Source organism: Chiloscyllium punctatum, chromosome 26 (genome assembly GCF_047496795.1).
Source record: "Chiloscyllium punctatum isolate Juve2018m chromosome 26, sChiPun1.3, whole genome shotgun sequence".
Lineage (NCBI taxonomy): Eukaryota > Metazoa > Chordata > Chondrichthyes > Orectolobiformes > Hemiscylliidae > Chiloscyllium > Chiloscyllium punctatum.
Window position 1 is genome coordinate 56206173 of NC_092764.1, and position 234290 is coordinate 56440462.

Genomic DNA, 234290 nt, shown 5'->3' on the forward strand with positions numbered 1-234290 from the left:
CTAGGGGAATCAGGAGGGCAAAAAGGGGACATGATATAGCTTTGCCAAATAGGGTTAAGGAAAATCCAAATGGATTCTGCAAAGGCACCTAGGGAGAGGATAGGGCCCTTTTAAAGATCAAATAAGGCCACCTATGTGTGTAACCATTGGAGATGGGGGAAAATACTAAATGAGTATTTTGCATTAGTGTTGACAGTAGCGAAGGACATGGAAGGTAGAGAATGTGAGGAAATAAATAGCAGCCTCTTGGAAAAATACCATATTACAGAGGTGGTGATGCTGGATGTCTTCAAAGGTGGACCTGATCAGGTGTATCTTAAAACACTGGAAAGCTAGGGAAGCAAGTATTACTGATAGCTGCAGATGAGGTGCTGGAAGACTGGAGGTTGGCTAATGTGATGCCACTATTTAAGAAAGATGGTAATGAAAAGCCAGGGAATTTGATAGACGAGCGAACCTGACATCGGTAGTGGGCAGGTTGTTGGAGGGAATCTGGAGGGGCAGGATTTATAAGTATTTTGGAAAAGCAAGGACTGATGAGCAGTCAACATAGCTTTGTGCATGAGAAATAGTGTCTTGTGAACTTGATTGAGTTTTCTTTTGAAGAAGCAACTAAGAGGAATGAGGACAGAGCAATGGACGTGATCTATATGGACTTCAGTAAGGCATTTGATGAGGTTGCTCATGATAGACTGGTTAACAAGGTTAGATCACATGAAATCAAGGGAGAACTAGACTTTTGGATACAGAACTGGCTCAAACGTAGAATACAGAGGGTGGTGGTGGAGAGTTGCTTTTCAGACTGGAGGCCTGTGACCAGTGGAGTGCCATAGTATCGGTGCTTGGTCTACTGCTTTTTGTCATTTATGTAAATTTTTGGATGTGAACATAGGGGGTATGGTTTAGTTTGCAGATGACAATAAAATTGGAGGTGTAGTGGACAGGGAAGAAGGTTCCTCAGGTTACAACAGGATCTGGATCAGATAAGCCAAGAAGTGACGGATGGAGTTTAATTTTGATAATTGTGAAGTACTGCACTTTGGAAAAGCAAATCTTAGCAGGACTCAGTGTTGCTGAATAAAGAGACCTTGGAGTGCAGATTCAGAGTTCCTTGAAAGTGGAATCACAGGTCAATAGGATAATGAAGAAAGCAGTTGGTATGTTTGCCTTGGTCAGTGTATTGAGTATAAGAGTTCAGAAGTCATGTTGTAGCTGTCCAGGATGTTGGTTAGGCCACTTTTGGAAGATTGAATGCAATTCTGGTCTCCCTGCTATAGGATGGATGTTGGGAAACTTGAAAAGGTTCAGAAAAGGTTTATAAGGATGTTACCAGGATTGGAGGGTTTGCATTATCCTGGGAGGCTGAATACATTGGGCCTATTTTCCCTGGAGTATCAGAGGCTGAGGGGTGACCTTATAGAGATTTACAAAATCATGAGGGTCATGGATAGGGTAAAGGTCTTTCAGTGTGGTTGGAGGGGATGGGGATGGAAGAGAGGTGGGGGTGTAACTAGAGGGCATAGGCTTAAGGTGAGAGAGGAAAGATTTAAAACAGACCTAAGGGGCAACTTTTTCACGCAGAGGGTAATGTGTGTATGGAATGAGCTGCCAGAGGAAGTGGTGGAGGCTGGTATAACTATAACATTTTAAAAGCATATGGATAAGTACATGAATAAGAAAGGTTTGGGGGGATATCACCAAAAGGGCAAGTGGAACGAGTTTACTTTAGATTACTTTGTGTGGAACAGGCCCTTCGGCCCAACAAGTCCACACCAACCCGTCGAAGTGCAACCCACCCAGACCCATTCTGCTACATTTATCCCATTCACCTAACACTATGGGCAATTTAGCATGGCCAATTCATCTAACCTCATCCAATCTTCCCACTTAAAAGCCTCCAAGCCCTCCGCTTCTTCCTCTCCCGCTGACCCAACCAGTACCCTTCCCCTGACACCCTCCTTCGACTGACTGAACTGGTCTTCACTCTTAACAACTTCTCCTTCCAATCCTCCCACTTAAAAGCACCAACCAACCCAACCGGCCCGTGGCTGAACACTTGAACTCCCCTCCCACACCGCCAAGGACATGCAGGTCCTTGGCCGCCTCCATTGCCAGACCCTGACCACACAACGCCTGGACGAAGAGTGCCTCATCTTCCGCCTAGGAACCCTCCAACCACACGAGGTGAATGTAGATTTCTCCAGCTTCCTCATTTCCCCTCCTTCACCTTATCTCAGTCCCAACCCCCGGATTCAGCACCGCCCACTTGACCTGCAATCATCTTCCTGACCTCTCCGCCCCTACTCCCTTGCTGGCCTATCACCCTCATCCTCTTCCACCTATTATATTTCCAGTGCCCCTCCCCCAAATTTACTTTAATGAATTTTTAAAAAGTGAATTTCTGGGCAGAATTTTGAACTTCTCAGTTTATATTTTAAGCAAAACTTCCTGGGCTGTGAAAAACTACAAATCATTCCCAACACAAAAAATAAGCTGACGTTCTTTCAGACATTCAACTTAGAATTTACAAATAGTTTTAAGGAGAAAAATGGTAAACAAAAGAGATACGAGAAATACCTATTCTGTGTTCTTGTCTTGTTTTCAAAATTGGTCTTAGAAGATCCTAAATAGTTTTGAGACTATTGGAATATTGGGCAAATTTCAGGAAAAGACCATGTGAAATTCTTGGAAAGTTCTTTATCTCTCAAAGTAGAATTGAAATAGAATGCTCCTCAATGGAGGTTTTGCCGTACATACTCAGTTCAACTGTCATCTGCTGACAATGGTAATTTAAAAAAAACTTATGCAGAATCACACATTACCACATTTTGGAGTAGAGTGGTGCTGGAAAGCACAGCAGTTCAGGCAGCATCCAAAAAGCAGTAAAATAGACATTTCGGGCTAAAGCCCTTCATCAGGAATCTTTTGCCTGAAACGTCGATTTTACTGCTCCTCTGATGCTGCCTGAACTGCTGTACTTTTCCAGCACAACTCTACTCCAGAGAGATTACAAGAAGATCTGGGCCAATGGGCGAGAAGTGGCAGATGGAGTTTAATTCAGAAAAATGCGAGGTGCTGCATTTTGGGAAAGCAAATCTGAGCAGGACTTATTCACTTAATGGTAAGGTCTTAGGGAGTGTTGCTGAACAAAGAGACCTTGGTGTGCAGGTTCATAGCTCCTTGAAAGTGGAGTCACAGGTAAATAGGATAGTGAAGAAGGCGTTTGGTATGCTTTCCTTTATTAGTCAGAGTATGGAGTACAAGAGGTGGGAGGTCATGTTGCGGCTCTACAGGACATTGGTTAGGCCACTGTTGGAATATTGCGTGCAGTTCTGGTCTCCTCCTTATCGGAAAGATGTTGTGAAACTTGAAACGGTTCAGAAAAGATTTACAAGGATGTTGCCAGGGTTGGAGGATCTGACCTATAGGGAGAGGCTTAACAGGCTGAGGGGTGTTTTCCTTGGAGCATTGGAGGCTGAGGGGTGACCTTTATAGAGGCTTACAAAATTGAGGGACATGGATAGGATAAATAGACAAAGTCTTTTACCTGGGGTGGGGGAGTCCAGAACTAGAGGGCATAGGTTTAGGGTGAGAGGGGAAAGATATAAAAGAGACTTAAGGGGCAAGTTTTTCATGCAGAGAGTGGTACGTGTATGGAATAAGCTGCCAGAGGATGTGGTGGAGGTTGGAACAATTGCAATATTTAAAAGGCATTTGGATGGGTATATGAATAGGAAGGGTTTGGAGAGATATGGGCCGGGTGCTGGCAGGTGGAACTAGATTGGGTTGGGCTATCTGGTCGGCATGGACGGGTTGGACCGAATGGTCTGTTTCCATGTTGTACATCCCTATGACTATCTGCAGTCATTGTTTTTACCTATTACCACATTTGACAGTTTTACAGCTATTAGCCCATTGGGCCACAGTGGATTTTATTTTGTTCTTAAACAGATTTCAAGAACCACCTAAGTATTTTTGCCACAGCAAGGGGTGCAGGGTGCTTTCAGATTCAAGAACTTATGTACAGACATTGAATTTGGACAAAAAGCCTTTGAGACTTCGCCTTGACCAGTCAGTCTATTTGTTATCATCTGCTACAAAGTGCTTAAGAGTGGGAGAATTCTAAATTGACTGTGATCATTTGTCTCCAATATACAAGCATAATTTGAAACTACCAAGCCTGGACATATTTTATCAATCCCAATTTCAGAAAAATTAGCTTAAGTTTTGTTATTTCAAGCACTCAATGAAGAAAACCGCATAAACAATTTAAAACTTAGTATTTTAGTTTAAAATAAGTCAATGGAAATAGCCTAGATGATGGTTTTTACTTGTATTTTTTTTAAATGATTGGGAAGAAATAAATTGACCACACAACTTGTTAATCCAACAGCCCTGCTGAAGCTGAACATGAAAAAAAAAAGTTGCTATATTTGAAGTTGGAATGATTTTAAGAGGGAGAGGTCAAGCGTAATCGAGCAAGTTATTTTTGAGACCACTTTTTTCAAAAAAACAGAACAAACACACGGAATTTGGCAATACGTGGAACCTCTGTCATGTTTGAGCTGTTGTAAAGATATTATGAAAACATTATCTTTTAAACTGGACAGTAATGTTTCTCCAGAGCTCCTGAATTGGGTAAAATAGCAACAAATGGAATGCCCCCTTAGAATTAAAGTTTAATGACAGGAACATTATACTATTGAATGGGAATAACTTGCATTAGGTGTAGTTACTTGGAAATATCAAGTGAAAGGAATGTGTAGATGTTTAATTGATACTGAAATGAATTAATAGCTTTCTCTTTGAAATATGTGCGCCTTTTCGATGACTTTTTTTAAGATAACTGAATTGATGATATAGTCACCAAAACATTGGGATCAAAAGGGGGGAGATGCAAGCACTCCCCCACTACTTTCAATCTTTCATTAATATCACTTGAAAGTCCAGAGTGTGTTATGATGTTGGGATAACTGTGTGAACATACAGAAGTGATTTTTGCATCTGAAGTAACTAACGTGAGGCAATCATGGTGAGAATAACCTGAAGAATGGGTTTCAGAATGAACAGGCCATTTGGGGCCTGTAGGACAAGAAAACACTTTTTAACTTATCAAAGCACTGATCCATAATCTATTGGGAAACAAACAATCCATGGTACTGGTAAGTGGCAAAAGTTAAAATAGAATGTAATTTTGGTGAGACATTTGAAAGCTATAGGGGAGAAATACATAAGAACTATCCATAAGATGAGTACAGATGAAGGGCAGGCTGGATTTTCTTTTAAATCCATTAATGATGTGTTGGTGTATTTGTATTTATCGTAGCCAGCCAAAGATTAGTCAGAGTTCTCAGGGAATGATAGGATAGTTTCCATGTGGAATGAGGGAGATGATGAGGGACAAGATAATGCATGGCTTAGAAAGGGTGAATGCTGGGAATTTGTTTCTGACAGGCGGGGGTACTAGGACGTGTGGGCACAGCTTTACAATTAGAGGGGGCCAATTTAAAATGGAAATGAGACAAGTCTTCAGCCAGAGTGGTGGGCCTGTGGAATACATTGCCACAGAGCGCAGTGGAGACTGGGGTGTTAATGTCTTCAAGGCAGAGATTGATAAATTCTTAGTCTCACAAGGACCTAAGGGATACGTGGAGGGTGCGAAAAAGTGGGGTTGAAATGCCCATCAGCCACGATTCACTGACAAAATGGACTCTATGGGCTGAATCGCCTTACTTTCACTCCTGGGTCTTATGGTCTTAAGGAAAAGTCCATCAACTTGACATATGGAAAAAAGAAAGCAATTAACAGGTCCCTACAAATGGAGAAGGGGCAAATACTCTAATCCTCACTCACACTCAAAAACAATTACACTGTGACATGAGCTAGGAAACACTACTGGTTATGCTGCACTTTGCTTGGAAAGGGCAGAGAATTATTGTGCAATGGTGACATAAGAAATCTCAGTAAGCCAGTCTGTAGTTTCACTCTAGATCCAGAATCATCAACTTTTGACATGAATGTTCTGAAAAGGGAAGAAAAAAGCACAGTATGGATAGATCAGGACAGGTACCGACAGTATCATGACTAATTATAGAGGGGGTCAATTTAAAAAGGAAGTGAGACAATGCAATGTGGGGAAGAGATTTGCCCCATGTGGAATCCTACCTTCTGCATCTGTTGCACTGATGATACAACTGAGAAAAAAATAATTTCTTTAACTTTGTATGATATGGTAGTGCTGAAATATGCCTCTCCAAGACAGTTACTGAGATTACTGAAGTTAAGATCCTTTCATTTAAGTCATAGAGATGTACAGGATGGAAACAGACCCTGCGGTCCAACTCGCCCATGCTGACCAGATTTCCTAACCAGTCCTTGGCCCATATCTCTCTCAACTTTTCCTATTCATTACCCATCCAGATGCCTTTTAAATGTTGCAATTGTACCAGCCTCCTCCATTTCCTCTGGCAGTTCATTCCATACACGCACCACTCTCTGTGAAAAAGGTTGCCCCTTAGGTCCCTTTTATATCTTTTCCCCTCTCACCCTAAACCTATGCTCTCTAGTTCTGGGCTCCCCCACACCAGGGAAAAGACTTTGTCTATTTATCCTATCCATGCTCCTCATTATATTATAAAGGAAAGCATACCAAACGCCTTCACTATCCTATCTACCTGTGACTCTTCTTTCAAGTAGTTGTGAACCTACACTTCAAGGTCTCTTTGTTCAGCAACACTCCCTAGGACCTTGCCATTAAGTGTATCAGTCTTGCTATAATTTGCTTTCCCAAAATACAGCACTTCACATTTATCTAATTTAAAAGCTCATCTGCCACTTGTCAGCCCATTGGCCCATCTGATCAAGATCCTGTTTTAATCTGAGGTAACCTTCTTCGCTGTCCACTATACCTCCAATTTTTGGTGTCACCTGCAAACTTACTAACTATACCTCTTATGCTCACATCCAAATTATTTATATAAATGATGAAAAGTAGTGGACCCAGCACCGATCCTTGAGGCACTCCACTGGTCACAGGCCCCCAGACTGAAAAACAACCCTCCACCATCAGCCTCTGTGATCTACCTTTGAGCCAGTTCTGCATCCAAATGGCTAGTTCTCCCTGTATTCTGAGATCTAACCTTGCTAACCAGCCTCCCATGGAGAACTTTGTCTAATGCCTTGCTGAAGTCCATATAGATCATGTCTACTGCTCTGCCCTCATCAATTCTCTTTATTACTTCTTCAAAACCTCAATCAAGTTTGCGAGACATGATTCCCCACACATAAAGCCATGTTGACTATCACCTTGCCTTTCCAAATACATGTACATCCTGTCCCTCAGGATCCCCTCCAACAACTTGCCCACCACCGACCTCAGGCTCACTGGTCTATAGTTCCCTGGCTTGTCCTTACCACCTTTCTTAAACAGTGGTGCCACGTTAGCCAACCTCCAGTCTTCTGTCACCTCACCTGTGACTATCGATGATACAAATATCTCAGCAAGAGGCCCAGCAATCGCTTCCTAGCTTCCCACAGAGTTCTAATGTGCACCTGATCAGGTCCTGGGGATTTATCCACCTTTATGCAGTTCAAGACATCCAGCACTTCCTCCTCTGTAATATGGACATTTTTCAAGATGTCACCATCTGTTTCCCTACATTCTATATCTTCCATGTCCTTTTCCACAGTAAACGCTGATGGAAAATACTCATTTAATATCTCCCCATCTCCTGCGGCTCCACACAAAGATTCTCTTCTTAGTTACCCTTTTGTCCTTAACGTATTTGTAAAAACTCTTTGGATTCTTCTTAACTGTGTCCCTTTTTTGCCCTCCTCAATACCCTCTTTAGTATACTCCTACTGCCTTTATATTCTAAGGATTCACTCAATTTTTCTTGTCTATATCTGATATATGCTTCCTCCTTTTTCTTAATCAAACTCTCAATTTCTTTTGTCATCCAGCATTCCCTATACCTCCCAGCCTTTCCTTTCACCCTAACAGGAATATGAGAAAACAAAGGGGTACGATTAAGGAGAATCCCTAGATTTTCTATAGGTATATTGGGGGAAAGAGGATAACCAGGGAAAGAGTAGGGATCACTAGCGACCAAGTAGGCAATCTGTGCGTGGAGCTGGAGGACATTGGTAAGATGTTAAACTAGTACTTCACTTCTGTCTTTGGAGGAGGAGAATGTAGGTACAGAATTCAGGAACAAGGGCTGTGAGATTCTTGAGCAATATGACATAGGAAATTGAGGAGGTATTTGAGGTTTTGATGAGGGTTAAAGTGGAAAAGTCTCCCATGCCCAGATGAGTTGAGTCCAGGCTGCTGTGGGAGACGGAGGAGGAAATTCGGGCTCTTTCCAAATTCTAAATACCTCTGTTCTGGAGGACAACTCATGCAGTTTCATTTTTTAAGAGATAAACATAGGAATTCTAGACCAGTGAGGTGATTCTGAAGGAGAGAATTAATCTTCACATAATCAGCATAACCTTTTCAGAGGGAGGTCAAGCCTAACAAATTTGTTTGAATTATGCGAGATGGTGACCAGGTGGGCAGAGGAGGGTAGTGCAGTTGATGTAGTTTATATGGATTTCACCAAAGCTTTTGCCAAAGTCCAATCGGGAGATTGATAAAGAAGGTAAAAACACATAGGATCCAGGGTAACCTGGCAAGTTGGAGCCAAAATTGGCTTCATGATAGGAGACAATGGTGATAGAAGGTGTAACAGCGACCAATGTCCAGTGGCATATCACAGAGATCAGTGTCAGGCCTCTTATTTTTGCAAGAGAAAATATAAGTGATAAGTAGTAAGTTTGTGGTTGACACCAAGATTGGCCAGGTGATTAATCATGAAGAAAGTGGTCTTAGGTTATAAAAGGATGCAAACAGTTTGGTCAGATAAGCTGGTCAGTGGCAGATGGAATCTACCCCTGATAAGTGTGAGGTGATGTATTTTGGAAGTAGTAACAAGTGAAGGGAGTACTCAAAGAACGTCAGGACACTTGGAAGCTCAGAAGGAACAGAATCAGCTTAGGGTGCTTGTCCACAGTTCCCTGAAGGTGGCAGGACTGCTCAGTAGTGTAGTTAAAGAGGCAGGCGGGACCCTTGCTTGTATCAGTTGTGGCATAAGTATTAAGTACTACATGCAGTTCTAATCAAGACATTATGGGAAGTATGTGCTTGGATTGGATGCAGTGGAATGGATATTCACCAAGAAGTTGCCTGGGATGGAACTGCTTTGCTATGAAGAATGGCTGAATAGGCTCGGTTTATTTTCGTTCAAGCAGTGAAAGCTGAGGGGGACCTGATGGAGGTATGTAAAATTGAGGGGCATGGAGAGAGTTGATGAGAAACAGCTGATTGTCTTAGTCAACTGAGAGGATCAATAAGAAGGAGGCATAATTTTAAGGACAAAGGCTTATAAAGGTTTTGAGGAAATCTTTTTCACCCAGAGGGTGAAGGGAACCCAGAATGCACTGCCTGGGAGGTCACTTGAGGCAGAAAAACTCAACTGATGAGCATTTGAAATGTTGAAACATTCAAGGCTGTCAGCCAAATGTTGAAAATTGGGCCTTTGAGGCATTACTTTTTTAAAAAATCAGGGCAGTCTTTGTGGTTCAAGGGATCTATTCTAGAAGGTTGAATGCTGTGATTCTATAAGTTCTTCATCCTGCAAATGAACCTTCTCTGAACTGCTTCCAAGGCAATTATATCTTTTTCAAATCAGATGATTTTGAAAAGGGAACATATTACCCTTTTGCAAGCCCATGTCATCTCTGCCTTGTCATACCTTAATTTGCTAAGTCTCATGCTATAACTTCCCTATTAATGGATTTTAGCATCTTCCTATTACTAATATTAGGCTAACTGGCCTAGAGCTTCCTTCATTCTGTCCTGGTCACTGACTGTATCTTTGTTTAATTCCAGCCATCTAGACTGGTCTTGCCACTCAGGTCAAACTGAGAGACAGGCACAATTATCATTCAGTATTAACTAATTCACATCAAAGTTCATTATCTGCATGCCCAAAGCCCAGGCAGGCATCAGATAAGTCTTGATACTGATGTCTGCATAATTAGACAACTTATCAGTACTCACTGTTGGAGCCAAACCACATTAACAAGTTAGAAGAGAAAACCAGAGAAAGGGGAAACAAAAATCAGCTAAGAGCAGAGGAGAATATACTTGGCTATGTGAATTCACCAAATCTCACTTTTTATTTATATCAGGCTTCAAAAATCACATCTACACTCAAACACAGCTATTTAGAAATACAATAGTGTTTCACTATAACATATATAATGTTGTTATAATATAACACACAAATACAGGTTTCATTGAAACATTATAATGCCAGCTTCAAAGATGTTTGCCAAGTAGTCGATGATCTGAGTGGATTCACAGATAATGTTATCGCCACGAATTAGTACAGGCACCTCTCCTGCTAGGTTCAAAAGCATAAACCAAGGTTCATTGTGTTCACTTAATGGTAGATTAGCATTGTACTCTTCACATTTTAGACCCTTTTCTGCAATAACCGAACAAACCTATAATCCAAAAGATTTAATTGGAATCACTAGTTTTCGGAGTGCTGCTCCTTCATCAGGTGATTGTGGAGTACACAATTGTAAGACACAGAATTTATAACAAAAGTTTACAGTGTGATGTAACTGAAATTATACATTAAAAAAATACCTTGATTGTTTGTTAAGTCTCATCTGTTGGAATGATCATATTAGTTTCACTTCTTTCATATGTAAATCACAAAACTATTTAAAAAAAAGTTACATTCTCAGGTTAACTTTAACATTATGGACATTTTTCAAGATGTCACCATGTATTTCCCCACATTCTATGTCTTCCATGTCCTTCTCTACAGTAAACACCGATGCAAAATACTCGTTTAGTATCTTCCCCCATCTCCTGTGGCTCCACACAAAGGCTGCTTTGCTGATCTTTGAGGGGTCCTATTCTCTCCCTAGTTACCCTTTTGTCCTATGTATTTAGAAAAATCCTTTGGATTCTCCTTAACCCTATTTGCCAAAGCTATCTCATGTCCCCTTATTGCCCTGCTGATTTTCCTCTTAAGTATACTCCTACTGCCATTATACTCTTCTAAGGATTCACTCAATTTCTCCTTTCTATACCTGACATATGCTTCCTTCTTTTTCTTAACCAAACCCATAGTTTCTATAGTCATCCAGCATTCTCTACACCTCCCAGCCTTTCCTTCCAGCATATACTGTCTCTGGACTCAGGTATCTCATTTCTGAAGGCTTCCCATTTTCTTGTCATCCCTTTACCTGTGAACATCTTCTTCCAATCAGCTTTTGAAAGTTCTTGCTAATACTGTCAAAATTAGCCTTTCTCCAATTTAGAACTTCAGCTGTTAGATCTGGTCTATCCTTTTCTATCACTATTTTGAAACTAATAGAATTATGGTCGCTGGCCCCAAATTGCTCCCCCACTGACACCTCAGTCGCCTACACTGTCTTATTTCCCAAGAGTAGGTCAAGTTTGCAACTTCTCTAGTAGGTACACCCACATTATAACTCAGAAAATATTCTTGCACACTCTTAACAAATTCCTCTTCATCTAAACCCTTAACACTATGGCAGTCCCAGTTTATGTTTGGAAAGTTAAAATCCCCTACCATAACCACCCTCTTATTCTTACAGATAACTGAAAATCTTACAAATTTGTTTCTCAATTTCCCTCTGACTATCAGAGGATCTATAACACAATCCCAACAAGGTGATCATCCCTTTCTTATTTCTCGATTCCACCCAAATAACTTCTCTGGATGTATTTCTGGGAAAATCTTCCCTTAGTACAGCTGTAATGCTATCCCTTATCAAAAACACACTCCCTCCTCCTCTCTTGCTTCCCTTTCTATCCTTCCTATAGCATTTGTATCCTGGAACTTTAAGCTGCCAGTCCTGTCCATCCTTGAGCCACGTTTCTGTAATTGCTATGATATCCCAGTCCCATGTTCCTAACCATGCCCTGAGTTCATCTGCTATCCCTGTTAGGCCTCTGGCATTGAAATAAATGCAATTTAATTTAGCAGTCCTACCTTGTTCTCTGCTTTGTCCCTGCCTGCCATAACTGTTTGACTCACTTCTTTTCTCAACTGTACCAGTCTCAGATTGATCTCTTTCCTCAGTATCTCGTGGGGTCCCCACCCACCACCCCCCCCCCCTTACTAGTTTAAATCCTCCCGAGCAGCCTCTAGCAAACCTCCCTGCGAGTATATTAGTCCCCTTCCAATTTAGACGCAATCCATCCTTCTTGTACAGGTCACTTCTACCCCAGAAAAGATTCCAATGATCCAAAAATGTGAATCCTTCTCCATATGTCAGCTCTTCAGCCACATATTCATCTGCTCTATCCTTACTAGCTCATAGCACCAGAAGTAATTCTTGTATTACTACCCTCAAGGACCTTTGTTTTATATTCTCCCTTCAGAATCTCATCCTTTTCTCTTCCTATGTCGTTGGTTCCAATGTATATAATGACCTCCGACGGATCCCTCTCCCCTTTGAGAACATTCTGCACCCTCTCTGAGACATCGTTGATCCTGGCATCAGGGAGGCAACACACCATTCTGATTTTTCAGTTGGCCACAGAAACGCCTGTTCCCCTGACTAGAGACTCACCTAACACAATCGATCGCTTGGAACCCCCGTACCCCTCATTACATTAGAGCCAGTTTTGATACCGGAATCTTGGCTGTTCGTTTTACATTCCCATTGAAAGTCCGTCACATTTTCCAAACAGCATATTTGTTTGAAATGGGGATAGCCACAGAAGATTCCTGTACTACCCGCCTATCTCTCCTATCTTTCTTGAAGTTAACCCATCTACCTGACTGTATCTGCCGCTTTTCTCCCTTCCTATAACTGCCATCCATCACACCACCTAGCTCTTGTAAATTCCTCATTGCCTCTAACTGTTGTTCCAATCGATCCATTTGATCCGACAACTTTCGCAGCCAACACTTATTGTAGAGAAAATCCTCAGTAACCCTTATCTCCTGAAACTCCTACATCCAACAAGAAAAGCATATCACTCTACTAAAGGCTATTTTGCTCCTTCTAATCTACAGACCCAGAAAATAGCACAGTCCTATTGCTCTACAAACCACTGCTCCAGGCTAACTTAATCCTTATGGCTTATATTTTTAAAATTTAATCAAGAGACAGATCCCAATGAAAACATATAATCAAGAAAGAACCCACTCTACTCACTGATGTAGATTTACAGCCAGTATACCACTTGACATACATTTGGCTGTCTGCCTGCTGTTGATGCTTCATAACTTCAATTAACATGTACTTTTCAAGGCAGAGAAAACAGTCATCAACAATCCCTCAGCTGCTATGTAAAAAAAAAACTTACTTTCTCAAGTAAAAATAAAATACTGTGGATGTTGCAAATGCAAAATACAAATAGAAATTACTGGAAAACTTCAGATCTGGCTGCATTGGTGGAGAGAGAAACAGAGTTAATGTTTCACTCCAGTGTGATTCTTCTGAACTGTTCTCCGTTGATTTCAGCTTGAATTTTAGCTAAGTTCACAGTCTTGCTGTTCAATGGGCTGCTAGGCCCAGGTCTCACTGTGTGTCACTCAGTCTGATCTATCTTCTAACTGATACTAGGGAATTAAGAACTTCCAGCTTTAGAATAATGGCCCTTTGCTGATGGCCATATTTGGGTTGGGAAGAAATTCAGTCTTCTGCCCTGATCAGGTATCAGGAAACTCTCATCCTTTACCAGGATTTAGATGTTGCCTAATTTGCAGTTAATCCATTGCACTTTTATGAAGATCATGACAGGAATGTGCTGTGATTTTTCTGCTCAATATTATTTCCTGTAAATTTGAATTAATGATGTTTAGAATCAGCAATAAACCAGCAGTAAATATCTAGAACAAAAACAAATTGCTGGATAAAATTTAAAGATCTGGCCACATGTGGAGAGAAAGCAGAAGATTAACGTTTTGAGCCCAGTGACCCTTCAGAACTGATATCATCTGGGGAAATGTGCTCCGCCCTTTGTCTCAACTGGGAATTTCCCAGTATCGTGTTTGACAGGATTCTTAGCCATGTCCAACCATTCTCCTGCACTTCTACCTTCATCCCTTCTCTTGCCTCCCGCAACAATGATAGGGTCCTCGATCACCATTTTATATCTCACCAACCTCCACATTCAAAGGATCATAAGCAGACATTTCCACAAGCTATAGCAGGATATCATCACCAGACACATGTTCTACTCTCCTCCCTTGTCAGCATTCTGCAAGGCCTGTTCTCTCCAGGACACCCTGGTCCACTCCTCCTCCAATCCCAACACCTTTCCCATGTCACCTTCTCATGGAATCGCAGAAAATGCAACACTTGTCTGTTCACCTCCTCTTCCTCACTATTCTAGGTCCAGACACACGTTTCAGGTGAAGCAGTAATTGACCTGCATCTCACTCAACCTCATAAACTGTATTCACTGCTCCCAATGCAGTCTCCTCTGAATTGAGGAGATGAAATGCAAACAAGGTGATCGCTTTGTGGAACACCTATGCTTATCCATAAAAATGAACAAAAACTTCCTGTTGCCTGCCACTTCAACACGCCACTGTGTTCTCATGTCAACATTTCTGTTTCAGCCTGCTGTAGTGATCCAACAAGGCTTAGCAAGAGCTGGAGGAACACTATTTCATATTCCACTTAGGACTTTGCAGCCTTTGGACTCAATATCGAGTTCAATAATTTTAAAACTTTTAACACCTCTGCCCTTATCTATGACCTACCTTCAAACCTGTCATGACATGCATTGCTTTCAGCACAGCCAACCTATTTTCACACACTCATAGTCCTCACTATCACCTATCTAGCTTTTCTTTTTCCCTCGCTGACTATGAAAATCTCTTTGTAACTCTTTCTAGGATCTGTTTCCACTTTTCTGTGCAATCCTCCTCCCTCCACGCCCACCCAAATCATTTATATAAATTATAAAGAGTAGTGTTATCTCTCTGTGCCACACTACTTGTGACATCCCACCAGCTTGAAAAAGACCTCGTATTCCTCCTCTCTTTCCTGTTAGCAACCCAATCTTTTACCCATGCCATTGTGTTACCTTCTGCACCATGAGCATTTATTTTCCACAATAACCTTTGATTTGGCACCTTATCAAGTGTCTTTTTGATATCTAAATATCCGACGGATATGGACGGCAAGTATTTCTTTCGGTTAATTAAATTCTGGATGATCGAATGCCGGGTAACACAGTTTATTTAAGCATCGGGACCTTGCAATCTTGTCAGATAATCAAATCCTGTATTATCGAGGTTCATCCCCTGATTCCCTTTACCTATAGCACATGAATGAAGAGACAGAGGGGTGCAGATGCATAGTTCCTTGAAAGTGAAGTCGTGGGTAGACAGGGTGGTGAAGAAGGCATTTGGCAAGCTTGCCTTCATTGGTCAGGGCACTGAGTATAGAAGTACGGATTTCATGTTGCGGCTGTAGAAGACGTTGATGAGGCTGTGTTCAGTTATAAGACTGGAAGACATAGGAACAGAATTTAGGCCACTCAGCCCATTGAGTCTGCTCTGCCATTCAATTATGGCTAATAAGTTTCTCAACCTCGTTCTCCTGCTTTCTCCCTGTAACCCTTGATCCCCTTGATACTCAAACTTATCTATCTCAGTCTTAAACATACTCACTGACCTGGCCTCCGCAGCCTTCTGTGGCAATAGTTCTGGTCCCCCTGCGGGAGGAAAGATATTAAACTTGAAAGGGTTCAGAAAAGATTCATAATGATATTACTGGGATTGTAGGGTTTGAGATATAAGGAGAGGCTGAATAGAGTCATAGAGGTATACAGCACGGAAACAGACCCTTCAGTCCAACTCATTCATGCCAACCAGATATTCTAACTTAATCTAGTCCCATTTGCCAGCACTTGGCCTATATCCCTCTCAACCCCTCCTATTCATATACCCATCCAGATGCCTTTTAAATGCTGTAACTGCCAGCCTCCACCATTTCCTCTGGCAGCTCATTCCATACATGCACCACCCTCTGCATGAAAAAGTTGCCCCTTAGGTGCCTTTTATATCTTTCCCCTCTCACCCTGAACCTATGCCCTCTAGTTCTGGACAACCCCCACCCCAGGAAAAAGACTTTGTCTCTTTACCCTAACTATACCCCTCATGATTTTATAATCCTCTGTAAGGTCACCATCCTCAGTCTTCGACACTCCAGGGGAAAACAGCCCAAGCCTATTCAGCCTCTCCCTATTGCTCACATTCACCAAACCTGGCAACATTTTTGAATAGGCTGTGGCTTTTTCCCCTGGAGCATCGGAGGCTGAGGGGTGACCTTCTAGAGGTCTATAACATCATGAGGGGTATGGTTAGGAAAAATGGACAAGGTCTTTTCCCCAGGTGGGGGAGTCCATAGGTTTAAGTTGAGGGAGGAAAGATTTAAAATGGACCTGTGAGAAACAAAGCTCACTCACTTCATTAATTTCAGTCCGAGACAAGATCTGAAGCAATCAGTATGTTTATTATACGCTTGCAAGCGTGGTGCCTGAAGTAAGGCACACAGAGTTTAGCAAGTACGTATCTTATATAGGATTCACTACTCCCAACCCGGTGCCCATTACTATTGTTTATCTCTTGCCTTATCCGGCCTTGTGCATAACAAAGTACAAGTTTTACTCGGCCATTTCACCACATCCTGCTGTGGCCCATTGTTAGGTATATCCTTCTTCACTATTATCTACTTCCTCCACCTGTCACATTTCCTCCCTTTCCCCAACCATATTGATCCTTATGACCTTTTAATTGGGGTTTGTTTTTGTGTTTTTGCAAAAGTGGGAAACAGATGCTTATAACTACTGCTTGTACAAGCATATCTGGCTTAACCTCCATCCTCACAGCACCTTATCTGTTTGTCTGTAACATCTACCATTGTTTGCAAGCATGTTTCATTCTTGTATGCACATTTTAGCTAATACAAAAACAATTATATATTTCCTCCACATAGTTTTCATTCTTGTTGACTCAGCTCTTGGTTGAAACAATTATACACTGGTGTGAGTGCATAAGTAATTATGATTTCTGAAGTAACACTACTTTACCTATATCCCACAGACCTAAGGGGCAACTTTGTCATGCAGAGATTGGTGTGTGTATGAAATGAGCTGCTACGTGAGGTGTGTACAATTAAAAGATTTAAAAGACATCTGGATGGGTACATCAATAGGTAGGGTTTGGAAGGATATTGTCAAAATGCTAGCAAATGAGACGAGATCAGTTTAGGATATCTGGTTGGTATGGATAAACTGGGCCAAAGGATCTGTTTCTGTGCTGTATATCTGAATGACTTTGATTCTGAGTTATTTCTTCAAAGGACGCCAATAAACTAGTGAAACATGATTTACCTTTGACAAAGCCTTGTTGTGTCTTCCTGATTACCTTGAATTTATCCATGTGTCTGTGGGATGTGGGGGAAATAATGTTACTTCTGCAATTCCATTTTACAAAGTAAATGAGCTCACACCAGTGTGTAATTGTTTTAGCCAAGAGCTGAGTCAACAAGAATGGAAACGATGTGGAGGAAATATATAATTGTTTTTGTATTAGCTAAAATTGTATGTCAGAATGAGATGTGCCAGCAAAACAATGGTAGACATTACGGGCAAATAGATAAGATGTTGTGAGGGGATGAAGTTAAGCTAGATACGCCTGTACAAACAGTAGGTATAAACATCTGCTTCCCACTTTTACAAAAACACAGGAACAAACCCTAATTAAAAGGGTCATAGGGATCAGAACGGCCTCGGGAAAGGCACAGATGAAGGGGGTAGATAATGATGAAGAAAGAATATGCCTAACAATGACCTACAGCAGGATGAGGTCAAACAGCCTTCTGAGGCCAGGAATAAGCATTTTGTCACAGACAAGGCCGGATAAGGCAAGAGATAAACAGGGGTAATGGGGGCTGGTCTTAGGGAAGTGGACGATGTAAGCAGGGGAGGAGCAATGTAAAATAAAAGACATCAAATCATATAAATATTATGTTTGAATTGAACTTGGTGTGTGTATGTCCTCTACCTATAGGGACTGGACATCTCACCCACTTGCAAGTGTAAAATAAAGGACACTGCTGATTCAGATTTTGTCTCGGACTGCAATTATTGAAGTGTGTGAGCTTTGTTTCTCACATGTCCTATTGGACCATCTTTAATAATAGCTTTAAACATTTTCCATACATAGAAATTGTTAGCTGGCCTGTCGTTTCCTACTTTCTGCCTCCCTCCCTTTTTAATAAGAGTTACACTATCTTTTTGCTTTGTTAACTCTTTAAATATCTGAAGAAGCTTCTATTTTTTATATTTTTGGTTAAGTTTCATAATCTGCTTTCCCCCTCCTTGTTAATCTTTCAGTAATTATTTGCTTGTTTAAAATGTTCTGTCCAATCTTCTGATCCAATTATTTGTCTTTTCTTACAGTTTGTTACGATCTTTGTTAAAGTTAATCAGAGATGGCAGGTACCTTAGAATCTTTTTTTCTTATTTATTGGAATATATCTTCAGGGTTTTCTCGATTTACGAATGTCCTACTTTAAAAGTGCTTACACTTACGAACGCGATACAGGGGTGTAAATTTTAAAGATCCAACATGAGAACATTTCCTCTATTTACGGACGGAGGTTTCATATTGTCCTGCATTAGACAGAAAAGAAACAAGTCTGGAAGCCGAAAATCTGAAACAAAAACAGAAATTGCTGGAAATCTCAGCAAGTCTGGCAGCACCTGTGGAGAGGAATGAGAGTTAACGTAATAAATTAATTTTGCTCTTCCTTTCCCCTTTTGTCCATGATAAGGATTTAAGACGTTTAACGGTATTTAATTATTAGGAGCATAGTATTGCTTCAGGATGGTCTATTGTGCTGGGGATCGGTGGTTGAAGGGAGAGTTTGTGGTTGCACCGGAAGGGACCTGTTCAGCTGTGGCACTGCCGACGGTTTGGCGGGGTGGCTGCGTGCGCATCTCTCTGGTTTTTGGGCCGCCGTCGCCGCAATGGCGTCGCCACCGACCCCGGCTTCTAAGATGGATATCGAGAACGCCACTCAACACCTCCGGGATATGCTGAAGCTGGACCGGGTCTCCGGTAAGGATAGATCCCCGGGCCGCTTTGTTTTAACGGCTGCGTGAGGCCCCGGAGACGTCAGGCACACTCGGGCCGGGAGGGGGGTTACCCCGGGAGCCCTGGAGGGTGGGCGGAGCGAATCACTTTAAACCGGAGTCCAGGCCTCGGTTACCGGGGTCTCCACCATAGGCTGGCTGTCCCTTGAGGACCCTGCTCTTCCCTACCCGGGGCTTAGTTCCTGTGAAATGGTTCCCTCCAGAGTGGGGATGGCTGCAAGTGATTCCAGAGGGTGGTGTCTTTGCTGATGCCAAGTATTGACCGAATATTTTAAAAAAATCGAAGACCGGTGGATGCTGGAAATCTGAAACAAAAACCGAAATTGCTGGAGAAATCCAACCGCATCCGTGAAGAGAACGCAGATTTGATGTTTCGTGACCAGTGACCCTCCTTTGGAAGCAATTTCTGCTTTTATTGAATATGTTTTCTTAGTCAGACAGTCCTTTTACAGTTTCGTTTCCTTGATTAACAACATTTATAACAGTCCAATATGTAGGCAGGAATTTCTTGGCTGATTGTTTTGACGGTTGGTTCTGAAGTTAAGATGTCAATGTGCTGATAGTCAACATGTTGGCATTCCTTTTAGTTGGCTTTTTTGTAAAAGAGCTAAGAAACTAGTTATTGCTTAATTATTTGGTCTGCTTTAAAGAGATCTATACTTGTACTTTGTAATCTGAATTGACGCTGTAAGTTATCTTCTGAATCTCTTTTTGTCCATTGTTATAATGGTACAGTTTCAGTTGTATGTATTCCATTGAAGCACTCTGACTCCAGGTTGAAATATATACCAACTCTAACCTCAAATCTTTAATGAATTGTCTGAACTGAGATGTCACTTTTTAAAAAAATAAAACCTTGAGTTATCTTGGGAATGTGACTTGCAAGAAGTTCTGGGCTTTACATATTAATGAATCGAAACCTACAACCCATTCTAAAAGATGAAAGACTCAACAGCAATTGAGGTTTGTTCAATATATCATTTTAATTGCATGACACTGATCTTTAGCTATAAATTGTGCCCAATGATCCTACTCCATGAGCTACCTGACAAAGGAGAAGCACTCCGAAAGCTTATACTTCCAAATAAACCTGTTGAACTATAAACTGGTGTAGTGTGATTTTTTAACTTTGCCCACCCTAGTCCAACACCGGCACCTCCACATCAAGATTACTGAGCATACCTAACTATAAAGGTATGCATGTGGTTGTGGTACATATCTCTGCTTTCTGGACAGTGGAGGATAAACCTTCAGTTCGCAATTTATTTCAAAAACTGGAGCTTGCATGCCAGCCAGTCTGGTATTGATAGCATGGTCAAATATATGAACCTCTCTAATCCTGAAGTGTTGTCAAATTCTATTCAAATTTTGAGATTTGTCAGGAAGCTGCAGATTTAATGGAGCACCATTCTAACTCTTCTACATGAAGCATTTGTTTATACTTTTAGATTAACCACATGCATGAGTCCACTTCCAAATGCATTGAAGGTAAAATTAGGGCTTGGATTTCTAACCTATCTGCCCCTTTCCTGATAAGAGTGGAATAAGATAGGCTGTTGTGTCTTGTTATTGTACTATGTTTCATTCTGCATCAGTCCATGCATTCGGGTGGGTGAAAATATTGTTAGTTTAAAATATTGCTGTCTCTAGTGTAATTGGATTATCTTGTTGATATCACATTACTGTTAATAGCATTTTGCTGAGCAATCACTGGCTGTTGTGTTTCCTGCATTATAATAGTGACTACTTTTTTTTTATTCTGGCTGTATCTGAACAAAATTTTTCATTTTGGAGTCTCTGGCTAGCCCCCAACAATATGTGCTGCCAACATTTGTGATTTCAGTCCCTCCTGAGTGTAACGACTGTTCTGAACCCCTGCCATCATGCCACAATAGTTCAGTGGTTAGCATTGCTGCCTCACAGCGCTAGGAATCTGGGTTTGATTTCACCCCCTTGTAACTGTCTGTGTGGAATTTGTTCATCACTGTGTCTGCATGACTGTCCTCCAAGTACTCCAGTTTCCTCCACAGTGCAAAGATGTGTGGATGAAGTAGATTGACTATTCTAAATTGCCCATAGTGTCCAGGGATCTGTAGGTTAGATGGCTTAGCCAGGGGAAATGCAGAATTACACAGATAGAGTAAGGGGGGGATCAGGGTAGGAAGCTCTTTGGTGGGTCATTGTGGACTTGATGGACCAAATGGCCAGCTTCTATACTGTAAGGATTCTATAAGTCACCACCTTTCCCAGAACATTGCCCAAATTAATGAATGCACCTTTTTGGCTGACATTTGCTTTGAATTTCCCAAAGCATTTCTAAAGGAATCTAGACATGAGGTTAAAATCAGAGAGCTAAATACTTATTTTAACAAGTCAATTTTCTGGATAAGTTTAATCTCTGAAATGTGGATGAACGTGGGTCCCTAAATGAAAAGATTACCTCATTGTAAAATGTTAGGACGAACTTATGACGGGGTGATTTCACTGCTAACATCACGAAGCTTAGCACAGGATAAAATATTGATGAAATAGTTTTTATAACAGTTAAGAAAGCTACCATGGTATAATATTTGATATTGTTTTTATGCTCTCGTAAACTAATTTTATTGGGCACCTTGCTGAGATATTTGTATCATCGATAGTCACAGGTGAGGTGCCAGAAGACTGGAGGTTGGCTAACGTGGTACCTTTATTTAAGAAAGGTGGTAAGGACAAACCAGAGAAGTATAAGCTGGTGAGCCTGACGTTGCTGGTGGGCATGTTGTTGAAGGGAATCCTGAGGGACAGGATTTACACATATTTGGAAAGGCAAGGACTGATTAGGGATAGTCAACATGGCTTTGTGCATGGGAAATCGTGTCTCATAAACTTGATTGAGTTTTTTGAAGAAGTAACAAAGAGGATTGATGAGGGCAGAGCAGTAGATTTAATCTATATGGACTTCAGTAAGGCATTTGACAAGGTTCCCCTTGGGAGGCTGGTTCGCAAGGTTAGATCTCATGGAATAGAAGGAGAGCTAGCCATTTGGATGCAGAATTGGCTCAAAGGTAGAAGACAGGGTGGTGGTTGAGGTGAGAATGTGTATAGGGTATAAGCAGGCAGGGAAAGAGTTACGTTCTGAGTTTTGTGAAACGAGAGGTTCAGCTGAGCAAAACTGAGTTCAGATAAGAACTTACTGTTAACAGTGGGGTGCTGGAGGCAAGGGTAATGGTGAACAAAGTGGAAAAGCAGTCATTATGTAGAGCCACTTAATATTTGAAGCATTCAGTATGTGAGGTCAGTTTAACAAAGTGAAAAGTATTCATTGTGAAGTCAGTTATTCATTGTGTAACAGCAGATTGCTTAATCTTTACTATTGGCGCTCGCTGATTGTAACGGTCACCTAATCAAAATATTTGTTGCCTTATCTTGGTGCTCCTCCCTGTAAAATGACTATATAATCCATTAAGAAATTGCTATTCCAGAGAAGACCGAGAACTCATGTCCCTGTGCACATGGGTGACCGTTCTCTCTCCCACCAGGACACGGAACAAAGATGAAGGAGGTAAAACTATACTGTGTCTCTGAGCATTTTGCTTCGTTTAAGGGGGAACGGGATGACAGAGGGTTGTTTTTCAGCCCGGAGGCCTGTGATCAGTGGAGTGCTACAAGGATCGGTGCTGGATCCATTCCTTTTGATCATTTTATATGAATGATTTGGATATGAACTTAGGTGCTATAGTTAGTAAGTTTGCAGATGACACTAAAATTGGAGGTGTAGTGGCCAGCGAAGAAGGTTACCTCAGATTACAACAGGATCTTGATCAGATGGGCCAATGGACTGAGGACTAGCAGATGGAGTTTAATTTAGATAAATGCAAGGTGCTGCATTTTGGGAAAGCAAATCCTAGCAGGACTTATACACTTAATGGTAAGGTCCTAGGGAGTGTCGTTGAACAAAGAGACCTTTGACAGCAGGTTCGTAGCTCCTTGAAAGTGGAGTCGCAGGTAGATAGGATCATGAAGAAGGTGTTTGGTGTACTTTCCTTTATTGGTCAGAGCATTGAGTACAGGAGTTGGGAGGTCATGTTGCGGCTGCACAGGATGTTGGTTATGCCACTGTTGGAATATTGCGTGCAGTTCTGGTGTCCCTCCTATTGGAACAATGTTGTGAAACTTGAAAGGATTCAGAAAAGGTTTACAAGGATGTTGGTAAGGTTGGAGGATTTGAGCTATGGCGAGAGGCTGAACAGGCTGGGGCTATTTTCCCTGGAGCGTCGAAGGCTGAGAGGTAACCTCATAGAGATTTATAAAATCATGAGGGGCATGTATAGGATAAATAGACAAAGTCTTTTCCCTGGGGTGGGGGAGTCCAGAATGAGAGGGCATAGGTTTAGGGTGAGAAGGGAAAGATGTAAAAGGATTGTGAAGGGCAACTTTTTCATGTAGAGGATGGTGAATGTATGGAATGAACTGCCAGAGGAAGTGGAGGAGGCTAGTACAATTGCAACATTTAAAAGGCACCTGGATGGGTTTATGAATAGGAAGGGTTCAGAGGGATATGGGTGAGGTGCTGGCAAATGGGACTAGATTGGGTCGAGATATCTGGTCAGCATGGACGAGTTGGACCGAAGAGTCTGTTTCCGTCCTGTGCACTTCTGACTGTATAACTAACCAATCTCAAGGTGTTAGAAATAATTCTTTAATCTCAACACAAATTAATATTGAAAAGTGACACCACAAGCCCCTCATTTTACAACTATATCGATTTTCTTAGAAATCTGAGGGGGAAGAACATCACTTGGTAATAAGCAGTTATGTTACTTTATTTGGGAACTAAAGAGGGGCAGACTTGTTTGGAGCTCGGATACTACTTGGTGCTCGATGTTGTGTTGACCTGTGAAATTAATTTGATGCCCATCTAACCTACACCATTACATCATTATATATGTCTAATGCCCACTTAAATGTCCTGACATCGGCTAGTCTACTACTGTTGCAGGCAGGCTATTCAATGCCCCTACTACTCTCTGAGAAACTACCCCTGACATCTGTCCTAAATCTACCACGCCGTAATTTCAATCTATGTCCCCTCATCTTGGCCTTCACCATCAAAGAAAAAGGCTCTCACTGTCCTCTCTATCTTAACCCTTTGATTATCTTATATGTCTTGATCAAGCCACCTGTCAACCTCCTCCTCTCCAATGAAAACAGCCTCAGTTCCCTCAGCCTTTCCTTGTAAGTTCTTCCTTCCATACCAGGCAACATCCTGATAAATCTTCTCTGAATCCTTTCCAAAGCTTTTACATCCTTCCTATAATGTGGTGACATCCTTCGTATAATGCAGTAAATTTTTTAAAAATAATTAGATATCTAACATAAATATGGCACTATTTGGATTCAATAACTTAATTCCTTGTAGAAACGCATCCTTATTTTCTATTTTTTCCTAGAATTATTAATGCAATTGACCTGTCTTACCAATGTGAATTGAATGCTCAGTTCTTGAATTAATTTCTATATAATTTAGGGTTTATGTTATGTCTAAATCTTCTCTCTTTCTAACTTGTGAATCCTGTTGTCTCTTTGGTGGGGAGTTATTTTATTGAAGAGAGATCCCTGGACCCTTGCAATATATGGGATGTTATAACCTGTCTGAAACTTGTGTTTTTTTTGGACAATGGTAAAAATGAATTTGTTCCTGTCCATAGGGAAGAATTACTCCAGATCTTCAGACTCATTCAGCGTCGTTTACATTTAGCTTTCTAAATCTTAAATTGTGAGATGATTAGGGGAAAATTCTGGATCCAGATGGTCCCATTAACAAGCTCGGATTATAATCTATAGGATCTCTTTACTTGGCCAAACAGTCTACTCACTGTGGCAGCATTACCTTCCAAAATGTTGCAAATGTGGTCAGTCCTGTCCAATATGTTAGACTACTGATATCCTGAGTTGGCTGGAAATTTGGCTTGCACGTTATAACCCTTTCCGTATAAAAGCTCTCCCGTCATATGATCTACTCCGCATTTGTAATGTTCAACTCTGCCATTTTAACACTTTTGTCCTCGTGTGAAAATATCATCATCCTCGTTCAGACTTCTTCTTTCATGTCTACCGACAGAGCACGCATCATGTTGATTTCTCGGCTAATCAGTACTCACCTTGGTGATGTCATCTCCCCTCACCTGGCGTGCCTAGACTTTTCTCCCCTTCTGCAGTTGCTCACTTAACAGGAAGTTTAAAAAACAACAGGAATAGGTAATATAGCCTCCAAGCCTGTCCTATCATTCATTGGTGTCATGGCAAATTTATGTCTGAATTGCATCAACCCCACTTTTTGCCATATCAAGAAGGCAGTCTGCTTGAGCAGCCCCATTTATTCTCTTCGCAACCAACTCACAGTGGCAGCAGAGTATACCACCTGCTCAAGATGCACTGTAGTAACTCACCAAAGCTCGTTTGATAGCACCCTCCAAACACATGACTTAGAAGAATAAGGGCAGGCGATACCAAGGAAAACCGCAGTCTTCAAGTTCCTGTCCAAACCAACACCATGCTGACTTGGAAGTATGTTGCAATTCCTTTACTGTTGCTGGGTCAACATCTGGGACCTCCCTTGTTCCCAGCTCAGGAAGTCACTGCACCCTTGGACTTCAGTTCCAAACAGACGACTCACCGCTTGGGCAAGTAGGGAAAGGCAATAAATGCTGACCAAACCAGCAACACCCATACGTCATGAATGAATAAAAGTTATTTATTTCCCATAGTGAAGAAGAAGCTGTTGATCTTAGATTTTTAATTGAGCTGCCACCTTTTTTTTTGGTCAGGTTTTCTACATTTCTAGAGTCCTTTGAATGGCCCATTACTGATTTTTAAGGTTATGTCCCCTTGTCCAAGAGACTCATTATGGAAAATGTTTCCCTTCTCTAATTCTAAAAATTCCTAAATAAAACTTTCTATCAAATCATCCATGAATCTTATATATCTCTAGGTAAACAAGCCTAGTTTATGTAATTATTTCTCATAGTGTAACCTTTGGGCCTGTGGTATAATTTTGAGGAATATTAATCTTTGTTTTGTATCAATTTTAATTATTGTTGAGGTCATTTCTGGTCACGACTTTGTCTTTCCTCTTCTTCTAGTCCCTGGAAAGTGCTTGCCTCAGCAAATTTTGATCTTCTAAACAGCATTCTTAGCTCTTACTGAGTCCTTCGACTTGCCAGAACTTCTCGAACATTTTGATACCTGTTCACCTGGCTTTGGCTCCTATCTGCAACCTCAAATTAAAAAGCTACTGACTTGAACATATTTAGCTCATATATGGGGGGTTTTGCGACAGAAGAGCAGAACTATTCAGACTATCTGAAGAAATCAATCCAATTTGAGAATAGTAACAACAAGAACTTCAAAGCAGGGATGAGAACAAGTGTAAGAAATTTGATGTGCTCAAATAAGAAGCATATTCGGTATAGACGGATGGATTTGATGTATGTGACCAGATGGAGTAGCTTAAGCAAGGTGCAGGCTGTTATAAAACCTAAATGATTCTGCTCAAGGATCAAACTAAATTATTTCAGGCTGTACTCAAAAACAAATTGTTTCTGAAGTCTATCCTCTGTTCACCACCTACCCCTTTTATATCATTTTAAATAGCTTACAGAATTCTTTTTCTTCAAGATTAATTTGGTGGTTATCCCATGATCTTTTCTGCCTCCTTGTAACCATCTCCTGTACCAGTTCTAACTCTTCATATTGTTTTGCCAATTCTCCATGTTCCACCTAGCTGTCATTACCTGCTGCCGCAGTTCCCTTCTCACCGATGTCTTAAATACTATTATTCCCATTTAGCTGTTGACAACTCTTGCTTCCTCTTGTTGCTGGCATTGTCAGTAGTTCATTTTCCTCAGTTATTGTATATCTCCCTAAATCTGGCATCTTGTTCTCAAAGAAGCATTGCAAGAATTTCAAGAAGCATGCTTTGCAAGCTGGCACTTTTATCTGTAATTGCCTTTTCCTCTCGGAAATCTTTTTCATGTTTCCAGGGTCTAATGAATGTTTCCTTCTATCCCTAACATTGGACTAGGGCAGTTACAATAAATGATATCTCATGACTGATGCATTATCCCCCTAGTCTTTGACCTGTCAGCTGCTTTTCACTTGACTGACTTGTAGCACTGTCCTGCAATGCTCCTCTTGTTTTCATGCCAAGTGAAATTATCCTGTTTGGATTGACTCTTATGTGCTTTATAATTCAGAGCTTACTCCGAATAATGACATCTCTCTCCTCTCTGTGCTGTACTTCTAGGAGTCTCTTGTGGAGTTATCTTGCTATTTATTCTTTGCGATGTACATGCTTCTCCTTGTTCATATTGTCTCCTTCCACGTGTATATTCATGTTCACTTTTTCCTCTTTCCCCCATCCAACTTGACACACTGAAATTATTTGTGTTGTTGGATTGCTTGTTGAACATTGTTTAGCCCTAAATGAGCCACAATTTTCAGAATAGATTTACAAGGATGTTGCCAGGGTAGGAGTATTTGAGCAATAGGGAGAGGCTGAATAAGCTAGGGGTATTTTCCCTGGAACATTGGAGGCTAACCTTCTTGAAGTTTATAATGTCATGAGGATAGGGTGATTTACCAAGGTCTTTTACCCAGGGTTGGGGAATTCAAATCTAGAGCACGTAGGTTTAAGGTGAGAGGGGAAAGATTTAAAAGAGATCTAGGGGACAAAGTTTTCATGCAGAGAGTGGTGCGTGTGTGGCTTGAGGTGCCAGAGGAAGTGGTGGGCAGTGGTATAATTACAACATTTAAAAGGCATCTGGATACGTATATGAATAGGAAGGGTTTAGAGGGATATGAGCCAAATGCTGGCAAATGGAACTAGATTAATTTAGGATATCTGGTCAACATGGACTGAACTGTCTCTTTCCATGCTGTATAACTGAGTTTTGTTCTTGCCATGTGTTATTTGACAGAGTGTAATTATGTTGTCATAGCTACGCTTTTATAATTTGTACTAATAAAATGCATTTTCAAAACTGTTAATACATTCATATTTAGTTCCATGCTGGAACTATAACCATCTTAATTCAAGACAGAGTTGCCAGTTTTAAGAAACTGCAGCTTTCCTTGCTTTGTGAAACAGAGTTTTGATCATTTAATGTAATCCCTTCTGTTATAGAGTCAACAATTGATAAGCAGAAGAAATCTGCATCGTACAATGGAGAATTGAATGGTTTGCTGGTTCCAGATCCAATTGCAGCTGGAGATGGGCCCATTCTCAGAGAATCAAACAGTGCAAATTTGGACAAGCTGAACCTACAGCAAAATCAGGAAATGTATGAGTTGTACTACTTTTTGAAGCAAAGTTGTTAAATGCGTGATTTTCTGTTTGGAAGAAGTATCTTCTAAATTAACTCACTTTGTTCCTAACTACATCTTTTGCCCTTGCCCCAGAAAGTGAGAGACAAAACACTCACTTGTGGGCGGCACGGTGGCACAGTGGTTAGCACTGCTGCCTTACAGCGCCTGAGACCCAGGTTCAGTTCCCGCTTCAGGCTGTGTGGAGTTTGCACATTCTCCCTGTGTCTGCGTGGGTTTCCTCCGGTTTCCTCCCACAGTCCAAAGATGTGCACCAATTCAGGTGAATTGGCCATGCTAAATTGCCCATAGTATTAGGTAAGGGGTAAATGTAGGGGTATGGGTGGGTTGCGCTTCGGCGGGTCGGTGTGGACTTGTTGGGCCGAAGGGCCTGTTTCCACACTTTCATGTAATCTAATCTAATCTACAAATGGAATGCAATAAAGACCTTTATTTGACCTTTTAATGGTGACTTCTCAGGTATACAAGTGCATATTTGGATTCTAGTACTTTGCCATTTCCTATTCAGGAAAGATATTCCCTTTCTGTGATCTGCCATCATTAATGTGAGATAGCCAATCTCAAATCTGAATGGAAATTCTGCCAATCTGTGGAGAATTTTTTTAATGTATAATTCAGTGTACTGCGTCAATGAGCAATGTGATCTTTTTGAAAGGATACTGGCCTACACTGATGTTTTGATTGTCTTTCTCCAGATACCTTACAGGTGATGACAGTTCAAATTGTGTTATAACTGCCAAAGAAGTGGAAATTGTGGCAAGCAATGATTCGAGCATCAGTAATAAGGCCAGGGGTAGCAACAAGGTAACAATGTACTAAAAATTTCTAATTAAATATATTAATTAGGCATATACTTTGGTTAATATTTGTTTGCTGTTACAAAATTGTATGTTTGCATTTGGAGTTGATCTCAGTTTTTCACCTCAGAAAAGCATTTTTACTTGACCTCGAAGCTGATGCATGGGAACATGCAGGCAACAACACCAGGATGATCTATATGACTTTTAAGATGTGCTCATTCAGAGCAAACCATGCATGAGGAATGACAAACAGCAATGAGTCCTCCAGCAAAAAGATTGAAGTATGAAATTGCTTCCAAGTTAACTTTTACTCCATCCTCAAATAATTGCTGCGATGGAGGAATTTGGTGTTGATGAGAAACTGGTGCAGGAGTGGATGAAGCAATCCTCTCTAAAAGATGCTCAAGACCAAGTGCACCATGAGAACAAGGACCAGCCACTGGTCTGATTTTGAGAAACATGTATCGTCATGGGTCCTTAAATCGTCAGAATGGTTTCATCACCGCAAATGCAATAGATATATTTGCATTTAAATGGGTCAAATCAAACCCTGAATCCAGCAAAGATTTTAGAGCAGTGGTTTATTAGTATAGAGTCTAGTTTTGCAATGAAAGACCAAGGTCAATAAGCCTTAATGCTAAAATTTGGTAATTCTTCATGCACACAGTGACAAAATAACACATATGTGTTAACCCATGTCGGCCATACGGATTAAATCCCTAACTACTAGGGTGTGGAGTGGAAAGGTTAAAAAAAATTTCTTGTGAAAACTGCTAGACATAACAAGATATGTCAGGAGGCAGAATGTTTAAGATATTTAATATAAAAAAAATTTAAAAATAGAGTTCTTGAGGAACTTCTGTACTAGTCTGTGACAGCTGCTGGATGGATGAAGTGAAGTTATGGAATTGATAATGTGTAGAACAGGTGTTCTTGTGGACCCTGCAAACGATGGTTGCATAAGTATGGGATGTGTTCAGACGCTATATTACCAATGAGGTCAAGAGGCAGCTGTGAAAAATAATATCCAAACTGCAGATGTGTAAGGTATCAAATGTTCATTGTTCAATGTTTGGATGTGTACCCCAGTAAGCCATTGAAGGAATATGTGGTGAGTGGAATAAGTCTAGGATATGCAAGGTATGAGTCCTGACCATAATTGTGCTTTAAGACATCAACAATGACTGTTGATCTGGATTGCTGCTTGGATCATGAATTTTTTTTTCTTTCATTTGCTACCCTAATGGAGCACTCTTTTCAGTGTCATGAATGGCTGTTCAATTGGGGATTTCCTTGAGCATGCATGGAATGGAGAAGGCATTTTATGCAGTGTGGTGAATGGCAGGATAGTCCTTTGCCAAGGCTCCATTATGTACAAGTGCATGATTCACATTCCAAAGTGCCATATATTTGTTTGGAACAGGCTGCCAGAGGTAGTTGTAGAAGCAAACACAGTTTCATCATTTCAGAACATTTAGACAGGTTCATAGATGGGATAGATATGGAGAGATATGGACCAAACACAGGCAAGTGGGACTAATTTAATTGTGAAAACTGGACAGCATGGGCAAGTTGGGTGGAAGGGCATTTTTCCATGCTGTAGACCTCTATGATTATGACTCTGGAAGGATTTTCTTTGAGGCTCAAATATAATTTATAGGTTATTATATATGATGATTTGAGATTAGAATACTGGAATAAAATGTTTTTTGACAAATTATATTGTTTGCCATCAATATGGGTCTCAAACAATCAGATCCGTGTAATGGTTGAAATTTAGTAACTTCAATGCAATCATCCAATAAAGCAATATTAATTTTACCTCAATTCAGCACTCTTGATATAATTCAATCTTTTTATTATTCTATGTAGTTTGAAAGCAAGTAATAACAATGTGTTGGTTAAAAACAAATTGAAGTCAAACATTAAAATCCTTATCTTGATGTCTGATCACAATTTGATACATCTGCAGAGATTGAGAGTTAGTGCTTTATTTAATTGCATGCCATTGTTAATTGCGATTCCACTGTGAGCACCACTGAGTGTGAATTACCCTGCTCATGCTGCAACTTAAAGTGGAGGGTCTGCTTTAGGAAACTATTCATTTAAGCATTACAATGAAATTGGAAGAAGTTGTGATTGAATTCTAAGGCATTTTGCAGTGGAAATTGATTGGGATCTCTTATTTAGTAAAATTTTTTTTATTTGCACAATCTTGTTTAATTAGTGCCTTTATTTTTGATCTGAATTTTAGGGGAAGTGCTCATGTAAATAGAGTGTCTAAACCAACATTTGAATTTCAGGTAGTTCTCCTATAATGCAGTAGTTGCATTCCTGTGCAACATTGTGTGGTAGAAAATTGCGCAATAGAAGTGATGAGGCCTTTGGGAAAAACAGGGTTAGGGACTCCAGTTTAGCGAACCTGTTCATTTCTCGTCAGTTACAGAAATGCCAAACTGTTCCAAGCAAAATTTCCCAATGTAGTGTTACAATACTGGTTCTTCATGGAGTGGAGTTTATCCAGAACCCGGCTGCCTCCCATTAAACATTGTGAAACTTCTGCAAGTTTCTTTTGGTATGAATAAAATCTTTTTTGAGGGGGTGGATAAAGTGCTGGGATGTTCTGAATGGCTAGAGGTTTTGATAGGTCTTGGTTTCAGAGAGAATGAACCTTTCAGATCTTCCCCATACCTTTCAAAAGGTGACTGGGTGAAGTTGGATCAGGCATAACTTGGGAATGGGTGGGGAGAGATGAGGGTCACTGGTGGTCTGTCCGTGTTTCACACCTCACCCCTTCTACCTCCCCCACCAACACACACAGTCTCTTGTAAAGTTAGATTAGATTAGATTCCCTGTAGTATGGAAACGGGTTATTTGGCCGACCCTCCAAAGAGTAACCTACCCAGACCCATTCTCCCACCCTATATTTACCCCTGACAAATAACCTCTAGTCCCATGTCTGTGTGGGTTTCCTCCGGGTGCTCCAGTTTCCTCTCACAGTCCAAAGATGTGCAGGTTAGGTGAATTGGTCATGCTAAATTGCCCATAGAGTTAGGTGCATTATTTAGGGAGAATGGGTCTGCGTGGGTTACTCTTCGGAGGGTCGGTGTGGACTAGTTGGGCCGAAGGGCCTGTTTCCACGCTGTAGGGAAGCTAATCTAATCTAAATGCAATTTAGCATGGCCAATTCACCTGACCTGCACATCTTTGAATTGTGGGAAGAAAGAGGAGCACCCAGAGGAAACCCACGCAGACATGGGGGAGGTGGGTGAAATGTGCAAACTCCACACAGTTGCCTGAGGCAGGAATCAAACCCAGATCCCTGGCACTGTGAGGCAACAGTGCTAACCACTGAGCCACGGTGCCGCCCAGTTGTTGAATTCACCGTGTGTTGAAGCTTCAGATAGCAAGCAAGTGAGCCTCTGCTTAACAAAAGGCCCTGCTTACTCTGCAGCATTTACCAGACATTGCTGTATTTGTACTTTCTTTCACTCCTGTCTCTCTCTGTTTCTTTCTGTTCCCGTTCTCCTGACCCCTCCCCAACCCACAACTCCATGCATGATCCCAGTAAGCATTCCAGCAAAATATTCCAATGTTCGCTTCCCATATCTTAGTTGCAGATAGAAGCAAAGCATACAGACATATGGACACCAACCTGTTGGGATAGATGCATGAGCAGAATAGATCACAGCCAGCTGATAATATGGAGAATAGAATTGCGTAACAGCAAACAGGAGTTCACTTTATACAAAAAGAAGTCTGCAATTCACAAATTGTGTTATAGCCAACAAGAGTTTATAAAATGCATGTTATAGGAGAACCTGTACATTATTTGTAAGTTTACGTTTCATCTCCTTTAAATTATTGATGAAAAACAAACATTTGGTCAAATTATAATATATTGCAGGACTGTGAATTAACTTCTTTTCCTACTATAAGATCAACTTAATCAAGTCCATTTTAGCCTAAGGTTTTGTTGAAGAATTTGTTAGATTGATGACTGAAGAGATAGAAGAGTTTTGTGGTGATGGGTGAAAACAGGGCAAGAAATGTTGGAAGGCTGGCAAGTTGAGATCAAACAGAATTAAGTTTGCAAGATTATTATAACAGACTGACAAACCAGTGTTCTGTGTCTTAGGTAAAAATACAACCTGTGGCAAAGTATGAATGGGAGCAGAAATACTACTATGGCAACCTCATAGCAGTGTCAAATCAGTACCTGGCATATGTCATCAGAGGTGAGAATGATTTATATATAGCAAATGAATAATGCGCAATTTCTGAAACTGCATGTCATAAGCTCTGTATTTTAGTTGGAATATTTGGGAGTGTGATCAAGCGTTCCTTTGGTACCCCATGCTGCAGTTTTTAACAATTATTGAATATTTAAATATTTAGAGTAACAATGAGACATCTTGGAAAGATCCTAAAGTTAATATTTTTGAATCTATGTATAATTTTAGTTATACATGCATTTAAAGTAATATATGCATTGAATAACTTTTAAATTTAATGACTGTGCAAAGTTAATTTTTAAAGACGTTCAGTATTAATTCATAGACGGTATATAATTTAACAACTTTGATTTATACATTTACATGGAAACTAAACATTATTTTCCTCTGCCAAGGGGCTAATGGTGTTGGCATGGTACGAGTGTTGAGTGTTGGAATGGCTGAACGAACTTTGCTGAAAGGATTTACTGAGGGAGTTGCTGATTTGGGTTTTGCACATCTCAATTCCAATCAACTGGCATGCGTTGATGAAGCAGGCAACCTATTTGTCTGGCAACTGAATGAAGAAAATGGGAAAATACAGTATCCTTTTGTAGACAATGAAAGCCTTGATTAAAGTACAGATATATCTGCCATATGTTGTTCTAAAGTTCATTATTATTACTATCTTGTAAAGTTACTTAAGTAATGAAATTGCAGATAAGTTTGGGAGAAGGATTCTGTGACCGCGAGGAAGCTTCGTTATTGTGCATAGAATATATGCAAACTCATGAAGTTTTGATCAAATGCGTGAAGATGTGGTTGAATTGTTCTATTTGAGGATAGATACCTGAACAATATTTATTAAGAATAGCGCAGATTAGTGAAAGACAGCATAGATTTGTTTCTCTTAAGGTGATGGAGAGTATTAATGGAGTTTGGTAAATTTGATGTCGTCCAGATGGATTTTAACAAGGTGTTTGAGAAGGTCCATCAAATATTCAGTTATGAGACTAATGAAATAAAATCACAGCAAGCTTATTATTGAAACCATAGCAACAAATTCAGGCGATGGTTTAAAGACTTGTGCAAACTATGCACTTGTGGTCAGGTAGAATGCAATTCTTGGAGCTTTGACTTTTTGATCTTCAAGCTTCTCTCTCTCTATCCTCTGATTTCTAGTTTTCTCTGCCAGATAGTCTTTCTTGGGGTGATCTTTTCTATCCTGGCTCATATCCATGTGCCCTCCTTCTGTCCTGTCATGGTTCATGTGAACTGTGAGGAAAACAATGGTAAACAGAAGGCACAGTTGGTTGATCAAGCATCTAGGTAACTTGAGAAAGTAATTTATGGAGTGTCTTAAATTCTAGAATGCACTGCTTGAAAGATTGGAGGAAGCAAATTCAACAGTAATGTTTAAGTGAATTGCATATTTTCTTGAGAGAAAAAATTGCAGGCAGCTCAGATTAGTTGGACAGTTTTACTTGAGGGAATGCACAATAGGCCAAATGGTCTCTGTTGTATATCTTAATGAGTTTAGAATATCTTTCTTCTGTGAAATTCAGATTTTTGTTTGCTATACGTTGAATATAAAGTTAATAATATAATTAATAGGTTATTAGTTTTAAAAATGACATACGGTAGTAAATAAGGCAATTCCTATACTTAAATGTTCAGGGAAAAACTCATCGTGCACATCAAGAGACCAGAGGGAACACCTTTAAATGCAAACAGGAGGGTTATCTGGTGCCCTTTTATTCCTGAGGAAAATGATGAAAATGATGAAGGAAATCAAACACTTGCTGTTTTACATGAAGATAGGGTAAGATGAATGGAATATTTTGAAATTAGTAATATTAGGATGTTACTGTTACCTTTTGTAACCAAAAGAACTGTCGAATCTCTCTGCACACTAATGGTTTTGAATCTGGAGCATAAATCTTTTGGTTAATCGAGGTGAAACGATAAAACAATTCTTTATTACCTGCTATTTCAGCTTCAGTTTGGTATTAGTTTTTAGTGATTTGGGTTATTTATTAACGGTTTACTAAGGAAAGAAAGTTTTAATGATCTCTAAATAGATGAAACCCAAATGAGTGATCTTAACATTAATGTTTTTGTGTCTTGCCATATAATGTATTTAACCATTGAGCTGTTGGGAGAACTCAATTATTATTATTTGACTTGGTCAATTAAGTTTAATTTCTTTGAGATTTTGTTTTCTGGTTGTAACTTAATGCAGGCTGAAGTCTGGGATCTGGATATTCTACGAAACAGTAATAGTGTTTGGCCCATTGAAGCAACTGATATAAAAGAAGGCTTTATCATTGTGAAAGGGCACACAGCAGTAAGTATAGATTTAAATGAAGTCAAAACCTAAATTAAACCTGTGCTTTATCTGTTGCTTGTTTAAATTTTATTATACTACATGGTTTGAGTTTCTCTTGACTTAATTATGACTAATCACATTTGTCACATGCTCAGCAGTAACAAGTCTGCGTACAAAAGCAAGAAAAGGCTGGTGCAACTAAATGGAGTACTTTTTAATTGTATTTATTTGTATATATTATCACACTTTGTTTTGAAAGATGTCAAACCTTGTTTGCCAAGCTTTATAAATGACATTTCCTGGATTGTATTGAATAGTTGGAACTAGTTGCAATCAAGTAAGACTCAGACGGTTTGCTCTTGGAACTGTTTTTCCTTGTTACAAGGCTGCTTACTTGTATATAATACTTTTATAGTGCTGAGACATTTCTGATTTTACAGACACAAATTTTCATGGAATGATTTCTTGGTTTAGAATCATAGAGATGTACAACATGGAAACAGACCCAAATGTCTGATTGTCTAGTCTTTGTGTTACACTGAAGTAGGGACATTAATACTCTTCTATTTAGTGAGATGTGGTAGATTTGGCATTGGGCTCCATATACTCACCTATCTCTCGTTATCAGAAGTCTATCAATTTCATATTTTAAGTCTAACAATGTAATTGATGTAGTTTTACTACTGTTTGTGATGAAGGCTTTAACTTTTTTAAGGAGAAAGTGAGGACTGCAGATGCTGGAGATCAGAGTGGAGAGTGTGGTTGCTGGAAAAGCACAACAGGTCAGGCAGCATTGAAGGAGCAGGAAAACCAATGTTTCGGGCATAAGCCCTTTATCCTGATGAAGGGCTTGTGCCCGAAATGTCGCTTCTCCTGCTCCTCGATGCTACCTGATCTGTGTGTTTCAAGCACCACACTCTCGACTTTCACTTTTTTTAAGGCTGGATTCGATAGTTTCTTAATTGACAAGGGAGTCAAAGGATATGGAGGATAGTTTGGAATGTAGAGGCCACAGTCACATCAGCCATGATCCCATAAAATGGTAGAGAAGGGTCAAGGGACTGAATAGCTTAGTCCTATCTTTTGCCATGTGTTTGTATCCTCCCAATGTTGCTTATCTTTGTGTCGTTAACAATAATATTTGTGTCAATGGCTTTGAGCTTCCATATTGTACTAAGAGTTGGAAATTGTCTTGAATATCTGGTTAAACAATTCTAAATAGTGTTTCGTTTCAGCGGATCAGTGAAGGTGCGTTATCTCCAGATGGAACAGTACTTGCAACTGCGAGCCATGATGGTTATGTAAAGTTCTGGCAGATCTACATAGAAGGGCAAGATCAACCAAGGTACTGATGTATAAGTTTGGCTGAAGATAGTGATAGCTGATCATGTTTTCTTTTAAAAGATTCAGCTAATATAATTTTGGCTTTTAAAATAAAAACACAGACTGTTAAATAATTGAAGGCCAAGTTACACAAAAAGAAAGGTCTACTGATTGAATACATGCATTTGTTCATATTTAATTGATTTAAATTGATTGAGGTTTAATAATGGAAAATCATGTTCTTTGACTTGTTTTTAACATTTCTAGTGCCTCTTGGAGTGTAAAATGCCAATCAAATTTGAGAAAAATATGTCAGCATAGTTATCACATGAAAAATCCTTTGATCCTATTGAGAGAAATGATGCCTCAGCTACCGAGGAAAATTACAAGCAGAGCATTGTTCAAAGTTACTTGATATTGATAATCTGTTTATTTTCATTATTGAAGGATGCTCAGCCTTCATTTGTTTGCTGTGTCTGTATCTTAGTAAAATGTATTTGAGTTTTGGTTTTAAAAAATACACCTTTTGTCAAACCTTTTGCTTGCACTCAGCAGAGTAATTTGCAAGGATCATAATTCAAGATGAAAAGAAATACACTGCATGAGAGGAAAGTTCTGTTTAGTTGACAAGTGCACTCTGAATGGTAGAGGTGTTCCCATGGAGAATACATCCATTAATGCTGATTCACAGTTAACAACCGGGTTTTGTTTAAATTTAAACTAAGCAGATCAACTCTCATGGTCAGAGCATGTCCTGAATTGGTGAATTGTTATTGTAAGACCCATGGGAAATCACTAATTAATTTACTAGTGGAGCTTGTTGAGTATGACCTTCCTTGGTAACAAGCAATGACCTGCCCAGCTGATCATTCACACGGTAGGGATTCTATGGATTGGAAGGTCCATAGAATCCCTACCATGTGGGAATAGGCTCTTCAGCCAAACACGTCCACGCTGACCCTCCGAAGAGTAACTCACCCAGATCCATTCCCTTTTTTTTGGCACTGTGGTAATGTCTCCATCACTGGACAGGGAGGCTTGAATTCTAGTCCCATCTGCTCCAAAAGTGTGTAATAACATTGCTGAACAGATTGTTTAGGAAAAAAAAGGAACTGTAGTGGTGCAGTGGTAGTGTCCCTCCCTTTAGGCCTGGAGGTCGGGTCCAACACCTGTCTGCTCCAGAAATGTGTTACAACATGTCTGCATAGATCACTTTTAAAAATAAGTTGATTCAGGATTTAAAAAAAAGAAAATTTAAAGCTGATCTGGGGGCTGTAATATTATAATGGTATTGTCCCTATCTCTGAACCTGGTTCAAGTCCTACCTTCTCTAGAGGTATGTAATAGCGTCTGAGCAGGTTAATTATGAAAATATTGCTATCTCTCAAGCTAACCTGGAGGGCTCTTGTGAAGTCATAGTGCTCCTATCTCTAGTTGAGAAGGTTCGTGTTAAAGTCCCACCTGGTTCAGAGGTGTGTAAGGACATTCCTGAACAGGTTGATTTTAAAAAGACCAGAGCACGCCTGGGGTGGGAAGCTTGTGGGGCATTGGTAGCGTTCCTACCTCTGAGCCACGAAGCTTGGGTTCAAATCCCACTTGCTTCAAAACTGTCATGACTCTGAGCAGGTTGCTGAGAAAATCTCATTCAAGCAGACCGGTTCCTTTTAGAGAGAAATGCGCACTGTGGGTGATATATTGCTTGATTTCGTCTTCCAACTCCAGCTCAAATTCACCCCTTCCTACTCTCCCTGCCCCTCGCTCACTTTTGATGGTTTGCCTCTGCACGAAAATTCATTGAAACAGGCATGTGCATGTGCATGTTTCTGTCTGCAAAAAGTAGGGTCCTGTATATTAATATATAGCTTTCAGTGAATGCATGTGTATCATTCTGAACCTGACCAACAATCCTGAATTGGTTGTCAGTGAAATTCTTCCTTCGATCAAAGGCTGATTCAGCAAATGTCCAACTGCAGAATTAGGTTTATTGTTGGACACAAGTATGCATTTTGCAAGCACAGGTTTGATTGGGTGCAATCAGTACCTTATTCTGAACAGCTGAAGGTACACATTATTTGCTATGTTTGCTCCTTCTGTGGTATATGCATCCGACATGGATGGTACCACACCGGCACTGAATTCACATGCCATGGTACTTTTTAGTGTCATAAGCAGAATGTCTCTTTGGCTTGACGGCAGCATCCTGTTAATGGTGCACACCATTTGTGTTGCTGCTGCTAGTAGCAGCTTGAAATAGCTTCAATAATTGCTCAAACCTTTAAGGTCCCTTAGACTTCTAGGATAGCCTAAGGTTGTTGGGGTCCTTTCCAGGACCAAGCGTGGCTGCCTGAAGACATTTTGTGAGTTTGGGCAATGTAAAATAAGAAATGATTTGCTCAGCATGATGCCTTGAACAATCGGCGTCAACCTGCCTGATTTAAAATTTTAATAAAATCTGGTAGTTAACTGTCAATCAACATTAATGGATGCATTGTCCATGATAGCATCTAATTTAGAATCCACTTGCCAATGAATCAGCCATCTCCTCTCATGTATGAAAGGTGGTTTTCCTCCTAAATTCTTGCAAATTATCCTGATGAGTGCATGACGATAAGCTTTGACAAAGTGTCTATTATTTTTCAGAAAGACGTGAATTCTGTACTCCTAAATGACTCCTTAAAGTTTAATTTTAACAATCATGCTTTGAATCGGAGTGCAGCATGGATACTAGTTTAAGAACTCTGGTTTCAATTGTGGGATGAATAACAATGCAGACTAAATCATTTAGTTCAGGCAGCCTGCAGTATGTTGTATCCATAATTTTTAGCTCAGTTTTGTCAAAATAGAAGCAGTTAAAACTGTTAACTGTCAGGTTTTTTAAAAAATAACTTAGAGAAACTTCTCGATAAACTATTAAATTAACTGTGACATCGTGTTGTGATTCTGTCTCTCCAGACCTGGTATAGTTTAGTTCAACATTAGATTGTATCCACATTTTTCCAGTGATCGTTCTATCTTTTGTGTGCAATTTACAGTTGATCTCTAATTCACTCAAATTTCCAGATAAAGGTGAAATATAAGCATTGCTTTTCATCTGCATAGAGATTTATGTTTGCTTGTTGCAATTCTTGGTCTTCTGGTAGTGCAAAATAGCTGGGCTTTCAGCAACAGTTGCGTAGTGTTGTTGAATGAAATTGCATTTTGCATATTAAGAGTTTTCATTGTGACTTGATTTACTTTTGGTACCGTATTATTGAAATAGATAGCATTTGATTGGCTACATTTTTGTTTTACACCTTCCAGTAACCTATGTGCAATTCTGCTCATTTGATTTCCCCGTATTAAGTTCACTTGTATTAGATTAGGTTTAATTTAAGTAATTCCCTCATCAAGACTGGATAACTAACTTGTCAGACTTTTTATTTATAAAATAAAATAATTTCTCTTCACTGGAATCACTTATGCAACTAATATTGGAAATGGCTCATTAATGTAACTGTTGTCTTTATCACTACTCAAACATACAATGTGATTATGTGAGTTTTGTTTCAGGTTTGTACTTTCTTGAAATTCTTTAACTGGAGCATTTGTTTTTCTGCTGCTAGTTTTTCACCAAAGTATTTAATGTAGAAAGTTATGGCTAAGCTTTATGTAGACAGCATTTTACAAGCATTAATTTGCTCAGGTTTCTTTAGTGAGCTTATTAACTAGATGTTGTGGCGATACTGTTTTCATTCCTCAATGCTGATCAAAAGTTGGGATTCATTTCATGTTACTGTTGAGGTGTGTTTAATACATATGACTCAAGGAAATGTTTTAAATGGAAACTGGAGAGAAAAATGAAAATTATTTGTTAATATCTCTTGTGCTTCAGAAATATAATGTTAATACATTTAAATGGTTTTATTTTGTGAAATGCAGTTGAAATGCACCTCCTTTTTAATTTGTATCCTTTGGTTTGTTGTTTGGGCCTTCTACCAGATGTCTTCATGAATGGAAGCCCCATGATGGCCGACCATTATCATGCCTACTATTTTGTGACAATCACAAAAAGCAAGATCCGGAGTAAGTTCATAAATTTGTATTTATAGATGTCTACTTTCCATTTGACAGATGCAGCAGCAATTCTGTACTCTGGGCAAATGTATAGAAATATGATGCTGCATTAACTTACAATTCTCTATTCAAATTTAGTGGCTTCAAGAAAGTACGATATTTTAAACCCATTTTGTTCATGCAATATGCTGCATTTAAAAGCAATTCTTTTTGTTACTTATGCTCTCACTTGTCATCCAAAGGGGGGGGGAGGGAGTTGAAATTGTCCCGACCTCCCTTTTTTTTCCAAACGTCATCTGTCTGCAGACTAGTAATGGAGTTTGATTTTTGTGATTTAATAATGACAGACTGAGTGACTGTGGAAGAACTTAGAAGCAGTACTGCAAAATTATTTTGGGATTTGTTTTTCTCTCTTCCCGTTTACCCTTTCTAGGTCTCTGGACCACGTACCACTTTGAAACTATCCACTAGGAAGTGTCCAAAAACAGGTTGGAGTGATTTTCTCCTATTTCCCCCATTTCCTTGCAACCCTCCACTGGAGAAGTGTGTGGCTATTGCTCAGTTCCCTCCTATGACAGCATGACAGAGATTGGGAGTTGGTTTGTGGGGAATCAAGAGTATGAACCCAGATCCTTTCATTCAGTGTTAGAGCTCCATTGAGCTGTCTGGCTTAGCACTTTATTAAAATTAATATTAAACCAGCTGTTTCAAGAAGAGAAAATGTATTGGTTTCATCAAAAGAACTATGGAAAGGGGCCAGTATAAACAGTTCTACATGATAGCGCTGACTTTATTAAATAATTGCAAGATTATTTACAGATTTTGTATCATGGAGGAAAGATCTGCAAGGTTTGCATATTTGCCTTAAGTTTGAGCATATACTTCAGATCACATTGAAAGGACTTGTACTAATGTTCAATTCAGCGATTGTTCAAGCTGCTTGGAGTTTTGCTCATGACAGGATGCATTAAAATTAGTAGCTTCATGATGTTCAGAATATCAATAATTCAGCAATATCAACAGTAACTCCAAGATCACGAAAGCTGCATGACAATTAAATATCTTTTAAATTAAGTGATATTTAATATAGGTTACTGTTTTAAATCATGCATGAACATGTGAATTAGAAGCAGTTATCGGCTCCTTGAACCTCCCTGTGCCAATCAAAAAGACCCTGACTGATGTGATTACTTCATATTCTTGACTACTCCAATAACCTTTCATGCCCTTACTTGTCAAGAATCTAGCTACCTCTGCTTTAAAAATATTCATAGACTCTGCATCTACTCCCTTTTGAGCAAGAGTGTTCCAAAGACTTATAATCCACAATGAGAGAAAAAGTTATTCCTCATCTACATTTTAAGTGGGGCATCCCTTATTTTTAAACAATGGCCATGTTTCACAAGGGAAAACATTCCTTTTACATCCAGCCTGTTTAGATTCCTCAAGTTCTGATAAGTTTCACCAAAGTCACTTTACTTCCATATTAAGTTCTGCAATTTTGTTATATCTGCTCTTTAGTAGTTTAATAGAATAATTTTAATGCAAAGTGCATAATTATTTTCCTAATGGTGTACCTTTAAATAGCCCTTGAGATCTTCCATGCATTGTATGAATGAAGAAAGCTTAGTTGAATCCCAAAAATTTTGTCTCTCAATGCTGTCCCAAATGCAACAAAGCTCATGTTTGTTTAAAACCTGAGCTCGACTTGTTGGTCCCTCGTTGGTGATTAAGAAGTAATTACCTCTGGTCACTGATGTCTGAATTGCAATGGAGTTTTTTCACATGCTGATCGGACATGGGCTTCACTGGCTAGCCATCATTTATTGCCTGTCCTTAATTGCCCTTGGGAGGGTGATGGTGAGCTGCTGCATTGTTCTGCTGTACTCCATGTGCTGTAGGTTGATGCACACCGCCCTTGGGGAGGAACTCCAGAATTTTGACTTAGCAGCAGTAAAGGAATGGTGGTATGTTCCAAGTCAGGATGGTGAGTGGCTTGGGGCGGGGGGGAACCTTGCAGGTAGCGGTGTTCCCATGTATCTGCTGCCCTTCTTCTAGATGGAAATGGTCATGGATTTGGAAGGTTCTGTCTAAGGACCTTTGGTGAATTTCTGCAGTGCATCTTGTTTATAGCACCAATATGCACTACCTAATGAAGGTGGTGGTGAGAATGGATGCTTGTGAATGTGGTACCAGCAAGATGGCTGCTTAGTCCTGAATAGTGTCAAGTTTCTTGAGTGCTGTTGGAACTGCATCCACCCAGGCAAGTGGAGAGTATTCCATCACACTCTTGACTTGTGCCTTATAGATGGTGGATATGCTTTAGGGAGTCAGGAGGTGAGTTACTTGCTGCAGTATTCGAAGCCTCTAACCTGTTGCAGCTGCTGTGTTTATGTGGTAAGTCCAGTGAGGTTCTGGTCAATAGTAATCCCAGAATTTTGATTATAGAGAATCGGTGACGGTAACATCTTTGAATGTCAAGGGATGGTGATTTATTTCTCTTTTATTGGAGGTGATCATTGTTGGCATTTGTGTGATGTGAATGAAAATTGTGGAATTTTTTCATGATTTTGTTTCCTTCCCCAAAGCTAAATTTAACTTGCTGTAGTTATCGCCCCTGAAAGAAGTCCCAGTTTGCATTGTTGAATGCTGTAATTGGCAACCATAGTTATGAAACACTTGAGTAACCCCAAACATGCCAATTGATTGCCAGGCTGAAAAATTCCAAACCATCACAGTGCAGAAGTGAAATATTTGTAGGATATCAATGAATAGAGTCTGAGTAACCTTGAGAAGTTTGTTTTGTTGAGATGGTGCCTTGAGAAGTTATTTTGCTAATTTTCTTTTCCCTTCCCTCTAGGTTTTAAGATTTTATTGCACAGCTTCCTTCATGCAAATCAAATCTGTTATTGGAGACTAAAATCTAGCAAAACAAACCTAAGGAAATTACTATTTTTTAAAATGGAACTCAGTGCCCCAAGGTATTTTAGCCTTGAACACTGGGCTGCAAACATTGAATGATTTCTTTACTTTAGCGTAAAGCTAGAAAGACCAGACGTTGTATTTGGTGATGCAGTTAGCTTCTAATGAGAGATGATTGAGAAGAACAAAACACAGCAAGATGATCTCTGAATCGAAATAATTTTATGACATGTCACAAATAACCTTGTTTCAATAAATATTTGATGGCAAAGCATTTTGAGGTTATGAGAGAGATCATGTTAGTGCTATATAGGTGTAAGTTTCTTTTTTTAATGTTGATCCATGCTAATTCAAGTTTGATCTCCTGTTAATTACTTATTTTGTCTCTGTTCTATAGTGTCCCTTTCTGGCGTTTCCTTATCACTGGAGCAGATCAGAATAGGGAGCTGAAGATGTGGTGTACAGTGTCATGGACTTGTTTACAGACCATCAGGTGCAAAAGCTAATTCAAATATAACTGCTGAAGTACAGACCATGTTTTTTTGGTCTTGAACTAAAATCTCTTCTGTTTTTAAGCTGCGTTAAGGTTAATATGTCCCTTGTGCTAAATTAGACAGTTTGCAATATATGACTTCAATCCTTTGAAATGTTGATGCCATTTTTTTTGTAAAAGGTTTTGATATTTTGCAATTTTGTTCCCTGACGTAAGTTTAATTTGCTGTAGCTACTGTCCATCTGATTAGTGAGAAATTCCATTTTGCAGTACTAAATGCTGTAATTGGTGGCACCTGGAGTCATTTAAGTACTTGAGAGCCAGACTGTGTTCAGGATTCTCTTCTTGTTGCACCTTTTGTTCCTGCAGCTTTGACTGTACTGCCTAGTCATAGAGTCATACAGCCTGTTAACAAACCATTCAGTCCAACCAGTCCATGCTGACCACAATCCCAAACTAAACCAATCATAACTGCCTATGTTTCAAACATTTCTTCTTCTTGTACTTACCAAATGTCTTTTAAATGTTTATCTGTACCCACATCCACTACTTTCTCTGGAAGTACATTCCTCACACGAACCACCATCTGTGTTTTCTTAAAAAAAAACTCTCATACCTTTTTTTAATCTTTCTCTTCAATATGCCGTATATCCTCATGTCTCGAAATCCCCTCGGCAAAAGACACCTACTCACCTTACCTACACCTTTCATGATTTTACAAAATTCTATAAGATCACCCTTTCACCTCCAATGTTACAGTGAAAAATGTCCCAACCCAACTATCCTGTCCTTATAACTCAAACCTTCCTTTCCTGGCAGCATCCTGGTAAATCTCTATTGAACCCTCTCCAGGTTAATCCTTCCTATAACAGGGCAACTAGAACTGGACACAGTACTCTGGAAGAGATCTCACCAATGTCATGTACAACCTTAACATGACATCCCAACTGCTAAACTCAATGGACTGAGCAATGAAGGCAAGCATGCTAAACATAACTAATTACCCTGTCTATATTTGACGCAAACTTCAAAGAATTGTGTACTTGCACCCTTAGGTCTCCATGTTCTGCAACATTTACCCAAAGCCCAACTTTTAATTGAATCAATCCTTCTCTTGTTTGTTTTACCAAAATGCAATGACTTGCATTTGTCCAAAATAAACATCTGCCACTTCTTAGCCCATTGATCCAATTGATCAAGATCTCTTTGTAATCTTACATTACCACCTTTACTGTCCACTAAACCACCAAATTTGGTGTCATCCGCAAACTTACTAACCATGCCTTGTGTATTCTCATTTAAATTGTTTGTATAATGACAAGCAAAGATGGACCCAGTACCGATCTCTGTGAAATACTGCAGGCAACAGGCGTCCGGTTGGAAAAACAACTCTCCACCATCAATCTGTCTCCTGCCTGTTAAGCCAATTTTGCATCTAGTTGGCAAGCTCACCTTGGATCCCATGTGATGTAATTTTACAAATAGTCAACTTTGCAGAACCTTATCAAAGGCTTTGCTAAAGTCCAAGTAAACAATGTCTACCACTCTGTCCTCATCAATCTTCTTGGTTATTTCCTGAAAAAAACTCAATCAAGTTTGTGCGACAGTTTCCTTCACACAAATTCATCCGTAATCATTCTTTGCCTCTCCAAATTCATGGAAGACCTACCTTTCAAAATCACCTCCAAAAACTTATTCACCACCAAAGCCAGATTCATAGGTATTCTCGTAGGATCTCTTCTTAAATAAAGGTAGAATGTTAGCCATTCTCCAGTCATCTGACATCTCAGTTAAAGATGATAACAAATATTTATGCTAGGGGACTAACTTCCCACAATGTCCTGGAATATGCGAGATCAAGTCCTGGAGATTTATCCACTTTTATGTTTTATTACACGTCTAGGACGTTCTCTTCTGTAATGTGAGTTTTTTTCAAAACATCAGTATTTATTTCCCTGAGTTTCCTTGCCCTCATTTCTTTCTACACAGTAAAAACTTACCCAGTAAATGCTTACTGGGTGAATCTGTCCTAAAAACCTGTATGTCTTTATCGGAATGCTCTTGAATAAATCAAAACAATTGCTTTAATACTTATGAATAATTAAAATGTTTCTATTTTTATGTGAGTGGATCAGAATTGATAACTAGATGCTTTGGGTGCTAATTGAATCTTACATTCCTTAATTTCATCTTTATCCAAAGATTTGTCATTTACATAAATGATTTGGATGTGAGCATAAGATGTATAGTTCGTAAGTTTGCAGATGACACCAAAATTGGAGGTGTAGTGGACAGCTAAGAGGGTTACCTCAGATTACAACAGGATCTTGACCAGATTGGCCAATGGGCTGAGAAGTGGCAGATGGAGTTTAATTTAGATAAATGCAAGGTGCTGCATTTTAGGAAAGCAAATCTTAGCAGGATTTATACACCTTAATGGTAAGGTCCTAGGGAGTGTTGCTGAACAAAGAGACCTTTAAGTGCAGGTTCTTGCTCCTTGAAAGTGGAGTCGCAGGTAGATAGGATAGTGAAGAAGGCGTTCGATGTGCTTTCCTTTATTGGTCAGAGTATTGAGTACAGGAGTTGGGAGGTCATGCTGCTGCTGTGTTGTGTGCAATTCAGATCTCCTTCCTATCGGAAAGATGTTGTGAAACTTGAAGGTGTACAAAAAAGATTTACAAGGATGTTCGTTGCCAGGGTTGGAGAATTTGAGCTACAGGGAGAGGCTGAACAGGCTGGGGCTGTTTTCCCTGGAGCGTCGGAGGCTGAGGGGTGACCTTTATAGAGGTTTACAAAATCATGAGGGGCATGGATAGGATAAATAGACAAAGTCTTTTCCCGGAGGTGGGGGAGTCCAGAACTAGAGGGCATAGGTTTAGGGTAAGAGGGGAAAGATATAAAAGAGACCTAAGGGGCAACGTTTTCACGCAGAGGGTGGTACGTGTATGGAATGGGCTGCCAGAGGAAGTGGTGGAGGCTGGTACAATTACAACATTTAAGAGGCATTTGGATGGGTATATGAATAAGAAGGGTTTGGAGGGAAATGGGCCGTGGCCTGGCAGGTGGGACAAGATTGGGTTAGGATATCTGCTCGGCATGGACAGGTTGGACTGAAGGGTCTGTTTCCATGCTGTACATCTCTGTGACTTTATGACTGTATGTGCAGGCTACGTGGGTTAGCCATGATAAAATCGGGAATACAGGGATAGAATTGGGGTAATGGGTCTGGGTGGGATGCTATTTGAAGGATTGGCATGGACTTGATGGGCCGAATGACCTGCTTTGGTACTGTAGGGAGTATATGATCTATGATTTTATTTGTCATAGGTTCAGTGTACCAATTGAACCATACCTTTCTTGTATAAAGTTTAAGCAATAGAACTTTTACTTCAATTTTCTCCAATTCTCTTGAGTTGTGTGTACTTCCACTTTGGTAATTTGGGATCACCTGCTTCAATTTGTTGATTTTTGTAATATAATAAGACCACTTTTATTGGATCCACATTTAAAGTTCCTGTGTTTTTTCTAATATTTAGGTTTATGCCTGACCCTTTTAATACCAATGTGTACCCAAGTCTGAAAGCCAGTCTGGATCTATCTGCAGAATACCTCATCCTCAGTGATGTACAGAGAAAAGTAAGTGACTTCAAATCTCTTGTGTTTTGTTTCTAGCTCTAAATTTTAATTCCAAGAGAGATGGCCATACCCCACCTCAGTTGGTGCAAGAATATAAGGTGGGGAGCAGAAAAGAAAGTGTAAACAAATCAAATTGTCCATGTGAAGTTAATGGTCAGCCATGCTTTTGAGCTATTGCAGATGATGTGATGTCGATGCACTCAATTGTATATATCAGGGATCCCAAGCTATGGATGATGTGACGTTGATGACGCAGTAACATTATTCCAAATCACTATGAGATAGTTTGGGAACCAACTTGCATGTGCTATACTTCCATGTATTTGCTACCCCTTCTAGCTATAGAGGTTGTTGGGCCGGAAATATCTGGCTGAGTTGCTGCAGTATGTCTAATGGTGCTGCACTAATGGTGCTGTGTACCAGTCACGAAGGGAGTGGATGTTTAAAGTATTCTCACTGGACCCACAAAAATAGAAACAGGTACAGGTAGTTCTGTTATATTGTGACAGTTGTATTTGTCTGCAACCTCACGCTGTAGAAAATCACACTATGGAAAACTGCTTTAGAAAATCACACTGTAGAAGACTACTAATAAAAAATCGCTATACCAATTCAATAGAAAGTTCATGTTATCCAAACAACGTCCACAATTTGGCAATCACATTGTAGCCAATTTGCGCTGACGCAACTCACATTATAGCAGAATGACCTGAATTGTTTGTAGTAGTAAGTATATACAGAGTAAAAGCTAAGACCAGTACATGTAAAATGATTGTACATTTTGGGCTTTATTTGCAAGATTTATGATTTCATGCAAAATGCTCCTATCAGTAGTAGTTTCGTCGTGATGGTTTGTTTTACAGGATAGATGTGAAATGACATGAATGCAAAATAGTTTGAGATTTTTCCCTCCTTATTTTGAGTAGTATTTTTAAAATTGTGCATTTACGTCACTGTTGATTTTGTTCATGAATTTTAGCAACTTGTAGGCATGTTGACCATGAGGATTAAGGTGCTGAGCTTGATTGCTTCTGCTACATCTTCCATTGTTGTGAAACGTCTAATTTTGGCCAACTTCTCTTTCTTTCACCTATCCAAATTCTGCTCATTAATCTTCTGAGCTCCATTACCTGTTTACTCAGTTTCTTCCTCAGGATGTAATTTCCTCTTAACTTTGGTCTCTGAAAAAGGGCCTGATTGTTTTTTTGAGGAGTGGTAATTTTGTACAAATTGCCACTCATTATCTCCCTTCTTAGGGAGCTCATATTTCAACCAGGAGATTCAGTATTTCTTACAGTAATTTCAGTTTGACAGTTTTTCATAGTGCACAACTGTCAGAAGAAGGCAAACCATATTCCCTTTTCACAACAGTCACCTACTGTATTCTGAAACTTAAGGTCGTGACAAATGCTTTGACAGCAGCTGTCAAACCGAAGATACATGAGGTAGGTATGATATTAGGGTGCTGGGTCAGCTGACTACCAGATTGATAATGAAGTAGATATAGTTGGAAAGAGTAATAGCTGGGTCAGTTGTTCGGTTCCATTTGAGTATGGAGGGTGTTATGGTGCCACGTTTTAGAGTGCAAGGTGGTAAGGTAAGTAATGCAGTGTTTAAGGCAGATCGAGGTGGATTCGGTCGAGTTGTAAGGATGGATGCAGGTGGTCTGGAGGAGGTGAAGTTTGGGGTATGTGGGTAATTATGATTTCATTGTAATACTTAAGAGTTAGACAATGCATTTAATAATCTAACTTTTCCTGAGTAACTGTTATTTAATTACATTGAAACCATCGGAAGTCTCTGATTTAAATGGAGACATTTGGAGTGTTCCAGGATATCAGAATTGGCTGGCAGAAAATTCAATTTCCTGATCAATTCCTTTGGAGTGCACTATGATTGGGATTCCGCAGAATCTCCGTGTGTTATTCCAATCTACGCCAACATTTGCTTTTGATAAGGTCCCGTGTGGAAGATTAATAGCAAAACTGAAAGCCTTTAAGGTTCAAGGAAATTTGGCAAATTGATTGTATGGTCGGAAGTGGAGGGTGTTGGTCGCACAGTGTTTTTGTGACCGGTTGCCTGTGTCCTGTGGGATTCTGCAGGGATCAGTGTTGCTGCTTGTTCAATTTAGACTTGAATGTAAGAGCGTTGATCAGTAATTATGCAGATAATATGATGATTGGTAGGATGGTAAATAGTGAGGAGGAGGGCCTTAGTTTGCAGGAGGATATGGATAGCCTGTTGAGATGGACTCGTTTGTGGCAAATGCAATTCAATCCAGCTAACTGTGAAGTAATGCACTTGGGCACGGCAAACAAGATAAGGGAATATGTGATGAATGGTAGGAGTCTGAGAAGCACTTGGGAAGGTTGTTTCAGCCACCGCTTGAGTATTGTGTGCAGTTCTGAAATTCACGTTACATTGGAGAGGGTGCAGAGATTATCCAGAATGTTTCCTGGGCGGGAGTGTTTTAGTTATGGTGATAGATTAGAAAGACCTAGGGTTGTTTTCCCAGAGCAGAGGAGACTGAAGGGGGCATGTGATTAAATATAATGGGCATAGACAGGAAGAAAGTTTTACCCTTGGTGGAGGGATCAGTGAGCAGATGGAGTGGATTTAAGGTAACAGACGATTTCAAGAAAAGGAATTTTTTTTTAAACCCAGAGGGTGGTGGGAATCTGAAACTCGCTGCCTTTAAGGGTGTGAGGGGTAGAAACACTCACAACATTTTAGAAATATTTCGATGGAACTAAACTGAGTATGCTGGAAATGGTTAGATGGTTGTACTTGACCACCACAGACTTGAAGAGCAGAATGGCCTTTTTCCGAGCTGTAGATTTCTATGACAATGACTGATTAACAAGTGTATGGCCAGTAGAATGTCTGGCCATTGTCCTTGACCTAATCTGTCCTTCTGGCTTTTAACGCTGCTGACATCTTTCTGTGTTCAGATCTATTCAACTAAATGTTTTTCTTGGTGCAACTCACTACTGCAGTAACCAGATCTTGTGTCCCCTGTAGTCCATAGCTTGCACTTTACTGCTAAAAGCTAGGTAAATAATTTAATGCTGGTATTATACGTGAAAATCCTTATCCCCTCAAAATATCACTAAAACCAAAGCTACCAGATTTCACCCTGAAATATATCACATCCTGTCTGTTATTCTGTTCTCCATCTCTGCTTCCTTCTTGGCCTTGCATCTTGTACATTTCCAGAACATGTGGATGTAGGTTTGATCGCTGAGATGGCAGGTTAACTTTCAGATGTTTCGTCACCATACTAGGTAACATCTTCAGTGAGTCTCCGTCCGAAGCACTGCTGATGATTCCTACTTTCTATTTATATATCTTGGGTTTCTTCGGGTTGGTGATGTCATTTCCTGTGGGGATATCATTTCTGGTTCTTTTTCTCAAAGGGTAGTAAACGGGGTCCAAGTGAATGTGTTTGTTGATAGAGTCCCGGTTGGAATGCCATGCTTCTAGGAATTCTCATGCATGTCTTTGTTTTGCTTGTTCTAGGATGGATGTGTTGTCCCAGTCAAAGTGGTGTCCTTCCTTATCTGAGTGTAAGGATACTAGTGAGAGAGGGTCATGTCGTTTTGTGACTAGTTGATGTTTATGTATCCTCATGGCTGGTCTTCTGCCTGTTTGTCCGATGTAGTGTTTGTTACAGTTCTTGCATGGTATTTTGTAAATGACGTTAGTTTTGCTTGTTGTCTGTATAGGGTCTTTCAAATTCTTTGGCTGCAGTTTTAGTGTGGTGGTGGGTTTGTGGGCTACCATGATGCGAAGGGGTCTGAGTAGTCTGGCAGTCATTTCTGAGATGCCTTTAATGTAGGGGAGAGTAGCTAAGGTTTCTGGACGTGTTTTGTCTGCTTGTTTGGGTTTGTTGCTGAGAAATCGGCACACTGTGTTCATTGGGTACCCATTCTTTTTGAATACATTGTTTAGGTGATTTTCCTCTGCTCTGCATAGTTCCTCTGTGCTGCAGTGTGGGATGACTCGTTGAAATAATGTTCTGATGCAGCTTCATTTGCGGATGTGGGGATGGTTGCTTCTGTAGTTCAATATTTGGTCCGTATGTGTTGTTTTCCTGTAGATGCTGGTTTGAAGTTCCCTATTGGCTGTTCGCTCTACGGTGACATCTAGGAATGGCCATTTGTTGTTGTTTCCCTCCTCTTTAGTGAATTTTATGCCAGTAAGGGATGTAGCGGACCCAAAGATTGGGTTGGATGGTTGGTAGAGCTGTTTGTTCGAGTCTGTGCATTACTGTCTTTGCTAAGAACCATGATATTGGAGATCCTATGAGTGTTCCATTGGTTTGTCTGTAGGTTTTGTTGTTGAAAGTGAAGTGGGTGGTAAGTCATAGGTCCACTAGCTTGACGATACTGTCCTTGCTGATGAAGTTGGTGGTGTTTGGTGTATGTGTCTTTGGGTCTTCTAATAGTGTAGTCAGTGTTTCCTTGGCTAGATTGATGTTGATTGATGTGAACAGAGCTGTTACATCAAAGGAATCCATTATTTCTTCCTCTTCTAGCTCAGTGTCTTACTGGTCTTCAGGAATTCTTGGGTGGAGTGGGTGGAGTGGCATGAGTCTTCTACTAAGTGTTTTAGCTGCACAAGAAATTCTAGAAGCATGGCATTCCAACCAGAACTTTATCAGCAAACACATTGACTTGGACCCCATTTACACCCCTTGAGAAAAAGAATAGGCAATGACATCACCAACCCAAACATATAAATAGAAAGCAGGAATCATCAGCAGTGCTTCATCCAGAGGCTCACTGAAAATGCTACCTAGTATGGTGACGAAACGTCTGAAAATTAACTTTCCAGCTCAGCGAACAAACCTACATCCAGAACACCAACCTGAGCTACAAATCTTCTCAAAACCCGCTATTTCTAGAACTTGTTCAGAATTTCACCGTTGTCTTGCATGAAATCCTGCTCCTTTATTGCCACTGCCCTTGCTGATCTCCATTGTGTCCTTTGTGCTTTACTATTATTTAAGAACTTTGTACATGGCTTTGGCTCTCTCTGCATCGATACAGTTTTCAGCCCTGCATGCGAGTATGAGCCCACTATTCTTCCAACCCAGGTTGCCTTTGTATTCTTTGCATCCCTGTTTTATTAGTCTCATTCTAGCACTGCATGCACTTGTCCATCTAATGACCTGGCTCCTTAAAATCTCTGTCTTCAGCATTAAATTTGACAGCATTCCTTCCTTTTCTGTTGTTTGACTTTTTGCCCGAAACTACTTGGGATGTTTAAGGTTCTATAAAAATTTAAGGTTCTGTTTTTGGATAATTTTTCCTACTATATGGGTAGCCATATTGTTTAAATTGAATGGACTTGTGTATGCAAGTAACTGTTGGACTGTTGCAGGTGTTATATGTGATGGAGCTACATCAGAACCAGGATGAAGGCAAAGCCCATTTTGTCTCCATATCTGAGTTTTTGCTGACTCACCCAGTACTTAGCTTTGGCATCCAGGATGTCAGTCGGTGTCGCCCAAGGCATATCGAGGTTCTGTCAGCTGAGGAGGAAAGTGACACTTTAAATGCAGGTCAGCAAAACAATTAATGGTACACTTTTATGACGGTTAAGATGCCATGTTTGTACTGTTCAATTTTATAGTGTATAATGTCTTAGTTCTTTTGTTTTGTTTATTCATTCATTCATAGGATGAGGATGTTGCTGATTAGCTCAGCATTTATTGTCCAGAGGGCAGTTAAGTGTTAACTACATTATTGTGCGTCTGGAGTCACATGTTGGCCAGACCAGGTAAAGATGGCAGATTTCTCGCCTAAAGAGCATTACTGAACCATGAGTTTTTTTCCTTACAATGGTTTCATGGTCATCAGTAGACTCCTTATTTCCAAACTTCTATTGAAGTCACATTCCACTATCTGCCATTGTGGGATTTGAACCTGGGTCTCCAAAACTGGATCTCTGGATTAACCATTAGGCTGTTGCCTCCCTAATATCATCATAAGTGACCAGGTGCATTCTGGGTTTGAACACATGTTTTACCATTGAAATATGATCTGCCTAGAATGTGTCCTGAAGGTGGTAAAACAAGCAGTCAGGTGGAACTCAGATGCTGTTGGTGTTGCTGTTCAGTCAGTTGTTGTGTTTCCACTAGTGTTAATTTTGCCTGTCCTTGGAGAGTATTCATCACCTAGGAATTAATTTATGTTTAGAGACTTGATCACTGGGAGCAAAAACAAGGACACTTTTTTTTGTTAATAGTACATTAATTTTCACTGAAATTGCAAAATCACTAAAGTTAACTTATACGTAGCAAATTAATGACTCATAATACTTTTGCGAAAATCTCATCCCTCACCCAGTTCTGAATATGTCAATATGTTCTCAGGTCAATGTTATCTGTCACTACTACTGTTGTGTTTATGAATGTATTTAAAATTAATTTGAAATCTGAAATGTTGCTGTTTGTCTCATAATGTTTTAAGCTCCTTGTCCCTTAAGTTACAGATCTCTCCACGTAACTGATCTTTTATGGCGGTTAAGTTGTCATACACCCCTTTTTATTTTTGTAACCTAGCGCTTCTTGGCAATTGGCCAAGTGCAAATGGAAGTGCACACTCATACATCTGAATACGTCAAAACCTGGTTCTAAAATTCCAACTGTTTTAAGGAGGCATGGAACTAACTGATTGCTCTACAGAAAACTGACGTGGTACTTTATTTGGAATGCTTTGTCTCTGGCTTGTGGAGAGTGGATTGCATTTTTATAACAAGGACCTTTGCCTCCTTACTCTTAAGTGCAGAGGTGTTCTTCCTATCAAGCATGATTTCTGATGATATTTAACTTTTTCTTGTCAGAAGGAACTCCTGGCCTTGTTGAATCTTCAATAGTACAGCTAAAACTGTACTGTGTGCACACCAAGTAAGTGATATAGTTAAGATTTCTCTGAGCTTACTGGCAACTTTCTGACTCTTTTGTGTACATATTACTGTCTTCTATTTCAGATAGATGTGTATATTTATGTCCAAAACTAGTTTATGTAGTGTACTAATCACTCTTAAACTTTTTTAAAAGTTGAAAGTGCTTTTGAAAAATTATGCAGAAAGAGTTGTCCTTGAAGTTGCTTGGATGTTGGTTGCGTGTTTCATTACTGAATTTATAATCTGGAATAGATTTTTGTTTGCAATTTTGCATGTGATAGACTACTATTCCCCAGCTCATTACGCTGTGAGAAATACATTAATACTTAAGCATAACTGGTCCTCCTCACCTTTGGCTGATTATGGACGGGCTAAGAGTGCAGAGCTTAGGAGAAGTTATTTAAAATCTCTAGCTAAGACACAAATAAGACAGAGTTCTTGGAAAAGGTTAGCAATCAAACTTCAAGCATAATGGACAAACGAATGACAATGAGAAGAGGGTCGGTTAATATATGACTGAGGGTGTTATATCTGAATGCACGCAGTATAAGGAATAAGCTTGTGGCGCAGGTTGAAATTGGCAGATATGAAGGTATGGGCATCACGGAGATGTGGCTGCAAGGGGATCAGGAATGGGAGCTGAATATTCAAGGACATACGTTCTATCAAAATGCTAGGCAGGTGGGTAGAATGGGTGGTGTTGCCTTATTAATAAGAAATGAACTTAAATCAATTCTAAGAAACAAAGTAGGATCAGATGGTATAGAATCTGTGTGGGTAGAATTGAGGAATCACAAAGGTGAAAAAAAAAACATAGTTGGACTCAGTAGTCAAACAGTAGTCAGGAGCTGGGGTGCAAGATATACCAGGGAATAGAAAAGATGTGTAGGAAAGGCAAAGTTACAGTGATCATGAGGGATATGTAGGTCGACTGGGAAAATCAGGTTGGTAGTGGATTGCACAAAAAGGAATTTGTGGAATGTCTATAACATGGCTTTTTGAAGCAGCTTGAGGAGCCACTAGCTAACAGGCAATATTGGATTTAGTGTTGTGCAATGAGACAGACTTGATAAGGGAGCTTAAGGTGAAGGTACTATTAGTAGCCAGTGATCATAATATGATTGAATTTACTCTTCAATTTGAGAGAGAGAGAAGATAGAATCAGAGGTAACACTATTACAGCTGAATAAAGGCAACTACCCAGGCATGAGGGTGGAGCTGGGTGGAATTGACTAGGAAAGGAGCCTAGCAGGAAAGACAGTCAGACAGCAAGGGCAGGAGTTTCTAGGAGTAATTCAGGAGATGCAATAGAGAGTCGTTCCAAGGAAAAAGAAACGTGGTACAGGGAGTGTGAGGCAACTATGTCTGACTAGGGAAGTCAGGGATAGCATAAAAGTAAAAGAGTGAAGGTGAGAGGGAAACCAGAGGATTGGGAAACTTACAAAGATGAACAGAGGGCAACAAAAAAAGAAATAAGGAGGGAGAAGATTAAATCTGAGGGTAAGCTCGCCAATAATATAAAGGAAGACTGTAAAAACTTCTTTGATATGTAAAGGGCAAAAGAGAGGCAAAGTGGACATTGGGCAGCTGGAAAATGATGCAGGACTGATGGTAGTGGGGAACAGGGAAATGGCTGAGGAATTGAAAAATTACTTCGCGTCACTCTTCACGGTGGAATACACGAGTAATATCCCAAAAATTCAAGAGAGTGAGGGGCAGAGTGGAGTATCACAAATGAGAAGGTACTAGAAAAACTGAATGGCCTGAAAGTGGATAAATCAGCTGAACTAGATGGACTGCAACCCAGAGTTCCAAGGGAGATGTCTGAAGAGATAGTGGAGGTATTAGTGGTGATTTTTCAGGAATCGCTAAAGTCAGGGAGGGTCCCAGATGACTAGAAAATTGTAAATGTGTCACCCCTGTTTAAAAAGAGTAAGGCAAAAGAAGAGAAATTACAAAACGATTAGCCTAACCTCGGTCGTGGGTAAGATCCTAGAATCCATTGTGAAGGATGAGATTTCTGAATACTTGGAAGTTTATGGTAAACTAGGGCAAAGTCAGCATGGTTTCATCAAGGGGATGTCATGTCTTACAAATCTGCTAGAATTCTTTGAGGAAATAACAAACAGGTTAGACCAAGGAGAGCCAATGGGTGTTATCTAGCTGGACTTCAAGAAAGGCTTTGACAAAGTGCTGCACAGGAGGCTACTGAGTAAGCTAAGGGCCCATGGTATCAGAGGCCAATTGCTACCATGGATAGAAACTTGGTTGTCTTGCAGAAAGCAGAGAGAGGTGATGAAAGGGTCCTTCTCAGGATGGCAGCCGGTGACAAGTGGTGTTCCGCAAGGCTCAGTGTTGGGACCATAGCTTGTCACTTTGAACATTAACATATGAGGAATGTGTGAGCATTCTGGATCAATACTTGATGGAGCTTAGAAGGATAAAGGCGGGGTCTAATTGTGTTGTGAGGCTATATTGAATAAACTAGGATTGTTTCCTCATGATTTAGAATAGTGAGTGGTGCCTTGGTTGAATTATATAAGATCCTGAATGGTCTTGATGCTGGGGTTGTGGAAATGATGTTTTCTTTTGTGGTTGAATCCAGAACTAGGTGGTACTGTTTTAAAATTAAATCTTGCCCTTTTTGGGCAGATGTTTTTCTGAGCATTGTAGGACTTTGAAACTCTGTCTTGAAATGCAGTGGAGTGCAATCATTGAATACTTTTAAGACAGATATTGATAGGTTATTGTCAGACAAGGGAATTGAGGCTAACAAGTAGATGAAAAAGTGGAATACAATATGCGTGCATTGTCTTATTGAATGGTGGAGCAAGAATTGTCTTTTCCTGCTCCTATTTCCAATGCTCATATTGGATTAAAGTTATTATTATTGGCTTCCTGTGGTTAAGTTAAACCCACTTGTGTGTTTAACAAGCTTCTGTTCATTGAATTAGGGATGCACTTTGAATTAATCCTGTTCTCACCCAGTGCCCTTGAATTGTACTTAATTGCAGAAGTTACAGAATAGTAATCAGACATGTGAACCCTCATCTATATTTCTGATGTAGCTAAGGGCCTTGACCTCCGTTGTATTATCCAAGTGCCAAGCTGTTGAAGTCTGGGTGCATTTGCTGCCCTTTTCATTCTAGGTGGTTGAGCTCATTGGCTTGGGAGGTGTTGTCAGAGAACTCTTCAGTGAGTTATTCAAGTGCATCTTCTCGATAGGGTATGCTGCTGCAACTATGTGTTAATATTAAAGGGAGTGAATGTTGAAAGTGGTAAATGACTGCTTTGTCTTGGATGGTAACCAACATATTGAGTGTCTTTGGAATTGCAATGATCAAGACAAGTGGAGAGTATTCAGTGCCTTGTAAGTGGTAGACAGGCGTTGGGGATATAAGAGGTGAGTTACTCACCGAAGCTGTCCTAGCGTCAGACATGCTCTCACATTTGCAGTATTCACATGGCTGGCCCTGTTCAGTTTCTGGTCAATGGCAACTGCCAAGATGTTCTCAATGTAAGTTTCAGTGATGATTAATGCCATTGAACACCAAGTTAGATTCTCTCTTGTTAGGGCTCATCATTGCTTGACAGTTGTGTGGCATGAATGTTACTTTGTCACTTAGCAGTACAAGTTCTTGAATGTTGTCCAGGACTTGCAGCATCTGGACACTGACTTCATCAGTATCTTTGGTTGTGAATGTTGTGCAGTCATCAGCAAGAGAAACCACTTTTGACCTTGTTAGATTAGATTACTTTTAGATTAGATTAGATTACTTACAGTGTGGAAAGAGGCCCTTCGGCCCAGCAAGTCCACACCGACCTGCCGAAGCTTACCCACCCAGACCCATTCTCCTACATTTACCCCTTCACCTAACACTACGGGCAATTTAGCATGGCCAATTCACCTAACCTGCACATTTTTGGATTGTGGGAGGAAACCGGAGCACCCGGAGGAAACCCACGCAGACACGGAGAACATGCAAACTCCACACAGAGAGTCGCCTGAGGCGGGAATTAAACCCAGGTCTCTGGCACTGTGAGGCAGCAGTGCTAATCACTGTGCCACAGTGCCGCCCTCTAAACAAGGTCATTGACACAACAGTTGAAGGTGGTGCATTGATGACACACTCCTGTTGTGATGTCGTTTGACTGAAATGATTGACATTCAACAACAATATTCCCTTGTGATAGTGGAAAGTTTCCCCTGATTCCCACTGACTCAATTTTGCATGATGCTACACTCAAGTCAAATGCTGCCTTGATGTCAAGGGTGGTCAGTCTTATCTCAACTCTCGAAATCAGCTCTTTTGTCCTTATTTAGACCAGAGCTATAATGAGGTCAAGATTTGAGTGGCCCTGATGAAATTCACACTGAGTGGCAGTGAGCAGGTTGTTCTTTGGAGGTGCTGCTTAATAGCACTGTTGATCTCAAACATCACTGAACTGATGGTCAACTGACAACCATAATTGACAGGATTGGATTTGTCCTGCTTTTGAATTTGGGGTATTCCTGGGCAAATTTCCACATTGTCAAGGAGATGGCAATGTTTGCAGAATCCACTGTCTTCACCCATTCTTGCTATCATGTGGACAATGTTCCATGTAAGCTGCAAGGGCAAACTGTCACTCTGCAATAAGGTTGTGCATGCTGACACCATACCCAACATTGACTTGTAATTTCAGAAATTGCTGCCATGCGTGGACCTCAGAAATCCACGCTAAAGATAAATATTTGAGGGAATGTAGCATGTGGATTAATTCAAATTGTTCTATTGCTGGTATCTGTGATGTTAGGCATACCTGGAGGAGGTCAAGAGGGTAATCCATTTGCACTTCTGGCTGCAGGTAGATGCAGATACTTCAGTCTTGATTATGGCACTGACAAATTGGGGTTCCCCCATTTGAAACTTTCACTTCTGTTGTTTAATTGCTTCATCTGACTGGGAGTTAGATCTGATCCATTGGTTGAGGGATTGCTTTCTACTCTTTATTGCATGCTGTTACACTGTTTAGCTTGCAAATGGTCCTTTCTCATCTTAATAGGTCAACACCTCTATTAGCTGTGCCTTGTGCTGTTCCTAGCATGCCTTCCCTCATTTTATATTGAACCAGGGTTGGTTTCTCAGCTTGATGACAATGCAAAGAAGGTGATGTGCCAAGCCATGACGTTACACATTGTGGTTCAGTATAATACTGCTGCTGATGGTCAACAGCATCTCACAGATGCTCAGTTATGAGTTGCTAGATCTGTTCAAAGTTTGTTGCATTTACTTGTGCCTGCAGTAGAATGGCGATATCCTCAATGTGAAGACAGGACTTTGCGGTGGTGATTCCAACCGATACTGTCACCTCTGAAAGATAAATTGGTGTGGCTGAGGTCAAATGGTTTTTCCTCATTGGCTTCATCACCCCATGTTGCAGGCATAGTCTCTTGGCTCTTTTCTTTGTGGGACAATAGTTAATAATCTGGATGCTCCTTGCCCAAATTTGACCTGGCAAGAAACCTCATGGGGTCCTGAATTAGTGGTGAGGATTCCCAAGGCACCTACCTCTCTACTGTATGCCACTGTGCCGCCAGCCCTAGAACATTCTACTGGTCCAGAATGCCTTAAAGGTCACACCCAAAGGTACTGATGGTGGTGTTTGCGACATTGTCAGATGTGATTTTGAATATGACACTCAAACTGTTGTTTGATTAGTCTGTGGGTCAGATCTTCTAATTCTGGGACAAGCTGCGAAATAAGAGTCATAAAGTCATAGAGTTGTACAGCATGAAAACAGACCCTTTGGTCCAACCCGTCCATGCCGACCAGATATCCCAACCCAATTTAGTCCCACCTGCCAGCATCCGGCCCATATCCCTCCAAACCCTTCCTATTGATATACCCATCCAAGTGCCTTTTAATTGTTGCAATTGTACCAGCCTCCACCACTTCCCCTGGCAGCCCATTCCATACACGTACCACCCTCTGCGTGAAAACGTTGCCCCTTAGGTCTCTTTTATATCTTTCTCCTCTCACCCTAAACCTATTCCCTCTAGTTCTGGACTCCCCACTCCAGGGAAGAGACTTTGTCTATTTATCCTATCCATGCCCCTCATAATTTTGTAAACCTCTATGAGGTCACCCCTCAGCCTCCAACACTCCAGGGAAAACAGTCCCAGCCTGTTCAGCCTCTCCCTATAGCTCAAATCCTCCAACCCTGGCAACATCCTTGTAAATCTTTTCTGAACCCTTTCAAGTTTCACAATATCCTTCCGATAGGAATTGCACGCAATATTCCAACAGTGGCCTAACCAATGTCCTGTGCAGCCGCAAGATGGCCTCCCAACTCCTGTACTCAATACTCTGACCAGTAAAAGAAAGCATACTAAACGCCGCCTTCACTATCCTATCTACCTGCGATTCCAGTTTCAAGGAGCTATGAACCTGCACTCCAAGTCTCTTTGTTCAGCAACACTCCCTAGGATCTTACCATTAAGTGTATAAGTCCTGCTAAGATTTACTTTCCCAAAATGCAGCACCTCGCATTTATCTGAATTAAACTCCCTTTGCCACTACACAGCCCATTGGCCCCTCTGATCAAGATTCTGTTGTAATCTGAGGTAACCTTCTTCGCTGTCCACTACACCTCCAATTTTGGTGTTATCTGCAAACTTACTAACTATACCTCTTATGCTCACATCCAAATCATTTTGTATAAATAATGAAAAGATGTGGACTCAGCACCAATCCTGGTGGCACTCCACTGGTCACAGGCCTCAAGTCTGAAAAACAACCGTCCACCATCACCCTCTGTCTTCTACCTTTGATCCAGTTCTGTACCCAAATGGCTAGTTCTCCCTGTATTCCATGAGATCTAACCTTGCTAAACAGTCTCCCATGGGGAACCTTATCAAATGCCTTACTGAAGTCCATATAGATCACATCTACTGCTCTGCCCTCATCAATCCTCTTTGTAACTCCCTGAAAAAACTCAGTCAAGTTTGTGAGACATGATTTTCCACACACAAAGCCAGGATGACTATCCGTAATCAGTCCTTGCCTTTCCAAATACATGTACATCCTGTCCCTTAGGATTCCCTCCAGCAACCTACCCATCACTGACGTCAGGCTCACTGGTCTATAGTTCCCTGGCTTGTTCCTTACCACCCTTCTTAAACAGTGGCACCATGTTAGCCAACCTTCAGTCTTCCAGCACCTCACCTATGAGTATCAATGATACAAATATCTCAGCCAATTGTCCCAGCAATCACTTCCTAGCTTCCCACAGAGTTCTGGGGTGCACCTGATTAGGTCCTGGGGATTTATCCGCCTTTATGCGTTTCAAGACGTCCAGTACTTCCTCCTCTATAATCTGGACATTTTTCAAGATGTCACTATCTAGTTCCCTACATTCTATATCTTCCATGTCTTATTCCACAGTAAATACTGATGCAAAATACTCGGATAGTATCTCCCCCATTTTCTGCAGCTGAACACAGAGGCCGCCTTGCTGATCTTTGAGGTGCCCTATTCTCTCCCTAGTTACCCTTTTGTCCTTAATGTATTGTAAAAACCCCTTGGATTCTCCTTAATTCTGTTTGCCAAAGCTACCTCATGTCTCCTTTTTGCCCTCCTGATTTCCCTCTGAAGTATACTGCTATTGCCTTTATGCTCTTCTAAGGATTTACTCAATCTATCCTGTCTATATCTATCATATGCTTCCTTCTTTTTCTTCACCAAACCCTCAATTTCTTTAGTTATCCAGCATTCCCTACACCTACCAGCCTTTCCTTTCACCCTAACAGGAATGTACTTTCTCTGGATTCTCGTTATCTCATTTATGTTTTAGATTAGATTCCCTACATTATGGAAACAGGCCTTTCGGCCCAACAAGTCCACATCGACCCTCTGAAGAGTAACCCACCCAGACTTATTCCCCAAATTTACCCCTGACTAATGCACCTATCACTATGGGCAATTTAGCAATGCCAGTTCACCTAACCTGCACATCTTTCGTATGTGGTAGGAAACTGGAGCACCCGGAGGAAACCCATGCAGACATGGGGAGAATGTGCAAACTCCACACAGACAGTCACCCGACGCTGAGAATTGAACACGGGTTCATGGCGCTGTGCGGCAGCAATGCTAACCACTGAGCCACCGTGCCACCCCATTCCGAAGGCTTTCCATTTTCTAGCCGTCCCTTTACCTGTGAACATCTGTCCCCCAATCAGCTTTTGAAAGTTCTTGCCTAATACCGTCAAAATTGGCCTTTCTCCAATTTAAAACTTTTACATCTTGGTCTATCCTTTTCCATCACTATTTTTAAATCTAATAGAATTATGGTCGCTGGCCCCAAACTGCTCCCCCACTGACACCTCAGTCACCTGCCCTGCCTTATTTCCCCCAAGAGTAGGTCAAGTTTTGCACCTTCTGTAATAGGTACATCCACATACTGAATCAGAAAATTTTCTTATACGCACTTAGCAAATTCCTCTCCATCTCAACCCGTAACACTATGGCAGTCCCAGTCGATGTTTGGAAAGTTAAAATCCCCTACCATAACAGCCCTATTATTCTTACAGATAACTGAGATCTCCTTACAAGTTTGTTTCTCAATTTCCCTCTGACTATTAGGGGGTCTATAATACAATCCCAATAAGGTGATCATCCCTTTCTTATTTCTCAGTTCCAACCAAATAACTTCCCTGGATGTATTTCCAGGAATATCCTCCCTCAGCACAGCTGTAATGCTATCCCTTATCAAAAATGCCACTTCCCCCTCCTCTCTTGCCTCCCTTTCTGTCCTTCCTGCAGCATTTGTATCCTGGAATATAAAGCTGCCCATCCCTGAGCCATGTTTCTGTAATGGTTATGATATCCCAGTCCCATTTTTCTAACCGTGCCCTGAGTTCATTCCCTGTTAGGCCCTTTGCCTTGAAATAAATGTAGTTTAATTTATTAGTCCTACCTTCTCCCTGCCTGCCTTGACTGTTTGACTCGTGTCTGTTCTCAACTGTACTAGTCTCAGATTGATCTCTTTCCTCACTATTTCCTTGGGTCCCAACCGCCCACCTTACTAGTGTAAATCCTCCCGAGCAGCTCTAGCAAATCTCCCTGCCAGTATATTAGTCCCCTTCCAATTTAGGTGCAATCCATCCTTCTTGTACAGGTCACATCTACCCCAAAAGACATTGCAATGATCCAAAAATATGAATCCTTCTCCCATACACCAGCTCCTCAGCCATGCATTCATCTGTTTTATCCTCCTATTCCTGCCCTCACTAGCTCATAGCACCAGGAGTAATCCAGATGTTGGTAAGAAAGACTTTGTCAGGTTGAAAGAGTTGTGTTTGCCATTCCCAACGCATAGGTTGATGCCAGGTAGCCTGTGGTTTGACACGACTAAGTGGCCCTCTAAACCATTCAGAAGGCAATTCGAAGTGAGCACTTTGTGGGTCTGGAGTCGCATGTAGGTTCGCTGAGAGAAGGATGGCCAATTTCCTTCGCTGAGGACATGAGTGAACAAGATGGATTTTGTGAAATCTGTTGTGTGGAAATCATTTTGGTTAGCTTTTGATTCCAAACGTTGTTATCGATTCACCTTCCATCATCTGCTCCGATGGGATTTGTGCATGCAGTCCAAGATAGTGCACAGTGAAATAGTCCAGCGTTATCCATTGTCTAACTGCCTCCCCAAATATATTCATTTTTTAAAAATTAGCCCAAAACTGTGCTTAATGCTTCAGATCTGATCTCATTGAAGTTCTGTAAACTGCAATAAAACCTGTTTCCTTGAATTTTTTAAAATTCACTTGTGAGATATGCACTTGGCTGGCAGGCCAGCATTTATTGCCCTTCTATAGCTGCCCTTGAATTGAGTGGCTTGCTAGGCTATTTATGCAAGCAGTTGAGAGTCAACCATATTGTTGTGGGTCTGGAGTCAAGTGTAAGGTGAAGATGGCAGATTTCGTTCCCTGAAGGACATTAGTGAGCCAAGTTTTTTTTTGTCTGACAATTCGCAATGCTTTCATGGTCAAAAGTAGGTTATTAACTCCAGGTTTTTAAAAAGAATTCAAATTCCACCATCTGCCATGTTTCTGGGTTAATAGTCTGGTGATATTCCATTCTGTTTGAATATTCAGTCCTGTTTCTAACACATGCCATTTTAAAAGTATGGTGATAATGAGTTATACTTTGTTAGTAATCTCGCTGCAAAACAATTCAGTAATGCATGCAACCTCTTGAATACCTGTTACTAACTGAAATCTCACTCATCAGTTCTCATACTTGTGTTTTATTTCTGCCACAAATTGCATTGAGTAAAATAATTACATAATGAAATAAAATGCTCAAGTGGTTATGGATGAAGACTTATCTCCTGTGAAATGATAGGTGCATCTGCTTTTGCAACATGGATGGCAGATGTGACCATAAGACAGAGAAACAGAGGATGGAATTTAATTCTAGTTACTTGCAAATTGGTATTAACTTTTGTTTTGTCCCCTCTAATCTTGGGTTGCTGGTGCCATTCCACTGACGTGCTTTATTATTGAAAACCAGTGTGAATGTTAATGGCTGCTGTGTTTGATAAGGTCACTTGACATCATGGGACAGGCTTGGTTATTTTTAAGAGGTCCCCTTTTTCTTGACACCTGGCCTTTTGAAATTTGCTGTGCAAAAATGGTGTTTTCATCATTGATTTGAAATTGTCTTGTTAGCAGGTTGATATATACTATTTGGGCTACATTATGGTGGGCAGTTGTCTTTTTCCTTTATCCTCCTCTTAAAGAGTCAGTCATTATGTTTTACATTGCTGCCGAGGAATTGTAGATTTCATTTTATTTGGATTAAATAGAACATTGTCCCTTCTGCTGTTGAATGGACTATGCAGTGTGACTGCAGGGCCATTTCAGGTATAAGGTTAAGAGCTACAAATTGTTTCTTTAATCTTCAAAGCATGTTTTGAATATTGCTTTGTTTTAGAACACTTCAGGACGTGCAGATTTATTTCCAACCACATCAGAATACAGAAGAACCTGTTTTAATGTCATCTGCTGCCTCCCATGAAGATTTCAGTAAGTTTTACATTCAATTCCTTCCTTCACATTTCGTCAGGGTGTCATCTGAAAACTTTGTTTATCCGGTTGTTTTTAGGTTATACAATGCTTTTGTCTTTCCGTCTTTACTGAATGCAATATTCAAGAACTTCTTTGGCATAGCATGTAACATGGAATATCTCACTGTAATCTTCCAAATAAATCTGTTATTTGATATGGTTAAACCAAATCAATGTTAAAATTACTAAAATTTATTTAAAGAAATCTTTAAACATGAAAGTGGACTATAAGTATTATCTAATTGATCATTACTGACTAGAATGAGACATATTTTGTTCTATTTAAAACAGTTGAGTTATTGTCTATGCAGCTTATCCCGTTATCAATTTCATACCTGCCTATTTTACTAATGCATTCTGAGTTGTTTGAAATCTAGCATATTGTTTGATACAAAAAAAAGTCCTCTTTTACTTTGCTTCTGACTCACCTCTTTCATCAAATTTGCAGTGATCTGTTCTAAATGTGCTAACTTTCACATTAACCATGTGTTATGCCCTAAAATATCAATTTGTTTTTATTACCTTTTATTGTTTTGCACAATCTCCAATCTTTTGAATTTGGTTAAGGAAGTGGTCACATATGGAGGCTGTGTATTCTGCAAAAGGCTTGTGTGTAAAACGTCACTGTCACTGCCAATGATAACATATGATTCTTTGGTTGAGGCCGTAAGTTGGGAAGGATCAAGAATTGTGGAACTTTTTGTTCTCAAAATTATTGGAATTACTAATACTGTATGTTTTTAATTTGGCTTTTGAAGCTTTTGCAGATCGCTTAACGGATGTGAGTGTTGAAGGGCCAACATCTGAAAAGGGATCTAGCAGAGATTCTCAGCATGATTTGCGGCGTATAGTGGATCTTCCAGTTCCTACAGACTTTCTTTCTGTCTCCAACGATGTGAAACCAAAGTTAATGACTCCAGATGCTTTCATGACTCCTAGCACTTCACTTCAACAGGTGAATGTCATTTAATATTTTTATCTGAAGCTGGAATCTCAAGTTTTGATTTTATGATGAATTTTTGCTTTTATCAGTGAAGAATATCTACTGAAGAATTTTAAAGATGGAAGCAAGGGCATTGTTGAGGTATCAAATTCATAATTTGCATCTGTCCTTAACAAAGACAAGGATACTTCCCAGGGCGATGACAGAAGAATTAACTCTTTCATTAGAAGGGATCAAAATTTGTGAGGAAGCAGCCTTGGATAGACTGTTGGCAGTTAAAGTTGACAAGGCATGCTGACTGGATGAAGTACATCCAAGAAGTTTGAAGGAAGTGAGGGTTGAAATTGTGGACCTGAGATTTCAGTCTTTCCTGGACTCTGGGGAGGTGCCAGAAGCCTGGAGAATTATCAACATTACAATCTTGTTCAAAAAAGGTTGTAAAGGTAATTCCAGCAATTGCAGTCCAGTTAATTTAGCTTGCGTAATGGGGAAAATTTTGGCAGCAATTATTCACAGCAGAGTCAGTAGTCACATGGAAAAAACATGTCGGCATGGATTTCTAGAGGGGAAATCTTGTTTGACTAACTAGCTGGAGATTTTGAAGAGGTAACAGAAAGCATTGATGAGAGTAACACTTGCGATTATGTGGATTTTCAGAAGGCTTTTGATATAGTGCTCCACAACAAACTTGTGAGGAATGTTCTCGGTCATGGTATAAAAAGGACAGTAGAAATGTGGATGTGAAATTGGCTGAGTGATAAAACACAGAACGATAACCAGTGGATATTTTGCAGTCTTGAGAAAGCTCTCCAGGAATTGGTATTTGGGACCCTTTCTTTTCCTGATATACAATAATAATCAGGATTTTTGTGTGCAGGGGACATTTGCAGAAGACACTAAACTTGGAAGAATTGTGAACTGTGAGGAAGATAGTATGGAACTCAAAGGACATTGACAAATGGGTGGAATGGGTGGACAAGTGGCAGATGAAGTGCAATGCAGAGCAGTGAGAGATGATGCATTTTGGTTGGAAGAACATTGACAGAAAATACAAAATATTGAGTCCAATTCTAAAGGGGGTGCTGGAACAGAGGGATCTGGGTGCATATGTGTGTTGATCATTTAAAGGTGGCAGAACAGGTAGAGGGAATAGTAAATAAAAGCGTGCAGTGTTATTAACTGCTTTATTAATATGGGGATAGAATATAATAGCAAGGAGTTGAAAGTGATCTTAAAATTGTGCAAAATACTTGTTAGACCTCAGCTGGAATATTGTGTAGAAATGTGGATGCCACATCAAAGGGAAGATGTGAATGAATCGCAGTGAGTGCAGAAGTGATTCGAAAATTAAGCTTTGAGGATAAATTGAAGCTAGGACCGTTCTCCCTGGAGAGAAGGAAGCTGAGAGGAGATTGAAGTTCTCAAAATCATGAACGAGCTAGATAGAGTAGATAGATTTCCACTTGTAAAAGAACCAATAAAGAGAGGGCGTATATTTAAAGTGATGTGCAAATGAAGCAAGGGTAATGTGAGAAACAGTGAAGAGCTAGGGTATGGAATGCACTGCCTTGAAAAATGGTGAAGGCAGATTCCATTGGGGCATTCAAGAGGGCATTAGATGATTTGTTTTTGGATTGTAATGCCTTTTAGGTGTAAGGCAGAGGTTGGCAGTTGATAATTGAACCAGTGCAGTTGCAGTGGTCTGAAGAGCCTTGTTCTGCCCTGAAATAATTGAGATTCTGAATGTGGTACTCTTAGCTCCAGCTCTACACTTCCCAGCTTATCACTCTTGGGCAGGGTGAAGCTTTTGAGCCGTTACATTAGAACCTTAATTCAAAAAGAGCTCATTGCAACTTCACCTCAACTCCAGAATTGTGTATGCGCCATTACCCTCAGGTGAATTAGCAGTCTTGCACTGGTAATTTTAAACCGTTACAGTGAGTGACACTCCAATTTAGAAATTATTGACTGTTCTGTGCTGTAGTGCTGCATTCATGAGAATGTTGGTTGGAGTTGCCAAATCCATTTTACTGTGGAGGTTTATGTCACCAGAAAGAGCTAATTTCTGACTGGCTTCCAGAAATGGAAGAATGACATGCTTGCCCAGATTCTGTTGCTGAGTAAGGTACTGTGGGTAAAGTCTTTCAGCGAAAATTCCTTTGTGCTGGAACATTTTGTATTTAAAGTACTTCATCTAAAGTGTGCCACTGCCAGTCAGACCTTCCAGAATGCTTATATTTGTAACCTGTTGTTTTTTGACCATCTACAGCATATTATATGAACATAGAACATAGAACAATACAGCACAGAACAGGCCCTTCGGCCCACGATGTTGTGCCGAACATTTGCCCTAGCTTAAGCACCCATCCATGTAACTATCCAATTGCCGCTTAAAGGTCACCAATGATTCTGACTCTGCCACTCCCACAGGCAGCGCATTCCATGCCCCCACCACTCTCCGGGTAAAGAACCTACCCCTGACATCCCCCCTATACCTTCCACCCTTCACCTTAAATTTATGTCCCCTTGTAACACTCTGTTGTACCCGGGGAAAAAGTTTCTGATTGTCTACTCTATCTATTCCTCTGATCATCTTATAAACATCTATCAAGTCACCCCTTATCCTTCGCCGTTCCAATGAGAAAAGGCCTAGCACTCTCAACCTATCCTCGTACGACCTAATCTCCATTCCAGGCACCATCCTGGTAAATCTTTTCTGCACCCTCTCCAAAGGTTCCACATCTTTCCAAAAGTGAGACAACCAGAACTGCACACAGTACTCCAAATGTGACCTAACCAATGACCTGTACAGCTGCAACATCACTTCACGACTCTTGAATTTAATCCCTCTGCTAATGAACCATAGGCCTTCTTACAAGCTCTGTCCACCTGAGTGGCAACTTTCAAAGATCTATGAACATAGACCCCAAGATCCCTCTGTTCCTCCACCTTACTAAGAACCCTACCATTAACCCTGTATTCCGCGTTCTTATTTGTCCTTCCAAAATGGACAACCTCACACTTGACAGGGTTGAACTCCATCTGCCACTCCTCAGCCCAGCTCTGCATCATATCTAAGTCTCTTTGCAGCCGACAACAGCCCTCCTCACTATCCACAACTCCACCAATCTTCATATCATCTGCAAATTTACTGACCCATCCTTCGACTCCCTCTTCCAAGTCATTAATAAAAATTACAAACAGCAGAGGACCCAGAACTGATCCCTGTGGAACTCCACTTGTAATTGGGCTCCAGGCTGAATATTTACCATCTACCACCATTCTCTGACTTCGACCGATTAGCCAGTTTTCTATCCAACTGGCCAAATTTCCCTCTATCCCATGCCTCCTGACTTTCCACATAAGCCTACCAGGGGGAACCTTATCAAATGCCTTACTAAAATCCATGTACCCTACATCCACTGCACTACCCTCATCCACATGCTTGGTCACCTCCTCAAAGACCTTCAATAAGACTTGTTAGGCAAGACCTACCCTTCACAAATCCGTGCTGGCTGTCCCTAATCAAGCAGTGTCTTTCCAGATACTCATAAATCCTATCCCTCAGTACCCTTTCCATTACTTTGCCTACCACCGAAATAAGACTAACTGGCCTGTAATTCCCAGGGTTATCCCTATTCCCTTTTTTGAACAGGGGCGCAACATTCGCCACTCTCCAGTCCCCTGGTACCACCCCCGTTGACAGTGAAGACGAAAAGATCATTGCCAATGGCTCTGCAATTTCCTCTCTTGCTTCCCACATAATCCTAAGATATATCCCGTCAGGCCGGGGGGACTTGTCTATCCTCAAGTTGTTCAAAATGCCCAACACAGCTTCCTTCCTAACAAGTATCTCTTCTAGCTTACCAGTCATTTTCACACACTCCTCTTCAACAATACAGTCCCTCTCGTTTGTAAATACTGAAGAAAAGTACTCATTCAAGACCTCTCCTATCTCTTCCGACTCAACACACAGTCTCCCACTACTGTCCTTGATCGGACCTACCTTCGTTCTCGTCATTCTCATGTTTCTCACATATGCATAAAATGCCTTGGGGTTATCCTTGATCCTATCCGCCAAAGATTTTTCATGCCCTCTCTTAGCTCTCCTAATCCCTTTCTTCAGCTCCCTTCTGGCTATCCTGTATCCCTCCAACGCTCTGTCTGAACCTTGTTTCCTCAACCTTATGTAAGCCGCCTCCTTCCTCTTTACAAGACTTTCAACCTCCCTCGTCAACCAAGGTTCCCTCACACGACTATCTCTTTCCTGCCTGACAGGTACAATGGCCCAGGTTCTAATGTGCTGAATGTCAAGAAACTACCAAAGCAGCTAAGAAGTCAGTTCACAAAGCGTTTCAATTTACTGTGGTTTAGCTGACTGTACTTGTCCCTCTGTGCTGGTTAAACTTAATATTTTATTGTGGACAGATCTCTGTGTCACCAGGAAGCAGTGTAAGCACTTTGACTGCAGTGACTGGTTTGAGTAACAGCTCTGCTAATGAGACTGGATCATCAAGGTAGGCAATTGATATTACTTACTCAAAAGTATAAGTGCCCATTTCAGAGTATATGGAATTCTGCTTAATTTCACTAGTTTTATTTCTGGATTTTTTTTTCATTTCCATGTTAAATGCTGAGGAAGATTTGAACTGGTCAATCTGTCCTATTTGCCATTTGATTTCCCATGATTGATAATGGTTACATGGTCACCATTGGGCCAGCTTTTTTTCCAGACTTGCATTGAATTCAGTTTTCTCCAATCTACTGTGTGGGATTCGAGCTCCTGTCCCCAGAATATTAAACTGGGGTTCTGTATTACTAGCCCTGAGATATTACCACTATGATACCACCTCTCCATTAATGAGTATAGCTTCCATTCACACAAATGCACATGCTTCTGGCCTGACTGACCAGTCCTAATAACAAATGATGTTCAACTACAGGGTCACATCTAATACTGGACATGGTTGCAAGGTTTGCAAACGGTTGGGTCTAGTTTTGCTGTACCTTGCTTGTTGTGAACAACTATGACGATATACTGTTGATATGAATTGTTAGTGTTTTGGACATATGCCTACATAACTGGCTTGGCATTGGTGCTGAAATTCACATACAAATCATTTACTGGTTAGTCTGATGGAACGTCTTTTTGGCTTGATGGCAAAATCTCCGTCACGGTGGACACCATTTATCTAATTCTTATGCAGGTGTGAGGCTGTGTTGAGTTTCCTTAACACTGTGCTTACAACTACATAGTTCTTTATCCTGGGGAATGAATGAGCTTTGACATGAGCTCATATGAGTTTTCAAAGTAATGAATGGGATTGATGAAGTTGATCCTGAATTTCAGACTGCGTTAAAGTAGAGCCATAATTTTAAGAATTGAGTAAAAGATTTTAAACGATCACTACTGTCGTAGACATTTAATTGTTGTTCAATCAAATAATACTTGTGACATAAGAGACAATTGTAGATGTTTTTGCATAAGTAGAGAATTTCAGGGTTAATGAAACAATACCAGTTTTGGATGATGATTGACAAAATAAGATAGCAATGTTGGTCCAAGTGTTTCTTTGTTTTGATCATAGTTTCTTTTGTTAATGACCAAAGTTTACAGTATAAAGTTGATTCAGTTGGGTGTATAAACAAAAAGTATTGGTAGTATGTTGTCAGTTATGCTATTCAGTGGCACTTAACCTGGCAAAAAAACTGCTCACCGATACTCAATTTTGATTCTAGCATGGCCACTCAGTTTCAGATCTTGTTATAGTGCATATCCAAGCATGGACCAAAGAACTGAATGCCAAAGAAAACACAGAGGCACAGAAACAGGCCAAATCGTCTATGCAGAACAGGTTTCCTCAACTGAACTAGTCCCATTTGCCTGTATTTGGCCTGTATTCCTCTTAAATCTTTCCTACTCATGTACCTGTCCAAATGTCTTTTAACTGTTGTAATTGTACTTGCCTCTACCACTACTTCTGGCATCTCATTACATTTATTCATCACCTCCCATGTGAGAAAGGTGACCCTCAGGTCCCTTTCAAATCTTTCACCTCTCACCTTAAACCTATTTCCTCTAGTTTTGGACTTCCCTCGTATGGCTGGTCACTTTATCAATGCTCCTCATGATTTTATAAACCTCAGCCTCCTGTGCTCCAGGGAAAAGGTGCTAGCCTATCAAGCCTCTCGTTATAACTCAAGCCTTCAAGTCTCAGTAACATCCCTGTAAATCTTTTTTTGCACCCTTTCCAATTTAATAATATCCTTCCTGTAGCAGGGTAGCCTGAATTGTACACAGTATTCCCAATATCTTGTATAACTGTAACATGACGTCCCAAGTCTTGTACTCAGTCCTCTGATGAAGGCAGAGTTCGCTATCTACTTGTGACACCACTTTCAAGGAACTATGTATTTGCACCCCAGGGTTTGACAACACGCCCAGGTCTGTACCATTAACTTTATAAGTCCTGTCCTGTTTGTCTTATCAAAATTCCACACCTCACATTTATTTGAATTAAACTCCCATCTGCCATTCCTCAGCCCAAAGGCCCAATAGTTGAAGATCCTGTTGTACTCCTGGTTAATTTTCTTCTCTGTCCCCTATACAACCAGTTTTGGTGTCACCCCCAAACATACTAACCATTCTCCCAAAATTATCTTCCAAATCTTTTTTATATATATAGTGAACAACAATAGACCCAGCACTGACTGGTCCTTGCAGTACGTCGCTGGTCACAGGTCTCCAGACTGGAAGCTAAGGAACTTGGGGAAGTAAATCCACCACCCTTTGTCTCCTACTGTCGAGCCAATTTTATATCCCGTTGGCTAGCTCTCCCTGGATCCCATGTGATCTAACCAGTCTACCAGGCAGTATCTTGTCAAAGGCCTTGCTTAAGTCCATGTGGACAATGCTTATTTATTGCCCTCATCTATTAATCTTGGTCATCTCTTCAAAAACTCAATCAAATTTGAGAGCATATCCCATGGACAAAGCCATCTCGAATCAATCATTGCCTTTCCAAATGAATGCAGATCCTGTCCCTCAGAATCCCTTCACGTTCATAATTTTGAAAAAGATCATCTCTTGATCTTCTCTGCTGCAATGAGAAGTAGTTCTATGTCTTTTTTTTCTTTCCTTGTATCTAGAATCCTTCATTCTTGGTATCATTCCAATAAATCTTTGTCAGCTGCCCTTGACAAAGTTATGCTGACTGCCATTTGCCTTTTCCTCACACTTGTCCACTTGGATGCCTCTTACTCGGACCAGATCCAGCACAGGGTCCTCCCTAGTAGGACTGGAAATGTACTGCTCCAGAAAGTTCTCTTGCCCACTTTTTTGCAGGAATTTCTCGCCTTCCATGCCCCATATTCTACTTTTCTTTCCTAGCCTCCCCGAGGGTGATTGAAATCGCAACCCTACTTGTCCTGCAGATTTCCATAATCTGCCAACAGATGCTGCCTTCCACATCCTCCCCACTAAATGTGGAGATTTGTAACAAATACCCAATAGGTCACTGCTCCATTTTTGTTTCTCACCTCCAACCATATAGATTCTAATTCAGGAACTGTATCTTGTTTAAGGGCAAAGATGCTATCTCTGATGAAGACTGTTATATCTCTTCCCCTGTTACCCACCCTGTTTCTACCAGATGTCTTTTAACCTGTGATGTTAAGTGTCTATTCCTGTTCTGGCTTGAGCTGTGTTTTGGTCAATGCTGCGATGTCATATGCCCCAGTCCACTTTCTGCTTCTAGTTCTCCAATTTTGTCAACTGTATGCTGTGCATTTAGATTAGATTGCCTACAGTATGGAAACGGGCTCTTTGGCCCAACAAGCCCATACTGACCCTCTGAAGAGTAACCCACCCAGACCCATTCCCCATATTTACCCCAGGCTAATGCACCTAACACTATGGACAATTTAGCATAGGCAGTTTATCATGGCCAATTCACCTGACCTGCACATCTTTGGATTTTGGGAGGAAACCAGAGCACCTGGAGGAAACCCAAGCAGACATGGGGGAGAATGTGCAAACTCCACACAAACAGCCGACTGAGATGGCAATTGACCCCGTGTCCCTGGCGCTGTGAGGCAGCAGTGCTAACCACTGAACCACCATGTCGCCGACATAAGCACAATTTAACTGCCCTTATCTCTTTATTGTGCCAGTGGAAGGCGATTTTTAAAAAAAAAATTATTTGTTCACTGTCAACATTGAAGCCTTCCCTCACCTCCTTTTCCCCATTCACCATCCTCTCTCTTTTGCACTCTGTAGTACTTTGAAAGCTAGCTCATTTGTCCTCTATGCCATGAACGCATGCTACAGGACTCCACCTCCCCCCCCCCAGCACTGGAGTGTCTATCCCTTGAACTATTGAGTCATGAATTGTTACTCCCTTATTAATCTGCCTACCAGCCTCTCTCTCTTCCCAGAGCAGCCTCAGGCACCATGCAGGTGTGGTTTTTCCTCAAATCATCCACCATTGACTTAGTTTCACTAAATAAGCATCTAAAATTTCATACCTGTTAGACAGCTCCAAGGAGACCTGGGTTTCCTGGACTACCGTCATCTTTCCTTTTGGAAAATGGTCACTCGCTCATATGCCATCTTTATGCTCCTTGTCTGCCTATCATATTGTGGAATGACCATTCTTTGATCCAGAAACCTCGCTCCTCCTTGTGTCGTGTGTAGTGAGGAGAGTCGCTGTTCCAGATCAGCTACATGTTGTTCAAGGACTGCTACCTTCTAGCTCTTCATGCAGATGTGACTCGCCTGGATGTTTTTATGTATTCAAAATCACCTATATTTTATATGCCTCACACATCATAAGCTTTCCCAGAGTCCATGCCATTTTTACTGGTCAAGCCGATGCACGCTGCTGAGGTTCTGCTGTTTCTAAGCTGCAAACAATTTACGAACAGCCTCGCTCTCTTTTTGGTTCGAGGAGGAGGAATCGATGGAATGGTACTATTTCAATGGCTGTTTGAAAATCCATCTGTACCATATCAAATCCCAACAAGTTTTTTTTAAAAAGGGATTTTCATTTATGAGATGTGTGTGTCACTTACAGGGCCAGCATTCGTTAGCCCCCCCCTAATTTCCATTAAACTGAATGGCTTCCCAGGCTATTTTGGAGAGTCTGTTCAGAGTCAACCACATTGCTGTGGTTCTGAAGTCACATACAAGTCAGACCTGTAAGACTGATTTCCTTCCCTAAAGAATATTTGTAAACCAGATGGGTTCTACAACTATTAAGGATTATTTTCATAGTCCCAATGCTGAGACCAGTTTTATTTTCCAGATTTATTGATTGAATTTAAATTCCTTTGCTTTTATTATGGATTTATGGTGGATTTTGAATCCGTATTACCAACATATTAGCCTGAGCTTCTGGATTAGTAATCCAGTGAATTTACAGTATGCCACCATCTCCCCAATATGACATCAAGTATATGACATCACTGATTGCAAAAATATGCACATCATGATTCCTAAAATTTGCTGCTTGTTTCGGGTAGTCAAGATGTAATCAGTACTTTTAAATTTCCAGTCTTTGATTATAATATGCAGAGTCAAGGGATTCTGTGCAGACTAGAAAGAAGGGTGCACTGAAATAATTTAAAAGTGTCTGTTCGAGATCTCCTTGAGACATTGGTGAAAAATATTCATTGGGTTGCTTTCTAGAGGGGAATAATATTTTCAGATTGGTTGGGGAAATGAATTTTTACCTTACAAACTTGACTTGTGCAGTTAAATCTCTTTACAAGTGCTGCAGTTCTTTATCTTAGTTTTTAGAGGACAACTTCAATATACTTAAACCATCAAAAATGAATGTTTGCATTTATATTTACTCATAAGTTATATTCACAATTTGTGCTGCATTCAGATCCAAAGTGTTTTCTCAGATTCTTTTGTGTGGCATATTTGCATGACATGATTCCTTTAGGATTGTTATATGATGGTACACACATGCACCCTAATGGTGGTGTTTGATATGCAATGGCTCTTCATGGTTTAGAGGCAGTATTGTTTGGATCCACTGTTCAAAGTTAAATGTTGTACAATCTTTCCATAAGTTGTTAGTGTTTGTATTCTCAATTTGTAAATTGAGAATAAATACGAACTGCAAATAGTTGAAAAATGTCATGCCTTGTTCAGTGAGAGGCCGTGGCCCTGAAAAGCAAATTTTGTATAAACCAGTCTAGACTTCAAGTTCTCGTTCTGTTCTCATGACTTCGTCAATCATGGATACCCATTGCAATTGGTGTTAAAGCTGAAGTTAGGTTCCTTGGCTATTTGCTTGCCAGGAAAAAACAAATGTGCACGTTGAAATTCTGTATTGTTCATGTGCAGTACTTGCAAATTAAAATACGTTACTAATTATCTAAGAAATACAGTGCAACATACAGTATTTTTAAGAAACATTTCACTCATCTGTATTTTTAGATTGATCAGGCTGTATATACTGGCAGAAGTTGATTGCTGCAGAGAGCTGAGTCTCAGTACTACTGCACCAACTCATGCCAACCATGAGATGGAGATGTTTCTTGCCAGTTTAGAACACAAGCCAAGGGAATGGAGCACTTGAAAACTGATCTCAGCCCCTAAAGGCAAGATCAAAGTGTTGGAAGCAAGCCCTGTCTCCTTGACAAAAAAAACCTCTGATCTCAAGTTTTTCTGACATCATATGGCTCTGGCACATGATGACACACGACCATGTTAAAACAGTTGTTACGATGTAATTTGAAGTAACGGGTCATAAAAGTAAATTTATATTCAAAAGAAAATGACGTTAACTGGCAACATAAAGCAATAAATACCTGTGAAAAGTTGAATTTCATCTTCGTGATGATTGTATATGTTTTCAAAAATTTTCCCATTGATATTTTAGCTTTACCTTAAATCCACTCTGAAAAATTAAAAACATGCAGGATGTTTGTGTTTGTTACTTGCTTGTTTACTGTTTGAGAGAATTCTGCAATGCGATTAGCAGCTTAGCTTCCTTGACAGTGTCACTCTGGCTAGATACCAGTGATTTCCCAAACCCAATTGCTAACATACTATGAAATTAACAAATTTTGCAGATTTGTCTTAGATGCCTTTGTGTGTAGTATTCTTCGAGGTCAACAGTGAGCACTATATTTTCTGCACTGGCAGTTAAATTTGGGCATCTGAATTATTTCAGGAGCAGTGGAATTAAGATTTTTTTCATGCTGTTACTTTTCTTAATTTACATTTGTATTTAACAAAGAAATTTATTGTTTCACTAGAAGTTGTAATTCTCAGAAGTTTTCTTTTGGAACCAAGCTTACCAAAAATTGGAAAGCATTGGTGGATGTCTGATGTCGCCAAGATTTTATAATTGTGCATATTTTAAAATTTTTACATTGTAATATAAATGGTTTGAAATATGTTATTATTTCTGGAATTTGCTTTGGCAATTAGACTGTCATACCCCAGAAACTGTATATTAATTTAGCTCTTCATTCATTTTTGTTTTAGACCTGCTGAAGACTTGTGTCTAAGCCCAAAGGTCACATTGGAGAATGTCAATCTCAGTAATAACACAAGTAATACTGTCCAAGCTAGTCCCAGAAACAACTCTGTGCAACTTATTCCAGGGCTCTCTGAGCAGCTATCTACAAAACCTCTCCAGGTATGCTCATTACAGCAAAACTTTGTTTGAAAATTGTTGTCATGTATTGATTTTCATAGAAGTAAAACATTTTGTTGGCTATTGGGGTGGGGAGTGTGAATATTGTACAGCATAGTTTGGAACTCAAACTGCTATACTGATACTAGTGTCAAAAGTAAAAAGGTAAGAAAGTATATACATGGAGAATTTTAGAGCATAAAAATGCCAAGTAAAGTTTTGCATTATCAAAGTAGCTTCCATGGTGATAGCAATATGTTTCTGTCTATGCATAATGCTAATAGAAGCAAATGTTAAGGTGGTTGACTTAATGGACTGAAACTGTTGAGCTAAAAGGGCAGTGTGGACAAAAATGGTCACCATGTAATTTACACCCATCACTATATCTGTAGTCAAAATTCCTCAGGATATTCTGTTTTTCAGTAATTTTCACCAACCTGTTCCTTTTGCTCCATTATTGACAGCTCAGTGATCAGCCATCAAAGCCTAAACACAGGAATTTCCTGTCTAAATGTTAATTTTTCTTACTTTTCCCATTTGCATTCAAATTGTCCTTTAAGTCTTCTGCCTTGACTTTTAGTCACTTCACCTAAAATCTCCTGTTGCATCGCTATAAATGCATGCTGTTCTGCAAATTGTTGATGTTTATATTTTTCTTTGTGGTAATCTCTTAACATTTTGGTACTAGCTTTCTAGATGGTGCTTGTGTGGAACAACTCCTTGTCTACTTCATCCTGTACAAGAAGAAATGATATCTATAACTATACTTTGGTATTTTACTGATAGCACAGATGTCAATCTTTGATGTCATTATTGCATAAAACTGACTAACTTTTCTTGTCCCCAAGTACAGAATTAAATGTGGAAATCTTAATGTTTCTGGCAATTATGCCTTGTTGCTGCATAGGGGATACACTGATGTGTATATATATCATATACAATATTCCCTACGTTCTAGTCTGTGCCAATCCTACAAAGAGCATCCCACCCAGACTCAGCCCCCTACTGTTTTCCCATTACCCTGCATTTGCCATGGCCTGTCCATCTTTTGTAGATTTGGCAGCTGGTGGAATATGGACTGCAACTTTTTATGCACCGTTCTTCATGTAAAAATTGAAAAATCTAAATCTTATTTAGATTGTGTAAGTTAGTTTTTGCACAACCTATCCAATCCTGAACAATTTATTTAGAAGCCGAGTGATTTATTATTTTCACTTTATGATAATTCTGTACAGTTTTTTTGTTTAAGATTTCAATGGCATCATAAATTCCATGTTTATCTCTTAACCTTTTGGAGACTAAAGTAAAGCTTAAAAAGTGGAGCTTAACCGGCATTTATTACTTTCTAGTTTGCTATCTATGAAAATTTGTGAACCTGACTAGATGCTCAGCTTGCATAATGCCTTTACTGTTCCTGGTTGCCAGGAATCTGACATTACAAAGTTAACTTTCTCTACTAGAACACTGATGCCACACAGCCTGCTAAATAATTGTGAGCACCATTCTTTGAAGTCAGCAGCTTATGCTGACCATTCACAACTGATCAAAATCTAGATCATTTTACCTCATGCCTTGAGTTTCCCAGCTCTTCAAATATAGTGAACTACTTAGAAGTATATTGATTTGTACAGGAAAAGTTGGTAGCCAGGCAGGCATTAGTTGAAGAAAACTATTATCTTGGATACTGGAAAGCATTCCTTGATCAATGAACAGTGCCATGTGATTGTTCATTTGAATTGACAGATGATCACTCATTTTAATATAGTATCTGAAGGATGAGGCCTCTTAATAGTGCTACACTCCTTTGTGTACAGCACAGAAATAACAACTTAAGTTACGTGTTTAGGTTTTGTGGTAGGATTTAAATTTGCAGCTTGACTACAAACAGGGTTCCACAGCTGAATTCAGTCTGTTTAAGTAGAGCTGATCTCACTAAACTAAGATTCGATGTTTTCTCGTACTTAATTTGAATATTACTGATATTTTACCCCCTCTGTCAGGTTACTGGTGCTAACTCTTCGCTTCCTTTGGAGCTTCAGTCTGTGGATCCTCTTTGTGTGCCTCAGAGTTCCCCAACGCGGGAACGTTCTCCTGATGTCATCTCCTCAGCCTCCACAGCATTGTCGCAGGACATTCCTGAAATTGCCTCAGAAACCCTCCAGCGTGCATTTTCAAGCTCTGTACTACCCACTGAAGTCCTGGAACCTACCCATCATATGGACAGCATGGCTTCAGCTGCCTCTGCACTGCATCTGTTATCCCCAAGAAGTAGACCTAACTCAGAACATAGTCATCACTCTCTAGATATGCCTCAGGTGGAGGTGGAGCGGCTGAGTACTCCGTCACTCTTAGAAACTGTTTTGTCTCAAGAGAATACAGCAGCAGACGGTGTTGTTAGCCAACCTTGGCCAGCAGCACCTGACATTACCCGTGAAACTCGTAATAGCATCAATGAGAGGTATGATCAAATATTTTTGTTTCACGTGTAAACCAATTAATGTGTTAGCTATTTAAAATAAGTCATCTGATCAAGTTTGCATTGAGATTTGTTCTTCAGCTTCACTTTCTTCTGCTGTTATGCTGTTTTGATGCTTTATGCTGTGTAACGTTTCTTGGATGCAACTTGCAAAGTAATTTTTTTCTTGGGTCTCTGCAACTCCAGTTTTGTAACATCTAATTAACAATGCATAACCAACATTCATTTTTAAAGCATTCAGTGGAAGCAACTGTTGGCTTATAATTTTTTTTAAAGTTTGTTTATTTGCAAACTGGATTGGATTAAGGCATGGTCATCTGAGATAAGGCACATGTAATCCCCTTAATCCCCTTCCCGTAGCACTGTAACGGAAAAATTATTAACAATACTTATCTCCTTTCAGAATTTTTAAAGATGAGCATGAACTTCAGCTATAAATAAAATTTCGCCTGGAAGACTTCATATTTGCTGCTTATGTGGTGAAACGTGAAATTCTTCACTTTGTTCATAAGAATAGAGAGATTGAAACTTCTAAATGCTCATGTCCAGAGAGACTTGGCATGCTTGACAAGGAATGTAAAAAGTTAGCATGCAGATGTAGCAAACAATTAGATTGGCAAATCGCGTGTTTGCCTTTATTGCAGAATGAATTAAGTACAGGAATAAAGAACAGTTGTTACAAGGCTTTCATGAGAACACTATGCAGGTTTAATTCCCATATTTAAGGAAGAATATATTTAAATTGGAGGCATTATAGCAGTGGTTCATTAAATTTGTACCTTGGATGAGATGGTTGTGCTATGATGTGTAATTGTGTTGGGAATCTAGTTAGGGTATGATATTGCTGCATTCAAAGGCTTGTGAATGTTAATAATTTTCTCGGTTAATTTGACATTCTACATTATTGATCTAGATGAAGGAACAGAGGGCATTCTGCTAAGTTTGCAGATGATCTAAAGATAGGTAGAGGGATAGTTAGCATTGAGGGGGCAGGGGCCTGCAGAAGGATTTGGGCAGTTAGGAGAGTGGGCAAAGAAGTGGCAGATGGAGTACAGCGTGGGAAACTGTGAGGTCATACCCTTTGGTAGGAAGAATAAAGGCATGGACTATTTTCTAAATGGAGAGAAAATTCAGAAGTCTGAAGTTCAAAGAGACTTGGGAGTTCTCGTCCAGGATTCTCACCAGGTAAACGTGCAGGTTGAGTCTGTAGTTAGGAAGGCAAATGCAATGATGGCATTTATTTTGGGAGTACTTGAATGTAAAAGGGATGTATCCCTGACGTTCTGTGAGGCTCTCATCAGACAACATTTGGAATATTGTGTGCAATTTTGTGCCTCGTATCTCAGGAAGAATGTACTGGCCTTGGAGCGTGTTCAGAAGAGGTTTGTGAGAATGGTACCAGGAATGAAAAGCTTAACATATGAGGAATGTTTGAGGACTCTGGGTCAATGCTCAATGGAGTTTCGAAGGATGAGGGGGATCCAGTTGAAACGTGCAGAATACTGACAGGCCTGGACAGGGTAGATGTTCGGAAGAAGTTTCCATTGGTAGGAGAGAGTAGGACCCAAGGGCACAGTCTTAGAGTAAAGGGAAGACCTTTGAGAACGGAGATAATGAGAAACTTCTTCAGCCAGACAGTGGTGAATCTATGAAATTCTTTTCAACAGAAGGCAATGCGTATATTTAAGACTGAGATAGATAGGTTTGAGTATCAAGGGGATCAATGATTACGGGTAGAAAGTAAGAGAATGGGGTGGAGAAACTTATCAGTCATGATTGAATAGCGGAGCAGACTCGCTGGGCTGAATGGCCTGATATTTTCTTCTATGTCTTATGGACATGTGTATGTGACCATATAAATTAGGAGCAGGTTTTTTGGCCCTTTAAACCTGCACTTGAAGATCTGTTTCCTAAACTTTTCTGCACCTTTACCCTTTGATTCCATCTGAAATATATTCACTGATTCTCTCTCCACTGTTGTTTATTGAAGAGAATTTCACAGGACAAAAACCCCATCAACGGAAAAGTTCCAATCCAACCTGTTCAACCATTCCTCATAAGACAGTCCCTTCATGCTAGGATGCCATGAATGAAAACCTGTTCTATATTGCTTCCAAAGCTATTACTGTATAGTATTTTTCAAGCAAGGAGACCAAAATTGTGTATGTACTCCAGGTGTGGTCTCACCAGGACCCTATACAATTGCACCAAAGCTTCCCTATTTCCTATGCTAGAAACCTTGTTTCATTTACCTTCCTGATCACCTCATTTACCTGCATGCTAACTTTGTGTGATTTATGTACCAGAACACTCTGATCTTATTGTATGTTAGAGTGCTGCAGTCTTTCTCCATTTAAACAAAAATGGCTTTTCTGTTCTTAACTTAGTCGCTAATTTTGCATTATCCCATATTTCTTGCTTGCTAATTATTTATCCACTCACTTAACATATCTAAATCCCTTTGTAAACTCTTTGTCCTGCTCACAATTTACTTTCTTACCTATCTCTGTGTCATCTGTCATTGTAGCACCCATATGCTCATTGCATCGTCCAAATAATTTATAACGATTGTAAATAATCGAGGTCCCACCATTAATCCTGTGGCATTCGATTGGTTAGAAGTTGCCAACCTGGGTCTGGGTCTGGATCTGTGTGGGATGCTCTTCAGAGGGTTAGAGGGACTTGATGGGCTGAACAGCCTCCTTCTGCACTGGAAGGATTCTCTGATTCTCTGAATCATCTCAGCCTCAGGATATCACTGCAGAAGTTGTTGTGGATTGTGTCCAAGGCCCAACCATTTTCAGCTTCTTCGTCAATGACTTTCCCTTCATCGTAAGGTCCGATGTGGTGATGTTTCCTGATGATTGCATAATGTTTGGCACCATTCACTCCACCTCAGATACCGAGCAGTCTATATCCGTAAGCAGTGACACCTGGTCAACATCCAGACTTGGACTGCTGAGTGACAAGTAACATTTGTGCCACTCTATGACCATCGCCAACAAAGGAGAATCTAGCCCTTGCCCCAGATGTTCAGTGGCATTACTATCGCTCACACTCTTTTGACTATCTTGGGGTTACATTGACCGGAAGCTAAGTTGTACTAGCCATGTTGTACCATCAACTGCTGCAAGAGCAGGTCAAAGGCTAGGAATTCTGTGGTGAGAAGCTTATAGATTAGATTAGATTACTTACAGTGTGGAAACAGGCCCTTCGGCCCAACAAGTCCACACCAACCCTCCGAAGAGCAACCCACCCAGACCCATTCTCCTACATTTACCCCTTCACCTAACACTACGGGTAATTTAGCATGGCCAATTCACCTAACCTGCACATTTTTGGACTGTGGGAGGAAACCGGAGCACCTGGAGGAAACCCACGCAGACATGGGAAGAATGTGCAAACTCCACACAGACAGTTGCCCGAGGCGGGAATTGAATCCGAGTCTCTGGTGCTGTGAGCCACCGTACCGCCCTATCTCTGTCTCCTTGGTGCTTGACTATCATCTGCAAAGCACAAATCAGGAGTGTGATGGAATATCATCCATTGCCTGGATAAGTATAATTCCAAAGCACATCATCTTGAAATAACTAAATACATTGGTCCTTGGGGGAGGTCACCCCTCTTACTCACCTCCTTTAGCTTGGTATAAAGTGCAGTCATATGTTTTTTTTAAATCTTAGAGGCAAAAAAATCTAGCTTTTGTGTATGTGCATCATCATGATATAAACTTAGTGTGCTGATCGTAATTGACAACAGTTGGATTAAATGTGGAAGTTGTTAGAATCTGAAATTTCGCCTCTGCCACAATTAACTTCATGGTTTGTCTTACAGTAAACTTTCAGTTTCAGCATACTATATTTTGCAAATAGTATGTAAAAGAGCATCTTCGGTTTCATAAGGATGTAGGAGAAATGCATTTCAGTGTTGATCCAGTTTATGATTTATGTGTGCAAAATCTAAAGACAATGAACTAATCTTTCACAACAAAAACATTTTCTTCAAAGAAAATAAACCTATTAAATTGTGTGATTGAAAAGTGTGTTCTAATATTAAAGTAAACTAATTAAGCACGTTCAGAATTAATTACATGTTGCTTAAGATTTTGGATGAGCTGAATTCTGTAATTTCGTTGAATGATCTGAACTGTTGTCTCTGGAAGACTGTTTGCTTTTAATTGCTGAAATGGACTGTTGCAAAAGTTTGTTTACTGTTGTTTTGCTTTTAAGTTCCAGAGAAGATATGCAGGAGAAACATAAGAACTCAGCCTTTCACAGGCATCCATACCAGTTGCACCAGCATGATAGCCAGGATGCAAGTGCTGAACAGAGGTAATGCACACCCATGTTGGGAATCAGTAAAAATATTGTGACCCCCTAACTTAATGAATAAAATCCATCGTTTGTAGTCCATAAAGAACTAGTGTAAGTTTCAGACCTACTTGTCAACTTTTAATAACTAGTGGTGGTGGAGTGGAGAGAGAATTTGGACAGAGGAGCAGTGCTATTGCTTGACCAGGAAACTAAATACATAGCAATGTGAGGAAGTAAGCTCATAGAAATTTAATTAACTTAGTAGAATCTCAGTGGAAAAAGCATGTTCCATCTTACTTCAAGATATGTCATATTATGGACTGCCAATAGTAGACATAGAATAGCTATTAAAATGGAATGTTTGTGCTTATGATTTTAAAATAAATCAATGAGAAGCAGGAATAATAAAACATGGTGTATGTCCTTGAAATTCATATTCCATTTTCTTTATTATTACAGTGACCATGATGATGAAGTAGCAAGTCTTGCTTCCACATCGTGTAGCTTTGGTTCAAAGTCTGCTTCTCATAGACTTCCAGTTAAAGATTGGAAATCAAAGACATCCCCTCGATCCTCTCCCAAACTGAGAAGAAAGAGTAAAAAGGACGATGGGTAAGAATTTTTCTATTTACCCAATTACGAATGTATGCAGCAAGACCTAGAAAACTGTCAAGCTCATAAATTGGCAGGTAACGTTCCTAACATGAGTGCGAGGCAATGAACGTCTTTATTTGACATTCAACTGTATTGTCATAACTGAGTCCTTGAGTAATAGAGATGTACAGCATGGAAACAGACCCTTTGGTCCAACTCATCCATGCTGACCAGATATCCGAACCCAATCTAGTCCCACCTGCTAGAACCCGGCCCATATCCCTCCAAACCCTTCCTATCCATATACCAATGCAGATGCCTTTTAAATGTTACAATCATACTGGCCTCCACCACTTCCTCTGGCAGTTCATTCCATACACGTACCACCCTCTTTGCGAAAAAGTTGCCCCTTATGTCTCCTTTATATCTTTCCCCTCTTACCCTAAACCTATGCTTTCTAGTTCCTTCACACTATTAACATCCTGGATGTGGAAAGGAAGTTGGTCAGGGGAGGAAGCACTTAGACATACTGTGGCTGAAAACAAAGACTGAAAATTCTACAGTTTGTAGCCACCAAGGCCCAAGAGAGGAGTGTGTTTGGGTTGTTTGATGGATGAGCCCATCAGTGCATCTTTACTAGCACCTTACAGAGCTGCGGCGTCCATTACCTTGGAGGACAAGCAAAGCAGATGCGTGAGAATACCACCACTGCTGTTCGAAACCAGCCACACCTGAAAAGCCATCCAATATGACTTCCCTGCTGCTGGATCAAAATCCGGAAACTTATTCCCTAAAAGAATCATTGTGTACCTGCACCAGAAGTACTGCAGTGGTTCAAGAAGAGAGCAATAAATACCGGCCTAACTAGCAATGCCCCTGTCCCATTAAAAGAGTCTTAAGAAAATGCCACTGTACGCAACAGAAGATGAACTTGTTGCTGTGGTTAGTACTTTGTTATTTTAAAGTAAGTTGACCATTCTTGTGTTTTCATAATGCATATTATTGACTACCAAATCCCAAAGCAAAATTTAATAAGATAAGAAATTAGTATTTTGGCTGCCTGATTGTGAGGTTGCATTGTTGCAAGTTGGATTCTGAAAATACACCATTGAAGAAAATTAAAGGGTGTTTCAAGCACTTAAGACTGCATCCTGGAAAATCATGTGTATTTTAGATACAGATGGGAGAGGGATTTTGTAAAGCATAAACATTAACACAGAGCTTTTAGGGTGAATGGCCTGTTTTTGTGCTGTTCTGTATTTCTGGAGTTTTTCACAGCTATGATATTGTGTAAAAAATAATGGGATATTAAACATTATTGACTGTGAAGTATACCTGATCAAACATCTCCACAACTTGAAAAAGTAAACAGTAAATAGTATTTATTGCCACATTGCAATAACTATTAGAATGTTAGCATGACTATTAAGTGTATTTTAAATATGATATGCTTTTTGACAACTTTATATAAAGTACTAAATATATTGACAAGTTTTTCTATTTTACGTCATAGGGTGGACTGTTATGATTTAGACTGATATTTGAAGCATGTATTTAGGTTTCATTACTTTAATTTTTTGTACATTTATCATAGAAGTTAACCAACAGATGTATGCCAACCGCCCCATAATGTAATTGTCCAAAATGTAAAGTGTACTCTAATGACAAATCACATCAATCACAATTTATGGTTTATCAAGGAGCATTAAATAATAGCAAAATACTGCAGATGCTGAAAATCTGAAGTGAGCACTGAAAATGCTGGTTAAGCTTAGCAGATCAGGCAGTATTTGTAGAAATACAAATGGAGTTACTGTTATGACTCTGATATGGCTCTTCAAAGTAGATTAAGTATAGTGGGTTTGCAATTAAATCATGACATTCCAGTCATTGTGAAATAGAGACTGTGCACAATATTGATAATGCACAAATAAATTGGCAAAAGAGCAACATGAATAATTTCAAACATGAACTATGAAGATTTACTTTCATTACTTCCAGCACTGATAAGCATATCTCTGTCTATCAATGTCTGACTGTCTGAAATTTAGAGTGAACTCACTCATGTTTGTGGCCAATAACATACTTCAAATGATGATCACTACTGTAAGACAGGAAAACAGACTAGCTGTTTGCAAGTCAAGATCCCACATCTTCAAAGATAAAATATAATCTGTTTACTGGCATTGGATGAAGGATAAATATTGATCAATACAATGAAAGTATGCCCCATGTTGTTGTTGAATATTGTAATGGAATCTTTTGCGTTCACCTGAGATAAAAGATGAATCTGTGTTTAATCTGAAAGATGAAAGCTCAGATAGTGCAGCACATCCTCAATTCTGCACTAAAATGTGAACCTAAATTATGTGCACACATTTCTGGTGGGGCACTTCAACTGAATCATAGAACCCCTACACTGTGGAAGCTAGCCGTTCAGCCCACTGAGTCCACACCGACCCTTTGAAGAGCATTTCCCCAGACACACCACCCCTGAATTTCCCATGGCTAATGCACCTTGCCTGCACATCCCTGAACAATATGGGCATTTTAGCTTGACTGATACACCCAATTTGTACATCTTTGGACTGTGGGAGGAAATCAGAGGAAACCCACACACAAAAAACTGGGAGAATCTGAAAACTCCATACAGGGAGTTGCCGGAGGGTAGAGTTGAACTTGGGTCCCTGGTGCTGTGAGACAGCAGCGCTAACTAAGCACTGAGCCATTGTGCCACCCCAACTTCTTGAGTCTGAATCAATGGATCAGAAATGTTACCAACAGTCATAAATCCCTTTTCCACTGCTTAATTTGGATGCACTGCTATGTAAATATTAATTAGCTCTGGGTCAGAATGACTCTCAGCTAAGCATTTCTAGTCATTACAGTGCTTTTCTAGGAAGCTCAACTTTTAAATAAAATAGCAAATTCTACATTTACATGGCCTGTTTTTGTTAAAAAGAGAAAATTTGTATTTCATTTGATGACTCAATTAATCAAGCTAGCTCTGTCACATGCACCAGGTTGTTTCTTTGTTCTGGGAGCCAACCTCAGCTGGTGTGCAGATTTGGTACTAAATTGGTGTAATACTTCCCTTTCCTCGTTGCTATCCACAAATCCTGTTGTAAAATAAATCGGAGTGTGGATGTTGGTTGAGAATAGGATCAAGTTGGCTCTTTGTTGATTGTTCAAAATCGCACACACTTAAACCATTGATTAGCGGGTTTGGGTTTATTGTTTCTTATAAGATTTGAACTAATATTTTTTGAAAATAAATTTTAAATGTAATGTATTCTTGTATTTCTTTTGCTTTGTTCAGGGAGACAGCGCAATCCCCACGGTTAGAACAACAGGTTAGTATACGCAGAAATTACAACTATGTATAGTTTCCATTTAATTGTATTCTGTTTGCACTTAATGAATATTCAATAGCTTAAAATAAGCAAGACGGACAAAATGTAAATTTATTGCTAAAATCGTTGGATTCAATTGATTTCAGCTATGCATTAGGAATTTGTTGACATCTTTGGAATTATTAAATCTGATTTTATCAAATTTCTCTTTGTGCGAGGAGCTGAGATTTCAGAAGTGCACTTGATCTGATGAAAATTTATGCAGTTTGGCAGCTTTTAGGAATGGGGGATTTACACCTGATGATTGAACAATATTTAGTTCAAACTGAAATCATAATAAATCTTGGTATGAGTGTACAGGTTAACAGCCTATCTATTCTGCTTTGCCATTCAACAAGATCATAGCTGATCTAAGTGTAGACGTTAACTCTGCATTCTTGCCTACCCCAACAACCATTGACTGTTTTGTTAGTCAATCTACCTATATCGTTGTTATGAGTATTACATGGTCCTGCCTCAATTGCTCCTTGGGGAAGAAAGTTTCAAATACTTGTAATGCTCAGAAAAACAAGTACCTCCTTATCTCCACCTTAAATGGGGAGACACTTTTTAAAATTTTGTTCCATAGTTGTAATGTCTGTCACAAGGGGAGACATTCAACCTGACAAATTCTTTCAATATCTTAATTTTTTTTTATTTCAAAATATACTTTATTCATGTAAATAAATCTCTGGTACTTGTACAATTTTCCATGTCGTTCATAGTTATATACATTGCATGTCTTAACGTTACAAAGAACAAATTGAATTAATCAAATTCACAGTTATCCTATTAACAGTTACCTTTATTAACTATCCAGTCTCTTGGTATTTGGCTGTGGCTTCAGCGGAACCCACCTACTGAGTGGGTGCCCTGTTATATGAAAGCAAATGAAACTTCTTTAACCCCCAGTTTATGGGGTTACCATTGTCCATTTGACTGTCCTGTCTCTGGGGTAGCTTGTCTACATCCCCATCGTAAGCACGAACTGCTGGACCTAGGCTGGGCTGAGGTAGCTATCCAGCTCCTCACTGGGGTCATTTACCCGCTCTGGTGTCATTGAGCCAAGGCAAGGGTCCTCCCTGTCCAGTTCTGTGTCTGACAATGGGAGTATCAGAGGATCACAGCTCTCGGTTGCCTGTAGTTGTGGGGCAGTGGGTACCTCCTGGTTCTCACTGGGTGGAGGGTGGACTTCGGGGGGACCGCCATTTCCTGGTTGGGAGGAAATGCCCTCCTCTTTACCGACGGCGCTCTGTCTCTTCTTCTGGTGGTGATGGCCTTCTTTGCGTCCATCTTCCCCCTCCGAAGAGCTGGCCGTCCCTCCCTCGTGCAGCTGTCTTTTCCCCTTTTGCTGGGAGGCTTTGGGGGCTTGGCAAGATTTCCTCTTCCTGTTTTTAACAGGTATCCACTCCTCTGCCTGCTTGATTACCTCCTCCTCCATTTCTTCCATCTGCCCGGCTGGAGCTAGGATCAGCTGCTGTGTCTCTCCGCTGGCTGCCGCCTCCTCCACTTCAGCCTGTTCTTCTTTCTGGGTGCCACCAGACTCCGTTTCCCTGCTGTCCGGGTGGACCTTACTGGTCTTTGGGAGTCCACGGCTCACATTGCCACCTCCAGCCATCTGTGCGTAAGTGGCGGCCCCCCCCCCCCCCCCCCCCCCCGCCGTCTTGGGCAGGTCTTATACATATGGCCCGCCTCTCCGCACAGGTTGCAGCTCTTTTCTTCCTGACGGTCCTTACAATATCTTAAATACTTCAGTAAAATCATCTTTCAATTAATGACATTCTGGCACCACTTGCAAATTTTGGAGCTCCCTTGTCAATTAACTATTATTTTAATAAGAGTGTTCGAAACTAATTATAAATCCAAAGTTTGCAACTGACGCTAGAATGTAACGAATCAAAAATTGTGCAATGGTGATTTTTAAAAAATAGTTTAGCCTATGTGCTGGATTATAAAACAGAGATCTTAAGATGGATCGGCTTTTTGCTTTCTCTGAATAGGGAGAACTAATTATACATATTGGCCAACGAAGTTAGATAATATGAGATCTACAGTATATTAGTTGACATGTCATCATTCTGCTGTACTTCCACTGATCAGCTTTCCAATGTGGTACAGCTTGGTGGATGGATGAGTGACATGACCTGAGCAGACCAAAATATTGCTACACAGGAACAAAGCAAAGTCTAATAGAGTACCTTACTTTACCTCCTTTTTACACATTTTAAACATTGCTACAAGAAGGCAAATGCTAAAAACCCAAAGAACTGCAGGTGCTGGAAATCAAACAAAAACTGAAATTGTTGGAAAACTCAGCAGGGCTGGCAGCTTCTGTCAAGAGAAAGCAAAGTTAATGTTCCACATCGTGTGACCTTGAAGAAGGGTCACTGGACCTGAAATGTTAGCCCTACTTTCTCTCTGCAGGTGTTGCCAGACTTGCTGAGATTTTCCAGAATTTCTGTTGTTAAGCATTTGAAGCTTTTCGTCTTGCCTCGGAAGCTTTATCATGTCTCCTTTTTAACCATGTTGTAAATTCTGTATGACCAAGCCATTAAATTTTAAATAAATTTAAGCACTGTGAATTTGATGTTAATCATATGTAGTCTCAATCATTCTTGATGTCTCCAATTTGCACAAATTCTAATCCAGAAATAGAGATCCAACTACTTTTTCTCCTTGCTTAACAAAAGAGTCTTTAGATCATCTGGAATGCCACCCTGCTTCCCTGGCTGAGACCAACTCATAGCTCACTTCCTGATATGCATGGCTACTCACTAGAGACTTTGAGGAAGGTTATTTATTGTTCTTTATGTACTCCCACTAAACTCTGCCTTCGTACAAAGTAGTTGCACCAGAAGAAAAGCACTTCTTCATCTCATTTATAGGAAAAACACTTAATTCAATCCATGTCTAATTTAATCCTTTCTTCAATAATGAATCCCCTCTTTAGATTTATTTTATTTTGTCAGCAGCAGTTCAACACAGACCAGGAAGAATTGCTGTCTCTGTTACGGAGCCAACAGAGGGAGCTCTCTGAATTGCGCCAGAGCCAACTGGAGCTTATGCAGAGGCTGACAGATCATATGGATGCAGTGCAAGGCTCCATTATGGGTCATGTGGAACGGATTATGGTCACACAACAAGAACAAGAACGTATCCTTTTGTCCTACCTGTTGGCTTAATAAATCATCTTTATTCTCTTTGAAAGAGTGGATTTTAAACAGTAAGCACATTTGATACCATTCCAGTTATTCATATGTATAACATGATAAATACCTTGACATAGTGTAATAAAAGGTTTGCATGATTCCATCCACCCAAAAGTGCATTGCCAACAGTAATTGATTGAGTCCTCTCAAATAAACTGATTAAAATTATATACTCCCAAGAACTGGGTTAGCTGTTAACAAATCATAGTTTTAGACTTTTCATTGAAAGGATAACCGTCAGGATTCAGAATTTTCTAACACTCCTGATTGTGGTACGTCAGTCGATTTCAGATAAACATTCCCCATTTATGGTTTTACAGGCTTAATTCTTTGCCAGGAATGCTGATTCCAAATCATATTAAAGGTTTGATCTCACAGACTAAAGAGCTGAGTTGAGAGTGCCTAATTTGATGTCAAGGAGGATTTAACTACAACACCAAGGAGCCCTAATCCAATCAGAGATCACTGAAAAGCTCTTCGCTGGCTGCAGTTACTGAGGAGGGTGGGTGTCATTGTCGGAAACCACTTTTTTCAACTATAGGGCAATAATGCAGTTGTTCCCTGAGGCCCATCTACTTTCTTTCATATGACCAAAGTGGGATGTTTGCTGAAAGTTGAGCAATGTTTTATTCCTTTTGCAACTCCTTAGTTAATGAAGGACTCTTGCCCACAGCATTTGTGTTTGTGCTGATAAGTGGCAAATAATATTTCTGTCAAACAGCTATCATGTAATGGCCATCTGTAATGAGACAATCTGTTATTTCCCCTTCAGTAGAACTCCCATTATTGATCCCCACCATCAAATCCAGGAAGTCACCAGTATATAGAAATTTAGTAACCAGCCACACACTTATGTGGCTTCAAGAGCAGATCAAAGGCTGGGAATTTTGTGCCAAGTGATTCACCACTTGACCTCCCACAGCTATCCACTACCACAAGTCATTCGTGTGACTGAAAACTTGCATCACATCTGGACAAGTACAGCTCCAACAACTGTCCAGAAGTTCAGTATCACCCGGGAAGGGAAGCAATCTGTTTGATCATTCGTCTTAAATATTTGTACCCACTGTTATCCATGTGTTGTAGTTGTATTGCATTCTTTTTAGAAGATGCACTGCAGGAATTCCCCAAGGTTTCCTCTATGAGCATGTAGCTACTATTACCTAGAAAATCAGTCAGCAGGTGCAAAGGCACACTGCCTTGAGGTTTCCCTGCAAGGTGCACACCCTATTGACTTGGAAAGATATTGCTGTTCCTTCAATATAAGATCCAAATCTTGAAAATGTCTAATGATACTCTGGAAGTACCTCCACATGTAGGCAAGATGTTAAAGAAGTGGTGTCACCACTGCTTTCTCAAAGGTAGAGATTGTCAATAATGCTATTCCTGCCAGTGATGTCCACATCCAGTGAACGAATTTTTAAAAAGTTAATATTTCTTGTACATTACTCATACTTTCTATCATGTCATGCATGTTCATATATTGATTAACATGCTAACATTATATGTGTTGAGGACAAGAGACTACAGTGGTGCAATTATTTAGCCCATTACCGATATCTACACCAACAGTTTATATTTCAATTATTGATATTTTGTTTTAAGACAGCATTTTTTAAGATATTTTCTGTTATGTCAAATATGGTTTTCACTGTCCATCTTTCTTAGAAATTCACATGAAATGATATCTAAAGACATAACCATGGGGTTTTTTTAAACTTGAGTGTATTCAAGTATTTCACTTTGTTTATCTTTGAGTCAACAATGCTCTTTTATATTTCATGAGCAACTTAAGCGGAAAGATCAATGACTTTCAAGTAATAAATAATGTTATGCACCCTAACATCCATGACATAATGCAGGCCATTTTGCCTTCTTCCAATGTCCAATTTGAGATTGCATGCTCAGAAATTTACTTCCCGCACCTGATCACAGTTTTTTCGGGATTAGAGTGGCTCTAAGAAGAGACTCGTACACTCTTGAACTATAAAGCCCTTTTGGAAAAAAAAGGGGCACTTTACAAAGTGGAACATGCTTCAGTGAGAGAACATTTATGGAACAGAAATCATGACGTAAGATTTTGAATAATTATGGAATAGGGCAAGTAAGGGTCAAGCAAGGCATGAAAATATTCAAGTGAAGAAAAGCTTAGCTCGGGTTAAAAGGGATGGAATCCAAAATTGCTGGTACAGCTTTATTGGGGTAAAGCATTAATGGAGTGCCTTCAGAGATGAGATGCATCCTCTACAGACTCATTCCCCTCTCGGGGAATGAAAGGCCATCCAAGTAGCCTGAATGTCTCAAGATATAAATATTAACATTAAGCAGAGAAAGGAAGTTTGCCTGAGACAATAAGTTTATAATAGTACTAATTATAGATTAGTGGCTAACATAAAAGGAAACACAAGTGTTTAATAAAAGTAGAAAATGTATTAAAATAAGGGTCTGACTGGTTAGGAACCAAAAGGATTTTCTTGTGACTGTATAGTGCATGGCTAAGGTAATAGATAAGTATTTTGCACCTGACTTCTCTAGACAGGAAGATTCTATCAAAATTCTTAGCAAAAATAAAGGCAACAGTGATATTGGGTGTGATAAAAATAGAAGAAGCAAAGGTACTTAAATTTGCAGACCCTAAGTAGAAAGGTCACTCATTCCAAATGGGATATGTTGTAGATATCTAAGGGAAGCAAGGATGGAAATTGAGAGTTTGCAACTTGGGCCTCCTTTGATGTTTGTGTTGTTTCAGAGAATAATGGGATTACTTCATCATATTCCTCTTTAGATAAGGTAAGAGAGATAAACCTAGCAATTATAAACCCACCAACTTAAATTCGATGGTGGGAGTTACTAAGAACTATAATTTGGGACAAAATTAATTTGCACATGTGAAAAATATCAGCTAATAAGTAAATCTCAGCATGAATTTCTTAAAAGCAAGTTGGGTAAATTGTGTTTGCCTAAATCGATTGAGTGTTTGAAGTAATGGAGAAGGGTAGATTTTTTATTTAATTTTGTATTTATATCAAAAGGTATTTGGACACAGACATGATAGACTTGTAAACAAAATTAAAGTTACCATGATTGATGGCGCTGAGGCAATGTCGAAATGAAATTTTCTAAGGAAAATAGATACTTTTGGTGGATGGTTACTTCTGGTACTGGAGTAAATAATATGTTGTTGTTTCCCAGTGGGGTCAGTATTTGGATCAGTTTTTTTTAAGTATTCATTAATGACCTGGATGTAGGTTTGCTTGCTGAACTGGAAGGTTCATTTTCAGACGTTTCATCACCATACTAGGTAATATCTTCAGTCAGTCTCTGGATGAAGCACAGGTGGTGTAGCCAGTTTCTGTTTGTGTTTGGGTTTCCTTGGGCTGGTGTTGCTATTTCTTGCGGTGATGCCAATTCCAAACTCAAACACATAAATAGAAAGCGGGTTACACCACCAGTGCTTCATCCGGAGGCTCACTGAAGATGTTAACTAGTAATATGACAAAACGTCTGAAAATGAACCGTCCAGCTCAGCCTGAGCTACAAATCTTCTCAAAACTCGCTAATTCATTAATGATCTGGAACTATGTTATAGGGCATGACTTCAAAGGTTGTACAAGATGCTCAGCTTGTAGAAGTGAGGACTATGGTAAAAGGCCTCATGACTATGCAGAAAGACTGGTGAAATGAGTAAACACATGATGTGAATTTCAATGTAGAAAACTGTGAAGTGACATGTATTAGTGGACAGACTGAGGAGAAGCAGTACGGACTAAATGATGCAATGTTAAAGTGGAGATGCAGGAACAAAGAGACTTGATATTAATGCACAAATCTTTGAAAGTGGCAGACATGTTAAGAAGGCTGTTAGAAAAGTACTTTTTTAAGAGCTCAAAGCATTGAAGTTACATTAAATCTTTAAAAACTCTGGTTATGCTTGAGTTTGGAGCATCAGACCTGAAGAATGTCAAACCTTTTGTAAAGAAGAGATCATGTCAAGGATGATGTACTGTTAAGAGGAGAGACAGGAGAAGCATATCTTTTGCTTGCAGAAGGAAAGATTTAAAGGAAAGTTGATAGAAGTGTTCAGTATCATGAAGGGTTTTGCTAAAATAAATGGAGGAACAAATTTTCACTGGTGGAGGACACAGATTTAAGGCGGTTAGAAAAATGGTTAAAGGTAACACTGTCCATTATTAATTTATTCACGATTTTAAGTTTGTTCGCAGATTTCATTATTTATGTGAACCGTGTTCAGAATAAATTCAAGGTGGAATTACATACTTTCTCACATAAAAACTATTTCCCCTGGTATTCCAAATTGGTATACCTTGATCATAAAGTTGTTTTAATATCTGTTTTTTCAAGCAGCAGAGTTGGTTGCATCTTTTGATTCCATTTCTCAACATAAGTCTTTTTAGACTCAGTGACCACTACAAGGCTTTCAGGCATTTATCTTCCAAGTTAATTATTTCTCAAATACTTGATTTTCATTAGCTTTCCTCCATTTCTCAGTTTGCCTCTTTTAAAACCCAACTCTTTACCTGGATGCTGTGTTTTCCTTAATTGCTTATTCTTGATTTCACCTTTTTCGAATCAGTAAGGTCCTGTACTGTGGACTTTAATCTTTGACATGCAACAAATTTGTTTTTCCATTGCTTTTATTTTAAACTAAATTTCAAATGAATGTCAATTACCTGTCTGGATGTTGAGATACTATTTTGATACAAAAGATAATCTATTACTGATTTACTTTCATCTAATAACAAGATGTGATTTGAAATGGTTTGCCTTAACGACCCTCTAGAGAGACGAATGGATAGGATCTTGGCAGAAGGGCATGAAAGAAATGGGCAGTTTCAGGAACAACTTTCTCACCAACTCTCTCAAAATTTGGCAAATTCTATCAGTAATCGTATAGAGAAGACTGTTCGAGATGAGATGAAGAAAACTTTACCACAATGTGAGTAAGGACTTGGAGAAGCGTTGCTGATTATTGAAGCATTAAAGTTGCTTACCAGAAAAACAGTTCTGCACAATTTCAATGTGTTTCAATTCTGCATTTTGTCTGACACATTAAACAAACATTTCACCCCTCAAATTCAGTTTTGAAAAGGTCCTTGTGATTGTTGCTCTAATGTTAGCAGGGGTTAAACGTGCCCAGTCAGCAATTTATGAAATAGAATGTAGAACAGTACAGCACAGAACAGGCCCTTCAGCCCACGATGTTGTGCCGACCACTGATTCTCATTTTATATTTCATTTTTAAAAATTCATTCACAGGATGTGAACATTTGCTGGAGAGTCCAGCATTAATTGCAAAAACATTCTGACACAGACATCACTTTATGTAGATGTATTCACATGTAAAAATAGTCTGATGTTGGAAATTCAGATTCTTTAGTTGAAAAATGTCCATATTACAGAGGTGGTGGTGGTGGTGCAGGTTGTCTTAAAATGCATAAAGGTGAATAAATCCCCAGAACCTGATTAGGTGTACCCGCGAACTCTGTGGGAAGCTCAGGAAGTGATTGCTGGCCCCTTTGCGGAGATATTTGCATCATCGATAGCCACAGGTGAGGTGCCAGAAGACTGGAGGTTGGCTAATGTGGTGCCCCTAAAGGTGTTAGGGAAAATCCAGTGAACTATAGACCATTGAGCCTGATGTCGATGGTGGGCAGGTTGTTGGATAAAGTTTTGTGCAACAGGACTTACATGTATTTGGGAAGGCAAGGATTAGGGATAGTCAGCATGGCTTTATACGTGGGAAATTGTGTCTCGCTAACTTGATTGAGTTTTTTGAAGAAGTAACCAAGAGGACAGAGCAGTGGATATGATCTGTATCGTTTTTAACTAAGGTGTTTGACAAAGTTCCTCATGGTAGACTGGTTAGCAAGGTCCAGCACCACGAATCCAGAATTTGGTTAGCAAGGTTAGATCACATGGGATACAGAGAGAACTAACTATTTGGATACAGAACTGGCTTAAACGTAGAAGACAGTGGATGATAATGGGAGGTTATTTTTCAGATTGGAGGTCTGAGATTAATAGTGTGCCACAAGGATCAGTGCTAGGTTCACTGCTTTTTGTTACTTTTTAATAAATGATTTGGATGTGAATGTATGGTTTGTAAGTTTGCAGATGATACCAAAATTGGAGCTATATTGGACAACCAAGAACCATACCTCAGAGTATATTGGGATCTTGATCAGATGGGCCAATGGGTCAAGGAGTTGCAGATGGAGTTTATTTTAGCTAAATATGAGGTACTGCATTTTGGAGATGCAAATCAGCACGGGACTTATAAACAAAATGGTAGGATCCTGTGGAGTATTGCTGTACAAAGAGTGGTACAGCATTCTTGGTAGTGTGGATGTGCAGATGGATTTTGGAGTCCATGTACATAGATCCCTGAAAGTTGCCACCCAGGTGGATAGTGCTGTTAAGAGCCATACAGTGTGTTTCATTGAGGGATTGAGTTCCAGAGCCGCAATATCATGCTGCAACTATACAAAATACTAGTGCGGCCACACTTGAAATATCGTGTACAGTTCTGGACCCCATATTTCGGGAAGGATGTAGAAGCATTGGAAAAGGTGCAGAGGAGATTTACCAGGATGTTGCCTGGTCTGGAGGGGAGGTCTTATGAGAAAAGGCTGAGACTTGGGTCTGTTCTCATTGGAAAGAATAAGGCTGAGAGGGGATTTGATAGAGACATACAAGATGATCAGAAATTAGATAGGATAGACAGTGAAAGTCTTTTTCCTAGGATGATAACGTCAGCTTGTATGAGGGGGCATGACTACAAATTGAGGAGTGATAGATTTAAGACAGATGTCAGAGGCAGGTTCTTTACGCAGAGAGTGGTCAGGGCGTGGAATGCCCTACCTACCAATGTAGTCAACTCAGCCACATTAGGGAGATTTAAACAATCCTGAGATAAGCACATCGTTGATGATGGGATAGTGTAGGGGGACGAGCTGAGAGTAGTTCACGGGTCGGCGCAACATCGAGGGCCGAAGGGCCTGTTCTGCGCTGTATTGTTCTATGTTCTAAAGAGAACAAAGAGTGCAGGTTCATAGTTCCTTGAAAATGGAGTTACAGGTAAGCATGATAGTGAAGATGATGTTTGGTATGTTCATTGGTCAGTGCATTGAGGAAAGGAGTTGGGAAGTCATCTTGTGACTGTACAGAACATTAGTTAGGCCACTATTGGAATACTATGTAGTTCTGGTTTCCCTGTAATAGGAAGGTTGTTGTGAAAATTGAAGGGATTCGGAAAAAGATTTACAAGGGTGTTGCCAGGGAGTTTGAGCTTATACGGAGAGGCTGAATAAGCTGGGCTTATTTTTCTTGGATCATCGGAGGTCTTTCTCACTGAATGAGCCACCCTGTTAGTTGTCAGTATGTGCATATGTCATCATCAGGCATTTAAGTACGTTAATAACAACTGAATCAGAAATTACATTATTGTGATAGATATTAGTTCACATACAAGATTGCTGAATTAGAAGGCTTCCTTAATGAAATTAGTCACTAATTTTGCAATGGCTTGCCTGCCACTGTTTGCCCCATAAGTGGGAGCAAAGTGTATGACTCAATTTATTACATGTATCCAGTTACAAAACACTCATTCGTTGTGTATATACATCTCCCAATGACCACAATGAAACTAAGACTTCATATTCCTGGCTGCAACCCAATGCTTTATTAACATGGGTGGAAGTAGAAAGATCCGGAGAAGGAATTGCACCCTTTTGTTTATAAATCAACTGAAATTTAACTAAGGGAACATGGAACTGTGGGATTCTCATGTGCTGATTAATCATGAAATAGTGTTGGTGGAAATCTGTTTCTGAAAGGAAAAGGTTTTGGGATGCATATTGATAGAAATATTAACATTTGATTTTTCAACCTCCTTTGAAAGCTATTTCCAAAAGTTTGGAACCAGTGTCGGGTCAGCTGAATAACCATATTGCAACCAAGCTTGCAGCAATTGAAGGAATATTAAAAGAGAATATAACAAAAATGGTAAAATCAAAGGTAAGGTTTTTGAACTTCAAAATGTTCTTAATTACAATGCATCGTGTAAAAAGTGAAATTGATAATTTTAGTTGTTGTGGTTCTGTTCGCCGAGCTGGGAATTTGTGTTGCAGACGCTGTCTAGGTGACATCCTCAGTGCTTGGGAGCCTCCTGTGAAGTGCTTCTGTGATGTTTCCTCTGGCCATTATAGTGATTTGTATCTGCCGCTTCTGATTGTCAGTTCCAGCTGTCCGCTGCAGTGGCCGGTATATTGGGTCCAGGTTGATGTGCTTATTGATTGAATCTGTGGATGAATGCCATGTCTCTAGGAATTTCCTGGTTGTTCTCTGTTTGGCTTGTCCTATAATAGTAGTGTTGTCCGAGTCGAATTCATGTTGCTTGTCATCTGCGTGTGTGGCTACTAAGGCTAGCTGGTCGTGTCATTTCGTGGCTAGTTGGTGTTCATGGATGCGGATCGTTAGCTGTCTTCCTGTTTGTCCTATGTAGTGTTTTGTGCAGTCCTTGCATTGGATTTTGTACACTACATTGGTTTTGCTCATGCCGGGTATCGGGTCCTTCGTCCTGGTGAGTTGTTGTCTGAGAGTGGCTGTTTACTATACCCTCTGAATTCATATCTTATATAATGTTTGAATCCATCTTTATTGTTCACTGTATTTTTGATTCTGTATTGTCTTGTTCAATTTGCCGAGCCATTTTTGTTGAATTGGACAAATGATTAGATTAGATTAGATTACTTACAGTGTAGAAACTTGCCCTTCGGCCCAACAAGTCCACACCGCCCCGCCGAAGCGCAACCCACCCATACCCCTACATTTACTCCTTACCTAACACTACGGGCAATTTAGCATTGCCTATTCACCTGACCTGCCCATCTTTGGACTGTGGGAGGAAACCGGAGCACCCGGAGGAAACCCATGCAGACACGGGGAGAACGTGCAAACTCCACTCCAGTTAGTCGCCTGAGGCGGGAATTGAACCCAGATCTCTGGTGCTGTGAGGCAACAGTGCTAACCACTGTGCCACCGTGCCGCAATTATAAAATTGCTTTTAAAACCAAGTAATTAATTTGAGTTTAATAACTAATCAGAGCCAGTGATGAAGGAGCAGCGCTCCAAATGCTAATGCTTCCAAATAAACCTGTTGGACTATAACCTGATGTTGTATGAGTTTTAACTTTGTATACCCCATTCCAACACTGGCACCTCAAGATCATGAATTTTAATATGCATTGAGACATTTCTACTTGTACTGCAGGTGCAAGAGCTTTATAAATGCAAACCAGTGTTATTAAACTTCTGAATTACTTTCCTATTTAACCATTGAGCTAAATTACAACTAATATTCCTGTTGAAAAATAATATTATTACCAATCTAAAAACTTACTAAATGTATTGAGCTGAATGACTGTACATGTTGTAAAGTTCAGTTTCAGTTCCTTATGGAGTTCATGCTCCATCTATTTCTTTTAAGTTTCATTACTTTGCATCATTCCCTGAGTAAAGTCCAGCTCTCCATTTCTTACTGGTGTTTCTAATTGGCCTAATTTGTTCAACTGGATGCAGAGGAATGGAGGAGGCATAGTTGTGTTTGGGGAAGGAGGTGATTGTGGTATGTGGGTTGTCAAAGAGAACGGTGGGCGAAGTAATTATTCTTTTGAGTTTGCTTTGGGCAGAATGGATTAACAACCACATTTTGAATTGCTGAAATAGTATTTTGAAACCCTGGAACACGGGTAATTTTGAATATTTAAGAATTTATTACTTGCTTAAAATGGTATTTGCGTATTGTTTCTGCCTTTTGAGAGTAGCAAATCTAATGAATGTTGTAATTTTTTTTGCCATTACATGCAGAACACTGTGGAGAGTATTGGAAGAGCTGCAGCAGATGCCTTACAAGGACCGATACAATCAAGTTACAGAGAATCGTTCCAGAGTATAGTTGTACCTGTGTTTGAAAAAGCCTGCCAGTCAATGTTCCAGCAAATAAATGACAGCTTCAAGCAGGGGACACAAGAATGTAGGTATTGTTTTGATTATTATGGTCAGTCATTCCTATATTTTAGAAGTTTAATTGTTTCCAATGATTTTTTTTTTCTGTATTTAAGTGGATTAAAGTACTAGGTGGTGTAGTTTTACTGGCACTGATTCAATCCATGGTGTTGATTGTATAAGCTGATTTTTGTCAAGGTGGTATTTGGGAGAGCTATTTGAAACCTTCAATTGGTTTAACCTTGTAGCTGAGGCCAAGGAGATCATAGAATCGAACAGCACCAGACAGACTCTTCGGTCCAACTTGTTTGTGCCGCCGGAGTTATACAAAATTAATCTAGTCTCATTTGCATGTATTTTGGCTAGGTCCCTCTAAACCCTTCCTATATCTCTCTATACCCATCCTGATGCCTTTTAAATGTTATAATTGTTCTAACCTCCTGACACTTCCTCTGGCTCATTCCATACACTCAGTACCCTCTGTATGGAAAATATTGTACCTTAGATCCCTTTTTAAATTTTCCCCCCTCACCTTAAACCTATGCCATCTATTTTTGGACTCGCCTACTCTGGGGAAAAGACTTTGTTTGTTTTCCCTGTCCATACCCATCATGATCTTGTACCCCTCAATCTCCAATGTTTCATGGAAAATAGCCCCAACCTTTTCAGCCTCTGTTTGTAGCTCAAGCCCTCCAAACCTGGCAACATCCTTGGAAATCTTTTCTGTTTTCTCTTTCAAGTTTCACAACATATTTCCTATAGCAGGAACACCAGAATTGTACACAGTATTCCAAAAGTGACCTAACCAATGTCCCGTATTGCCGCAACATGACATCCCAACTCCAACTCTCAATGCACTGACCAATAAAGGCAAGCAAATCAAGTGCTGCCTTCACTACCCTGTCTCCTGTAACTCCACTTTCAAGGAACTATGAACCTACACATTCTCCAGGACCTTACCATTAAGTGTACAAGTCCTGCCTGATTTGCCTTACCAAAGTGCAGCACCTCACATTTATCTAAATTAAAGTCCATCTGCCACTCCTCGGCCCATCAGTCTAATCAAGGTCTTGTTGTACTCTTGCAATAACCTTCACTGTGTTGGGGGAGAAAAGGCGAGTCAAAATTTCTGAACCAGCTGCTCTCCAATGAACTGTACATGTGTCTAGGCTTGCTTGCAATCAATTTCCCACTCACAAACCACCAACATAGTCCTGTACCTTTGATGTTTGTCTGGGTTTGTGCATGAACAGTTATACTAGTGTTGGGTTTCTTTGGGGAAGAAATTAAAAAGGATTAACAGGAAAATATAAATATTTTTGCAGAACCTTTGAGTGACATACACAAGTTATAAATTTCAGCCCCCTTGCTGATGGGTCATGTTTTGTAATTTCATCATTATTGACTATTTTTGCTTCGAGTGCATTGGTTGAAGTCTGTGCTTTAGTAAAGAACTAAAGCCGTGGGCGGCACGGTGGCACAGTGGTTAGCACTGCTGCCTCACAGCGCCTGAGACCCGGGTTCAATTCCCGCCTCAGGCGACTGACTGTGTGGAGTTTGCACGTTCTCCCTGTGTCTGCGTGGGTTTCCTCCGGGTGCTCTGGTTTCCTCCCACAGTCCAAAGATGTGCAGGCCAGGTGAATTGGCCATGCTAAATTGCCCATAGTGTTAGGTAAGGGGTAAATGTAGATGTAGGGGTATGGGTGGGTTACGCTTCGGCGGGGCGGTGTGGACTTGTTGGGCCGAAGGGCCTGTTTCCACACTGTAAGTAATCTAATCTAATCTAATCTAATGTTTGTTTTTCACTTTGCAGAATAAATATGAACTATGCCATCCAGTGAGCAACTCTGTAAAATATGTTGTACACAACAGCATTGGAAATTGCATTGTTTTCTATGTTGTTAGTTTTAACTTTGAGCAGAATTCATATGCAATGACTGTCATGTTAAATGTTTTAATGACATTGTGTGTTTTAGATTATTATCCAACTCTGTTAGTTCAACATCTATTTTAATTCAAACGTAAATTTATTGATGCTTTGCATTTCACCTACACAGATATCCAGCAACTTGAGATTCACCTTCAGTCCAAAAAGACCCAAGAACAAGAAATCCGTGATCCTCTGATTAGTCAGTTGCAGCAAATGATTGATCGCTTCCAGAGTGTCACTGATCACCTAGCTGCTACCATCACAAATGGCATGCGTTCAGAAATGCAACATCAGCTTCACATCATTGTCAGCAAGTGAGTAGCAACATGCTCACTGTGTGATACTTGTTCGTTGGTGTTATATTATGATGTTAACAATATGAACTTGAATACCTGGTCTCTGATTCTTTGCCTTCAGCCCATTGATTGCCATTTAGAAAAGCTATCCATCATCCCACTTGCCCATCCTTTAAGTGTGGCTGTGCAAATCTTACATTTTTGGGTGATTATCTACTTCCTTCTTGAAAGCCACAATTGAATCTGCCTCTACCACCCTTTTTAGGTAGTGTACTCCAGATCCGAACTGAAAGAATGTTTTATCATTTTACCTTTGGTTCTTTTGCTCAACATTTTAAACCCGTGTCCTCTGCGGTACATGGGTCAACATAACTGCCCCTCTAACTTGGGCTGAGGCTTGATTAGGTGAAGCAAAATGAGAAGTAATTGATCTTTTGTTGTATGACATTTTGTGAAGTCAGACTCAGTAATGCCAATCAAGTTGCTGGGGATATGATAAGTGTTGAAAAAAATATTCTACTGTTACAGGAGAGATTGTTTTGAGATTGAAGGTGTGATATTTCTGTACAGAACAGACGAAAGCTTTGGATCGTAACTCGTTTTGAAAACCTGACCAGACAGTAGAGGATAGATTTTAAATATGAAGTAGATTGTCCATTGCGGTAAAAAACACACCAATTTAACTTGAGTTTTCCCAAGTCCACTTACAGACACATTAACTCCAGCTCTGGACCTTGGACCTGAGCCCATCACTCTGTTTCAACTTTTGCTCTTAATTTTTATTTCTTTTCTTTTTTTCATTTAAGATGCCTCTCTTCCATCATTTTACTAGCTTTTACGTATCCTCTGTCAGATACTCTGACCACCCAATTCCCTACTCTGGCTTTTCAGTGTTCCCAGTTCTGCTGCTCTCCCACCATCACTTTAGGTTTGGCACCCTCTTCAAACAACTGTGTCTCTTTAAGCATCTTCAGAAGAGCTCTTTGAAGTATTTGCTATACCTCATTACAAACAACAACTCCAGTCCCACTTTCATGTTTACCTTTTCAGTGCTTCAACCGAGGGCTTACTTTGTTAATCTCCTTCCTGTCCAACTCATCTCTTATATTGCTTAGTCTTTCACCACCTCTTTACGCATTTTCCTCCGGAATGTCTTTTTACTTATGAAATAGGTCCTTATCATCCATGAAGTTTTTGTGAATGATTGCATTGATTGCAGCCTGACATCTTAATGGACCAACTCATAATCATCAGCTGCTAATCTTGCTGTTTTAACTCCCTGCTCTTCCACATGAGTTCTCACTGCTTCAGGAAGTGAATTTTTGAACTCCTCCAAAATAATCGTCACTCTAAAATGTCATAAGTTTGTTCTATTTTTAATGCCTTCATCCACTTTCAAAATTCCTTTGTTTGATTCTTTCAAACTTAATGTATTTTTAACCAGGGTCCCTCCTCAGATTCCAGTAACATTGTCTGTAGGCTTCTGGTACAAGCTCATATGCACTTAAGATGGCTTTCTTCACCACTGTTGGTCAGAGTATTGAGTACAGGAGTTGGGTGGTCATATTGCGGCTGCAATGAACATTGGTTAGGCCACTGTTGGAATATTGTGTGCAATTCTGGTCTCCTTCCTATCGGAAAGATGTTGTGAAACTTGAAAGGGTTCAGAAAAGATTTACGAGGATGTTGCCAGGGTTGGAGGATTTGAGCTATAGGGAGAGGCTGAACAGGCTGGGGCTGTTTTCCCTGGAGCGTCGGAGGCTGAGAGGTGACCTTTTTATAGAGGTTTACAAAATTATGAGGGGCATGGATAGGATAAATAGACAGTCTTTTCCTTGGGGTCGGGGAGTCCAGAACTAGAGGGCATAGGTTTAGGTTAAGAGGGTGAAGATATAAAAGAGCCATACAGGGCAACTTTTTCACACAGAGGGTGGTACATGTATGGAATGAGCTGTCAGAGGATGTGGTGGAGGCTTGTACAATTGCAACATTTAAAAAGCATTTGGATGGGTATATGAATAGGAAGGGTTTGGAGGGATATGGGCTGGGTGCTGGCAAGTGGGAGTAGATTGGGTTGGGATATCTGGTCGTCATGGGCGGGTTGGACCAAAGGGTCTGTTTCCATGCTGTACATCTCTATGACCTCCTAGCCCCAGATACCACCTCTGATAGTGATGCGAGTACATCACTAGCTCTGCCTGCAAGTTTTATTTGGACCAACAAAAATCCACATGGTCACTGGCCACTGTTTAGCCACCTTTTCAAGTGCGATGTAAAAGGCTTCCACATACTTCTCATCAAATTTAGGCAAGGTTTGAATATACTTAAATGGTTTCTCATCAGGCCTTTGGCTACCATGGGTTTGCTCATCCTCACTAAGCTTACCTTCAGCCTTTATCTTCAACATTTTAAGCTAACTTTCCCATCTAAGTGCCAATTTCTGAAGTTCAAACTCCCTCTCGTTCTTCCTTTCCCCTCTCTCCTTTTCTCTCTCTTCTCTCTCTTTTTGTTCTGCTGAAGTGATTAGTTATTTTTCTCTTTCCTCTGCTTTTAATCATAATTCAAACCGTTTCATTTCTGTTGCCCTTTCTTTGTCTTTTGCCCTTTCTTTGTCTTTTGCCTCTGACTCAAAGCTGCTTCATTTTCAATTGAATTTTAGCCATCTCTAAAGATTCTGATGGTGTTTCCAGCAAATTTACATGTTGAGTTATTGCTGTAATTATCTTTCTTCCCTCCTAGAAGGAGGCAGCTCCAACTCCAGCTTGTCTGCTAATTCCAGCAACTAGACCGTATTCACCTTTTGTCAAATCCCCACAGTCACTTCTTCCACCCCCAGAAAACTCTTAGTGATTAGAAGAGCGATTGCAATCCTAAGCACTGTTTAAACCATTCGAAATCAATATCCAGAACAAATGACACTGACACTTGCCACTCGCAGCCTTTGAGTCCAACAATCCTAATCCCAATCAAAACTATAGATCAAATCCTGCAAAGAGCTCCCAGTCTGTTATGGACCAGGCCAGACCCCGACAAAACATTTTAAGAAAATAGTCTGAGCCCCAACTTTGCCAGCAAAATGGATATTCCAGGACCAACCACTTAGTTTCAAACAAAACAGAATTTATTTACAAGATTACCAAATGAAACGCAAACAAAAGAGAACAGTATACAGAATAATTTAACCTACCAAAAACCCAACAGATTATTCCAACTTAATGATGCTGTTCCAAATACTTGCAACAATCCCCATAAGCACCCCTTTGCAAAAAAATGAAAAATCCAACACAGGTTCTTGAGAGATGTCAGAGAGAGGAAGGATCAGCATGAACCTGTTTCTTTGGGTCCAGCAGCTTCACAACTAACTGCCTGCTAAAACCGAACTAAGCCAGAGAAGAGCTGAACTGGGAGAACTTGGCCACTCCCCTTTCATTGTCCAAGTTTTTTTAAACTTGAAAGCCTTTTTCTGAGGCAGTATCCATGAGCTACAATCAAATTGACCCTAAAACCCTTCAAACCTAGACCTCCCGGAGTCTCTAGGTTTATGAACCCTTTGGAAAAAAAACAAGGACAACATATCCTTGTTAAAGGACAAGCAGCATCATTCAGCCTCCAGTTTGAAAAGCAACCCTCGACCCCCACCCTCTGCCTTCTTCCTTCGAGCCAGTTCTCTTTCCAAATAGCTTGTTCTCCCACTATTCTGTGTGATCTAACCTTGCTAACCATGAGCAATCTTGTTGAATGCCTTACTAAAGTCCATATAGATCATGTTCACTGCTCTGTCCTCGTCAATCCTCTTTGTTACTTCTTCAAAAAACTCAATCACGTTTGTAAGACTCGGTTTCCCACGCACAAATCCATGTTCACTGTCCCTAATCAGTCCTTGCCTTTCAAAATACTTGTAAATCCTGTCCCTCAGGATTCCATCCAACAACTTACCCATCCCCGCTGTCAGGCTAACTGGTCTGTAATTCCCTGGATTTTCCTTACCACTTTTCTTCAACAGTGATAGCCAACATTAGCCAACCTCCAGTCTTCCGCCGCCTTGCCTATGGCTATTGATGATACAGATACCTCAGCAACGGGCCCAGTATTCACTTCCCTAGCTTCCCACAAGGTTCTAGTGTACACCTGATCAGGTCCTGGGGATTTAGCCACCTTTTTTGTGTTTTAAGTTATCAACACCTCTGTAATATGGACACTTTTCAAGAGGTTGCTAATTATTTTCTCATGTTCTCTATCTTCAAAATCCTTCAAAACACTGATACAAAATACTCGTATAGTATCTCCCACGTCTCCTGTGGTTTCACACACAGGTGGCCTTGCTGATCCTTAGGGAGAGAGTAGGGTCACTTAGTTACCCTTTTGTCCTTAATGTATTTGTATAATTCCTTTGGATTCTCCTTAACCCTATTTGCTAAAGCTATCTCATGTCCCCTTTCTGCCCTCTTGATTTCTCTCAAGTATATGCCTACTGCCTTTTATACTCTCCTAGGGATTCACTTGATTTCTGCTGTCTCTACCTGACATATGCTTCCTTTTTATTCTTGACCAAAACCTCAATTTCTCTAGTCATCCAACATTATGTACACCTACCAACCCTACACATCACTTTAACAGGAACATACTGTCTCAGGGCCCTTGTTATCTCATTTTGAAGGTTTCCCATTTTCCACCCATCTCTTCACCTGCAAACATCAACTTTTGAAAGTTCTTGTGAACTTCTGATCACCCATCTACCCCTTTTTTAGCCCAGGTTAGCTAATGTTGTTAATGGTGCTGTTTCTTGACGTATTGTCCTTTTAATTCTGTAATCATTACTCGTCAAAAAAAAACCCTTGCAAACTACCATCCTATCTCCAACTTGCATTTCCTCTCCAGAATCCTTGAGCATGATGTTATCTCTGAAATCCAAGTATTCTCTTTTCCACAAGTCCTATATTTGTTTTGTGCTTGAACATAGTTCTAAAATGACAGTTAGCAAAGTCTGCAACCTTTGACACTATTGTCCACCTCATTCTCTTCTAATATCACTTTATTGTCAGTGAGCTGGACAGTTCTGCATTCCTCTGATTCCATTCTTATTTATCTAATTGTATTTGAAGTATTGTCTTTTCTTCTTATGTCCACAATTGTTCTGTTAAGGATTTTTTCTTGGACATCCTCCTTTATCTTCTTTACATTCTGCATGACATTGACATTGTGAAAATTAATGCTGTATGCTCACAACAACCAACTCTACCACTCCACCACCTCTCTTATTATCTGGCATCAAATACTAGATGGTCTAGACTTTTCTGAGAAGACTGAAGCTATTGTCTTTGGTTACAGCTCCAAACTTGCTTCCATACTTGTCAGCAAGAAGGTTGCTTGTGATAACAGTAAAATACTAAAATAAAACAAAGAACTGCAGATGCTGGAAATTTGAAAAAAACCCAGATATTGTTGCAGAAAGTCCGTTTTGGCAACATCGGTGGGCGTAAAGAGAGTTAAAGTTTAAAGTCCAGTCACCCTGCTGAGAGCACGGTAAAAGACTGTGTCTTAGTGATGGTGCATATTAATGTTCAAAAGATCAACTTGAAATCAAATATCACACCAAGGTTGCAAACAGACAGTCTATATCCATCTTGGATCATCTGCTGATACCCTGGTTTTATGCATTAGTTACCTCGAGAGTTAACTATTTCAATGCACTGATAGCTAATCTCCCCTATTGTATGTGCAGTAAACTCAGGAACTCATAATACTTTGAGATATGTGCTCATTTAATTCTGGCCTTTGAGGCATTACCAATTTTAATCAATTCTGTATTAGTGACTAAGCCTTCAACTCCCTAAGCTCTGAAGTTCTAAATATGTTTACTTCTTTCGTTGACCCCCCCCCCCCTTTAAAACCTGCCTCATTGATGCTTTTGATCATCTGACCTAATAGCTGTTTATGTGGCTTGGTGCCAGTTTTATTGTGCTCTGTTAAAGTACCTTGGGGCAGTTCCTGCAGAATTGTTACGTCCCATTGTGCCTGCGCCCACCAGCATTTAAAATGAGTATCAGTATCTAGTGTTAATCTCCTGTTCTGATCTCATACGTTGTACATTATTTCTGTTCACCACATTCCTGATGGTGCATTCAATACGGTTATGACTGGCTGTGTAAAAGATTTTTTCTCCTGTCACCATTACCTCTTTAGTACATCACTTAAGTCAGTACCCTATTTTACAAGGGATACTATCCTTATCAAATGAGAATAGAAGTGAGTCATGCAGTCAGGGAGGCAGGGACAAGGTCAGACTAATGAATTAAACTGCATTTATTTCAATGCAAGGGGCCTAACAGGGAAGGCAGATGAACTCTGGGCACGGTTAGGAACATGGGACTGGGATATCATAGCAATTACGGAAACATGGCTCAGGGATGGGCAGGACTGGCAGCTTAATGTTCCAGGATGCAAATGCTACAGGAAGGATAGAAAGGGAGGCAAGAGAGGAGGGGGAGTGGCATTTTTGATAAGGGATAGCATTACAGCTGTGCTGAGGGACGATATTGCCGGAAATACATCCAGGGAAGTTATTTGGGTGGAACTGAGAAATAAGAAAGGGATGATCACCTTATTGGGATTGTATTATAGACCCCCTAATAGTCAGAGGGAAATTGAGAAACAAACTTGGAAGGAGATCTCAGTTATCTGTAAGAATAATAGGGTTGTTATGGTAGGGGATTTTAACTTTCCAGACATTGTCTGGGACTGCCATAGTGTTAAAGGTTTAGATGGAGAGGAATTTGTTAAGTGTGTACAAGACAATTTTCTGATTCAGTATGTGGATGTACCTACTAGAGAAGGTGCAAAACTTGACCTGCTCTTGGGAAATAAGGTAGGGCAGGTGACTGAGGTGTCAGTGGGGGAGCACTTTGTGGACAGCGACCATAATACAATTCGTTTTAAAATAGTGATGGAAAAGGATAGACCAGATCTAAAAGTTGAAATTCTAAATTGGAGAAAGGTCAATTTTGACTGTATTAGGCAAGAACTTTAGAAAGCTGATTGGAGGCAGATGTTCGCAGGTAAAGGGACGGCTGGAAAATGGGAAGCCTTCAGAAATGAGATAACAAGAATCCAGAAAAAGTAATATTCCCGTCAGGGTGAAAGGGAAGGCTGGTAGGTATAGGGAATGCTGGATGACTAAAGAAATTGAGGGTAAAAACAATGACTGCAGATGCTGGAAACCAGATTCTGGATTAGTGGTGCTGGAAGAGCACAGCAGTTCAGGCAGCATCCGAGGAGCAGTAAAATCGACGTTTCAGGCAAACACCCTTCATCAGGAAAAAAGGCAGAGAGCCTGAAGCGTGGAGAGATAACCTAGAGGAAGGTGGGGGTAGTATGGGTGGGAGTGATGCAGTGTGGCAGGGTAGTGCAGTGTGGGAGTGTAGTGCACTGAGAGGGTGGTGCAGTATGCTACTTTCTCCCCACCCCCACCCTCCTCTAGCTTATCTCTCCACGCTTCAGGCTCTCTGCCTTTATTCCTGATGAAGGACTTTTGCCCGAAACGTCGATTTTACTGCTTCTCGGATGCTACCTGAACTGCTGTGCTCTTCCAGCACCACTAATCCAAGATAAAGAAATTGAGGGTTTGGTTATGAAAAAGAAGGAAGCATATGACAGGGTAGATCGAGTGAATCATTAGAAGAGTATAAAGAAAGTAGGAGTATATTTAAGAGGGAAATCAGGAGGGCAAAACGGGGACATGGGATAGCTTTTGCAAATAGAATTAAGGAGAATCCAAAGGGTTTTTACTAATATATTAAGGACCAAAGGTTAACTAGGGAGAGAATAGGGCCCCTCAAAGATCAGTGGCCTTTGGGTGGAGCCACAGAAAATGGGGGGGATACTAAATGAATGTTTTGCATCAGTATTTACTGTGGAAAAGGATATAGAAGACATAGACAGTAAGAAATAGATGATGACATCTTGTAAAATGTCCACATTATAGAGGAGGAAGTGCTGGATGTCTTGAAACGGTTAAAGGTGGATAAATCCCCAGGACCTGATCAGGTGTACCTGAGAACTCCGTGGGTTGCTAGAGAAGTGATTGCTGGGCCTCTTGCTGAGATATTTGTATCATTGATAGTCACATGTGAGGTGCCGGAAGACTTGGAGGGTGGCGAACGTGGTGCCACTGTTTAAGAAGGGCGGTAAAGACAAGCCAGGGAACTATAGACGGGTGAGCCTGACCTCGGTGGTGGGAAAGTTGTTGGAGGGAATCCTGAGGGACAGGATGTACATATATTTGGAAAGGCAAGGACTCATTTGAGATAGTCAACATGGCTTTGTGCGTGGGAAATCATGTCTCACAAACTTGATTGAGTCTTTTGAAGAAGTAACAAAGAAGATTGATGAGGGCAGAGCAGTAGATGTGATCTATATGGACTTCGTAAGGCATTCGACAAGGTTCACCATGGGAGACTGATTAGCAATGTTAGATCTCATGGAATACAGAGGGAACTAGCCTTTTGGATACAGAACTGGCTCAAAGGTAGAAGAGAGGGTGGTGATAGAGGGTTGTATTTCAGACTGGAGGCCTGTGACCAGTGGAGTGCCACAAGGATCGGTGCTGGGACCTCTACTTTTTGACATTTACATAAATGATTTGGATGTGAGCATAAGAGGTACAGTTAGTAAGTTTGCAGATGACACCAAATTGGAGGTGTAGTGGACAGCGAAGAGGGTTACCTCAGATTAGTACAGGATCTGGACCAGATGGGCCAATGGGCTGAGAAGTGACAGATGGAGTTTAATTCCGATAAATGCGAGGTGCTGCATTTTGGGAAAGCAAATCAGAGCAGGACTTATGGTAAGGTCCTAGTGAATGTTGCTGAACAAGGAGACCTTTGAGTGCAGGTTCGTAGCTCCTTGAAAGTGGAGTCGCAGGTAGATAGGATAGTGAAGGCCGCGTTTGGTATGCTTTCCTTTATCGGTCGGAGTATTGAGTACAGGAGTTGGGAGGTCATGTTGCGGCTGTACAGGACATTGGTTAGGCCACTGTTGGAATATTGCGTGCAATTCTGGTCTCCTTCCTATCGGAAAGATGTTGTGAAACTTGAAAGGGTTCAGAAAAGATTTACAAGGATGTTGCCAGGGTTGGAGGATTTGAGCTACAGGGAGAGGCTGAACCGGCTGGGGCTGTTTTCCCTGGAGCATCAGAGGCTGAGGGGTGACCTTATAGAGGTTTACAAAATTATATGGGGCATGGATAGGATAAATAGACAAAGTCTTTTCCCTGGGGTCAGGGAATCGAGAACTAGAGGGAATAGGTTTAGGGTGAGAGGGGAAAGATATTAAACAGACCTACAGGGCAACTTTTTCACGCAGAGGGTGGTACGTGTATGGAATCAGCTGTCAGAGGATGTGGTGGAGGCTGGTACAATTGCAACATTTAAGAGGCAATTGGATGGGTATATGAATAGGAAGGGTTTGGAGGGATATGGGCCGGGTGCTGGCACGTGGGACTAGATTGGGTTGGGATATCTGGTCAGCATGGACGAGTTGGACCGAAGGGTCTGTTTTCATGCTGTACATGACTCTATGACTCAATCTAGCCCACTCATGATTTTGAAAACCTCTAAGAAATCTACTATACCCAGTTCTCCAGCTGGGTCTAACAAATGTCTTCTGCAATTCCCTATGAAAAGTTAATATTGAATCTGCATCCACTACACTTGCACGCATTCCAAGTCACGTTAAGTTGCTCTTTAAGAAGATTTCCTTGCGTCACTTTTTTTTTTTTGCTAATCATCTTGAATCTATGTCCTTTAGTTCCTAGCTCTTCCACCACCGGTAACCATTTATTTCCTTTTGCTTTTTTTACTCTGTGACCCAGTTAATGAAGCTGGGAACATTGCTTTCCGAACTGCTCTCTCCACCTGTCCTGCCACCTTTGATAATCTGTCCACGTGTTCACCAAGTCCTTCTGCTTCTGCCCCCTATTTTGTATTGTCCCTCAATATTCTTCCTACACCTCACACTTCTGTGCATTGAATCTGCCACCTATCCACCCACTCTACCCACATGTTGATCAAGGGGCAGCTTTTTCACACAGAGGGTGGTGCATATGTGGAATAAGTTGACAGAGGAAGTGATAGAGGTGAGTACACTTACAATATTTAAAATACATTTGGATAGGCACATGGATAGGAAAGTTTTACAGGGATGTGGGCCAAATGGAGGCAAATGGGACTAGTTAGGTTTAGGAAACCTGGTTGACATGAATGAGTTGGGCCAAAAGGTCTAGATCTGTGCTGAATGACTCCATCAATGTCCTTTTGGAGTTCCACACTATGTCCTCACAGTTCACAATTCTTCCAAGTTTTGTGTCGTTGGCAAACTTTGAAAATATCTCCTGCACACCAAGTTTTCAATCATTAATATATATCAGGATACCTGAGTGCCAGTTGCATTGTTGGCAGGCAGAAGACCTTTGTCATTAACAACTGGTCATCATTTCACGGACAAATCAGCTACTTGTTGGCTCATTTTGATGCACCTCTTGGTGCCAATTGATCTGCAACGGAATGACCAAATAATATTGTAAATAGAACTTACAATAAGTGCTGGTAGCTTGCTTTTTAAAAGTGTGGAAATCTCTTCCATTATCCTTGATGTTTTAAAAACCATCCTTTTCACATTTCAGTCCACAATCAAAAATACATTAAAAGGATGTTGGACAGATTTACTTGATTGATAACAGTTACATGAACAGCTTGTGCTGCTTTCTTTAAAGCAAATAAGATTGCAAGAGAATTTATTTATTTTATATATGAATTTGATAGAGTACACAAACTGTTTCCAATGGTGGAAGAGCTAGTAACCAAAGGATATAGATTTAAAGTGGTTAGCAAAGTAAACAGGTGACGCATGGAAATCTTCTTCTTATAGATCAAGTTAGTGTGACTTTGAATGCACTGCGTTAAAGTGTAGTGGAAGCAGATTAAGTGTTACCTTTTATAAGGAATCTGAGAAATCCTTCAAGGAAACAAATTCAGATGGCTTTGCCTTTGGCTTTGAGTGCAATATAAATATAACTTGCTGAATGCCTGATAATGTTTTTAAAAAACTAAAATTAGGCTATATTGTTGACAAGTCAGTTTTGTATCCTGAGGGCAAGTTGGAAAAGGTGTCTCAAAAGGAAGAGTTTTTATCTTGATTAAAGTAATTCACAGAAATATTTTCAAGTAAAGAGATTAGTATCTTTATTCAGGATTGTCTTGATGGTCTGTACTTGTCTCCCAAGACATTCCATAGAATCAAGGCTGAGTTCACATTAGTGAACTCCTTTTACTTGGAGGTACAGATCAAAATTTTCTGTTCTTGTGCAGAACTGAAAGTTGAGCACCACTCGGGCAACAATTTATGTCACCTGCAAACAGGACAGAAAGACAATTTACGAAGTAGAAGAATGAGAAATATTAACATAATGGAAATTGTCCAGGTGCTTTTCTCCCCTGTGGAAGCAAATGACACACACAAAACATATTTGCACCCAGGCACTATTAAACAGAAATGTACTGGCTATGTTTGATTATGACTTAGTAACTACAGCCAAGAATAAGTCTTAAGGTGCTTGGTGTGGAAATATCACAACAGTGTCACCAAGATATTTTTTTTCTTTCATTGAGGCAGGTTTGGAAATTGCCTTGTTTTAAATAAGAATTAGCAAGGCATGCATTTAACATGTGACAAAAAGGCTTGAAATTACTTATGACTCAAGAAGGAATATACCGGGAGGTTTAGCTTTCTTTACTCCTTATTTTAAAAACAAAACTAAAAATATTCATTTAAGAATCACTTTTGGATGTACCAGTGCACTTTTCAGCCAGTGTAGTGCTTTTGAAGTGCAGTTGCTATTGTACTGTAGAAAATGTGCCAGCCAATTTCTGCAGAACAAATTCCTACAGACATAAAAATTGTGATGACCTGATGATCTGTTTTGGTAATGTTGATTGAGGGACGCATATTGTCCAGGGCTAGGGATAACCTCCCTGCTCTTCTTTTTGAAATGGTCACTAGTACATTCACCTAACAGAGAGCACCTTGTTTTGACCTCTCAATTTGAAAGATGATACAACCAACAAGATAGCATTGAAGTTTCAGGCCAGATATTTCTGCTCAAGTCCCTGGATTGGTATTTGAGCCCTCAAAATCTAACATGGAAGAAGGAATGTGACCAGTGGCCTTACCTGACATTATTCTATAAGTCTTCATATAAAATATTAAGCAATTTCTGTTTTTGATTCTAATTTTCAACCTTTGCCTTTCTTACAATTTGTCATATTTGTAGTGGAGTCAGTTTTCTAAAGTTTCACTAAAACATTAAGTGAAAGCAGTTATTACCATTGGAAATCTTGATTCACAGTGTGTGTATGTATCTACTACCTTGGTGCATTATTTACGTTATCATTCCTTTTCTGAGTTTCTGAAAAATTGATTTGTTAATAATGTACAGTATACAAATTGCAGCCTGTTGATTATCATTATATTGAATCAAGTTTCATGTGCAATCATCTAAATTCTAGTTTGAAAATAATGCAGTGAATAGTTTTTTATTATGTAGAGAAAGTGTGTATGGACTAAAAAATTTACTTGACCTGTCATTCCTGTTCTAACACATTAGGTACAGGTCATCGTATTGTGCGCTTATTTATTTAATCTCCTGAGGGAGCCAGGTGGCTGCTGGTGAAGTTTAGCAAAAGATAATCTTGAGATGATTTTTTTCCAGAACATTTCAAATTGAGGGAAAAATCTATATCACTTCAAAATTCTAAAATATAATCAGTTCTGCAAGTTACATTTCGCTTACTTTTCTGAGACTACTAGGCAATTTAAGGAAATTTAGTAAAATTATTCTGCAAAATTTGCTAGCACATTAAACTTGTATAATTTCAGGTCTTATAAAGCAAAAATCTGTGTGTATCTGAGATGGTAAAAGAATTACAGTAATCTTACAAAAGTCTTGTTCCACAGATCATAAAATGACCAAAATGTGTAATCAGCTTTCATGCTGTGAACCGAAACAACATTTCCTTGCATCACGATTAATTCCCAATCTACTAATTGGATGGCCTTGAGTAGCTGGCTTGCCTTTTCTCTTCATGTTATGCAGTCTGTTTTTTTGCTAAGTTAGCTGTTGCAGATTTCTGCCAAGATAAAGGCCCCAAGTTATTTAGCTGCGGTAGAACCACTGCAGGTTCTGTGAATGCATTTAAGGATACATTTGTGATGTGTTAAAACATTAAGTTTACTTTCACTGTCATTTTAAGATCAACTGAAAAGCATCAATAATAACAGGGAAGTCTGAATGGAATGTCATAAACTACAAATTGAAATTTGATGTTTTTGGTAATTTAATGAAATACATTGTGTAGCATGTCAAGTACAAATTAAGTACATTATGGGGGCGGTGTGCTTAACAAGGGTATGCATTATATTTGTGTTTGAGGAATTATTTGAAAATGTAGAGTTTAATCAATGATAATTCACCAAATTCTTGTGTAATATCTAACAGCTTACAGGAATCGATTCTGACTCAAGTGCAGAGAATTGTGAAAGGTGAAGTTAGCCTAGCAATGAAGGAGCAACAGGCTGTTGTTACATCCAGTATCATGCAGGCCATGCGATCAGCTGCAGGGACGCCCATTCCAACAACTCACATGGATTTCCAATCCCAGCAAGCCCACATCTTGCAGCTGTTGCAACAGGGGCAACTTAACCAAGCCTTCCAACAGGTATGAATACAAGGTTAATTAAAGTCCAGTGTAAACAAGTGGAAGACATTAAGGGGTGAATGAGAGGCTCTTTCTTTCCTCCACCTCTCCCTTCTTGCACCCTGGCTTTCTTCATCCCAAGCTCTCCTCCATACCCCTTACTTCTGGCCTGCCTTTGCCCTGCCAAAAGGGACTTAAGGGCAACTTTTTCACGCAGAGGGTGGTGCGTGTATGGGATGAGCTGCCAGAGGAAGTGGTGGAGGCTGATACAATTGCAACACTTAAAAGGCATCTGGATGGGTACATGAATAGGAAAGGTTTTGAGGGACAAAGGCCAATTGCTGGCAAATGGGACTAGATTAATTTTAGAATATTTGTTGGCATGGATGAATTGGACTGAAGGGTCTGTTCCCGTGCTTTTCATCTCTATGACTCTATCCTAGGCCCCAGTCCCAAAACTGCCCCTAGATATGCATGCATGAATTGAAGTGGTGCATAGCATATGTATGCTGGTATTAGCAAATGCAGCCAAATAGTAATGTAAGTACGGAGTAACCCCATGTTTATTTAATTAAATATTTATTGCAATTCAAATTTATTATTGATTTAACCATGAGACATTAATTTTCTAGCGATTACTCGATGATTATATCATGAAATTAGGTCTTACTTATACACAAAGTCATTTAAGTCACCTTTCTTTCTATCAGCAGCAATCTTTACTGTATACTAAATGCATTTGTCCCAATCCATTTTGACAGTTTACTTGTACCTCAGTAATCTTTGTAAGATTGATTGTTGCAAAAGTTCTGTAAATGTTTTGTTCATTGAAAGTTTAGGTGATCAGAATCTATAATTGTAATTGAGATGAATTTTCTCCTTTTTGATAGTCATGAGTTTTATGTCAGTATTTTTAGTTTGAAATTATCTTTTGGTACTGAAAGATGTGGCACAGTTTTAGGCTTTAGGTCAGTAATCACACATCCTTCCCAGTGGCTGATGTTGGTGATGCCTTTAGTCATAACATCTCCTGAAGTTGTGCAATATCCAGAAACGTGAAGCCTGCACAACGTTCAGAAAATGTTGTCCAGGATAATTCGTTGGAAGTCCAGAAATGAATAATTGAAAGCCTTCTTTAATGTACTTGTTACATAAATTAACTTGTAGGCTTTCACAGAACTTTAGCATCTAATTTAGTAATTTTAAAAAACAATACAACCTATTGATACTTCAAAATTGAGATAACCTTGCTTTGATGTTGCATCCACATGGATATTGGTAGACCAATGCTTTCTTTTCTGCTTTGTGAAGTGACTATTAGAAAAGATGTATTTGGATCTTGTTAAAAGGAGTAGTATCTAGGATTTCCATTGTTTTGATCTGAATTTGAAGACTGGACTAAGCTACATCGTTTTAAAATGAATGGTGATTTACCATTTGATTAGAACGTGTCGCTTGTTGTCTTATCTCTGCAATGAACAGTAATATTGCTGCCCTAATGCTTGCTTTTAAATGCAACCTTAAACAACAATGCAACTCGCTGTGCTTCACATTGGAATGTCAGACACTGCGAACTTGAGGTTATCCAAAGCCCTGCTGCTCATGTCCTACCATTTGCCAAGTCTTGATCACCTGTCATCCAGCATTTTCAAACCTATATTGAATTCTGGTTCTGCAAAATTCCCATTCGTATTTTCATGTTTCTTCAAGGCCTCACCAATGCCAATCTCTAGCTCTAAATTATCTTCTGAAATCATTGAATTTCCTACACTTTGGAAAGCGGCCATTTGGCCCATCGAGTCCACACCGGTCCTCCAAAGAGCATCCCACCCAGACCAAGAGCTCACCCTGTCCCCATACCCATGCATTTACTATAGCTTATCCACCTAACCTACATATGCCTGGACACTGCGGGCAACTTTTAGCATAACTTTTATCACCTAACTTGCATATCTTTGGACTGTGGGAGGAAACCCACACAGACACTGGGAAAATGTGCAAACTCCACTCAGACGGTTGCTCAAGGTTGGAATTGAACTTTGTCCATGGTGCTGTGAGGCAGCAGTGCTAACCACTGTGACACCGATCTATGATATTCCATTTCTGTCCTGTTATGTTTTTAGTTGTTGCACCTTTGGTGACTGTGCCTTTAGCTGCCAGTTTATATCTCTGGAATTCCATCCTTAGATCCTATTTGCCGCTCAACCTGTTTCTGCCTCTCAATCTGTTTACAGCATATCTTTTTGACAAAGTCTTTGGTCTGCTGCCATCATATCCCCATAGGTGAATCTGTGTCAAATTTTGTTAATGCCCCTGTGAAGATTTTTCGTATGTTTTATTATGCTAAATGGACTATGTAAAATCCAGTCACTGTCAATTGTGTTGGTTGTTGCTCCTGGATTTGTTACACTGGCACTATTGAGGCCCATGTTTCTATTACCTAACTCCTGTGTTTACAAAGTATTACAGTACAGAAGCATACCATTCAGGCCAGCAGGTTCATGTTGGTGTTTATGCCGGATATAAGCCCCAAGGTCCAACCATCAATGTAATGTTCTTCTTACATTTTCCTGCATGCACTTATCCAGTTTCACAAAAGATGAATCTGTGCTATTTATCTCAACTACTTCTTACAGTCGTGAGTTTCATCATCTAACCGCTCTCCAAGTAAAGAAGTTTCTCCCAAATTTCATGATGGATTTATTGGCGGCTCTTGTGATCCCTAATTCTTGTCTTGCCTCTAAGTGCAAACACCATAGAAACTTGTTTCCTGTGAGGAATATTATATATTTGACATGTTTTGGATTTTTTTTCTCCTATGACCTGTTTTGTTGAGAAGCAGCTAATTTGGAATTGGGGTGCAAATTCATGTGATGAAAAGTGCTCCACAATAATGGATAATGTGATAAATTTAAATTGCTAAGCTGCATGATTTTTGCAAAGAATTTCATTACTGTGCAGCTACCTGTTGGCAGAAGGTTCATTTAAGGCTGAATTATTGTGCCTGTACATAGACTGTAGATTGCAAAATGAAATGTTTAGCAGAACCGGTCATTCATTGCAGAGGATGTTACTTTTTATGAAGTGAGCTTCCTCTTCGGGCCTAAATTTAATTACTAAGTCTTACTGAAGTAATGGATTCTATATTGCTATCAGTATGAGTTGTTGCACTTTATTGACCAAGTCCTATGTAGTTAAGTCTGCTTTTCTTTAGTAGTTAATTCAAAACCATTTTAACAAATTAGTCGAGCAGTATTCAGATGCTAATTGTGGGTAAAGTGCAAAATTGATTTTAATTTGATTTATTGTTGTCACATGTACTTGAGTACAGTGAAAGGTTTTGTGAGAGTACAGACAGATCATAGCAAACAAGGTCATACCGATTATAGGATGCTTAGACAGAGCAAGGCATACAAGGTTACACCTACACGTAAAAGCAGGGAAGAAGTTGTTCTTGAACCTGTTCAAGTTTATGTATTTTCTGCCTGGTGGAAGAGGTGAAAGAGAGTATTACTGGGGTGGGAGGAGGTCATTGATGATGTTGGTAGCCTTTCCGTGGCAACGAGAAGTGTAAATGGAGTCATAAAGATGTACAGCACAGAAACAAACCATTCGGTACAACTTGTCCATGCTGACCAGATATCCTAAATTAATCTAGTCCCATTTGCCAGCACTTGGAAAATATCCCTCTAAACCAATCCTATACCCATCCAGATGCTTTTTAAATGTTGTAATTATACCAGCCTCCTCCACTTCCTCTGGCAGTTCATTTCATACACGCACCACCCTCTGCCCCTTAGGTCCCTTTTAAATTTTTCTCCTTTCACCCTAAACCTATGCTCTCTAGTTCTGGTCTCCCCCACCCCAGGGAAAAGACCTTGTCTATTTATTCTATCCATACCCTTCATGATGTTATAAACCTCTATATGGTCACACCTTGGCCTCCAACGCTCCGGGGGAAACAGCCCCGACCGATTCAGCCTGTCCCTATAACTTAGACCCTTCAACCCCAGCAACATCCTTGTAAATCTTTTCTGAATTCCTTCAAGTTTCACAACAACCAGGGAAACATAATTACACACCATTTTCCAAAAGTGGCCTAATTCATCTCCTATCCAGCCGCAACATGACCTCCTAACTCTTATATTCAATGCTCTGACATGGACAGGAGGTTGGCTTCTGGGTTGGTCTGGGCTGCGTACACAACTTTCTGTAGTTCTTACAATCTTGGGCAGAGCAGTTACTGTGCTGCTATGAAAACAACCAGATTAATATTGTGTTCTGTTGAACTTGCCTATTTTTAATTTTCCAGACAAAATGCAAATTGCTATCTTGGTTGTTTTTTGTGAGGGAAGGAAGGTTTGCCTTGCGTTTGTTCTGAAGCTGCTTTAGTAATTGTTCCTTGGGTCAAAGAAACAATGCAAGTAAAATCAGCCATATAATTCGGGCAAGAAAACGTATACATTTCAAATGTATAATATACCTGTTCAAGGGAGTGATTGCTTTATGGATTCTCTGGATCATCTTAACACAACGCAGAGGCACACAAACAATTTTAATACATCTTTCAATTTCTGAAGAGCTGAATTTGCCAAATCATTTTTGATGTAACATTTTCAAAATATTTTGACTGTAGATATCCTGTTGGTACTTCTAAAATAGGTTCAGAAATATAAAGGTTGTTGAGTATTCTAGTACTTTTCTTTCCTGAAAGGTATTCTAGTTCTTGTCTAGAAATGGTTTAGTCTTATTGTTGCGTAGTTGATCGCACATCCCAAAAGAATTCCAATAATGAGTTTTCCAGAATCTCCGTTCATTTAATTTGTAACAATAACTGAGTAAAATTATTGATTGATCTTATAGTCCTCATTATTGAATAACTGCCATAAGCTAGTAATAACATAGTATTGATTTGAACACTTGTTTATGCAGTTTGTAATAGGCTGAGCTATTATCAGTCTTAATTAATTATTTTTTATCAATCAGGCTTTGACTGCAGCAGATCTCAATCTGGTACTTTATGTCTGTGAAACTGTGGATTCTCAACTTGTCTTTGGCCAGCATCCTTGTCCCCTGACCCAGCCGGTTTTGCTTTCACTTATTCAACAACTTTCCACCGATCTCAATTCACGCACAGAACTAAAACTGAGGTAAGATGCACCTGAAAATTTAAAGCCTGTCAATGACATCAGGTAAAGAAAGAATGGTTGGCATTTCTGAAACAGGGTACAATGGTTATGGTATTAAACTTATAATCCAGAAGACAAATCTAATGATCTAGTGTTCAAATGCTGCCACAACAGCTGTGGAATTTAAATTCAGGTGATTAAATAAAATCTGGAATGAAAATCTAATATTGATCATTGTGATCAAGAAACTACCTTTTGTTGTTTTTTAAAAAAAAACTGGTTGCATTGGTGGAAGGATCGAGAACCGGAGGTCGCAGATTTAGTGTAATCGGCAAAGGAAACACATTTTTTACATTTTCATTGAAAGTGACAGGACAAATTGAGAGAAAGCAGGCAATGAACTGTGGTATTCTGGGTTTCATAAATAGATACATTACTTCATTACTGTTGTATTTTATCTTAATAAACTGAATAAAACATTGGCTTGGCTTCAGCTGAAGAATTGTCTAGTTCTAGGCACTGATCTTTAGGAAGGATGCAAAGTAATAAGAGAGTGTCCAGCGGTTAACTGAGTGATTCCAGGGATGAGGAATTTCAGTCATGTGAATAGATTGGAAAAGGCATGACTGTTATTTTTAAATAGAAGGTTGAGATGAGGATTCATTTACTGCTTTCTTTCTCCATTTTTTCTGCCTGTTTCACTTATTTGTGCGCACGCACACACCTGAGTTCCTGCTCTTTCAAATTGCAAACTTAATTTTGTCGATGTTCTTCGTACCAAAATGACTTGCTTGCATCTTTATGACCAATTCCACTAACTTTTCAATGTCCTTTAGAAGTTCTACACTATCCTCCTCAAGTCTTACAATACTTTCTTATCCACAAATATATGTGATCCAAATACCAATCCTGTAGAATTTCACTACCAAACATCCTCCAGTCTGGAAAAAAACCATTCCCCAAAACTCAGTCATTTTTGTATCTGTTTGTTACAGTCCTTTTTATTTCATTAGCTCTACCATTCACACAAGCCTGTCTTGTGGCACATTATCAAACATCTCGTGTATACACGTCAATCCTCAGTGTTGTCTCATCAAAAAACTAAAACAAATTAATTAAACAGTGTTAATGCTGCTGGCATCACCTGAGTCTGAAGGAATTTGCATGTGATTAAAATTCTCACTTTTATTTCCAGTGTTATTAGGTTTGTTTTTAAATGAGATTGTAACATTTGCAATTCTCCAGTTCTTGTGACATCATGCCTGAATCTGCGAAGATTGGAAAATGATGACCAGTGCATCTGCAATTGCCATTCTTGCTTCCCTTAGTATCTTGCATGTATCTCATCTCAGGTGCATATCCTGTGATTTGTTTTAAAAGTGGGATCCTTCTTCAGTGTGTTTCAATAAGAAGCACTACCTATCATAGTAACCTCCTTCAAGACAGGAGTGTACAAAGAGTTCCTGTAATGATGCCTAACATTTTCCCTCCTGCAACGTTATGGAAAACACACTGTCTAGTCACCAGTGCATCTGCACTATTTATGGGACCTTGATATGTACAAGGTGCTTGCCTTATTTTATACAAGTGACTGAAAAGGTAAATTAGTTGGTTATGAAGTATTTTATGGCTATCCTGAGGATGTGAAAGACAATATATAAATACCTGTGTAGGTTTCTTTTAGCTTACTTTCAATTGCTGATTGTTGAACTTTTATAGCATTTTCTGTTTGAAAAATATTGCAAACACAATATTATGCCTTTTCATGTATGTTAACTATAGAGTAACTAATCTCCAATTTAATTTCAGTTACCTGGAAGATGCAGTCATGAATCTAGATCACACAGACCCAGTTGCTAGGGATCACATGGGTTCTGTATTGAATCAAGTCAGACAGAAACTGTACCAGTTCAACCAGGCAGAACCTCACAGTAATTTGAGCAAAAGGGCTCGGAGACTTATGATGATGCTTCAAGGACTAGTGACTCCGCTGAGTTAAGCTGTACACTGTGGCCATTCCATGATCTGTAAGGATTGTGCTATGATTATACAATTTGCATAGCTGTATCTTCCTAATTAATCTTTTTTTAAAAAATCAAACTCTAGGGCTTGTGCGTCCTCATCTGTGGTAAGAAAATGATTTGGAGCCACAAGTTAGAGCAGTAACTTGATGTATAAGCTGCTTCATATGTTTTTTCAACTTCCTCCTAATCTGGTTAGCCTATTTTGTATAAGTATCTACTTGTATGTTCCTCAGGTTAAAAGTAGCTATTTAAATATATATTAAAAAAAAGTCCTCTCCCATGGTTACATTTGTGAAGCAGCTGAGGCTAAGTAACCAACACAATACTACAAATTTAAACTTGCATGTTAGCAAAAATGTATCAAACAATACCCATAAACTCCATTTGAAGAGTAGGCTCATTCTTCTTGTCCCTGTTAAATTCCTTGAAGCACTAAACAATTTCTCATTTGAAAATTCTGACCTCAAAGCTGTGAAGTTGAATACAGCTATCAGAAGTTGAACATCCAAAAATATATTTTCAGAATATTTCAAATTAGTGTTGGACTGTTACTTGAAGTTTCTATCATGTTTGTTTGAGGAAAAAAAAGATAAAAATCAACAGCAACAAGTTTGTTTATTGCATAATGTTTTCATTCATTTACAATTTTGTTGTATTTTACATTTTTGCTTCCTTTTTATCTTTAATATGGAAACTCCTTGTTTTGGATAATGTTTCAAAACTGTTCAATAAAATCTTTGGAAATTGTCTGGATTGGTTTTTCCTTAAATCATTAGCACTAATTTACATTTATTTTTAACCAATCCAATCAACAGGTAAACAGCCTTGTATATGATACTTTTATAACTTTTTTGTTTTTATGATGGTTTGAAAGTTTAGGAAAACTTCTGTAATCTTCATTTTAGAATTGTAATGTTTAAAATAAATGCCATATTTCAAACAAAATTTGTGGATATATGTTAAAAATTTTACAAAGGTGGTGTGAAAATTGGCATAATGGTTATTTAAACTGTGCATTTAATTGAATTGCTTCGGTAAATTTTGCCATTTGCACAGCATTGTATTGCCTTCAAACCCTTGTGTCCTGAATAGCTCACTGTGTTCATTTTTTCAGTTCCTAAGAATATAAATAACTGAACAAATACAATCTGCAATTTCTAACCTGATCTTTTATATTAGTGGTTAAAAGACATGAAACTGCAGTTGCCAAGCAAGAACTTTCTTTTATCTTTGGTTGCTGCAAAATAAGCTCTATGAAGATAATTTGCTAAATATTTAAACTTCAGCCAGTAGGATATTTAAAGCTTTGAAGGTGGTTCACCTTCTGCAAAATTCATTCGGTTAATTATTCCCAATGAATGTTCTGCTGTTGATTTCTACATGCCCACAAAACTGTATTTTGTAGCTAAAGTCTGAAATTGTTGGGAGTTGGTTCAAAAGAAAACTGTGAATCCTGTATTCAGGCTAGAGGTATTGCTGCAATTTTGACGTCCCAGCGTCCAGACACAAATTCAAAACCACCATTGCAGCTGGTTGAATTTAATTTCAATTAAAGATATCATTAAACTACCCTTTGACTATTATTAAACATACCATCTGGTTCATGAATGTCTTTTATGAAAGGAAATCCTCCATGTGATCCCAGATCCTTAGTAAGGGGAGCCAATGACATACTGGTCATTGAACTGTTAATTCAGAGACGCAGGTAATGTGCTGGGGACCTGGATTCAAAGCCTGCTATGGCAGATGGTGGAATTTGATTTCAATAACTTGGAATTAAGAGTCTAACGATGACAGTGTAACCATTGTGGATTATCAGGAAAAACCCATCTAGTTCATGAATATCATTTTAGGGAAGGAAACTGCCAGCCTTACTTGGTCTGGCTGACATGCAACTCCAGAACCAAAGCAATGTGGTTGACTCTGAACTGCCCTCTGGGATGGTCAATAAATGCTGCCTAGCCAGTGATGCCCTCATCAAGTGAATGAATATCAAAAAGGTAATGTGGTTGGCTGTCAACTACTTGCTGAAATGACACACCAAGCTATTCAGTCCAAGGGCAATTAGGCGTAAGCAACAAATGCTGACCTTGCCTATATTGCGCTCAGCCCATAAAAGAATCCTACTATCGTAAATTTTTCATACAAATTTGAAGAGATTAAAATATCCAAAGCAGTGATGTAATAATTTTCTGAAATAACAATAAGAATTATTCAGTGACACAAACAAATTGGCACTCAGTTGAATACTAGAATCTGAGGGTGATACAGAACGTACAATGGGCTCCAACTTACCTCCAGTTTTTGTACATTATTTAAAGAACCAAAAAGAGAGTAAAGGCTTTTTGTTTCTTTTACAGAATTTAGACAAAGAATGTGGGTCAATGTAAGACACTTCTAAAGTAAGAAAAGATGCAAAGCTTTGGATAGGTAATTCAAAGCTTGAGATTTGAAAGCTGGCAGATTGTGGAAGGAATGAAAAACATGCTGTGAATCTTTACTCAACAACAAACAATGTGATTTAGTTCTTTCTAGGAGGATAATGCAGGAATGATCAAAAAGAATTGAAGGGCTGTCCACAGAGATTTGCTACAGTATTTCATTTTCCAAATTTGCATATTTTGCTGATGTGATCAAAAGAAATGGTAGTGTGGGTGCCATTTGGGAACTAATGCCAGATGGTGTTCTGTAGCAGACTGGCCATCACAAAGAATGCTAGAATGTAGCTACTTGCTCTAAGCACTTTTATGACTTGACCAATGGTGGTCCTGTGTGAACTCCATATTCTTATAATATTCATATATTTCAAGATTGTGATTTTTTTTTCCTGTTCTGGATGTAAAAGAATACGATTAAAAATACTGCCATAGTTTACAACAGAAATTGATTTTGTGCTATTACCCCATGCTTTTTGAGCAAGACTGGTGAAGAACAGAGCTGATTTAATGCTGCTGTGTGACAGTGGTATCAAACATCCGGCATGCGAAGTTACCTATGTAACTTAGGTTTTATGTTTAATCTCACTATATTTTCTCAATGGGACCTCTAAATTACGATGAGCACGTGCTTCAAAGATCTGTTGAGCATTTGCTAATAAATCATAGTAATATTTCAGTTTATTTTGCAAATTTTGAACTCAATCAGAAGGGATTCCAACTTTAATTCTGCACAGTTGTGTGCACTGAGCAGAAATTGATTTGAATGCTGGAAAACCTTTATTCACAAAACGTGTAGCAATATGCAGAGTTTTCTTCATATCTGAGAATGTTATGAAACTTCTTCCAAACCTCTTCAGTGTTTCCACGCAAGTAACTGTAGCAGCCTCATAGAGTTGTATTTACATACGAGATTTGAGGGACTGTTTAAAGCATGCTGCCAGTAGTACTGACGCACCTGCACTGCTAGCCCAATAGTAGATACAGTGAAATATAAGAACTGTATTGAATCATTGGGAAAAATAAATAGGTTGATGATGTAAATAGTGAAGGTATAAAGTCAGTGATGAGGCGTGCATTTTTTCAGTTGGTATTGGAAAGATAAATCATTGGAAGTTACTTTCCAAGGAGAAGGTTGTTAAAATATTAAGTTCATTTGCCAAGTTGGAAGCTAAGGCAATTTGAAGAAATTACTCAAACTCTAATATAGAGTATAAGAAATGTGAGACTAAGGTAAATGACACTAGTGTAAAGCCAGCACAGCCATGAGGAACTGATTGTCTCCTTGTTGCAATAGTATGATCAGTGGGTATTTGGGATTACTTCTGTAAAATTCTAAAGCAATAGCATCCAGTTGAATGGTATGGCTGACATGGTAAACTAATGGAACAGATGTTGGAATGGTTTATATTCATTAGGAAGTGTTAATTGGATCACTATCCAATATTGATAATTAGTGGCTATATGATCTCTAATGGTTTGTGTAGTAGTCAACTTATGAGGCAAATACTTTCATTAAAATAAATGATGATGTGCTTCCCATGATAAATGTATTTTGATGATAACACAACTTGTTTAAAGCAAGTACTTTCTGAATTAATCTTTACAGAAGATGCACAATACTTGCTCAACTATTTATTGTTGCATAGTAACTAAAATCTGAGAATGATACCATTTGGCCCATCTGGCTCTTTGGTTATCCAAATAACCTCTTCTGCTCTTTCACCATCACTCTAATTTCACATTGCAACTCACTGCCTTCCTAAAATTGTCCCTTTTCTTGCCAAATCACTTTAAATCTATGACCTCTGGTTACTTGTCCTTACAACACCAGTAACGGCTTCTTATTGATTAACCTATAAAAACCATTTGTGATTTTAAACATTATCAAATCTCTTAGACAAGTGCATATTAAGAACAATTCCAGCATTTTCAATCCCACTGTGAAACATTTTTGCATATATCCTTTCAGTCTAGTAGACAATCATTTGCTACTATTATCGACTTAGCCACTTATCTCTTTTTGAACCCTTTGCTATAAATCTTATGTGAGACTTAAGACACATTTTGAAAGTCCATATGCTGAACATCAACTGCAACTGCAGCACCCCCATTGCCTCTCCCCTTTACTTAATTAGAACAAAAATATTTCATATACCCACTACAAAAAAAAATTACATTGAATGCATGCTGAATTTCTTAGGGTATGGAATTAACCTTCAATCTGCAGATTGTTCCCGTATTGCGATCTGTGTAAAGAAAGGGCAGGTTATATTTTTTTTGGTAGATCAGAAGACTGAAAAACCTATCAATATTTCTCCTAATGCTAAGATCCAAAACTCTGCAGATTTTCTCCCCTTCTCCAATAAAGATTCATGTCCTCTTTACCCCTACCCTTTCTTCCTCTCTCCTTCCGACCCACGACCCACGCCCCCCGCCAATTTCTGGAGACAGTAAAGATTGGGAAAGCACTTTAATTCTTTTGGGTAATGAGATGTTAGCAGCAAGATGTTATGCCCTGAAGTGGACATAAACGGATCCATGTCACTACTTCAAAACGGAACAGTGGAGCTACTTATTGGTTACAACCAAAAATAACATTTGCATCATACAAGTGCCAGGAAATAATCTCCAACAGAAGAAAGTCCAGCCAGCTCTCTGTGATATTTAATGGCATTGTCATCATTGAATGCCTCACTATCAACATCCTGAGAGTTGCTATTAACCAAAAACTGAACTGTATCACAATATAAATATTATGATTGTAGGAGCAGGCAACGCCTTGAAATTTTGTGATAAACAGTTCACGTCATGGCTTCTCGAAGCCTGACCACCATCTACAAGGCACAAGTCAGTAATCTGATGGAATGAGCGTAGATCCAATAAGATTCAAAAAGCTTGACATCATGCAGGATAAAGCAGCCAGCTTGATACTCTATCAAATCTCTTTAATATTTACTGACTTTACTATTGACAGCAGTGTAACGTTTACCACTTACAAGATGCACTGCATTAAGTAACCACACTTTCCAAACCTACAACCTCTACCACCTAGAAGGACAAATGCAGCGGATGCAGGGGAGCACTACTTGCAAGTTCTTAATGCCATCTTTTCAAAGGCATTAGGGAATGGGTAATGAATACTGACCTAGGCAGCGTTTGCCCACATGTCCAGAGCTTGGTGACTTTACTGTCTGTCCCATCTCGCTTACTGCATGCAGCCATAGGGAATGGCTACCAGACAAAAAAATCCAATGGAGATTTAGGAAATGCTGACTGGAGGTGTAAAGTGTACCAACAACCAGTTTGCAGTCAATTTGAACGGCCTGAACCTTCGTGGGGGAGGTGGTTGGTGAAATTAGCTAAACAGGCACCAGCCTCTGGTCCTCACTGGGTCTGTCCTCAGGAGGATCAGTTACTTGGAGAGCTCCCTGCCACTTATCCCTGCCCACGTTCGTAGGCAGAATTTAATGGTGAAATTAAGTCCAAAGCAATTTAAAGACAACAGTAATAAAGCAATAGATTAATTATCACTATTGATGTGGGAAGTCTGTTGCCAGCCGTGACCTCTCACCCCCTAAGAAAGCAGAGAGCAGCAGCAACTGCTTTCACAGACAAGTCCCTCGGCTCACTTTCAGGAACCAGCTCGTTCAAAGCGTTGCCACAAAGTTGAAAATTCAGCCCAGAGATAAACCGTGAGCCAGGCGAGTCGCATTAAATCCCTCAACAGGGCGGATTTCACAACGGCAGCCAAACGAAATCACTGGGAAATGAGTTTTTAATCCGCTGGCCGGGCGGTTATTACGTGAAAGGTCCCATCCCTGGAGAGCTCAGTGCAGAAACTGCAGGCAGGAGGCGTGGTTCTGGGCTCATCCCTCCCTCCAATCCCAGCTCCTGGAAGCTTTCAGGGGATTATTTTTAAATTATTTAACGTGGCATTTGGTTTCCAACGAGTTAGCACCAAAAAGATAAATCTGCTGCTGCTGCTGCTGCCATGGACACTCGCCTCGGGTCGGTTTATGTTTTGTTGTCGCTAGTTCTTTTGCTGGGTAAGTGAATGAGGTTCCAGAGTTCACTTTGAAGGTGTAACTGTATGAAAGAAGTTATTAAATCCTCACTGGAATTCTGAAAGGCACCAGTAGGAAAACTGTTAAGCATTGAACTGAAAGAGATGTTTAGTCGGAGAGTTGATTTAAATGAGAGAAAGGTGAAGATAATGTGTTTCCGGACTGAACCCGGCGACATGTCCTTATTCAGGTTAGATATGCCAATGACAAGATTTACCCGTAGCTCTCCGTGAACGCTGCTTTTTCTGCACAGATGTTGCTGGACTTGCAGAGTGTTTCCAGCAATTTCTGTTCTTGTTTCGATCTCCAGCATCTGCAGTTCTTTCCCTTTGTCATGTTACACCTAGTCGGAAGTTCTGCTGGTTTGAGTTGCCCAAGAAACTAACGGGGTCTCGTCAGCCTCTTGCTGAGACGGTATCAGGGTCCGCTCCCTCCTTGAATATTCCGGACAGATTTCTGTTAGATTATTACTGTGGCAGAAACGTTCCCTCTGCTTCAACAATGGTATAGATTTATACAGTGGTTGAGCAAAGCTGGTTGAAAGTGCTTAAAACCTTGGAGGTGCCACGTTAACGAAGCCCCCACAGATCGAAAGACTGACTTCATTATAAAAAAACAGCTGGAGCTCTGAAACATGTCGATCACAAAACAAAAAACTTGTTCACTTTACTGGCCAAGACAGCAGAGAGTGAAACCGAAAGCATTTTTTGTTTTACTTGTTACTCTGATTAAATCTGAAACTTTGAGCAAATGCTTTGCGTAAGCGGGCTATTTCCTCCCTCCCCTATACAGAGAGCGGTAAACCTTAACTGAGGGCTCCAAATCACAGGCTAATCTATCTGCAGTGAGAATTTGCAAATAAAGTGCGACGTTTTGCCAGATAATTGGCTTGCTCCATAAATATGCACTAAACAGGCTGTGATGTACACGATATTGATCTATTGGTTACCACATAACTGTTGATGCCAATTTAGTCACATACAGTATTTACTGAGCAAAGCTAGGGATCTCTCCATGGTGCTGAAAACCTCATGTATTGACATTTGGCCTGACTAAACGCTGTGGAGTGCAGTTACGATGACATTAGTAGTTTAGGACTCAATCCGTGCAACTGTATGAATTCGGTAAATCAGTATGCCCCAGTTCCAACACTCTATCTGGTTTCAGCATCGAAATCTTGTTCAGCAGCTCCAAAATCTGTAATCCTCAACAATCCCCAGAGATTTCTCTGCTGCTGAATTTGGCAAGAGTTTTCCCAGACCTTTCCGCAAGAAACCTTTGGCCATAATAAACGAGCATTGGTCTCTAACTATTTGAGAGCTTCAGGCGCCCCCTTCCTTATCCACTGATCAGAATACCACAGGGTTTTTAATATTAAAACCGGCATTTGAAGGTAGCAATAATTGGACTCATATCTCAGGCCTATTGTCCAGTCGCTATGGAACTCCTGGGAGTGTTAATTTAACATTGTTTTCTTTGAAATTGCATAGTTTGACGGAAGCATTTGAAGTTTTGCTAAAATTCCTAGTTACCTTTTTGTTATTAGAACAGACCTGTGTAGCAAACTTCCTGTTTCGAACTCTATTTCCTAAAATGACATTCATAACTCCTGTCAATATTTACATTGTAAATTGGTATATTTAACATTGAATTTTGCTGTCCTCTGTCATGGTATATCATAGGTATGGTCACTAGGTGGCAGTATGGAGTAACATTCTCAAATCCCCAACACTTACCATTTTGTGTCTCAAATAGATTTCTAATCATTAACTCATTGTGGTCAATATCCATAGAGTTTCCTTGGAGATTGGATTACTTGTAAATGGGATTAGAATAGTTAGGTGGTTGTTTCTGACCATCACAGACTTAAGGCACAAAGGGCCTTTTTCTGCACTTGTAGACCTCTTTTTTTTCCACGATTATGTGTTATTCCATCCTATCTCTGATTAAGATTTCTGCATATAGTCAATCGGCAGATGTTTGAATCGTAATGGTAAATATTTGAAAGCTGACATTTAACTTAACTGTTGTAGAATTTGAAATGATTGGTTATTGAATATAAGCAATCGTTCAAAGCTGCAGAGATGCGAGACTGTGAACCGTGTGCCGTGAGATTTTGTGAGTGTGCTTAACAGTGAAGAATTGGCATAAGAAATAACTGTGGCAAGCAGTCTAAATTGTGCACTGTTCTCTGATTTCCCACATTATTAAGAGCTGAATGTGTTGAAAGAAATGAGAGTTCTGTTTTCGAGGACATTGGAGAATGAAACAGCTGACAGCTAAATATTCAACGAGAATGCTCACTCTAACATGCTGCGATGTTGGATCATGTAGAATTTTATATAAATTCAATATAATTCATCACAATGAACATAAAAGAATGTTAACTTTTCTGAGTTTATCATAAAGATGTATTTCATCTTTTTCCATCATTAGGATCTAATGCAATAATGAGAAAATACTTCCAACTGTGCACTAAACCGAGAATCAATAACGTGGCAACTTCCTTAGCACTGTCTTCAAGAATGGCATTAAGGTTACATTAGAATTTCAGAATGCTGTATAAAAATCAATTAATTCTCAAGCACTGGATTTCAAATTTTTCTCAAAACTGTATCTTGATGATAAATTCACCTCTATTTAACAATTTTGTCTCTTTCTCATACGGACCTCAAGTTAAACGGAGTTAATCTGTAGATCAAATGAATCTATAGCTTCCGGATATTAGGCAAACTTTGTGATATTTCTGCCTGTTTTTTTATCATGTACTCAGGGGTCCTTCAGGCAGTGCTCCTGTCCTAATTCATTCTTCACCTTCATCAATGTTACTGGTGATGGTTTCTTGCAAAACTTGATATCCTCTGCAGAATTATTATTGGCCTCCTCTTCCTCATCTGGAAACAATCGCTTGGCGACAGCATATGTCACATATTTCCTCTACCATTCCTCCACTTCTCTCAACTTCCCTATGTCACTGCCAATATCTAGCATTTGTTAAGCATAATTTTGCATTCACATCAGGAGATCTGCTGTCATGTCATGTTCATCTGATTTGTGCTGGCCTCAGTTCACGGTAGTTTGTCTGTGATGGCTTTGTGAGATCTGTCCTCCAACTAAACCTAGTCATAAATTAGTCCAACTAATTAGGAAGACTGGTCATTGTTTTCTATTCCCAAGTGTAACTTTGTATCCTCATCATTGATGTAAATTATCTCTGCAGCTCCCTTCTTAGGATGAATTAGATTGATTGCAACTTCAGCTATAACCCAATATTCCCCATTCCAAAATCTGTGCCCTCTGGGGGGACTCTTCACCTGACAATTAGCTTCAGTCACCTTTGCCCCCATCTCTCTGGGATTTGCTCCATTAAGGTATCTGCCTCCTCTTTTCTTGCTGCCCTAAAATCTCTCCCTAAAAATCAACTTCTTTGGGCATTTTGATTACTCCACCTCCTACCTCCAGCTTTGGCTCAGCCTGTTTCTTTTTGCATCACTGTGAAGCACCTTGGGATTTTTCCTTTATTAAAGGCATAATGTGAATGAAGCTGTTGTTTATTGCTGACATCACTCAACGTAACTTGTTGTCACACATAATGTGCAAAACATCTGCTCCACCCCCTTCCCCCCACGAACAAAAACAAACAAACTGGTTAATGTTCAGGATCCACAGCTGTTACCTGCTGTATTTTCTGGGCCAGGTATGCAGCTTTCACCCTTCCCAGTATAGCACTATTATGCTATTGGAACATACTAAACACGTGTGATGGTATTAATGGATATGTCAGCCTTGGTTCAGTGAAGAAATTTTCCTCTTTTAGTTAAAAGATAATGTGTTCAAGTCTTAGTTCAGGGATATCAGTACAATACTAAGAGGGTGCTGCAGTACAGTGTTTGAGGGTCAATCTTTTGGAGGAGATGTGCAACCTTGGTTTCCTGCTACCCTTTCAGATAGATTTAAAATACCCATTGGCATTATTTGAGAAGAAGCAGTGTTCTCTCTTGTTTCCTGGCGAGAAGTCATCCTTCAATCAAGGTCACAAAAGCAAATGATCTGGTCTCTTATTTCATTGCTGCTTATGGTCCTTGCTGTGAGCAATTTGCTTCTGTGTTCCCTCACATTACAAAAGTGATTACAATTTAAAAATGCTTACTTGGCTTTGCAAGGTTGCGAAAGGTGTTCTATAATTACATTTTCCTTTTTCTTTCCTTGTGTACAGAAATAATTTCTGATTTGACACATAAAATTAATTATTCTGTCTTTCATGATCGCTGCCAAACTCACTAAAAGCAAAAGTGAATTGGACAAGCTCTTGACAAAAACAAAAACACAATAAATCATGTGATTTCCTAATCCAAGATATGGTGAGCATGAAAATAAGGTGAGGAAGCTCTTGGCTTCTGCATAGAGGCATCTGGCAAACAGCTATCACATTGGTCTGACTGCCAGGTGCATTTCTGCCACTAGAATCATCAGATATTAGCCAAATTTGGTCTTGTGGAGAGAACATGGACTCAGCAGGAACAACCAAAAAGGAGCAGTAGAGGACTAGAGATTTCATATTGGTAATTAGTGCCTGCTTCTGAATATAAAAGGCAGATGCTGCATTCAATTTTGAATTTATCAGTTGTTACAGTCATCCAGATTATATTAATATTTTAGAGGTGATTTTTAGTTTTGGATGATTACATTTGTAAGAGTAATTTAAATGCTGGCCTTTAGATGATGCTGAAGTACCTCAAATAATGGCAGTTCAATAGGATTTGTGGGTACATTATAAGGTCAGAGTTAGAAGGGCGAAAGGCCAACTGCCTTCATTTAATCAGGAAATTTTGTGGACAGTAAGTCAGAGGAAAATTCCTCTGACTGTATTAGAAATTGAGATGATCCGGATGGGTCCCAGAGTCACAATGATTGATGTTGATGCTAAAGGTTAATTAATCTAAGAATTTACCAAGGACAACTCAATTAACCACTGTTACCATAGGCAATGCAGCAATTTGTCCAAGACTCCAAATGCACCTTAGTTCCCATGACGTCAACCATCTAGAAGGACAGGGACAGTAGATTCATGGGAACATCACCGCCTGCAAACTCCCACCCAAGCCACGTATCATTGTGGCTACCACAATTCCTTCACTGTTGCTGGGTCAAAATCTTGGAAATCCCTTCCTGACTGCATTGTGAGTGACCTACACATCAAGGACTGCAACATTTCAAGAGGGAAGTTCACCATCACCATTCCAGGACAAGTAGGGATGGGTAATAAATACTGGCTTATTCTGCAATGCCCACATTGACAAATACAACGAAGCCTAATGAAGCCTAAATTTAAGCTGAGAAAGTTATAAAGTTCTGAAGAGAAACTGGAGCTTCAGAGAAGAATTCCTGTGAAATTTCATACTTTGGAAAAGAGGTAAAACACTGAGAAGGAATCAAAGTGAATTTCAGAGGCCTGTGGCAGACCTTTTATTTGCCCAGGCAAGTGACTGAACCTTTAAGAGTTGCCAATGACTTTCAGGTGTAAACAAAGTGAAAAGGGAACATTTAAGATAAGATTTTCAGTTTAATGCACAAGTGGTTATATTTTATGTTTATCAATTTGAAGTAGGAGTAGTCAACAATGGCAATGTTTCATTCATTCCACAAAACCAAAGACTGTGCCTACAAATTGAAGAATGCCACCATGATGTCCAAATGAGAAACTGGGTGTGATTCCGGGATTTTAGTTTGTTAGTGGTGGTGGACAACACATTGTGCAGCATTCACTCTATCACGTCCTTCCAGGGCCATACATGTTTCAATAAAATCATCTTATCTCATCATTCCAAACTTTCTGCACCAAATGAAATAGAACATAAAGAAAGTGTTTTAAAACCACAGAAGAAAGTCAAATTGCTCCTGATTTTATGAAGTGTCAGCCTCCACTCATTCACTCTACAAAGACTAGAGTGAATCTAGACTAACATTTCAGTGAAGTACTGAGGGATTGCCACACTGTTGGGGAGCCAGCTTTTTGGTGAGTTGTTAATCTATTTGTCTGCTCACGTGGATGTAAAGTGTTCCATGGCACTATTTGAAGAGGAAGTTCTGGTGTAATGACCAACAGTCATGCCTCAATCACTAATAAATCAGATTAGCTAAAGTTGTTTACGGGCTTAGTGATGTGCAAATTCACAGGCATGATTCCCTATAACAGTAGGGAGATACAATCCACAAAAGACCATACACATCTCTCCATTACAGAGACACAATCAGTTAATTGGTATTGCATAGCTTGAGGGTAAACCTTTATAGACATGGGTAAGGAGAGGAGGTAAGGCCTCCATGAACTCCCACAGGCAGTCCACGGATCAAACCCATACTGTTGGCTTTATTTTATATCAAACTTTCTCGAGCATCATACCTAACTAACAGAGCTAACACCCCACACCCTTCTATAACATTTGAAATGCTCTTCAGAATATTCTATATATACTCACCAAGAAAATTGAGTTCACTTGCCTGAAATGATTCACTAAGGCATTAGTTGGGCAGCTGGCTGACCAAAAATAAATTAATAGCACAAATAATTTCTGTACACTATCAAAGTGGCTTTCTAAGCAGAGCAGTACGCACTTAATCTTGATTGTCCAATAGGCATGCTCAATAAGTGCAGTTCATTCTTGAGAATGTGGGATTACTGGAATTTACCCAGTTTAATTATTTACAGGACACCAGAATCACATCAGAAATACCTTAATGAGATATGAAATGGGCAAGTCATTATAAATATTTTAGAAGTTCCACAAATACAAGAACTGTGTCTACAAAGTGAAGAATGTTTATCTTGATGGTCAAATGAAAATCTGGATGTGATTTGGAGATTTACAGTTAATTGTTACTTTGCTCAAGGGCATTTTATGAGATTCCAGTGGTGTACACACACCTGAAAAGCACAAAGTCATATGAAGTGGGATAAAGATAATATAAAATACACTGTTAAGTATCAGCAAGTAACAAGAAGGGATTGAAGAGGAATTGCTTAGAAAATGCAGGGTGGGGGACATCTATCGCAATTGTTGACTCATTCTTATTCCTCAGAGCTCTGGTCACCTACTGCTTCAACACAGTCCTCCAGAATCCCAGGAGATGCATAGAGTCATAGAGATGTACAGCACTGAAACAGAACCTTTGATCCAACTTGTTCATGCTGACCAGATTTTCTAAACTAATCTAGTTCCATTTGCCAGCATGTGGCCCAGGATTCAATCTTTTCTCCCAGGACCAAAATCCATAAAGTTAAGCGTGTGGCATTTAGGATGTGTCCAAATATTTTTTCTGGCTTGGATTCATAAGTGTTCAACCGTTGTGCTCATACCAGCTCATATCATGATCCAGGACCAGCCTGAGATGGAGGTTTGATTCAAGGAAGGGATTGGACATCCAGGAGAAGCAGTCAGCCTCACAATGGGATTGGACCATTGCCAAAGTTCCTGGTTAATGATTGCTGGTAGTACCCATATCTAGAATTAGATTGTAGATGCATCAAAATGGTGATAGCTGTCCTGAGGAAATTTGCCACAAGGCTGAAAGATTATTCCTGTTGTACAGCTGATGAGGACATTTCTAAAAACAAAGGCTGTTAAGATAAACAGTGAAACTTTTTTCTCCTTTGAATTTCATTCAATATTCAAGTCAGAGTTCCAAATTACAGCCTTGCCAATCCTTCTCATGAAGGCCAAGTAATTGCTAATCTTGCTGTTAAGGGCTAATTCTGCTCTCAAAGTGGGACTGGAAGAGAATGAGGGCCAGTATATTATTTTCCTATTTCCAACCAGCATTCTAAGAATGAGTTTGCAGTGTAATCTTCCTCGTTTGGTTTGACCTCTTTTGGATTTTCAGGCTGATACTTTGAAATAGGTTATTGCTCCTTGCATTAATAATTCCGAAATCAGAATACCTCATCCTTTGTATTTGCAGATTCAGAGAACATTGATTTGACCTTACTGTGACCTCTCATCAGGCTACAGGACATGCACTCAAATAGGCCGGAAAGGGAAAAAAAAGGCATTCCTGCCCCCATTCAATCATAGTAATCATATGGCATATGGTTAAATTTTATACATCAAATATGCAGAATTAATTTACTATATTCTGCTTTAATTGAATATATTCAAAAATCTTGATTGTTGTGGTATCAAATATATCAAATGCAAACAATGCTGAGAAAATATGTCAAATTTTCTCTTCATATTTCTCGACTCTCTGGAAGCTACTGTCTTGAGCTAGAATATGATTCTGTGCGCTTGTCAGCTAATACTGTCAAGGTTAGAAAATGGCAGTGGACCATTCAAGCAGGAGAGATGGCATAGTTGAACCTGCCAGATATTTTTGCCATACTGAAGAAAGCTTCCACCTGAAACATTAACTTAGAGTCAGATGGTAATAGAGATGCACAGCACGGAAACATACCCTGTGGTCCAACTCATCCATGCTGACCAAATATCCCAACATAATTTGCCAGCACTTGGCCCATATCCCTTTAATCCATTCTTATTCATATACACATCCAGATACCTTTTAAATGTTGCAACTGTACATGACTCCACCACTTCCTCTGGCAGCTCATTCCATACATGTACCACCCTCTGCATGAAAAAGTTGCCCCTTAGGACCCTTTTATATGTTGTGGTTCTGCTCGCCGAGCTGGGAATTTGTCTTGCAAACGTTTTGTCCCCTGTCTAGGTGACATCCTCAGTGCTTGGGAGCCTCCTGTGAAGCGCTTCTGTGCTGTTTCCTCCGGCATTTATAGTGGTTTGTCTCTGCCGCTTCCAGTTGTCAGTTTGAGCTGTCCGCTGTAGTGGTCGGTATATTGGGTCCAGGTCGATGTGTTTGTTGATGCCAGAGGAAACAGCACAGAAGCACTTCACAGGAGGCTCCCAAGCACTGAGGATGTCACCTAGACAGGGGACGAAACGTTTGCAAGACAAATTCCCAACTCGGCGAGCAGAACCACAACAACGAGCACCCGAGCTACAAATCTTCTCCCAAACTTTGAACCCTTTTATATCTTTCTCCTTTCAACTGAAACCCCTAAGTCCTCTAGCTTTGAACTCCCACACCCCAGGGAAAAGACTTTGCCTATTTATCCTATCCATACCCCTCATAATTTTATAAACCTCTAAAAGGTCACCCCCCAGCCTCCGACGCTTCAGGGAAAACTGCCCTAGCCTATTCAACCTCTCCTTATAGCTCAAATCCTCCAACGCTGGCAACATCCTTGTAAATCTTTTCTGAACCCTTTCCAGTTTTACAACATCATTCCAATAGGAAGGAGACCAGAATTGCACGCAATATTCCAAACATGGCCTAACCAATGTCCTGTACAGCCGCAACATGACTTCTCAACTCCTGCACTCAATACCCTGACCAATAAAGGAAAGCATACCAAACACTTTCTTCACTATCCTATCTACCTGTGACTCTATTTTCAAGGAGCTATGAACCTGCACTCCAAGGTCTCTTTGTTCAGCAACACTCCCTAGGACCTTACCATTAAGTGTATAGGTCCTGCTCTGATTTGCTTTTCCAAAATGCAGCACCTCGTGTTTATCTAAATTAAACTCCATCTGCCACTTCTCAGCCCATTCTGATCAGCCTGTCTGATCAAGATCTTCCTGATTTCTCCATCTTCTGATGCTGCCTGGCCTGCTGTGTTTTTCCAGCCTCCTGCTTGTCTACCAGATATTCTTGCTATTCTTGGCTCAGACCTTTCAGTGCCCATTGCGCTGTTCCAGCTGAGAGTAGCTATGGTAGTACAGATTAGTCAGAAATGACATCCACTTGATTGGTTTTGATGCATTTTCATAAGATCTGAAAAAATCAGTGATGAAGAGAAAACAGGACGAAGAACAGAAAAATGTGTTTGGAGGAGAGGTGAACATAAGTGTGTAAAGCAGCAATTTATAATTCAATGGATAACTTACTTTTGAAATAGCAAAAGAAAACAATTCATTGCGAATGTGAACAGAGCCCTGCTTTCTTGTGTGAATTCCCACCAAGATCTCCTTTTGATTTTTTAAAAATAAATTTGACTTTTTACTTTGGCAGGTTGGATGTATATGGATTGTATTGGCATCAGAGCCATGAGGATTGTAAGGATATCTGGGAAATTTTCTGGAATCAATGGATAATTTCAATTCTGAAACTTCTTTTTTACCGCCAAATAGGTCTTATCATTAGTTCATTGTCAAGAAACTGTATAAAGATCTAACTGTGCCACTGTTGCATTCTTTGAAGATATTAATTGTGTGCCACTTCAGTAATGCTGTCCATGAGATTGTAGTTCTTCTTTCCTGAAATTTGAAAATAAGCAGCTGAAGACAAAATTGTGTGCTATAAATAGTTCTAGATCAGATGGCCAGGTTTACTTGAAGCTTTTGCTTGCATCAGTCAAAATTAATACAATAACCTCATAATCAACTCAAAACTGAACTGTTAATATTCTAATTTCACAGTAGTCACAGTCAGCAGGAACACAGCCAATATGCAAGAAATCACCCCCATGTACCCGTAACGGATTACAAGTATAGGATTGAGTTTGTCGTGAAAAGCACTTTCTTAATTGCTGATGTTCACGAGGGATTTATTTGAGTAATTTGGGAATTGAAGTAAACAGCAGTTGTTGCACGCAATGTTTAGCCCTGCTGCTCCCTCCCTGTAAAACACAGCACGCAACTGGGACATTTGAACTGAGCAACCTGTCAGTATGTTATTTAGTTCTTTCTTGAGTGCTTTGAAATGCATTGTATCTTTTTAACTGAAATGTGATGGGACAAAAGGTTATTGCAAATGTTCAACAGGTGTACAATACAAAGTGGAATCTGAGAGATTGCTAAGAGCTGATCTTTCTGAATTTACTGCATTCAGTGACACTGGCATACCGCAGAGCAGTGAGAGGCACCGGGTTTGTGCTGATGACACCCTACCTGAGCTGTGTTAGTAGAAAAGGGAGAAGAAAAAATAGTCATTTTGGTTCTGAATGGTCATATGCACCCCCTAGTGGATGATGCAAGAGCAGCATTCAAAGAGAGCTGAGAGCCTAATTTGATGATTAGCCCAATATCCTCCAGGTGGGAAATGAGCTTATTTGTTATTTTAAATAGCTTTAAAAGAAAAACAACTTCCTAGTACCTTAATGGGCCATAGCCTTACCTGGAAGGGAGCTCAGGCATATATTCAGAAGATATGAAGACATGACTCATGGCCTACACTCTGCTGAAAAGCAGTGGGATATTGTCATTCACCTTGGTTTCCAATAGCTAGTGAGCTGGGTGTGGGGAACAATCACACAAGGTTATTATTATGTGGAAATTTATTGGGTGCTGATGACCCTCATGGTTAAATAAAGGGCTGACAAATGATTAGTAAACCTATATGCATATTTTCTTCAAAACTGATCATCTTGTTGGTTAACTTGGTGGTTGGGGAGATTAGGAGAGTAAATAATAAGCTAAAAGTGCATATTGTCACTGATACATTGCTGCAAATTCTTAGACATTGCTTGGAAACATACAATATGTTAGCATCATTGACACAGCATGTCACAGTGTATCATTGTCAACAGAGGTTGTCATTACAAAATTGACCTTGACTCTCAGAATTGATTTTAATCCTCTTTCCACCCAGAAAAGAAAACAGAATGCCATTGGCTGTTCAGGGCAATGAAATTCAAAACTAATCTATGCAAAGGTCTCAAAGCATAGAGTGTCCTTCACTGTCACTCCAAAAAGATGGCACCAGATGAAAGCAGTGTTATCATTGAAAAATGGCTTATTGTATATGTAAGGATAGAAGTACAGAAATCATATTCTGAGATTAAGAAAGAAATTGCAGGAAAACTACGTAATGTAGAATTCTGTAAGTATTCTACTTATGGTGCATGGCTGCAGAGTGTTGGAAATCTAATTAGTTTGGAGAACCTCAGGATTCCCTCTTGGAACTTTTGGGTTCACCAGTCCCATTGTGGTAATCCACATCTTAGTAATTACCATGCAGGTTCAATTGATCCATTTGAAAATTATGACTGAAGGACAATTAGACTGAAGACTAATCCAAGGCACATTACCAATGTGGATGTATACCAGATCATCAGTGATGTTGTCATCTTGCACCTTTTTGTGAACCACATCCTTCAGTAAAGGTTTCTGACAAGAAACGGGTGATAGAACCCCTCCAAATGTGCATCCATGGATTTCTCTCAGCTCCTCATGTGTAAACACCATCTGATAACAAACCTTTCTGGATCATGACCAATCTTGTATAAGTGACCAAGAATCCAGAACCAGGATTTATTCTCTAATACTTGTTAGTGGAGATTGCAAAAAGATTAGATAGTTAAATTAAGGGAAATGTTGCTAATGTCCTGTTGCTAGCTCAAACATGCAACCATAAATATAGATTTGAGTTTGGGGAAAACAGCAAGAGGAATTCCAGAATTTAGAGGTGGAGAATAAGGCAGCATTGAGTATACAAAATATTTTTGGCAGGATGGCAGGTAATCCTTTCAAGATACAAAGTGGCATCAAGGAGTCCTAGCAAAACTGGATACAATGAGAGTCAGGGAGCAAACTCTTCAGTGAGTGGAGTCACACTTGGCACACATAGCCGTGGTTGTTAGAGGTCAGTCATCTCAGCTTCAGAACATCTCTGCATGAATTGTTCAGGGCAGTGTGATAGGCCCATCCATCTTCAGCTGCTTCATCATTGACCTTCTTTCCAACATAAGGTCAGGGATGTTGACCGATGATTCCACAATGTTCAGCACCATTCATGATTCCTCAGATACTGACACAGAGCATGAACAAGGTTTGGACAATACCCAAGCTTTGGCTGACAAATGGCAAGTAACATTTGCAACACACAAATGCCAAGCAATGACCATCTCCAATAACAGGCAATCCAACTACTGGGGACATTCAATTGTGTTACTGTCACTGAATCACCCACTATCAACAATCTGGGGGTTACAATTGACCAGAAAATCAACTAGACCTCCCATGTAAATATAGTGGCAACAAGTGCAGGTCAGAGACTAGGAATACTACGACGAGTAACTGACTTCCTGACTCCCAAAGTTTGTCCACTATCTACAAGGTACAAGTCTGGAGTGTGGCAGAATACTCCTCACTTGCATGGGTGGGTACATTTCCAAGAACACTCAAGAAGCTTGACACCATCCAGGATAAAGCAGCCTACTTGATTGGCACTATATCCACAAGCATCCACTCACTCCACCACTGATATTCAGTACACACTGCTGCTATCTACAAGATGCACTGAAGAAATTCACCAAAGATCCTCAGATAGCACCTTCCAAACCCACAAACCCTTCCATCTAGAAGGACAATGGCAGCAATGTCATGGGAATACCACCATCCTGACTTGGAAATATATTGCTGTTCCTTCACTGTCACTGGGTCATATTGCTGGAATTCCCTCAATAAGGGCATTCTGAGTCTACCTACAGCACATGGACTGCAGCTGCTTAAGAAGACAGTCCATCACCACCTTCTCTAGGGCAACTAAAGATGGGTAATAAATGCTGGCAAGCTGGTGATGCCCACACTCCACAAGAGAATTAAAAAAAACACAAATTGCTGGTGAAACTCAGCAGGTCTGGCAGCATCTATGGGGAGAAAGGAGAGTTGACATTTCAAGTCTGGTGACTCTTCATTAGAACCTTTTCATGATCACCCTCTCCACATTATTTTGGTGTTTGTGCCTATATTTTAGAGCGATTCACCGCTCTTACTTGACTTATTCATCATTTCCAGCCCATCCTATGATAAATTGCACCATTATACTGTATGTTTTATTGTAATTGAAGGAATGTTTTTGATCATTGTTTTGTTGAATATTGATTTTGAAATGCTTTAATTTGATGGAGTACAATATTTTATGCACATCTTTTGATTAAAACACAATGTTTAAATTATATTCCAGCAGATCCCCATTAAAGTGTGCATTATTTAATAATTGGCAATTATTAAATTTGGACAGTTTATAATAAGTAATTTTAAGGATGTGGGCTTGGTGAGCTAATGACCAATTCTCAGTATACACTTTGTTTTTTTTTCTATTTTCTAATGCTATTACTTGGTTTATCTAAAACACAGCATTGCTTTCCTGTGCATTGATCAATACAACAAAAATGAAACTTTGTAGTGACAATGTGCATATGGTCACTGTTTATTTTCAATCACACAATTAGCTAAATTACATTTAGTGTGAGATCAGATAGCAGAGTAAGAGCTTCAGAATATCTGTGTTCTTTTACAAAGTGACCTCTCAAACAAATGCAACAGCCGGGAGCAAGTTGATTAAAGGGCATAGCAGAATTAGTTTAGACAAGGGGACTGCATTATTTGCTGCTAAGTCATGGCCTCCTGTATAGTTCAATTTCAGTAAAGTGCATGTACATGTTACATAAATTATTAAAGACCTGAAGATCCAAACTCACAACTGTCTTTCATTTGGAAGGAAACAATTCACACATATTAAAGTGTAATTTTAACCTGCTTCATTATGCATTATCAGACCATCTCTTAATTACAATTTATTGTATCTTTTCTCCATGCCCAATAGCACATAAAATCATAGAATCATAGAGCTCTATAACATGGAGACAGGCCCTTTGGCTCCATGCTGACCAAAAACTGGTCCATGCTGACCACATGTCAAAACCTTTATCTTTCATTGTTTACTGCAGCCCATTATTCTCTGGGTGATGGATTGAGGAAGTGGGAGGTGGGTGGAGATTGGAGGAGGTAATCATTTCACGATGATCAGATGTGAATATTCTGCTGTATGTGAACTCAGGGTTTAAAGAGCAGAACACTTGTCTCTTGCTTATGGGACTATGCCGAGTGACATAGCCCAACAGCCAGCGGCGTTAACAGAGAGCAAAAGTTCATTTCAGTCTGATATAAATTGCGCAGAAGATCCTGCAAGATATATTTTTGTTCCTAAAGTAGTATTGATGACTGAAATCATACCAGCAGAATGAGTGAATAAGGAAATATAGGAATATATAAGACTGGAAAGACTGCACTTGCAATAGTCAATCATTCACTCCCTTAAATACCTAATTAATTAGCTTGAATTTCTTTTAACCTTGGTCTGTCCATTTCACAATTATTCAACACTCTCTGAACAAAACTTTTAAGCTATCTCCCTTTTCAATTCTAAGCTTAAACCATGTCCCCTACTTCTAGAGTTTGTGGGTTTCTCCAACAAATTATAACAGCTCAATTGTCTGTTCTTCTGTGCTTGCCTTCTCAACATCACCTTATGGCTCAAATGTTCCAAGGTGTACTTTTCTGTGTTGCATCTAATGTCTGGACATCCTTGCTGTAGATTGGTGAGCAGAACTGTACACATTACTGCAGGTGTGATCATACCTATGCCTTGTATATATTTAACAGCATCTCTGGAGATTTGTCCTTTATCCTTAGATATTTCACAAACTGGTTGACTTTCCCTATTGCTGACACTCACTGTACTGTTGATTTTAGTAAACTGCCTGAGGTTTCTCTTGTTGGTTACCTCGAGAGAGTTTACTTGTATTCCCACAGTCTGCTTTGCCTCTCTAATTGCAGTACCTTTAATTTGCTAATTTGAAATTCCATTAGCCATTCATCAGCCCACATTCCAGTGTTTATTCTGCCCAGATGGGTTTAAAGGCAATATTTAAAAGGGAATAGGTAGAATCGGAGAATCCTCCATTCTGTCCTGGTCAATATTCATTTCTTATCAAACACCATTAAGAAGAGCAAACTATCCAGTCATTGCCTCACTATTCTATGTGAGAGCTTGTTGCAGCAAATGGTTACTATGTCACCTACATTACAACACTTCTAAAAAACCTAAATGGATATAATGCACGCAGGGAGACAATCTGAAGGTGCTACATAAAAGCAGGTTTTTCTTCTCTTATTATGTAACTGTCTTTCACAGTAGGCAATGTGCAATCTTATATTTCAGTTTTCAGCTTTCCAGCTAAGTTACATGCCTCGGTATTGTAGATTCTCTTTGGCTTTGATAAGCAAAATGAATCAAGACCAGCTCAGTCAAATATTCATCCATTCTGAAGGCAACTGCTTGGCCCTAAAGTATTCTGTACTGTAATGAACAGACAATTGCTACATCAGGCCAGTGGGACTGTTCAACTTGAAAAGGGTGGCGCAGGAAAAGCAGAGCAGGTCAGGCATCTTCCGAGAAGCAGGAGAGTTAATGTTTTGGGCATATGCCCTTCATCAGAAATGGGACTGTTCCTCTTTCCTTACTTAAAATTTGAAATGGCAAAGAGCTATTGGCCAATTTGGATGTAGTCAGAATGATGTTGACTCCATGACTTGTATTTGATTAGTTTTGCTTTTGAAAAGAGTGACAGTAATTTGTTGCTGCTAACCTCTCAGAAAGGTTTACATCAAGTTGTCCTCTGTGTTGATGGGAACTGTTTCAGGATTAGAAATGTTGGAACTAAAGAACAGTAGAAGACCACTTTGCCCATCAAGCCTGTTTTGCTACTTAAGTTTATAGCCATCCTGTGACTTAACTCTGTCTTTAGCATGTACCCCCTTATAGATATATTTCCTATAACGTGTACAAAATTTTATTACACACCTTTGGAATGGGTAGGACCTGAATTCAGACCACTTCTCTCAGAGATAGCGACACTACCAGTGAATCACATATCCTTTTATACACTTGATGAACAAAAACAATCAATCTCAGATAAAATAAACAATTAATCTAGCATTTATGGAAGAAATTTCCAAACTTTTACGACCCTGTCTTGAAATGTTTTCTCTTCTGATGTCACCCTCAAAGTAATTCCAATTGTTATACAATGCCCCCTAGTCCTAGACTTCCTAACCAGCAGAAATAATTTCCTTCGAACCAATCTATCACCCAACATTTTAATCAAATTATCCTTTACCATTATAAATTCCAGGAAATGCAGACCTCGTGTGTGTAATCTCTCCTCGCAATTTATTCGGTGGAGTCAAAGTATCAATCTGGCAAAGCTACTTCAAACTTTATCAGAAATTATGTGTTTCTAAGGTGCTATGTCTAGTACTGCTCATAGTACCATCTTAGCTTTTAGCTCAGTTAGCTCTTGTGTTACTATTTGAATGCATCTAGACTCAAGTCAATGCAAATGACTAGTACCTTAGGACATTAATTCTGGTCAATTCTGCCCCTGCCCATGTTTCATTTCCAGCTGCACAGGCTACTTGTATACATCTTGAATTAACATTATATATTAACCTTGCTTGTGCCTGTGTGATAACATGAAACAAATGGCTGCTTTGCTAGCTGGGGGTATTATATTGACTATTGCATTCACACTGGTTATACAATCTCAGCATGAAGAAATCCTTTTGCGACCAATGCAACTTTCAGTTGGAACAAAAGTAATCTTGAAATAACACTTCTAAAGGAAGGCATTTGTTCCAGCAGAGAACAACAGTGATTTAAAGAAACATTCACAGGCTAGATCATTTTACAACTTCTCAAGCCTTATCACTTTGCTGAGGAGGGTTTCTCAACCGGATAGGAGCTAAACTAGTGTGAGGTAAATAAGGGAGAAAATTAGACCAAATGTTTCGTTTTAAAGAAAACAGTTTAAGATCACTTAGAAATAAGAGTGGCGGATGCATACAGGTCTTGTTTGTACTCAAAGTACTGTTTATTATTGAAGGCTCATTCTAACCCTGTGATATGTGTAATGATCTTCACTTTAACTTCCAGCTCTTCTCTTCAGTGAAGCTGGTGCGACTGGCATGAAATGTAATCACATATACAAAGGATTTGCTGAATGTTTGTTGAAGTTGGGAGATAGCCTGGCCAAAAATATCGAAGGGGAGGCCGAAGAAGTGAAGGAACTGGACACAGTTTGCCGGTGAGCTTATAGATATTTGCTACAAGGAGATAGTTCTCCTGGTGTTCTTATGGTCAGGCATAAAAATTCCACTTTTCCACAGTTAAAAATCACACAACACCAGGTTATAGTCCAACAGGTTTAACTGGAAGCACTAGCTTTCAGGGCGCTTCTTCTTCATCAGGTGGTTGTGGAGAATAAGACCATAAGACACAGAATTTATAGCAAAAGTTTACAACTGAAATGATATGTTGAAAAAGACCTGCATTGTTTGTTAAGTCTGTCATCTTTTATATGAGATGACGGAGCAGCGCTCTGAAAGATAGTGCTTCCAAATAAACCTGTTGGATTATAACCTGGTGTTGTGTGGTTTTAAATTTTGTCCACCCCAGTTCAACACCGGCACCTCCAAGTCATCTTTTAGAATGACCATGTTGGTTTCAGTTCTTTCATATGTAAATTCCAGAACTTTTTTAAAAGTTACATTCTCAAATGAACTTTCACAATAGGTGCTGTGTCAGCTCAGGTAATACATTGAAGGGGTGAGGTTAAAGTTTGTCTGTCTGTGCCCCAATGTTCAGACTGATTCTATTTCTAAAAAAGGGATTTACAGAGTCTTACATGTATTCATGCAGTTTTTGAGCAAAATAAAATGTAATTCTGCAAGTACAAATTCACCCCACAAACGTATATGTGGGTGTGTGTGGGGAGGGTGGTGTGTGAGTGTCTGTGAGCCAGTGAGTGTCTGTATTTGTATGTGTGTGAGTGTAAAGGGGTATACATCTGTAAGATGATGAGTGTGTGAGTGTGGGAGTGTATGTGTGAATGTATGAGAGAAAGCTTATGTATGAGAGAGGGTCTGCATTGAGTGTATGGGTCTGGAGTGTGTGTGTGTATGTGTGTGTGTATGTGTGTGTGTGTGTGTGTGTGTGTTGCAGTGCAGTCGGGTCATCTGTAGTGTGACATAAACCCAAGGTCCCGGTTGAGGCCAACCCCATGGGTACTGAAATTGGCTATCAGCCTCTGCTTGGCCACTTTGATTTGTTGCCTGTCCCGAAGTCCACCTTGGAGGATGGTCACCTGAAGGTCGAAGCCAAATGTGCTGGACCACTGAAGTGTTCCCCGACTGGGAGGGAACACTCCTGGCTTGTGATTGTTGTGCGGTGTCCACTCATCCATTGCCGAGGCTCTACTTGGTCTCACGAATATACCATGCTTCAGGGCATCTTTGCCTGCAACGTACGAGATAGACAATGTTGGCCAAGTCTCATGAGTAGGTGCTGTGTCCATGATGGGTGGTGTCTCTTTTGCAGCGCCTGCCATGTCAGGGTTGTATAAAGTTGCCCTGAAAGCTGGGCAGTTTGCTGCGAACAATGATCTGTTTGAGGTTTGGTGTTTGTTTAAAGGCAAGAAGTGGAGATGTGGAGAAGATCCTGGCGAGGTGCTCATCCTCAATGATAATGTGTTGCAGGCTGCGATGAACATAGCATAGTTTTTCAGCTCCTGGGAGGTACTGGCCAATGAAGGATACACTGTTGGCTGCTGCCCGTGTCCATCTCCTGAGAAGGTCGTTACTGTTTCCTGCTGTGGCATGTCGGGACTGGCAGTCGATGAGTTGAGCATTGTACCCCGTTGTCATGAGGGTATCCTTGAGTACTTCCAAGTTCCTCCTCACCTGAACAGATCCTATGTGTACGTGGGCTTGTCTATAGTAGCCAAGCCTGCTCTGGCATCACCATGGAAAACGTTATCACCACAGGGAAGTCGATTGTCAACATATCGGCCCCCACACTCTTTAACCAGAAAAGATTGAAGTTCTTAGCAGGGGTCTCAATTTCTGCCCCACCACCAAAATGGACCCTGTGGGTCTTGCAGCAGACACAGAGGAATGAGACTCTGAGAATTCTCCCAATGAGCTCACCGAGGAACTGGAACAGTCATCACAGGGATTGGTAGAGGGGCAACCAAAGAAGGAGTCAACTTGGACCCCACCAGAGGGCCGCTGTCTTGGGCTTGACATGTAAGCTCAAACCGTCAGGAAATATATAAATGCCAGATTCATCACCTGCACACACAAGATAGAACAAAACATCACCCGATCTCAACTGAATGCTATCCATGCTCTCAAATCCAATCACAACATTGTCATCAAACTAGCAGATAAAGGAGGACCCATTGTCATTCAGAATAGAACAGCTTACTGCACGAAAGTGTACCAACAACTGAATAACTAGGAACACTACAGGCAATTACCAGCCAATCTGACCAAAGGGCACACCCGTGAACTAAACACATTGATCAGGTCTTTGGATCCAGTTCTTTAGAGTTCCCTATGTGCCCTCATCCCACATATTTCTCGTATAGGTAACTCCGACTGCCTTCCGACAATACACAAAACCAACATGGCAAGACATCCAATCGTATCAGGCATTGGGACCCTGTGTGAGAACCTCTCTGTCTATGTCGAAGGCATTTTGAAACCCATTGTACAGGGGACCCCCAGCTTCTGTCACGACACTACAGAAATTCAGCACCCATGGACCAGTCGAACTGGGAACACTCGTCATCACAATGGACGTATCAGCACTTTACACCAGCATCCCCCCACAATGATGGCATCATTGCAACAGCCTCAGTACTTGACACCAACAACTGCCAATCTCCGAGCACTGTCCTACAACTCATCCGCTTTATCCTTGACCACAACGTCTTCACCTCTGACACCAATTTTTCATCCAGACACACAAAACTGCCATGGGGACAAAATTTGCACCCCAATATACCAACATTTTCATGCACAGGTTCAAACAAGATGTCTTCTCTATGTAGATGTCCAACCAACACTATACATCAGGTATATTGACAACATTTTCTTCCTCAGGACCCATGGCAAGGAGTCACTGAAACATCTACACAGTGATATCAACGGGTTTCATCCCACCATCAAACTCACCAAGGACTACTCTTAAGTATCTGTCTGATTCTTAGACATATGCATATCCATCAAGGATGGGCACCTCAGCACCTCACTCTACCGCAAACCCACAGATAACCTCACAATGCTACACTTCTCCAGCTTCCACGCGAGGCATATTAAAACAGCTATCCCCTACGGATAAGCCCTATGCATACACAGGATCTGTTCAGATGAGGAGTAACGTGAGGAGACACTTGGAAGTATTCAAGGATGCCCTCATAACAACGGTGTACGATGCTCAACTTATCGACTGCTAGTTCAAACATGCCACAGCGAGAAACCATAATGATCTCCTCAGAGACAGACACGAGCTGCAACTGACAAGTACCCTTCGTTGTCCAATATTTCCCAACAGCTGAAGAACTATGCCATGTTCTTCGTGACCTGCAACACATTATCGATGAGGATGAGCACTTTGTCAAGACCTTCCCCACACCTCCACTTCTTGCCTTTAAACAACCACCAAGACTCAAACAGATCATTGTTCGCAGCAAACTGCCCGGCTTTCAGGACAACACAATACAACCCTGACACGGCAGATGCTGCAAGATGTGTCAGAGTGTCGACACAGATACCACCATTACATGTGGGGTCATCACCCACAATGTATGTGGCAGGTACTCATGTGACTCGGCCAACGTTGTCTATCTCATACGCCACAGGCAAGGATGCCCTGAAGTATGGTACATTGGCGAGACTGAGTAGAGGCTGCAACAATGGATGAAAGGACACTGCACAACAATCAACAGTTGGAGAACACTTCAGCGGTCTGGGCCGTTTGGCTTCAGATCTTCAGGTGACCATCCTCAAGGCAGACTTCGGGACAGGCAACAACACAAAGTGGCCACCAGCATAGGTTGATAGCCAAGTTCGGTACCCATGGGGATGGCCTCAACTCGGACCTTGGGTTCCTGTCACACTACAGGTGACCCCACTGCACTACACTCTCTTTCCGCCGCCACCCCACCCCCTCCCACACACACACACACCCTCTCTCATACACAAGCTGTCTCTCATACACTCACACATATGCACACCCCACAATCATACCCACACACGCAGCCCCTCACCGATGTATATCCCTTTACACTCACACACACATATATATACAGACACTCACACCCCCAACACTCCCACACACACACCCACATGCACACACACATAAGTTTGTGTGGTGAATTTATACTTGCAGAATTACATTTTATTTTGCTCAAAAACTGCATGAATCCATGTAAGATTCTGTAAATCCCTTTTTTAGAAATAGAATCCGTCTGAACATTGCGGCACAGACAGACAAACTTTAACTTCACACCTTCAATGTATTATCTGAGCTGACACGGCACCAATTGTAAAAGTTCACTTGAGAATGTAACTTTAAAAATGTTCTTAGATTTACAATGAAAGAACAGAAACCAATATGGTCATTCTAAAAGATGACAGACTTAAGAAACAATCTAGGTCTTTTTTCAATATATAATTTCGGTTACATCACACTGTAAACCTTTGCTATAAATTCTGTGTCTTATGATCTTATTCTCCACAATCACTTGATGAAGAAGCAGTGCTCCAAAAGCTTGTGCTTCCAAATAAACTTGTTGGACTATAACCTGGCGTTGTATATTTTTTAACTTTATACACCCCAGTCCAACAGCAGCACCTCCAAATCACTTTTCCAAAGGTGGTTTAACAGACAAGTGGGAGTAAACTAACTCATGATGCTCCCTGGCCCATCAGCAACCACAGAAACTTATTTATATGGAAAGCTGCCTGTCAAAAAATGCTGAACTATCATTCCAAGGATAAGAAAGGGAAACAGTTGCATCTATATAGTGCCTTTCACCACTATAAAATGTTCCAAGTGCTTAATAGCCAACAAAACAGTATTAAAGCACAGTCACTTCAAAATTTACAAAATACTTTACAATTCGTGCACATAAAGCTCCCACAAACAGCAAGGTGACAATAATCAAATTAACTGTTCTTGTGATTTTGATACGGAATTAAATATTGGCTCTGCATCTGGGGATGAATGCTGAATTCTTCTTTATAATAATGCCATGGGATCTTTTAGACCCATCCAACAAGGCAAACAGGGTGTTGGTTTAATATTTCATCTGAAATACATGGCCTGCAAAAGTGCTGTACTCTCATGCTACTGCACTGGATTGTCCGCCTAAATTGTCATGCACAAGTGGGCGGCACGATGTCTCAGTGGTTAGCACTGCTGCCTCACAGCGCCAGTGACCTGGGTTCAATTCCCATCTCAAGTGACTGTGCGCGGAGTTTACACATTCTCTCTGTGTCTGTATGGGTTTCTTCTGGGTGCTCTGGTTTCCTCCCACAGTCACAAAGATGTGTAGGTCAGGTGATTTGATCATGCTAAATTGCCCATAGTGTTAGGTGCATTAGTCAGAGGGAAATGGGTCTGGGTGGGTTACTCTTCGGAGGGTCAGTGTGAACTTGTTGGGCTCAATGGCTTGTTTCCATACTGTAGGGAATTTAATCTATTGAACCCACAACCTTCTGACTCAGAGTTAAGAGGGCCATCAACTATGGCTGATAACCAGGAGGCGCATAAAGATGAGATCAATGGGTCATTGGGAAGAGTTATGTTTTCATTTTGCTGCTGCTGCTGATATGGCATTTGGATCAACTGGTTTAGAAAGTAGATGATTTACAATATACTTTTAGACCTTGGCTGGATTATTGTGTACAGTTGTTGGCACCACATTATAGGAAAGATGTGAATGCATTGGACAGAGTGCAGAAGTGATTCACAAGAATGGTTTCAGGAATGAGAAACTTCAGTTATATGCACAGATTGAAAAAGCTGGAATTGTTCCTCTTGGAGAGAAGGCTGAGAGGAAATTTGATAGAGATTTTCAAAAGCAGGCTGGATGGAGTAGATGGGGAATAGCTGCTACCACTTGTGAAAGAAACAAGAAAAAGATGGTATAGATTTAAAAGAAGCAAGCGTGATTTGAGAAAAAAAACTTTTTCCCACAGCAAGTAGTTAAGGTATTGAATGCACTGTCTGGAAATTTGGTGGAGGCAGGTTCAAGAGGGCACTGGATAATTTTTAGGATGGTAATGGTGTTTAGAAATATGGGGAAAAGGTCAGAGATTGGCACTAGGTAACAGAACTAGTGCAGGCAATACGGGCTGCATGTCCTCCTTTGCTCAGCAACAATTCTGTGATTCTGTGATATACATCCACAAAAATCAGTGGAAACGTTAATGCACAGCCATTCAGCAATATCAGTTTTACATCCAGGCAGCAAGAAAAACATGTACTGCAGGCTGGAAGGTGGTTTTGAGGAAAGAGAAAGAAGGGAAATAATTAACATTAATTCCCTACCAAGAGTTTTCCTTGGTTGGTAATACTACAAATGTCTGTGTTGGTGCCTCATCAACACATCACTGAAAGCATTGTGAGATGTCTTATAAAGCATTGACTTTAGACTATGTCATTTCTCCAGATGTGTAAGTTCTGTATAAATTTTAAAAACTGTTACGTTCTTGACTAAGTTTTCACACTTTTCCAATGGGACAGCTTCTGATTTCCATTTGGTGCTTCTCTCATAGAAATAGAATGAGTCCATTTTGTTAATCGTACAAGTACTTAATTGTTAATTTCCAAATTTCTAGCCTTTCTAACTAGCCCTTACTTTTGAAGTAAGTACTGTATCTGTATCTTTTTCTGATTTAATCATTTCAAATTGAGGACGTTCTGGGGACTACGTTTTCCAACCACAAACCTTTATGTAAAGACATTTTCCCTGAATTCACCTCTAACTGACTTAGTTCCAATGTTGAGTTGATGTTCCAGATTCTCCTAATGATGTTCCCTATTTATTCCACTATCTCCCATTAAACTCTCATTTCTAAGAAATATAATTCAAGCTGCTCTGTGTTTTTAAGCAAACAATGAAGGCAGAATGTTCCCAGACCCTTCTGGATTCCCAGCATTGGGACAGGTAGGAGCCCTTGAGACCACACTTGGGAGGGAGACTGACTGAGCAAACTTCCCATGGTGTCCTTTTAATTGTGTGTCCTCCAGTCAGAGGATTGGCAGGCTCAGCCTGTTGAGGCAGGTGGGAAAAGGTGAGGAGTGTAACAACATGGAGACACTACTGGATGTTTAATTCTAAATGAGAATCTCACAGAGTCTAAGAGAGGTATGACCTTCTAGCAGAAGTTTGAGGGCACGGCCTTTTCTCACCCCTTTTCCATGGTGGAATGGAACCTCCAGCATCGCTGGGTCTCCTTCCTGGTGCAGGGAGGCTGCCTTCGTGGAATCAGACACCACCTGGGTCCTAACTGGGGCTGGAAGTTTGTAAATTGCCTGCCTGCTTATATGCAGTGGTCCACCAATTCACTTCCCAGGCCAGTGGAGAAACCTCTCCAGTGGTGAGGTTGCATCAGGGAACCAACCTGACTTGGATCTCCTGCCATCCACCACCTCAAAGCCTGTCACCACAGGACTAGGAAAATTCAACATTATGTGCACCACCATTTTGGCATAACATTTATGGACCTTGTCAATATGAACAGAGTCTCTTTTGCAGAAAAGCGTGGTAAACACTTTGATACAGTTTGGGCAGAGCCCACACACAAATGCCCTTAAATTTGGTGAGTCTACTACTGTTGCAGGCAGTGTGTTCCACGTCCCTAATACTCTCTGAGTAAAGAAACTACATCTGACATCTGTCCTATATCTATCATCTCTCAATTTAAAGCAATGTCTCCTCATGCTAGCCATCACCATCTGAGGAAAAAGGCTCTCACTGTCCACTATATCTAACCCTCTGATTATCTTATCTATCACAATTAAATCACCTCTCAATTTTCTTCTCTCTAACAAAAACAGCCTCAATTCCCTCAGCCTTTCCTCATACGACCTTCCCTCCATACCAGGCAACAACCTAATAAGTCTCCTCTGAACTCTTTCCAAAGCTTCCACTCCTTCCTATAACATGGTGACCAGAACTGCATGCAATACTCCAAGTATGGCTGCACCAGAGTTTCGTACATCTGCAGCATGACCTCATGGTTCCGAAATTTGATCCCTCTACTAATAAAAGCTAACACACCGTATGACTTCTTAACAGCTCTATCAACCTGGGTGGCAACTTTCAGGGATCTATGTACACGGACACCGGGCTCGCTCTGCTCACCTATGCTACCAAGAATTTTACCATTAGCCTTGTATTCTGCATTCCTGATACTCGGTCCAAAGTGAATCACCTCACACTTTTCCACATTAAACTCCATTTGCCATCTCTCAACCCATTCTGCAGCTTATCTATGTCCCTCTGTAACATTCTTCTGCACTATCCACAACTCTACTGACCTTAATGTCATCCGCAAATTTACGAACCCATCCTTCTATGCCCTCATCCAGGTCATTTATAAAAATGTTAAACAGCAGTGGCCCAAAACAGATCCTTGCAGTACACCACTAGTAACTGAACTCCAGGATAAACATTTCCACCAACCACCACCCTCTGTCTTCCTTCAGCCAACCAATTTCTGATCCAAAGCGCTAAATCACCTTCAATCCCATGCCTCCATATTTTGTACAATAGTCTATCATGGGGAACCTTATCAAACATCCTTTATATAAACCATATATATATAACTTTAGTGCTGTATATTCAGATTAATTTGTACTCTTATGTTTTCTACTGTTGTTGTTCCACATTAAATGGCATGCATGGAAATACCCTCGGAATAGACAGATTGTCAAAGCACTTTATATTAGGGGTTAACTAAATGCCACGCTGGAGGGTAAAGATGTGCCACCCTGGAGGACAATACTGCATGACATGAAGAATATTCATGTATCACACTGGAGGTTATTGATGTGAAAGACTGGAGGATAAGTCAGTTGTTTGCTCCAATGACCAAAGAAAGCAGGATGAATGGAAGAGCATTATTTAAATGGGGAAAGACTGCAGAAAGCCACAGCACAGAGGAATTTGCGGTTCCTGGGAGAATAGGAGGAGACCTAATTGAAAATATAAGCTTAATGGGCTTTACAGATTAAATACAGAGAGGTTGTTTCTCTTTTGGGAGAGTCTAATACCGGGGCATGACTTCATAATTTAACACAGAGATGAAGAGTATTGTTTTTTTCTCCAGAGAGTTGTGAAGCTGTGGAATTCAAAACTGCAGGACTGCTGAGGCTGGATTATGAAATTTATTCAGGGCCAAAACAGACAATTTTTAATCAGTAAGGGAATCTAGGGATTGGAAAAAGTAACAAAAGTTGAGGATTATCAAATCAGCCATAAATCTCATTGAACAGTGGAGTAGATATGATGGGTTGAACAGCCTACTATTGCTCCTGCTTCTTTGGGTCTCATTGAGGTATGACAGTAGAGAATATTGAGGTATGACAGTAGAGGATATAGAGGGGTGTCGCAGTAGAGAATATTAAGGCATAACGGGATTGTGGTGTGACATGATAACCAAAATGTTTCAGAATTAAAAGATTTACAAAGACAGTAAAATGTTGACATAGAAGACAAATAAATATGGGTTAGGCTGGCTGCATATGTAAATATTTCTGTGACTAAAACCACTTGACAGTAATAGCAGCCATTATCAATGTAATTCCAGGGTCCACTCTCATGCTAATTTGCTCATTCAGGCTAGATATTGTCTTAATTTTTTTTAAATGAATTGTCTTCTGCCGCCAGTTTCACATGATCAATCATTTGTTTGTTTGAACATGCTGAGCCACAAACCCACAAAAGCAGGGGGTTTTCAAAAAAAATTTCTTTACACAATTAAACGTTTAACCAGATCTGTGATTTAAATACATTATGGGGTTATCAAATTATATTGATTTGATATCATCCTTAACTGAAATAGAAATTGTGGCATTTTACTGTCAGTTACCTGACTCCCATGGTGACCAGGCTTCCCTATGCAAAGAGTTATTTAAAATTTGAGCAGTGCTTTAATAGGGAATTGTAAGCTACAATGACATGACATTGGCTATTGGACAAGTTGCAAATGCTAGTTGCTCCTCATGTAACATCACAGGGCAAAATCTAGGACCCTAAACTGACGTTTGCTGTGACTGAGCTACTTTTCTGAGATTTAAATGTGCAGATAATGAGTTTACAGGTTGTTAGCTGTAGATAAGGCAGATCAATAAAACTGCGGTATTCTTAACCAAACTTTAATGCTCATCCAGTGGTTCCCTCACCAGTGACTGAACTCTTCCTCTTGCCTCCCTTGCCAGTGAATGAATCCAATCCCCATGAAGTGTCGCTCACTATTACCCTCCTTCACCATTATTCCTGAGCATTGTTCCTCAGCTGCCAGGAATCATAGAAATGGCCCTTAAAACAGGTCTAATGCTGATTTCACCTTCTGTCCAATTGATGTCAATGGAAAATTACAATGGACCTAGTAAAAAACTGATTTTCTAGCCAATCCTGTGAGTTTTCTGACAACTGGTCCGTTGGTTACCCTGCCTCTCAGATCCATTGTAGTATTTTGCTTCTTCATCAATGGTCACAAGCACAGGGAGTTGGTAAAGGTGGTCACTCAAACATTGGCACCAGCCCTTTTTGTCTGCACTCAACAATACCCATTAAAGTAGTTTGATATCAGCTGTGCCTCAGCTATTATGCTTACCCACAAATATGACTTGTGTACAAAAATCACCAGTGCAGTACTAAGAGAAAGCTTCCTCTTAAGTCAGGGTAACAGATTGGGAAACAGATTTTGGAAAGGTGCAGAAGCCACAGGGTCGTAGTCATGGGCGACTTCAACTTCCCAAATATTGATTGGAAGCTCTTTAGATCAAGTAGATTGGATGGGGCGGTGTTTGTGCAGTGTGTCCAGGAAGCTTTTCTAACGCAGTATGTAGATTGTCCAACCAGAGGGGAGGCCATATTGGATTTGGTACTCGGTAATGAACCGGGACAAGTGGTGGGCTTGTTAGTGGGTGAACATTTTGGTGATGGTGACCACAATTCTGTGACTTTCACCTTGGTTATGGAGAGAGATAGGTGCGCACAACAAGGAAGTTTTTACAATTGGGGGAAGGGAAATTACGATGCTGTAAGACAGGATTTGAGGAGCATACGTTGGGAGCATAGGCTGTCAGGGAAGGATGTGGTGGAAATGTGGAACTTTTTCAAGGAGCAGATACGACGTGTCCTTGATATGTATGTACCGATCAGGCAGGAAAGAAATGGTCGTGTGAGGGAGCCTTGGTTGACGAGGGAGGTTGAATGTCTAGTAAAGAGGAAGAAGGAGGCTTACATAAGGTTGAGGAAACAAGGTTCAGACAGAGCAGTGGAGGGATACAGGATAGCCAGAAGGAACCTGAAGAAAGGGATTAGGAGAGCTAAGAGAGGGCATGAAAAATCCCTGGCGGATAGGATCAAGGATAACCCCAAGGCATTTTATGCGTATGTGAGAAACCTGAGAATGACGAGAACGAGGGTAGGTCCGATCAAGGACAGTGGTGGGAGACTGTGTATTGAGTCGGAAGAGATAGGAGAGGTCTTGAACAAGTACTTCTCTTCAGTATTTACGAACGAGAGGGACGGTATTGTTGAAGAGGAGTGTGTGAAACAGACTGATAAGCTAGAAGAGATACCTGTTAGGAAGGAAGATGTGTTGGACATTTTGAACAACTTGAGGATAGACAAGTCCCCCGGGCCTGATGGGATATATCCTAGGATTATGTGGGAAGCAAGAGAGGAAATTGCAGTACCGTTGGCAATGATCTTCTCGTCTTCACTGGCAACGGGGGTGGTACCAGGGGACTGGAGAGTAGCAAATGTTGTGCCCCTGTTCAAAAAAGGGAATAGGGATAACCCCGGGAATTACAGGCCAGTTAGTCTTACTTCTGTGGTAGGCAAAGTAATGGAAAGGGTACTGAGGGATAGGATTTACGAGTATCTGGAAAGACACTGCTTGATTAGGGACAGCCAGCACGGATTTGTGAAGGGTAGGTCTTGCCTTACAAGTCTTATTGAATTCTTCGAGGAGGTGACCAAGCATGTGGATGAGGGTAGAGCAGTGGATGTAGTGTACATGGATTTTAGTAAGGCATTTTAGTAAGGTTGCCACTCAGGTGGATAGAGTTTGTAAGAAGGCCTATGGAGTATTATCGTTCATTAGCAGAGGGATTGAATTCAAGAGTCGTGAAGTGATGTTGCAGCTGTACAGGACTTTGGTTAGGCCACATTTGGAGTACTGTGTGCAGTTCTGGTCGCCTCACTTTAGGAAAGATGTGGAAGCTTTGGAGAGGGTGCAGAGAAGATTTACCAGGATGTTGCCTGGAATGGAGAGTAGGTCGTACGAGGATAGGTTGAGAGTTCTCGGCCTTTTCTCGTTGGAACGGCGAAGGATGAGGGGTGACTTGATAGAGGTTTATAAGATGATCAGAGGAATAGATAGAGTAGACAGTCAGAAACTTTTTCCCCGGGTACAACAGAGTGTTACAAGGGGACATAAATTTAAGGTGAAGGGTGGAAGGTATAGGGGAGATGTCAGGGGTGGGTTCTTTACCCAGAGAGTGGTGGGGGCATGGAATGCGCTGCCCGTGGGAGTGGTAGAGTCAGATTCATTGGCGACCTTTAAGCGGCATTTGGATAGGTACACAGATGGGTGCTTAATCTAGGATAGAAGTTCGGCACAACATCGTGGGCCGAAGGGCCTGTTCTGTGCTGTATTGTTCTATGTTCTATGTTCTATGTTCTATGTAAGTTCTGTCATTCATCACTCCTGTGCTCCCAGATCTATTTTGATGTCAAATCTGACAAGGCCACAATTTAAATTTTCAAGTTGCTACATGGTCTGTCCCTTCATTTTCTTAATAACTTCCTTCAGCCCTATCTTTTCCTACATCTCTCTGTTCCTCCAATTTTGAATGCTTGAACATCTCTTAACATTGAGCATACCCACACTTCCAGCTGCCTGGGCCCGACAGATTGGAATGCCCTCTCTAAAATTTTCTGTTCTCTCTCTTCATTTTAGATGTTCCTTAAAGCCTACCATTTTGACCAAACAGGGCATCACTTTGTCTGGTCACATTGCTGTGATACATCTTTTATAGCATTAAATATGTTATGTCAATGCAGGGTATTGTTGTAATAAGGATCCTATGAAACTGTTTTGAAAAAAGGAAAGGGAATTTTTCCAGAAAAAGATTACCCAGTCATTTATTTCATTGCTGTTGTGGGTCCAAACAATACACACAGTTTTACAGTATCTCTGACATTGCAACTGTGACTAAATTTGATAGAACGTAATGATAGGTGTGAGATACCTTGGAATGTCATGAGGGTGTGAAAGATTCTACAGAAATGAAAGTCTTTCTTTCATGTACGTGAATGCTGCTTTCATCATTTTACCTCAATGTCCCACCCTCTGGGGTAAAAGAGCAGGGAACTCCCACAGTGATATCCCACAGTCATCCACAGCTGCTGTTTCTGCATCGACCACTGTGACTCAGCAGAGGCCATCCATGTGCATCCGAAGTTAGTTCTCATTATTATTGATGTTGTCATAGATCTGTTACCATCTTCCCTCACTCCTGTGGCTGCGGTTGGAGTCAAATTGACAGCTCTGCTTTCTAGCTGCTGATAACAGAAAAGCTCTCTTTTTCCCCTTCCTCTCATTCCACCTTCACTCTCCAATTCCATTGTTCTTTCTATATATATCTCTGTCACCTCAATAACCTTATAATATTTCACAAGCAAATTACTGGGGCAGTTCGGTCAACAGGGAACTGGTAACAGCTGCTGTTCTTGCATCTATTTTAATGTGCTTCAATAAAAAAATGAAAATTTGTTGAGATCCGAGCTTGCAAACTCCTCACGGCAACATCAAAGAAGTTGCACTTGGATTGATAACTTCTGCAAGTCATTTCTGATGTCTAGTAAATTCATCAGGTCTAAAATTGGGTCCGTAAAGCTACTGATTTCATTGTCACGAGGCCAGAAAGGATAAAAATGTAACCGTATGAGGGACCCTCACTCCTCATTAGTGCAACTTAAAAGCCTTTCAATTAAGGCACTTTTGATGTTCTTCTGACAATTTCACAGTTACAGGACATCTTATGTGTGTTGTGTTGCTGAAGCAACTCATACAACCATTTTGGTCAGTAGGGAGTGGTGCTCACCCTTTGCAAGGAGTAAAGTGGATTATTGTGGTCACTGAGCAGAAAGCTTTTTCTCAGGCATGTGGGCTACAGTTGTAGTTCATATTGGACTTCAGTACCACGAGGAGATGCAGCATGGACAGCAAAAAGGAAAAGCTGCATCTGGAAGAAGAAGGAGGGAGGACTGTTAACAGAAAGCTGCACCTACCAAAGGTTCTCAGCACTTTTTCTATCACCACCTCAGGCAGGAGCAGTGACCAAGCCACCTCCTCTAACCGGATCTAAAGACAGGGATTCAGATTAGAATGGCCCTGTTAGTGGACATTAATGACATTGTTACACTCAATTTGTACTCCTAAGGATATGTTGTTGATGACATTGTCAATGTCTCTCAGTTGATTGGGAATTGCTACATCCAGGAGATCTTTGTGGATCTGCATGTGAGGTTTTCTCACTAATCAGAGAGAAGTAGGAAAAGCAGGCTTTGCTCAAGTAGTTGTATTTTCAGTGATGGCTGAGCCATCAGCTACAGGCGTGTGGCTCCGTGGGTACTACATCTGATTGGGGAGATGTACTAGAATCACAAGGGTTACACTCCCCTGAACGTGTAGTTAGTGTGTGACCATGCACGAGCATAAGTGTGGTGAATGTTTTTATCCAGTCCCACAATTTGAGCTATATTGGCAGTAAAATGTCACATTCTGGTTCAAGGACTACCCACTGTACATGGGTCTCCTGACTTCCCCCTGCCACCCTGACTATATGTGGCCAATGCACATACAGTCACAGCAAGTCAATATTCTTAAAAAGTAGTTCCACTGCCCGGGCCACTTCTCAGTGCCCATCAATACTCACAGTAGCGTGTAATCAAATTCCACCAAGTTCTCAGGAAGAAAGTGATGGTGAGTGGGAAGTGGGAAGTTAGGGGGGGTGTGGTGGTGGTGGAAGCTGGGGGGTGGGGGGGGGGGTAAGCTGGGGGGACGGGGAGTGTCATATCAGTGGAGATGGAAGAAGGTGGCATCTAGGACTTCCTCACTCTAGACATCTCATCAGATAGTGCTTCCCTTGAAAATATCTCATATCATTATTGCTCTACAATTCCTCATCTTTCTATCCCTTTTTTAAAATCAACTATCACAATATCCTTGACCAAAATCTGAAAATAAAAGATGCCACAATCCATCCATTTTGTAACAGCTTTATCCCCCAGCATTTCCAATGACACATGTAGAACTCAACTATTCATTCCATTAATGCGTGTTTTCTGCATATCGTTGTCTGACCTAGTGCTCCCAATAGCTAAAATCTGCTGTGGAAGGCTGTTGACTTTCAGTCAGCAGGTAGCCTTGCAAGCCCATCCCAAGGAGCCTTGAGGGCTTGGGTTTGGACTTCACTACCTCAGTATAGGTGATAGTGGTCTTAGCTCGCAAACAGGCAACAGCAGGGGCATTGCCTAAGTGGCAGTGGAGTAAGCATGAATGTGGTCACCTGGGGGAAGGTAGCAGGCTAGTGCTCTGTGGAGCTACACTCTTCATTGCAGCAACCCCTCAACAATCCACAATTTGTTGAAGCACGGATTGCTGGACCTTTGTAATCCCGTGAACCCCCCAGTGTATGTTGGTGTCCACAGTAATGCTGGCAGCAGTCAGGGCTTGCATGGCAACAAGCCTGGATTTCATGATATCAGCTATAGCATCCACTCAGACTTTGAGTGGTTTTGCCCTGTGTTGAAATGGAAGATTAGACTTCAGCCACCAGCCACTGCATCATGTTTTGATCCTCAACTATCTGCATAGAGTTGGTCACCATTTCCACATTGGAAAAACTGGGGTCCAAACCTGCATGAAGCCACAAGACAAAGCAGAACCGTATTCCACTTATCACTTGACAGTGATAAGTGTCTCACTTTACAGATCGGTGGGTTAGAATCTCTAGGGTATCAGAAAGCATAAGGACCATATTGAAAGAAATGAAACTGAGGGAATTAAGGGTGGAAATTGCAGATGGAATGGCAATACTTTTTCAATCCACAGAGATGTGATGATGGCAAATTATATTTAATCAACTTGATTGAGATTTTTATGATGGGATAACAGAGATGAAAGTAGTGTGGTTGATGTGATTTGCAAGGACCTCCAAATATCAACTGATAAAAAGCCACATAATGCACTAGTCAGAAAAGTTGAAGGTCATAAGATAAAGGGGGGTGCAGCATCATATCTTACCACACACCATTCCAGAATATCTTGCCACTCTGCAGATATTTGCCAAAAAAGACCAGCGTCCCTTGTGCTTAAGCCATCTTTAAAAGTCTATTGTGCACTCAGACAAGTCCTCTCTGTCTGGAGTTGCCCTGCAAGATCTTTGACATAATGCTAATATGAGCAACATTTTGCATAGCTAAAATGGTTACTGTGGAAAACGTGACCCATAGCATCATGCAACAACTGTTTTACCTGTGGATTCATACTCAGTGATAATTACATACTACGTTCAGAAACTCTATGATTCTTTAAATGGTTGCTGCAATCCCTCACACCTCTGTACATGTTCTATTTTTTTGGTCTGCCAATGATTGTCATGCCTTTAACTACCAAGGCCGAGCTTTGTGATTCTGCCCCTAACTACTTTGTCTTTCGGTAGACCTTTGCAAAATGTATCTCTTTGACCAAGCTTTTGTCACCAGTCTTAATGTCTCCTTTTGTGACTTTTGGAGGCATTAGCTTTCGGAGTGCTGTTTCTTCATTGCGCAGTTGTGACCACTGCCTGATGAGGAAGCAGTGCTTCAGAAGCTAGTGCCTCCAAATAAACCTGCTGGACTATAACCTGGTACTATGTGATTTTTAACTTTGTCCAACCCAGTCCAGCACCTGCTCCTCCAAAACAGCAGACAACCCTGACTTCAAATTCCCTTGAAGACAATGGGCAACCAAATTGGTGGGCAGACATGGATGATTCAACTACCTTCTCTACAACTGGCAGGTGAAGGCCAACTCAAAGTGCAATTGTGTCCTTGAGTCACAGATCATGGGACACGTCATCCTGAGGGGCAGGACGTACATGTATTTGGAAAGGCAAGGACTGATTAGAGATAGCCAACATGACTTTGTGCGTGGGAAATCATGTCTCACAAACTTGATTGAGTTTTTTGAAGAAGTAACAAAGGGGATGGATGAGGGCAAAGTTGTAGATGTGATCTATATGGACTTCAGTAAGGCATTCAACAAGGTTCCCCATGGGAAACTGGTTAACAAGGTTAGATCTCATAGAATACAGGGAGAACTAGCCATTTGGATACAGAACTGGCTCAAAGGTAGAAAACAGAGGGTGGTGGTGGAGAGTTGTTTTTCAGACTGAAGGCCTGTGACCAGTGGAGTGCCACAAGGATTGGTGCTGGGCCCTCTACTTTTCATCATTTATATAAATGATTTGGATGTGAGCATAAGAGGTATAGTTAGTAAGTTTGCAGATGACACCAAAATTGGAGGTATAGCGAAGAAGGTTACCTTAGATTACAACAGGATCTTGACCAGCTGGGCCAATGGACTGAGAAGTGGCAGATGGATATTAATTCAGATAAATGTGAGGTCCTGCATTTTGGGAAAGCAAATCTTAGCAGGACTTATACTCTTAAACGTAAGGTCCTAGGGAGTGTTGCTGAACAAAGAGACCTTGGAGTGCAGATTCATAGCTCCTTGAAAGTGGAGTCAAAGGTAGATAGGATAGTGAAGAAGAGATTTGGTACACCTTCCTTTATTGGTCAGAGTATTGAGTACAGGAGTTGGGAGGTCATGTTGCGGCTGTACATGACATTGGTTAGGCCACTTTGGAATATTGCATGCAATTCTGGTCTCCTTCCTATCAGAAAGATGTTGCGAAACTTGAAAGGGTTCAGAAAAGACTTACAAGGAAGTTGTCAGGGTTGGAGGATTTGAGCTATAGGGAGAAACTGAACAGGCTGGGGTTGTTTTCCCTGGAGCATCGGAGGCTGAGGGATGACCTTATAGAGTTTACAAAATAATGAGAGGCATGGACAGGATAAATAGACAAAGTCTTTTCCTTGGGGTCGGGGAGTCCAGAACTAGAGGGAATAGGTCTAGGGTGAGAGGGGAAAGATATTAAAGAGACCTAAGGGGCAACTTTCTCACGCAGAAGGTGGTACATATATGGCATGGGTTGCCAGAGGAAGTGGTACAATTGCAACATTTAAAAGGCATTTAGATGGGTACATGAAGAGGAAGGGTTTGGAGGGATATGGGCCGGGTGCTGGCAAGTGGGACTAGATTCAGTTGGGATATCTGGTCAGCATAGACGGGTTGGACTGTAGGGTCTGTTTCCGTGCTGTACATCTCCATGACTCTTGGCATCCAATTCTGTCTGATGTCACCGTGAAGCACCTTAGGTCATTTTACTGTTGTAATGACATTGTATAAATGTAAACTGTTGTTATGTAATTGAGTATTCTCGGAAGACTAGGCTGATGATATATTGTGCTGCACAAGACAAAGTAAACTGATTTGGAAAGGGTCGCATAGAATACACCTGCACTTATGCACTTAGCCAGCACAAGGATGACATTTCTCAGTGAGCATTGGAAAGCATATAAGCATTAAAAGTATATTACAGTATTTAAATATATGTCCATCCATGAAAATCCTTCTATTGATGTGAAATACAAGAAAGATCTTTGAAAGAGCAATGATGTCTTTCTTACTTTATGATCATAAACTGTATTCCTACTTCATATTGTGCACTGTCAATTTGCAATGTCCTCATTACTGTGGCTAGTGTAAATTGGTGTCAACAAGACAACTTAGAGCATCAGGCAAGTTTTTTGGCCATGTGATGAATCCCAATGGAACTTAAGAGTGATCTTGTAACAAGTTATTATAATGGACATTTCTAATCAACTTTATTGCACATCTCTGGAACAGGTGGCATTTGAACCAGGACTTCCTTGCCCAGAGGCAGGGACATTACCACTGTAGTGAGCACAGTACTCTTATTATAAACTTTTCTAATCACTTAAGGAATTTTCAACTTAGTATTTTCCAACCAGGTTTTTCCCAAAACCCATGAATTTCCACAATTTTTAGGTCATTTGCAAATATAGAAGAATTCCATTTAACCTTACTGCAAAAAACTAAAATGAAATAATTATAAAATGTTGCCATTGAATAATCCATAATAGTATGTCATAAATTTTCAGATTTTAACTTAATTTCTCATTGTTTTAAAAAGTTCTTTACTTTGGTTGGGGTTCCTTCACAGAGTCTCTCAGAATGTTGTAAGGTTCCTTAATCCAACAAAAGTTGAAGACTACTGAAATAGCTGCCACTGAACTTTTGTTTTCTTAAGTGTATACATTCCTCTTACACCTGAGTAGGTCAATTTACTGTGCGCCATGTTTCTGTGTAGGTCGTGGGATGATTTTCACGCATGTGCAGACTCAGTTCTGGAAGGTTGCCCTGCAGACACCGCCTCCATTTGGGAGTCTCTGAGGAAGGAGTCGAAAAAGTTACAGTTTGAAGGCAACTTGCATGAACTGTGCAGCTCAAGAGTGAGACCATCTGGTACCATGGAAAATTCCGATAGAAGCGAATCAAACAGAGAGAGCCTGAAAGGTTCCTCCGGATCACTGTGGTATGGACTGACTACCCCCATCCTGTCCATCGCTGTGCTGGTGGTCAACATGTAGCAAACTGACCCTACCATGATCTCCAGGTCAGCTCCCAGCATTGATCCCTTCACCGGAGAGACAAGAACACCATTGATAAAGACAAAATGTTTGGCTGTTTAAATGTCTTTGAATGTTGTCTCTCTCTGTCGGTTAAGGATGGTTGTTTTTATATTGTGTTCAAATTACATTAATTTAATGTACTTTTCATTCAAAGAATGTCACACAGCTTGAACGCTTAGTTGATTCAATAGATAAAAATAAAAGTAGTTGCCCTGCTGCTTTGGAGGGTAAGTGTGCTGTGCCTGACTAGGAAATCCCAGGTTCAATTCCTAGATTAGACTGATTTAGAGTCCCTTAGATAAAGGATTTTTGGGCATCTGCAGTGCTTGTGGGCCTGCTAGGAAATATCAGCAAGCATTTCCATTACTGATTGTGCACATGTCAGACATCTGGTGAGGGCAGGATTTTCCCTGATGATAGTACTCCCCAGGATTGAATAATTTAAGTTACTCACTGCTAGACCCCCATTTGAACAAGAACCAATGAAGATTGCAGAGGACTGTTGGTGTCTGTGGAACAGCATCTTGGCAAGTTTCAGGCCCTCATGGAAGTGGGTGGAAGGATAGAGAATTGCTATGATCAGTATGAAACTAAAACAAGTTAATGTAATGGGAATATACAGAAATAATGACAGTATGGGAATTGTTTGATGTGACTATGTGCTTGCAAGCAAATTACATGCAGTATAGGAATTGAACGAAAAAAGTAGTTTGGAGATAGAATCATAGAGTCATAGAGATGTACAGCATGGAAACAGACCCTTCGGTCCAACCCGTCCATGCCGACCAGACATCCCAACCCAATCTAGTCCCAGATGTCAATACCTATATAGTAAAAACTGACTTTTCACTCAAATGCACTACAGCTTATGCCGTCTTGATTCAGTTGGTTATGCTCTCACCTCTCATTGTAGGATTTATGATCATAATCTAGGCTGACACTTCAGTACAGGACTGAGCGAATTTATTCAAAGGGCAGAGAACATTGAGTTGAAGTCCTATTAAATCACCAACTTCTCCAATTTGATTGCTACCTATAAACGTTATTTGGCCAAGACACAAAATCACTTGCAGTGTCTCTTTCTATATCTCCTGATACATTGTGCATCTGTTCTGTCTAGCAATAGCAGAAATCAGGTGATTGAAAGAAGTACAACTTGCACTTCTGGCATTTGAGCTGTAACAGCCCGAGCAATTATCAAGGATATGTGACGTTTTGCATTTGTGGGCATGTCTGAATTTTCTCAAAACATACCCACATTATTTAACAATATCTTCACACTGTTACTTTTTTTCTTTTCTTTTAAATACATAAACTAGCTAGAAATCAACTAAATCTAATCTTTTTCTTTTACATTACATTGAGTATAATAATAATACTGCTCTGTGATATGATGGACAGGGACAGAGGGATGATAGAGGAAACATTTATTTAACCCTGTGTCATGTAGAATGTTCTTTTTAAATTCATTCTCAGGATGTGGGCATCGCTGAAAAGGCCAACATTTTTTGTCCTATCCTGGTTGTTCTTGAGAAGCTGGAAGTGGATTATCTTCCCAATATGTTACAGTACCTGTGGTGCTGTGAGGTAGGGATATCCTGACAGAGCAACAATATATCACATAATTATGAATATTAATAAAGGCTTTATATAGTGCCTTTCACAGCCAAAGGATGTCCTAAAAAGCATTACGGCTAATAAAGTGATTTTGAAATTTGTTCATTGTTGTAATTAAGGACACCACAGCAGCTAAATTTATGCACAGCAAGCTCCCACAAACAGCAAAGTAATAATAACCAGATCATCTGTTTTTGTGGTGTTGATTTTCTAATGACGTCGTGTGTAATTAGTATGTAGGAATATAAAGATTTTAAAAAGTTAGTAGAGATATATATATATCCCTCACTCTGCTTTTATTTTCTTTCATACATGGGTCACTCAGGCCAACACGTATATCAATAGAGATTTTCAGTAAAAAGAGTCCCCTGGATAAATGCAGAACCATTAATAAAATAGAGCTACTTTCCAAGCAATAAATGTTTACTATATGTGTCTGGTAACCCTTGGACAGATTGTATCAACAAAATAGGGAAACAAATTTGATATGCACCTAACTAAGAAAGGGCCTGCATTTATGCATGCTTTTCAAACTAGAATTATTTCTGTCACTTACAAATATATTGAAAAGGTTAATATTGCTCATTTGGCAGTATATCCATAACTCTCAGGCTGCCACCTTCGCAGTGAGCATTGAGCTGACTAGTATTGCCCAATTGTAATACCTGAAATAAAAAGAAAGTGCCTGAAATTCTCTGCAGGTTAAGCAGCTCTTTGGAGAGAGAAGTAGAGTTATGTTTCAAGTCAAGCATCATTTTTCATCAGAACTGAAGGAGGGTAGAAATGTGATAGATTTTATGCCATGGAAAGGGGGTAATGGTCTAATGGTAATAGGTTAGAGGGCAGGAGAAAGTAAATGACAAAGATGCCATGCGACAAAAGATATTGGCTGTGGCAAGATGCAAAGTATTTGTTCAGTGCAAGTGTAAATGGAAGAATAATGAACAGCTCAGAAAACATCCGAAAACAAAAACATCGAAAACAAAATTCCAACTAGCACATGGCAAAATAGGGGAGAGTTCATAGTCTGTAATTGTTGAACTCAAGCTTGAGTCTGTAGGATGTCCAATTGAGGTAATGTCTTTTGGTCATGCTGAACTTCACTGGAACACAGCAGTAGACCGATGTCAGCATGACAGCGAGATAGTGAATTAAATGGCAGGCAACTGTAAGCTTGGAAGATCGTCAAGGGTGATCCTTTGAATGTGAAGGCTGATGGTATGGAAAATGAGAACAAGGGGGATCTCTGGGAGGGAGCTGAAGCGATGAGTGCAGACATGTAGGAAATGGGTTGTATGTGGTTGAGTCACTGTAGGAGGAAATCCAGGATTGAGGGGAAAGGAAATCATATTAGAGGTGCTGTGGTGAAAGCTTACATCATCAGGTCCAACTTTGAAGGAGAAACTGGGAGTGTGCAATGGAGTCTTTACAGGAAATAGGATATTGAAGAAGTGTAGTTGGGTTAGCTGTGGAAGTCAGTGGTGAGTTTATAGTGAACATTTATAGATTGTCAACCCCAGTAATGGAGTCAGAGAGATTGAGGAAAGGAAGGGAAGTGGGGAAGCAAAACCTCAACCAAGGAAAAGTAGTAAATTGTTTAAGTTGATTCTATTATCCAGCTCATAGGTTTTGGAATTTTCTCCCTTTGCCTCTGTAACTCATGGTTTTTCCACAAGACATTTCTACGAAAGCACCTCTCAGACTATGTTTTATGTTAACATGTCACAATTTTTCTTCTTTGGCTCATTGTCAGAGTTAACATGGCACTGATACAGTTATCAAAATGCTTAATTAATTACTTAAATAATTAATTACTTGAAAAGTTATTTTATTTTATCCTTCTACCCTACTGACAATATTAGAGAATGGGGCATCAACTAAATGTTGGAGCACATAGTTCCAATTTGCCAATTTACTGATTTCTGCATCATAATGCAAAATAACAGAAACTGCACTGGAGTAGCAAAGAGAGGGACAATGATAAAGGAGGAAAAAGAATGGAGAGAGCTACTGTGAAGGGGAAAAGTGAATAATGAGAAATAGGATTGGTAGATCTTGAAGGCCAACAGTTTGAAGTTTCCAAAGCTCTTTAATGCTTGTTATGGGCTGTTCTGTTCTTGGAAAAGAATGTTAAAATTGAGAAGGACCTTTCATGAACATGATATGTGGTAAATCCCAATTGTCAGCACGTAGCCCATACTGGGAGATCATAGATATATTAAATGACCTGTTACATTTAATGAAAGAGAAAATGGATATTAGAATCTGATTGAATAAACACTTCTCAGTGAAAGCCAAGGATGTTAAATACACCATACTGTTTAATGGGCATTGATGGTAAGTAAGGGGAGAGTGAGGACTGCAGATGCTGGAGCTCAGAGTCAAGAGTGTAGTGCTGGTAAAGCACAACAAGTCAAGCAGCATTTGAGGAGCAGGAGAATCGACATTTCGGGCATAAGCCCTTCATCAGGAATGAGGCTGGGGATCAGGGATGAGAGATAAATGGGAAGGAGGTGGGGTTGGGGGGAAGATAAGCAAGTGATGGTAAGCAAGTAACACAGGGAGTCTTTGGAAGTGATTGATTAGTTTAGTGCATTGCATGCTAGGAGAAAATATATCTGGCTCCTCTATCTAACCTGACAACATCTTTAAGCTACTTCCTTCTTTATTTGGACTCTAGGTTGCAGATGATGGAACTTAATGCATTGGCTCTGGGGAGTCCACTGTCCCCATTGCATAAGGGTTTCCCTCCCCAGCTTCATTTCTTCCAACAACAGTTCCACTGCAGGATCTATGAAACCAGGAGCACCAAACTCTCCTATAGACTAGCCAGACATTTTATTTCCTTGATATTTCTGCAATTAAAACAATTAAGATACCCAACACTTTAACAGCTTTTGACTCCCGCAGCAGCTTACTACTGCCCAGTGGGTGGGCAACCTTTCAATACCTGGAGATTGTTTCTTGTGCAATGATGTTGGCAATGGAATTTATTGTGGGATCAGAGCTCGTGCCATTGGTCAGGCTGCTGTAGCCCAATTCAAGCCAGACTTCACCTGGAAAGTTCCAAGATTACAAACTTCACACCCCACAGCCTCATCTGTCTTCCCCCACTTTATGTCCACCCCTCTGCTGCTGCCTTCCCTTTCCACCTCAACCCACACCAATCCTCCATTTCTGCCCTGAGTCTGTAAAGAGTTAGTCTCAACTGTTGCAACACTAATGATCATATTATTGACTTTAGTTTGGGGAGATATTTCAGTCTGGAATCCTACTTCTGCTTGGTATCCAGTGATCCTGCTTGAAATGGTCACCCCTTGCAGTAGTGAGGATGGCAAGGAGAGGTGGGGTATGGGTAAATGAAAGAACAGCTATGGTGTTGGCTATCATTTTTATTAATTAGTTCATGGGATGAGAGCATTGCTGGTTAGGTCAGCATTTATTGTCCATCCGTAACTGCCCAGAGGGCAATTACGTCAACCACATTGCTATGGGTCTGGAGTCACATGAATGCCAGACCAAGTAAGAATGGTAGATTTCTTTCCCCAAAGGACATTAGTGAACCAGATGAATTTGTATAATTGTTATATGATCACCATTAGGCCTGTTCCTTGTTCCAGAAGGCAGTGTCTACTGACACCTACAACTGCAAGCAATTGTGCATGCATGTCCATCTGAAAACCTGCATGTGCATAGTTCCAGATCCTATGTCATCATACCATAAGCAAAGGTTGTACTGCATACGTGCAGAGAACATGATCTTGAAACAGAGTACAGTGTGGAGATGGGCTGGAATTTGTGTATGAGAACACAGAGGAATGATATTTGAGAGAAAGGGAGGCGCTCTGTCCCTCTCCAGTTCCCTGCATTCTTCTCCCCTATTCTGCATGGCCGCATCAATTAAATGTGCATGTTTTGAAGTATATTAGTATTAGTAGTAGCAGCAGACAAAGCCTTCATTAAATTCAAATCTCATCAACTGTCATGGTGGAATTTGAATCCATTTCCCCCAGAACGTTGACCTGGAATTTTGAATTGCTAGTCCAATGGCATTACAACCATGCTACTAGTTAACCCTTTGTGCGTTGAAAACTTATCAATGTTCACTGTCTGTGTTCACATATTCAATTTAGTTACTGCTAGAGAAAAATGCTTGCAAACGCCAGTGGGACTGCAGCATTGCAAGGAGTTAATACTTTTAGGACAATGGTAAAGGAGGCAAGAATGTTTGCAGAATGGTGAAAAAACACATGAAAGCAAATGAGCAAAATTAGACAAGATGGGGAATTATATGCTCTTATTCATATTTTAAAAACGCACTGAATTGACCTTGCAAGTGAGAAATTGGGAGCTTTTATAGTGAAATCTTACTGAGTTTACAAGTGGGATTTATATAATTGGCATCCCACAGCTCCTCATCATACTTCCTGTTTATACCACATGTTCATTGGTGGTTTAAATAATAGATGCTAGTTATTTAAATATTAATGTTAATATGATTTATATCAATAAGTAGAGTGGTTGTGGAGATGTCACTGCAAACATCAACTTCACACATTGCTGATCATTCTTAATTGTAATGTCGTTTTCATGCAATTTAAAAAGAAGAACATAGCATACAGTAACAAGGTAAATTAAACTAATGGCTCCAAACTGCCTAAAATCATTAGTGGGGACTTCATGATCACGCTTAAAAAAAGACTTGGCAGAATTGATGAAGGCAGTTAATGGACTTCATTTTTTTTTGTTTGATGCCAGTGTGGTTTTGGGAAATGTAATGCCCTGTACAGGCTCTTCTGAGTCTACCATGGAGTAGTTTGTATCTTGCACATTATGTTTTAGAAAAGTTTCACACATTTTTTTATGCACCTTATGAAAGAGTGAAATAGCAGTTTTCATTAAAATGGGATTGTTTCTACATACACTTATAATTTACTGCTCATCCAGAACCGAGGCTGGAGAGCATTGCAGACATGATTTTTATCAGGACCATATCCTTAACAGACTATCCTCAACCATTTTGGTCAGTTCCTGCAGCAGTGAACAGTGAATTTGAAGTGCAACTGACCGGTGGGAAAGATAGGTATTATTAAAGGTACGGCCCTTAATCCTAACAATTTCCATTTAATGTACAGAACTTTCCTTCAGCATTGAGCCCATTACTAACATTTAGCATTCTGTAATACTATAAGAATTCCTGTACAACTGGAAAAAAATACTGCTGCACCTCTTCTGTACATGGCCTCTAACAGATAGCCCAATTTGTGAATGATGGGTTTCACATGTTTTTCAGCATATGTTATGAGCAATATGTTACAAACAAGTATTTATTTATTAATAATATGCCATCACACTTACAATGTTTCTGACAGTATCCAAAGAAATGTTAAAGGTGCACAGGATATTTTGGTAAAAGTCTGATTAAAAGCTGCAACCTTATTGCAAATCTATTTTCTTTGCTCATGTGACAGCAAAATGAACTACAAAGCTGATGTTTCTTTTTAGCTGTGAACTGATTATAGCAGAAAGATTATTAACAAGTGACCATATGAAGTACATTTGTGCTGTGACACAGATTGCTTCTTAAGAGGAATTTAGAATTTCTATGAGCTTTTAATTTCGTTGCCCTCATCACCTCCTGTTCCATTTAACCAGATGAATGCTTTGAACGCACCCACCTAGGCTTAACAACAGGTAAAAATTAACAATGAAATCAGCCAGTTAATAAACCATTTTAGTTGTGCTTTATCAATCAACATCGTCCAGAAAGCAACTAATGTAGTCCACACAGCAGCAAATGGGCCAAATTGAACAGCGTCCATTTTGAAATGTATTTAATGCTAGAAAATGGAAAAAAAGAGCAAGTCCTATTTGGAACTGGTTACCAGAGGAATTCATAGTTTATTCAATGGATATTCTGTATTGTAATATTTCATTTTCATTTTAAAAAAAATATCTGCAATGGGTTAAATTGCAGTGGTGTTCCCACAATCTCTTAAGGAATGTCTATTCATTCAAAGTGTTTTACTGCCAGTAGCATCATAACCCTGATTATCTTAGCTATGTTGCTTATAAACACAGTTGACTCACTGCCTGTAAGGGATTGTGGAATCACTTCTCCAGGCTCATTTGAAACCAGGAAATTCTTGCTCTGCAGCTCAGACCTGATGATATTCTGCACACTTTTATGGCTTTTTAAAATAACATTAGTGTGAGGAAAGGTGCCAATGAAAAAAAAACATTTGTACTGACATGACAAATGAGTCAAAAGCCTTCTTAATCTGCACTGCTGGGATTGGATAGTTCCAGAGCAGGAAATACTGTCAGCACGATCTCACTCATTCTTCATGATACTATCATCAACTCCAAGGAAAAAAATGAAAAGAAAATTGATAGTCAACTTTAAGATAGAAAGAATCAATGTTATTGTTGACTGCATTAGGAATTAAAGAGGACAATGTGTCAGATTACACAGAGAGGGGATTTATCTATTTGCTGAACACTGCATATAGCGTAAGAGAAATGGAAACACATATCAAAATGTTGCATTTTCATATATATTTTTAATGGTAGGGAGGGGATAGATAGGTGGGAGATTGATTTGAATCTGACTGCACAAAGTCGAATTGCACCTATATTTAGTTTCTGGTTCTAAGGGAATATCTGAAAGAGGCAGGATGACCGAGGTGAGAATCATAGCTGAGGTTCACATGTCCCAAGAGACAGGGGGCAGACAAATTAGCTTTATCAGCAATTAAAGGTAAACACTATAATAATGTATCTATGATAATGTCTTTTATGTGTGTGTTCTTAAACTCACTCAGGAACATTCAGAGATCAACAAAATAAAGGAAATCCTGATGTCTAGTGTAAGAACCTGACATGATGAAATACAGTGCTGTCATGTTAAGCATTTTGTATTCAGATTCTAGCATGTTGTATAGATGTAATTTTTTTTTGGCTATATGATGCCCACATGCATTCACGTAATAAGGAATATTTTCCCATTGAATATATTTGCAATGCAAAAATAATTTGTTATGAATAAAAGACCTCAGAACAAATTATAAAATAAAAAGCAATTTTTTGGAAAGGTCTGAAGTACTGAAAAACTAACTAGGTATAATTAATGACAATTGTATTATTGAGTCGCATGTGTTGTCATTACTTTTAGTTAATACTCTCTTGACTATTTGACATTTTAACTTGTATCTACTCTGCGTACATATGATATTTGTTACATTTTTAGAATAAATTAAATTATGTAAGTACTCGTGATTGTTGTCTTTTGTAGTATTTGAAAGTCTGCCATGTTTTTAATTTTTTTTTCCTTTGATTCCACTTAGCAAATGTCCTGCCCTCAACTCTCTAGTCCATTATGATTTCCTTTTTGTGTTGTCATGTAAAGAGATCATAAAAAATGTGCAAATGTTGGGATTGGTGCAAATAATAGCCCCTTTCAGAGTCCGTATATTCATTGTTGTTGTAAAGACTAGCTTTAAAAAAAATCGTCTTCCTCAGTTTCCTCTCTTTTCTAACAACTACCAGTTTTGTCGTTCTATAATGGAGTATGTGGTATCATGGATTGCTAGTCTTTGTGTATAGATTTCCAGCACTGAACTCCCCTTGTACCTTAATGTGAAATTATTAAATATATATTATTGTGTTGTGAGCATTCATAGTTGGGGAGAATATTCGATCATTTTTGAACAACTTGTATATGCTGTTTGAGTAATTGTCCTGGGAGAGAAATGGGTATAGCAAGTTGCAAAATGTGCTCTGCCCCTTTAAAATACTTTGAAGCTGCTACTGAGGTACTCAGAGAGAAAAGGGAAAGTGAGGACTGCAGATGCTGGCGATCAGAGCTGAAAAATGTGTTGCTGGACCTGCTGTGCTTTTCCAGCAACACATTTTTCAACTCAGAGAGGAAAGCCACACTAAATATCTGAGAACAGAGGTAGAGAATTGGCTTAATGCTATCTTATTTTTATATAACTCTCGTAGCAGGTGAGTGATTTCTTGCCCCTAAGAAATTCCAGGGAAAAGGAAAAGCACAGACCGGCGTCATACATCAGTTTTTACCACCGCAGACATGCCAAAGTATGCTGTATACAAGAAAGTATTTTTGACCTGTTGTCACAATTGTAATGGAGGAAACACTGCTACTAATTTGAGCACAGAAACCTTCCACAAAAAGTAAGCTGAAAACAATCAAATAATCTATTTTAGTAGTTTTAGTTGAGACTAATTAATAGATAGGTTGTTGGATGGAACTTCTAGATTAGATACAGTGTGGAAACAGGTCCTTCAGCCCAACAAGTCCACATCAACCCGCACCCATTCCCCTACACCTAACACTATGGGGAATTTGGCATGGCCAATTCACCTGACCTGCACATTTTTTTTAGACTGTGGGAAGAAACCGGGGCACCTGGAGGAAACCCACACAGACATGGGGAGAATGTGCAAACTCCACACATTCAGTTGTCTGAGGCAGGAATTGAACCCGGGTCTCTGGTGCTGTGAGGCAGCAGTGCTAACCACTGTGCCACCATGCCACCCACTAAACTCTCTGGCTATTCTACAAAATAATGCCAAGGAATCCCTCTTGGCCACTAAAGAGGGCAAATACAGCCTTAGTTTAATGTCTACCTGAAAGATAAGTAATACTGGCCTTCTGTGTAACAATGCTGATTTCCAGTACAGCTTTCCGACTGCCAATTTTGTGGGTGTTCATTGACAAGGATTTTACAGCCCTCTAGAGATGGACTGGTAAAATGACAATGGAAGGCTTTGGAAGGGAAGCCTAACATTGGACTGTCACGGGATATTCTGAAAGGTGGGAACTGCTTGGCTTGACCACCTGATGCATGTCAATTAAGATCCTTAACTGTGACTATTTAGTGCCTTGCTGTCGTCACTTTAACAGTGTTGTAATGGCCCCCCCACCATATGGTCAGCTGCAATGAACAAAAAAGTGACCACTCAGTGGCTTCCTGGGGAAAGTGAGACCTTCCTTGCTGGATGGTCTATAGCCATCAGTGGCTTCAAAACCATTCTCTGGAGGGTTGACCCTTCTGACCATCAAGACCTTAACATGGAGGCGGTCTTTATTTCTCCCTGCAACCTCAGCAGTAGCCTCCTCAGTGATGCCATTGCCAAGCTTTGATTGACCTGGAAGGGTAGAATAGTTGGGCCACTGTCCTTAACAGGCCTATAACTTCAAGTACCATTATAAAAATGGCTTTCATACTCTTGCTCTAAACCTGCAAATACAAAGAATGGCCTGAGAAATATTCTGTCTACTGACAGCAATCTGCAGGGACCATTCCCTATGTCACATCTTGGTCCACTCCTCCATCACTTTTAACATTTCCTTGAACCTCAATGGAACCTTCCCATGCAATTGCACAAGGTGCAATTCAGCACTTAACAATTCAACATCTCACTCCTCACTGTCCAAGACCCCAAATACACCTTCAAGTTGAAGCAGTATTTTACTTGTACTTGTTTCAATCTAGTCTATTGTATTCACTACTCACAATGCAGTCTCCTTTACATTGGTGAGATGCATACTGGATGACTGCCTAGTGGAACATCTTTGCTCCATCTGTAGGAATGACCCTTGTTATTCCAGTTGCTTGCAATTTCAATAAACTATCTTGCTTCCATGCTATCATTCTGTCCCAAGTCTACACAATAGAAGTGTTCCAGTGAAGGTCAATGTTGTCATTGAAAAGAGATTTATACTGTTGGGTTTATGAAAGGCAATGTAAACACATTAAGGAAGTTTGTTTAGACTTCAGAGCAAAGAGCTCAGAGTACAGTTCAGAAGAGTAAATTTTCCTTTTAGAAGGAGAAAAGAGTTTTTCAGTCTGTATAGAGGGACCAGTCACCTTAGCAGAAGTCTCTCTTGCCTGTAGAGTTTCCAAACCAAAAGTAATTTTATAGAAGTTTTCAAGCTGTGAGAAAAGATCAATTTTACACCCTCAGACTCAGAAAGGAATTGTAATAAGGAAAGAATATTTATCTGTACACTCCATCAGAAGTTTAGAGGTACTGTTAAAATCATCTCAGTGCCTTTTGTGAGGCAACTTTCTGTTTTGACCATTTTCTCCCATCTGTGGAATCAAAAGCTTGTCCAAAGAGGGAGCTTTTACAGAATGTCTGAAAGAATGACAGAAGGGTAGCAATCTGGAGAGGTTAAGCAAGGAAATTCCAGAGCTTAGAGCTTCAGCAACTGACATCACCAGAAGTAGTGGTGCAGTATTCTCTATGGACACAATATTCTGTCTGTACGGGGAGTACTCAAACTGACACAGAGATCTTTAACTGTAGATTAACCAGTATACGTTTGTTGTTACATGTTTACCATTTTATTTTGTGATTAATGGCAATCAAAAAGCTGGTATGTATTGTGGCAACTAAGGCGAATAGTGTGTGCTCTCGTTCATGCAAATTACTGATGAATGCAACTTTTTATAGAGAGTTTATGGACATTAATAAGAATGCCATAACGCCAGGTGTCAATGTCCAATCACTGCAGCTTAATATAAGGTATTTCAAAAACATACAATGCAGATCAACCATGCCTGACCCACACTGTGAAGCCTTAGCATCATTGCCTCATGAATAATTAGCACAACATAGTTTATTATTATTATAGACAGCAGGGCTTATAAAAATGAATTACAGTGTTTAGCGACCCAGATCAGAATGGAAATGAATGGTTTCAGGCGCTGTTTATCTCAGCAGAATAATATTAGCTGGTTTCTCTCTGCAAATGTGTGTAAAGGCACCCGTGGAAATAAGAAGCTGATGGATGTGAAATATTAATGTGTTGAGACTGCAGGTGGCAATGGAAGACTCTGAGAGAAAAATCAATTCAAATCCTTACGACTATTAAGAAACAAACTAGAATTTAAGGAATGAATTGAGTCAAATGTGTTTCTCATTGAACTATAAGTTTCCAAATGAGTTAAGGGTTTGACAGCAGATATAGTTAATAATGGTGAGAGAATTTCAACGTATTACAAAAGAAACTTCACAAAGGATCAGAGTCCCTAACTGGAAATGCATGAAGTTGCTGCTAAACTGTATTCCGGGAACAATAACCAGTAGATAGATTGATGCATGTCGCTTTGAGGACTGTGATCCACAACCATGATGGCAGCAATCTCAGTTTACATGACAGCAGTAATAGATTTCATGATCTCATGACTTTAGTGCAACAAATAGGGAACAGTCTACCCCTAATTTAGAAGCATACAAAACTGCTTGCTTCTAATTTCAAAAGGTATGCAATCTTTTGCAAATTATTTCCCACACTTCCATGGGGTTTTCTGAAGTCACACATTGTTAGTAAGCAAGAAATCATCAGAAACAGGTACAGGGAGTGTACCAGTCAGGATAAATATTTATATACTACCTAGGCAGGGCAACCTCTACCTGGTTCATAGAGATGTTTTCAAACCAACATTGACATGATGTCACATAAGCACAGGTGACCAAAGCTTAGTCAAAGACTTAGGTTTTAGGGATCATCTTGTAAGAGGAGAGAAAGGTAGAGGGTTTTGCAAAGAAATTCCTGATTTAGGGTGTTGACAACTGAAGTCATGCCTAAGTATTGCAGCCATTAAAATCAGATTTGCTTAAGAGGTCAGAATTGAAGGAGTGCACATGGCTTGGAGCTTTGTGGGGCTGGATTACAAAGGCCATGGAGGAATTTAAAAGCTATATGAGACTTAAAAAATTGAGGAGTTACTAATAAATGGCAGTCAATACAGGCTGATGAATGAATGGGAATTAAAGAGTGCTAGGATTCAGACAGCAGGTATCAATTAACAGTAGTAATGAAAAGCACCAATCATAAAGGATAAAGAAGCTATAAATGAAATACAGGCAGCATTTTCCCCTCAAGCTGCACGGGAATGTGCGCCATATAACAATCCAAAACATGTTGCACAGTGTAACAATCAAGTCACACACAACCAAAAATATGGAGGCAATATTAACGGGTAGTAAACAATTACATCAATAAAGAAACAAAGAGGAGGCCACATTGCCAAGTATATTTGGAAAACCCTTTTAAGGGTTTATCTGGATTTCTGCACCATTCTGAGTGAACAAAGAACAGTACAGCACAGGAACATACCCTTTGGCCCACTAAGACTGTGCAATGCAGGATGTCTTTCTAAGCTTAAAACCCAAGTTTGTCCAATTGCTCCTCATAACTAATACCCTCCAAACCAGGCAACAGCCTAATAAATCATTTCTGTCCTCTCTCCAAAGCCTCCATATCTTTCTGGTAGTGTGGAGACCAGAACTGTACACATTATTCCAAATGTGGCCTCAATAAAATTCTATACAGCTGCAACAATGCATGCCAATTTTTATATCCTATGCCCTGACTAACAAACGACACCCTATCCACATATGTTGCCACTTCCAGGGAACTGTGGACCTGTACATCTAGATCCCTCTGTATGTTGATGCTACTAAGGATTCTGCCATTGACTATTGCATTAGATCTTCCAAAATGCATCAGCTCACATTTGTCTGGATTAAACTCCATCTGCCATTTCTCTGCCCAAATCTCCAGCCTAACTATATCCTTCTGTATCCTCTGGCAGTTCTCCTCACTACCTGCAGCTCCCCCAGTCTTTATGTCTTCCACAAACTTACTAATCATGCCATCTACATTCTCTTCCAAATCATTTATATATATTACAAGCAACAGGGGTCCTATCAATGACTTTTCACAAAAGACTTGCATAGTGAAATATCCAGAAAAATCTTTTAGCAATACAACAGAATTATTATATAAAAGCAACAACAAACAAAATCAAATCTAAATGATGAAGTACTCAGTCCAACAACACATATCAGTGCAGCCTAAGCCAGTGCTGAGTTAGCTGACATCAAGCAAAACAGCGTTAAGTGATTTTATGACTTGTCTCCATGTCGGGAAGATCTCAATCTTGATTGCTTTCAGTTGAATCCTGCTTAAAGTATACATATGTGAGTGTTAAGTTAGGCGAGGACAATGTCAGGTGTTGTGGTCAACTAACTTTCCAAATATATATTGCTCATTCTTATGCATTAATAAGAGCCAATAGGATTAGATGCTGGACCATTATCAATGCCTATGGAAACATCCCAAAACCAGGCCAGATTATGACATGCTGAAGCTCTAAGTGTAAGAGGCCCAATGACATTTCCAAAATAAAGGCTTAGTATTCAAATAGGTAGGACAATAAAAATAGTAACATCCAAACATCTGATTTCCATGTACTTATAGGTGAACTTGTAATTTAATTAAAACATATGCCTTGAAATAAACCAAGTTGCATTTTGAAGTGCTTTTGAATAAATATACTTTATGATTACTTAATTTGCATGTATGAAAATTGTTTAATGAAACAGTTTTTCTTGCAGTGCCATTGACCACAATTCAATCTTGATATTTTTCCAAGCAGTTACCATTATACTAAAAGAGAGCTGTAAAATAGTTTCTCATTAGGGAAAGCCAACTGAATTGTATCATGGATGGTGACTTTTAAAGCTAAGATTGATAAGATTCTTAAACAGTAAAGGAATTAAGGGTTATGGTGAGAGGGTGGTAAGTGGAGCTGAGGCCACAAAAGTACCAGCCATGATCCTATTGAATGACGGAGCAGGCTCTAAGGGCCAGGTGACCTACTCCTGCTCTTATTTTTTATGTTCTTATGATACAGATACTGTTCTTATGATACAGATGTCCTTTAGGCAAATCATTTTCAATGAAATAGGCTTGGAAGTGCTTTATTTCTTCAACATCAACATCAACATCATCAAAAATTTCACAACTTCAAAACGTTATTTATTCCAAGGCATCTAAATCAAACGAAAACCAAAACAATCATTTGCCGCTTTTCCTGTGTGATTGATCTTTTCTGCAAGTTGGTTTGAATGTATCCAACATAGGATCAAAGGATTTCCCTCTAAACCTGTCCCCTGGAGAAAGTGTTTCATCTGCATTAGGCACATCATCAACATGACCTTTTATTTCATTCATTTACACTTATTCACACACGTAGTCAACATTTGACAGGTTTTCTCTTGCTTTGAATTCAATTTCATCAAAATTTCCTTGGGTTTCTTTGAAAGAGTGAGACAATGCAGCTGGAGGAATGGTGGTGTAAGTGAGTAGGAAGCTTAGAGCAATGAGGGAAGATGCTGAATGCAACAGTAGGAATGGCAAGAATCAGGGCAATAGTAAATATTTCTGCCACTGGTGAGCATAGGGAAGTGGTGTATGTCTAACGACAAGTGTGAAATGGGTCACTGGAACTCATGGAGAGAAACCCACCATGATACTTCCGAAAATTGACGTTTAGTTGACTTTTGGGGAAATTCAACCATTTGCTGAGACCTCATTTCATATCCTTAAAAGGTTTTTATCATCCACTGTTATGTTCCTTGTTAGTTTGTGTTGACATGCATTATGCAAGAGATAAATTTTTTTTTGAGAAAACATAAACTATTTGGTATCAATATTATTGCTGGGTAAATGTTTTGACAAATGAAAACCTGTATTTGATTTCTCCATGTTATTTATCATATTCCACCTGAAGTGTGGTCCTTTCCCATCAAAGATCTATTAACCTGGTTCATAGTGTTACATACAAAAAGATAAATGTTTTTGAACAGAGTCCAAACCCACAATTTAGTGAAGTATGTATTTCTGATAACTACATTCTTAAAAAAAAATCACACCCTCCTGATTCCCAGTCCCCTATTCATATTTTTGATTAACTTGCTCGGATATGTTATTAACACCTCTGGAGTAGGTGGGATTTGAATCCTGGCCTCCGAGCTCAGAGGTAGGGATACTACTGTAAATCTGGACCCTCGGGACGGGCCTCTCAGTTCCACGATCAGTCAAATAAACGCTAGCAGCTCAGTCTGATTCAACAATTTATTACGATACTGGGCATAGGTTATCCAGTAACACAGGGGTTAAGCACCTCTGTGTACTCTGGAAAGGTTGCTGTACTTCAGCTTAAACACATGCAACTTTTATGGTCTCTTAACATACAGAGCAGCCTTAATTGCAAAATTAATCAAATAAAATGAAATAAAATGACAAATAGACATAAAACTAAACCAATGATATTTCCTGAGAACAGATTTGTTTTATGCGTCTTTATCTCTGGGACACCTGGTTTCCAAGGTCAATACTTTAATAATGTCATATCTTACTTAGTTAATCATACTATGAACAGGGCCTTGTTTGGTAATCTCTTTCAATTAGTTCAGGAATGCAGTTTTAATCAGCGTTAGATGCCATTGCTCCTAGAAGCCAATTGGTTACTTGCACTAAGAAGCCATTTTGTAGTTAGTAGAAGCATATATTAAATGGTTGCTCTTGACAACAGCCTAAATCCAGATTTTAGATCCTTACACCACTGCACCACAAAGGTCTTTCTCCAAGCTTATGGTATATACACAATGGATTCACACCCAATTAATCCTTACTTAATACATCCATCATCTGTTTCCTTATTCCATCCAGTCTTGGGCATCTCTCCAGACCATATTAGATGATAACATATAGCTCACCAACAACATAATCATTTTTACAATCTGGTTTTTTAATCAGATCACATTGCTTTATAATGATGTAAAACGGTCAGCTGGTTATTTTCCGAAAGAAAGGTTCAAACTGCTTCTTTGAAGAATAATAACACTCAAGGAGCTTGACATCATCCAAGACACAGCAGCCCACCTGATTGGTACAACCTCCACAAACATCCATTCCCTCTGCCACTGTCCTTTAGTAACAGCAGTATGTACTATCTACAAAATGCAAAGCAGAAATTCACCAAAGACAGCAGCTTCCAAACCCATGACCACTTCTATCTAGAAGGACAAGGACAGCAGATACATGGGAACACCACCTCCTGTAATTTCTCCTCCAAACTACTCACCATGCTGACTGACAAATATATTGGCATTCCTTTAGTGTCACTGGGTCAAAATCCTGGAGTTCCCTATCTTAGGGCAACGTACAGCACATAAACTGCAGCAGTTCAAGAAGGCAGCTCAGCACCAGGTTCTTGAGGGCAAATAAGAACGGACAATAAATGCCGGCCAGACAGTGATGCCTACGTCCCAAGAGTAGATAATTATTGTTTATCCATTTAAAGGCATAAAAAAAGCAAACCACGGAGTTACTGTATATTCAAATATAATTAACAGTGACTATATATGTCAATAATTATCTTTGTAAAAATGTTGGGATGTGTTCTTTCATGAATTGTCAAATAAAACATTTTTGATATTACTGTGTCAATTTTTTTTCTTGCTGTGCTAAATGGTTAATCATTTCAGCATAACTTTAAAAACATTTAAGTTCCCAAAATATTCTGGCACATGTCCTTTCTTCACTGGTTACTGAATATCTCAATGTATTGAAGCAGAACATGCATTCATTGGAGGAAGTGCACTTGTGGCATTTTGTATAATGTTACATTTCAAATTACATTAAAGTTGTTAGTTTCAATCATGCCTAAATTTATGGAATTATCATTAGAAAATATCAAACATTTATTGAACTATTTTACTCTAATTAATAGTATAGCCTGAGGCTCTGTAGCTCACAATAGATTTACATCGAGCATAGTAATGTTTAGGAGAGATCAGATGGGAGCAAATGCAAAGCAGTCAGTGAGATCAGACTCTATGTGTAAATGAACAAAGGCTAATAAATAAGGTTTACAAGCTGTAAGCATAATTTGGCGCATGGATCTATGATATTGTGGCAGTAACGGAGATCTACCTCAGAGAAGAAAATACTTGTGAACATAATATTCTTGGCTAAAAGTTATTCAGAAAAAGTAGTGGTGGAAAGAAAGAAGGAACCATGGCAGCACTGATCTTCAGGATGAACCACAGACAAAAAATGTTGGGCACTACCATCATATTTAATGCTACAGGTATTTCCTATCTGTCATGTCTCACACCACAACCTATGCTCAAGCTTTCTGTACAGCTCCAACAATACCTCTCTGGAGAGAGTTAAAAATCATACAACACCAGGTTATAGTCCAACACATTTATTTGGTTAAAAATCACTCAGCACCAGGTTATAGTCAAACAGATTAGACTATAAACTGGTGTTGTGTGATTTTTAACTTTGTACACCCCAGTCCAACACCAGTATCTCTAAATCAGGTTTATTTGGAAGTACTAACTTTTGGAGTGCTGCTCCTTTGTCAGGTAGCTACCTGAAGAAGGTGCAGTGCTCCGAAAGCTATTATTTCCAAATAAACCCGTTGGACTATAACCTGGTGTTATGTGATTTTTAACTTTGATCACCTCAGTCCAACACCGGCACCTTCTCACCTCTGGAGAGAGACAGTTTTCACAGACATTGATGCTTAGATATCTTGGAATTTTTGAAGATGCACCTTTTAAATTGGATAGTGTCTTCTGCAACCAGGAAGTTCCCCTCTTACCCCCATTCACCCTATTACTTCGTGCTCAATGGCTCCCTGAACTTACTGGAGCTCCTTTGGCCATTGGACAGCCAATCCACATGGCTGCAGGCTCATCTCTGTGCTATCTCCTTGCTGGAGGATTCAAACTCTGAAACCATAGCCAAAGTAAGCCTCCAATGCACTGAAACTCTCAAGAACCTTACCCTGACAATGGCTGACACCTTTTGACAGACACTCTTCCATTAACACTCAAAGTTTGCACTTCTCCTCTGCAAGGCTACAATATGATAAGCTTGTGCATCTTCACTACATAACCTGCCTACTTCAGCAGAAAGCTGCAAGCAATGCCTACCACTTTCTCTCTACCACTGAGCTAACATATTAATCTCAATGGAGAGTCTCCGGTGGAAAGAAATCCATACACACTTCACAAAATCAAAACACCCTTGAAATTTCAGTCAAATGGCTGTTTAACAGCCTTTTTAAATTACTTGTGGTCAATCCATTAACCACTGACTCACATTTTGAAAAATTGTTTAACAGAGTATTGTCAGGAATTTGTCCCAATGCCATGGACTGGATTTAGTGCACTTTGTACATGGTATTGGAGGAGGAGAGTGGTGGAGTGGGCATCTTTAGTGGTGAGTGGCCCCTAACACCACGATATAGAGGTCTTGCCTACCCCTTCACAATTACACCAGCCCCAGGGCTGGCAGCCCCTGGGAGCTGGACAGTACTGCAGGAGGTCTACTTTGTACAGCCAAGAACAGCACAATAATAAGCATGAATGTGTCGGGAAGGCAGACACTTCTCTCCTGCCAGGAAGAAAGGCTGAGGCACTTAGACCATTGAAATGGCAAGTCAGGACGCTCGGCCATTAACCTTCCCAACCAGAACTTGATTGCTGAGGTGGTGGGAGAGGTCAGATCTTGCAGTGCTAACCGGCCGGATTATTTGCCCTTCATGACACCTGCCTACTCCAGGGAGGTGGAACATTTTTTTGTCTGCCCCACCAGTGTTCCCATCATTGGCTGGTAAAGTTTTCTGAATTTTTCTTAAATTTGGTTCAGTATTTTGCTGTTGTTCGGAAGGTCAAGTGAAGAAAGCAAGATGATGTAATTCATTGTACATTGTGTCGGCATATGCTACTAAGATTTAATTTATTTGTTCTGAATTACATTTAATTAATAAAATATTGGCTTGAATTAAATTTGCAGTATTGATGTTAACTAATCAATTGCATTGTGAAAACCAGACCAGACTCTTAGTTTGGCATAGAAAAATTCATAAGATGATGGCCTCTAATTCCAGATGTGAGACTACCCCATTTAAAAATGCAAGACTGCCAATTTTTATATATTGATTAATTGTGACATTTGAAGTGTTTCTCCATGTGCCATCATTTTGACTGCACCAGAAAATTTTTGGTTTCTAAACATCTTTAAAAATGCTAAAAGGTTAAAAACAATTGGCATTTAATCTAAAATGCTGTTTTCCTTGAGGGGAATATCTTTATATCTAGTAGTGGTGCTAATATTGATTCTTGATCTCTTAATGGTTTTTCAATATCTCAGAATAAAATAAATTGTGCAATATATACAAAGGAGTTAATGCTTTCTAGTGACAGTATTAATAAATAAATTCTGTATTGTGAATTAGAAATTTATTCATTGGCCATCATTGAACTTGAAATTTCTAAATTATCTGAAGAAAATTACAAAATGTGATATTAACATCTTGGATTCTTAACAAGTCAATGTGGATTATGTATTTTATTTTTCCTTTAAGGAAGACACAACAGTTTTACAAGCCAAGTGGAATTTTGACAGCTTAGCGAACGATGGTTTTATATCGCAGAAGAAAGCTTGTGGTCAAATAAAATTGAATAGTGACAAAACTATCAGTCCAACAGTACTGCTGTTTTGATTTGGGATAATTTTGAAATGACTCAGGCTCAAGATAGTGGGATAATTTTGGGAAATGAAAGTCCTTGAAAAAGAAAGAAGGACCAAATTTGTTAATAGCATGAGATGGAATTTTCCCAGCCCTTGAGCAGCGTGAACAATGATGAGAAGTGTGGCAGAGTATGCGAGAATGAAAAAATCTGCTTCTTGTCGTTGAGGAAAATAATTCCAATTTTGCCTTTAAGATTTCAATGGCTAAATGGGAATCTCACTTGTAAGTGGTGCACATCTTATTTTTATGCATGTGCATCTCAATGTTCGGTGGTCTCACCTCACGTAAATGAGGCTTGTGATTCTCCTAAGCACTGGTGAGAAACAAGGTAGTGCCAATTCCTGACTTGGAATTCAGAACAGTTATCTGGTGGACACAGCTTTCTCTGCAAGCTCCTCTAGGCCTCCATTGTATGGTCAATTCACCAAAACCTTGTTGCACAATCCATGGGCAATAATCACCTCCACTCTCCATCCATGGAGGTCAACATCAGCAAAGTACCAGACTCACCACATCATTACGGCTGATCTTGGACCAGGTCATCATATGTTTCTGCACTTCATCACTGTACTTTGGGACTCACGGAAAACTCACATTGCAATGCTCCTGCCTTGATCGATTTGCTTGCAGGGTTACACATTGTCACAGGATGCATCTCATGGCTCTTGGCTTCATTTCTTTGTGTTTGCTCAATTTGTGCTTGCTTGACCACTCATGGCATCTCTGACTTGCTTTGCATTTTAGTGCAGACAAAAATGCAGGCAGCTTGTCACATTTACAAGCAGTGAACAGTCAAGGCCTGCAATATGTACCAGCAGCTTACATGGTAAACACACTGTATGTGCTTCAGGCAACTGGCCATGTCTGAAAATCAAAAGAGGGACAGTTCTTAATGGACTCAGGAGGCCTACACTCAGTCATGAGCATTGTCTGGTCTCAGGCCAGAGGGTTAGTCATGGTCAGTCAGGTGCTTGGTGCAATCAGAATCTGGGCTTGAATCTTCTTTCAGTCTTGGGATTGGGTCACAGTCAGTCCTGTAGGTCAAGTCCAACCAGTCAAGAGATTGGGGAGCTGTGGTGATATCAGTCTTGGGGCTGGACCTTTCTCAGTTAGACTGTACTCATAAGTCAATCTAGGGTGGTAGGCCATGATCAATCCTGGGATTTGGGCAGTAAACGTGAGGGGGGGTTATCGGGGGCAATCCATGCAGTCAAGCAGAAGGTGGAAAACTAAAGTGTGCAGATGGGATGCATTATTCTGGGAGCCTGAGGGGATAATGATACTGAAGAGGACAAATTCAAATATGTGTAGGGTCTAATATAGCATTGGAGAGTGCAAGATGTGTTTGAAAGTCATTATCATCCTGGCTTCAAAGGCTGGATGTGGGCATGGCAATGCAGTCAACAAGAGCTGAGGGTGAAATTTAGGGAAATTGAATGTTCCAATAAAACAGAATCTAACCTTTATCCCTTGATATTCAATTATATTACCATCAGTGATACACCCCACTATCAATATACTTGAGGTACTATTGACCAGAAATTGAACAGGACTTGCCAGATAAATACTGTGGCTACAAGAGCAAGTCAAAGTCTGGGAATCCAGTAGTGGGTAACTCCCCTCCTTATTCCCAAATTCTGGATTAGTGGTGCTGGAAGAGCACAGCAGTTCAGGCAGCATCCCAGGAGCAGCAAAATCAACGTTTCGGGCAAAAGTCCTTCATCAGGAAGGGCAAAAGCCCTTAATCTTTCCTGATGAAGGGCTTTTGCCCGAAACGTCGATTTCGCTGCTCCTTGGATGCTGCCTGAACTGCTGTGCTCTTCCAGCACCACTAATCCAGAATCTGGTTTCCAGCATCTGCAGTCATTGTTTTTACCTCCTTATTCCCAAAGCCTGTCCACCATCCACAAGGCACGAGCCAGGGTTGTGATGGAATATGCCTGACTTGCTCAGAGGGGAGCAGCTCCAACAACAGTCAAGAAGCTTGACACCTTCCAGGACAAAACAGCCCACTTGATTGGCACCACATCCACAAACATTCACTCCCTCCACCACTGACACTCATTGACAGCAGTGTGCACCACCTACAAGGTGTCCTGCAGAAATTCACCAAAGCTCCTTAGCTAGCACCTTCTAAATTCATTAACACCTAGAAGGACAAATGCAGCAGATACATGGCAACACATCACCTGCAAGTTACCCTCACTTACCATCTCGACATGGAATTATATTGCTAGTCTTTTAGTGCTGCTGGGTCAAAATCTTGGAACCCCCTTCTTCACCTCATTGTAAGTGATGCAATTCACCATGATTGCAGCAGTTATAGAAACAAGTTCACCACCATCTACTCTAGAGCAACTGGAATGTGCAATAAATGCTCATCCAGCTAGCAATGCCTACATTTTACAAATTATAAAGGAAACACATTTTCACATTAGTGTCCCACTATCATGTCCAACATGGCATTAAAGTCCCACCAGTTGCCATTGTGGATTTCAACTCATGATCCTCAAGCTTTTGTTAGGACTGCTGGATTAGTGGCAATCAAATTACACACTGTCAGGCAGATGAACAGAAATCTCCAGACATCGCAATCATTTGATGAAATTATTTACTCACTGAAGATTGGTTTCTTTTACAGGACAAATGGAACATGTTACTGGTATATTTATATGTATATGTATAAGTGTAAAGTAACATGGACACAGGTGTGCACAGCAATGATGCACTGTAGAACAGATTTTAGACATGTTTAGTTGCAGCACGCTATGAAATGATTAATGTAGTTCAGGAGAGCTTAACAATTTTTAAGTCAACAAGACAGCTCATTCCTGATGAAGGGCTTAAGCCCGAAACGTCGATTCTCCTGCTCCTCGGATGCTGCCTGACTGGCTGTGTTTTTCCAGCATCACATTCTTCGATTCTCATCTCCAGCATCTGCAGTCCTCACGTTCTGTTTAATCAATAGTGATTTCAGGTTAGAGCTAAACAAATGGATACCTGTCACCAGGATTGAAATTGAAGTTGAAGTTGAGGGTTGTAGAATTTAGATTGGAATAGGTGAGGGCAAAAGAGAAATAAAGCAAATTATGAATTATCTGCAAATTGGATAAGCCTGTGATTTATTCATAATTCAGCTGACGATACCTGTGTGAACAATGTATTATGAGTTTCGTTGCTCCATGATGATGTTGCTTGAAATGTATGCACTTGGTGAATGGGTCAATAACTCAGATTGATAGGTTTCTTGCAGAAAGATGCAAAGGATGATTGAGTGAGGGATTGAAAGTAGTGCCCCACCCTCTCCCAACCTATCAAGGTGTAAGATGATGGGTTCATGAGACTATTTTGAATGATTAAGAGTTACAAGAACTAAATTGCCCTGTCATTTTCTCTAAAGCCACTGTTCTGCAGAAATAAACTGCTTTGGACTGTCTGTTGACCCCTGGTAGATGGAGCATTATAAACAGTTTGGTTAACCCAGAAAATATTTATTATTTCTGGGTGAGGGAAATAAGAGTGACACTAAATGATGCCAGTAACCTGATCTCTTATTTTTTTCTACATGGGAAGGCACAAAACATTTATGGGTTGTTGGAATACAATCAAATATAATTCCCATTTCCCATTTCACAGCAATAAGTGTTGCAAAATTGTAGTTCAATTATAAGATTTCTGCTCCATTGGCTTGTTCCCTTCAATTTATTTCTTATTGTTATAAAAAGGGTAAGGCATGTCAAAAACTAGATTTGGACTGTTCATCCATCTCAGAACCCATTGAAGTTGAGTGGGAGAAAGTCATCCTCGGCCCCGAGGAACTGCTGAAGAAGGTGATTTACTGCTAAAACCGATCTTGACTTTAAGGTTCTGAGTTGCATTACAAGGCATGGAAACAGGAAACAAGTACAGAGGAATCTTGTCTTAAGGCAAAAATGAAGGAAAAGGATGCCCAAGACTTGTGCCTCACCAAAGAACATGCTGTGTTAATGACTGTGTGTATTCCCCTATTGTTCGAAGTTCTGACATATATTGTCTGGTGGGGTTGGGTCGTTCTCAGTGAAGAAAAGCTAAACCAAGACAGATGTTGATGTATATATGAGTAGAAGGTATAAGGAAAGAACCATGCCTCTACACAAAGAATATCACGCATCATCATTTACAATTTTAGTTTTTGTAAACAACTTCGTGAATACTGGAATATACTAAATCTCACTAATATTTAAATGAAACTCTTTGGTAGTGATTTGATGGAGTTTCAAAATCAGGAAAGTCTCTGACTGAGTAAATAATGAGAAATTGTTTCCAATGGCAGACCATTCAGGAACCAACAGAAACAGTTAAGATAACTGGCAAAAGAGCCAACGGCAATGGAGGAAACATTTGAAACATAATTTCTGAAAGGATTGTGGAAACACAGTCATTGGTGACATTCACAGGAGAATTGGATAGATGCTTGAAAGGAAAACTATTAGGGGGCTAAAGGGGAAAGAGCAGGGAAATTAGGTTGAATTATCTAATTATCTAAGATCCAGCACAAAATTGCCTGAAATTGGCCTCTGTGCTATGACCTTCTATAATTCTCTGAAAAATGCAATATGTTACAGTGGGAGCTAATGAACGTTGACTCAAATGGGACTTATAAACCTTTCCAGAAACAATGCTGGAAGAGGCAAGTTGCTTTATTCTTAGGTATATTACTTGGACAAGTGGAAAATGTTGGATGAAAAAATGGTTCAGTGACAGCTACCATTAGATATTGATTAACAACAGAATTTGATAAGCATGGAATGATATTAGTGCAGACAGAATGAGTCATGCAGGTATCTACCAGAAGTTACAACCAGAAGTTACAACATCAGTTATAGAGTCATACAGTCATAGAGACGTATTGCATGGAAATAGACCCTTCGATCCAACTCGTCCGCTCAGACCAGATATCCCAACCTAATCAAGTGCCACTTGCCAGCATCTGGCCCATATCCCTCCAAACCCTTCCTATTTATATACCCATCCAGATGCCTTTTAAATGTTGCAATTGTACTAGCCTCCACCACTTCCTCTGGCTGCTCATTCCATACATGCACCATCCTCTGCGTGAAAATGTTGCCCCTTCTTTATCTTTCACCTCTTATCCTAAACCTATGCCCTCTAGTTCTGGAATCCCCCAACCCAGGGAAAAGACTTTATCTATTTATCATATCCATGCCCCTCATGATTTGATAAACCTCTATAAGGTCAACTCTCAGCCTTTGACGCTGCAGGGAAAATAGCCCCAGCCTATTCAACCTCTCCCTGTAGCTCAAAACCTCCAAACCTGGCAACATTCTTGTAAATCTTTTCTGAACCCTTTCAAGTTTCACAACATCCTCTGATAGGAAGGAGACCAGAATTGCATGCAATATTCCAAAAGTGGCCTGACCAAAGTCCTATACAGTTGCAACATGACCTCCCAACTCCTGTACTCAATACTCTGACCAATAAAGGAAAGCATACCAAATGCCTTCTTCACTATCCTATCTACCTGCAACTCCACTTTCAAGGAGCTATGAACTTATACTCCAAGGTCTCTTTGTTTACCGACACTCCCTAGGACCTTACCATTAAGTCCTGCTAAGATTTATTTTCCCAAAATGCAGCATCTCACATTTATCTAAATTAAACTCCATCTGCCACTCCTCAGCCCATTGGCCCATCTGATCAAGATCCTGTTGTAATCTGAGGTAACCTTCATCGCTGTCCACAACACCTCCAATTTTGGTGTTATCTGCAAACTTACTAACTATATCTCTTATGCTCACATCCAAATCATTTATGTAAATGACAACAAATAATGGACCCAGCACTGATCCTGTGGCACTCCACTGGTCACAGGCCTCCAGTCTGAAAAACAACCCTCCACCACCACCCTCTGTCTTCTGCCTTTGAGCCAGTTCTGAGCTTGCTGATTTTGGCCTTGCCACAGGATCAGGAAAAGTTAGGTTCATCAAGAGAGCAGCATATTTGTCATTATTTATTATTTTAAAATATATAAATATATATTAGATTTAAACATATAGGATAGATACAAACATATAATAAGTGAGGATTAAGCAGATTAATCTCTGATGCTGTAATAGCTAAAGGCAAGTGCAGGTTTCAGTTCTAGCTTGCATTATGTTAGATGACCTCTGACAATGAACAGTCTGAGAAGTTTAATTTACTTCAATGGTACTGAACTCAGAATGGGAAAAGTAGATCAGGACTTCTGTTCCTGTTTGCTATGTGGTGGGCTTTGTGCATGCACATGCCTCTGAACACGTGGCTGCACATTTGTATGAGCACAAGTAACGAATAACTATGACCTTTTTATGTGCTTGTAAAATTAGAATCTTACATCTCCCTTAATATTGATGGATTAGTGAAATCCAGATAGTGATTACTTCACAGGAATGTGAGATTTAACTTGATCCAAATGTACACAGTGAATGCATTTTGGATTGAAAAAACTATGAACATCTGACTGTACACATGAACAATAACCATATTGGTATAAAGGTTTAACACCAATATAGTTAAACTGAAAACTGGAGCTTTCAGTTCTTTCTGGTACTGAATGACTGAGTCTTTTGGGGAGGTGACAAGAACGATTGATAAGCGAAGGGCAGTGGATGTTGTCTACATGGACCTTAGTCAGGCGTTAGATAAGGTATGTCATGGCAGGCTGGTATAGAAGGTAGAATCTCATGGGATCCAGAGTGAACTGGTTAGATAGATACGAAACTGGCTTGGTCATAGAGGACAGAGAGTAGCGCTGGAAGGGTGCTTTTCAGACTGGCGATCAGTAACTAGACGGAAATGTAGGTGGTCTAATTAGTAAGCTTGTGGATGACATCAAAATTGGCAGAGTTGCAGATAGTGAGGAAGGTTATCAAAGGATACAATATAGGATATCGATATATTGCAGATTTAGGCAGAGAAAAGGCAGATGGTATTTAATCCAGACATAATGCAAGGTGATGCATTGCGGTAGATCACATTTAGGTGGAAATTATATAAAGAATGGCAGAACCCTTAGAAGCATTGATATACAGAGGGATCTGGACATACAGGTCCACAGATCCCTGAAAGTGGCAACACAGGTGGATAAGGTTTCAGCAAGTTTGTTTTCATAAGCTGGGGCATAAAATATAAAAATTGGCAAGTTAAGTTAGAGCTGTACAAAACTTTAGTTAGGCCACATTTGGAATATTATGTGCAGTTCTGGTTGTCACTCTGCCAGAAGGACATGGAGAAGTCTTTGGAGAAGATGCAGAGAAGATTTACCAGGATGTCGCCTATTTTGGAGGCTTTTAGTTATGAAAAAAGGTTGGATAAACTTGGATTGTTTTCACTGGAAAGATGGAAGCTGAAGGGCATAAATAGGGTGGATTGTCAGAGGCTTTTTCCCAGGGTGGAAAAGTCAAATACAAGAGGGTACAGGTTCAAAGTGAGAGGGGGCAAGTTTAGGGGAGAAAAGTGTGGGGAATATTTTTCACACAGAGGATGATGGGTGCCAGAAACGCACTGCCAGTAGAGGTGGTGGAAGCAGGCATGTTGGAAGCATTTAAAGCGTATCTTGATAGACACATGAATGGGAGGTGAACTGAGGGATAGAAACCACCCATGGGCCATAAGTAGTGGGTCTAAATAAGGACTAGGATTTGGCACAGGCTTGGTGGGCCAAAGACCCTACTCCTGTTCTGTATCATATTGAATCATAGTTGGAGCAAGTGTTTCTTTGGCCATCAAAGGTAAAAATCCATGGATCAGGAGACATATAAATTAAAGTCATAGGTGACTGCTGCAAACAGAGGAAATAACAAAAACCTTATAATGTATGCAATCAAGAACCAGGATTGTCCACTTTTAACGAGAAGAGCTTGTCAGATTTATAGCTAATTTATAAAGTAGAGGAGGTGGGAAATCAACAGAAGCCCAAAATGTTTAGAGCTGTATTTTCACACAAGTGTAAAGGTGGGAAGCTGTAAATAATAACATCACTTTCACCAAGAAGCAAAGACTATGTGTTTGGCTACATTGAGGAAACTTCCTCATCCATTTTTTGCAAAAGGTAAAACAAAAGGTTGACTCAATGTTACGAAAAGGAGATATCTCATCTGTAGCAGAGCCCACAAGTTGGTTTTCAGGCATGGTTCCATACCAAAACCAAATGCATCACTAAACATTGTGTAGACATCACACAGTTAAATAAAGGGAGATTTAAAAGAGAAATTCGTGCAAAATCACCTGTGAATGAAAGTCTATCAAAGCTGCAAAAGAATTCAACTTTCACAGGCTAGACTGGTGGCTTTCAGAATTACCTTCAGAATGAGAAAACAAAATTATTTCCACTCTTGATTATGCTATAGGGAATTATTGTTTTAATCGATTTCCCTTTGGCATCACATCTTCACCATAATTTTTTTCAGTGGACAATTACAACTATCCTGGAAAGATTAGAGGGAGTAATTTGCCATGTGAATGATGTCCTAATCCATGGATTCCAACACAAATGAGCATGATACCATAGTGAGATGAAAGAGGATGATTAGGTTCTTAGGGCACATTGTACATGCACCAGGTGTCAGGGAAGATTCTCTGAAAACCAAAACAATTAAAGAAATTTCCCCTCCTTGAAAAATCACAGAATTTTAGTTATTTATGGTGATTACAAATTGTTTGGAGCAGTTTTTATTCAATTCAGTGAATGTAAATAATAAGTTGGTTGCTAAGGTAAGTTAAGATTCTGTGATGGTAAGAGGCCCAACAGAAGACATTTGAAAGAATCAAAGAAAAGTCAATCTCACTAGACATATTGCCTCAGTATGATCCACAACTGTCTACGATTGTGGCCACAGATATATCATGAATCGGATTGCAAGCTGTACCAAGCATCTCATTCTTTGACTGAAACAGGAGTATGCAGTCCAGGTGTGCAGTTATTGAAAAAGAAACCTTAGCTGCTACCTGGACTTTTAAAACATTTTAAGTCTATATACGGGACCTTCAACTCACAATCAAAACTCACTATAAACCTTTGGTTATTTTACTGAATGCTAAGAAATTAGCAAATATACCATCAAAATGCAGAGATTTTGTTAAAGATTGTTGAGATTTGATGCTACGACTGAATATGTGGAAGGGAGAAATGGCAACAGCAAATGCATTTTTGCATGTTGCAGCAAGGCCCATACAAAAAGATTTAAGTTTTGTTGAAGGTGTGGAGATCTTTACTTCACTAATGACCAAGTACATACCAGCACAACATATATTTAAATGAGTTTAGAATTGCACGAAAGTCAGACATTGAAAGTACTCAAACCCATGAGTACTGAATCAATGGTGGCCAGAATAAATTCTGAGGTGATATTTTGAGAACAGAAAACAATTTGGTGTTGATTTATGATGAGAGACTGGTCATACCTCGAGTCCTCAGACTTGAGAGGCTTCAGAGGTTAGAACATAGAATATAGAATGTTACAGTGCAGTACAGGCCCTTCACCCCTCGATTTTGCACTGACCTGTGGAACCAATCTGAAGCCCATCTAACTTACACTATTCCATTCGTCCATATGCCTATCCAATGACCATTTAAATGCCCTTAAAGTTGGCATATCTACTATTGTTGCAGGCAGTGCGATCCACACTGCTACTACTTTCTGAGTAAAGAAACTACCTCTGACATCTGTCCTATACCTATCACCCCTCAATTTAAAGCTATATCCCCTCATGTTAGCCATCGCCATCCGTGGAGAAAGGCTCTCACTATCCAAACTATCTAACCATATGATTATCTCATATGTCTCAATTAAATTACCTCTAAACAGCCTCAAGTCCCTCAACCTTCCCTCCATACGAAGCAACATCCTAGTAAATCTCCGCTAAACCCTTTTCCAAGATTCCACATTCTTCCTATAATGCGGTGACCTGAACTGTACGCAAAACTCCAAATATGGCTGCACCAGTTTTATACAGCTGCAGCATGATCTCATGGTTCTGAAACTCAATCCATTTACTAATAAAAGCTAACACACCGTATGCATTCTTAAGAACCCTATCAACCCGGGTGGCAACTTTCAAGGAGTTGTGTACCTGGACACTGAGATCTCTCTGCTCACCAGGGCCTCCATATCATTAGTAGAAATAATGTCAAACTGCATCATGTATCCTGTCAGCAGGAATAAATTTAACTATTCATGGTATTTCTATCCAGGCTGTAGGAATAACTCAGAATGGATCTTTTTGAGCTCACAGGGAAGACATTTTTGATAATGGCTCAAGGTGAGTAGAGATAAAACATCTACATGGCCACATCCCTGAAACTGTTATTGTATCATTGAAAGAAATTTGCACCACATACAATTTTTGATATTACTATCTTGGACAATGGCCCACAATTTGCTAATGAAGGAATACTTGAATGATTTCCTGAAAGGTTTGTCCACATGAATAGGTCATTGAGATGTCTGCACACTAGCGGTGAGGCTGATAGTGGAATTCAGATGGTAAAAGCTTTATTAAAAAAAGCAATGATGACATTAAGCTGGCACTGCAAATCTATCGTTATCCCCCATTCCAGAATGGCAGGCTCTGAATGGGCCTTTTTTACAAAGGAGGTTGAAGACTCAACTTTCTATTCTTCCTCATATACCGACGCCATGTCTTGTGGCTGCAGATTTGAACGAGATGGGGGAGAAAGAAGATGAGAACTGTTTTAGTCAAATGCAGATTTACAATAATCACTATACACAAGTATAAAAATTCCAAAATTTCCAGGCCAGAGAGTAGTCTGGATTCATTATCAAAGTCGTCAAGGCCTGTTTCTTAAGAAAACACTACATCTGTGTTTCTATCTTCTGGAAGCAAAAAACAGAATATGGAAAAGAACAGAAGTACACTAATTTCTATAAAGAGGGAAACTTTGATGGGGTTTGCCGATTCCTTATGAGACCTATATATCATGAACTGGTACTACCTGATTACTCTTATTCTACTTGACTGAGCTTGAGAGAAAGTGCAGAGAACTTGAATTCTCAATCTCCTCCTATAGCTGAAAACATGATCATGAAGACTGGCAAAACCACTACAGCTGTTATCTGTGTTATTCTGAGGTAAAGTTGGAGACTTACAGGGAAATGTAGGATAAGGAGAAGTAAATAATAAGGACTAGGTAATGGGTAGAGTCAGATACTTGGGGAATGTACTGTCAATGGTTAATGTGAATATGTAAATGAGATAGTTTATATCATCATTGGGAATGATGTAAGATTAAGTGATTGGAGATGATTCTCTTTAGCATTCTTGAGAAAGAGTTGATGTCATGTCCTGTATAGAGTATTTACCATGTTCAAATAAAAGATAATGATTGACAACAAAAAGGATGCCTAGAATCTTTACCAATTCCTCTCCTAGATCCAACCAAAGTACAATAGCAGATTAGTAAATTAGATGGACCTTGTCACCTTGCAATTTCAATGCTTACTAATTGTAATCCTTTTCAAACAAAGTGTGTTCATGGCTTTCTAATAACATTAAACAGCTCATTTCAAAAATATGGACAGCTGCATGTTCATGATTTAAGTGGAGTTTTACCATAAGTAGTGAGTTTTTATTGGATTCAGATGTATTAAGGTCAGGGACTATTATAATCTCTTATCCGTAATGTGGCTATTCTCAGGATGTCATCTCATTCAATGGCACAAATCCAAAAGATAATATATAAGTGAACAGCTACCTGTATTAATTCATCTGATTTCATTAGGAGATGGTGAGCTCCAGCAATTGTAGTCCTGTGACAATCTATGGCAAACAGAACAAATAATACTTGTGCTACATATTTTCACATTTCCACACACACGAGGGATTAAAGATGAAGCAAATCAGAGAAAGCAATGAGTCAAAAAGGATAAAAACAAGAGCATTGAAAGACAAAAAGACATTATCGCTAATAAATTCCTGTGTTTTTATTGTTAATGATGTTTGGTTAAGTGTGTATTGTGAGTTGTTTAATCAAGAAGATGCTCTCTAGTTTAATAGATTAATCTGAGCTCAAATTACAATTTAATTGAATATTGCTAGGAATAGTATAACCTATTCTCAGCTGAGCACATGAAAATGGTTTGAACTCCATGACCTGCCTGCTCTGGGATTGTCCATTAGTCCATCTCCAAAGGAAATAAATCTCAACAAGAAAATAAATTTCTCAAGGGGTCATGTGTTGAGAATTAAGGTCCAGGTTTAGCTTCCCATCAATGTAAATTATAGCAGTGGCTATGGGTTGTGAGACAAAAAACAAAAAGTGCATTCACAGGGATAATGAGTAACTGCTGTCAGAGGCTGGACCTCCTGGGATTCCACGAAGTGAAGTAACTCTTTCCCTCATTAAATATTACCAAGGTGTATGCAGTAGGTCCCATGAAGACTAGCATACTATTTGTAAATACTTGATAGTAAAGTGGAGTTGGATCACATGTCAAGTTACGATATTCCCAGGGGTACAACAAAGTTGAGCTAATCGTATAATCTAAATGTTTTCTTTCACGTGTAGAAATCCAAAGGTTCTTTCAATACATAAAAACAGTCATAGTTTTTAAGTTGTGCCACTGTGTAATTTTTAATGTGTAATACTAGCAGCATTTGATTCAACTGCTATCATATAGTGGTTCATTTCCTACTGTGTTAGTCCTGCTTGCCATTCCTTGATGTTCTGCCATCAGAATGATAGCTGGAAAGAATGTGCATTTGAAATGAATATCTGAATTTGCTACAGGTGACCCTAAGGAGTGATGCCAGGCAGGTGAGGCTGCATTGTAAGTATTTAGTGACTTCCAGCTAGTATCTATACATTTTCAACCACAGGCGACAGTGAATGTACATGGCTCTGTATGAGAATTAGTCCTGATGGAGGCCCTCCTTTTCAAAGGAAGCTGGGATAGCAGACCTCCAATTCTATCAATAAGAAAGTGAATGCCAGAACAACCTTACTACTTGGATGTATTCAGTAAATACCCCAATGACAGTATGTCATTCTTTAGGAGCTCTGAACAAATGAAAGTGTACCAGGCTGCTAGAAGGCCAATGATGCCCATGTTGTCCTAATTTATCAAGATGACTGCTGAGTGTTTCTGCAGATCCTGGTTCATCAATCTGGCATAGACAATGAAGAATACTTTCTCAGTACACAGGTAATCAGAGGAACAGAAGTATAAATATTTGTCGGTTGCAAGGACATCTGTTGTCAGAGACAGTAATGGGCGGAGACATCCACTGCTTCTCATGTTCAACTGTTACTTGAATTTTGCTATCCCTCCTTGTGTGCTGCAATATTGATCAATGAAGATGGCACCTTGGCAGCCATTGAACAGGGTACAGTGCACTGGACAGTTCTTTCACTTGCATGTATCTTGGCTTTCCATCCCCTTTCCCAACACTTCTCCAATCTCTGTCCTTTAAGCATGGGGGAAAATAAACTATTGATGGATTTCGATGTCTTTTATCTCTAAAAAAAGGCCTTTTAGAATTTGAGGGTTTTAAAAAACCACTTCATTTTAGTTGTTCTTCTCTATTTATATTTTACCTACAATCACTTTTACCTTTCAACACTAATGCGCTTCCTCGTTTAGAGTAAGGGAATGTCCACTTAGGACTGGGATGAGGAAAAAGAATGAGCACTCAAGTTTGTGATTTTTTGGGAATTCTTTAGCCAAATGAGCCCTGGATGCTCAGTCACTGAATATATTCAATGCTGAGGTGGCTAGACTTTTGAATACTAAAGGAATTGAAGAATAGGAAGATTGTGCAAGATGGTGGAATTAGGGTTGAAGATCAGCTACAACTATATTAAATGAAAAAGTAAGTCTTACAGTCACTCATCCAAAACTATATTTGTAACTAGGTTAATGATCTGTAATAAGTTAGATGCAAATTTATCAATATTCATTTTGATTTAACATTCATAATACAAAATTCAGGCTGTTGCTTCTTGTTATAGTCTATTATTTTCTTCCTGTCTCCTCTATCCTCCTACCTCTATTGTCTGTAAAGATGGCTCAAACTGTGAATATCAGCATCCTTGTGTGAAGTGTTCTTGGATCTTCTGCTGACTTATTTTTAAAACATAATTATGTGAGAAACTAATGATTAGTGAAATAGTATATCAACTTCTCAACTCTAAGACTTGAGCTTGCATCCAGTTTCAATTAGATGAAAGTCGAATCTCATGATGCATTTTTTAGTTTGTACTGTATATGGTAGACAGCATTTGGGGTCTTCAGAGTTGGACTCCTAGCTTTTGACCCGCTCTTGTAGCCACTGTATTTATGTAGTGAGTCTAGTCAGTTTCTGGTCAATGGTAACTCCCAGGATATTGATGGTGGAGATTTCAATGACAGTAATGCCATTGAATGTCAAGGGGTGGTGATTAGATTATCACAAATTGAAGATGGTCATTACCTGGTGTCTGTGTGGTGTGAATGTTACTTGTCACTTGTCACCCTGAACCTGAATTCTGTCCAGGCTTTGTTGTATTTGACCCCGGACTGCTTCAGTATCTGACGAGTTGCGCGTGGTGCTCAACATTGTGCAATATCAGAGAACATCCCACCTCTGACCTTATGCTGGAGGGAACAATTCTATTGTTCACATTGATACAACCCTTTAAAAGATACCATTTTGCTTGTGTACATTCTTCATACAATTTTTGAGGGTTGCAGTATGTTGTGACACATGCTTTCAGCTTTCAATGAAACCACTGTGGTATCCACTTCTACGCTGAACAATTTGCCATTCAGTTGGTATCACCAACCATGGCCAGTATGTTTAATAACAGCTTCTCTAGAGACTCAGAATCTGGGCCTTTCTTCTGCCATTTTTGTACTGAGGAGATTTTCTTTTGACTCTTCAATGTTTTACCTTTTGCTGTATATTGTTCATGTTTCTTCCTCTAATATGCCTGTTTAATGTGGCGTTTTTTGCTGCAGTTTCAGTACACAGTTTATTTATACCAACAATATGCTGTTGCATGATACACTTTTCCACATTGATGGTAGTTTTGAGTCTGTGTTGGTGTTCAATTCTTGTTTTGTGAACTCTCTTGCTGAAGCTTAGCTGTTGAGCTTCATTGGCTGCTAGTTCCATTGATATTGCTATTTCCAGTGTTTTCTTTAAGTCTCATTTCCGGTCTAATTGTATATTTCTTATAGATTGCTTTACATCTTAAACATACCAGTCTGTCTCTGACAGCATCAGTTAAGAATTCTGCAAACCTTTTTAAAATTGCTATGAACTGGGAGATAGATACACCATATGCTGATTGCATTTGTGGAAGCAAAATTTCTCAGCAATCACCAACAACTTTGGTGAAAAATAGCTCTGTAAAACTTCCACTATTCCTTCACAAGTTTTGGAACCTGACATCTCTGGCTGTACCATACTCTTCAGGAGGTTAGGAGATCTCCCCCCATAATACTCAAGAAAGTAGGGGTGACTATGTCTGCTTCAACTTTGCTAGTCTGAATAAAACAATGGAATCTTTCCGTGTAGGAGTTCTAGCTCTCTATGTTTTCGTCATATGATCCGCTGGCATCAAAATGTCCTGCCTTTTGTTTATTAAATTGGAAGGCTCTGCACTGTAGTGCGCCATGAAAACCTTAGCACTATCTTGCTTCTTCCTGTTTAAAACAAAGTATTCTTGAGGCTGCCTGTTTCTTTCCACGTCTGCACTCGTAGCTCAAAAAGATTTTCCTCCATGTAGGGAAGTCATTACTCACAGTGTTCTTTCAGAGTGCAGCATGTAATGAGCTTCTCCTGCTCTACTCACCTCTTCCACCAGGCCAGACCTCCTCAAAATATAGTAAGAAGGTAGCTCAGACCCTAAAGTTTCTCATTGCAAATATGAAGTGGATAATCCAGGTGTAATGTAACTGGTCAAAACACTCATAGAGTCATACAGTCATAGAGATGTACTGAGAGGAAGCAGACCCTTTAGGCCAACTTGTTCATGCTGACCAAATATCCCAACCCAATCTAGTTCCAGCACCTGACCCATATCTCTCCAAACCCTTCCTGTTCATATATCCATCTAGATGCCTCTTAAATGTTGCAATTGTACCAGCCTCCACCACTTCTTCTGGCAGCTCATTCCATACACATACCACCCTCTGCATGAAAAGATTGTCCCTTAGGTCTCTTTTATATCTTTCCCCTCTTACCCTAAACCTATGCCCTCTAGTTCAGGATTCCACCACCCTAGAGAAGAAACTTTGTCTATTTATCCTATCCATGCCCCTCATGATTTTATAAACAGCTATGAGGTCACCCCTCAGCCTCCAACACTCCAGGGAAAACAGCCCCAGCCTATTCAACCTCTCCCTATAGCTCAAATCCTCCAACAGTGGCAACATCCTTGTAAATCTTTTCTGAACCCTTTCAAGTTTCACAACATCTTTCCAATAGTAAGGAGACCAGAATTGCATGCAATATTCCAAAAGTGGCCCAACCAATGTCCTGTACAGCCGCAACATGAACCATGAACTCTGAGCTCCTGTACTCAATACTCTTCCCAATAAAGGAAAGCTTATCAAACATCTTCTTCACTATCCTATCTACCTGTGACTCCACTTTCAAGGTTCTATGAACCTGCATTCCAAGGTCTCTTTGTTCAGCAACACTCCCTAGGACCTTACCATTAAGTGTATAAGTCCTGCTAAGATTTGCTTTCCCAAAATGCAGCACCTCGCATTTATCTAAATTAAACACCATCTACCACTTCTTAGCCCATTGGCCTATCTGATCAAGATCCTGTTGTAATCTGAGGTAACCGTCTTCGTTGTCCACTACACCTCCAATTTTGGTGTCAGCTGCAAACTTACTAACTTTACCTCTTATGCTCACAATGAAATCATTTATATAAATGACAAAAAGAAATGGACCCAGCACCGATCCATGTGGCACTCCACTGGTTACAGGCCTACAGTCTGAAAAACAACCCTCCACCACCACCCTCTGCCTTCTACCTTTGAGCTGGTTCTGCATCCAAATGGCTAGTTCTCCCTGTATCCCATGAGATCTAACCCTGCTAACCTTGACTTTAAGCAAAATAGAATCAATTCAAATACTACAGTTGAAACATGAAGAAAAGAAAATAGTATTTAGAATAACTTAACTATTTGAGAACTCAGGAGAAAATGAGGACTGCAAATGCTGTAGAGTCAGTGTCAAAAGGTGTGGCACTGGAAAAGTACAGCAGGTCAAGCAGCAGCTGAGGAGCAGGAAAATCAATGTTTTGGGTATAAGCCCTTCATCAGGACTGACTCCATACCACAACTTAACTAAGGAGCTGTTTCAATTCCTGCAACATATAAACACACCCCTTGGCAAAAGGTAAATTCAAACTCAGGTTCTTACAGGCAGGAGGAAACAACTTCCAAAGAAATTTCAGAGAGAAAGCTAGTCCGGAACCATCTGCTGAAGCTTGCAACCTTTCCACACTGCAGCAGCTTCTCACTGTTACAACTAAGGCAAACCTGAAAAACTCTGAACTGGGAGAACTGACAACTCCCCTGCCATTTTGCCATGACATTTCTGCACCTCTACCTTTACAACCTCACTTGAAAAAAATCAAGTACAAAATAACCTTTTTAAAGTGACAGCATTGTCACAGTAGTGAATTCTGTTTTTTTACTTCAATGCCGATACATGCTTCTGAAGGAGTAATGACATTTTTTTTATTTATTTTCTCCTTTTTATATGAGCACCTCTGAGTATATTGACCCAGTGGATCTCAGAGCAGTTTTTATCCTCACCACCCATTTTCTTCTTGTGTAAAATTCCAAGAAGGACCAGGAGTCCAAAATGTTAACAGCAGGAATTGTATTATGCAGATATTTACTCTACAGGCAGTATGTTTAGACTCAGCTGTTTCCTTCCCAAAATAGTCAATGATGTCATCATTACATCATGCAATATCACTTTTAAAGTGATAGTTCACCATATGCACACAAATGCACAACATTTAGCACTTGGATGGGTGACTGCTTGAGAATATCAAGTATTGTGGACTGCTCAGGAGAGTATTAAAAGGGACTGCGTTATCATCCCCAGGAAATGTTATTTTAATTTTCTGTTTTAAGATATAATAACATGTTAACAATAGTGATAACTTCTTAATCTAATTGGTTATTGATTTTATTGAAAGATTATTAGAGGAGACAGTAGGAGTTAGTGTTTTTGAGACAAGGATCTGCAATGACATATTTTGTGATTCAATCCACTGACAAGGAAACAAATCTGTGTCATACTTTGTAGTTCACCACCTGGCTAGAATTCATCTAGCTTGTAGTTACTCCATTGCTGAATAACATTTAAGGGTGCAATAGACAGAATTTTGGTGTTTTGGGGACTCAGTAGATATGAGGAGTAGGTGGGAACACAGAGCTGAAATCTAAGGTCAGTAATGATCATACTGAACTCATACAGGCTCAACTGACTATACTGAGTTGCTCCCATTTATTATGTTTTGAAGCCAGGGGTTATATTTGCAAAATTCTGAAAGAGTGAGCAGATTAAGCAGATAACTACAGGAACCAATAGTGCTTTGTGTGGTCCAGCCAGATCCAACAGTGAATTATTCAACCATTTGTCTGCCATATCCTTCCAAGTCTGCACTACTTGGATTTAAGGAAGCAGAGATAACCAAGAGGAATAGTCAGGATGACAGGAATGGTTTTATTGGACATCAGGGCATCAAAGGCTACAACTGAGTAAATATTGCAGCTGTAGAAATATTGTGTCAAATGGAGGGCCAAATTCTCAATAATTGGGATTTTGAAAGTGTAGTTGCATGTGAATTATGATAAGTCTTTATGCAAACACAGACACAGATGGAGAAAGCATTAGGACATGGCAAGGGAAACGCTACTCTGGGCTCACTTCAATTTATTTGGGCTCATCTAGTTATGGTTATCAAGCACTATTGCACTTGATAACCACAACTACATATTTGTTACTGTCCTATCTCTGTGATTGAATACGCCTGAGGAGATGCAATTGCCATTGTTGTCTCATAATAGTGAATTATGCTAATTGAGTGTAATTGAGCCATTATTCGGCCCATTAATTCCATAACATTAATCCAACCTCTTGCATTTCTCTATTCTCTGTAGCCTTATAAGTTTCTTTTACTTATTTTAATTCTTATGACTCTATGTTGATGAGCAGTAAATGCCCATCCCTTATTGCCATTGAAAAGATAGTGATGAACTGTCTTCTTGAACTGTGGCATTCCTTGGAACATAGGTACACCTTTAGAGCTGTTACAAATTGCAGGATTTTGATCCAGCATCAGTGATGGAATAGCAATATTATTCCAAATCAGGATGATTCATGCCTTGGAGGGTAAATTGCAGATGGTTGTGCTCCCCTGCATTCCCTGCACTTATCTTTCTATGTAGTAGAGTTGTGGGTTTGGGGGGTGCTGTAGCAGGAGCCTTGCTGTAGTGCATCCAGCAGAAGATGCACACTGCTCCCACTGTCCAACATCTTTTTTTATTCATTAGTGGGATGAGGGCATCACTGGTTGGCCAGTTGCTCATCCCTAATTGACAAGAGGGCAGCTAAGAGTCAACCATATGGCTGTGGGTCTGGAGTCACATATAGGACAGACCAGGTAAGGATGGAAGTTCCCTTTCATAAAAGGCATTTGTGAGTCAGATGGATTTTTCTGACATTTGACAATGGTTTCATGATCATCACGAGACTCTTCATTCCAGATTTTTATTGAATTCAAATTTTACCATCTGCCATGATAGGATTTGCACCCATGTCCCCAGAACATTACCTGGGTGTCTGGCTAACTGTGCAGTAATAATACCACCAGACCATCACCTCCTCAGTTACATTATCCCTAGTGGTGGAGAAAGTGAATGTAGAGGTAGTGGAAGTGGTGTGTATCAAGTGGGCTGCTTCATACTGAATGGTATTAAGCTTGTTGAGAATCTTAAACAGAAATACAGGTAAGCGGAGAGTATTTCATCACACTCCCAACTTATCCCAACTTATCTAACCAGATGGTGGACTGGATTGGGGAAATAGAAAGTTAATTATTTGCCACAGAATTCGTAGGTATTAACTGCTCATGTAGTCCTAGTATGGCTGGTGCAGTTCAGTTTCAGCTCTTTGGTAAACACCACTCCCCCTTCAAAAAAAGATATTCTATAGTATGGCATTTTGTGAGAGTAATGTCATTGACTATCAAGGAGAGTTGGTTAGATTGTCTCTTATTGGAGATAGTCATTGTCTGGTACATGTGTACTGTGAATGTTATGTTCTTACATCGTTCAACAGGGTCATTGCAGGAAAAAGTTTCTCCTGGAGGGGCTGTTCTAGTGGCACGGGACATTATATAAGAATAAAGAGCAAGCTATTTAGGAATGAGATGATGAGGAATTTCTTCTCTGACGGTAGTATCCCAGAAACGGTGGAATTTCATTCATTGAGATTGTACAAGGTACAAATCAAGAGTTTTCTACATAGTAAAAATGTCAAATGATATAGGGATTGTGCAGAAAAACAGTGTTGAAGATTTCATTAACGAAGCAGGCTTAAAGGGCTGAATAGCCTATCCTGCTCTGGTTTCTTATGTTCTTATTACATTTTTTATTATCTGTCCAAGTTTGAATGGTGTTGGATTTAGGCAGTATTTGAATAGTCATAAGTGGTGCTGAACATTGGGCAATCATCAACAAACATCCCCACTTCTGACATTATGATGAAGGGAAGGCATTGTTAAAACAGCTAAAGATGGTTGAGCCCAGGACATATCCTGAGGAACTCCTGTCACAATGTTATGTGGCTGAGATTGAATTCCAACAACCACAACTGTCTTCCTTTATACTAAGTATGACCGACCACTGGAGTGATTTACCCTCATTCCCATTGTCTCTAGCTGAAGTAAGGATCCTTGATTTCGCACTCGGTGAAGTGCAGTCTCGATGTCAAACGCTATTGCTGTCACTCTCACCTCACCTCTGTAATTTAGCTGTTTTATCCATGCTTTAGCCAAGACCAGAACGACCTCAGGAGCTGAGTGTTCCTTGCAGAGCCCAAACTGAATGTTATTGAGCCACAGGGATGTTCTGAAATCAGTCATGCAGCATAATGCTATAATGCCGACCATTAATGATTGCAAAGGGCACCTTACCTCTCCCAAATGGCAACTTACCAAAAGGTATTCTGAGACGACATTGAAAGAGGTACCTTACCTCTCCAAAGGGATACCTTTGCTCTCCAAAGAAACGCACAAAGCTCAGACCAACTGTTACCAGTTCTACACTTGGCAGTTCACATCCTTAGGCTGCCAAAGTCTGAGTGGAGGCAGTTACAGATTTAAATGGCCAGCTGCTTCCAGGTAAATGCACATGCCTGAAACAAAACCTCCATTCCCTTCCCCATGAGATTGGAACCTTATGCCATAACCTTTAACAAACAAACCACTACAATGCTGATGAATACAGTGTCATTTATTCATGAATCTAAAACTCTCATAAACAGATGATTCATCCAGATCAGATGAACAAAATGGTTTCACAGAGACAAACTTAGAAGGAAAAAGAATGTCAATTTTTCATATCATAGTTTATGCATGAGATAAATAAGGCAACCAAATCATGCTAAGTAGTTATATAAAGTTTCAAACTATAATTGGTGCGATAATTTTGCAAGGTAAAGTAAAAGTTCTGCTGTGAAGTCTCACGAAGTACTGAGGTTGGGACTTCTAATTTCTGGGCCTGTTCACCATCTTTGATAGTGGAGAGGCTCTGTATCATGACTATATGTCAAAAAGCAGCTCATCTCAATTGATAATCTAAGAATTTATTGACATGGTTATTTATTGACATGGTTAAGATCTTTTTCTACTTGTTTATTAATTTTAATTTAGGATTCTCACTGCATACTCCAACTTCAACCTATTTAAAATGTCTTCAGGAAAATTTTATTCAACCTCAAGCATATGCAGATTTGCAGTCCGTGCAGTGAGATTGGAGTACAAGATAGGCTAGTTGATTAAAATATATTATCCAGGTTTGCCTGAAAGCCATGTTAATCTGGATTTGCTTGTATCAGTCAAGATGGGATAAACTTAGAATTAAATTCATTCTTAATTACATCTCCAGAAATTCACTTTTTTCTCAGACAAATGTAACAGAAACACGCCGTAGTGATTACATGGCCTTGTACGTCTTCACATATGACCTCAAAATGGCACCATCTGACGCACTTTCAGTTGCATCATAGAGTTTATACATATGCATAGGAAGTTAAATATAAATCAGAGTTGAATTGGTCAAGACTCAAGATCTATTGAAAGATAATGGATATTCCATTCACAACCTTGTGTCCTATTTTGGGGGATGTGACGGCTTCTCTACTCCTTCTCTGACAATGACAGCACTTCAATATCAGCATCAGAAAGGTCAGCTCTTGCTGTTTTCTATATTGCTAATCATTTTTGCTTCCTCTTCCTAGAATTTCTTTAAGTTCTAATTCACCAAATTGGCATCAATGGAAAAGGGATTTCAAGCCCTTTACCTATTCAACTTGTACAGCATTATAAAAAGATGCAAAAGGAAAGCCATATGTAACCTATTATTAAGCAGGAATGTGAATTGAAGAGTAGGCTTTAGTAGAACAGATTCTACAACCCTGCTAGTACTTCGTGAGACTTCACAGTAGAACTTTTACTTTACCTTGCAAAATTATCGCACTAGTTATAGTTTGAAACTTTATATAACTACTTAGCATGATTTGGTTGCCTTATTTATCTCATGCATAAACTATGATATGAAAAATTGACATTCTTTTTCCTTCTAAGTTTGTCTCTGTGAAACCATTTTGTTCATCTGATCTGGATGAATCATCTGTTTATGAGAGTTTTAGATTCATGAATAAATGACACTGTATTCATCAGCATTGTAGTGGTTTGTTTGTTAAAGGTTATGGCATAAGCCTTCATAATTGTTTACTTAATTAGGGCTCAATGTTGAGTTAGTGACATTACTGCGCAGTAGGCACATAACTAGCTCTCAAAGATACTTGCAGTACTGCTGCTATGAGTCCAATGAATAGTCAATTTGCACCATGAGTACATTAATTTCTCTCAAACCACTTCTAAAGACGCTGTGAAGTTCGAGAATAAAATAATTTGAATGGAAGATAGACTCAGCATCACAGGAACATTAGGAGGAGGAATCAAAGGCACATTTGGTATGTAGAAGAAAGGATTGTAGAATGTTAAACACCACAGGTTACATATTGGATAGACAGAGTCCAAGCATATGCTTTTCTCGTCAGTTTTACTCCAACTCAGGCACTGTCAACTCCATCCCACTGATTAATTATTCCCTATATACACAGTCATGTTCTCACTCCTCAATTATCTCTCAATTAACATATAACCATCACCTGTTCCCTAGTTTCATTTGGCTTCAGGCATCCCTGCTCGACCCAAGTAGATAACAACTTACAGATATGGAGTGATCACGAGAGCTGATGAGGAAGACTGAAGGACATGCAACATTAGAAAATAAGAAAAGGCATGAAGGAAACAATGAATAGCATTTTGCATTAGCAACCTGCCAGATAAACCTTAAAAGGAAGCAAGAGAGATTTCAGATATCTGAATTTGGGCATCAAGGAATATTTATGGGTTTTCAATTCTCCTTGTCTTTATCAGCTTTCTTGCAGATACCTGATGATCACCATCGGGAGGATTCTTGGTGCAGGTGGTCGTTCATTCTTCTCCTGTCTCCCCTGCTCCCCCCCCCCACCATCAGTCTACAGCTGATGCCTGATAATGGGAACTGAGCAGCAGAATTACTAATGAAGGAAAATTTAAATTGTAAAGTAGTGACGTAATTCACTGTACCCAGCTGGTGTACAAAGCAATGATCTGCCCCTAACATTACTTTTCTTAGTTCTTTGAATAATTTTCACAAAATATTTTTGTCTTTGTGTTAATATTTGCTTATTCTTTCTTGTGTTAATGCTGGAATCATTGAATCTCTCTGCAGATTTTGTGAGTACATTCTGTGATCTGCCCATTATTACCCACAGATATTGCTATGAAACTGCAATGTTGTTATCTTTCGAACTGTCTCTTCTACTCCACAAATCTCATATCTGCCTTGTGGTCTACATTGAATCCCTGCGGTGATCTCACTCCCTCATTTTCACTTTTATTTCATGCCCCTTTTGCAGTTCTCAAACATGTTGATGCTCATCCATGAATGTCCATCTCTTTCATAACTACCTTCAAATTGCTCCAATCGAATTTCATCCCTCACACAGAATGGCCTCAATAAAAGTCATGAATGGAATTCTCTACTGCTGTGGCCTTGGTGTATTATCCCTTCTGGTTTTAATAATTCATATATAAGATACATATGTCAGTCACAAGGACCAGTAAGTTTTGGGAAATAGGGGTGGAGGTGGTGAGGGCTCAGGTGATAAGTGTGGTCATTTCATAAGATATACTCATAAGATTCATAACATATATGAGCAGAATTAGGCCAGTCAGCCCATTGAGTCTGCCCTGCCATTCAATCATGGCTAATATGTTACTCATCCCTAATATCCTGCCTTCTTCCAATAACCTTTCAACCCATTACCAATTAAAAACATATCTAGCTCCTTCTTAAATTTACTCAATGTCCCAGCATCCTTCGCACTTTGGGGTAGCGAATTCCATAGATTTACAATCCTGATAATTATTAAAACAAAATGAAGGAAGAGGGGAGAATGATGGTTAGTGTTTGTGTAAACATTTGTAGCTTGGGTGCTGGTTGCAGTTGTTATGGGTATGTTCACCGAGCTGGGAAGTTGGTTTGCGATGTTTTGTCCCCCTTCTAGATCAGCAGTTGCATTTTAGGCATTTCAGGTCAGTGGAAAACTAAAAGGTATAAAGTAATTAAACCAAGAGTGAGAATTGCTAAATATGTGAATAAAACATTAGGGAAGAAGGATAAGATAGGGTGTGCAGCTCAAGCAAGAGTTCTTTGCACAAAATCATGGACTAAAGGGAACAAACAGAATGAATTACTGACAGCAAGATCAACTTGGTGTCTGTGACATATTAGCTATTATAAAGTCATGGCATGGCTACAGCCAGTGTACTGTGCACAAGTAAATAAAAGATGACTTGTTGACAGGATACCAACCTCTGGGCGGTTATTTCACCTAATGACATGTGATGTGTTTCAAGTTGTTACAAAAATATGAGCTTTCCATAAGATTGCTTGCTAATACCATCCTGTATTCAAACAATAATCTGCACCCACCCTCGCTTTGGTTAGTCATACAGTTCTGCTAAGTCTTCTTATAAAGTCATGGCTGCAAGATGATCAAGACTAGGAACTAAATATTGTTAGGCTATAGATCTACAGAAATAGTAATGGGGAAGGAGTGACCTTTAATTAAATCACCTCGATTCTAAGAGAAAATATTATGGAAAGTAAATAAGGAGTCGAGACTTTATGAAGAATCAAGAAATAGAGGCGTTCAAGACTATTGTAGGAATTGTTTATAGGTTCCTTGTGAAGTAATATTGTGTGTAAATGCTGTGATTAGACAAACATGTATCTTACAGAGAGGAATTAACATGGGTTTTAGTTTAAGATTGAGATAAGCGAACTTGCCATCCAAAAGTAGAAAACTACTTGAATGTGTCTGGGATATTTCTCTGAGAAAAGGGACAGATCTCAAATCATCCAAAACCTATTCACTTGGACAGAATTAAAAGTGGCAGTCCCAGAAACAACAAGTGGGATCATCATATTAGATTTAGTAATGAGCAAAAATAAAATCAGATTCAATGAATAGCCCAATGGCATGTGGATATTTATCTAATGGCAAACCCACCTTATTGCCTGTGAGAACTTTTCTATGGCATATTCAGAAGTTGCTTGAACCTCCAAGGAGGAGTTGCAGCTTGCTCCTGTTCTGTAGGCATAGTAACAGGGACGGAAGATTCAGCAGCAGCAGGAATAGCTGCATTCTCCACAACTACAGGCAGTCGAAACTCCACACAGTCACCTGAGGTGGGACTCGAACCCAGGTCCCTGGCACTGGGAGGCAGCAGTGGTAACCACTGAGCCACCGAGTCACCATGCTGCCCCTATAGATGATCATATTTCTTGGATCTGAAATCCTTTGTCCTATTGTCTTTATAAAGTGGCTTAAAAAATCGTGGATCTATTTCTTGTAACGTTTAAAAAATTCCTATATTCTAATGGATTAGAAAACCACAAATGTAACAATTCTGTTCAGGAAAGGAAGGAGATATGATGAGAAAACTGTAGCCCGGTCAGTGTAACATCTGACATAGTGAAAATGGTTGAATTAATCATTAAGGAAATTTTTAGAGGACATTTAATAATTAAATTATGAAATTATCACGCAGTGCTAACCTGGATTTGTCAAGGTAAATCATGTTTCACAAATTTAATAGAGTTATTTTGTAACGAGCAGTGTGAATAAAGGCACATTGAAGAAGTAACAAAGAGGATTAATGAGGGCAGAGCTACAGGGTTCAACAAGGTTCCCCGTGGGAAACTGGTTAGCAAGGTTAGATGTCATGTAATACAGGGAGAACTAGCCATTTGGATACAGAATTGGCTCAAAGGTAGAAGACAGAGGGTGATGGTGGAGGATTGTTTTTCAGACTGGGGGCCTGTGACCAGTGGAGTGCCACAAGGATCGGTGCTGGGTTCACTACTTTTAATCATTTATATAAATGATTTTGTTGTGAGCATAAGAGGTATAGTTAGTAAGTTTGCAGATGACACCAAAATTGGAGGTGAAGTGGACAGTGAAGAAGGTTACCTCAGATTACAATGAGACCATGATCAGGTGGTCCAATGGACTGAGAAGTGGCAGATATAGTTTAATTTAGATAAATGTGAGGTGCTGCATTTTGAGAAAATACATCTTAGCAGGACTTATACACTTAATGGTAAGATCCTAGGGAGTGCTGCAGAACAAAGAGACCTTGGAGTGCAGATTCATAGCTCCTGGAAAGTAGAGTCACAGGTAGATTGGATAGTGAAGAAGGCATCTGGTATGCTTTTTTTTAGTTGGTCAGAGTATTGAGTAAAGGAGTTGGGAGGTCATGTTGAGGCTGTACAGGACATTGGTTAGGCCACTGTTGGAATATTGCATGCAATTCTGGTCTCCTTCCTATCAGAAAGATGTTGTGAAACTTGAAAGGGTTCAGAAAAGATTTACAAGGAGGTTGCGAGGGTTGGAGAATTTGAGCTATGGGGAGAGGTTGAATAGGCTGGAGCTGTTTTCCCTGGAGCATCTGAGGCTGAGGAGTGACCTTATAGAGGTTTATAAAATCATCAGGGGCATGGATAGAATAAATAGATAAAGTCTTTTCCCTAGGGTGGGGGAGTCCAAACTAAAGGGCATAGATTTAGGGTGAGAGGGGAAAGATATAAAAGAGACCTAAGGGGTAACTTTTTCATGTAGAGGATCATACATATATGGAATGAGCTGCCAGAGGAAGTGGTGGATGCTAGTACAATTGCAACACTTAAAAGACATCTGGATGGGTATACGCATAGGAAGGGTTTGGAGGGATATGGGCTGGTTGCTGGCAGGTGGGATTAGATTGGGTTGGGATATCTGGTCGGCATGGGCAAGTTGGACCAAAGGATCTGTTTCCGTGCTGTACATCTCTATAACTCTATGACTCTATGTGTATATTAATTTCCAAACAACATTTGATAAGGCACCACCTGAAAGATTAGTGCAGAAATTAATTGCTCATCGTACTGAGGTGATGTAATAGTACGGATACATGAGTAGAGGACTGACTAATAGGAAACTGAAACCCGAGATAATTGGATCACTTGACAAACCTATATGAGTGGATTGCTACAAGAATCAGTGAGCGCCGGGGCCTTAAATATTTATGATTTATATTAAAGATTTGAATGAAGGGACTAATTGCATTATACAGGATGTCCCCAGTTTATGAACAAGTTTTGTATTTTCCATTGTTCGTAAGTCAAATTTGTGTGTAAGTCGGAACAGATACAGGCTAATTAGTCCACCTGTTCGTTAGGATGAAACAGTGTACATAACTCAGATTTTTAAAAATGAGAAGCAGGAGGTCGGTTCCTAAGTACGGGATGGTTGTAAGTCGGGCATTTGTAACCCGGGGACCTCCTGTAGGCAGATTTTGAGATGATACAAAGATACGTAGGAAAGCAAGTTATGAGGGAGATGCAAAGAGTCTACAAAGTGCTCTAGATAGTAATTAAGAAGATGAATGGAATTCTGGCCTTCAGGTATAGGGTCTAGAGGAACAGAGTATAAAGGTATAGAAATAATTGCTCCAGTTATACAAAACCTGATTTCAATCACACCTAGAATACTGTGAGCAGCTATGGAAACAATACTTTGGCTAGGATCTATGATTTTGGAGGGATTGCAGTGTAGATTTACTGGAGTGAAATAAAGATTCCAAGAAATATCCAATGAGAATATGTAAACAATTTTCAATTCTGTTCCCTGGAATTTAGAAGTTAAGGGGTGATATGATCACAATTTTTAAGATCTTATGAGGTATAGTTAAGATAAATAGTGAGAAACTGTATTTGCCAGCTGATAAATCTCAGGGCAGGGTTTCTAGACCTCATTTGGATGAACATGGAGGTGGTGAGCATAAAAAGTTCATACCACCAGTCAGCATACTCATTTGTCAGCACCATCCCAACTCACCTAGGCCATTTTCTGACAGCTGGGATGGGAAGGAGAAAAAAAAGACAGGTGGGAAGGAAGAGAATGGGGCAAGAAAGACAGGTACCAGTGAACAACAGAGAAATTGGATGAACTGGATGTGAACATCAGATGGGGAAAGGGAAAACCATTAAGAGCATGGGAGGGATGGTTAGTAAGTTAGCAGATGACACCAAAATTGGAGGTGTAGTGGACAGTGAAGAAAGTTACCTCAGAGTACAATGGGATCTTGATCAGATGGGCTGAGGAGTGTTAGATGGAGTTTAATTTAGATAAATGCGAGGTGCTGCATTTTGAAAAGGCAAATCAGAGCAGGACTTATACACTTAATGGGAAGGTCCTCGGGAGTGTTGCTGAACAAAGAGACCTTGGAGTGCAGGTTCATAGTTCCTTGAAAGTGAAGCCGCATATAGATAGGATAATGAAGAAGGCATATGTAATACTTCCTTTTATTGGTCAGTGCATTGAGTATAGGAGTTGGGAGGTCATGTTGTGGCTGTACAGGACATTGGTTAGGCCATTGTTGGAATACTGTTGCAATTTTGGTCTCCCTCCGATAGGAAGGATGTTGTGAAACTTGAAAATGTTCAGAAAAGATTTACAAAGAGATTGCCAGGATTGGCAAATTTGAGCTGTAGGGAGAGGCTGGGGCTATTTTCCCTGGAGTGTTAGCTGAGGGGTGACCTTATAGAGGTTTACAAAACCATGAGGACTATGCATAGCGTAAATAGACAAGGTCTTTTTCCTGAAGTGGGGGAGTCCAAAACTATACAACATAGTTTTAAGGTGAGAGGGGAAAGATTTAAAAGGGAACTTTATCATGCAGAGGATGGTGCATGTGTGGAATGAGCTGCCAGAGGAGGTGGTGGCAGCTTATACAATTACAACAATCAAAAGGTACCTGGATGGGTACATGGATAGAAAGGGTTTAGAGGGAAATGGGCAAAATGCTGGTAAATCTGGTCAGCATGGATGAGTTGGACTGAAGGTTCTGTTTCTGTGCTGTACATCTCTATAACTCTATGATTGCAGGAATTGATCAGTGGTTTGGCACATGACTCACTTTTGGTTGAAGAGGAGCTATACTGAGAGCCAAGAATTGTTTCTCAATGTGGTGGACCTGGAGAGGAGTGCTGGAAGCACAGGATTCTACTCCAGTGGGGGAGCGGGGAGACTGATACTGAGAGACACTCGGTTTGTATTTCTGTTGGAGAAAGCACCTGTATGAAAGGGCACAATTCTTTGGGAACATCAGTCAGTAGAGAAGGTGCGAAGAAAGGAATGCCAGGACTAATTCAATTTCCTGGAAACTCCTGCCAAGTTTGTGGGTGCAGATTAGGCTCTAAGACTGGGCTCCTCAGCCATAGGAGAATCCACAGAACCTATTACCAGAGAGATGGAATTTCCTAGGTGGACAATCATACTAGTTAGTGAGTGATTGCCAGCAATTTGTATTGGGGCGTGATGGGGCTGTGTGCATTTGGGCACTAAGGGTTCAGGATTATATGTTTGAGGAGAGGCCAGGATTGTTTCCCTCTGAAGGATGTGCTCTGAAGTGCAAAGTCACGAAACCTTTGGTGAGGGTATATGCTGGGGACCAAAGCCTTCTGTTGCCTAAGGGAATTCTTTCTAATTGGCAATGCATTTGGAGACTATTGAACAACATAAAGAACAAATTTAAAATGTTATGTTATTAATATTTTTGAAAGGCTACTTTAGTTGAGAAAATTATCAACCCTATTTGTGAGCAATGCTGGTGCAGAGCCACCCTGTGGTCACATTGTGGCATTAGAGGCAGAATCAAGCTTTCCATCTGGGAATTGTGAAGGCAAAATTTTTTATGAAAACTCATGACAAAGGACTGAATGCTTTACACAAGAAATAAAAGAATTCCATCTGCACGTGTCACTGGAAATTACAAATGCACCAAGTTGTGGTCAGGACTTACAAGGTATCTCCAATTGGACATGCCAGGGTAGATATATACACAAGGGCTGATATTATGTGATATATAGAACTGAAAAATATGTTGCTGGAAAAGTGCACCAGATCAGGCAGCATCAAAGGAGCAGGAGAATCGACGTTTTGGGCATAAGCCCTTCTGCTATTCTCTGTGATAAGGTACAACTCAATACACCCCACCTGCCTGGATGGGTGCAGCTTGAACAACACTCAAGAAGCTTGACACCATTCAGGACAAGGTAAAAACTGGATTAGTGGTGCTGGAAGAGCACAGCAGTTCAGGCAGCATCCAACGAGCAGCGAAATCAACGTTTCGGGCAAAAGCCCTTCATCAGGAATAAAGGCAGTGAGCCTGAAGCATGGAGAGATAAGCTAGAGGAGGGTGGGGGTGGGGAGAGAGTAGCATAGAGTACAATGGGTGAGTGGGGGAGGTGACCATTCAGGACAAAGCAGTCTACTTGATTGGCACCACATCCACAAGCACCCAATCCCTCCAGCACTCAGTAGCAGCAGTGCATACTATCTATAAGATGCACTGCAGAGATTCACCAAAAATCTTTAGACAGTACCTTCCAAACTCACAACCATTTCTATCTAGAAGGAGATGGGCAACAGATACAGCAAATTGCCTGACTGATCTCCAGTCTGGAGGAAGTAGGGTTCTTGGGAAATGGAGATACATAGTGGCTCACTTAGACTGAATTGAAAATAACCTGACTTAGGTATCCTCTTTGGCTGAACCATTCTCTTCCTGTATCTCATTTGCCATTTTTTTCTTCTTCCCATCCCACCTGTTTAAAAAGTGGCCTGAGTGGGTTGGGATGGTGCTGGCAAATAAGTATGCTGGTTGGTGGTCTGAATTGTTATGCTTACCATCTCCATGTTCATCCCCATTGTGGCTTAGAAATCCTTTCTGGAGACCCAGCAGCTGGCAAATACAATTGCTCACTATTGACCTTATCTGTTCCTCTTAAGTTCTTAAAAACTTTAATCATATCACCCTTTAACTTCTAAATTCAGGGAATACAATCACAAATTGTTAAGTCTCTCCTCATAGTATAATTCTTGTTCACCTGATAATGGTCAGAGCAGCCATAGAGCTCACTATTGTAAATATTCCTTTCTGCTGAAACCATCTGGGACAGCTTGGGTACATTTACTGCCACCAATCCTGCTTGCTGGTATTAATTTAGCCTGCTGATATCACATACAATGATGTGTGTTCTCATGAAGGTGTGCCTTTGTTTTCTGGGTTTCCTTCCAAAGAACAGGAAAATTGACGTTTCAGGCAAAAGCCCTTCATGCTGGGAGCCTCATTCCTGATGAAGAGCTTTTGCCCGAAACATTGATTTTCCTGCTCCGTGGATGTTGCCTGACCTGCTGTGCTTTTTCAGCACCACATTCTTGACTCTAATCTCTAGCATCTGCAGTACTCACTTTTGCCTTCCCTTTGAAGATGTTTGTTGCATGTTATTAATTTTTGTGCACATTAGCATTCTTTATTCTGTGTTTGAATGGTTGTTTTTGACTTTTGCACATTCCCTGAAATGTTTCATTTCCTTACAAAAACTGCATTGGCATAATAAAGCTGGATATTGCTTCTGTTTCTATTTTTTTAAACACCACATCTAGAACAGTAACTTTTCACATCAAAGGGTTTAAGGGAACTTCATGTTGGTTGATCATGGGTATTTTGTATTTTTTAACCTTAGAGAATTGACAAAGTCTTGAGCTTTTTCAGCTAGGTTTGCTTTCTTTCTATCACTGTCTTATGCTGTTTTCAAATTTCAGCTTCTACCACTGTCTGAATGGCTATTTGCAGATAGAGATTTTGATTGTAACATATCTGAAAGAGATGTATTATAAATTCTGATAACAATTCTGTCTTGAATTACTTCTGTTTGAAAATCACCATAATCACAAAATTCTGACAATGTATAAAAATGTCAACAAATATTAACAATAAAGATGTCAATTTATCTGGAAGTTGTATTCTTTGATTAAACCTTGCTCCCTTCATTGTGTGATTGGTACTTGATGTAAAGTAATTGTCAAGTGCTTTTACAATATTATCAAAAGTATCTGTTGCTTACTTTTTTTAAATAATAAAAGCTGAAATTGCAGAACCTGTGGGAAAAAATGGGAGTTATTGTTTTGAGTCCAATGACTTTTCAGTCGGACTGATAGCAGCTAGGAAAAAGTGACATTTCTGGTTAAGGTTGCCAGGGAGGTGGGAGGTGAGTGGATAGGTGGAGATGAAGCCCGGATAGAGAAAGATATGAAAGGGGTAGGCAGACAGGGGATTATTGATAGTAAACCAGATAGAAGAGTAGCTGAATAAATGACAATCATGACTTAGAATTGGAGAGAATGGGTAGGCTGTGCTGAAAGCAATCATGTATTGTGATAATGGGACTAAGAATGGGTGAAAATGCTGTGCTGAAAGCGATTGGGTTTAAAAAATATGGAAGGACGTATTCAGGCTCTAAAGTTATGGAAGTCAATGTTGAGTACGAGAGGCTACAAGGTCAACAAGTGGATTTTTACTTTTAAGTAATTTTTCCTCTGCCTTCAGTTTTGCGAATCTGATTAGTCAGTTTATGCTGCTATTTTTCCAATTTTCTTCAAGTGTCTTTCTTTCACAAATATTTCTCTTGCAACTTTTTGTGATATTTTAAGCAATGATCACAATGTTCATTTGCTTAGTATCACATTTTAAGCTTATTTTAGTTTGTTAGCCGAGAATTTTCCTTTCGAGAAAGTGAGGACTGCAGATCAGAGTCAAGAATGTGGTGCTGGAAAAGCACAGCAGGTCAGGCAGCATCTGAGGAGCAGGAGAATCAATGTTTTGGGCAAGAGCCCTTCATCAGGAATGGGGCTGCTTTTCCTTTTAGAATTTTCCTTTTAAATACAAGCTGTTTCAGCATTCCACTAAGGGGCTTAACTCATATTTTGCTTGATATTGTTCCAAAATTATGACTGACTTTTCCACTTGCAGCTTTGGTGAGGTTGTGATTGCCCTTTACTATCTTTTTCAATAATTTTCACTGATTCTACTTGATTTAAGCTTTTATAAACAGACTTAGTATTGCAATAGTTCTTTCAACTTTTGACTGGTGCTGCTTTTTCCACAGAAACTGATAATACTTTGTGCTTCTAAGCTGCTGAGTATTTAAAAATACACAGTTTTCTGTCTGGAATCTTTTGCCTGTTTCTTCTCCTTGATGGCTATGATTTATTTAGCTGAATGTTTTTCATGCTAGCTCTGCTCGATTAAAATCTGTACCCTAGTTCACAGTTTTGTAAAGTTGTATCCCACTGCTGTCACTATATTGTAAATGTTGATTTCTGCTGGAACCATCCCTTGTCTAGATTCATAACCACTAATCCTTTTTGCTGGGTAGTAATCTAGGCTACATTGAAATAATCTGTTTTTTAGCTGATCTGGCCAACTGTTCAGCATGAGAAGTCTTCACATCTGGTATTTTGATCTCAATTTGCTTAGCTTAGTAAAACATAGATAGGCTGTGTCTTTCTTTCTATGTCTCTATCTGATCGGAATGAAAGTAGTTTGATTTAATCAATAACAGAATGTACCGGAGAAACTGTTCTGAGCGAAGGATTACTGGACAAAATCACAACCCTGTTTTTCTACTGATGCTGCCAGATCTGCTGAGTTTCTCCAGCAATTTCTATTTTTGTTTCAGAACTCCAGTATCCACAGTTCTTTGTTTTAAGTTTGTTTTAATTTTGTCTTCTTTTTTGTTCTTTTTTAAAATTTTCCCCCACACTACCGCCTAACAGCTAGTGCTTATTTTTCCCCAGCACCCATGTCATATGTGTGCAGGTGTCGGATACAGTGAAGAACAACAAGTGTGTAAATCTTTATTTATATTCCACCACCAGGAAGAAAGGAAACACCTGAGTGGCCAGTGACAAGCAGTGCCCTTCTTAAAGGGCAATGCTGCGTGATCAAACAGTGAAGGGGAGGGCAGGGAAATCATACACTCCATTCCCTGCGGTGCCCATTTTTCTCTGAAAATCTCGAGGGTGTTGGTGGACACCATGTGCTCCTTCTCCAGGGACACCTGGCCTCTGACATAACCATAGAAGAGGGGCAGGCAATCGGTCCTAATGACCTCAAAAGCTTGCATTGCCCCTGAGCAAGGTCGGAGTTGAACCACCAATAGCTTGATCTGTAGTCAGATGTGTTATCCATTGCGCCACTGGCCCTGTGCTCACTATTTTCCCAATGAGAGTGTCTGCTGACACCAGTTATTTGATGATAAATTTTGACTGCATATCCTCATCTCTGAATTTTTAACATGCAAGTACAATATAAAGCTGATACTTGAAAATGAAAAACAACCTACTTTATTGAAGTTTCTTTTGTTTCACCCACACTTTTTTTTATTTTTAAGTGTTTGTTAGGTTTTTATTATTTTTTATGTCAATCTATTTCAGAGGTGTTGTTGCCACTATGCATGCTTCTGGGTATCAGCAAATGTAGCTTTTTCCAACATCTTTCTCTTTGTTTCTCTAATGGCATGCAATCTCTGAACACGATGAAGTTACTTTATACATGATGGAAGCACAGTGTATGAAGGTGTCATCCGACATACGTCTTGAAGGTATTTTCTCTGATGCTAGCCACCTTGATTGTCATAATCTCCAATAATAGCAACAACAGATTGTTATTTAATGGCCCACTATTTTTGAGGTGCTATTACCCCAATTCTGCTTGGTGGGAAGTCTGAAAATTTATCTCACAGATTCTAATAATATACTTGTTGGTTTGCCATGGTGTTAACAGCTTTTGAATGGTCATTGGATAATATATGGATGATAATGGAATACTAAAGGTTAGATGGGCTTCAGATCAGTTTCACTGGTCAGCGTAACATCGAGGGCTGAAGGGCCTGTACTGCACTGTATTGTTTTATGTTACATCAACACCAATTGAGGGGAGGGAAGTAAATGGAGCAAACTAGAAAGGGTCAAGAAATAAGGGATGAGGCAGGTAACAGAAGGAAGGGAAGGGGAAAGGAAATGCAGATGAGGCAAAGAAGGTGGAGGCTAAAGAAATTTTAATAAAGGAGTGTCTAAATGTTTCTGTGCTTAGTTAATGGTGAATACTACTGCAAACTCTGCCTTAGTGTGGGAGGGGATCTCACTCTTTTCAAACCCTAAATTGTTTCATTCACAAATCTATATTATATCATCATACTGGATAGTGCTTGTGGCAGTCATCAGTACTTACCCTTTCAGCCCAATACTGTATACAACTTATATCTCTTCTGCCCTACAAACTGCAACTCTTCTGCCCTTCACTAATTCTTATCGCTTCTGAATTTCCCATTTTAACTGCATCACCAGTCTTCAGCTACCTAGTTCTAAAACTCTGGGATTACCTCCTTAAACATTGCTGCCTTGTTATCTCTCTACCACTTTCCACCTTAAATCCTATTACTTTGACTAAGCTTTTAACCATCTGCCCTAGTATCTTTTGTCCTAGTATCTTTTTTATTTGGCATGGTGTCAAATTTTATGTAGTATCACTCCTGTGAAATGCCTTGGGACGTTTTTACTACATAAATACAAGTTATTTTTGTAATTGAGAGTCACGTTAACTAGTAAATATTTACATTTATTTGATTTATTTATTGTCACATGTAACTGGTTTCAAAATACAGTGAAAAGTGTTGTATCATGTCACCACCTCTCATGTCATCGTTAAACTTACAAAACTAAACTAACACAGAATATAAAGGCAAGAAAAATTAAGAAATAAAGAAAGTGTCTAACTTTACAGTCCTTCTTGTTAAGTGCTCTGTCATGGGTCATGGGCCTGGTGGTCAGGCACAGGTCCCCTTCACTGCACTGCTGACGCTAGAACAGAAGTTGCCATTCTTTTGGTAATGTCTTGCCTCCACTGATGCCCTCACCACTATAAGTCCTTGCTAGGACCTCGCCCATGCAGACACACTGATGCTGCTGGGTACCAAACCAGCCCAAACTTGATTTCATCGCTGCCATGAGTCGACTTCGGGCCCACCTCGCTGATGCAGCTGCTGCTGGGTTTCATACTGGACCCAAACCTGTCTTTGCTGCCACCTCCATATATCTGTGCTGGAAGCAGATCCCACTGTGAACCTAAACCCGCCTTCGCAGCAGCCTGTGTTGGTGCTAGGACCTCTTTGATGATGCAGAAGCCACTGGGAATCCAAAGTGTCTCCGATGCAACTGCCACAAGTCCACGCTGCTGGCCTACTTGCTGCCACGACCAAGCTCCTCACCAAGAGGTAAGTAAAAGAAAATAGAAGAGAACAAAAATGAGAGAAGAGAGAATAAAACAAGAGATGAAAAGATGGAGCAGGCAAGCCTCAGGCGCAGAAGCCCTACTCCACTGCCATCTTACATTTATTGTATATTATATATATCTTCCACCATAACCATAGTAACACAATTTATGGCACTCTAAAAGTTTATCTTACAACTCCACTGATATGTAATCAGTAACAAGATGTGTTGATTTATCTGAATCATATTCTCTGCATTAAATCATACTGGTCCCAAATGAACACAATCAAATGGTTTTCTCATGTTGATGTTGCTAATAAATGCAGATTTTTTTGATAAAAATATATTTTGTTCAGCAAAATATTACATCTTTCATTATTCCATTAAAAAAGAATCTTTGTCTTGTTCACCTTTAATCATTATGCTCCATTCCCCAAGTACCTCTCTCTGGTAAAACTCATACCTGCCGAGAATACAACATATACAAGCTACATTATTCTGTGTCAGCTAGTTGCATTGATTTTTTTTTTAAAAACTTCAATTTGACTCAGAAGAATTGCCAGCATCAATGGTTAAACAATGTATTTCCAGTTAATGAGATGAATTTGCAACAAGAATGTAATTACACAAGGAATAACAAGTCAAAGAAATAAAAGGATTCACTGGAAGGAGGCAGATTTGAGATTTAGTTGTAAAACACAGCATATTTATTGCGGAATTGTCTGTGGAGTGTAACATTATAAACCGTGAAGCTCTTTTGATCCTTGAGATTCATTGAATAGCACTGGGAGTTTTACAGAGCTGCTGAAAAGGTTGTTTTTAAATTCAGCGATTTGACATTTAATTTATCTGAGTAGCCCAGGTTAGCCACTGGGAGTTCCTACCACATGTTACTGAAAGCAACATATTACTTCTGAAAAGATAATCTGCCTGTTACTTTGAAAATTCAGTCCGAAAGAAAATTGCTAACATTGACAATGTGGATGGAACTGTCGCACACGTTTAGCAAATCGGGCAAGTTTCAAATAAGAAATTTGTTTAGTGAATACGTAAATCATATTCCTATTAAAAACAATTCATGACTCATTGATTCATGCATTTATCCAGAAAATTAATGAATATCTAAGGGTTCAAGATTGGTGAAATTGCTATATGTAGAAATCTTCTGTGGAATGCAATTCAGGGCTTCCAAAAATACTTTGTCGAGACTGAGAATTCCACTTGGTCCCTTAGGCTGAGTACTGTGTGCATGGTCACTGAATTTATTGATTCTGATACCAAGCTGATAGATTGAATATCAATAAGCTTCAGTCAGTTTATTTTCTAATCACAAACTGATCAGACGTTCAGGAGCCTGGGGAGAAGAAAAGCAACTTATGCAGGACACTGTTTTCATGGACGAGGGTAGCAACTGGCATTGATTAGTTCATCCAAGGTGAGGAGAATAAAGGGGTGGTTTTATAGTGCATTCACTCGCTATCTAAAGGGTCAAAAAAACATATAAAGTACATTGACTAGTCATTCAAGAGCCTGTGGAATGTCGCACTGTGTGTCATCCAGGACATATGTTGATGAAGCTATGTGGCAGGAGACCACAGGAAGAACTAGCAGTTGCTGGAATTCAGTAGAAAAGGATAAAGTTAAGGATAAAAGGATGGAAAAGGATAAAAGGCTTTAGAGAAGTCCAGAAACACTTAAGGAGTAAGAGAGAATGGTTGCTAAGATTAGTGGAGACAGAAAAAATAAAAATAACAGAATATTGAGAACGGAACAATAAATAGAAGCAGAGACATTTCGATTGACACCATTAGAAACAGATAATGGCCCATCGAAGACATCCATCTGGAAAGGTGAATAAATAAGGCAAGTGACTCTAGAATATGTAATTGGCAGCTCCTTTATGCACAATGGTATGCCTATATATAATTAATATGACAAATATCACAACACAGCATGAGTTCATTAATCCGATCAGCCTTACACCATCTCAGAGAAAATGTCGGAAACACTCTGCAGGTCAGACAGCATCTGTTAAGGAAACATTAACCTGTTGCTATTTCAGGTATAAATTCTTTCTCGGAAGTGAAATATTGTTGATGAAGAGAAGAATTTGTTTTTTTCAAAGGGTTGTGAGTCTGTAGAGCTCTCTGTCCAGAATGTGTTAGAGGCAGGATCAATAAATATTTTCAAGACAGAGTTAGATGGTTCTTGACCAAGGGTGTGAAAGGGTATTGGAGTAGGCAGAAAGCCAATGTTGAAGTCACTATCAGATCAGCCGTGATCTCAGGGGCCTACTCTTCCTTATTCGTGCATTTCAAGACATCCAGCACTTCCTCCTCTCTAATATGGACATTTTTCAAGATGTCACTATCTATTTCCCTACATTCTATATCTTCTGTCTCCTTATCCACAGTAAATACTGATGCAAAATACTCGTTTAGTATCTCCCCCATCTCCTGCGGCTCCACACAAAGTCCACCTTGCTGATCTTTATGGAGGCCTATTCTCTCCCTAGTCACCCTTTTGTCCTTAATGTAGTTGCAAAAACCTTAACTCTATTTGCCAAAGCTATCTCATGTTCCCTTTTTGCCCTCCTGATTTCTCTCTTAAGTATACTCCTACTGCCTTTATACTCTTCTAAGGATTCACTCGATCTATCCTGTCTATACCTGACATATGCTTCCTTCTTTTTCTTAACCAAACTCTCAATTTCTTTAGTCATGTAAGTGTATTTACAAAGGACAGATCAAGAGAAAAGGAAAATTTGTAACTACCACAAACACAAGAAAAGACATAAAATGATCTTTGAAGTGCGAAGGTGGTAAGCAGGAGATGGTTAACCAGCTGAAATGATACATGTGGGAGAAAACAAAAGGGATATATAATCAAAAGAATAAAAGATGTGTATGAGACTAATAATATAGGAACAATTGAAGGAGGAAGCTAAGTAGATTAGGAAGTATACCATAAATAGAAGGATAGAGTCCTCTCCAAGATACTACAGAGATTGTACAACTTTCTCTCTGTAGCCATTGTGTATTTCCCTCCTTCAAGATACTAACAGAAAAAGACAGGGTGGATAAAGATAAACTATTTCCAGAAGTTGGAGATTCTAGAGCTAAGGCACATAGTCGTAAAATTGGGGCCGGACTGCTCAGGAGAGATGTTAGAAGTCACTTCTACACTCAAAGGGTTGTAGAGGTTAGGAGCCACACACAACAATTGATGCCAGATCAGTTGTTAATTGGTGTCTGAGGTGCCAGTGGGGGAGCACTTTGGGGCCAGCAACTATAATTCTATTAGTTTTAAAATAGTGATGGAAAAGGATAAACCAGATCTAAAAGTTGAAGTTCTAAATTGGACGAAGGCCAAGTTTGACGGTATTAGGCAAGAACTTTCAAATGCTGATTAGGCACTGATGTTCGCAGATAAAGGGATGACTGGAAAATGGGGAGCCTTCAGAAATGAGATAATGAGAGTCCAGAGAAAGTATATTTCTGTCAGGGTGAAAGGAAAGGCTGGTAGGAATGGGGAACGCTGGATAACTAAAGAAATTGAGAGTTTGGTTAAGAAAAAGAAGGAAGCATATGTCAGGTATAGACAGGATAGATCGAGTGAATCCTTAGAAGGCATGAAGGCAGTAGGAGTATACTTAAGAGAGAAATCAGGAGGGCAAAAAGGGAACATGAGATAGCTTTAGCAAATAGAGTTAAGGTTTTTGTAAGTACATTAAGGACAAAAGGGTGACTAGGGAGAGAATAGAACTCCATAAAGATCAGCAAGGCGGATTTTGTGTGGAGCCGCAGGAGATGGGGAAGATACTAAATGAGTATTTTGCATCAGTATTTACTGTGGATAAGGAGACAGAAGATATAGAATGGAGTGAAATAGTGACATCTTGAAAAATGTCCATATTAGAGAGGAGGAAGTGCTGGATGTCTTGAAATGCATAAAAGTGGATAAATCCCCAGGACCTGATCAGGTGTATCCTAGGACTCTGTGGGAAACTAAGGAAATGATTGCTGGGCCTCTTACTGAGATATTTGTATCATCGATAGTCACAGGTGACTGAAGACTGGAGGTTGGCTAATGTGGTGCCACTGGTTAAGAAAGGTGATAAGGACAAGTCAGGGAACTATAGACCAGTGAGCCTGACATCAGTGGTGGGTATGTTGTTGGAAGGAATCCTGAGGGACAGGATGTACATGTATTTGGAAAGGCAAGGACTGATTAGGAATAGTCAACATGGCTTTATGCGTGGGAAATCATGTCTCACAAACTTGATTTGAGTTTTTTGAAGAAGTAACAAAGAGGATTGTTGAGGGCAGAGCGGTTGATGTGAATTCTGGACTTCAGTAAGGCATTTGACAAGGTTCCCCATGGGAGATTGTTGAGCAAGATTAGATCTAATGGAATACAGGGAGAACTTGCCATTTGGATACAGAACTGGCTCCAAGGTAGAAGACAGAGGGTGGTGGTGGAGGGTTGCTTTTCAGACCGGAGCCCTGTGACCAGTGGAATGCCACAAGGATCGGTGCTGGGTCCACTCCTTGTCATCATTTATATAAATGATTTGGATGTGAGAATAAGAGGTATAGTAAGTAAGTTTACAGATGACACCAAAATTGGAGGTGTAGTGGACAGTGAAGAAGGTTACCTGAGATTACAATGGGATCTTGATCAGATGGGCCAATGGGCTAATTTAGATAAATTTAAGGTGCTGCATTTTGGGAAAGCAAACCTTAGCAAGACTTATACACTTAATGGCAAGGTCCTAGGGAGTGTTGCTGAACAAAGAGACCTTTGAGTGCAGGTTCATAGCTCCTTGAAAGTGGAGTCGAAGGTAGATAGGATAGTGAAGGTGGCGTTTGGTATGCTTTCCTTTATTGGTCAGAGTATTGAGTACAGAAGTTGGGAGGTCATGTTGCGGCTGTACAGGACATTGGTTAGGCCACTGGTGGAACATTGCGTGCAATTCTGGTCTCCATCCTATTGGAAAGATGTTGTGTAACTTGAAAGGGTTCAGAAAAGATTTACAAGGATGTTGCTAGAGTTGGAGGATTTAGGGAGCTACAGGGAGAGGTTGAATAGACTGGGGCTGTTTTCCCTGGAATGTCGGAGGCTGAGGGGTGACCTTATAGAGATTTATAAAATCATGAGGGGCATGGATAGGATAAATAGACAAGGTCTTTTCCCTGGGGTGGGAAGGTCCAGAACTAGAGGGCATAGGTTTAGGGTGAGAGAAGAAAGATATAAAAGGACCGAAAAGGCAGCTTTATCACTCAGATGGTAGTCGTGTATGGAATGAACTGCCAGAGGATGTGGTGGAGGCTGGTACAATTGCAACATTTAAGAGGCATTTGGATGATTATATGAATAGGAAGGGTTTGGAGGGATATGGGCCAGGTGCTGGCAAGTGGGACTAGATTGGGTTGGGATATCTGGTCGGCATGGACGGGTTGGACTGAAGGGTCTGTTTCCATGCTGTACATCTCTATGACTCTAAGTTGCCACAATGCGATTTGAACCCATATTCCCACAGCAATTACTTGTTCCTCTATCTAGTAACAGTACTATTATAAAACTATTACCAGAATGATTACATAATTTTCTATCAATGCACCTATATTTCATTCAGCTGGGTGGAGCTGTAGTCACCTGATTCAATTTTTTTCAAAATCAGTCTGTTTAGAGATGTTATTACACACCACTGGTGCAGGTGGAATTGAACACAGACCTCCTGACTCAGAGGTAGGGATATTACCACT

The 234290-nt window shown here is 39.9% G+C and overlaps 2 protein-coding genes across 3 annotated transcripts; both read left to right on the top strand.

Moving 5' to 3' along the window:
* Positions 1 to 19028: 19028 nt before the first annotated feature.
* Positions 19029 to 126957, top strand: edc4 (enhancer of mRNA decapping 4). 2 transcript variants are annotated; one of them, XM_072547460.1, is made up of 29 exons: positions 19029 to 19181; positions 28383 to 28539; positions 29278 to 29386; positions 33521 to 33620; positions 34013 to 34199; positions 35274 to 35418; positions 35839 to 35943; positions 37161 to 37270; positions 41227 to 41310; positions 44621 to 44716; positions 48253 to 48352; positions 53738 to 53918; positions 55202 to 55265; positions 66238 to 66329; positions 67129 to 67325; positions 71742 to 71830; positions 78820 to 78973; positions 80971 to 81428; positions 85676 to 85777; positions 86219 to 86371; positions 89673 to 89706; positions 92715 to 92898; positions 97756 to 97911; positions 100876 to 100991; positions 102843 to 103008; positions 105038 to 105224; positions 118756 to 118975; positions 123941 to 124104; positions 125893 to 126957. In XM_072547460.1, the coding sequence occupies exons 1-29, from the start codon at positions 19091 to 19093 to the stop codon at positions 126080 to 126082; spliced, it is 4191 nt and encodes a 1396-aa protein (XP_072403561.1). In that variant the 5' UTR covers positions 19029 to 19090; the 3' UTR covers positions 126083 to 126957. The 2 variants fall into 2 exon arrangements, with proteins under 2 accessions (XP_072403561.1, XP_072403562.1); XM_072547461.1 differs by having other exon boundaries at positions 92718 to 92898; positions 125893 to 126956.
* Positions 126958 to 132436: 5479 nt separating this feature from the next.
* Positions 132437 to 179222, top strand: nrn1la (neuritin 1-like a). Its single transcript, XM_072547462.1, has 3 exons — positions 132437 to 132591; positions 150406 to 150556; positions 170068 to 179222. The coding sequence occupies exons 1-3, from the start codon at positions 132537 to 132539 to the stop codon at positions 170345 to 170347; spliced, it is 486 nt and encodes a 161-aa protein (XP_072403563.1). The 5' UTR covers positions 132437 to 132536; the 3' UTR covers positions 170348 to 179222.
* Positions 179223 to 234290: the final 55068 nt, after the last annotated feature.

Coding starts and splice junctions, on each gene's coding strand:
- edc4 (XM_072547460.1), top strand. CDS start 19,091: ATGGCGTCGCCACCGACCCCGGCTTCTAAGATGGATATCGAGAACGCC. Junction 53,919..55,201: donor AAGTGACACTTTAAATGCAG/GTCAGCAAAACA, acceptor TTTTCTTGTCAG/AAGGAACTCCTGGCCTTGTT. Junction 100,992..102,842: donor CAAAAATGGTAAAATCAAAG/GTAAGGTTTTTG, acceptor CATTACATGCAG/AACACTGTGGAGAGTATTGG.
- nrn1la (XM_072547462.1), top strand. CDS start 132,537: ATGGACACTCGCCTCGGGTCGGTTTATGTTTTGTTGTCGCTAGTTCTT. Junction 132,592..150,405: donor GTCGCTAGTTCTTTTGCTGG/GTAAGTGAATGA, acceptor TTTAACTTCCAG/CTCTTCTCTTCAGTGAAGCT. Junction 150,557..170,067: donor GAACTGGACACAGTTTGCCG/GTGAGCTTATAG, acceptor GTTTCTGTGTAG/GTCGTGGGATGATTTTCACG.